This window comes from Mytilus trossulus, chromosome 6, assembly GCF_036588685.1.
Source record: "Mytilus trossulus isolate FHL-02 chromosome 6, PNRI_Mtr1.1.1.hap1, whole genome shotgun sequence".
In the NCBI taxonomy this organism is placed as follows: domain Eukaryota; kingdom Metazoa; phylum Mollusca; class Bivalvia; order Mytilida; family Mytilidae; genus Mytilus; species Mytilus trossulus.
This window is the reverse complement of record NC_086378.1, coordinates 67429526-67680009: the sequence shown is the minus strand read 5'-3', so window position 1 is coordinate 67680009 and position 250484 is coordinate 67429526. Positions and strand designations below refer to the sequence as shown.

General features: G+C 31.5%; 6 protein-coding genes and 5 long non-coding RNA genes across 13 annotated transcripts; 5 read left to right on the top strand and 6 right to left on the bottom strand.

Annotated features, from left to right (window-relative positions):
- The first annotated feature begins 14107 nt into the window (after positions 1-14107).
- Positions 14108-19861, top strand: LOC134721723 (poly [ADP-ribose] polymerase tankyrase-2-like). Of its 2 annotated transcripts, none has more exons than XM_063584899.1 (5): positions 14108-14202; positions 14568-14826; positions 15909-16033; positions 17903-17978; positions 18934-19861. In XM_063584899.1, exons 2-5 carry the CDS (start codon positions 14589-14591, stop codon positions 19629-19631), a joined length of 1137 nt encoding a protein of 378 aa, XP_063440969.1. In that variant the 5' UTR covers positions 14108-14202; positions 14568-14588; the 3' UTR covers positions 19632-19861. The 2 variants fall into 2 exon arrangements, with proteins under 2 accessions (XP_063440969.1, XP_063440968.1); XM_063584898.1 differs by having other exon boundaries at positions 15909-16132.
- A 1095-nt stretch (positions 19862-20956) lies between these two features.
- On the top strand, positions 20957-33303 carry LOC134723692 (uncharacterized). Of its 2 annotated transcripts, none has more exons than XM_063587249.1 (6): positions 20957-20994; positions 25818-25875; positions 27264-27380; positions 30522-30647; positions 31693-31818; positions 32977-33303. In XM_063587249.1, exons 2-6 carry the CDS (start codon positions 25818-25820, stop codon positions 33117-33119), a joined length of 570 nt encoding a protein of 189 aa, XP_063443319.1. In that variant the 5' UTR covers positions 20957-20994; the 3' UTR covers positions 33120-33303. The 2 variants fall into 2 exon arrangements, with proteins under 2 accessions (XP_063443319.1, XP_063443318.1); XM_063587248.1 differs by lacking the exon at positions 20957-20994 and adding an exon at positions 24420-24545.
- Positions 33304-36123: 2820 nt separating this feature from the next.
- On the bottom strand, positions 36124-39390 carry LOC134723691 (caveolin-1-like). The gene is made up of 2 exons (XM_063587247.1): positions 39230-39390; positions 36124-36706 (listed from the first exon to the last, which is right to left on the bottom strand). Exons 1-2 carry the CDS (start codon positions 39290-39292, stop codon positions 36380-36382), a joined length of 390 nt encoding a protein of 129 aa, XP_063443317.1. The 5' UTR covers positions 39293-39390; the 3' UTR covers positions 36124-36379.
- A 16518-nt stretch (positions 39391-55908) lies between these two features.
- Positions 55909-80562, bottom strand: LOC134723690 (uncharacterized). The gene is made up of 5 exons (XM_063587246.1): positions 80466-80562; positions 68165-68264; positions 59276-59746; positions 58203-58361; positions 55909-56981 (listed from the first exon to the last, which is right to left on the bottom strand). The coding sequence occupies exons 2-5, from the start codon at positions 68213-68215 to the stop codon at positions 55971-55973; spliced, it is 1692 nt and encodes a 563-aa protein (XP_063443316.1). The 5' UTR covers positions 68216-68264; positions 80466-80562; the 3' UTR covers positions 55909-55970.
- An 8514-nt stretch (positions 80563-89076) lies between these two features.
- Positions 89077-89477, top strand: LOC134723689 (uncharacterized). The gene is made up of 2 exons (XR_010108155.1): positions 89077-89144; positions 89317-89477. It is a non-coding gene; the product is annotated as an uncharacterized LOC134723689 (long non-coding RNA).
- A 13682-nt stretch (positions 89478-103159) lies between these two features.
- Positions 103160-106174, bottom strand: LOC134722952 (uncharacterized). Its single transcript, XM_063586585.1, has 3 exons — positions 106090-106174; positions 105004-105483; positions 103160-103387 (listed from the first exon to the last, which is right to left on the bottom strand). Exons 1-3 carry the CDS (start codon positions 106141-106143, stop codon positions 103160-103162), a joined length of 762 nt encoding a protein of 253 aa, XP_063442655.1. The 5' UTR covers positions 106144-106174.
- Positions 106175-123644: 17470 nt separating this feature from the next.
- Positions 123645-226647, bottom strand: LOC134721722 (uncharacterized). The gene is made up of 9 exons (XM_063584897.1): positions 226476-226647; positions 142762-142850; positions 138449-138586; positions 135124-135272; positions 127323-127435; positions 126275-126478; positions 125596-125689; positions 124602-124704; positions 123645-123810 (listed from the first exon to the last, which is right to left on the bottom strand). Exons 3-8 carry the CDS (start codon positions 138583-138585, stop codon positions 124607-124609), a joined length of 795 nt encoding a protein of 264 aa, XP_063440967.1. The 5' UTR covers position 138586; positions 142762-142850; positions 226476-226647; the 3' UTR covers positions 123645-123810; positions 124602-124606.
- Positions 153176-161938, bottom strand: LOC134721720 (uncharacterized). The gene is made up of 3 exons (XR_010107917.1): positions 161646-161938; positions 156053-156259; positions 153176-153377 (listed from the first exon to the last, which is right to left on the bottom strand). It is a non-coding gene; the product is annotated as an uncharacterized LOC134721720 (long non-coding RNA).
- LOC134721721 (uncharacterized) lies at positions 161991-180390 on the top strand. Its single transcript, XR_010107918.1, has 3 exons — positions 161991-162094; positions 173323-173409; positions 179980-180390. It is a non-coding gene; the product is annotated as an uncharacterized LOC134721721 (long non-coding RNA).
- Positions 196419-214805, bottom strand: LOC134723688 (uncharacterized). Its single transcript, XR_010108154.1, has 3 exons — positions 214702-214805; positions 203401-203487; positions 196419-196829 (listed from the first exon to the last, which is right to left on the bottom strand). It is a non-coding gene; the product is annotated as an uncharacterized LOC134723688 (long non-coding RNA).
- On the top strand, positions 214859-223612 carry LOC134723687 (uncharacterized). Its single transcript, XR_010108153.1, has 3 exons — positions 214859-215150; positions 220537-220743; positions 223411-223612. It is a non-coding gene; the product is annotated as an uncharacterized LOC134723687 (long non-coding RNA).
- Positions 226648-250484: the final 23837 nt, after the last annotated feature.

The window sequence follows — 250484 nt, the reverse complement described above, 5'->3', positions numbered from 1 at the left end:
CTTTGGATTTCAAATATTTTGGTCACGAACATCAATGAAGATACATGTATTGTCGAAATGAGCATCTGTTGCAAGAAAATTGCTACCGTTAATGCTATTGTATACAAAATACATAAAGAGTAGCAAGAAACAAACGTGCACGTTACGTTACAAATACATAAAAAGGAGTGAGTAACGATTGTTGACGTTGTATATTTATATGCAAAAAAGAATTCCGAAAATACATGTTACTAGGAAGTTTACATCAATTGCGGTTAAATAATTGTTAGCCTATCTGAAAAGATCGCATGACATTTCAATTGACTGACTTCTTTTAAATTAAATGAAATGACCAATTATTATTTTTAAAAATATAGCTTAAAAATAATGTGTGATAGTATCAAGAACAGGAAACATAAATTAAAGATTCTTAATTTGAAACAATGATTATGTTTCCAATTCAAGAATGTTCGAGAAAGAACATGGTACGAGGAAATACATTAATTGCGGTAAAATCATTTTCTGTCAGCATATCTGTAAAGATCGCACTGTTTTTACTGCCTCACAGAAATATAATATTTACAAGTTTTGTATGTCCATATAAGTGAAATGTATATATTAACAAATAAAGCAAACCTCGAAGAAAATTCTAAACGCGAACTCTTTAAACAAATGGCAAAAACAAAAGCCCAGACACACCAAAACGAATGGACAACAACTGTCATATTCCTGACGTGGTACAGACATTTTCTTGTATAGAAAATGGAATTATTAAATCTAGTTTGATGTCTAGTTTAACCTCTCTCTTGTATGAAAGTCGCATCAAATTCTATTATATTGACAATAAGGTCTAAACAAAACAAACAGATAAAATATTAAAAACAGGAGTGCAGCAATCTACAATGTGTTATAATTTTAATCACTATGCAAACAAACAAATATGTCAAAAACACCCAGGCGAAATTGAGTGCATTTGTTTATTTAATATCAAAATACAACAATACACTTTATAAATCATTTATGAGGAAAGTTTTGAAATCATTGTTTTCCTGTTCCTGCCTGTGGCTGAAATGTTTTACCGTAAAAAAATAATTAAAGACGCTTAAATAGTGTCATAAATAATACTTTGGGTTTTGAGACGACATATCTGTAGTAGTAAGATATTTAAGCAAGTTGATTAGTCAATAGTGTCTACAAAATCTCCATAAATTTTGCGATCGACTATTAGGTTGCCAGAGATTTCCCTTTCTTTTTGACCGTCACTTTACCAGGTTGGGTTTTATTGCTCAATGCTTTTGACTTTTTCGTGCATTTAACTGAAAAGGTAGAAATGTTTTTAACATAACGAATTATATTAATGATATTTAGTGTTATCTTAGAACAATCAACCATACTTTTCCAATCTGTACAAAACAATGTGAATGCATATGCGTATAGTATTCTTATATCGTCTCCATATATAATGTTTATTAGTCTCTTTTCGTCTGAAATTGAGCAAATACAAGATACGGAGAAAAGTTATATCCAAATTAGTGTGTAGGATGCTATTTATTTCAATCTTCACCCATAATTTCTACATTTTGTTTTGTGGACGTTTCGTGCCTGAGGGTATCACCGGCCCAGTAGTCAGCACCTCGGTGTTAACATGAATATCAATTATGATGTCATTTCTATAAATTTCCTGTTAACAAAACTTTGAATATTTCGAAAAACTAATTTTCTTTTCCCAGGCATAGATTACCATAGCCGTATTTGGCACAACTTTTTGGAATTTTGAATTCTCAATGCTCTTCAACTTTGTGCATGTTTGTCTTTTCAACTATTTTGATTTGAGCCTCACTGATGAGTCTTATGTAGACGAAACGCGCGTCTGGCCTACTAATTTATAACCCTGGTACCTTTGCTATTTATGATTTACGAATATACAGCTTATCTGCACTATTTTACCTTTTCTAAACTGGTACATATATGTTCCATAATTTTCAAAAATTTGTTCTCAATGATTTTTCTAAACCTCGGCAATTGTCACAATGATACATTGTAAGCACTTACTATATATCCTACAAATATCCTACACTTGACAAATATCCTATAATACCTCTTAAGTAAACGCAGATTATTTTTTTGTAAGTTGTTAACATCGTTGCTCAGTTCTGAAAATCCTCATGGATAGATTTGACAAAATTCGTTTTAATCTCTGGTAAACATGATGCCTTAATCTTTTAAAAGTGAGCCTCCCTTTTTATAGCAATAACGTATCCTCCCGTCCATTGTATGATTTACATTGCTCAGTAAATAAGCTATGATATGTGATTGCAACATTTCACCAGCTACTGCCTTCTACATTTGATATTGAATAGTTCATAAAACTCTCAATTTTGTGAAGTAAGTTTGACTATCCGTCAGGTATTGTAAGCCTAAGAAGATGTTTTACCTTCTGTTTCATTCAGCGTTATGATTATATTTTCTCTTTTTTTATATTATTGTGTTCCCAATTTCCTGGTCTCAATCGCACATAATGACGGGACCTTTCAAAAGTTTATTTTGTGAATCGAAATGATTTTACAGTGAGTAGGCATCCAGTGGCTCGATTTTGAAAGCATATAGGTGTCAATGACATACTGTTAACAGGGAAATTTTCGCGGTAGTTTTATTTTCGCTATTTTCGCGTTAAGTAATGAAACGCGAAAATAAAACGACCGTGAAAATATCAAGAAAAAATTCTTTTAATAACAATTACTTTTACAAATTGTGACTTGGATCGAGAGTTGCCTCATTGGCACTCATACCACCTTATATCTACGTATATGAATAGAATAAATATAGGACTACTGTATTAAACTGATTTCAAAGACGACAAATATATGATTTAAATTATAACTGTATCTCTTAATGAAAAGCAATGATAAAAGTCATGTCTTTAACTCAAATCAGTTATTTCAATGAAGCGAACATTACGGATATTGTTATGTAAACAACACTCATTACAATAATGTTAATGACACCTGTCAATCAGTAATAAAGGTATCACCTCGTGGAATATAATACAAAGATTGATCAGATCAAAAGATCGATTAATTAATATTAATCCTGGCAGCTTTTTATTTTAATTCATTCCTAATTAGGTTTACTTTTCTATTATTGTGTATGTGTTTTTACGAGCATTGAAACATGCCAAACTTTTAATCTACTTTACATTAATGAACCGAAAACAAAAGATTTCTGATTGATTTTATCATTTGATTTAAGATATATGTAAAGCTGTTCACTTTCCAAATCATTTATGAAACTTTTTTATCTAGGACACAAGGAAATCGCGAATTCAAAACGGCGCGAATTAGGAGCGTGTAAGTAAATCGCGAAAAAAAGACGGCGCGAAAATTTCCCGGTTTACAGTATTAGATATATATTTTGATTATTGATGGAGACAGTGGGACGACGTTTAGACGTCAAATGATGTTTTAGTTTTTTTTTCGTCTTTCAGGTGTTACATATCTTTTTACATTCATATTTTGATCTTTTCTTTATATCTAAATAGGAACACAATAAATATCGTTATTTCAAATCAATTACATTTTGTACACGCTGAGAAAGCATTTAGTATCAATGATGTGATTACGTAGACAATTGAAAAGGTGAATATAAATTTTTTTAACACGAAAAGGTTATTTCAATGAGGGCGATTCTAAGGGACCACCATTGTTTTATTATAGCGAACTAACAGTGGAAGGGCATTGCGACACTTACTATATTATTGACATAACAAATAGTGAAACACAAGCTGACGTTTTCAGAAATTATATTTGTGTTCTAGAATTTCTCGAATGTACAACAAAGGTAGAATATTTTTGTAAAATATTGATAGCCATGAAAAGGATCGTTTATAAGATATATCATCAGCTGCTTGCACTCTTTTTATGCCTAAAGCATTATTTCCTGGTCTTTCGATGGGCCTCCAGTGTAACGTGAATGCTGTCATTTTCTTTATTTACGTATGTGACGTCATTTTCATGGGAGATAACTCGAGTGCAAATCCAGGAACTGAAAAGGTTATTCGCCGTTGAATAATAGGGTTATTCAACGCTGGTGTAAATTTTTAGGGTTATTCGTCTTTCCTTTCAATTAAATGAAAATTAACTGAACAATTACATGTCTCGTGATAAGGTGTAACCCAATAGAATTGATTGTAATATATGTGAGGTATTATAATAAATATTGTTGCACTACCAAAAAAGTATTTCATATAATATTATGATTTTATCATGAGAAATACTACCAAGTCACATTAATTGTGACCATAGCATTACTTAAATGAAAAAAATAACTGACACTTAAAGAAATACCTACAACACCTGAAAAGCATCCAACAACATCTAAAAAGCATCCAACAACATTTAAATGCATTTGATATTATGTCATCTCCGGTGTCGTCCTCGATGTCATCCTCGGTGTCTCCTTTGCTACTGATATCGCACATGTTAAGTCAAATAGAAAAAGAGATACTGCTTATACTACTACTACAAATAAAGATAATGATATTATGTTCATTATCAGCTAAGTATTCTGAACTGAAATATCTCATGTTAACAATTTCAGAAAAAAGGTAACCTTCCTTGTCACAATTTTATGGTGTTTATATATCACAACTTGATTCGCTCGTGTATGTAACAACGTATATAATCTGAACAAACGAAATATCCGTATTACTGAAAAATTGGTATCACAAACTAGTCAAAATATTAACTTAATTTCATCATCAGTACACTGATATCAGTCGTAAATGTAAAATAAAAACATACAGACATCTTATATATACATTCAGGTATTTCTTATCCAGTGTTTTATGGTAATATTCTTTACAAAGCACAAAAATGTCAGCATTCACACAAAAAGCTAATCAAATATCCAAAAAGACTTATTCGGAAGGGATATAGTTACGATACAGATGTCAGGTCATAAAGGATTGCATATTTTGGTATTCATATTGATTCACTCATAAGGAGTTTACATCAGAAATAAACACACTTATTCTAAAAGCAGTTGTTGGCATGATACGAGTTATGTTCTTCTCATATGTTTTATGATGGTACGATACTAAACCTGTAAGTGAGGAATTATACTGGATTTTCAAATGATGAAGACTTAATCTTTCAATCAGTTTAAATGGGGTCTGGATCTGGCATGTCAGCTACTGCTAGAAATCCTTTGTTAATTTATATTTCATTGTCATTTTCCTTAGTTTCTTTTGTTACTTATTCTGACATATGTCATCGGACTTGGACTTCATTTAATCTGAGTTTTCCTGTGTGTATTATTACGTGTTTGTTTATTCTACATTGGGTAGACATGTAGGGGGAGGTTTGAGATTTAAAACACACGTTTATCCCCGTTGCATTTTTGCGCCTGATCCATGTCAGGAGCCTCAGGCCTTTGTTAGTTTTGTATGTTTTTGAATTCTAGTTTATTCAAATTTTCAAGTTTATTGTGACGTCTATTTTCACTGAAATAGTACACATTTTATTGAGGGGTCAACTGAGGATAACTTCTTAGGGCGGGATTTTCTCGCTGCATTGAAGACTATTTGGTGGTCTTCGGCTGTTGTCTGCTCTATAGTCGGGTTGTTTTTGACATATTCCCAATTTCCATTCTTAAATTAAGACTATAAATTAACACTGTATATATTTGACCAATTTGGCAATAATTAACCTTAGTACAGTGTTACCAAATTCATTATATATGGAAAATACATTGCCTTGTATGTATTTTTTGTTGGCTAGTATATTAGTGTAATTCAGTTGACTATATATAACGCCACATGTAGGCAAGGGAACATTATTAACATTTTTACATTGTTATACTACTTAAGGTATTTCTTATCAACATATTCTAAGTCATACCTTTATGATAATGCGTTATCCAGCAGAATGAATCAAAACAAGATTTTGTTGAGTTGGTAGGTAAGGCTTTCTTTTTGAATAAATATTTTATCAACTAAAGAGATACAAACCAAATTCTGACCTCCTATATTTCTCGCAATATTACGTTTGTTTCATTACGTTACATAATTTCACATGACAATGTAACTATTTTACAATTGCCTTGTAATTCAAAATATTTGATATAAACGGTAATCCCAATAAATAAATAAAATAAAAAGATAAAGATGATAAAAAAACAAAACTTTTTTCCCACCTATCGGCCAACAAAAGGTAATACTATTAGTTTTTTTTGGTTATCATTCATGTTAAAACACTAAATTTTGGTTGGTTAATACGAGGAAGATAATATATTACTTTATCAAATGGCAAAATATAGTCTTTTATCCATCAAGCAGACGCTTGCTCAATCATGCCCTTCATAAAATACATGATGTTGTTATCAACTATGACGTTAAAGTTGATAATTTGAATTTGAGGAGATAAAGCAATATCGTTACCCCTCGAAAAACAACATTGTTATTTTTGGCTTCGACTCATTTGACAATATTTTTACGGGATACAATTTGCTCTTATATGTGTTATTTATAGAATAGTAACTTCTTTTGTACAAGGTTCACTTAACCTAATTCGATATTTCGGGGAGAGACATATGTTGTAGCAAATTCCGGCGCAGTGATCACATCCGTTCCGTTCAATACTTTGTAACACTACACTCAATATTAAGTGTAGTCTCGATCATCCAGCCGCTTTATTTTTCAAAGTAGAGCGTCTGGATGACAAGTGATATAAGAATGGTAATTTATGACATTCGGAGTAAAATGAAGGCAAAACGACCAACAGACTCCAGTCTATAAGATAGGTTATTCAGTCCGCAATATCCAACAGGATAGCCGGACTTAAAAATCCACACATCATCATCATCACATTCGGAATATTATCGGATTTTTTAGCTTGTATTTAAAGAGAATGTCCAAGACGAATAAGAAGTTGCTTATTGACTTCGGAACAAATTATATTACGACAATACTATTGAAAAGCCCGAGTGTACCGATTGTTGTTTAAAGGTATTTATATTTTTCTGTGACGACATACAAGTCGTGGAAAACACCAGACAGCATGGCTTCCATCACCGCAAAGGAAAATAACAGAACATCAAACTTTGGTAAGATATAATCATGATATAACAACACAAACTGTTACATACATTTTAATACAACATGAAACACCGAGTAGTTATATTTTTTCATGCGTGTCCGTGCTACGCAAGCAAGTTAATAATATATATAATAAATGACAATTTTTGTTTTGACTGGGACCACTCGAACAGTCGTGTGTACGCTATAAATACATTTTGTGGTTGATTTGTATTATCTTTAACTTTATAAATACTTAATGGAAAAGTGCTATGAAATATGAACTTCATCCAGGATTTATTAGTTTGTTGTATCTGTCTGCATTGTATAATGGAGTTCGCATTTTGATATGTGTAAAAAAAAGGGGGAGGAATGATGCGCAATGTTGGGAACGCAATCCAAAGCCATTCGCAGAGGAAAACCAAACAAAGTATATCTAGAAGATGCCAATTTGAACATACACCAAACGATGTAAATGATTTGTGCTCGTTTTTTTTAAAACAATGCATTTAGCTTATACAAACCAGAGACTACTATAACATATATGTGTTATAGTAGTCTCAGTACAAACATAGAAGAAGTGGGACACGTTGTTATAATAGTAATTTGAATATACTGTTAGTAAACAAAGTCTGGACTGGTCAACTGGACAATACTTTTTTTGCACTTTTAAAAGGCATTTTTTTCTACAAAAAATCATAAAAGAATACATGCAATCTGAGACTACTATAACTGAGACTACTATACCTATGTGTTATAGTAGTCTCAGATGCAATGTTGTCGGTGAATATATACCAATTGGCTTTCTAAACCTTAAAATAAAACCATGGCATGAGGAAAACACTGAAAATTCGATTTTATGCAAAACAATAGATCCAGCATCAATGAAAGGAGGTCTCAATGAGGCAACAACCGGTGGCTGATCCCAGTGATATACATTACCAAAATTAGACATCAACATAATTAAGAGGACATACTGTTGACTTAAACAAAAATTGAGAATAAAAGTACCAAAAGGTCAACATTATACAAATTAGAAGATGTGATATGAATACTAATGAAACAGTTATCCACCCCAAGTTCAAACAAGGTGGATATGAGCACTTATAGGCAACGGTATGGCCTTCAATAATGATAGAAGTTCATGCAAACTTAATCTGTAACATATAAATGGACTTTTGACTGAAATTGCTTAGATTCCAGTTGCAAGTATTAAGCTCGTTTAGAGCGCACATACATGTACAAACAATTCTAGTTCAGTTGGATTAACCGTTTACCATAGGATAAAACCAAATTAAATTCATATATAATATATTCAGGTTAAACTATGCCTATACATATTGTTTAAAGATGTCAGTCTTATTTACAAAGCTTGTATTAACAATTACACAAATAAAGCAAGCAAGCCAAACAAAGTTTTACTTTGCAAGCATTAGGAAATCAGCTGTAATCCGCGAATACTGCACGGTAGGATTTTAAAAGAATTGACTTCCTTTTTTTCAACAGTTCTGATATTTTAAAAGATATTCAAATCATAAACTGGTTATCAGGGAATTTTAATAAATTTTAGATTGACAGCATCACTACTAAAGCGAAGACATACAAACAAGAGTCTTAAGTCCAGTGCCAAATATTTCATGCATTATTTGAACAATATCATATTAACAATAAATACTATACATAAGCTTTATTATCATACCGGGAATTTAGGATTGGGCCTAAGTTTGTTTACGATTATTCGGGATAAACCTTAGTTTAATCTAAAGAGCCAGTAAAAACCGATTTTTTTTAAACTTCACTAAAAAACTATTTGATTCTCTCAAAAAATGGAAAAAAAGCTCTAAAAATTGTAAACTGGTAGTAAAGTTTTTTATTATGAACTTTCGAGCATCACTTAAATTCACGCAAACAAGAGACATTACTTCCAGTGGCAAATATTTAATGCATGGACAGGACGACAACATACTTTGGATAAGTTATAAAATGAGATGCAGAAGAATATTTGCCGGAACTCTTGGATTGTACCTTAATTATTCCGGGAATTAAGGATTATGCCTAAATGAATTGTGTACAGTTATAAGAATTTACACTTTACGGTTTTTAGGTATCTACACTAATCGTAACTCGGAATTAAATTATATTTTTTTTGGAGCGGAAAAGGACAGTTTTATCTTTACGGAATATCAGTGTAACAATCTTTTAGTTCCCTAATTTGTTTGTAAAGATACGTGTTATTTGTTTGAATACGTGACAATATGTTCTGATGACTATAATAGCTATACAACTGTTTGTGGTCAAGGCAAGTCTTCAAAATCGATAAAAGTTCTAATACCCTGGCATAAAGCAACTCATCATTCCAAGAACTATCGTTTGGATGGTGTGCGCACATATAAAATAAAACCGTTTCTATCCAGTATGAAGGAATTGAAGATTCTTTGCTAAATATACTGCTTTCATTCGTGTTAAAAATATTTTTAAATAATATCTTCTTTGTCATACGCAATACTCTTTTCCTGTTGTAGCAAGTTATATATTCTTGCCATTGAGCTTTATGTAAATACGAAGAAGTTGCTCCCGATTTCAAGTATGGCCATCTTAGTCGCTTATAGTGAGATCTGCATTTTGTATTTTTTTCTTTATTCATAATTGTATCATCAAACTGAAATGTGTTACCCCTATGTACTTTTATATATTTGAAGCTTTTGGAACTTTTCGATGAAACATCTTTTATAAGTTCCATAAACATGATAAAATCAGAGACTTTTTTACATGATATTGGTTCATCCCCATCTCGATATCTCTCACCATAATTATCTATACCACTATATATTGTTATCCTTTTATGTATCAATGCCATGTTGTCTTCAGCTGTGGATAGTTCGTCTCTAAAAAAGGAAGACAGAAATGTATTCAGTCAATATCTTTTTAAAATATAAAAACTAAAAAATCTTAGGAAAACAACACTTTTCGTGCGTTCGACGAGCTTTTATAGATTTACCTTCTACTGGAAATGTCAAAGCCGAATAGTTGAAGGCCGAATATGTATACAAACCGACAGAAGTTAAAGATCGTACTCTATGACCAATCGGTAACTACAAAAAAGTTAAGGCCATATAAGGTCAATTTTGCCGGAGAAAATAGGACTGAAAAGTGAAAAAAGAGACGACACACTATACCGAAAGGGTATTCAGGCTGACGAAACAGGTAACGACCAGACAATGATGTAAACAGGAATCATATAAACATATCAATCCTTATTATTCATAAGGTATTACAAAGATCAGAGGGATCAATACTTTTTTTGTGGTTCTTTTATATATGCCATGTTTCTTGGTTCTTATTATATTTCCTTAACATTCAGTGACCAACATTTCTTGCATAGTAAACATGTCTGGTGTCCTTTTTGCTAGTAATCTGAAAACAGTGTGTTTAAAACTTATTTGCAGAATTTGGAAGAATAATAAAGGAAACTTGAAGTTTTAATCTCATTTTCAGTTCTTGATGTTATATAAATAGGCCTACTGACCCTTTTACTCCATTTTCTGAATAACAACCGGCTGTGATGTCATTGGCATTAGCAATGTTCTCTGCATGGCAATTGAGGAGCATATAGATTATAATCAAGAACTTTGGATGACTTGCTTTCATTGAACATATATTATTGTCTGTTTTATGGATAAGTTTGCCATGTCTATACATCATTCAATGTTCACAATCACCATTTACTCGATATGTTTTGATTCAATTTATAAACTTTTAGAACACATTAAACCTTCTCCTGAAAGGTTTTTGTATCATAAGATATATTCATTTCAAATGTATTTAATGAGTTAGAACTGCAATGTTAACAAACATGGCCATTCAATTAAAGTGTATTGCATTGTAATGTCGCAATGTCGGATGTTTACATGTAAGCGCTCTAATAAACATAGGCAGTTTTTAAGAATAGCACTTTTTTACTTCCTTGTAATATCTGATTATTTTCCATTTCAGTTATACTTGTGATAAACAAATTGTCTTATATTAAATAGTTAAAATTTTGGTTCTGAGCAAAAAATCAAAATGAAACGACCCTCGGTTCAATTCTTCTCAGTCTATATTATTATTAAGTTCATGTATACATGATTAAATCACCTTATGGATCATTGATTTAATGTAAACGATATTTATTCTCGCTAACCTAGTGACTCTCCAACTTACTATTGTGAGGATAGATGCGTAAAAATCAACAACAAACGATCAGACGAATTAAATTTTGAAGTAAATTATAGTTTGCATTTTTATAAAGGAAAACAATGTCATTATGTTATTCCTTGAAGTCAATTTCATTAAAACTTTGATCGTCCAGGTTGGTTCCTCATAAGAAAGACATGTCGTTCGTAAATAAACTAACTCTCAATAGTTGTATAAAATAACGTAAATCTGCATATGACTATGACAGAGTGTAATTATACATGTTGTATATGTGTCAATAATGTGGTCATTTTTATAAATTTCCTATTTACAAAACTTTTAATTTTTCGGAAAACGATTGATTTTCTTATCACAGGCATAGATTACCTTAGCAGTATTTGGCACAACATCTTGGAATTTCGGATCCTCAATGCTCTTCATCTTTATACTTGGTTGGCTTTATAAATATTTTGATACGAGCGTCACTGATGAGTCTTATGTAGACGAAACGAGCGTCTGGCGTACACAATTATAATCCTGGTACCTTTGATAACTATTATAAACATAGGTGAAATAAAAAATATCAAAGTTTTGGAGTCACCACAAACAAGTCATTATCCATATTCATAGTTTCATTATAGCTATTAAATCTAACGGTTTACAAACTTTTCGCAGTCTCGAGTTTGAATTTCAATACATGTATATGATTGGTCAGAAATAAAATTGAGAATGGAAATGGGGAATGTGAGAAACAACAACCCGACCATAGAAAAAACAACAGCAGAGGGTCACCAACAGGTCTTCAATGTAGCGAGAAATTCCTGCACCCGGAGGCGTCCTTCAGCTGCCCCCTAAACAAATACATACTAGTTCAGTGATAATTAACGCCATACTAATTTCCAAATTATACACAAGAAACTAAAATTAAAATATTACAGGACTAACAAAGGCCAGAGGCTCCTGGCTTGGGACAGGCACAAACATGCGGCGGGGTTAAACATGTCTTGGTGAGTTAAATATATATATATGATTTTGTATTAGTATTCAACAAAACGATCTTTGGCTATACAATATCAAATTCATTTCACCACAGATTTATTTGGTATTGTGCATGAAATGGTAATGTTATCGTACAGACGAGAAGGAAAGTCTTAAATAAATTTAAATGTTTATCCTCCCCTGCCTTAGGTAAAACAAGTATAAAGAAAAGAAATGTATTTCATAATAATCAATTTCATTGAATTGCACGTACGTAATTACGTAACATTCACATTTTTGTTGATGCCAAAGTGATATAAAGTGTTCTGAACAATAAAACGATGATTTTCCTTTATTAATTGTAGTAACATTAAAAAAATCAGAACATGGAAGACATTGGTTGGTCAGGCTGAGCTTTGAGAGATTGAGTCTTTAAAAATGGATTAAGAATTATTTATGAAGAGTAATAATTTTTATTCTGATAAGAACTTGTCACAGCACAACTCTTTACTGCAACATAAGTTGTCAAAATACAAACTAGTACAAAGTATGCTTAGTCGTTGGTTATACACCAAAGCAAATAAGCTAGGAGTCCGAATCGCGTTTTCAGTCCTAGATCCATGCACACGAAAGTGAAAATTTCATATCTTCATGGTTAAGTAGTGCTATAAATCTGTCATTTCATACTGATAAGGCGACCGATAATATTACTTAAGTAACAGATGTTTTAAACACAAAATTGTAAAACTTTGAAAGTTTTAGGAAAATGCACAGGCACATTTGGGGTCGACCCTCCCCCTTTTTTCTAAATTTAAAAAAAATAAATTGGAAATATTCTTTGATGTATCCTGCCTTTCAAGATATATTTGAAAACTAATTATTTTTATATATGGTTTTTAAATTATTTTAATCTTGCAATTTATTAAAAAAATAAATTTTGTAAAAAAATCAAAATCATATATATATATATATATATATAATGAAAAAAAATAACTTTCTTGAATGGTATTGTGTATTTCATTTTTATCCCTCCTTGCAACAATTGTCACCTTTAGGTGAAGAGAGAAACCATGTGGTGTCTGTGAACTAACATAATATAATTGATTTGACAGTTTAATTTGAAAATATGGTGTTTTCTAAGTGGTGCAGGAGATAAGTTCACTTTTTATTCAACATCATTTTGATGCAAATTCTTGGGCTTAGTTCATAGACTGTTTTCGCTGAATCGTTCTTTTTCTTTTTGTGCAGGTAGCTTAGATGTAACAAAATACTTTAGAATTGCGATTTAATCTTTTTTTCGTGATCACCATCTTAATCTTGTTTGAAGCTTTCAATTGTGAACGCCCGGCGTCGAATAACACACAAGAAGTTTGAAATTTGTGATACCCGTTACATCCCTTTCTGTCTCAATTTAGCGTGTAAATAACTCACTGAGTAGACCTCAGTCTCATGATGAATGTTTTAAAGATATAATCGAGTTATATATCTTTCATAAATAAATTAATATTTACTTCTTGAAATTAATATGAAACATAACGAATCATCTTCGTTACGTGTTGAGACATGCATCCACATATTGTAAGTTGTTGTTAAGAATAACCAAATTTATAATAGGAAAAAACACAAATGGTTGACTAATATCTTCGAAGAATGTATTAAACATGTTAAATCGTAATGTACAAATGTAGACATGAAAGCTGTGTTGCAAGCGGTTAATAACAGTTATGTTTAAAACTCGTATTGCAATTTATATGCTATTACAATTCAAGGTATTAAACAATACTAAAGTCAAATCCAAAAGGGGATATGGTCACAATAGCCCATATTTCAATTTTAGATCTTTCAATAATATTGATTTTTAGAAAACGGTCGACAGTTTCAGGTTAGAAAACACAACTTTACTTTCGGTTTCGCTATAGTCATATTTAAGATACGCCTTCAGTGTCAGGAATGGTGCATATTACTTCCTTGATGATAGAGCGCGGTACACAAATAGACATGTAAGTTTATTACTATAATATTGTTATTTTTTTCTATCTAAATGCGTAAGATCTATTGTTCTCAGACATTTAATCATTCTAATTCACATAATAAATTAATATGGCGCCATTTGTTCTGCTTTGTTATTTGTCAATCCCCTTAATCAATATATGTAATAGTCAATACCTATGGTTTATTGAAAATCCATATAGTGTATATGATATCAAACAGCTGTGGTATAAAAAAAACTGGCAAATGTACCACAGTTGTGTTACTTCATAACTGTCTATTGATTACAATTATCTATTAGTTAAGCTACTATATATGAATTTTATACCCACAATCTGTCATACAAAACGTGACAATATTTTAACATTTTTTTTAGAATGATGTATACCGTGCCGTGATGCACCAATGTTTTACCGTCATGTCTTCATCAGTCACTATTACACGGTCAAAAGAAGAAGAAAACTTTCTCAATGTCGCTTTCATGCTGTCTAAACATTCACTCCAGGCACTTAGATATATCGTTGATAGAGAAATTGACCCCGTTAGACTGCAGAAAGAAGTTTTCAAGCATTTGAACAACAACAAGCTGGGTCGATTAAGTCAAACCCAACAGAAAATCTTAAAACCACCAAAAGGTATTTATACTTTTCTTTTTGTATAAGACATGGAGTGTATCCATTTGTTGTTCGCTTAGCCTAATAACATTATATTTTATTATTCAATTTCTGGAGTTGTAAGCCTACTTTCAATTTATATTTGTAAGGATTTAAGTACAACTATTTTATGATAGTTTTTGACATGAACATGAAATAAAGTACAGGTGTATTACAAATCACAACAAGAAGTTATTTTTGCATTTCTACATTTAAAAATGCTTGTAACAAGTCAGGAATATAACAGTTGTTGTCCATTCGTTTGTGATGTGATTTTTCATTTGATTTTGCCATGTGATTAGGGACTTTCCGATTGAATATCTCTCGGAGCTCAGTATTCTTGTGATTTTACTTTTTAAATTATATATACTCAATCCACAAATTTAACACACACACACACATACACATTTAATTTGTCTATGTGGTTCTGGTCTTTTTTGTTATCTGCTGCTTAGCATGAGGTTTATGCGGTTATTCAAGTTTATGACACGGTAGATATATATTCCACACTGTCACACGAGCGTCTAATAGTAACAGTATAAAGATCAAGAGGGACGAAGTCTACTTTTTTAAATATAATTATCAATGTATTCTTGACGTTGATAAAACAGTATAGGGTACATAAACTCATCATAGATACCAGGACTAAATTTAGTATACGCCAGACGCGCGTTTCGTCTACAAAAGCCTCATCAGTGACGCTCGAATCCAAAAAGTTAAAAAGGCCAAATAAAGTACAAAGTTGAAGAGGATTGAGGACCAAAATTCCTAAATGTTTTGCCAAATACAGCTAATGAAATCATTGTCTGAGGCAGAAAAGCCTTAGTATTTTTAAAAAATCAAAAATTTGTAAACAGTAAATTTATAAATATAACAATATCAATGACAAATCATGTCAGCACAAAAAGTGCTGACTACTGGGATTGTGACATAAGATACCTAGCTATGAGTGCTAATCCTTCAATGTATTTGAAATTGATTAATAAATGATAGGGAGAAATAAATTTTAAGAGATACATGTACATGCTGAAAGTCAAAAGGTATATTTTGTCTTGTATATTTAGGTGTGGAACTTCGATCTGAACACCTGGATATATCGTTAATGACGTGCCTCCTGCGGCATATTGTTGGAATGAAAATTTGTGATAACGTGGTACCAGTTCCAACTGACCGCAATGATGAAGCAGCGGTATCTACAATTAAATTCTACCGAAATAAAATAGCACATGCGACATATTTTAGCTTTCCAGATTCAGAATTCAAACAAATTTGCGATGATGTCATAAAGGCCAGTATATTAATTAGTTTAAATATTCAATACTGTCAGTTTTTTTATATTATTTGCGGTACTTGTAAAATACAGCGAACTGGAAAAATAAAATGTGAGGGATGTTCTCTCTGTATTAAAACCCATTGGTGACCTTCGTCTGTTTTCCGATCTTTGGTCGGGTTGTTGTCTCTCTGACACATTCCCCATTTTCTTCCTCAATTCTATGTTCTTCATAGATTATAAAAGGAATAAGTACACAGCATTTGAATGCTAAAATGTAGCAAACAATTGTGACATCTCAAGGAAGTCTTCTGAGAAACAAATTTTAATAATTTATTGCATACTCAACTGAACTTGAGGGGTGGTCCTAACTGAGTTTTGACCCAAACATTAATAGAATTTGACAAAATCACGTTTTGGAAAAGATTAAATGAATGATGTTAAATTATGCTGGGATGATGACCTAATAGACATATAAATTTGTAACGCTGGTGCAGACTTATTTTACTGATTTTCTTAGTGTTTTTCAGCTGTATATTGTATATCCGAGTCACCTTGGCCGTCGTCTTATAATTGTATTCTTTCGAAAAAATAAAACAGAATTCCCAGGCAGATAAAACAGTTTTGTAAATAAGAATTTCCCAAAACGGGCAAATAACAATAGTCCTACATGTTTGAAAGGCAATTTTCAATGCAGTTGCATCTATTTATTATATTTAAAAATTCATGGCCTATACTTTTGTATAATGCACACATGGTTTAAAATTAGCTGTTATTGAATTTTGACGGGATTTTGTATTAATGGAGTTATACCTTAAGAGTTTATTGATATGCTAATAAATTTAGGATAAGTTTAGCACATTTTTATACTCATGCGGATTTGTAAAAAAATGTGAACGCTCTATTTTAAGACACAACCTGATTTTGTTAAGCCGCTTTCAATTTGCATGTGCTAAATGTTCGCATATAGACCAACATGAAAGTGGAATAAATTATCAATTGTATTTTCGTGTTCGTGGTTATTTATTGAATGGTCGGTGATTAACGCCAATGTCAGCACGAGTGTGATATTCGTAGCATTCAGTTTTAATTGAAAGAGGTTTCGCGTGCTCAATCAAGGCTAATCAATTCGAAAACGTTTGAAATTTTCACTGGTACTCACGTATTGACATACGGTGACAATTTTTTCTAACAATTCTAAAAGAATTAAAATATTTAACGAAATACAATTGATAATGGAAATGGGGAATGTGTCAGAGTGACAACAACCCGACCATAGAATAGACATCATCAGAAGGTCAGCAACAGGTCTTTAATGTAGCGAGAAATCCCGCACCCGACGTCGTCCTTCAGCTGGATGGAAATGGGGAATGTGTCAGAGTGACAACAACCCGACCATAGAAAAGACATCATCAGAAGGTCAGGAACAGGTCTTTAATGTAGCGAGAAATTCCCGCACCCGACGTCGTCCTTCAGCTGGATGGAAATGGGAAATGTGTCAGAGAGACAACAACCCGACCATAGAAAAAGACAACAGCAGAAGATCACCAACAAGTCAACGAAAGATTACATCCTTTAATATCTATGCGGCATATAAAAAAACCCATACAGGTCGCCGGCATAAAATAGCATCAATACAATTTGAGATGGTCTCTACTAGGGCTTGAAGTGCTATTCGTATATTAACTTTGTGACACGTCTATTTCCCCCACATACTATACTGAGGAAGTGTTACATTTATATCGATTTGATTGATAATCTATTAAATATCTTTGTATCTATACCTAGGCTGTGAAAAAGTTAAACCCAACAATCGGAGCAGAAATCGAGTCATTCGGACAAGCTAAACATCCTAGTAGGAATCGTAAGTTTCAAAACAAAACTCGTTAATTTGGCAATAAAAATTCGGATTGTCAAGTTTACAGACATTACTGTATTTATCAAAATGAGAATGATTGTGTAACTGTATGACACTTTTCTAAATGACACAGTACAAATAATATGCATATAATAAAGACAAAGCCTAAATCTCAGAAAGCGCTGTATATCTTAAAAGCAGCGGTATATATTGGCTTTGAATTCGACCAAACGTTCACACCTTACTACAAGTAAAGGACAAGTATATCGACTATGCTGTATCATTGAATTTGAAACACATGTTATCGGTGTCATACTTATAAGTTTGGCATGTTATTTTGCTAAATTTTTATAATAAAAAACGAAAGCTTACATAAACTATGTTGCTGTATTCTTAAAAATGATTATTCTATAGTTAAGGAGGGTGTTTTTAATACAAATCTTTCAAAAATAATTTTATGATAGTTTAAGGAGGTGGTGACATTACGTTACGTCTGTTATGAGATATCGTATAATCAGTTATATTACCTTTTCTCTAATGTTTGCGGTCTTTTTACAATTCTTCATTCGTGGGTGAAAAATATTTCTCCTTGTAAATGAAAAATATGTTCTTGGAAATTGATTGGTCGACATTTAACTGTAACGTTCACCTATTGTCCTATTGTGATGTCATGAAAAAACGCGACCATGTCTGATGACGTCACATAAAACTACACAGCTATCTTTATATTTTTGAACAGAAAGGATACAAATCACTAAAGAAACAGATTCTACCTTATTACTCTGTATTATGATATTCCTCCACTCTCGACAAGTTTCGCGCTTTAAATATTAAAATTTAATTGTATCGAGTGCTGGAGAAATATCGTAATACACTTGTTGCAGTTGTGAATCTATATATCTATTTTGTTCTTTGTTTTATCATTATTTTATTGAACAAGATATTCGTTAATCTGTTTTAGAAATGGAATTCTCAACATCATTGGTTGACGCATGTCATGAGGGAAATAAGTCATTGGTAGAAGTTTTAATTCAAGAAGGAGTTCTAGTAAATGAAGCGAATCATTCGGGTTTAACACCACTGCACATAGCGTCACATGAAGGTCATACGAATGTCGTTGAACTTTTGCTCAGTAAAGGAGCTACAGAAGTTGTAAATAAAGGTAATGAAAATGGATCGTCACCCTTACATTTAGCGTCACACGAAGGTCATTTACAAATAGTTGAATTGCTCTTACAAAATGGAGCCAACGTTCACCAAGTTAATAATCTCAAAACATCAACACCGTTACATCTGGCAGTACATGAAAATCACAAAGATGTGGTCGAACTTCTTCTTAAGAATGGCGGAGTCGTAAATGAACCCAACAAAAATGGATCTTCTCCGCTACACCTAGCTAGTTACAACGGCCATACAGAGATTGCAAAGCTGCTTTTAGAAAATGGTGCAGACGTTAATCAAAGTAAATCCGATAACAGATCGCCTTTACACCTTGCCTGTAGGGAAGGCAGAGTGGATATAGTTCGATTATTGTGCGAACATAAAGCTTGCGTCGATCAGAAAGACAACGATGGTCGAACAGCTTTATTTTACGCGGAAAAAAATAAACGATCAGAAATAATTGAAATCTTGCAGAAAGATCTCCTTCTGAAAGTATAAATCGATTATTCCAACTTCATTGTAGAGGCGTTCATGTTGATTATATTAATCATCATATAAATAAAATGAGAAGTGGGTCCCATGTCACTCAGTCAAAAGGAATTAAACAACAGCAAACTATCTAGAAGACAGCATACTTTAGTACAAACTAGTATTTCAACAAAAGATGTAATTCAATCAGATACTCCTTGTTAATATCTTGTTCCAAATATAGAATATTGTCAAATAAACACTTTATTTCTATTAATCCCTGAAGTGAAAAACAGTACAAGTTTTAAATCCCGATGAATAAATTCATCATAAATACCAGGCTTGAACTGAGCACAAAAAAAAGTCGACACTATCTAATATCCTATTTTGTGAGGAATTCATAGTAGGAGCACCTGCGCTTCATTTAGTGGTGATCAAAATACATGTACGTCATTCCCATGCCAAAGTTGACAAGAATACAACAAACAATGGTACATATCTAAAAGATATTTTAGCATCTATTTTTGTTAGCTAATATCAAGGTCTGTCCATCAATGTTAGCAAGTTTCAAGAAAATTTCATTTTATATTGGTATATACATATAGTGATTAATGACAAAAGTCCATACCTTAAAATAAACTTTTCAGGGAAGAGCCGGACGAAAGATACTAAAGGGACAGTCAAAATCATAGATTAAAAGAAGAGTTATTATGAGAAATATATGGTAAAGTTTGGGAATTATGTATAATAAGATTGGTTAGACCTTATAAAATACTGGTAATTCAGAAATTTATAAAAACAAATCCGTAAAAAAACATGACCTTACTTCGTCACGACAATATTTATCAAATACGATTTGAACCAACAGCTGGTTATATATTCTGATGCGGTAATGAACAACATGTTCGAAGTTACAAAACCAATGTTATAATACGTAGGTTTAAACGTTTAGAGCGGATGCAAATTGTTGTAGTCAATAATACTTAAGAAGATTGTACAACATGAATAAAATTCTCATTAAAACACAAAAGAATAAACTGACCTTTTTCTAACAAAGAACATAATAAATAAACAAATACATTCGGATTCGATAAAGTACAAAAATATAGGTTGCAAATACTATAGAGAATGACTGTAATCTAACATAAGGGGTTCTGTTCCGATTTATTCCTTCTAAAAAGCTAATGTATCTTCAAAAGATCAGTACGATAAGTTTTAAAAAAGGTATATTCCTTGGAATTATCTTTAAACATATAACATTCCATTAAATGAACTAATTTTGGTTAATAGTACAACTATTTTGAGATAAAATCCCATTTCGCCCCTTATTTTCATCTGCCACATTACATCTCTTTGTCAGTTTCCATTCACCAATATTTAGTTTTCCTTCAAGGTAAGAAAGTGATCATAGAACGAATATATTTATTGCTTTAGAATTATGGTAAAATTGTGATAATTGCATCGTAACATTCAATTGATTATTTTCTAGATTTGTTTAAACATCATATAGCTCTTCGTTTTATGAATAAATAAACAGAGAATCATTCTATTTAAAAAGTAATTTTGTTTCAAATGTTGTTTTTTTTTAAATTTTATATTACTGGATGAATACTGTTGCTGTTGGACTATTTTCCCGTGTAGGTACCACAAGTCCAGTATTCAGAAAGCACAACACAAATAACAACAAACTCCAGGAAAAATTAAAAAAAGGAAGACTAAAAATGTATAACATCAAACGCTAGTAAAACAACTGTCATATTCCTGACTTGATAAAGGCATTTGTCGAACAAAAAGTTAGTTACGAGTGTTTGAGCAGAAAGTTGAACCAATGGAATTTTAAAGAACGTCCAGTCGTTTTTCTATAAACGTTCATCGGAAGATAACAAAATTTTGCTGATAAATATTCCTTATCAAATTCACAAATAAAATATAATCTTTAAGTGTTGATTCTAGGTATTGGCGTTGTTTATCATCTTAATCACGTGTTAAAGTGTTCTTTTTATTTTTCATTGTTTTTTTAACCTATACTGTTATCCTTTTTTGATAAAATCCTTTTTCGCGTTGCTCGGTTTTTAAACATATTGCCATTGTGGTATGGTCATTTTTTTCTTTCATATTTTGGTAATGTTCTTTTCTATAACTTGTCAACAGGCAGTTTGTTACTTGTTAAGTTATAAGTTGTTATAGTGTTTCAGATAAAATTGACTGCTGTATTCAAATTATGAAATTTTAACATATTACGTGTGTTTGTTTTACTCACAAATTGATGTCGATATCGTGAAATGTTATTCGACTGTAACACAAGTGAGAGGTTAAACTACGTTTAATCTACCATATTCTACAGTAGTCAGGAATATGCCAGTTGCTATCAAATTAAATGTGTAGGAGCTTTGGATTTTGCCATTTGTTAAGAGATTTTCCGTTTTGAACTATCATTGCATTTCGTTTTTTTTGTTACTTAACCTTTTAAACCATGTTATATTATTGCATTACTTTTAACGTTTATCTATGAATTAAGAATAATTTAGCAACTAATGCTAAAACACCCTTAGACAAAGTTTACTTTACAGGGTCTTGGCTATTTTGTTTATAAAGGCAACAGTAGTATAGTGCTGTTCAAAACTCATCAATCCATGTACAAAAAACAAAATCGGAGTAACAAACTAAAACTGAGGGAAACGCATTAAATTTAAGAGGAGAACAACGACACAACACTCCAATGTAACACACACAGAAACGGACCAAGCATCAGACAAAATCCCACGAGAATAACAAATATAACATCAAAACCAAATACATGAATTTGGGATAGACAAGTACCGGGACACGTCTTATCGCAATGTGAATTTACACTAAAAAATAAAAGAAAACAAACGACGCAACGTTAAAATGTAACACACACAGAAACGAACTATAATATAACAATGGCCATATTCCTGACTTGGTACAGGACAATTTTAAAGGAATAAATGGTGGGTTGAACCTGGATTTGGGACTCTTTTGAGCATACATATCCTTATGCAATTATGCAAAGAAGACTTTCAGATTTCGGTTTAGGACTTCATGATGAAGGTATATCCAGTGAAACGCTACTGTTGTGCAAATTTATAAAGTTATTTTGTTTGGCTGGTAGCCTGTTAGTCCAGATGACACCATCAATGCAGTAGTCAGTGCTAAGCCGTTAATATGATATATAGCATATATTTCTAAATTTTATTTGAAACATTTAGAAATAATTACATAACTAAGCTTCCAACTCCCTCGTTTAAATTTGACATAAAATTTAGATGGTCTTTGCCATTCTGATTTAGTAACTTTTAATTATATATTTTTTTTATAAAATGTTGCTTACCTTTTTCAATTTAGAGATACGCTTTGGATGCTTGACATTTAAACAATCTGTTCTTTCATTTGGTATCTAATCTATTATGTCTATAGTATTTGTAAATATCTCACGGTTTAAGAGTGCTAGGAATTAATTGGGCTGATATTAACGGTTGAGATTATTACATTGCGTTGCCGAAGACCAGAGCAGACTACGAACTGTTATGTTCATCTACTTAGTATCTTGCCGTTCGTTTGTCCGAAAGAATGTTTGTAGCAATGTTTCGTCAAATGTATATTGACCAGCAGCTTCGTAATGATAAATAGCATGTTCTAAGAAATTTTAACATTCCTATTGCAGCCACTATCCTTTTGCGAATAGTTTGAAGTATTTCAACACTCATTTGCAAGGATAATATTGATCTAATTGTCCTTACCTTTTTTAAGGGAATGAATTTATATTTGGTCAGCAGGTTAATGATGATGAGTTGTAGTGTGTAAGCAGTTTGTTTTAACATCTTATGTGCCGTCATTTTCGCCAAAGTGTCCTTGCTTTCGATAATAGGGAATGATGAGTTATTCATGCACGCAACCTCCATCAATTTTATAGATAAAATAGACCTAATGTGTGCAATTATTATTTATATATACAATCTTTGGTAACTTTGCTATAGGCATAAGTACTTTTAATTTTAATTCATTATTCGGAAAGAGTTCTACATAACCCTGTGTATCGCCTGTTATTGTTGCTGTTAGTCGAAAAGTATCATATATACATGTTTATCAGTAAAGTACAGCAAAAATAAAAAAAACGTATTTTTCTTGAGGTAGCTTCCTCCCAAGTTTAATTCACGAAAAACTCAAAGAAAAAACCAAATCGTGTATTTAAATGTTTATTGCAAAAAATAAGTCTATTTAATAGTTAAAGTATGTAGAAAAAAAATATATATTAAATTTCAACATTTAATTTTACATTTGTTTAATAATCGAAAAGCTTCATGAAACGTTTCAGAAATGACACCATACAAAAGTACACAGAATAGTAAGGATTAGGCAGCCCAAAATGTCAAACCTTTGTTCCATCATTATTTTCATATAAGTATGCATTTCATGATTTAAAAATACCAGCAAACATGCCTTGTCAATTATTTATGCTAAGAACTTCTATTATTTTGCAATTTCATGGATCTGATTAAAGCTTTTATAATAATTATTTTTTTGTAAATTCTCAAACTTATAATAATGTTCTTTTATTCAAAACCAATTAAGCGTATAGAATTTACATATACAAATATAAGTATCAGAGATTAACTACATATGTGTTTTAAAATCACATACAGTTTTGAATCTTTAAATCATCTGCACAGAATGACCGTCATACGAAATAATAAAATACGAGCATTAAAGTATGAATAACGAATCTTACCAGCTAAAAATTATCAAGGTACATATAGAATGTTATAAACAGACCACGATTCTATATCCTGTCGATAATGTTCGTTTATATTTGGACGCTGCTCAAGATCATCAGATTATCAGTCTGTTTGACAACATTACACTGAAGCGGTTGGATTTTTACTAATGGACACTTTAGTCTGTGAAAACTTGATTAATTTATCAGTAAGAATTTGGTTTGACCTAGCTTTCGTGTGCCTCGTAACGAATATTTAGTAAATCCGGCTGTAACTGATTGTTATCGTTTGTTCACACGTTGTGTTGTAACAGCACTTGTTTAGGTTTGGGAAAAGTTGATCATATAATAACATGTTTTATCCAACAACTTAATTATGTAATTGTCCGACACAGGAGCTTGTAATAGTGGTTACCGTTGATTCATCTCTTACATACTTATTTAAGGTAAATTGATGTCTTATGAAGTAGGCAATTATTTTTTTTTCTTTTCTTCTAAAATGATTCACATTTTGTATGGGTTTTGCCCTACGGTTTCAGTTCACACATACAATCTATAATAAAATGTCTTGAAGTTTCCTCAGCGTTCGGTATGTTTGTGATTTTGCCTTTTGCTAAAAAAAATGCTAAAAACATTTTAGTATAATCATACATCTTGACAACGTTACGAACTAATATGAGAATGAAACTTTGCTTTTTCTTCCCTGCTTTGCCAACGTTTTCTGTAAATGAACATAACTACCAATGTATTTTTTAAAAGACATGTTCATTATTGATAAAATTATACAATACAAACACCATTTAATTAATGTGGCTCGGCCCTTTGACAGTGCGCCTATTTTTAAAACTGAACTTGAAACATTTGGCTGCTTTATATATCGAAATATATGTTTTCTTATGTTATAACTCTACCTTGATCGTTGTCTATTCGCCACCATGTCTGTTATTTATGTACATGGTCGTATTCGTCAGTGCAATAGGCTGCTCTGCAATGGCGAGCCTTAAATTACTGTTGTCCTATCATAGCGCCAAATTAGAGGGCGGCAACTCGCGCTAGTCAAAATTACCGTATTTTATCAAAATAATCAAAATTAAGCTTTTTTCAAACATATGTTTTGGTAATATGTTAATCACGTTTCTATTCAGTTTTCGTCCATTGATATAAATACAAGCATTGTTTTATTAAAGCCATCAATAAAGAATTTACAACATATTTAAAACCAAACTGGTTATACGCATAAGTGTAAATATTATAAAACGATAACGTCGACAAGCACAGCGCTGCTCTTTTTATTATACAACTTAGTACTTCGACTGTAAACCAAATTGACAACAAAAAAAATGTCTCGAAACTGAAGATTTTTCGAAATGCCTGATTTTGAGATGAGATACTTAGCCTTATTATATTTAGTTTATTAATTCCAATGATGTTATGTTTTTTTTTCTGATATTACTAATACATGAAAAAATAATTCCTTTCAGATGTCGAAAGCATTCTTCTTTTTGGTAGCTATCGCATCCTGGATTTCACAGACTGGAGGTAAAACACCAAAAATAGTAAACCTTCACCCCCATACCCTTGTCTCTTGCTTTATCTGCATGTATATATGTTCCGGACCATATGAGTATTTGGACCATACGCGTATGGTCATGACCATATACGTATACTCATATGGTCCGACCATACGCGTATGGTCCGACCGTACGCGTATGGTCGGACCATATGAGTATTATACTCATTTGGTTATTAACGGGCCGGACCATATGAGTATTTGGACCATATAGGTATTTTTTCAAATATACAATAGAAATAATACAATAAACTTTATCTTAAAAACAAATGTGTTTCAAAAAAAATGTATTAATTTTACATTTCAAAAGCTACATAAACATTAAATATTGATGCCACAGTCAGTTGATCTTAGTTTTCATCGCTAATTGTATTCGTGTATGCTTTTGTATACGTAGAATGACATTCACACGGTACCATACATGAAGCTTTTCTGCGATTGCTTGTTTTGGCTGCGTACAGTGAGAATTCCGATGTGTCTACGGTGTTTTCAAGAAACTCTAGATCTCTAATATCGTAAAATGAATGTCGCAGATCAAATTAAATAAAGGCAGTAACTATTTCATGGTTCTTAAATGCTATTATACCGGTCTTATAATTAAGATTAAAATAGAAGTTTAGAAATAAAGAATAGAAGAAAATAAAGAAACATACATTTTTAATATTTTACTTATAAAAAATGTCTTTAAAAATATCATGATCTTTTAAAAAATATCATGATCCTTGCCGGTGATGTCACCTACTTTACACAATAAAATTCCTTTTACAATATGTTCATTTGATTTTGACATTTTCTTATAATTGTACTTACAAATAATAAGTAATATTAACTGTGTGAAACTGTTTTTTTTAATTATTTTTTTTAATATATAAGAAAATGACATTTTAGTGACGTAACATCCAGAAGGGTCACACCCTAATGAAGAGTTTAAAAGTAATCGTGTTCATTACCCCGACCATACGCGTACGGTCCGACCATACGCGTATGGTCCAGATACTCATATGGTCCGGAACATATACACGCGATATAGTATCACCAGTACGTCCAAATGATATTTCACAATAACGTGTAATCTTAGAAAAAACTAGATTTTGCAGTCAAATGACTGATTATTGAATTGTAGAAACGCAAAAAGTCAAATTATGCTAAGACGACTTCTTACACTTGACGCTATTTCAAAAGTCAATAATGAATACTGTGTTGTCCGGTATTTATATCTTTACTGTATCTTTAAAAATAAATACACCTGTTTTCAATTTGATTTAAAAAAAATCACTATACATTTCTATATCATATTAACGAGTAATAATATGTTGAATAAGCAGAATATATGATCAGCCTTTTTTTGTTAAAACAGCAACATGTCACGACAACGAAATAGGTGATTTGATGGAAGGACAAGTTTTGGATCATCCTACTCGGCCATGTCAAAGATATATTTGCCAAAATGATACACTTATAACAGTTAATTCAGGTAAGTTAACTTTAGAAAAGACTGATTCACTGGTTTAGAGTTTCGCTGTTGTTTGATTCATTCGAAATTGAATGTTTTTTTTATAAATTAATACACTGTCTTTGTAGCCATTCTTGAGCAAGCAGACAGCAGAACAAGACAAAACCATACACATGTCACAAATAAATTCTGGGTGTATCTGTGACTGGGAAATGTGTTGGTCTGGAACCACACACGCACACAATAAACAGTACGACAAGTCTGCACGGACTCTTACTCTGGGACTAGCTCTTGTAACAAAAGACGACTCTGGTTAGCGCGATGTATTATTTAATAAGTTCAGCATGGAATACAATTGTACAGAGTTGGAACTGCTCAGTGTTATACTTAATCCAATCTACCACATCAAAATAACAATATAGTTTATATAACAAACCAAAACTACTTGAATAGTCTTGACAAATATTTCTCTAAATGAGTGAGAAAATTCAATTAACGGATTACAGAAAAATAAGCACATAGATGATAATTAACAATAGAACATACGGACTTATTTATGGGATTAACCATTTACGAATAATAGATAATTTTGAAGTAAAATGTCGCTAATTGAAAAACAAATTAAAACCTGGAATTAGATTAGCTTAATCTTCTAATCTTGACTTAAATATTGCACAATAAAAATATCAAAATGCCTAGTGAAACATTGCAAATATAACAAAAACATTGGTTTTACAAAATCTTTAACAAATTGTCCAAAAAGTCTCAAAATCAATTTTTGTCCATTTTTCCACTGTGACAACATGCCTCTTCTCCCACTGAAGCACGACCCCGTGCTTCGAATAGAATTAACGCAAATGTTCAAATTGCGGTTGAAAAGTTCTGGCTTGGTTCTGGTTCACGTAAACGGTCCTTTGGTTTAGCGCGGATTGTAATTGTTCTTTTTCGCATTCAATTGCTTTTAATTTGATATTTAGTTCTAAAATTTGATTGTAATACTCGTCCTCTTTGAAATGTTAAATGGAAATTTCATTAAAAAGCTGTCTCTTTCCTGTAGATATTTCTTCATATTTTTGTTGGATGTCGTAAATAAAATCAGTTTTTGTTTGAAGGTATAATTCCAAATCATTTATGCGTTTAACGTGGTTTTGACAGTTGTCTTCATTAACGGATTGTCTTTTCTGGTTGTCTTGTAAGCTTAGAACATCTGCACGTAGCTTTTCATTTTCGATTGCCACACTTTGTAAATGACGTAACTGTTCTCGTAAATTCAAGATTTCAGCTGCCTGACTTGCACCTTTTTTCTGCACTTTTGAAAGTTTCTTTTTAACACACGTTAATTCACATTTCAGTATACTTGTAGAGTCCAAATAACTTTTGAATGCAGAATCACGCAGATTAGCAAACGGCAAACTACGGGTAAATGATTTTGAATCGAAATATTCCTTTATACGTCTAGCATCTCTATCCTTTTGCGATTTTGATTTGGTTCTGATCTGGGGCACATCTTTACACTGTTGAATTTCCTGGTTAGATCGAAAGACACACATTCGGGCGTAATGTCCTACGTGATTACATTTAAAACATTTCTTACTTGCTGCATAACAAAATGTTTGTCTATGCTGATTTCCACATCTGGCGCACGCTGGAATCTGACGCATCTGGAAAAACCATGGTCTCCACTGTGACCTGAAGTTGTATTCCATCACTGCAAATCTACTACATGTATATGTACGTCTCTGGGGAACTGGTAACTCGCTTGCTGCTTTGAGGTATCAGGAAAGCGTGTTGAGCTGAAAAGTCAACACGACCCGGACCTGGCACCAAATGTCACAAATAAATTCTGGGTGTATCTGTGACTGGGAAATGTGTTGGTCTGGAACCACACACACAATAAACAGTACGACACGTCTGCACGGACTGTTACTCTGGGACTAGCTCTTGTAACAAAAGACGACTCTGGTTAGCGCGATGTATTATTTAATAAGTTCAGCATGGAATACAATTGTACAGAGTTGGAACTGCTCAGTGTTATACTAAATCCAATCTGCCACATCAAAATAACAACATAGTTTATATAACAAACCAAAACTACTTGAATAGACTTGACAAATATTTCTCCAAATGAGTGAGAAAATTCAATTAACGGATTACAGGAAAATGCACATAGATGATAATTAACAATAGAACATACGGACTTATTTATGGGATTAAACATTTACGAATAATAGATCATTTTGAAGTAAAATGTCGCTAATTGAAAAACAAATTAAAACTTGAAATTAGATTAGCTTAATCTTCTAATCTTGACTTAAATGTTGCACAATAAAAATATCAAAATGCCTAGTGAAACATTGCAAATATAACAAAAACATTGGTTTTACAAAATCTTTAACAAAATGTCCAAAAAGTCTCAAAATCAATTTTTGTCCATTTTTCCACTGTGACACACAGACATATACAAACTTCCAGGGCACATACAAATGGTCATACTTACACGGACAATTATAATTTGGAACTTGCTACCTCAAATTATTATTGAAATCACCTCTGTTGACATCTTTAGAGATCAGCTAACATCAGCTGTTGTTTCTAGCCTTAAATAAACAAATGCAATAAAAAAAAAAATGAAAACAAAACATATTTCTAACCACAACCTGTATCTACAAATACCTAAATTGTTATCATTTTTTTTATGAATTTGTATAAAGTTTTGTCGATCACGCATGAGCAACTACATGCATTCTTCAGTATTGAAGCCGGAGCAAGAAGAATTAAATAAATGTCTTACATACAGCATTAGAACTTCAAGGATCAACTACAATTATTATGATTTAATATTCAGTAACTCCTTACACTTTTGGTCAGAGGAAATCTAAAACTAGTCATAAAATTTTATTCAACGTATATTGTGATGAAGATCAATTATAAATGAAAATATCAGCTTTTTAATCATCATATTATGTCAAGCATCAACTAGACAGTAATTGTGTTTGCTTTGTGCTAATCATAATACATTTGATTGACTGATAACGATTTAACTCTTTAACGTCTCGCCAGCGAAAACTGGCTTCATCATGACTTATTATTTAAAAATGTATTAAATTAAAACTACAAAAGGGATAAAATACCTATCTTGCTGCTTTATTTTTATTATTTCAGGCTGTGTGTTCAATGGTACTTGTTACAGAATAGATAGTGAATGGCAATCGGGATGTCAAACATATAAATGTGACGTCAAATTTAAAAATAATATTGTATGGTATATATCGGAAGTAAAAGTACCCCGTAAGTAAAGTTCAGAATACATTTATATAAAAAAAAAAAAACAAGAAAAAAACCCAAAAAACAACGGAATAGACGATTACCCTTGCAGAGCACATGAGATTACCCTCAGTTTTTGATGGGGTTCCTGTTGCTTAGTCTTTAGTTTTCGATGTTGTGTCATCTGTGCTATTAGTTGCATATTTGTCTTTTTAATTAAACCATGGCGTTGTCAGTTTATTTTCAATCTATGAGTTTAACTGTCACTCTGGTATATTTGTCCCTCTTTTACCATCAATTTTTTTTATGACAGAATGTGTGTGGTTTAAAGATAAGCCGTGCCAATCGATGACCGATAATCTTTCTTAATGTTTTGCTGACATAATCATATTTTATCGTTTTTAATAAAAGAAAATACATATATTATAAAACGTTAGTTTTTCTCCTTTGAATCTGTCATTTCGTGGCTATTTATAGCTTACTATGCGGTTTGGTTCATTGTCGAATGCCGTAAAGTGACTTATAGTTGTAAACATATGTGTCATTTGGTCTATACTGAAGAGATTTCTGATTGTAAATTATATCGATTCTTTTTTTCGATATACATGGGAATCAAAGAATTATCGGTACAATATCTGAATCTGCTTGCTTTACCGGTGCAACTAAGATTCCCCGTTGGTTTTAAGTAGGATACGTGTTATTTTTGTCATGGCAATGTCAGTTTTTTTTTTCTGATTTAAGAGTTTGAATGTACCTTTCTTATCCTTCGCCTCCCTTGAATAGGAATCTGCCTACATTCAAGAAAACATTATTAGTTGAACAAATCTATGTGTATCGCGAATATTTCGAGATAGTAATTATTTTCATACGAAAATTATATTAATTTTGGTATCATCTCGGCTTATTTAACCCAGTTTGATATAATAATAAATGAGCCAAATTGGAGATTCACAACTTATGTGATATCAAGCGATATCCAATTCTAACTCGTCACAAAACTTATAAATAGCTTTAGGTTAAAATTTTTAAATCGAATCATTTATTCAAATGATATAAATAATTATTGTAGGCTGCGAACATGGTGATAAATGTTTTGAAAAGGGTCAAGAATGGGTAGAGAAATGTGGTACTTACACATGTAAAGTAGTTAATAGTAATGGAACATACATTTGTGAACCAATTAGAATACGACAAGGTGAGATATATCAACAGATTTTAACATTTCCTTTCACTTTATATGGTAACTCTGATACACTAGCCTAAGAAATGTCGCCATTAGGATAATCATGATCCTTATCATATTCCTAATAAGGATTGTGCAGACATTTTTAAATGTTAATCTCCATTTGTTACCTCTTATGGATTCTTACATTAAACGCTGCTCATAACTACAGGTGTCTGGTATGATAACGATATTAGAGAGACATTGAAATTCTTTTAAAGTCAAAATCAAACCAACAATGTCATGTCATCAAACGACTTAAAGAAATATAGTACATAAAACACACCATGTAGAAAACTAAATAGATATAGGAAGATGTGGTATGAGTGTCAATGAGACAACTCTCCTACTAAATAAAAAATTATAAAAGTAAACCAATATAGGTCAAGGTACGACCTTAAAGACTGAGCTACACTAACAATTACAAAAAGCGAGGGTGATCTCTTGTGCTCCGATTTTGTTCAACATGAAGCACCATTGGCGCTGCTCATGTAAGTACAACCTCAAAATATCTATAACGGCGAAGTTCAACACTTAACCATAACAATAACAAACGTTTATTTTTTTCCGATAGTCCATTAAAATTATAAAAACAGATTCATTCGTTCACAAATTTTATTTTTCCAATACAACGGGAGCTTGAAGCTAAATGTGTGTTTTTTCTTGAATCGGGTGTCACTAGACGAAACTCGCGTATGGCGATTAAAGTTTCAATAGTTGTATCTATGCTGAGTTTACTCAAACCATTAGCAATAAGACCCGAATAGTCAAATGTGCCTATGTTTATGATTTCTTTTATTCCGTATCTTCAGTTTAATGGTCAGTGTCGTTTTCGACATATATAGTCACTGATAGGCGACAACTGCTTTTCGAACATTGTAGGCTGTTCTTTTTTTTTGGCATCCGTTACTTAATCATTCTTTAACATCTTTGGTGCAAGCAATAAATTATTGTTGCTTTTTATACAGAAAAGGAAGAGTACAAAATCCGGACCCTGGGAATAAAAATAGATAAAACGGTCCTAACGAAAATATACAAATATCAATGTGATTAAATATGAAGCTACTGCGATGCTTATTGTCTATAATCTGCAACAAACCGGTTGATTATGCATTTGTTTTTGTTATTTAGAATGTACGGATATCAATGGTAATTGTCATGGTTCAGGAGATACATTTCCGTTCAATTGTACTGGAATTCCATGTGACTGTACGTGCGCAACTGATGCTAATCCAGTCCGGTATAGATGTCAAGTTCCAAATGTAATTAAATAAAACGTCGGAATACTGTACAACTTTCAAACATGTAGTGTGGAATGTTTATTTTGAAGAAAAAAACACTTCTACATCAAATATTGAGCATGTTGGAATATTACGGAACAGACTTATTACTGAACCAATTTAGAAGATATCATGTTACGTATGACTTGTTTTCAAATACCATTAATTATAGCTGTATACATGCCTATTGTTGAATTTCAATTAAGAATACCTTCATATATGTTAACATTGTTTCAAATAAACGTTTTTCTGCATTTTACTATCATTTCAATTGTGCAAACACAGTACACGCGCGATATCTTTAATACTAAACGCTGATACATTTTAGAAATTATTGAAAAACTTAAATTTAAACTTTAACTTTGTCAGTGAAAGTTGACCTTTGATGGATTTGTAAACGTTGTGTCGCGTTTATTGTTGTTTTCTAAACGATACAAAAGTAGAAACAAATACATCGTTTAGTCAGTGTTTACTGATCCTGTTTGAAATTTCAATAATGCATGCACATGTTGTTGGTAAACGGACTTTTTTTTTACATAGTACGTAGAAACAAATACGTCGTTTAATCAGGTTAAAGTTAGAAACAAACGAGTCTTTGTACTAACGAATGATGAACGACAAACTGTAGACGCATTTCTAGCGAGTGAATAGTTTGTCAAAGTTGATATAAACTTTGAAAACGTAATATGTTACAAAACAAGCGCGCTTAGCCGTTGGCATCGTTTGTGTTAGCGGAAAGAAATGCGGCCCTAGCAAGCTATATAAGTCTAGATAGATCATTTAAAACCTAAAAAGCTCTATAAACGAAGTAATAAAATTAAAATAATGGGATATGATATCTCTTTTGTTATAATTACATTTCAGCAAGAACAACCAAGTTTAATTTACAAACAAAATCATGTATCATCATATTGAAAGAGGAAACTAAATGTCATTTCCCATATGAGGTAAATCACCGTTCACATTTATGAATCTCATCAAGGAGAAACTTTTTTCTGACTATCAATTATTTATTAATAATATTTACATCAATAATAACTGTTACCTAGTACCAGATAGCTTAGGTTATACTAATGTCGGTATAATGCTGAAGGGTGTCTCTATACCTCCCGTAGCAAGGTGTAAAAATTAATGTTCACATTTTATTCGGACATTGATGCTAATTGTTTTTATTGCAATTTTGTTTGTTTATTAGGTTGGCATGCCAACTAAGACCATTGGTCAAATTGTTATATTGGATTTTTGATGTATTAACAATCTACATTTCTACATTATATAAAGATCAATTATCAGGCTTACATGAATGAAAAACAATAGGTACCCCGTTTATCTGTTGATATACATGTATGATCATATTTAGAAATACAAATAGTATTATGAGTACTATTATAGTTAAATTACTGAAAATCGTTAGATATTTCCTAGTTCCAGATACCAGCTGATAGCTTATAGGATACAAATATCGGCATATTGCTGAAGCATGCCTCTATATCTTCCGTAGCTAGGCGTCAAATTTAATGTTCCCATTTTTTTTTGCACGTGGCTGTTAAGTGTTGGTTATGACACAGTAAGAAAGATCCAACACAGGTTTCAGGGACTTATAATAGATGAAATTAAGATTGCCATACTTGTTAGTCTTATCTACATCTAAACACTTGGAGATTAGAGTTATTGTAAAATATGAAAAAAACATGATACATGTAGTTTTACCAATCAATCTTCACGACTAGTGAATATGGTTTCGAGTTTCACTTTTCGCCATATCCAGAAATCAACGCCACTTTGCTTATTTGAATATTATACTAAAGAAATCGGATACGGGTCACGGAAATGACATTAAAATGTTAGGGAATTTTGAAAAAAATGTCTGTTATAATTTTAATTTAGGTGATAGACAGGTTGCCGGGGCAGAAAATGAATATACACAACAATATACACCATTTAAACGAAACATAATGACTGTTGTTGCAAAAATACAGGTTCCTGAGCTATTTTAAAAATCGAAGCGAGAGGCCTTTAACATTGCAGTGTAAAATACAGGCTAAAATGGCTGAAACGTCAGATTTGCAAACTTCGTGTTGAAAATTAACTTACAAGGCCTTTACAAAAACAGGTTGCCGGGGTGAAATTTGAAACTTGAATTTCCAAAGAATAAGCAAGTCCAAACCTTGAATGTGTAGTCGTTGAACTCTAGGTTCCCACGTAAAATTAAAATGTCACTATTTCAAGAAGAATAAATTCACGAAAACACGGAAAATTCACTAAATTCGCGTTCATTGTTTTGATTTTGACCGCCTGACAACTTTCCGGAAATATCAAAGTGATGGTAAATAAGGATTCTGTGACGGGCAACTTATAATATCCGTGTTTTAAAGCTTTTAATGATATAAAGCCTATCAAGCCAGTCCAGTTCAAACTACTATCACGTGGTACAATTCTCATTTACATACTATGAATATTAATTAGCTAAACCACTACTAATTTCTGGCTATGCGGACTAATTTCGAAATAGACAAACGGTACATCAACTTTATTTTCGGTTTTCTACACTTTAAGGTTGACAGGAATACAGACAGTTTTTCTCGTGATCGCATGACTTCTCCCCAGCACTAAAAATCCTGCAAATAAATTACGCCCTTATGACTGTAAGAGATTTTTGAATTCGCAGCTGCGTCCAGCCTCAAATGGGAATGTGGAATTAAATGCCTCATATAGCGAAAGTTCTATGTTCATAAACAAAAATGTCTCTCTTATCTCTCAGGGGTAAGGACCACTGGGGTTCAAGCTAATTGTTTTCAGTGGCAGTAGACTGATATTATAGTTCTAGATTCTACTTGATACTAGATATCAAGCAAGCGAAAATTATTTGCATAACAAATCTTGAAAGAGGAACACTTTATACACGTTGATTTACAAATCCGCGTTGTACTAAAATCAAATGGATACATAAATAATGTTCCCGCCTGTATTATTCGAATTAAAGCAAAATCATACTGTATTTCAAATTGTGACATTGAAAGCTTGTTTATTGAATAAATTGTATCATCTAACAACAACTTATTTTTAAAAATTATTCATTAATCTTCACGTACATTTTACATGTTAAATCTTTAAACATGTAAAGATTAATCAAACATTTAAAAGTATCTCATTATTATCAAATTATAAAATGAACATAATGTCTTTGTGTAGAACAAAACAATATATTTATTGTCTCCAAAGTCTTTGACCAAATCCTTATTAAGATTGGTTGTTTATCGTTTGAATGCATGGAATATGGCACCACATGCCTCACACCATGGTACAATACAACAATTAACGCAGGAAGCATATATTCTCTGACAAAGTCCGCAGTTAATTTCAAAAATCTTCATAAACGGTGAAATAATCCATATATGCCAGAACGCAATATAGGCGAACTCGCATCCCCACTCAGCTGCAATACAGATGCCATAAAATATTGTCAACAAGTTGTAGGTTAGAAGCTTCCAGCAGTCAAAACATTTAGCAGATAATTTCCACACACAATCAATACTATGGACTCCATCTGGTTCACCAAACACATCGTTAAAATGCAAAGTCTGGAATTAAAAATAAATACATCATTTAAAGGTGGGTTTAAATCAATAAATATAAAGGATTTTTATTAACCACATGACCAATATATAAAATATTGAACCAATCATCGCTTATTTCGTCATATAGAATGGCGCTAATACCACATCTCTATTTAATCATATCAAATGGATTTTATATAGTTTTTATTACGGTAAATAAAATTTATATATACTGTAAGCATTTGTATATGATTTGCTTACGTGTATTTCAATTTATCGTCCTTCCCTACGCCTATATCACCCTGCTCTGTCGCTCAGTAATTCTCGTATCAAGACTTCAAAACGAGACCAGGCATTATCAGCGACATCACAATGTGAGAGAAGAAGTTATCAGCGGCGTCACAATGCGAGAGGAGACGTTATCAAGCTTGCTTTCGTCAAGCGTAAAACTTTCTTAGGGAGAGGAAAAAATACCATTAATAGAACGATAAACAGATAATCGGGTTTCCTATGTATAGATATCGTAAAATATCAGCCGCTCGACACAATGTGAAACTTTTTAGCTCGTTCGCTACGCTCACTCGCCAAAAAGGTTCACATTGTGGCTCGCGGCTCATATTTTAAGATGTGTAGAAAACCCGATAATCTATACACACTACACGACTCAAGAAGTGACGGAATAATCTGCCATCTCTATAATTTATATTACTTTTACTGTTTGGTCTGTTTTCTCAGTGTGATATCCATTTTACGTGGCTCGGTACCTATACACCCCGTCAATGTTTTTGTATTATTTTTCATTTTTGCTGGCGTGTTTTGTACGTGTGACTTTTAGTGTTTGTTGTTACATATGACGTGACTCTACAATTTTATAGATCCCGCAATTATGTTATTTTTCTATTATAATTTTAAAAATACTTTGAACGACAATACTATTTTACTCGCGCCCTGGTATTAAACATAAACAAATTTATGTGAATTCTTAATTATGAAATTTGAAAGAAGTGTGGATAATTTTAAATCTTGGTCTTTTACTTAGGTTAGTTATAAGAACACTTTTGATTTTTAACCCTGTATACCACCATTCCCCATGTGTTTTTTTTTTAATATACTGAGAACGACAAAATTATTTTATATTTCTTCTTGTGTGACGTTTACAAATTCAGACGTCAAACACGCGAAGCAATGCATGTAGTTGTTAAATTTGATGGTCGCATTTTTTTGCTTCTTTGTTAAATATTTGTTTGTTTAGAGTTTGTGACAGAGTGATGACTACTGTACCGCTAATTTGACAATTTCACCTAATATGTCTGTTTTGTTCACCATTATCTACATTTGAAAAAGCCTGTACTAAGTCGGAAATATGACAGTTAGTGTCCATTCGTTTGGTGAGCTAAATATTATTTTGTTTTGCCATTTGATTAGAAACTTTCCGTTTTAAATTTTCACCGGAGTTCTGTATTTTTGTGATTTTACTTTTTTCAAACAAAAATGTGTCAATATCAATTTGTATATTTAAGGAATGACTGTAATATTTTTTCTGTCTTTGAAGAAGCGTAGCGGGTTATTTAACAGTGTGCACCAATTTTTTTAAATGTTATTTCGAATAGACAGAAAAAATATTACAGACATTTCTTATAATTTAATTCAAAATACCATTTTAAACCGTAGAAAACCATGAAAAAACGTTGATGACGTCACGGTCACATGACTAAATTATGTCTATGGGCTCATAACAAAATAACGTCAGCCAATCAGAAGACGTGTTACATCCAAAGTTAAATTATTCGTGTATATTATATAATTGATTTATTAGAGATATATTTATAATTCTTCGATCAAATCGATATCTTATTATGTATAAATGGATAGCAATTTCAATTTCAAATTCAAACATAAAAGCATTGTTCTTTACGTGTAGTTTCAAGTTTATGCACACATATGTGAAAAATGATACACAACATTTTTATTGTCTAGTTACAATGAAAAGCGTTGGTCAAAAAATAAAACAGTTAATTTTATATTTGGTAATAATTATACTTAATTACATTAAAATATGTTTGTGTTTATCGAATTCAACATACTCTACATGTATCATAAAAACGGAGTGTGCAAATACATCATTGAGACAGAGAACCCACGACAGAAATGAATAAAAGCAATATAGATGACAACCAACGGTCTCCGATACAGTTTTCAATTAATTTGGTGGAACATTGAAATTTAATCTAAAAAGAGAGAACAAATAGACGATACGGAAAGTTACAAATAGAAAGATGAAATCATAACGTTAACTATGACACCGCTCTAAATTCGAGCGCCACTGGTGAGCCTTCAATAGACGAGACGTGCGTCCTGCGTATACAATTTCAAACCAGATTGATACCATGAGTGAAATTATAATAATAATTTCCGACTTAAGCTAGAAATTTGAGGCATAGTCGTGCATAAACAAACATATTTTTAGCGCGATATGGCATGAACAATATGCAAAACGAGGGAGAAAAAAAATATTTAAGTGTAAATTAAAATTATTAGTTTACTTACACCTAAATGAGCATTTAATCCATTCGGATCTCTTTCCACCAGATCTATTTCACTCCCAGGCATGATGAAGGTCTTCTGTTAGTATTTGACGCCTAACCACCACTAATTCACTTGTCCTGGAGTGAAATCAATCATTTATATGTCTGTTCTTTTATTGTTATTTTGTTTTGTATATTAAGTTGGCATGCCAACTTAGACCATTGGTCAAATTGTTATATTGGATTTTTGAATTATTAACAATCTACATGCCTACATTAATTAAAAATCAATGATCAGACTTACATGTATGAAAAACAACAGGTACCCCTTTTATCTGTTAATATATAGAAATCAAAATATTATGTAAAATAGCGTAATGAACAGGTGTGCGTAATAATTTATTATCTTTACATTGCACAAATTCTACTAATTAATAAAATGAAAAAAAAAGTTTTCAGGGACTATGATCATACATTGCACATATAAAAATCCAAGTAAAATTTAAAGATACGAATGCATTTAGCAGCATTATTTTCCCTATCGTAAAATACACATTTCTAGCTGCGTTCTGTTTCGTGAATATTGAAATAAATGTACATAAGCAAAACTACAATTAGCTGAAGTCATTTATACAGAGTAATAGATTACTGGAGGATGATTTTAACTCATCTATTCTCGCCAAACTGTTTAAACGATCTTTGAACTCATAAAAGTTAAAAAAAAAACACAAAAAAAAAACATTCTACACAAATGATACATGTAAATCAATCAGGAAATCTTTTAAAACATGCAATACAAATATACAGTAGTATGCACGAGGTAGTATGTCACTTCCGAAAAGCAACTGTCCTCAATATTTGGTAGCTGATGGTTATTTGTCTTATAAGAAGTCAAACAACATTCTTAGTTTTGCATCATGTGCATTGTTCGTAAAAAACCCTATCAAAATGTCTTTCATTTAAAATTGAGGAACCTGTTCTACCTTAACGTGAATTCATTTTTCCTCTTCACGAATGTGACCTAGCGAATTAGTCTATTTACCGGGTTTGTAATATCATGAGCATCCGGACGGGTGCCATATGTGGAGCAGGATCTGCTTACCCTTCCGGCGCACATGAGATCACCTCAGATTTTGGTGGGGTTCGTGTTGCTTAGTCTTTAGTTTTTTAAATTGTGTCTTGTGTACTATAGTGTGTATGTTTTTTTCTTTTTCTTTCTTAGCCATAGCGTTGTCAGTTTATTTTCGATACGTAAGTTTGACTGTCTCTCTGGTGTCTTTTCCCTGTTTTGTCCAATGGTCAGCATTACATCCTTTACTCTTAAAAATCGAAATTAACAATCCCTTGAAATATTCAGGAACCAGCCCGACTCAAAGACGATATTCAGTTGGTTTACATAAATGATACAATTACTCGATGACTATTTTCTCATTCTAAATTCAATCCTTCCCAATTCAATCCTTTTCAGTTTTTCATTTGATTTTACCTTTCTGTAATTCGAGCAAAACACCCTCTATAATAGCGTCTTGACTTATACAACCAGAGCCTCATTTCTAAACTACAAGGAGGTAATGCATCCTTTATTAAATGTTCACACCATTGCAATTTAAAAGATTGCTTAATTCACAGTGTGTATCATGAGTGTACGTTATTATACGTTTTATGTAGTTTTGAGGTTCAATCGAAGGGCATCCTTAACTAACATCATGCAACACTACATGTGTTCTGTATAATGTCTCTTTTTTATTGTTTATTGTATAAATAATAAAGAATATCAAAGCAGCTTCTAAAAGATTGATTTTCGTGCAATAGGATAGTTAAAATCAATTCAATCGATCATAACTGGAAGCTGGTATAATACTCATCTAGTACATGCGCATTCAGATGAAAGTGGTAAGTTGAATAAGTAAAGTTTCTAAGCATGCAAAACCATCTGCCTGTATGATAAAAAAATATCGGTTATTAATTCTTATCTAATCTTTACGAAATCTCTCATTATGAGGGCTTCAATTTACCTTGTGTATTGTGTTTTTCTTTTTCTTTTTCTATTTATTCACGTTATTTGCTGAGAACTTTTTCAAACTTTATTGAATACATTTATTCTTTTCTTGTGATGTTATTGTATGAGCAATATGAACGGCCTTGGATAAGGAGACATACAATTGAGAATGGAAATAGGGAATGTGTCAAAGGGACAACAACTCGACCACAGAAAAGACACTAGCAGAAGTCCACCAACATGTCTGCAATGCAGCGAGAAATTCCCGCACCCGGAGGTGTCCTTCAGCTGGCCCCTTAACAAATATATATACTAGTTCAGTGATAATGAACGCTATACTTAACTCCAAATTGTACACAAAAACTAAAACGAAAAATAATACAAGACTAACAAAGGCAAGAGGCTCCTGACCAGGGAGAGGCGCAAAAACGCGTAGGGGTTAAACATGTTTATGAGATCTCAACCCTCTCCCTATACCTTTAGTTAATGTAGAAAAGTAAACGCAAAACAATACGCACATTTAAAATTCAGTTCAAGAGGAGTCCGAGTCTGAAGTCAGAAGATGTAACCAAAGAAAATAAAAAAAATGACAACTATAATACATAAATAACAAAAGACTACTAGCAGTTACCTGAGATGCCAGCTTCAGATTTCAATTAAACTGATTGAAAGATTATGTGCTCATCCTATAAATATCAGGCACAATCCTTCCTGTTAGGGGTTTAGTATCATACAATCATAACATATATGAAACGAATATAACCCGTGTCATGCCATCAACTGGTTTTTAAATAAATGTGTTAAGTTTCGATGCAAAGAAAGGCTGAACTCCTAGCTAAATTCTAGCTTCCTAAGTCCATTCGAATGTGGCTGTTGTACTTATTTTTCAGATCACAAAAATGAAAATTGTAAATTCTACGTATATGGTGGTGTTAAAAAATAAAACAATCTTGGAAATATATATTTATTAACATATATCAATTTACACAGTTATTACAAGAAACAAACATATAAATAAAGTACTGTGCATTACATTTGATTAATACATTAAGAATTACAATAATAAACATTTATAATGAAGCTGATTTATTGTGCTTCATTGTAAATACACTGATTGTACACAAAACAACTATAGGGCAACGGACGGACTTCAAAAATGAACAAAGCCATACCACATAGTGATGTTTAAAAGGTATCGAAACGACAATTCATTATCTTGTTTATAAATAACAAAAATTTGGTAATGCCTTTTATACTATTGTAATTTCTTTGAATATTGTTTTTAAGCTAAGAATAAAAAACGGTGAATATGTCAAAGAGACAACAATCCGACCAAAAAATCAGATATCAGCCGAAGTCATTCAATGGGTCCCCAATGCAGCGAGAAAGTCTTTCAACATGAGAACGAACTATAAAAAACAGTTGAAACAGATTTTATAGTTAGCTCACCTGATCGATACATAAGAATAAAAATACATCTAACAAAATCAGAGTTGACGTGGCCGGGTACTTGAACATCCCAACAAAAACGGTGAGTTATGTGGAATGTATGTGGAATGTATTCTGTCTCTCTCTTGGGAATAACATATATACATGAACAAGTTTTTGTTTTGTATATCAATGCGGTACCACCGTCCCCTTTATTATCAATAGAAACCATAAATTTTGCCAATTCCCTTCATAAACAAATTTATTTTGTTTTAAGAAATGCGAGATCAAACAATGTGCACCGTATTTAAAAAGGTTAAACATGCCTCACACAAAAACAAAATGGTCGGCCCCTTATCCTTTTGTCTCAAATAATATTTGTTGACAATTCATAAAGATGTTTTTTATTTATTTTTGCAAAAATATTGAATTTTAACTATTAACATTGATTAATGTAATTCAGTCAGCAAGTCAAGTACGATTGAAATTGTTATTTCTGGAAAAGAAAATGCCCTGCTTCTGTAGTATATTAGTTTACAAACATACAGTTGTCAAGACAATGTTTGTAGCTGTTTGCTATTTTTTTTACCATTGTACATGCACATTTGTTTTCTTTCTTAACACATTCACCAGACATTCAAAGAACACATTGTGTCTCGAATATGCATTTAGCAACGTATGCTGTTTCGAAGAATTTGTCTAAATTTCTGAACTCTGAGAATGTAAATTATCGGATTGATAATAGACGTCAAAGCAGACAAGAAAAACGCTAAATTCCTAATGAATCGAGGTGGCCATTCAATTGATATTCCGTAAATCAATGTTACATTCCATGGCATATGCAGAAACGTACACACCGATGCAATTATACCAATTGTTATACAAAGACGCACATCATCTCTTCCTACTTTGCGTACATTACGTGTTTGCATATGACGATGATGTCGAATAAGATATATAACTAACCAAGTGATATTAAATATTGTTCCAACCTCGAGTAATATAAATATGATTGGTACAAGTGGAAAAATGTCTGGATATACACAACTTAATGAACATTCGTCTTCGCCATTATCTATGGATCTGAATACCATCAAAAGAACAACAAGTGTACTGCAAAATGTCCACGATAATAACACATTCAAAAAGGTACAAATGTTCTTGTTTTTGAGGAAAAATCTAACTTTGAAACAAATTGTGCAAACTCTGTCCAGTGAAATGATGAACACTTGTGTGTTAGAAACCAAGAATGAAATTGTTGCAATACCGGTTCTCATCAAACATTCTCTATAGGAAATATGGTTCGTAGTAACATTGGTATCAATGACAACGGCCCAACACATACCAAATAACATATCTGTTATACTTAAACTCAAGAGCATTTGGCAATTTTTCAGCTCAGTGTTTTTAAAGAGTGATACAAATACAATGATAACTGATGGTATATTCAGCCCAATGATTATTGCGCAAAGGAAATACAGAAAAACTATTAGATAAGTAGAATAGACGTCATCTGTTTGAATGATAATGTTAGTTGTATTTTCCATATCGCTTAACGGTATCATGCATGTGACGTTCTCTGTTGCTTCGATAATCGCAAGTGTAGCTACCAGTGTTGAAGTTACGTTATCGACCATTTCGGAGAACATCACGACGATAGCGTGTTCGTCAATAGCTAAATGAAGCAAAACTGGACGATTGTATATCAAATCGACAGACGAGATGCGCGCGTTTGGCGAAAACAATGATTAGTCTGGTATCTAAGATGAGTTATATATAATATAGCAAAGGTATTGTCAGTCGGATTTAGAGTAGAACCGTTCTTCATTAACAGGTGTATAATGATATAGCTAAAAGTTTACTGTACAATACCTTGTTACATACATATTCCACGTCTGTAGGAATTTTTCCAGTAAATAAAGGCAACAGTACTAAAACGCTGTTTAAACGGTTTGAAATAAACCAAAGTATGTGAGTTGAGCCGTAGAAACTGTTTCATGGAATGTTTCCCTGATGTATTACGAAGAATAAACATACAGCCTTTATATGACACCTATCTGTCAGAAATGGAAGGCATCTTTGTTATGAAATTGGTATTGGCGGCTATAGAACAAACCAATTTTTGAATATATTTACGATCATTTTAATGAACCAATAAGAAACGAGACACCTACAGGTGCATTGCTCATTCCTTAGAAGTTTGATAATTATGTTTTGTTTCATTGTATACATCATCGTTAAGAAGCTTTTTCGATAGTAAGATAAAATCATCACTTCGTTTCGGAAGTAACAACAGTTCGTAGCTTCGTTACGGCCTATTGTATATAGATGGAATTTCCGTAGGCTTCAGTATTATTGGTATTTTTGGTTTTCTCTTTCTTTGGCTGAATGCCGGTTTTTCATATCCTGAAATAAAAAAAAACCTTCTGATATATCAATAATAACGTACAAATTTTATGAGAATTTTGTGGCAAAAATCATTAGTAATTACTAATAACGGTTTTTCAAATACGTCTTAAAGTATTTGGCTAATTAATCCTAACCGATGTTTTTAATCCATTTATTCATTCGTTCGTACAAAAGTACAGCATGTAATAAGTCAATGACGTTATGACAACACATTTATTTAAACTTTTACTAAGTTCATTGATAGATTCAGTTTTTGGTTTGATATTTGTCTTAACATACTTTATCGTGTTACGGTTATTTTGATTATAAATCACAAACATTTAAACTCATTTATCCTGTGAACTTAGTGGTATTGACCTTCAAAAGGAATGTTAAAATTATTATTTAATAAAATACAATGATGCATCATGTATTAATAATTGAATGCTTCAATCAAAAAGGACCGTTACGTAAAGCCTTTTCCATATAAGGTGAAAAAAATAAAATAAAAACAAAAGTTTCGAACTCCAAGGAAAATCCAAAACAGAAAGTCCCTAACCAATCAAACACATCAAATGAATTGATACCAACTATCATATTCCTGACTTGGTACATGCATTTCTTTAGCAGAACCTGGTGGATAAATCTGGTTTTATAGCTAGCTAAACCTCTGACTGGTATGATAGTTGCATCAAATTACATTATATTGACAACTATGTATAAACAAAACAAACAGACATTATAGCTAAAAATGTGAAAAACAAATGTCCAAAAAGAAGCCCTGCTTTAACAAAACAAGAAATGTTTGATGTTGCTGTTTGATAAAAATTTATAGACCACATCATATGCACATAAAGGAAATGGGTATATGTGGACCATTTTAAGATCAGATTTACCTGGCCATGCTTGAACTACTAAGGATTTTCTTATTCCAGGCATAGAATACATTAGCTATATTTGCTACAACTTTTTGGAAGTTTGGATCCGCAATGCTCTTCAACTTTGTTCTTGTTTGGTTTTATAGATATTTTGATATGAGCGTCACCAATGAGTCTTATGTAGACGAAATGCGCGTCTCACGTACTAAATTATGATCCTGGTACCCGTAATAACTATTTGCCTTGAAATGTTATAAAAGATGTGGTTTGACGTATTTACTACATTTGTACAAAGGTAATCATTGACATTGTATTCATGAATAAATAACGAAGTCGACAAGGAGTAACTATTTCCGCAAGAAAGTCCGGTATTAATTAACAAATCTTGTAATAAATATTTTTGGTCAATTAAATTTTCCTAAAAGCTTTGTTAATTATAAACGCAGATTGACATCGTTTCGCCTACGTTAAAACATTAAACGACATCTGTTTACATAACCAATGTTAATGTTCTGCATTAAGTTCACAGATATGTTGCTGGCATGTTTCAGTGGGTTTGATAAAAAGCATAATGAATATTTAATTATCATTTCAATACATGTATTTTAGATTTTTTTAGATAGGCTGATAAAACAAATAAATGTTTTTTCTTATGGTGAACTAAGGTAGTGCGCTTTAATCATTTATATAATAATGCGGTACATTTCTTATTATTGTACGAAACTTTTTCTACTCACAACTTTTATGTTTCATAAAATATGAATTAAGGTTGCATATGAAATAAGGATTACACATTGTTTTACCTCCTATATATTTCCAGGAATATGATTGATTAAAAGCGTCCAGAGCAAACCGTGTATATTTGATATTAGGTTAGTAGGGGCTTATCTCATACACGGTTAGTAGTGGAGTTACGTCACTTTATATTCCATATTAGGTAAGAAGGGGGCGGGGCGTATTTCATACACGGTTAGTAATGGTGTGGCATCTGTTTTTGTAGGATCAATGGAAGTATTTTCTTACAGCTAATAGTATTGAAGACTTGCTTATTTTGAAAATCACTAGTCTTAATTTCACACGTTAAGATAGTCGGTAAGATAAATTCGTGATCTATTCGTTTTTTCTTAAAGTCAACTATATTAATTTTCTTCAATTTAAGCTGCAATTAATCGATATTGTTCCGGAATCTATTGAAGCTATAACAATTGCAAAAAATATCGCCATCTGCAAATATCATCATTTATCTGTTCTATATTAAGTTACATAGATTGTTGTCAATATCAAGAAGATATTTTATATCCTATACTTAAAGTAGGGAAAATTAAAACGCTACAATAAAATTGAGAATGGAAATAAGGAATGTGTCAGAGCGACAACAACCCGACCATAGAGCATCCAACAGCCACTCGCCACCAATAGGTCTTCAATGCAGCGAGACACTCCCGTACACGGAGGCGTCCTTCAGCTGACCCTAAACAAATATTCATACTAGTTCAGTAATAATGGACGTCATACTGAAACCCGAATTATACACAATAAACTAAAATTAAAAATCATACCAGACTATAAACAAAGAGTCAGAGGCTTCCGACTTGGGACAGGCACACAATTGCGGCGGGGTTAAACATGCTTTTTTTAAAGATCTCAAACCTCCCCTATTTCTTTAGTCAATGTAGAAAAACAAACGCACAACAATACACACAGTAAAACTCAGTTTAAGATAAGTCCGAGTGCGATGTATTTTTATTAGTAAAATGTGTTTTTCGACGTCTAACTTATATACCTTATTTATTTGATAACCTTTTTAATACATTATTTTAGATGTTCATGATCTCAACATGACGACTTTGCATCTAAATCTGTAAAGTGGTAGCGAAACTGAAACAAGTTCGTTACATTTGAAAGTACCTGCTCGTCCTTTCCATGATATAAACGAAAGAGAAACATATCTTTTATTATTTTTGGTTTAAAATCTGTAAATATGTTAAGCATATTTATCTCGGTCCGATCCGTAATCGAATGAATGGTGTTTGCAACATGTGATTTTAAATGACATGTTCGTGTTACTTTACACCGTAGCACATTGTAATGTTGTTATTTTATAACATGTCAAATATATATTCTGAATCTTGATAATGTTTAGGATTTATATATACTCCCTCTGAGCACCTGTGCTTAACTCTGGTTTTATGAATTCCTAATTTAAAATTTCAGTAGCTTGTCGAATATTTTTTTGTTACTAATGTTTTTCGGGTGTGTTTTTGTGTTGTTGTTTTATTCTTTTGTTAACGCTGGTATTTTTGCTTTTCATTTTATCATCTTAACATGTTTTTTTTTATACCAAGAAGAAGGTATTCATGGTTACTGCTCACTAGGAAGCTATTAAACCAAGAGTTCCAAATGGTGAAGTTGAAATCATCCCTTCGTAAATTTTACGGACGCCATCACGAGTTGGTTAACCGTTATGGAATTACCGTTTCACAAATGATATCGGATATGTTCCTAACGTCGTAACTACAATCCCTTTCCCTTTCATGAATTTGACCTACCAAAGTAGAGTATTTACCGGATTTGTAATCACATAAGCAACACGACGGGTGCCGCATGTGGAGCAGGATCTGCTTACCCTTCCGGAACACCTGCGATCACCCCTAGTTTTTGGTGGGGTTCGTGTTGTTTATTCTTTAGTTTTCTATAATGTGTCATGTGTATTATTGTTTTTCTGTTTGTCTTTTTCATTTTTAGCCATGGCGTTGTCAGTTTGTTTTAGATTTACGAGTTTGACTATCCCTTTGGTATCTTTCGTCCCTCTTTTATAAAGTGTGAATCCAGTTATTTCATCTCACTGTCGAACACAAATATTACTATTGTAGAATAAAGGTTGATTGGAAAAACTGCGTTTGCTTACTTTTGGAAAATACAAAATAACGTATTTGAATGCATGTTTAAGACAATTTCTTTAGAATATAACGTTTGCGATGCATATTTGGTTGGTTTCGTGTTGCTGTTGTACTCCTATTTGTAACATTTTTCCGACGTAGTCGGTATAGTTTCGGTTTATGCCCTTTTAACTTAAGGACGCTTAACTATGGCAACAGAATACACATGCTCGAAAATCCTTTCGGTGATTGGACAAAATGTTGTCAAGTGGGTGATTTGGTTGTGTTTGAAAAAACGTCTAGAAAATTATATCGTGATGGAAAGCAAGTAAAAAACTATAAATATTTGAACTAAGATTTATATTTTTATTTAAGTAATTTTTTCTCCAATAGCTCTTTGCATCCATGACAGCTGTTTATTCGGGACAATTATATAATTTCTAATGTAAATTTTGTTGTACGAACGTACATGACTTTTAGAACGCACCTACGCATGTGAAATTTCCGCGGGGTTTTGGTGAATGTAAACAGAAAGATACTACTTATACTACCAAAAGTTTCAAGCTTTGTTAACCATGAATTAAGTTTAATGCAAACAGTAGTAAATTTATATTTGTTTCTTGTTATTAGCACTGGATTTTTTGACAAATAAATGTTTTAGGTGTCATCACAATATTCTTATATATTATTGCCTTAATATAACCAGATTAAGTAAAGAATTTCTTTTAGTTACATTCAGATGGATTTAAAGAGGTCCTTCATCATTAAGTCATTGTGCTTCTGAAGGTTATCGAAATGATAGTTTTAAATATATACTCAAATTTAAATACGTCGGGTATCTTTTTTAAAAGATAGTTCTTGTTGTGTCTGTTTGTTTTGTTCACACATCGTTGTTAATATAATGGAATGTGATGTGACTGTAATACGAGTGAGAGGTTTAGCTAGCTATAAAACCAGATCGAATCCTCCATTTGCTACATAAGAACGTGACTGTACCAAGTCAGGAATATAAAAGTTGTTATCCGTTCGTTTAATGTGTTCGAGCTTTTGATTTGGCAATTTGATTAGGGAATTTCCGTTTAGAATTTCCCTTGGAATCAGTATTTTTGTGATTTAACTTTTTATCACCGAAAGTGCCATTGTTATTTTAAGATTGAATTTTTTGAGGTGCGAAGAATTTTCATTGTTGTTAAGTATGATAATTCGACAAACGTTAAATACAAATAGTATTCTTATGACCTTAATATTGATAATATCTACAATTTGAAATGCATGCTAGTCGAAGATGCTGTCTTGAATAAAAACGAGTATAACCAATGTATGGTTTGAAGACGGACGTTGATTGCTCTGTACAGTTCGTCCGTTTTTGCTTTTACTTTATACTTGATTGGCTTTATAAATATTCTGATATGAGCGTCACTGATGAGTCTTGTGTAGACGAAACGCGCGTCTAGCGTTCTAAATTATAATCCTTGTACCTTTGATAACTATTTGCACTACGAGCGTTAGCTGTTTTCGTTAAAGTTGGATACCGTTTGTTGGTAAAAGACCAAGAACATAATTTGGTGTTTCAATTTAAATACCTGTCTTTTATTTTGTCTAAGCAAGCATTTGCAACTTCTAAAACTATTTGTCATTTCTAACATTTCATTTTGAAGATGAAGCAACCTGCATTTTGTATTTGTTTGAAACAAACCTTACCGGACTAAAAGAAGCCCACTTACCGAGAGCCCCTGATCGCAATCAAGTTTCTTATAAATCCAGTAGGTCCAAGCTTTAGATTGTACGAAGGTCAGGGTGCCATGCGTATTGTCGTTATAACGATTTACGCGTTCATGTCATGCATTTTGCAATATTTGTTTTTGTGTGTTGGCTGTAATTGTTTAATGTTTCGGAATGTAGTTTAATCAACTTTGAGTTACACAGAGTGATTGTATCCCGATGTTTATAAGTAATGCATAGACCTTTCGACTTAACATAGTCATATGGTGGTCAAGTACTATAAATGATATATAATGCTGTCAGTAACAGTATACTTTGTTTTCCTAAACATTGAATATTTAACAGAACAGAGCGTCAATTAGTTTTTGATGGAAACATAAGGACGGTATATGTATCAACCCCGCTTCAGGATGCAAGTGTACGGCGGTAATACCCCATGGCATAGAACCATTGAAACATGTAACAATAAATTGAATTCAATATGGCCTTGTATTCTTTCAATTTCTTATTTTGTGATTTGTAAGAAATACCAACTCGATTGTTGCTCGAACTTTCGTTACTGTATATGATGTATAAACAATGGCATGCGAATTTACATGATCATGTCATTCAAATGTCAAATGTAAGGCAACTGTTTGTGCGATTTGACAATTGTTACCAGTCAGTCAAACATGAAATGACGATCTTTTCAGAATGCTTTTTGTTATCTTAAATGCATCCTTTAAAGTAATGTTGTTAATGATTGTAGTTTGAATATTTGGTTGACTTGCTTGCTTTGTTTGTAATAATATTTGCTAAATCTTAATCATAATGCTTTAGCAATTATTTATATAAACAAAACAAGCAAGCAAGCCAACATCTTTAAACTATAAGCTTTAAAAAAATTAGCTCTAATGACGTTTTATACGATGTGATGGAGATTTTGACCAAAACCAAACAATTTGATTTTGGTGACGTAGTTGAACTAAACCATTTGTAAACCATCCTAAATGCGTGTACTCAATTATGGCGCATCATAGGAATAGTTATTCAAGGTAACAGGATTATGATTAAAAAAAGATACATGTTATCATACCTTAATTGGAACAGTATTTCAATATATATATGTTCTTGATCTAAAATACAGATATAGAAAAATTATAAGAGAAAATATAATTGACTATATTAGCAATAGATGCTATTTTTACCACGTTTATTGAGATATTACCTCCTACCTTTAGTCACAAAGTATGCATATATAAGCATTCAGTCTGTTATCTGCTTTTTGATCCGGACATTCTGACAAAAGAGATGATTTCAACTTCCCATTTGTAAACTTTCCATTTCTATGTTTCAACATGCTAGTAGAACCTGAATACGGAGTTTATATCTCAGAATTGATACGATTTCCCCGGGTCCTACCATGATTTTCTTCATTGAGGGTTACTGCTCACAAGGAAGCTATTAAGCCAAGAGTTCCAAATGCGAAGTTGAAATCATCCCTTCATAAATTGTACAGACGCCATCACAAGTTGGTTGACCTTTAGGTACATTGAATGACCGTTTCACAGATGATATCAAATATGTTTCTTTAGTCGTAACTACAACCCCTTTCCCTTTTCACAAATGTGACCTACCAAATTAGACTATTTCTCGGGTTTGTAATACGACGAGCAACACAACTGGTGCCCCATGTGGAGCATAACAGTGCTTACCTTTTCAGATCAACTGCGATCACCCCCTAGGTTTTGGTGATGTTCGTGTTACACAGTCTTTAGTGTTCTATGTTGTGTTTTGTTTACTTTTATTTGTCTGTTTATTTTTTCCTTTTAGTCATGGCGTTGTTGGTTTATTTGCGATCTATAAGTTTTACTGTCCCTCTGTTATCTGTTGCTACTCTTGTCGGGCCTTTGACATATTCCTCATTTCCATTCTCAATCTCGTTCTGACTTCATACATTTTGAGAGTCAACTTAATTAAGATTTAATGTGAAGAAAATTAATTAATTTCCGTCTATAAAAATGCATCACATATGCAATAAAAATGAAACTCCTCTACATTGAAAATGATGGTCTTGTATCATTATTTGACAATTAACATCAATCGAATAACGCAAACACCATAGTGGAATTTGATTCAATATCATCAAGATGAATCTTATAATCTTAGCTATTTTAAAAGAGGGACCAAAGATACCAAAGGGACAGTCAAACTCGTAAATATAAAACAAACTGACAACGCCATGGCTAAAAATGTAAAAAGACAACCAGATAAACAATAGTACACATGTCACAACATAGAAAACTAACGAATAAACAACACGAATCCCACCAAAAACTAGGGGTGATCTCAGGTGCTACGGAAGGGTAAGCAGATCCTGCTCCACATGCGGCACCCGTCGTGTTAATTTTAAGTTATTTAAAATTAATTTTAAATTTAAGAGGTTCATTTTCAGAAAATGAGACTTCACTGCTGCTCTCAAATCCCTCAATTGCTCTTTTTGTAAACACGCGTTTTGTCTACATTAGACTCATGAGATAATTCAGATAAAATTTTAAGAAAGTCAAACAAGTGTGAAGCTGTAGAGCATTGATGACCACAACTTCATAAAAGTTGTGTCAAATACGGCTGAGGTAACCAGGTAAATACTCTAGTATTAAAATTCTTGATATTTCGAATAATTCATACTTTTGCAGTTAATCTATTAAAATAACAAGAGAGAAATTGATTAGCTGAAAATAAACTGTCAACGCCATGACTGAAAAACAAAAAGACCAGCAGCTAGAAGACAACCATTAGTACACAAAACACAACACAGAAAACTAAAGACTGAGCAACACGAAACTCGTGTTCATCAAAAGAAGGTCTATCTAAGGAGAGCAAGACGATTATGCTCCATATGTGACACGCGTCGTGTTGCTCATTAAAGTACGCACTTGGTTAAAAGTATAATTCGAATAAAAGAGGGGACAGTCAAACTCGTAGACCAAAATACAATTACAACGAAATCGCTTAAGGAGGCTCGCGGGTATAAGAATTTCAGAAAAAAAATAAACTTTTATTTTTCATTACAAATTTTATTAATTACATTAAGTAGTTGTTACTTTATCTTTCGGTACAATTATTATTACTCCTATTAGTTCAACAGGAAAAAGGACATTAACAAAAATGTATGCTTCTGTCGAAGGCAGATTGTGGGCGTAAATGAACGGTGACCCCATTTTTTCATTTCATTTTTTCTATTAAGAATAAGATAAAGTTCATTTATAGAAAAATAAGGCGAAATCCTATGTTAAATAAAAAAAATGATTTGGACCCGCGAACCCCCTTAAAATGAAAATAAGACAACCAGGTAGAAAATAATACAAAGGCAAAACATAGAAAAAAACAGATTAAGTGCGCTGGATATATAAATAGAACCACATGTGGCATCCGTCGTGTTGCTTATGTTATAACAAACCAGGTAAATACTCTTTTTAGGTAGGTCATATTAGTGAAAAGGGAACGGGATTGTGGTTACGACATAAGGAACATATCCGATATCATCTGTCAAGACGGATATTCTATGACGGTCAACCAACTCGTAATGGTGTCCGTAAAATGTACGAAGGGAAATAACTCATACAAGACAATAATCTATTATTACCAAACAAATAAGTCAGATTAATTATAAGCATGAAAAAGCATCATTCATAGAAAAATTTCCAATTGGTGATTCCATCATTTTACCTCTTTAATTTTTGGAATACAACTTCTCATATAGGTGATAATCTTTAATTAAAAGCTTTTGAACAAGAATCACATATTGCTCAACTGTTAGTTTATCACAAAATTGCTCAGAATAAACATGGTATATACAGAATAATACATGGCAAAATCCGTATCATATGTCGTATCATCCCGAGACATCAATATCAGCCCGAGGGCCCTTAGGCCCGAGGGATTATATTGGTCGAGGGTGATACGGCATGTGATACGGATTTTGCCATGTATTATACGCTTTATCATATATTTCAACAGAAGAGTTTTATATTATATGAACTGTTTTCTGATCCATAGCACTGGGTTACCTTCAGTTCTGCTTTTGTCTTGTTTCAAAGCTTTAAAATAACTGCTCAATTATTTATACGAAGCACCTAGGTTACCTTACAATCTGTTGTTTTGAAAATATTTTGTTTATTAATGTATTATTGAGTGTTTTGTATTTTTTATAGTTGCATTTAGTGTGCCAAAAAAATTGTTGTAAAAACTTGATGTTCGTGACGTTGCATACCAAACAATGACGTCATTAAAAAATTGACCTATTTTTTTTTTATTTTTTTTTTTAATATTTGAATTATTTTTTTTTTTTTTAATAGAAAAAAAATTCTTAAGCAAAAAAAACCCCAAAAAACTGACTTAAGCTTAAAAAAAAAAAAAAAAAAAAAAAAGGTATGCGATACGGGTTTTACCATGCGATACGGGGTATGCGATACGGGTTTAGCCATGCGATACGGGATATGCGATACAGGGTAGGTGATACAGACTGGAAAAAAGAACCTTTATTAGATATACAAAATAGCTGTATTTTGTACTAAATATATGATAAAAGGTAATATATGTTTACAGAGAACGAGAACCAATTTAGGTTTTAGTAATTCGCGCTCTCTTCTTAAAAAAATATAACTTATTCTTTCCAGAGGTGAATTAACTTATCAAATGCAGCCGTTTTAAGTTGCTTTTCCCATGACTTTTGTTTACTCATTATGCTACATTTGTTTTAAATCATTGGCCAAACGGTAGCGCATATTATTATGCAAAACATTAATGAAAGATTACGTCTGAGATTCAATTTAAAGAATTGTAATCTTGTACATAGATTTAAGAAACAATGATGTATATGGGAGATATCACGGATTGCTATGAAATTTTACAATAAACTAAAGCATGGAACTATATTTGAATAGAAAAAAATATGCAAGTAACTTTGATACTTTTGGATATTATAAAAATTGAACATGGTGTAAAAAAAAGTAAAACGGTAAAAGAGGGACGAAAGATACCAGAGGGACAGTCAAGCCACGTAAATATCGATCAACATTAGATTTTTTAACTACAAATGGGATTTTCTCAAAAACCAGTATTACGTATTTTCTTAAAAATTTATGATTTTGCAACTTAAATTTCCGTTTTGTTGATATAAAGATTATAATGTATCGTGGTTCACCTTTTTCGTTTTTCCTATTAACATAGATAAAGACGCACACTGCAGTCACGCCGTCACACTTGTTTTTTTTCGTTTACAAAAAAAAAAAAAAAAAAGAATTCGGTAACCCCTTATAATTTTACCCAAACTAGATGAAATTTTGAGTAGTTATAACTGATCATTTGTAAAAAATAATCTTAGGACAGAATTTCGATATGTTTTTTTTATTAAAAGTAAGAACTAGATGAGCATTTGCATATACACATACTGTAGTTGCATGCGAAAATGTATGGCATTCCTTGCTATCAGTCTTTTATGTTCCTATTACCTTCATTACTCTGATTGATAACGAAAGTTACAGTTGAATTGTTTAAACTTATATTTGTCTGGCTTGTAATTTTTTTCATATCAATAGATTCCCTTGCAGTAATTGAAAGTGGCATATTGCCTTTGACTATTGAATCTACATGTTTTGATTTAAGAGCATCGTTATTTATTTCATTTTTTTCGGTAGTATCATTTTCAGAGTGGTGTTTCAAATAAGGCCCTAGTTCTTTACGATATGGAATATTTTCGTAAATCTCTACCTCGCTTATTCTTGGGCTTTGAGATGGTGCTGTTTTATAAGATGCATGTGACACATCACTTTCTGCACTTTTGTTGCTCTTGGTGCTTGTATTCGAGTTTGTAGAAGCTTCACTGTCTCTATCAACCTTAAAGACGCTGTTCCCGGTTTTTCTCACACAAATGTTGTGATCAGTTTGTCCTTCATATTTACTTTCAGTAACGTTATGAGTCATCTTATTATCAAAATTCAAATTTTCATATATTTCATTTGTCGATTGGTCATGAACGTTAATGATATGTTGGGTATCGTTTCCAGTCTTGGATTTGGCCATGTTGGCATGTGTTGTGCCTTTTTTTTCTAATTGGAAATTTGAATTCTTGCTTTCCTGCAATTTGCTTTTGCAAATTGATGTAGATTTAAGAACGGAATTATGATTTCGTTGATTTGTTGATATCTGTTTTGGTACAATTTCAACGGAAACAGCGTCAGTATGTTCTCGAACTGGTCTAGTGAAAGCTAGGTTTAGTAGACTATTCAGTTCACCAGTTTGCGTAGTTTGAGTGGAAGTTGTCTTGCATTCTTTGATTAAATCCTCTTCAAATGTAGTATAATTTGCCTCCTGTTTGCGCATAAAGAACTGACTAACTGCATGTGAAATTCGGTTAAGGTTAAACATATTATTACGACGGATGGAACTTGCATTTGCATAATCACTTATTCTTCCTCGTTCTGGTTCTTTTTCCTTTTTCTGCAATAAAAAACGAATCGATTCATCATAATAAACACCATATAGCAGGAAGACATCGGGGAAATTAAATTCCACCAAAAGATATGCATATGTTCGATATTTTCTAATAGTTAAAGAGTTTTGTGTAAACTGTCTATTTTTTCCTGTTCGTCTGATTAATAATATAAAATATTATATAAAAGACCATTGTTCACTGGCTGTCAGGTGTTATTAAGTTAATCGGTTATTACGAAATAAAATAAAAATGAAAGATATAAGAGTGTACAGTAACTTGTCAGGTATTTTATCCATATGATTATTGTCAAATTTTAAAAGAGAGAGTTGCAAGTCACTCATGATAATTTTATATTCTAATGAGTACATCAAAGGCCATGCCAACTTGGAAACTAACAAACCATAACATTTACAAGAAGTGTTTACACCTGTGACATATACTAGTATCGAAGTATCTTTCGATTGACTGTATCAAATATAATCCATAAATAAGACTTTATGCTTGTAAAACTATCACTTAACCATAACGATGGGATTTGTTTGTAAAATTCTACATCTATAACTGCAACAATTTTAGTTTGCACTAAATATTTGATTGGGATTAAATAATCCGTCACAATAAAAACCGCAAATGTTTTTGTATACTTTGTTGCTTCTTAATCGCGAGATTTTACACCCGCAAAAATAATCCGCTATACGATAATACAAAAAAAAAAGAATTGAAGGATTCCAATAGGGACATACGAAAATATTCTAACCATGCAATGGTTAAAAAAAATCCCTCATTTATGGAGGGCGTAAGAGTTGCTATGATTTTTTATATTTTTATATTTACTCTATTTCACAATTGCATAGTTTGATTTAAACATTTTGCAAGTACCAATCTTAAAGGTATTGGTTTGACTCGATGGCGAATCGAACACCAACGTCATGCACGCTAGGCGAACATGAAACATTATAAGATGATGAAATTTTCATTACATTAATTCTCAATCGGTTTTGTTGGCTGTAATTAAGTGATGGCTAACAAGTAGGAAGCAACCTGGTTATGTCTGTTGCACATTTATCCTTCAGTTTAACAGAATATATGCAATCAATAAAGTTGAAATGCGGTGAACATGTCTTTGTGATTATGAAGACATTGATTAACATATGACAATTATATTGTTTTAGATTTATTCTCCTTGGCAAGATCACGCTTTACTTCAAGGTTACACTTGAGGTTACCTTTCTCACATCAACTGTCGGATCCCGGACATATCTTGTTTTTATGTCATGTTGTCTCTGTACAGCCACTGCAATGTCTTTTTCAGCTGTATGCTCTGTATCAATTGCTATTTCATTGTTTATATCTTGCGATTCTGCATTTCCCTGTATAATATGGTTCTAGAAAGAAAAAAATATACGTGTTATAATTTTGGTTATGTCTATTTATTTATCCATCTGGTATTCTAACACTGTACTGTGGTTTGTCTGCTTTTATTCGGTATTTTAATCCTGTAATGCTATTCACTTTTATTATAATCTGCTGACATTATTTTTGAAAGGTCAAATCAACAGCGAACAAATTACATACACTGTTTATCGAAGGACATCTATAAAATTAATGACAAACCCTATAGAAAAGATATGTTTGCATTTAAATAAAAAATCTCTGCATCACTCCAGTATAATTGGACCAGATTTTCTAATGATGTAACGAAAAGTTGATAAACATCTTTAGTTCGGAGGTGTAGAAATTACACAGATCTCTCTGAATTGTCGCTTTCTCACCATGATACAATAGTTGTGTTTTTTTTTTTAAATTTCATAACAACAGGAAAATTTAAGACAACATATAAGAAATGTTCATATTTGAAAAGACCAAACAATAAATTTTAATAAAGCAAAACAAAAGCATGATTGAGTGCAAAGTGTGGCCTTTCAATTTGAAATTTTACCTGATAGAAATACAATCTGTAGATCATCAAACAAGTCAAATTAAAACGCATGATGGAAATGCTACATTCTAATTTACAAAAATTACTACTAAAACAAGAGTGTGTAAGTTTGCATATAAATACAGCATTAGTTTCAAATATAAATGTAATAGCAGACAGATTCTATGTCTTGTTAATCGCGTTTTAACAGCACAGATGTACTCCAGAAAAATGATACTAACATTTGATCGCAGGTTTTAACTATCAAGCTAAATATGATTTTGGTGTATTTACATACAGTGTATCTCATTCAAAATGGAATTATAAGTATTTCTTAGTTAATAAGTCTTAGTTTTTGATGTTTTATTTATAAAACCGTACCTCAATACAATTCTGAATGTTCGCTCTGTTTCTTCGATTATTCCGTTTCCGTTTTCGACAAAAACATGAAATCAAAATCCATGAAACTGCTACGAGTGAAATTAAAGCTGTTATGTTAATAGTTAATAGTAGCATAGTGTTTATATCTGTTTCTTTTTCAGGATTTATACAAGAGCAAGACGTTTCAATAGAAGTGTCGAGACATAAAACTGAGCAGGACAGACATATTTTTGTTTCATTAAGACTTATTGCATGATGCGTTTTAGGACACTTTTGACTGCATACAAATGATGAAAGAGGCATTGAGTTGTCTATATTGTTATGAGATATTCCATTACATCTTTGTCCAACCCTGTAATAATCAACCGGACATTCATAACTACATTTCTCTTTGTTGATTTCTTGTGTGCATTTTGGACAGCAAGTTTCAAGACTACCTTTGTTATCACAATATGGATTCCGATCTTCGTCCTACAATAATGAATATCTGTATTTAGTATTACGATACATTTTCATTTCTAGTTTCGTCGATGAGCAACATTTTTTTTTGTAAAAATATTTTCGTACTCCTAACAACAAATTTATTATAAATTTTGCAATAATATCTTATTTAGCTCCATTCTGCCCAGGTTATAGTTATATTTTTTACATTGATATTTATATTGTGTATATGTGTATTTGTGTATTTAATTTTGTTAATATTTGTTTTTGATCTAATAACGTAATTTTAATTTCAATTGATATTTTATATTGAGTCTTTTTATGTTGTAATGCTATACTACTGTTTTGGTTAAGATGAATGTAGTCGCCTATCAAAACGTTTATACCTGTTGTGCAGTGGTTGTTAGTGTTTATCGTTTCTGGTTTTTTATACATTAGTTCGATTGTTTTCCTGATTGAATTCTTTACACTCGTAACTTTAGGGATCGTTATAACTTTCTTTTTTGTGAGTGCAAAAGACTCCGTGATGGAGGCTAATCTTTGACTTCAAATGGTATACTTCATACGCAATGTAACGTAGGTGGAGAGTTGTCTCATTGGAACTCATAATACATCTTTTCATTCCTATAATAGGTTATGGTGACAATATTGGCGTCCTTCATCTGGCCCCTAAACAAATATATACTAGTTCAGTCATAATGAACGCCATACTAAAATCCAAATTGTACACAAGAAACTAAAATTAAAATAATACAAGACTAACAAAGGCCAGAGGCTCCTGACATGGAACAGGCGCAAACATGCGGCGGGGTTAAACATGTTTATGCGATCTTAACCCTCCCCCTAAACCTCTAGCCAATGTAGAAAAGTAAACGCATGACAATACGAACATTAAAATTCAGTTCAAGAGAAGTCCGAGTCTGATGTCAGGAGATATAACCAAAGAAAATAAACAAAGTGACAATTATACATAAATAACAACAGACTACTAGCAGATAACTGACATGCCAGCTCCAGACTTCAATTAAACTGATTGAAAGATTATGATTTCGTCATATGAATATCAGGCACAACCCTTCCCGTTAGGGGTTTAGTATTATACCATCATAACATATATGAGAAGAACATAACCAGTGGCATGCCAACACCTGGTTTTTGAATAAATGTATTTAGTTCCGATGCAAAGACCATATAAGTGAACCAATAATGTATTGTTCAGAGTACGAGTGCAACAGTGAAAACCCTACCAAAATCCAATCAAAGGCGGTACTTATTTAAAACAGTGAGATTAGAAACAACACGAAATAAGTTAACAGGGAATAACAGAAATGCCGGTTTTTATACAAATTAGCACGCAAACGTACTTATCAAATCTTTGTATCTATGAAGTAAATAGTGTAATGACATTCTTGACTTATCCATTTATTTCTTTCTTAAAAATCTTTGAATCACTTCTTATGAGGGCATAACGAACGAGTAATATATACACAACGTATCATTGCGCCAAGGGAAAGCAAAATTCGCATTATTTGGACATAAAAATATCATAAAAACAACGTTAGGTTTTGTTAAATGCGTCAACCAAATATAACAAGAAGTAATTGTAACATGATGCTGTTACGAAGTCCTCCAAACAAACCTCTCATAATTCGCCATTCCCATATATAACTTATTTGTTTTATTGTCCAATACCAGAATATATATGGTTTAGGGTGGGAATTTTGACAGTTTACAGTTTATCGACCCTGAGGGGGTGGGGTGTCCCCCATGGACTTGATCTATATTTGATTTGATTTGTTTTGTTGTCCCAATCAAGAATATACATGGTTTAGGGGTGGGGATCTTAATCATGTACAATTTATCAAACATGAGGGGGTGGGGTGACCCCTGGGATTTTACCTACATTTGATTTGATTTGTTTTATTGTCCCATACAAGAATCTATATGGTTTATATTTGGAGTGTGGATCTCAATCATTTTAAAGTTTTTCAAACATGAGGGGGTGGGGGTGACCCCCATGGAAACTCCCTATATTTCATTTTATGTGTTTTATTGTTCCATACAAGAATATATATGGTTTAGGGGTTGGGATCTTGACCGTTTCTAAGTTTTTAAACAAGAGGGGGTGGAGTGACCCCCAAGGGACTTCGCTTTTTAAGGTCTTTCCTCTCCGCGAGGAAAGACCTTATTGTTTTTCGCATGTTTTTTTTTTTTTTTTTTTTTTTTCATCCAGCATTTGTTTGACATGGCCTCCCCTCGTTTCTATTGGAGTTATCAAACCCAAATATGGACCATCGGTAGACCTCATTATGAAGTATTACCAGATGAGGCTGTGTAGGATTTCATCATCCCCTTTAGAAGTTATCTCCCTTTTATTGATTTTTTTCAACATGGCCCCCCTCGTTGTTTTTGAAGATATCATGATCTTATTTGGACAATAGGTACATCTCATCATGATGTATTACCATATGAGGCTGCATAGAATTTCATCATCCCCTTTGAGAGTTATTTCCCCTTGAAACAATTTCTTTCCTTTGCTCATTTCTCAACAAATGTTAGAGATAGAATCGATTTGAAAACGGCAACATGTACAGGAACAGATGGCAATGTTAATGAACATATACAATCATTTTGTTATTAACCCTTATAAGGAGTTATTCCCCTTGAAAAATTGTATACAATTTTAGAAAAAATCTATTTCGAGAACTGGAAGTCGTAGAGACTTGGGACCTTCACCAATAATCTTTAATTCATGTGACCTTCAATATGCACACAAAGTCAAAGGTCACAGAGTGCAAAAAAAAATTACGCTGCAATTTCAAGCTTACATATTAGGAAAACGATAAGACTTTGCTGCCTACATACAGCGTATAAAATGTTCCTCTCGACGAACTCTACATTTTATATAATAAGCCCAAAAATGTCCGACCGTCTGTTCAAAAGTTACAACGGGATGATTCTTAAAAGTATAGTATTTTGTGTATATCTTTTTAAAGGTAACAGATATCAACCTACTATAAACTGAAAAGATGATCAGTAATTCAAGACCTTCAATTTGAGGTCAATGTCAGGTCATGATGAAATTTCACCTTGACCTTCACATTATACTATGACCTTGACCTAGTGATATTTGAAAGGTCAAGTGGTCTTGAGTTGAATGGTGATAGTCCCATGTATCTACGACTTCCGGTTCTCAAGTTTGGTATTGCATCATATATTTGATGATTAATTGTGACCTTGGTGAACATTGAAATTGTCCCAATTCTTTTCTATGATGTTGTCCTTTAACTGTAGATCATTTACCATTTAACAGATTTGAGATATCTGCTGTCGTTTTAGAGATAATGTAGTTTGAAATTTTGCGAGCGGCAGCATGTATTTCTGAATCAGCAACAGCTTACCACTTAAAATGTTTGAGAAATTGAAGAGGTTGGCATAGTTATATGTTTGACCAAGTACCAAAAACATTCCATGGGAAAAAACACCAAAAAAATCATTTTGAAATTTTCATGTTTTGCATTAACTTTGTAAGTTTCATAACTTCTATTTATATCGTTGATATTGCATCATTTTTGACACTTTGCCAAATGGGGTCAACTGATATATCAAATTGAAGGTCTCAATAAACTCTGCTTAAAAATGAAAATTTTAAACCTCTTTTTCGTCCCAGGGGGAAGGGTGGGGTCATTTAGTGCAAACATTCAAATTTTTCAGATGGTAATGTTGTCGCATATCAAATGAAAGAACATAAAGCGTACATTTCAAATTTCAAATTCACGTCCCCCGAAAATTGGTTGGATGGGGTCATTGAGTGCAAAAAAAAATCTTTTACAATTGGGTTGTTGTATATCAAGTAAAAGGTCATGATGTGTACATTTGAAATATCAAATTCCTGACCTCCAAAAATTAGTTGGATGGGGTTATTAAGTGCAAAAATTAAACTTTATAGAACATGGCGTTGTCGCATATCAAATGAAAGCTCATCTATCCTGTGTTACATACATCATACTTCCGATCTCAAAAATGTAGGCAGATGAGGTCATTAAGTGTAAAAAGTGAAAAGTTTCAGAAGGTATGCTTGTCGTATATCAAACGAAAGGTCGTACAAAGTACATTTCGAAAACATCACTTTTACAGGAAAGACCTTTCAATTGTTTTACAAACAATTGAGATACTAGTATATCATTTGATTTGTTTTATTGTCCCATACAAGAAAATGTATGGTTTAGGGGTTGAGATCTGGACGTATTACAATATAATAGCACATTCGTAAATTGAACAGGTGGGGATGACCCCCAGTGACTTACCTTTTATTTCATTTGATTTGTTTATTGTCCCATACAAGAATATATATGGTTTAGAGGTGGGGATCTCGACGGTTAACAAGATAATAGCACATTCTCAAATTGAACGAGGTGGGGATGACCCCCAGGGATTATCTTTCATTTCATTTGATTTGTTTTATTGTCCGATACAAGAATATGTATAGTTTAGGGGTTGGGATCTGGACGTATTACAATATAACAGCACATTTTTAAATTCAACCGGTGGGGATGACCCCTAAGGACTTCCCTTTCATTTCATTTGATTTATTTTACTGTCCTGTACAAGAATTTATATGGTTTAGGATTGGGGAACTCGACGGTTTACAAGATAATATTACATTCTCAAATTGAACGGGGTGGGGATGACCCCCAGGGACTTATCTTTCATTTGATTTGATTTGTTTTATTGTCCCATACAAGAATATATATGGTTTAGGGTTGGTTGATCGCAACCATTTTTAAAGTTATTCAAACATGAGGGGATGGGGTTACCACCAAGGACACTATATTTCTATTAATGTGCTTTATTGTTTCATAAAAAAATATATATGTTTTTGGGGTGGAGATCTTGACCTTTTACAAGTTTTTCAAACAAGAGGGGATGGTGATCCCATCAGGGACTCCCCTTTTATTTGTTTTGAGTTGTTTTATTCACATACAAGAATATATATGGTGTAGGGGTGGGGATCTGGACGGTTTACAATATAATAGCACATTTTTAAATTGAACAGGTGGGGATGACCCCCAGGAATTCCCTTTTATTTAATATGATTTGATTTATTGTGCCATACAAGAATATATATAGTTTAGAGGTGGGGATCTCGACGGTTTACAAGATAATAGCACATTCTTAAATTGAACGGGGTGGGTGTAACCTCCAGGGACTTATCTTTTATTTATTTGATTTGTTAGATTGTCCCATACAAGAATATATATGGTTAAGGGGGATCTCGACGGTTTACACGAAAATAGCATATTTTCAAGGTTAAGGGGTTGGGGTTTCATATAATTTGTTTTGTTATCTTTTGATCATTTCTGAAGACTGCGTGTGTCTATCACTTACAGTTTTCGAGGTATATTTTAGAAAATAGAAATTAATAGGGTTCTATAAACATGATAAAAAAAACTACCTTCTATAAGCACCCCCCATCCCCAAAAATAAATGATGGTACCCCTAGACATGTTAATCTAGTATTTTATAAAACCCTAAAAAAATCCGACTGTCAACAGAATTTAATGACCATCAGAAACCTCGTAAGATTTTGTAACAATCTAAAGATAATTATTACAGTCGTTTTCATGAACTTTATCACAAAAGTACATTACAATTGTCTGTTACGTTGTAGATAATGCATATTTTAAGGTTTTTCTTGTCGTAGGACACACCGAGGAGTGTCAGGATTGATCAAATGAAAGAACAACCGTGTGTTCTACACAAGAAAAACCTTAAAATATACATTATCTTACTTATATACCGTAATTGTTTTTTTATATATATATAGATTTGCAAAATTTAGTATCCTATTTTACCTACAATACTAAAGTGGGATTTCCCTTTCTTATGCGTTCAGGTTTTAATACGCCCTGCGGCTCACTTAGAATGTGAAATAAAACTCACTAATTAATCTAGATACACATGTATAAGCCTTTTAAAAATTATTATCCATACACAATAAAAAAATAATACTGTGACTGGATGAAGTAAGACACAAATATATTGTGACCAACCGATAACGGTGTATGACAAATACAAGACACAGTGTAAGTAATTTATTGTACCACTAACTAGTTTATGATCAGGGTGAGGGGTATGCATTATTTCCTATTTGTAATGTCATTTCTATCACGCAATAGTGGTTATTTTTTATCAATTTATTTGAATCGAAGGAAAAATTCAGAAAGATTGTCTTTTGAATAGTAATACATTTTATTAACAGTTGATCAGGATATGATTATATACCCTCAGCACCCAACCCTTTTGTGAGTTATATTAATTCCATTCAATAGAATATAAGATAATCTTATTAGTTGATCAGTTGACAGAGTGAAAGGTATACATAAATTTAAAAAAGTTACGAACTGACACGAAGACGAATATAAATACATGTAGGTCATAGTATGATTTCCTATTCAGTGTGTATCGTCCTGAACATGCATGAAACTTTACCACTGGAAGTTAAGCAAGCAACCAAAATTCAGTCAATATATTCAGTGTGACTCAATAAGATTTTCAGAATCTTACAAACGTACATGTTAAATCTGGATTTGTTTTATGAAAGTCTTAAAATTCATCTCACATATATTATAATGTTTCTTTATTGCAGCGTTAAATTAACAAAACTTCACAATATTTGTTTCTAAAAATAAAATGCGGGCATACATGGCATAGATTGAACTTTAAAAAATGAATTTCCAAATCAGTAAAAAAAAACTATCAGACGAATAAAACTTTGAACTAAAACATAGATTGCATTTTTATTAAGGAAATTCATGACCTCTCACAGGTCGTTATTTTATGCCTTGAAGCATATTTCATTGAAACATGGTATCGTCCGGGTTGATTTTAAAAAAGAATGACCTGTCGTTCTGAAAAAAAATAACTCCATATAGGTATATCAAGTAATTTGTTCTAATATATTTGTCAATACAATGGAACAATTAACAACTGTCACACAAGTGGGAGGTTTAGCTAATTATAAATGAAGATCAATCATTTCGAAAAATGCCTGTACTGAATCAGGAATATGGCAATTTTTGTTTTTAACAAGTTTTCTATGTTTTTTTGTGTGTACTGTTCATTGTCTTTTCGGCATAATGTTTTGGCCATGGCATTCAAAATTGTGTTGAGCTAACTAGTAACGTGTTCACACTATAAAATGTGTTCCGGGTCGAACTGGGCTACTTAACCCGAATAAATAACCCCAGTTGACACTTAATAAAAATTCAACCCGTTTTGGACTTACCCTCTTAACAAAACAAGAAATATTAGGGCCAAAATTGTCACCCGCATCTGTCCACTGTACATATTTACATTTGTTTTCATCAAAGATGCATTATTGTCAAGGTTGAATTTATTATAAAGTCTTATTTTTTTTACCGCACTCCTTGGCGATTTGGAGGAGTTTGTTCACCATCAACTACTTTCCGTGTTTTCAAATAACGTCAATCTATCCAATTAGCACTCATTTTTCGCCAAAAAAGCGACGGAAATAATATAGGTTTAATAATTTGTCATAATGCTGGTTTTCAACATAAAAAAATAAACATTTATATATCATAATTTAATTTGGGTTATATTATTTGTAACCATGTAAATACGGTAACTGAAGGGCCGAGCCAAAATTTGTCAAAATATAAATTATTCGAAATATGACGTAATACAATATATGTTTCATTGAAGACTTTTTTAAGCAAACGTCATGTCATTATATCAACAAACTCACGTTAACTTCATTTTGCGTTCACATTTAGAATTACTAAAATAAACGGTACCAATTTTCTTGCACCAGATGCGCATTTTGACCATTCATGTCTCTTCAGTGATGCTCGTGGCCAAATTATTTGAAATCCAAAGCTTATACAAAAGATGAAAAGGTATAACCCAAAAGGTCCAAAAAGTATAGCCAAATCCGTGAAAGGAATCAGAGCTTTGCATGAGGGAGATACATTCCTTAATCTATAATAATTTCTAATATTTTGTAACAGCAAATTTTGATAACACAAAAAAATCCGTATTTTCATGCGATTACTGGCTTCTGGGCTGGTGATACCCTCAGGACTAATAGTTCACCAGCAGAGGCATCGACACAGTGGTAGTAATACAATTAACGGTGCAAATTTCTTGCACCAGATGCGCATTTCGACAATACATGTCTCTTAGAATTAAGGTAGTCAACCCAGGTTCACCCAACATTAAGTCTTCCTCAAATAGGGGTAAATTTCATCCGGGTACGCCCCGACTTAAGGCGCTCACTTCAACTAAATGTATCCTGGATTAAACTTGGTATAGGTTTTTTTTAATCTTTCTAACTATTTTATCAACATGACCAATCTGACTGGTGGGAAATAAATATATATAAAACAAGTTTACTGTTATAAACACATTTTGATCATGAAAACGTACCTGTAACGACCCCGACGCTAATATCAGGAGCAACAAGATCTTAGGGCCCATATCCAGTAAATGTTTGTATGTACACGTATGTAGTTTATATTTATCGTTTCTACAAACAAACAAAAAAACATATCATGGTGTTAATGTACAAATAAAAGGATTCAGGATGATATATTCCTTTTTCTATTCTTCTGTTTCGCATGCTACAACAACAAACAATTTATATACATATTTATTGTCATTTTATTTGCTTCAAATCATTTGTTAAACTGTGTTTGGATTGTCATTGTCTGAGTAGTCAAACTACGGTATACATAACATGTTAACATAGAGGTTGTGAGTCCGAAATAATGTTTCAAAATGCAATTTGTTGAAACCCGTTTAATCGTTTACAGCTGATTTCAAACTTACATTATCAACAATAAACAATACATTTCACAATTGTATCAACCAAAAAGAAAATACTGGTATCAAGTCAGGAGTATGGCAGTTGTTATGTATTCAATTAATATATTTGAGCCTTTGATTTTGCAATTAATTTTGAATTTTCCTCGGAATTAGGTATTATTATTATATTTACTTTTCATCATTTGTAGGTGGAATGAATTTATGTCGTTATCTGCCCCGTAGAAGTTTTTTTTTAAAACATTTCATTTCAACAGATAAGTAACTAGTCCGAGTGCTAGGTGTAGTTGAAGGCTTTACAACGTCAGCGACTTTTTTTTTCTTTGATTTTTGTCATTAACGTATTTCGACTGCTGAAATAGGTCCATGGATGTATAAAATGATGTAAACACATGCGGTACATTAGCTGCGTATACTGTAAAGCGGGAAATTACGCGCCACGTATATTTCGAAATTGACCGACTGAATCTAAATTCGTCCTTTTGAAAGAGGTTTATACAAAATTAAAGAAATGATTTTTTAAAAAGGTCATAATTGTACATAAAAAAAAATTGAGAATATAAATGGGGAATGTGTCAAAGAGACAACAACCCGACCAAATAAAAAAACAACAGCAGAAGGTCACCAACAGGTCTTCAATGTAGCGTGACATTCCCGCACCCGGAGGCGTCCTAGCACACTTTTCTGTCTAATCAAGGTCAACCGTTTTCTTTGCTCATTATATGCTTACCCTTCCGGAGCACCTGAGATCACCCCTAGTTTTTGGTGGGGTTCGTGTTGTTTATTCTTTAGTTTTCTATGGTGTGTCATGTGTACTATTGATTTTCTGTTTGTCTTTTTCATTTTTAGCCATGGCGTTGTCAGTTTGTTTTAGATTTACGAGTTTGACTGTCCCTTTGGTATCTTTCGTCCCTCTTTTATGGAAAGATAGATTATTTTATTGATTCTAATACGACGTGCTTTGAAAAAGTTCTCGATATTTCTATACTTAGCGCAGACTTAGTGATACACTTAAAAATTGATGTTATTATATATCTCCTACGTAAACCTACACGAATCGGAAACCGTTTGCAAACGCTCTGCCGATTTTATTGTTTAAAAACATTACAATTGAAAAAGGTCTATGAACCTGTAATCTTATTCGGATTCACTATAAAAATAAAAAAATGCACAATAGAACTTAGAAATTTACAAAATAAAACAAAAATAAAAAAATCCGCGAAGTCCATAAATGCTTTTTGCGCATTTATGTAATTTCAAAACATGACGTCATCCAAATGAAAATGCTAAAGCTGAAGGATTTTCCATAACGTGAGCCATAAAAATGTGTATAATACAGTCGGAAAGCTGACTTCGGTTTACTTGAAGCAACAATATAGAAGTCATATTTGGGTATTTTGTTGGTAAATTTTTCTTTAAGTGAAACGAAGATATTTCTTCCAAATAATATCACATAATGCTGTACGTTACAAATACCAATTGCATAACCTTTTCGATGTACTAATTTGTATTCTTCTGACGTCCCAGTGTCGTATAAATCTCGTTCTGGATTTATTTCAAAAACGTGTGATACAAGTGAACAATATAAATGAATTTTAATAATACTATAATCAAACATAACTCTGTGAAACATTGTGTTTTCACAATGAATAATTTTTGAGTAATCAAGTTTTCAAATTTTACGGTCAATCAAGTTAGTCTTTTTAGACAAAATCGGCGAGGGGTACAAATAATTTTTTTTTGCAAGAATCATGTATCTCCTTTATCATTTTTGTCTTTTCAAATTTCTTACATATGTATTTATTCAGATTGGTCCTTTTCATCCTCTGAGTTCAGTATTCTTGTGATTTTACTCTTTTCTTTCCACTGCATCATTATTGAAAGTATGAACAATTGTGGAATTGCGATTCTTTTTCACGATAATAGCCCAAAATAAGTTAAAATAGATGAAACATGGGAAATTCATCAAAATTAGGTATTTTTAAAGGTCCGTAGCAAAAAAAAAAGGGCACCACCATATAATTTTTCTCTAACAATTATTTTTTTACAGTCTAAAAAAACCCAAATCAGGTTGAAATAAAAGTTGAATTCTAGAAATGTTTGGCTCCTCAGAGGTGAACATCCTTCAGTGTACTGAATTAAAAGTACGATACTTTTAAAAACCAGATAAACACACGTCGCGTCAATTTTTTTTGACACATCAATTGAAATTTCTTTCTTAACGTCTTAGGAACCTATGCTGAATCTAAAAAGATGATGAGGCTTTTTATGAACGTGCATATGTCAAATGTGTGCGCCTTAATATACTGTAATACGCAAATATGCCACTTTGATGTGTCAACATTTCTGACGAAGCGGTTCAAATAGTAATTTACGAGCTAGATTCCTTTGTTTACACTTTTTTTGAACAAACTCTACTTGTATTAGTATACATATTTAGTTATGTTAATATTAAAATAAGTTATTATCTTTTTACTTTAAAAAGGTTTGTACAACAGACACATGTAAAACAATATTAGGAAAACTTATTTTATCATTTTCAAAACAGTTTCTGAACTGAAATAGGTATTTAATATTACAATATAAAGTAAAATCACAAAAATACTGAACTTAGACATTGTTAGAGGAAAATCAATTCGGAAAGTCCATAATCACATGGCAAAATCAAATAACAAAACGCATAAAAAAAGAATGGACAAGAACTGTCATATTCCTGACTTGGTACAGACATTTTCAAATGTAGAAAATAGTAGATTTCAACTGGTTTTACAGCGGTAACCGTCTGCTTTGATGACAGTCTCATCAAATTCCGTTATATTTACATTGATGCGTTAACTAAACAGACAAACCAAATAAAATAGTCAAAATATGGGTACATCAGTCATCATCGTATAACAATTTTAAAAGGAACAATTTAACAGAACACAAACACATCCATTTACAAGCACATTCATTGATTTGTGTGTCTGACGTCAGAAAATTTTATGCGTCACATTGATTTGTCGTTCAATGTGCATACAAACAATTTTAGAATTTAGATAGGCAATGTTAGCATACAGGGTTAAAAAAATCAAAAGTATGTAAGAATAAATTTCAGAAATAGAGATTTAAACTAGTTAAAAAGTTATGTTATGTAGAATTTATAAGAATCCACAAATAGTTAATTCCACTACGCGAATGAATGATTTTGACGTTTGTGGTTCAACATATATTGTAATTGATATTAGAAGTATATCATAATGACATATAATAGAACAATATCCTACTGACGGCATCTTTAAAAGTACAGCGTCACGTTATAAGAACCAAAGAAATACAATAAGTCGCATATACAAGTAAATGTTACTCTGATTCTGAGTCATAAAATAGTATTCCAAGAGCTACTTGCGTACTTTATTATAATCCTAGTAGCTTTGATAACTATTTACAACGCCGGTTCGATGCCACTGCTGGTGGACGTTTTGTCCACGAGGGTATCACCAGCCTAGAAGTCAGCACTTTAGTGTTGACATGAATACCAATTATATGGTCATTTTTTTTAATTTCCTGTTACAAAACTTTGAATTTTTGGAAAAACTAAGGATTTTGTTATTACAGGAATAGATGACCTTAGACGTGTTTGGCACAACTTTTTGGAATTTTTGGTCCTCAATGCTCTTCAACTTTTAACTTGTTTGCCTTTATAAATATTTCGATTTGAGCGTCACTGGTGAGTCTTATGCAGACGAAACGCGCGTCTGGCGTACTAATTTATAATCCTGGTACCTTTGATATTGAGATGTTTTTTTTACTTATGTCTCTGCTCTAACGAACTAATACCAACATATAAATTAATTTCTACTTTATAAAGGCCCCGGCTAACCAGTCGCATTCCCTTGCGATATTGATACCTGCATAATCCAACCCTTATCAAAAATTTTTTTACACATTTATTTAACAACAATTAAAGTATTCTCAATTTAAATTCTTCATAATTTGAAATACAAGTAATTGGTTAATAATCTGTGTATGATTAAACTTTGTATAACAATAAAATCTCTGATTCCAAACTGTATGGGTTCTAGCCTACTGATAAGTATCAAAATTGAAGAAACACATTACTAAACCAACGAATAATTATTGAAAAATGGTTAAAATCATGAACTTGCAAATAAATAAAAACAAGAACGATTCGATCTCTATTTTTGTCTCTGAAAACAAATATATAACTAGGCATATACTTTAAGATTTTTAGTGTATTATATTTCTGGTGCAGTTTCTGGTTGCTGCTGCTATTAAAGTCAATATAAAAAACAGAACACAAGTAAGTCACACTTGAATAAGAGCGAATAATGGCAGTTTAAAAGAGATTGTTGAGAGTTCAAAGGACTTTATTGTTTCCGTTGTACATGTAACATGTGTAATAATAGTCCAAATTAATATGACATTGGCAAGCTTATGTAATTCTGCAAATCCAGAAACTGCACTAGAAAATATTATTCACTGAAATACTTTCTTTAATAATAATACACATGCTTAAAGTTTATGACTCCTTCAGTTGCCACTTTTGTAAGAACTTTTTAAACTTCAATAGTATCAAAACAACAGATATAATGAATATTAGAGATCAGCCATTTCGTACATATACCAAGGGGAAGCGTGATGCACAGCATTATTATTTACTGTTTCATAGCATTTAATAGAAAAGAGGACTTTGTGGCAAATAAATCAAGATTTTTATAGAAAATCTAATACCTTTAATACAGAGATTCTGTTAAAAAATTTGAATCATAGATTACTCACTTGCTTTTCTATGATGTTTTAGCGTTAATTTTTTACAAAAAGTTCTACGCAACCTGTAGATTCCGAAACAGCTCGCGCTGAGTCACTAAAGTCGAACGCACATGAAAAGGTTTACTTGATTTGGTCCATATTTATATATTTGTTTTAACAAATAACTACACTAATAAACTTGTTTTAAGGATTTCAATGCTAGCACTGTATGCAGTAATCTTATATATATCAGTCACTAAATTGCCAAATATCAGAGTACAAGGATAAAGGCTGTGGAATTTCTACAAAATTTCCATATGTTTAGCATTGAATCTCAAAAAGAGTACATAATCCTTAAAAGATGGATAGACATCTACAATTTACGCCAACGGCAAATAAAAAACAGAAAATAGAAAATTTTCCAAATTCGGCCGTTTCTAAGGGCTTGCTTAATATTTTATGAAAGCTACAAATTCACAGATGGGTGCAGTTCTAACCTGTACAGCAAGTTAACTTGATAACCAGTCATTTGGACTGGTCAAAGTTAACCTGTGACCGAACTTAGGACTGCTCTGACCAGTCCTAGGACCAAAATCTAGTTAACTTGAAAAGCTGACTTGGTCCTAGGACTGTTTTTATGTCTGCCAAAAAGTTAACTTGGAAACAGGTCCGCTATTGATATAAGTTAACTTCGGAACCAGTCCTGTCATAAAGTTAACTTCGGAATCAGTCCTGTCATAAAGTTAACATAAGTTAACTTCGAGACCAGTCCTGACACAAAGTTAACATAAGTTAACTTTTGCTTTGACAAATCCGATCAAAACCAGACCTGTTCCCAAGTTAACTTTTGACTGGTCTGCTCAATACTAAGTTAACTTGTAACCAGGACCACTCTTTACGATTTTAAAAAAATATTTTTAATATCTTTGTTTCGTAGTGTAAACATCGAAAATAAAGTAAAAATAATACTTCCGTTTTATAAACAGTATTATAAAATACAAAATGAAAATAAAGTACGCATAAAACTTGCTTGTAACACAAATTTATCTGTGATCTGACTATCTATCAATTATAAAAACGATCTTGGTTACAATGATAACGGGCACTAAATATATAGATATATATTCCAATACCTATCAAATTCAACCATATTTGCACTTTATTATGTATATCTTTGGAAAGAAATGTATTTGATGTTAGTTGTATACGTCCTTGTTAGTAATACATCCTTGAACTTTGCGGTCACAATCTGCAATAGTTTAATTCATTTACACACATGACTACAAATTCTTGTTCGAATAAATTTCGGGTGCCAGCATGTCCTTTTTTTTACTCAAAATACTGATACGTAACAATATTTCAGTAATTTTGATACCTCATGCTGATTTGTACATCAAAATTATTTGACTGCATTGACCAAAACTGACCATACGTGCACATGATAATTTGTTAATCTATAAACCCGGATAATAAATCAGCCATATTTTTATGTCAGGATTCAATGTATGGTACAATGGATAGCAATATTGCATTATCGTAAGAACACATTTTTGTTCGCATAAATTTAATGTGCCAGCATGTCCCTTTTTTACCCAAAATACTGATACGTAACAAATATTTAGTTGTTTTCATACCTCAAGCTTACTTGTACAACAAAATTATTTGACCGCATTGAACAAAACTGACCATTTGTGCACTTTAATTTGTAAATCTATATACCTGCATAGTAAATCAGCCATATTTTTTTATGTCAGGATTCAATGTTTTATACAATAGACAACATATTCCAATATAATAAGAACAAAATCTGTTTGCATAAATTTAGGGTGCCAGCATGTCCTCTTTTTACTCAAAATACTGATAGGTAACAAAATTTCAGTAATTTTGATACCTCATGCTGACTTGTACATTAAAATTATTTGACCGCATTGACCAAAACTGACCATATGTGCACTTTAATTTGTAAATCTATATACCCGCATAGTAAATCAGCCATATCTTTTATGTCAGGATTCAGTGTATAATACAATGGACAGCAATATTCCAATATAATAAGAACAAATTTTAGTTCGAATAAATTTAGGGTGCCAGCATGTCCTCTGTTTACTCAAAATACTGATATGTAACAAATTTTCAGTAGTTTTCATACCTCAAGCTTACTTGTTCAACAAAATTATGTGGCCGTATTGACCAAAACTGACCATATGTGCACTTTAAATTGTAAATCTATATACCCGCATCGTTAATCAGCCATATTTTTAATGTTGGGATTCAGTGTATAATACAATGAACAGCAATATTCCAATATAATAACAACAAAGTTTTGTTCGCATGAGTTTAGGATACCAGCATGTCCTCTGTTTACTCAAAATACTGATATGTAACAAATTTTCAGTAGTTTTCATACCTCAAGCTTACTTGTTCAACAAAATTATTTGACCGTGTTGACCAAAACTATCCATATGTGCACTTTAATTTGTAAATCTATATACCTGCATAGTTAATCAGCCATATTTTTTATGACAGGATTCAATTTATAGTACAATGAACAGCATTATTGCAATATAATAAGAACAAATTTTTGGTTGCATAAATTTAGGATAGCAGCATGTCCTTCTTTTACTCAAAATATTGATATATGTAACAAAATTTCAGTAGTTTTGATACCTCGTGCTGACTTTACAACAAAATTATTTGACCGCATTGACAAAACTGACCATATGTGAACTTTAAATTGTAAATCTGTATCCTCCATAGTTGATCAGAATTTTTTTTGATATCAGGAGTTTTTAGTTGGATAAATGTACATGTAATCAATAATATTGGGATACTATATAAATGCCAAAAAATTCCGCATAAAATGATAGTGTCAGCATTTCATCTCTTTATTCAAAATAACAGTCACTACATATATAGTAGTTCATGATGGTGTGTAAAGCAAAACTATTATGCCGCATCATCAAAGAACCAACACTGACATGTTTGCATACAACTTATAGCTAATCCCGGCTGACCCAGTCGATTGCACTTTTGACGCATACAACAATCACTTTTCAATTGTGGTGTCAGATATTCCATTTTGATAAAATATTAGTAGGTTTTTCTATATGAATGGGATTTTGAATAAATAAGCATATTCACCTGCGGAAAAAGGACATCACCGCGCAAAACGTCGCGTGCTTTTACGTGTATAATTTTGGTGGGAAAACGTTTGATGTACAATTGGTTTTGGTAAATATTTTCCATTACATTAATTTCTCTCGGAATATGGAATAAAACATTTACTGTCTTTTGTTTCGGTAAATATGTGGTTTTATTGACTTTTGAAAAACTGATATTCACTTCGGCCGTTGGCCTCAATGAATATCAGTTTTTCAAAAGTCAATAAAACCACACATTTACCTCACCAAAAGACATTAGTTGTATAGTATTCATTTGTAAATACTACCCTAGTTACAATGATTTAATAAAAAAAAGTTCTCTTCTGGGAATAGTATACTGTCTTTCTGTTATGTCGGTTGATTGATTTTGCTTATAGCCTCAAATGGCAACTATTTCATTGAAGTGCGCATTGAGTATAATTCTGGGACGTCCCATAACTCAATTAATCGGCAAAGAGAAATCTCTTGACCAAGCTGACGAATTTGACGATATTGTTGATAGTTTTACCACACCGTATGCTTACGGACACTGTACAATTTCTGTTAGAATATTCTGCGGAAAATAGAATAGTTAATCCAATGCAAACAAGTTGAATAACAATGAAATATCCATGCATGTACAAATTTATGCATAAAGTAAAATTAAGGAAGGGACAGGTAAAAAACGGGGATGGAAGCAACGTCGACAATATTGTTGATATCCCGTGAATATTGCTCCGAAGCGTTGGACAACCTTTCTATCCGACTTTTAAAAAACACTCTGTGTGATTGTATAAGCATTTTGTTTAAATTTATTTAAGAATACATGTATATCAAATGAAAACAAAAAGAGAATTTGTATAATATCTAGTAAAGTCTAGCAAGGATTTGTATATAATATTTTAAATTTCACAAAATGTAAATATATTAAATTTTTTTTGGGCTTTCATGCTCAACACACAGTGGCAGAATAATCAGACAGTTGATTGCGGCCGCTTAACTGGAAGAAGAAAGAAGAGATCTAACTATACAAATCCTTGAGTATAGCGAATAAATAATAAATGATATCGGTGGAAAAACAATGCAAATGTTATTTACGTATTTTAATTAAAGTTCAAGTCTGATATGCAAACTCTTATAACGATATACTGTCATAAGCAGACCTGTCCTCAGGTCTGGTCAATAGCAGACTTGTCCACAGGTCTGGTCAAAAGCAGACCTGTCCTCAGGTCTGGTCAGGAGGAGACCTGTCCACAGGTCTGGTCTGAGGCAGACCTGTCCTCAGGACTGGTCAAAAGCAGACTTGTCCACAGGTCTGGTCTGGGACAGACCTGTCCTCAGGACTGGTAAAAAGCAGACTTGTCCACAGGTCTCGTCTGGAGCAGATATGTCGATAGGTCTGCAGCAGTCCTAAAAAAGCAGACCGTAGGTCTGGTCCACCTACGACGAAGTTAACTTGCTTGACTGCTTAAAAATTCCCAAGTTAACTTAGAAAGCAGTCAACAAGTTAACTCTAAGTTAACGTTTGTCAAGGTTAGGACCGCACCCATCTGTATAAGGAATTTGTAGCTTTATCACGGCATACCCATCTTTGTTTCTAATTTTTATGACCATATTTGTCCTATCCGAATCGAAATATTTTATGGAAACCATAGATTTTTTGAAAACTTGCCATTGATATCCGCGCAGAATAAAATTCGAATATAGCGGCCTAGGCTAGATGTAAATTTCCAACATATCTATGGTTTCCGTGAATTATTTGTGAAATTGACTTATATTTCCTGAACCCTATAATTGGTACCAAGATAAATACATGTTTTTATTTTAGATATCATAGTTATATTTATACTCATTTTACTATAATTATATATGTTAAACCACATGTTCCAAATGCATGTTGTCTTTCACAATAATAATATTTACACAGTGACATGTTAGTTTATCTTCTCTGATGTAGGTAATACATGAGAGTGATGCACATTTTACCTGGGATTACACAAAAAAAAAAACCAGCAGATTTTTGTCGTGGTGTTAGACCTGAATGAAGTTTCCGATGTTACGTTTGATTTTACGTTAATTGTAGGGTTCTCATTGTCACCTTTATAACTGTCTTTCAAATTATAGGTGTGGGAATATCACAGTAGATTTTCTTACAATAACTGAATGGACTAGATCAGTTTTTACTAGTGGGTCACTCACTAGTGGGTTAAGAATAAATTAACAAGTCAGTAAGCTAGAAAAATATCTGACTTGATAGTATTATTGATGCTTTACAGTTAGTTTTGGAAATTATTTACAATTAGTAAAGGTTGACTGAAATGCAAGGCAGAAAGATGTTTAACTAAAATAAATGAACTTAAATTATATTATTTTCCTAAAGACATGAATGTAATAGAATAACAACATTAAAATTAATCCCCTTTATTTTCTTTCAAAAGCAAACACATATTAAATTATTGACATTAATGGATGCTTTCAAATACAAAAAATGAAATAAAGATCGTAAATGCGATGTGAATAGCTAACTAATCATTTGGTTTATCTTCAGCGTAGCAGATTGAATGTGATAAGTATTGAAAAAATTAGCGAAGGCGTCATTTACGTTATTTTCACGAGTTCTGTAAACATAAAAATATCAACAATTATCGGTTCTTTAAAATAGATCTTATATTCAATTAACTGCCATGAGTTCGCTATGTCGCTTTCATACACTGCTTTTTAATTTAGAAATAAAGTTTTATTTTGTGAAATAAAGCTGTCGTCTGAGAAACTGTTGTTGAAAATATGCCCTTTTTACATGAACATATTGGTATTTTTTAAGATATGGTTTTTCTTTTTTGATTTTTTGAATGCGTTTTCTTTTCAAAATTTGCGATAAAAATTGAAACTAAACTGCATCGAAAAGTCATATTGCTAGAAAAAATGTCTGATATTTTTCATTTGCGATCTACAAGCTTAATCATAAAAAGGGGGATGAAATTTGACTTAATAATGAGACCACTATCCAGTGGGTATATATATATATTATGAATCATGTCAATCTACTTGAACAACAGTTAATTCCATGTATATTGATAGAACTCATTGTTAGATTTGATCTTAAGATTACAACACGAAACGGCTTCCCTATTAAAGAATTAACAATACAATTGAAAAAATAATAAATATTTTCTTCTCTACAATCAAGTATCAACATATCCGGTTTCACAATACATTAAGGATAAACAGTTATTATATTCTAATATAGAAATAAGGATATGTTGTATGATTTTAAATGAGAAAAACTATCCATCAAAGTTCAAATAAAGTATTTGTAACAATTTTAGGCCACCATACGGCCTTCAATAATCAGTGAAAAAAACATACCGTATAATTGGCTATAATTATAGTTATCAAAGTTACCAGAATTATAATTAAGTACGCCAGACGCGCGTTTCCTCTACATACGACTCATCAGTGACCCTCATAACGAAATAGTTATAATGCCAAACAAGTACAAAATTGAAGAGCTATTAGGATCCAAAATTCCAAAAAGTTGTGCCAAATACGGCTAAGGTTATCTATGCATGGGATAGGAAAATCAATAGTTTTTCGAAAAAAACAAAGTTTTGTAAACAGGACATTTATAAAATGACCAAATAATTAATATTCATGTCAACACCAAATTGTTGACTACTGGACTGGCGAGATACCCTCGGGAACTAAACGTCCACCAGCAGTGGCATCGACCTAGTGGTGTAATAGTTATCAAAGGTACCAGGATAGACCCGCGCATGAAAAATATGAAGCAATTCAATTGTGATTTTTTTTTATAATAAACGTGAATAAATGGCTACTTGTGAACTATAGACTACAGGCAAATACATAAGGTGAAATTCGCCCTACAAATAAGATATGAATATGCATATTTGACTGTCAAAACAAAAGATCACTATAAAGGGATAATGATCATATAAAAGACAGCATTTTGATCAATTCATTTATGTTATTTTGACAATGATTATCATATTTACCTTTCAAAACTTGTGATACTGGTCAATCCTTCTGCATCGCATACATATTCAATGATTCTAACAATAGTATACGAGTACTTAAATTTTCAATTTTAAATCACGTGAAAAATAATAGTCATGTCTTATTAATATAACATATACATACACATATACATATTTGTGTACAGTGTATTGAAGTTGAATGAATACTCTTATCTTAAGTGCAGCATAAGTGAATTTATAGTGCATTGAAAGATTGTAACTTTTAATTGTTTTAAGTCTTTAGATATCATGTTTTGTAAATTTTGTAAATATTTAGAATATAGTTTTATACAGTACATAGGTGCTTATCTGACTTGAAACTCTTTGCAATTTGGTTATTAATATGGGGCGCTACTTTAAGCCCATGTTTTAATAAACAGCCTCTTTTTAGAATAGCCGTCGAAGGAGAACACGTACAGAAATTTGATGACACTCAATTTCATAAAATATTTAAATCTAGGCATGCCTTTAAACACACTTATACTAGATCGTTTAATTTATCATCAGCGTCACATCGATCTGACTTCAAGTTCGACATGGGCATAGTTCAAAGTAAAGAATGTGTTGCTCTCCTCGTAAAATACACATATGTTGAGGAAGAGGCATATAAACTGATAAGCTTCCGTTTCATGCTGACAAATAGGTTCACGAGTAGTAATATGTGCAATCATGTCAATCTTTCCACGGGATAATTTCAGATATAAGAAAGATGGATACAATTTGGACATTTCAAATGTACGAGATCGTACATCCAAGCATATTTTTTTTTCGAAAAACACACAAAAATAAATAAAATGATAAAAAACGAGGTTAATAATCATAAAAGTTTAACTTTCGGGATCATAACAAAGGATTTTCGTTTGACACCACAAACAAATATTCATGCAAGGATATATTTGTGTCCAGTGAAGTGCATCTAAATACAAAAGGTCAATACTACTTACTCACGTCAATACGAGTAGCAGTTGTAAAAACATACAAAGAAATTAAATATGAAAAAGTAAATTTACACGTATCTGAACCGTACCCGTAAATAGTGTAATCTTTGGAAAACGTCCGATGAATAATTGCAAAATAGTACTTGAAAGCAGGGATCAATTTTCAGCCAATACGCCTTATGACGTACTGAAACTCAATATCAATAAATCAAGTGATAAACAAGTGAAACTGTGAGCTACTGCTCACTGATGATACCCCCGCCGCAAGTGGATACTTTTAATAGTGTAAAAATATGCAAGTGTTCGGTAAATAGGAAGTTGTCGAGTGATGAATCTGAAAACGCATCACACGGTATAGCTAACTTATATAAATCCTGAAACAAAATTTCAGAAATCCTTGTATTGTAGTTCCTGGGAAAAATGTGACGAAAATGTTCAACTTGGCTATCAAGTGTAAAATCATACAAGTTTTTGGTAAATAGTAAGTTGTCAAGTGATCAATCTGAAAACGCATCACACGGTATAGCTGACTTAGATAAACCCTGAAACCAAATTTCAGAAATCCTTGTATTGTAGTTCCTAAGAAAAATGTGACGAAAATTTTCAACTTGGCTATCATGTGTAAAATTATTCAAGTGTTCGGTAAACAGGAAGTCGATGAATGATGAATCTGAAAACGCATCACACGGTATGGCTGACATATATAAATGTTGATACCAAATTACAGAAAGGGTGGATGTGTAGTTCCTGAGAAAAAATGTGACGAAAGTTTCATGGGACGGACTGACTGACGGACTGACGGACGGACTGACAGACAGAGGTAAAACAGTATACCCCCTTTTTTTAAAGCGGGGGTATAATAAGGAATTTGTGCAGTTCAAACTTGCAAGTTCTATTTTTTCAATGAACTGTCTCTCCTGTCTAATGTCATAATTGCCCATTACAATTTTTATCTACAATCATAACATCTGTTCACGAAAAAGGGAAAGAATCTGCTGATTTTGGAAATTATAGAGTCATAACTGTTTCATACCCCGTAGGAAAATTATTTGAACTCGTCATACTAAACAGAATAGAACATCGGTTACCTTTAGTTCAGTCATCACAAAAAAAACGTAAAATCACTTGTAAATCTATTGATCTTCGAATCTATTGTAGAAGCAAAGGAATTCAACCTTCCATTATTAATAGCTTTGTTAGACTCTCAAAAAGGATTCGATGTCGTCGATCAGCCGTCTTTTAAATGTAAACTACTTTTTAATGGGATCTGTGGGGAAATATCGAATGTTAAAGACACTTGGTATAAAATCTTAACTTAAAAGGTAAAGTGGAGAAGTTGTCTTAAAGAGTTGTAATACTACCATTGATTTTCCCCTATAAGTCTTTGTTCAATTTGCACTTTTAAAAAACATGTGCGGAATTTTTCTTTCTTTTAAATAAAGAAATACTTGGCATAAGTAAACTTTTTATTCTGTCCAGTACTATAGAATTTTGTTTCGCATAACATTTCATTGCATATAAGATAACAACCATCACTAGAAGTTTACCAATCAAATTCCTCCCCTTATTTAATCTGTGAACAAGGTTTAGTAACCATGTAACATCAAGTTTATAAAATATTCTATAGAAATGCTATCTATAAAAAAATAATAGTGCTTTGAAATACCCAAGACATATATTTATGAAACAGAAATGTTTTACTGCAATACAATGAAGGATTAATTACCTTCAACTGTCTAACTCAAGGGAATACTTTTCGACCTATTTTTGTATACAACCGTATATGACGTACCATGATGATCTGGTAGTATTACACCTCTTAGTGTAAATCACCCTATTAAACAAGGAGAGTGTCAATATTGAATTTTGTATACAGGATCATACAAGACATACATAAATGACCTTCTAAAACACTCAAACGTATAGAATAGGAACGGATATTGGAACAACCTTTATTTCATGTCTGACTGTTTCTGATGATATTGCTCTGCATCGGATCTTCAATTTGTGTTGAATGGAGCTATTTCATACGCAAACGGTAAAACATAAATGACACACACAGAGAAGTGTACCATTCGAAAATACCACCTAAAAAATCAAATAACTTCGGACTGGAAGTTTGATGACAACGAGGTTTCTGTGTCTAAAACTACCACCCATTTTGGTATAATTAGATCAGTCCTGCGGAAAACAAGTGTTTACCAAAAAGATCAGTTGCAGGCATTATTTATCTGTTTCTTGGTGAAAGACCTGCCACGGCCAAGCTCCATATTAGGAAATTGAACCTTTTATTCCAACACAAGTCAAGAAGAAGGTTGACGAAGGGTTAAAATTGGCTATTAATTTTATTTTTTTAGTTTCGGCCAAAAAAAGATAAGTTTCACATAGAAATACTTGTGATAATACTTTTAAGACAAAAAATATTTTATAAAGGTATGAGCCCTTAAATAAGCATTATATATACTTTAAGTAAATTTTTGTACTTTTTCCCATAGTTTTTATTGTTTTTGATAAAATTAACCTTGGCCTTCATCCAAGATCCAAACGTTTTTATAATGATGAATTATATATCAAAATTGGAATATTTCGTTAACAAATCTTTTTAGATCTTAGTTGGCGGCCAGGTTTTTTCAAAAGCTTTGATGAGGTATGCAAATTGCACAAATCATCATATTTTGACAAATGTCCAGAATGTGCCTTCTTTGGAGAATATTATTTACTTTTATGAAAAACACTGATCTATTTGGCGTTAAGGGTTTTAAAATAGACCCATTTATGAACCAAATTGTAACCTTCTTCGTGTTTATGATAAAGTTGATACTTTAGGCTATTTTGTACCATAGGTGAACCTTTTCCTTTAATCAACATGAAGTCCACTTTGTCAATATAAAGATGAGGATAAAGTACATTTTATTTCTAAATGCAACACTCTATTTAGATACAAAATTCGCGCAAGGAGCTAGTTGGTGACGATTGATTCTTGACCCTAGTGTTTTGGTAAAACAGAAAATAATATAATGTAGTGAAAAGACTCTTACTAAAATAGAGAATTGTTCCGGAAAACGTTGTTTCGCCCTCCATTATGTAAAATCCTTGATTATAAACACAAAAATGTACATTATGTGTTATGCCCAGAATTCAAATGTTATCATTGAATTTGTCTATGTAAATACTTATTCAATAGATTATCCCCTAATGGGACCATTCATTTTACATGTATTAATGAACTTTTACACAACTATGGGTGCACCAATACAGTGGTAGAGTATACAAACTTTAGAAGAAGAATAGCAACAGAATGACAATCAAAATTATTATGCATAAACAGGGTTCAAGTAGTACATTTAGTTACCATATAGAAATGCAAGTTAAAACACAAATTAACATATCAATCCCCTATGTTACTGTTTGTCGATAGATAGCATAAGATTACGAAATACATTATCATCGTACTTGACTTTTATACTAGTATAGGTCATGTATACATTTAGTTTGTTTGAACTTATTGTTTTTGCTAAAACTAAATATTTATAAAAGATAAAATTTAACGGCAGAAACTAGTAATATTTCAGATCATAATGAACACAATGAACACAAACAAAACAATTTAAATGGTTGAGAATCATCTCGATTAGATTATTCAAACAAAGTTAGCATGAATAATCAAGGTTAAATACAACGAAAAATAAATATACAAATTCAATAAAACAAAATAGTCATAAAAACAAATTATTATAATTTTAAGTATTGTATTAAGTTTGCAATATAATAATTTTCAGACAATGCCTCCAAAAAAGACAAAATGGAGTGGCAAGCGCCATTACGAAAATGAAGACGGCCGCCCAGTAGACGAAAACATCAACGGCTATACCAAGTATGTCTTCAATCCCCCCAAATGTTGATTCAAAACCTTTTATCATGTTTACAGACATGCAATTATCCACATTGGGACTAGCAAAAAAAAATGCCTGCAATATATTAGAATGATTTACAACTCTTCTTTCCCTGACGCATCATGAATCAATGACAACATACCACAATACAAATGCAGCGTACAGTATGCTTCCATTCAAGATGCAATAAACATGATTAAGACTGCAGGCAGAATAAGTTTTGTGCATAAACCGACATATCCAGTGCATTTCGAATTATAAACATGAAAGAATCACAACACTAACTATTTGGCTTCATGTGGGAGGGGAAATACTTTTACGATAAAATCTGCAAATGGGTTGTAGTTGTAGTTTTTGTGACAGTTGTAAAAAAAAAGTAGGGTGTAAGAAAAAATAGAACGTTTTCTTCAATTTGTTAAGATAGGGGTATACCAATTTATATGGGATAAAATCCAGCAATCCCAGGTTATAATTTTTGTTGGTTATGAAATAGACAATAGGTTGATGGAAGTTAGACCTCCCATAAATCTCGCAATCTTTTAACCGTAGTGTTAAAAAAAGAAAAAAAAAAATATATTGAGGAAACTTCAATCAATTGGTTCAATTGGTTCACTCAATTTTGATTGTGCAGTTGTCATCCCAGGAAGGGCATTCCTGAGAAGACTTATAGACTTAACCATTGGGGTGAAAAAATCCCTTCATAGAATACGAATGTCAAAATCAGTTAAGCAAGATCTAAATACATGGCAATTTGTTTAAAAGAATTTTAATTGGAAGTCATTGATTTTATCAGACAGTCGGTTAACATCTGATCAGTTAAATTTGTTTACATATGTATCTGGTAAATGCGGTTATGATGCTTTGTTTGGTGCACAGTTATTCTGAGACACAACATGGCAAAAATAAAGTTTTGACTTTTAAAGCTATATCCAATAGTCTTGACAATTGAAATATCATGCCACCGATTTGAAAACCAGTACAGATATTTTGATACAGACAATACAGCTTTAGTGTCTGTAATTAATAAATCAACATCTGCGTTAGTTATTTTCATAATAAAGTGACTAGTTCTACACTGCTTGAGAAACGATGTGAACTTTAAAGCAAAACACATATGTGGGTAAAACAAATGTATTCATTTTATGGTAGATGCACTTTCTCGTCAACAGGTACAGAAATTTCATCCGTTATCACCATGGATAGACACTGTTCCCAAACCAGTTCCCAATCTACCAGATTTGCCAAGCTACAACAACTCCTAAATCAAATTTTAAACAACATCTTATCTGACTCCTCACAAAAAATCTATATAAGCGCAAACATCCACTTTAAGAGTTTTACTGAAGCATATGGCAATAGTTTTCAGTAACCACTTACAATGGCATATCTCAAACTACATGCATTTATAGCACATTTGAAAAAAACACAAAGATCTTGTATCAAGTTCTATCTCAACATACATATCTGCATTTGGTTGAACACACAAAATTAATAACTGACTTGATCCAATGGATTCATTCATCATTGATAAGGTACTGAAATATGTGCATAAGGGATGAAATTAAGACATGAGACTTCCAATTACTAATACGATTTTGAATCAATTAATAGAAGCATTGAAAAAGAAAATTTCTAATATGAATGATCAAATTATATTCAAAGCACTGTTCACAAACACAACGGGTCCATTGCAACTTTTAGAAATTTTTGGTCCTAAATGCTTTTCAACTTCATACCCTATTTTGCCTTTTACACATTTTTTGATCCGATCATCACTGATGAGTCTTTTGTAGACGAAACGCGGGTCGGCGTTAATATACAATTTTAATCCTGGTATATATGATGAGTTTATTCTCAACCCCTTTGAGTGGTGCTTTGTATTTTTGTGGGCTCTGCAGAACATATAATAAATCTCATAGTTTTAGGATATACTTTGCTACCGACGCAAGTGTAAAAGGATTGTCCAAAGAAGCCATAAGAAATTAAGGTAGATGGAAATCTAATTTATTCAAATTTCTAACCTTTGGTCATGTTTATCTGTCTCACAACTGATCATGAAATGACGTATCATTTTGTGAATGAATTACTCATGTTACTGCCGTTTATTATTTTATATTGTGTAACAGCTCGTTACATATTGCGTACAGAAAAGCAGTTCATTTTACATGGAAACAGTGAACAATTGGGAAAGGTGAATTATAACGTTCATTTAAGCTGATTCGTTGACAACCTAAATCCAGAAATTCATCCGTTTACCATATTTTGATTTGACCAAATTTCAATGAGAATTATATACCTAAATGGAGTTTTTTTTCTTTTAAAACAATAGGCCATACCTCCGGAGAATCAACCTGAACGATACCATGTTTCAATGACATATGCTCCAAGGCATGAACAAATTACCTGCGTGAGGTCATTATTTTCCTTGATAAAAATGCAACCGTTAATTTACCTCAAAATTATATTCGTCTATTAGTTTTTGTTGCCGATTTGGGAATTATTTTTTTAAGTTCAATCTATGATAGATGAAAACATATTCTTTCATTGTCCGCATTTCATTTTTAGAAAAAGGACAACTAGTTCTCTAACACAACTTTTGTTCATCAAATTTCAACTCAGACAATAGCGCCGTTTAATAAAGTCTGGTAGCAACTGAAAGCTCTCGAATAATGAATGAGCTGGGAACCAAATATCCGATATTAAGACGAAGTCTGTATATGGTAACTGATGTTATGGAATTGATAATTTTAAAACTAACATCGACCCGCTTGTCATAGAATCTGGTACCGAGATAACCACGAGTTTACATGTATTATCTTTTTGTAATGTCCTGATATGCTTGCTCATATTTAGATACTTAAGGGGAATTGTAAAAGTTTCCTTCTCGTGATGAAGAACGTAGCTGATGTCTATTAAATAAAATCCTGTAATAGTATTTAAAAAACTCAACTGGATGAAATTCCCTCTTTCTATCACGTTAAGGTTCTGATTTGAATGGTTTAAAAAGACGGAAAAGAGCTACATCACAATTATAGTGACTAGTCTGAATATTAGAGAAAATGTATTGACGCATCAAGCGTCTAGTGCAAAATCGCGATGTCTCTTTTTTGGTGAAAATTAACAGGCAGTGAACAAAAAAAATAGTTTTGACGTAATGTAACCCTAGCAGACGATGAAGCTATGAACACGATCGTTAAAGCTTTGGTCGAAGTTTTTACATTTGATCGATGGTAATATGTTGCCTATGAACACATCGTTGTCATTAATTAGTATTACATACACTTATTGTTTTTACATTACTGACGTTATAATTGCAACCATATTGCCTAGCAGTACCAAGTGACTTTGTTCAGACTTTTTATCGGAAAGGATTACTGAGTATAAGGATATGGTGTGGTGATACTCGTTCTCGCTAGATAGATGGATACAGAAGGATCATGCTTCTAGTTGATTAAAATGGTTATAAAAAGTCCTAATTTGCAGATCTTTATTATCCTTTTGGGTTAAGTTTTTCGAGTGTCACCAACCAACAGGTAGTCTACATAATGAAAATTTAATTCCGTAAGCGACATCGTTCGTGGTTCAGTTTTCGGGAAGATTAAGCATAGTACGTTTTTCCTGTTAGGTTAATAGTGAAATCTTGAGCCATGATTAACATAGGTTATGTCTAACACGTTGTTACCGTTGTACATTGATTAGGAGGAAGATACACATTACGATTACAAACTAAGTAGTAAATTTTCGTTTCTTTCCCCGATATATCAGATTCCCATGAACGAAGCACGATTCTATGAACACAAATTTTGACATGTTAATGGCCCAAAGAGGTAATTTGAACGTTATTAATGTAATAAATGTCCTTTAATATGAATAATTGATATATTCGCATGGTCATTTTGATATTGTGTAAGGTTTATATGCTGCGATTTGTTTATATTTGGTATGCAACAGGGGTTTTGCATTGAAACTTATTTACGGTTCTTTTTTGTCTACTTTCAGTTCTTACGTAAACCTCACGTAAACCTGCGTAAACCTGTGTAACAACGTATACCATGAACTTTGTATAATGTTAGACAACTGGGTGAAATATGCGATGCACTGTATGTTTATTTGACAATTGCGACATGAATAAAGTCATGAATAAAGTATCAGAACTTTCAGTGTATTTTTCTTTGCGACGCCCACAGCTACACACGTTCTTCTCTTTCATATTTTTTATAAGTATACATTATAGGAATTGATTCACGCGTAGCAGGTGTCTTTAAACAGTCAAAACTATTCACAGTTTATGGGTTTCTGAATCTTTTAAGTAATTATTACCTCATGGCTGTACATAAGTCAAATTAGGGGTATCCTGAATATTCCGTGATACACACCATGGAAACGTGTTCAATGTAGAGACAAATAACCTTGGTAGTCTGGGAAAATTTGTACTTTTTCAAGGACAATTTAAATAAAGAAAGTCCTTTATGGAATGGCAAGATTAAAAGTTTAAACATAATATATGTGAATAAAAAAACCTGTTACATTCCTGACTTGGCACAGGTATTTCAAAGAAGTACCAGTCCTCGGACACTCGTTTTGTTTTGTAAATGTATTTCTATTTGTATACATCTGATGCGTTAAGCCTTGTTCAAATGATTTTTATAGTTTGTTATTTTGTTTTACTACTTCTAATTATGAGGTCGGATGGGTCTTTAAGGTGGTATGGGAGTCTAAAATAAAAATGATAGAATTTGTTCATACTTTTCCAAAATGTAGTATCTATTGATACATGTTCAAAAATATTATAAAAATGATAGGTCACCGCCCATTTTCTCAAGCTACAGGTTGTGACAAAATGACAAATTTTGTATGGATTATACAGGAAAAAACAACATTTTGAGAATAAAAGCTAAACAAAATGATAGAATTGTAAAATAAATTAGAAAAGATTGCTTTCAGACAATACTATGAGAATATCAAAAGAAAAGATAGGGTCACCGTACGTTTTTTTCCGGCTAAAAGACAAAATAGGAAAATTTCATGTAGAGTCCTTCAGAAAATGCACTGTTTTAGAGTTACCTCCCCTTAAATTGCCAATTTGAAAATATTAAAAAAACAACCAAAAATAATCTACAATTGTAAAAATATTAATATTTATAAGTTATATTCTTATAAATTGGTTCTTTGAAATGAAAATTCACTTTAAAAATCTAATTCCTCCATCAAATTTTGCTAACTTGATAGAACATATGACCCTTAGATTTTTTTGTTTTTTACAATCCAAGATGGCGAAAGACACCCATACCACCTTAAACTAGTTTTACTCCGCCACATTCTGATGTGCAATTCCAAAGTAAAATAAGAAGCCTGTAATGAAGAGAATGTCGTTTGCTGTTGTGGTTTATTTGTTTCTGTTATTATTTTGTAAACACACCAGTTTTCTTTTTTGAACTGTTTAACAATTAAATGATTTGCCAACTCGGATCCTGTTTTAGGTGACTATGCGGTATATGCTTACAGTTTTGTTATTTTTTAAAAATGCAATATCCTTGTATCAGCATCCGTTTCATAACTGTCATTCGCAAAATCAAAGTGACAGAAAGCTTACATTAATATAGTCTTGTATGGTAAAACTTCGATGAGGAATATTATTACAAGGCAGGTTCTATGTAACCTCATGTTTAATGGGATTTGACAATAAGGTTTCGTCTTTAAATGTGAGACAGTATCAACTCATACATATGCGTGTACGTCATTCCGTCATACCATCGAACAGAACAAGCATCTGTTAATGTAATATAAAATTGAAAATGGAAATGAGGAATGCGTTAAAGTGACAACAACCCGACCATAGAAAAAGTCAAAGAAGTACCAGGCCACGCCCTCTTACATGTCATAGTTGTATGTTCTCCTTAATATTCAGCAAAAATGCTGTACAGCAAAAATTGACTACTATGACGATACAACTATGTAATAGTATACGGATGGCATACTATAGATACTCAATGGGAAGGCATAATTCATTGCTGTTTGCTTTTAAATGCAAATTTAGAACGATTTTAAAGCAACGTTTTATTGTAATCAACCGCGATGAAGTACGTTCGCTTGTCATTTTTCAAAATGCAATGATGATTAAAATTTGTTTTTTTTATATAATCAAATAGTGACATGAATCAAATTAAGGTTATAATAGATATTTAATGAAAGTAATCGATTCTACTGCTAATTAAAGAAAATCTTAATAAATAAAATATAACAGTTGAAAGTTTACCAACATGTACCTTGTAGTATTCAAATATACATTAGTTCAGCAATCATAAAGAATAGCATTCATATACTATAAGAATACTGTGTACACACAATGCATTACATCAGTTAAATAACACATTTTATTTTAATTAAAGTTTTGAAAAAAATCAACTTTGAAATACCGCTCAGGTAGTAGGTATTCCTATGGGAACCAACTGTGCCCCTTTAATAGCAGATTTAATTCTATATTGCTATGAATCTCAGTTTATGACCAAACTCAGTAAAGACCCATCATTGTTACATTTGGTTGATACATTCAAAAATACCTACCGTTATCTGGATGATATTTTTTCGTTGAATAATCCAGAGTTCTCTAAATATACTTCAGAAATTTACCCAAACGAACTTACTTTAACTAAATCTAACATAAACAGCAGCAGTTGTCCTTTTCTAGATTTAGACATTTCAATTTCAAACGGGAAACTTCACACTAAAATTTACGACAAAAGAGACGATTTTTCATTTCCTATTGTTAATTTTCCTTTTTTAGACGGCGATGTGCCTTTGGCTCCATCATACGGTGTTTATATATCGCAACTCGTTCGGTTTGCCCGTGTGTGTTCTGATGTCATAGATTTTAACGAACGTAATCAATGCATCACTGGTAAATTGTTGTGTCAGGGATTTCGATACCATAAATTACTTAAAACTTTTACTAAATTCTTTCATAGATACAAAGATTTGATTAGTAAATTTGGCTATACCTGTAGAAAGCTTATTAAAAATGGTATTTCTCATCCTAAATTTTATGGTAATATTGTACTTAAAGCGAGGAAATCACTATGTGATCCTTGTAAACTCATCGAACCTTTGAACAAACTTATAAGTAAGGGTTATCGTACCAATATTGTAATTAGATCTCTGAATATAGTTCACATTGGCACTAATATTGATTTTGTCATTAGCAAATTAAAACATAACTAAATTTCATTATCTTTTGAGGCGAGATGTATAGGGGACCCAGCCACGTTAACTTTTATTTCTATAGAAGTCGCTCTTCACTATACTACTACCTGTCGATACATTTATTTTTGGCATTGCACAAGTCATGTCTTCTTTGACTATTAATGACGTTAAAATACTAAATCCCTGTGATGTGTTTTAGTCGATTTTAGTCTCTGATGCATGATTTTTTACTATTAATTGGTTTTGGCTTTTAACTAGCTGTCAGTAACTGCGAGTACTCTCAAATCGTATTTTCTTGTTAATTCGACCTGTTGATACTGTTTATAATGCTTTTTTGTCATTTTTTATTTATATGGATCTTGGCTGTATACCAGCTTTGATTATTTGTAATATCTTCAATTTTTCACTTATTCTTACAACATTTGTATAAACTTCAAGATTATAAAAAAACGGTTTTTTTCTAAAGTGAACATTGATTGGTTAAATATTTCTCAGTGTGTTTGAATTTATTTGATAGCCTTTTGGTCATGACTGTTTGTCTCTAATATTTAATTAACTGTGCATTTGTATTCAGATATCGCAGATCAAATTTATTCGTTCTTTGTGTAATCATACGTTTTTTGATTGAGTTAAGTCTGCTAATTGATATTTTATCGTATGTTTTTATATGTTGTGATGTTATGCTATTGTTTCAGAAAAAGGGAGAAGTTTTGGGCCCATTAAAACGTTTAATCCCGCTGCAAATGTTTGCACCTGTCCTAAGTCAGGAATCTGATGTACAGTAGTTGTCGTTTGTTTATGTAATATATACGTGTTTCTCGTTTCTCGTTTTGTTTATATAGATTAGACCGTTGGTTTTCCCGTTTGAATGGTTTTACACTAGTAATTTTGGGGCCCTTTATAGCTTGTTGTTCGGTGTGAGCCAAGGCTCCGTGTTGAAGGCCGTACTTTAACCTATAATGGTTTAATTTTTAAATTGTTATTTGGATGGAGAGTTGTCTCATTGGCACTCACACCACATCTTCCTATATCTATTAGCCAAATTTTTAACTTAGGAGTTCCGCTAATCTCTGTGCGATGGCTTGTTGATAAGCACTTTTAATACGCTGAAACAATGAAAGGGTTTTTGTCGGCGAAGCTTCGACTTTTTATTGTATGTATCTTTGTTCGTTTTTACTGTCTATAAAAATTATACATATAACAAAAAGTATAATTTGTTTACTTCCAAACCCTATGAAAGTCTATGATAGATAAAAAATACACATAAAAAAGCATTAATTATATAAATTATATATATAAAATAATCAAACTGAACAAATGATGAAGATATTGTGTTTTTTTAATTGGAATCACATATTGACCAATTGTAAATTTTCGCAATAGTTATAATCAGTACTAAACTGATATTGTCTTAAAAGTTAAAGGTACAATATTTACAGAAGACGTAAAGCATGATTAGCATATTTGTCACTTTTACTTCTTGCTTTGCCTCTGGGTATTTTCATATCAACACTTAATAATTTCAAACGCTTATTTATTTCATTAGAGGTGACTATAATTGCGATCATCTCCCATATCTATTACCTCTGATAAAACCAAAACAATGCCTATGTAAATACTATAATCACAAGGACAGCATTTGTCATATTATTAAAAATGGAATATGCAACAGAAAGATAACACGAGAGGTTCTTTTATAATTGATTTTAAGGAAGTTTTGTAACAACAAAAGCATGTGAACTGCTTTTAACAATCGATTAACATCCCAGTAGATAGTTAATTTATATTTTAAGAGAGCAAATTGAATTGTCTGCAGAAAGAAGTACAAATGATGCACGTGATACTGAACTTTAAACATTTTAGCCATTAAAACCGGTAAAATCAACCATTGTAAACATAATGACATGTGTGTACAAAGTCAATATTATGACAGTTGGTTTCCATATGTTGTAATGCGTATAAGCTTTTGATTTTGACATTTGACAAGAAAATTTTCCGTTCTGAATTTTCATCTGCGTTTGAGGACGGTACTTTAGTTACATTAATTGTCATGTGTAATGCCTAGAAATTTCTTTTTAACCAAACCCTGCACTATGCATCGTATATAGTCTTTTTATGTTATGGGTACTTTTTATATGTAAATTAATTTTTGTTATGTAATTATTTCAGTGTATGGTTTTTTTTTTGGCACAAAAAAAGCCGAATTCGATTTTCCCAAAGTATTTAGAACACATTAAACAGACATTTCAGGAGCCAAAGGTAACAAATAGACAACGATACATTGCAGTTCAAAATAATTTGATGTAAGCAATTGTAGGCAACTGAGCATGTTAATGATATTCAAACGTTACCCGTAGAGAAGTACTAAAGACTGCACCATTATTGTATTGGTTTTATTCTTACAAATTGGACTGCTGTACCCTTATTTTTTACATTTATATCTAATTCTACCTAATTCAATATTGGTAGATACTTCTCTTATTGCCACCCATACCACATCCCATAATGTTGTTTTTTTTGTGTGTTTTTTTTTATCTTGAACGATATAAAATTGATTCTTAACATACGTGCTTCTTTTTCTTGTTATTTTTATAGCGATTATATGTTTCGATATGCATGTGTAATTATTCATGTTCTAGCTACGTTAAAAAATATTTTGACATTCAGAAAGATTATCCATTTTCTTACTTGTTATCTTAATTACTCTGGTTGATAACTAAATTTACAGTTGAATTGCTAAAACTCATATTTGTCTGGCTTGTAATTGTTTTAAGATCAATAAATTTTGTTGCATTAATTGCATTATACCGCAAGTGTCTTGTGTCTCGCGATTCTAGATCAAGACATTGATTATGAGTAGAATGAAAGGACTCATCGCTTCCTGAACTATCACGGTTGTCGATCGTTGTTACTATTTGACTGTCTTCTACATTTTCTGATATAGCAGTTAACACTTCACCGGGATGATTTTGGGTATCAGTTGTAACAACATTATCTAATTCATTTATTTCAGTTGTATGACTCTCAGAGTCTTGTTTGAAATCGGCCTCCATTTCACTAAGATAAGGAATATTTTCGTACACTGTTTGTTCTTCAGTGTCCTCGTTATGAAGATATTGCTCCGTGTCTTCCACTTCGCTTAGTCGTGGGCTTCCAGATGGCGCTGTTGTGAAAGACAGGTTTGACACATCACTTTCCGCACTTTTGCTATTGCTGCTGGTAGTGCTTTTATTAGAGTTTGTTGATATTTTACTGCCTCTGTCAGCTATACGAAGGCTGCTTTTGTTTCTTACTTCAAATTGCTTTGGGTCAGTTTGTTCTTCGAATTTACGATCACTGAAATTATTTATCTCTGTTTTATGAACAGTGTAGTTTTCATAAATTTCATTTGATACTTGATCACTAATAGGCACATCCTTGTTGTCATAACATGCTTCAAATTTAGTTGTTGTATTTGTGTCAGCAGCAAAGGTTACCACTTTGATGGAATCTAAAGGTTCATCTTTCTGACTAATTTCTGTCTCTGTTTTATGTGTCGACACTGATATGGTTTCTCCATTTCTATTTGTATCGTGTATCAATTTGTTTGTATTTAGTGTGTTTTTTGCAATATTCTTCATTTGTAAAGGGTGATTTGCATTCGGAATACTGTTTCCTGTCTTTGGTTGGATTTTTGTTGTGCCTCGATTGTCTATTGTTTTATTCATATTTTTGCTTTCCTGCACGTTACTTTTGCCTAATTGTGTTGCTTTTATAACAGAAGCAACTCCACGTTCAATGCCTGGTACCTGTTGTTTGTTTTCCTGTACTTTGTTTGGTTCACTTGAAACATTGCTTGTAAACTCTCCAACTTGTTCAGCCAAATCTATGTATGATGGACAATTTACATCATCACCATTCATGGGTTGGGTTGAGGTTGTATTATGTTTAATAACTATATCCGATTTGAATTTAGAACTGTGGTTTTCCCCTTTGCGTCCAAACAACTGACTAAATCCACGTGAAATTGTTTTGCGGTTCAAAATTTTATTAATCCGGATTGCACTAGTGTTGGCGTAATCACTACTTTTAACTCTTTCTTTTTCTTTCTCCTTTTTCTGTTAATAAAAAAAAACAACATTCAACCCAATAAGTTAAAAAAAAATCCTTAATCGATTTCAGATTTTATTATTTTTGAATGACAAAATTTGAATGTGTTACAAATTCAGAATTCTTAGTATATAGCGGATGAGTGCTTCTTACATTTCATAAGTAACCGTGTTGTAGTAGTTAGCCCATCGGACTACAAACACAAAGGATCCTGGTTTGATCCCCGTTCCAAAGAGAACATTACAGTGACTTAATTATCGGGCTCTCTTGATACCATTTGCGAGCTCGAGTATTGTCGTGAGAGACGATGATAGTTTGTCGGAAGGGGACGATTAATGACTGACCCGTGTTAAGAGAGGACAATTTCTCGAAAATTTGAAAAAGAGCAGGCTAATGCTACTACAAGGCAGCAATCACATCCCCAAAGAGAGGAATAAATATAAGATGTGTGTGTAAGACCTTGTTTCTTTTCCACTATTAATAAAAAATAAACATGTTCATGCAGCTATAATATATTTCTAATCTATCTTTACTATTAAACGAGAAGACCTCATTTTGTGTGTCACTTCTCTTCCTTCAACAATAAATCAATCATCATGCCTCTGTGTCCTGCAGGTTACATGCATAGTCGCATGACTGTTCCCACTCGCCTTATAATTACAGCCCCTCTGGTCATGTTATAACTGGGGATCTAAATATAATTCAACATGAAATTTTCCGAAAGGTGATTTCTCATGGTCCTAAATTTAGAGAACCACAACACATCAATGGGAACCATAACTTCAAAACAATTATGGATTCTTTTGAGGACTACGCCAGAGCATGGACTAAGCGAGAAGAAGTTGAACTGGACACTTTGTCAGAATGGGTGAAAACTATCAGGTCTCTGATAAAACGTCGCATTCACAAGTTGAAAAGCTGTGTGATCGATCGACCAAAGTCCGTTTTCAGAAACAAAGAGGCCATGAAATGTCTATCAACTTTTCATGATAAGTATGTTGCTGTTCCTGCAGACAAATCTTCAAATAATATTGTCTTTGTATGTAAATCGTATTACTACGAATGTCTTGTAAAAGAATTGGGTATAACGGAGCACTCAGGTAGTCCAACATACAAAGATATATCATTTGACAAGGATGAGATTTTAGCAAATCATAAGTCCTTAATGGCTTCAATAAACTTTATATTGAACACCAAATCGGAGGACTTACCTTGTTTGTATTGGATACCAAAGCTTTATAAAATTCCGTACAAACAACGGTATGTTGCTGGCTCATCTTCATGTTCCACTAAAGAATTATCCATTAGTTTGACTAAAATTCTGTCTGCTGTGAAAGAGGGTCTTCAGAAATACTGTGAAACTGTTTACTCGCGTAGCGGTATTAGCCATATGTGGATTCTTAAAAATTCTAAAATACTTCTAGACAATTTTAAATCTCAGTCTTTTTCTGAAATTAGTTCCATCAACACTTTTCATTTTCAACCCTGTATACCACTATTCCCCATGTAAAATTGAAAAATCGCCTAAAAGAAATTATCTACAATGCCTTTCAACATAAAAATGGTAGCATACGCTATAATTTTTTTACTTTGGGATTTCATAAGGCATATTTCGTAAATAGTGACAAACAAAAAAGTAGAACATGCTACACAGAAGAACAATTGGTCAGTATGCTGGAGTTTCTTATCGACAACATTTTTGATGCATTTGGGGGTAGACTTTTCCAACGAGTTGTCGGCATGTCTATGGGAACAAACTGTGCGCCTCTTTTTGTCGACCTCTTCTTATTTTCATATGAATCGGAGTTCCTCCAGACACTTGTCAAAAACAAGAGGATCAAAGAAGCCAGATTTTTTAATTACACTTTCAGATATATTGATGATGTTATTGCCATAAACAATGCGAACTTTCCTGATTGGGTTCCATTAATATATCCCCCAGAACTAGAGATTAAAGAAACAACAGACACGGCTTTCTCCGCCTCATTTTCAGACTTATATCTTGAATTTGACTTACACAGTCATCTCAGTACCAGAATCAATGACAAACGAGACGATTTTAATTTTAAAATTATAAATCTCCCCCACCTTAGTAGCAATATACCAACTCCACCTGCATATGGGATATAGATTTCCCAACTTATTCGATATTCAAGAGCTTGCAGCTCCTACTCAGACTTTGTAAAACTTCATAAGTGATAAGTGTCTGAGTAGAATGTTGACGAACCAGGGGTATGTCAAAGAACGTCTCGTTTTGTTTTCTTAAAATGTTCATCGGAAGGTACCAAGACCTTGTTGATAAATATTCCGTATCAATTATCAATTATATATTATAATAAACGATGGTCTTGATGTATAGATTCTGGGTACTGGTGTTGTTTATTATCTTAACAACATGTTTTATTGTTCTTTCATTTGTCTTTGCTTTATTATTAATATTACTTTTTCTTTTGAATGGTTTTATGTAATATCCGTTTGACGTGGCTCGGTACTTATACATCTCGTCAATGTGTTTGTAATGACTTTCAATTTTTGGTGGTTTGTTTTGTATATGCGACTCTTTGTATTTCTTTTGTTCTTATTACGTGACTCTGTACTTTAAAAGATATCGTCAGTATTACATTGGTCTTGTATATGTCATTATGAATTACTATATACGTTAAACCACAAACGTCAAAATCATTCAATCGCGTAGTGGAATTAACTATTTTTGGATTCTCATAAATTCTATTTATAACTTTTGGACTAGTTTGAATATCGGTCTATTTCTGTAATTTATTCTTACATACTTTTGATTTTTTAACCCTGTATGCTTACATTGCCTATATAAATTTTAAAATTGTTTGTATGCACATTGAACGACAAATCAATGTGACGTATAAAAAAAAATCTGACGTAAGACACTCAAATCAATTAATGTGTTCGTAGATAGTAGATGTTTGTGTGTTCTGTTAAATTGTTCCTTTTAAAATTGTTATACGATGATGACTGATGTACCCATATTTTGAATATTTTATTAATTGTGACTGTTTATATAACGCATCATGTAAATATAACGGAATTTGATGAGATTGTTATTAAAGTGAGAGAGTTAGCGCTATAGAACCAGGTTTAATCCACCATTTTCTACATTTGATTATTCCTGTACCAAGTCAGGAATATGACAGTTGTTGTCCATTCGTTTTTGGTGGGTTTTGTTATTTGATTTTGCCATGTGATTATGGACTTTCCTAATTGATTTTCCTCTGAGTTCAGTATTTTTGTGATTTTACTTTTTTTGTCATCCACTCTTATGACTATTCATATTGAGTTATTTTGAGAGAAAAACGACAAAAAAAGGACTCCGGATATGATTCCGTCATAAGACTGACTTTTAATCATAGATAAAACATCCGGTTTGAAACATGCACAAATACAACCAATCGTATGATAGATAACAAAAATGAAAAATAAATAAGCCAATCAGAGCGTTCTCCATATCATGGTGTTTAGATCGCAAGAACCACAACTATTATACCTCCTTGTAGAGGACAATTTGTTTCGCGTGTATCTACATGTAAACTACGATTATACTTCTTTAATATACAGAGACTCTCTGTATTCTGGCTTTTGTTTTCTTTGAAACTTTTACTATGTAAGGGGTCATACCAGTTGCATATCAAAATAAGTAAAACATGTTACACAAGCGCAACAAATTATATGAAAGATAACAAAATTGAAAAATAATTAAGCCATTCAGACCTTTATCTATATCATTGTGTTTAGATCGCAAGAATCATAACTATTATATGCTGACTTCATGCAGGAACTTCTTAGGAAGAAAGATAAGAAGTAAGCAATATCCTTTAACTCTAATTTCCGCTCGTTCTTTCACTAAACAATTCAAAATTTAGTGACTATGTGGATCGCATCTATCCCATCGAATTGGAGATAAAGGATACTACAGATACAGTTAAGTCAGCTTCATATCTTGACTTACATCTAGAAATTGACAATGAGGCTCGGTTGAAGACAAAACTTTACGACAAAAGAGATGATTTCAGCTTTCCAATTGTGAACTTTCCATTTCTAAGTAGCAACATTCCAGCAGCACCTGCATACGGGGTATATATCTCCCAATTGAAACGATATTCCCGTGCTTGCATTTCCTATCATGATTTTCTTGATAGAGGGTTACTGCTCACAAGGAAGCTAATAAACCAAGAGTTCCAAATGGTGAAGTTGAAATCATCCCTTCGTAAATTTTACGGACGCCATCACGAGTTGGTTGACTGTTATGGAACAACCGTTTCACAAATGATATCGGATATGTTCCTTACGTCGTAACTACAATCCCCTTCCCTTTCATGAATTTGACCTACCGAATTATACTTTTTACCGGATTTGTAATCACATAAGCAACACGACGGGTGCCGCATGTGGAGCAGGATCTGCTTACCCTTCCGGAGCACCTGGAATCGCCCCTAGTTTTTGGTGGGGTTCGTGTTGTTCATTCTTTAGTTTTATATGTTGTGTCATGTGTACTGTTGTTTTTCTGTTTGTATTTTTCATTTTTAGCCATGGCGTTGTTAGTTTGTTTTAGATTTGCGAGTTTGACTGTCTCTTTGGACTCTTTGGTCCCTCTTTTATACCTCCTTAGATAGGACAATTATTTTTCGCGTTTCATATTATAGTGTTTAGATCGCAAGAACCACAACTATTACACTTCCTTAGAAAGGACAATTATTTTTCGCGTTTATCTACATGTAAATTACAATTATACTACTTTAATATATAGAGGCTCTCGGAATTCTGTCAGGAACTTTCTATATTAGTAAAAAAGTCCCTGATTCTGAAATGTTGAAGTTGAAGAGCATTGAGAATAACAAATTCCTAAATGGTTTGCCAAATACAGCTAAAGTAATTTATTCCTGAGGTAGAAAAGCCTTAGTTTTCCAAAATTCAAAGTTTTGTAAACAGTTAATTTATAATCATGAACAAATCAATGAAAACAAAAGTCAACACAGAAGTGCTGACTACTGGGCTGGTGATACCCTCCGGGAAATGAATATCCAACAGCAGTGGCATCAGCCCAGTGGTTGCAAATAAACTCATCATAGATACCAGGTTTGAACTTTTTATGATTACGCCAGGCGCGCGTTTCATTTACAAAAGACTCATCAGTGACGCTCAAAACAAAACAAAAATGTTTAACAAGAGGTTTGTTCATAAAAATATGTTAGAATAACATTTATGTAGAGTTCCATAACTTCATAGACGCTTATTATTGCAGCACTTTGGGACATAGTAAGCTTTTTTGATAGAAATAACTGTTCATTCACATTTTTCTTAATAGATTATTAGGTCACAAGGTGTACGATAGAGTGCATATTAACTCACTAAATGTACGAGTTACTTTTTAAAACAAATAGTCCGTGTGTCTTCACATAAATGTCCTTGTATTTTCACAATAAATGTCGGTATAACACCTGCTATTGTATTACTTTCTACTCCTATGATTTGGACACATTTATACAAGTCGATTAATCGGACGTTGCGCAATCTACAAACCATTTTGTTCAACAACAGCCTCAAATATGTGAATGGAGAAAATCACTAGTGTAGTAAATTTATCTGACAAAATTAGAATTTGATTCGTGTGAGTTAAATTTATAAGTAGTCATTACATTTGTTGCAATGATTTTCATTAATTTCCCAGGTATCAAAACGATCCTTTCACATTTAAAATAAACGTGGTAATTTCACTCTTCTGATGTCAAACAATAAGAGGCTTTGACAATGCATTGTCAATGACATTGGATTAAAACACATTTTCATTGTGAATTACTAGGAAAAATATGGTTCCTTACATTTTCTACTTTAATTTCATCAAAAAATCCAATTGTCAATGTAATAAGTAGACCACCTTAATCAAAGAAAACTTATATTGAAAAAGAGTCAACTCTTGATCGAACAGTTATCTCATGTGCGTTATATAGGTATATTTCAATTTAACAGGATAAAACGAGGATAATTCAAAAGGAAAGTTTCTTATCAAATGGTAAAATAAAAAAGTTCAAACACCCTAACCGAATGAATAACAATCGCATATTCTTGACTTGGTAATTATAGCAAAATCATATTTTTTTCTTTCAGAAATAATACACAGGTACACAAAACCGAGTTTTTAACGTGCTTGTGTATTTATAATTGGCTATAAAGAAAAACAATCGGTCTTTGAACCAACCTAACTTGTCCTATTACCTAAATGCGGAATGTTACATGAAGCAAATATATATCTTGAATTCTCTGATTTGAGCTGGCTGTGAACGAACCACAACCATTGAAACTTTTGATTCATTCGTGATCATTCAGTGGGCGTTTTGTGTATAATTTCTACATACACAAACGATAGATTTAGTTAGGTATGTTTCAAATAATGTCAGTACCGAAGTAAAGACTACTGGGCTTATATAACTCCCGTGGACTGATAACCTTTCAGCAGTGGCACCAACCCAGTACTATAAAATCTATATCGTGTATAATTTTATCGTTTACGCAGGAACTTGTTTGTCTAGATTGTATGACATGAGGTTACCTTTCGTAAAATAGTCGGATCCCGTGTATATCTTGTAATTTTCTCCTGTTGTCTCTGTGCAGCCACTGCAATATCATTTTCAGGTTTATGATTTGTATCCATCGTTTTGTTTTCGTCTATTTCTTTAGCTGTATGTCCTGTATCCATCGATTTTGTGTCGTTTATTTCGTCCAACTGTTCTACTTTTGCCTCAATGTTGTAGTTCTGACAAAAGATACATGTACAAATGTATTATAAATTTGTTAATAACTATTTGTTTATCTGACCTACATTTTTCTACTGTCTATTGTTTTTATTAAATCATTCTCATGCATTCGCAAAAGCAAGTTTGAGTTCAAGAATCATAAATGGATTACGTCCAAGGTTTTGAAAAATTTTGTATTCAAATTTGGCTATTTGAACTATGACTTTCTCAAATAAGATGATTGGAAATATTAGAATAATTAGACATTTGTTTAGACAATAGTAGATTCGGCATTAAAACAAAATGGTCCCAAAATCAGCAAAGGAGTAGGTCCAGTAAGACCCTTTTGTGGCCCAAAAATATAGCAGTTTCAAAAATTTGTTCACTTTATGGAAAGTATAATGTTACTGCAACATAAATATGGGTGTTATTGACAATACAATTCACATATATCAGGTTTTAGAGCGTCACTGATGAGTCTTATGCAGACGAAACGCGCGTCTGGCGTATAAAATTATAATCCTGGTACTTTTGATAACTATTTAGCATAAATAATGAATATTAATGTTGAATAACTGAAATCTTCACAATTTTAGCATTTTAGTTGAATTGTAGATTATTTCCGTTTAAAATGAAAGTAGTCGAATTTGTGTTGCAATGTAAATTGTATTTGATGATAAAACATAACATATATAAAAGATTTAGGATTAACACGGATGCGGCAACTTTCATTTTTGCCAAAAACCATCCTAAAAAAGTTACATGTTTTACATGTTTAATAGATGTTTCATATTTTAGCTAGAATCGGAGCGTTTATGATGACTGAATCAGTTACTCCTTTCTTTGTTTAAATACATAGATTTTTGTTTTTTGATAAATACTGTTTTTTGGTACATGAATTTTAGTTTAAATAATACAGAATAGTTTATGGTCAATTTTCAGGGAACAACTAAGAAGATAGATGCAAAGGTTTTTCTGTTTTCAGTTAGAGTTTAACAAGTCAAAGTTACATGTTCATTTTAACTAAAATATGTGACATAGCACTTTTTTGTAGTTCAAACATATTCTATTGTTCAAACAAGGATATTTTCTGTAGCTTGAATGTTTAATAGTACAACAAAAAACTATACAAAGACTCAACCAGTCAAAAGGACTGCCTAACCTTAGTCTACTTGTATCAAATTTCCTAAAGATATACCGACAAAGAAATGGCATAGATTATCAGGAGTAGAAATAATAGAATAAATTGAGCAAAGGATTAACACTGTCGGTTAAAGTTTAGAGCGCCTGTATTTTCTTTATCATTCGCAAACCTCTTTCACAATATTGTCAAACAAACTCTTAAAATTAAAAGATGCTAGCCCAATCAAACTTGAATAATAAATGTTTCTGAATTAAATACTGTGGATCCATTTATTATCGTGAATACCAATTTTCGTCGATTAAAGAAAACTCGCATTTGCGTGGATATTTAATTTCGTGGTTTTGCCGAAGTTTGCATACAAGCCTATTGAAAATTTGTTTTGCGTTGAACATTTAATTCCGTGGTTAGACTCTACCCACGAAAACCAACGAATAAAAAATTATCCACAGTAGTGATTTTCCTATGTTTTATTTACTGTCTCATTATACTTACCTCATTACGATTCCCAATGTTATTTCTTTCACTTTTTTTGTCCATTTTCCGTTTTTGATAATAACATGAAATCAAAATGCATGTAGCTGCTATCAAAAGTAAAGCTGTTATGATGTTTGTTATTATCAGCACAGTTTTCATATCGGTTTCCTTTTCAGCAACTGCACAAGCGCAAGATGTTTCCATAGAAATGTCGAGACACAAAATTGAGCAGGATACGCATATTTTAGTTTCATTGAGAGCTATTCCATAATGCGTTTTGGGACACTGTCGATTGCACACAAATGGTGAAAAAGGTATCGAGGGTGCTGTATTGTTTTGAGGTGTTCCATAGCATCGTTTTCCAAACCGATAATAATCAATGGGACATTCATAACGACAGTTCTCTTTGTTGGTTTCCTGTTTGCATCTTGGACAGCAAAATCCCTCAATAGTTTTAAGTCCATTTTTGTAATTACAAAATGGGTTCCCATCTTTGTCCTTCAATAATGATTAGTATATGGCTAACAACATTTTTTGTGAAACCCGAAATACTTTTATCCAAAAACATTTGATAACGAATATTGTAAAGATTATGTTTTAACACATTGTTAGGACGTCATTCTATTGTTGTAACAGATCTTTGATTCACCGATTAAACTATCATTTTTACTTTATCGATATAACTGTTCATTAATGTAAACATGAATCTTCCTGTTTGATAAAAAGATTCGATAACTGATGGGTGTGATGCAGGCTCTACGTACCGGCTTAGAGCACCTGATTACGTACACACTTGATATTTGATGGGGTTTGTGATGCTAATTTGTTAGATTTAATTATGTAATACTTTGTATTCTATTTATGTTTGACTTATTAGTTTGCATATCCCTTTGGTCTCTTTAGTCGTTCTTTGTTATGTTGTGTTGTATATAATGCTATTTGTCATTCATCATCGATATTTTTTGCCATGTCTTCTAAGTTATTTTGACAATTAAATTTTCTTATGGTATTGTTCCTCTCCTCTCACCAGTATGCCAAATAAGAACTAGTTGTACACGAAGCAATGCAGTATTTTAAAAAGACATTCTGATATTGAATACGTACCTGAATTGACAACTCTAATATAAATACCAGGGAAAACAATATCTTATAATCCATATTCAGTATTTACATGCCAGCATTAAGGGTTCTACAAAAACAACATATCAGTTGTAAATGTATATTTATGTAAATGCAAAGGATGACATCAGCTGATATGGTATTATTATTATTTGTGATTACATGTACATGATGATAACTTTTATTTTCCCTTGATCTGTTAATCATTATTTTTATTATATATATAACTATTATTAATATTGCTCTCATTATCATTATCATTTTCATTATTATCAATATGAGGCAGTTATAACTTGTAAAAGTGGACGAAGCATGTATAAAAAAATTGTTTGATTTCAAACATATTTTGATTTTAAAATCTATTAAAAAAACGGGAATACCGTAACGTTTCCGATTTTAGTTCTGTTGTTAGGGGTTCTAGTTGTGACCTTTTTTAAGTAATGATGCTATATTCAATGTTAACAAAGAAATGCAATCATCAGGTACATTTTTTTCAACAGTTAAAAGAAGTATTGAAAAGGAAAAAAGGCAATTCGTTTTGTGTTCCTTCCTATAATTTACTTACATGTAACTAATAAATATATATTTTACCTAGTCTCATGAAAAACGAAACCGAAAGAAGGAAGTATATTTCTGCACAGAAGCAGGAAATTAAAAAGTTCTGAAAAATAACAAAGTTAACGATTTTAATTTCATTTGTAGAATGTTTTTATTGTAGGATTTTATTATTCTTTTTATTTTTCTAGCGTTAAAGAAGACTTCGTCCCCTTATTATTATTATTTATTAATTATTATTGTTATTTTTATTTTCATTATTATTATTATTATTACAACTAGTAGTAGTAGTAGTCGTAGTAGTAGTAGTAGTAGTCGTATTCGTAGTCGTAGTCGTAGTCGTAGTCGTAGTAGTAGTAGTAGTAGTAGTAGTAGTAGTAGTAGTAGTAGTAGTAGTCGTAGTAGTAGTAGTAGAAGTAGTAGTAATAGTAGTAGTAGTAGTAGTAGTAGTAGTAGTAGTAGTAGTAGTAGTAATAGTAGTAGTAGTAGTAGTAGTAGTAGTAGTAGTAGTAGTAATAGTAGTAGTAGTAGTAGTAGTAGTAGTAATAGTAGTAGTAGTAGTAGTAGTAGTAGTAGTAGTAGTTGTAGTCGTAGTAGTAGTCGTAGTAGTCGTAGTCGTAGTCGTAGTCGTAGTCGTAGTAGTAGTAGTCGTAGTCGTAGTCGTAGTCGTAGTAGTAGTAGTAGTAGTAGTAGTAGTAGTAGTAGTAGTAGTAGTAGTAGTAATAGTAGTAGTAATAGTAGTAGTAGTAGTAGTAGTAGTAGTAGTAGTAGTAGTAGTAGTAGCAGTAGTAGTAGTAGTAGTAGTAATAGTAGTAGTAGTAGTAGTAGTAGTAGTAGCAGTAGTAGTAGTAGTAGTAATAGTAGTAGTAGTAGTAGTAGCTGTTGTGATAGTAGTAGTAGTAGTAGTAGTAGTAGTAGTAGTAGTAGTAGTAGTAGTAGTAGCAGTAGTAGTAGTAGTAGTAGTAGTTGTAGTAGTAGTAGCTGTTGTGATAGTAGTAGTAGTAGTAGTAGTAGTAGTAGTAGTAGCAGTAGTAGTAGTAGTAGTAGCAGTTATATTATTATTATTATTAGTAGTAGTAGTTTTATTGTTATTGGTATATCATCAATATTGGTATTAATATTACAATTATACTCAGTATCAGTACTATTAATATTCTTCATCATGACAAGACTTTTGTGGTTTTAATGCCATTGACCAAACTCTCAACAAGTGAAAAAAATGACACTTTAATGAATAACTATTTTTATTACTTACTTTGATGCATGACCTTTAAACGAAAATCAAATCATTAGTTATCAATATGATGCAGAGCTAACTTAATCATTATATCATTATTAGACATAATCAATATATAACCAGTAATAGTTAAAGGGCTACAAAAACAACGGTTTAAGTACATAGCTTGAAATTGGAAAATTGTGAGATTCTTTAAAGCTTCCCCCCGTTTCGTCACAACCTTTACGTCTTTATTAAGTCAATGCACTCCTATTGTCCTAATAATACAGTCTATGACTTTTACTGTTATCGTTTTGTTTTTCAAAATATGTTTTAAACTGTGTTTGCAGGTTTATTTTTTATTTAGTCTTTCCTTCTATGGAACCAGAATATTTCAAAATGTGATCTGTTGAAATTTGTCCAATCGTGAATAAATACAGCTGATTACGAACTAAAATGGCAACTAAATCCAATAAAGGTAACAATTTTTCTTATAATTAGTATGGTTTTTATTTTAACGATAATAATCCCCTGTTCTTCGCCTTGCAGAAGTTGTTGATTTCATTTCGACCAAAACATCAGAAGCTAGTCTCAGAGAAAGCTGGGGTTTAATGCTTTATAATGTCACTGGCTGTATCTCACACAAATATTTGAAGTCAATCCCATACTGATAGCTCTAAAAGATCGATTAAATATACTATGTAACCAGTATATAACGGCAAATTATGTCAATGTTCTTAACAGGGATAAATGTTTCCCTATTTTGATTTGGGCAAACATTAGGAATGCACAAATAATATTCAGTTCCATTAAAACGTTTTAGCAAAAAAAAAAGGTTAAATGCCATTTCCCTGCAATCTACAGGCATAGTTATAAGTAGCGAGAGATGGCGTATGATTAAAAAAGTCACAAGTAAGTAGTTTTAATAAATGTAAGTAACCCTTTAATAAAGTGAAAATACGTATAACTGTATAGTCAACAATAAAAGGCCTCACATGAAAAATGTTTAAATACTTAGACGCATAAACTTAAAACCCAACTTGAGATTAATTTACGAAAAACAAAGAGTCTGTTTGGATTGCAAGATGTGTTGTATTCATGAACAATTTGTCTTTTTTAAATGCTCTAGATCTGTATCAGCTTAAAACAAGTTAGTCATATGCTGTGTTGTTGTTTTGATTATGTCGATCTTAAATAAATTCTGAATGTGTCAATTTAGATTAAAAAAATCCTAAACCATGTTTATTTTGATTTTTGTTGTTTCTGTTTTGATATTGCTTGTTCCAACTTTCAGTAAAATGCAATATTTTTCACAATTTAATCATAAGTTAACTGGATTTCTGAATTTAAGGAATCAGCCAGAGGAAGTTCGAGTATCAACATTGTCATGACCGAAAAGTTTTAATAAAAAATTATATATTTATTTTAAAACTTGTATGAGTTAATGGCGACCTAACAGTAAGATAATAAAAGGACATATAGTAGTGAATAAAGGAAACAGTAGTAATCTGCTGTTTGAAAGTAATAAATCGATGGATAGAAAATGATTCCGGGCTACAAATTAAAACCGCGGGAAATACGGTAAGACGTATATATTCAGATAAATTATTCATGCATACATGTGAAGTCGTGTTGAAGTAATCAATTGTACAAAAATATTTTTTGGATTATAATTTGTTATTTAACTTTGTAAAAATTTCCCCAACCATTGCTTGTACAAATTACAATTTGTACACAAAGTGATGTACTTTCACTTGTATTTTTTCCAAAGAATATATGATTATTCAGCTTAACAAATTTTTACAATTTTTTACAAATGATGGCATTTTATATATTGTCGACTTTAATAAAAAAAAATGCATCATGACACATATTTAGTATTTAACTTTGTTGAACGCTTATCAACAACTTTTTTTTTAGTCAATTGTTTTGATAAATTGATAAACGTATAAATCCAAGAGATGTTTGAACACACGTTTTGTCATTTACTCAGTTGATGTAATAGTGTAAATATGATCAAAGTGAAAATGTGATATGATTGTCAAAGCGACAGTGGGAAAAGGCTAATGTCAGTTAAATACAAAAAGAAATACGTCTAAAATAAACACACAGAGAAAACGTGGTCAAGTACATGTACATCCGAACAACAAAAATAAATTACCTACAGAACTGTGAATACTTGCAGATACTAACAAGCAGTGTTCATAATTAAGTAGGTTCAAGTCCAAGAGGTTCTGATGCTAGCTAAGAATAGTACATTCACCTCCAATTACATATGCACCTAAGACAAGCTTACCTGGCTTATAGACGAGTTAAGAGTGCAAAACAAACTTGAAGAAGCAGTTAAAAAACTATCAGAAACTGATGATCAGGAGTTCCTTCAATGTTCATGCAAATGGTGTGCCCAACTTATAAAATGTAAATATAAAAATCAAAAGATGCTCACATGTTCAAACACATGATACTGGTTTTGATTTTTTTTTAAATAAGGTGTCGTATTTAGAAATTATATTAAAATGTTTATGTTTTGAACATTGTAATCTGGTATAAAATGACAACTTGCAAACAACATATACACATATGATGTACATGTACCTGACACAATCAGTGATCGATATGAGAACATAACTTGACAAGACTAGAAAGTTGTTAATTTAGCATTTACTAGTCTTATGATTTTGACGATATTGTCATATTTTGACATAATAAAATATGAAAGTTATTCTACCAGTCAACCAATAAAAACATAGATTAGTGATGATAATAAATTACTTACTTTGTCAATGCAATATCGTGTACACAATCATAATGGCGTTTATGAAAATAACACTAGTGTATTTTGTTGATACTTTTTTCAATGAATGATCATTCGGGTATTGATATATAAATTTCCAAAGAATTGACTGGTTTTACCTATACTATTTTTAGTTTACATTTTATTCAATTAAAAAAAAACAAATATAAATTTCCTTTTACGTTACCTGTATTGTCGACTTTTAAGTATTGATATTCACGTAAGTAACTCTTATTATAGAATATATTCGTTATGGAGTGTAAGTGCGATTTAATACATTTTCTTGACGATATCACTATGTGTATTACTATAGACCGTTATGCAAATATAGTTTAATGTGACATATTTTCATATTATCGTATTGAAAACCCATATGTCATTAGACAAGCATAAAATTCGAAGGACATGTGATTGCATAACGATAGAAAAGTGATATTGGTGTAATAAAGAAAAAGATTATATGCTGAGTTTATTACTTTTATAGAATTTAACATTAAAGAAAAAAAACCTCTAGGACATGAACAGTAAATATGTTGTGGTTAAAATATACGTGTAGTACAAATAATAAAACCGTTAATACGACTACTACAATTATTTGATAAAATGCCAAAATGAATTCATTGAAAGTGAAAAATGTTACCACTTATTGAATTTATCAAATTAAATGTTAGATTTTTTGTACTGTTGTTCACCTATACATCGCTACTTTCTATATATAATATGACTATTTGTGGAGAGTAAAATAACAAAAATACCGAACTGCATGGCAAATTCACATCTAAAAAACCCTTATAAAAAAAAATTAAAAACAACTTGAACACGGTTAATAATTCCTTGCGTCTGAAGCGCTTTTCTGGATTTACAGAACCTTCATCAGGAAATGACAAACTCAAAACTTCAAACATATAAAACGAATGGAAAACTGAGTCATAGCTATTTAATAATAAGTACGGCTCGCTTGCTCATGATAGACTGATTTGTATACGTACATATTATTATTTCTTTTTGGTTTTCATTTTCAATGTTTTATTTCTGAAAAAAGAATAAAATAAAACTGTCTTCTATTTCATATTACTTAAAGGACAATGAAACATATATTTATTTTTAATTTGCACTGTTTTGTCTCCATATTTTAGACAATTTTTAAAGGTTTCTTTAGACGTGTCACGAATATCCTAAATGCTGAGGTTAACATATAAGACTTTTAATGTGGATACTGTGGCAAAACATTTATCATCAATTTAAGGGGGATTGCGGGTCTAAATCAGTTTTGTTTATATAGGATTTCTCTATATTTTTCTATAAATAAACTTTAACTTATACTTAATAGAAAAATGAAATAAAAAAAAATGGGGTCACCGTTCATTTACGCTTACAATCTGCCTTCGAAAGAAGCATACGTTTTTGTTCATGTTTTTTTTTCTGTTGAACAAATTGGAGAAATAGCAGTAAAATCAAAATAAAGAAAGAACTAAATCACAGAGATCGCTTACAATTATTTATTCATGTACATATTATTTGAAAACAACTATAAAAAATATAGCTCACCGATGAGTAAAAAAAGATATTTCAATTTTAATGCCAAAATTACATTTTTGAATCAAAGGGAGATAATTCGGAGCTTTTGCAATGATATCTACATTTTAAAAGTCACCTAGGGTAACACGAATGATTTTTGTACCATATGATAAAGTAACAACTACTAAAAGTAATACATAAAATTTGTAATGAAAAATTAATGTTTTATTTTTTTTCTGAAAATCTTATACAGCCAAATGCGTAATGTTACCCGGTTTTCCTACATCTTACTTATATTAATTGAAAAACATCTTGTTTTACATAGAACATCTTAATTCTTTTATGATAGCATTGATCGTGACAGAATGACGGGAATTGGTGTTTGTTTATTGGTGTTTGGGCGGGGATTGATTGGTGTATTTGAAATGCATGCAACTATCCACTTTAAAATTGATCAAATTCTCACAGTTTGGTCGTTTGAAATGTCCGAGTTTTCGGAAAAGTTCAAAATTGTCGCTCTACTAAATTTGCACATAGAACTTTAATCTGATCGACTTTTGCTTGATCCCCTCTTTTGTTCCATAGGCTGCCATTGACTTTGAAAATCTTTAAGGCCCTACACGTATCCAACATTCTATATTTTCAAGTTCGTTTCTGTGCGTATCTAATCTTCCTGCTCTCAGCTTGGCTCTTTGTTTTTGAATCTAACAATGACAGTCTTTAGTCTTAATGTTAGTTGTCGTGTGTGTGTTCTATTTATTGCTAGGTCAGGAATCAGACCATTTCTTTTTTTCCCATTTGCTCTTTTTTGTATATCGGGGCCTTTTTTTACTTTTTGTAGAACGTTGAAGAATAGACGGTGACCTTTAATTGATTCACTTATATTCTCTTGAACTATTGTCTCCTTTGCAATTATTACACAATTTCTTATTTCACGTCCAAAAGCCAAACAAAAAAAGCAAAGGTAATGACTTCTTCCATCTTTATCAAATTTCTGTGCATGTTGACAAATCTTGAATACAAAAATGTCAACCCTTTGATATGTAATTACAGAAACTCACATATCTAAATCATCTTTTTTTTTAAGAATTCTATTAGAGTAACTATTACAGCATTATTGACCAACTAATTCCGAGTATCTATTTTCATTATTTTTTCTCTTGTGTTCATCAAGTATTTAGAACTTTATTTTGATAATAAAGTATATAAACAGATAAGTCTACATTGAACCATACAGAAAATGAAAATAAGTAACACTCAAATTGTCTGAAAAATTAAATATAATTATTGATATATTACTTGAGACAGTTTATATATATTCGTTATGTTTACAAATTGACAACTGTTATATTACACTTCTGTAAGAAGAGAGACAACTGTTCTTTTCTTATTAGTTTTTTACGTATAGTATAAGTTGTAATACAGTTAATAAGTGTCATATTTCTCTCTTCGATATACCTTACAAAATGGAGAAAGCGTTGTATAGATCTTGGTCAGTATTTGTCACCATTTTGTTTTTGGTATTTATATTTCTATGATTTTGTTCTCATAGTCTTTATTTTAATAACCACAGATAAAGCATTTTTCAATTTTGTTGTTTTTCTTTACTTTTTGTATGATTCACATTTTCAACATGATTACAGTAGATCATGTCAATCCGACTATAAAATTTGTTAACGAAAAGATTTATTGTTTTATCCAGCTGAGGACTATTATCATATTGTCGCGTAATGTTTTGAGTATGTTTGATTTCTGGGAACAAACTGTTTTTAAAATGTTGAATTATTCGTAACTCTATAGTGTATCACCAGCCCAGTTGTCAGCACTTCGATTTTGACACGAATATCACTTATATGATCATTTTTATAAATTTCCTGTTACAAAACTTTATTTTTTTTGGAAAAATAAGGATTTTCTTATCCCTTAATAAATAACCTTAGCTATATATGAAACAACTTTTTGGAATTTTGGTCCTCAATGCTCTTTGACCTTGAATTGTTTGGCTTTATATCTATTTTGATCTGAGCGTCAGTGGTGAGTCTGATGTAGACAAAACGTGCGTCTGGCGTATTAAGGGCCTACATGTTCCCAACATTCTATATTTTTAAGTTCGTTTCTGTGCGTATCTAATCTTCCTGCTCTCAGCTTGGCTCTTTGTTTTTGAATCTAACAATGACAGTCTTTAGTCTTAATGTTAGTTGTCGTATGTGTGTTCTATTTATTGCTAGGTCAGGAATCAGACCATTTCTTTTTTTCCCATTTGCTCTTTTTTGTATATCGGGGCCTTTTTTTACTTTTTGTAGAACGTTGAAGACTACACGGTGACCTTTAATTGATTCACTTATATTCTCTTGAACTATTGTCTCCTTTGCAACTTATTTCACGTCCAAAACCCAAACAAAAAAAAGCAAAGCTAATGACTTCTTCCATCTTTACCAAATTTCTGTGCATGTTGACAATCTTGAATACAAAAATGTCAACCCTTTGATATGTAATTACAGAAACTTACATATCTAAATCATCTTTTTTTTTAAAGAATTCTATTAGAGTAACTATTACAGCATTATTGACCAACTAATTCCGAGTATCTATTTTCACTATTTTTTCTCTTGTGTTCATCAAGTATTTAGAACTTTTTATTGATAATAAAGTATATAAACAGATAAGTCTTCATTGAACCTGACAGAAAATGAAAATAAGTAACACTCAAATTGTCTGAAAACTAAATATAATTATTGATATATTACTTGAGACAGTTTATATATATTCGTTATGTTTACAAATTGACAACTGTTATATTACACTTCTGCAAGAATAGAGACAACTGCTCTTCTCTTATTAGTTTTTTACGTATAGTATAAGTTGTAATACAGTTAATAAGTGTCATATTTCTCTCTTCGATATACCTTACAAAATGGAGAAAGCGTTGTATAGATCTTGGTCAGTATTTGTCACCATTTTGTTTTTGGTATTTATATTTCTATGATTTTGTTCTCATAGTCTTTATTTTAATAACCACAGATAAAGCATTTTTCAATTTTGTTGTTTTTCTTTACTTTTTGTATGATTCACATTTTCAACATGATTACAGTAGATCATGTCAATCCGACTATAAAATTTGTTAGCGAAAAGATTTATTGTTTTATGCAGCTGAGGACTATTATCATATTGTCACGTAATGTGGTTGGTATGTTTGATTTCTGGGAACAAACTGTTTTTAAAATGTTGAATTATTCGTAACTCTATAGTGTATCACCAGCCCAGTTGTCAGCACTTCGATTTTGACACGAATATCACTTAATATATGATCATTTTTATAAATTTCCTGTTACAAAACTTTATTTTTTTTGGAAAACTAAGGATTTTCTTATCCCTTCATAAATAACCTTAGCTATATATGAAACAACTTTTTGGAATTTTGGTCCTCAATGCTCTTTTGCCTTGAATTGTTTGGCTTTATATCTATTTTTATCGAAGCGTCAGTGGTGAGTCTGATGTAGACAAAACGTGCGTCTGGCGTATTAAATTATAATTCTGGTACCTTCGATTACTATCTAGTATATGGAGTTTCTATCCAAGAGATATGTTGCACAGCTTTTCATTTCATTTTTAGCCATGGCGTTGTCATTTTTTTTTAATTTATGTGTTTGACTGTTCCTTCGGAATCTTTCGTCCCTCTTTTTAAAATTTGCTGTTTTAACTGTTTTTTAAATATGTATCTTATTTTGTTTCCAGCGGCAGTGATGAGTCTCACAAAGACAGAACTCGAGTCTGGCAAACCGATGTGTAAGCCTTGTATTCTTGATAATGTTGATGCCACTGCTGATAGGCATATCTTCTCCGAGGGTATCGCAAATTCAGCAGTCAGTACTTTTGCGTAGAATTGAAATATGAAAAATCATTGAGTTTATTTGCATGAAAAACTAAGGTTTCTACTCAATCGAGTAGAGAAACATTACATGGATTATACCAAGACAGGAGTATGAAAGTCGTTTTTCCATTCGTTTGATGTGTTTGAGCTTTTGATTTTGCCATTTGATTATGGACTTTCCGTTTTTAATTTTCCTTGGAGTTCAGTATTTCGTGATTTTACCTTTTTTATATACATTGTTCAATTTGGTGATATACCCGATATAATTTCGAACGTTTTAACACTACTTAATATCAAATATCTAGGTTTCAGAGTTCATTATGATGATCAAACTAAAACATGTGAAAACATCATTTTGATATTGTGCGTTTGTAAATTTTTATATTCTTGTCTTTCATTTCTGCTTATGTGTTTTGTCAATATGCCGTTTTGTTCATCACTTCAAATATATCGTTGTAATTAGGTTACAGAGTTTGTGATGATCAGCATATTAAAACATGTAAAAGTATTAGAAAGTTTATGTTAATTTATTTTCACTTACACTTGTACAAGTTAACATGTTGAACTATTTAAATCGAACAGCTCAAAGAATTGATACTACATCAATTAACATTATGTAGCTATTCATAAGACATTATTCATTATTACAAGAAATAGTATATTAGTAAATTATGCACGTGAATTGAAGATTGAAGATAGTCTTCAAAAACCGTGAAAACTGCTGTAATGTAAACTGCAACAATTGGACAGAAATAGTGATCCTTTTCACAACAGTTGCATTTTATGAAAATTCAACCCGACTACATAAATTGTTTGGAGATCTGTTATAATATACTTATTATCTCCGTTGGAATTAAAGATACGTAATACATTGCTTCCGGAATAAAAAAATAGATGTACCCTGATTGTCAATGAACTTATCCACTGGTCCTAATGACGTACGTTAAATGTAAACAGGTCAAAGTCAATGTACGGTCTTCACAAATAAGCAAACACATATACATTTAGTCAGATATAAGATCCAAACATAATGAAATAGGAAACAATTAAAAGATGAAAATCTGATCTATAACAAATAATAGGTGAAGGCAAATATGACAGCTGACAGTAATATAACCTACAACAACTACTGAATTACAGGTTGCTGAAATATAAAGGCACCTTTATCATAACGGTTAGGAATACGCTTCTCTTATTGGATAAAAAGAGGCCAAATGACATTCATTATTCTTCAGTAATAAATTCAATCAGTCATTACCAGAACAAAACGGACCAGACAAAACGTTCGTTAACGAACTTTTACATGATAATGACCGGTGGGGCGTGGTTCTCGTCTGATAATGACCGTTGAGGCGGAGTTTCTCTGTTAATGACATGTGGGGCGGGGTTTCTCTGTTTAGAGAGATGTTTTATATATTTAAGTTGTTGAATTGTTTATTATATGTGTTCGTTATAAAAGTAAAGAGAACTTGATTTAGTATTTATATACTAAAAAAATGCACTAAAATGAATTGCAGTACTGATTCAATTACTGCGACTGGTCTTCACTTTTTGCCATAGAACATACAACTACTCGGGTTTGCTTTAGGCATTTTGAATTTATGGGAATTTTCCAAAACAAGGTTTCTTAATGGAATAAACATAATAATAACTAGTCTTTATCGTGATACATGGACTGCCCCGTAGGGCAGTGGTATTACCTGCGACAGCATTAATAACCTCGGCTTCGGCTCAGCCATGATCACTATCTAAGTCAATACCACTGTCCTGTGGGCAGTCGATGTATCACGATAATGACCAGTTTTTCAAGAAGTATTATATAAATACATAATGTACTGACTTTACACATGTCTCTGAGAAGTCAAACCCCAAAAACCAGGTGTTAACGTCATAAAGCTTTGCTCAGTGCTTGGAGCAAACAAATCATGCTCGAAACATGAAATCAGCATTTTGATTGGTTGAATCTCGAGTCTGAGTACCACATTAACACATTGCAAATTGATAGTTCACATAATTAGAATAATTTATTCCCCTCGTATAAGCTAATCAAAATCAAGTATTTTAAAAGAAAGTTTATGAATAAGTTAATGATTGTTTCAAAAAAATGAATGAGTGCAACAAACGTTTCGTAATAGCTGAAATTGTTTTAAGCGTATTTCAAAACGAACTTAGTGTAAATTATTTATCAAAGGTATATGTTTAATGTATCTTGATTATACGACACTTTAAGAAATTTGTCTATAGTATCACAGCATAATCATCTTTTGCGGAACAAGTACAAATAAAGACTTAACTTAACAACATATGTCGATTTTTTTCTCTCTCAACGTAAGTAAATATAAAGAAATATTGATGTAAGTAGAATATGTGTGGATCAGCATATCATTTCGTCTATTCATATATCATGAGTAAATTAATAAAGGGACTGCTTTATACTATGCATTCGATTGAAATTCTCAAGTTGATAAATATATCGTAGAATGAAACAAATGATTATCTTTAATTGTTCTGTTGAAATAAGTTGACCAATGAAATTGGTACGTTATGTTGATTCAGCTTTCGCCAAATATCAACAAGGTGAGGGAATTATATTCATTTAATCATTGAAGACAATGTATCCACCTTTAAATCTAACAATTAAGGATAGTTTCTCCTTTTAATGTTGAATATTTGCAAGATATCAAAATCCTCCGGGTTCATCTATGTAGTGCATATACAAATATTTCTCCGCTTATCAATACTTTTATATACCTATTTTATTAAATGCAGTTTAGATGGCCATATTTGAAAATCCTATAAGCTCATTGCTATTTTTCCACATTTAAATAAGGGTATTAATGGTAAATATATGACAAGTCCACAGAGAACCATTTCCTACCAAATTTTTAATGGCATATACCTCGAAAACAAACATACTACCCCTTCATTTTTTGTTAATCTAATTCTTTTATCTATATACTATCAAAGTATAATTGTCTTTTGAAAATCTTGCTATTTTGAAACAGAGTCGATGATATCCTTAATTCCACCAGTATCTATCAAAAGGAAAATGTAGAAGTTTTGTCAGTTATGGTTATTGACCAGGCTTGAATTGTCTCTCTTTTCTCATTCAAAAGCTATGCATTCTATCGATAGACCTTTAAAACAATAAATATCGAGGTTTTTCGTTGAAATATACCATGCACAATGAAAATATACCAAAGGGACATTCAAACTCATAAGTTAAAACTAAACTGACAGCATAATGACTAAAAAAACATAAACCAACAGACAACCAATATAATAGTACATAATACAAAATTCAAAACACAAAAGACTCAGTAACACGAACCCAGACTAGGAGAGATCTCAAGAGCTCCAAAGTGTTAAGTAGTTAACACTTACCTCAGTTTAAGTTCTAAAGTTAGTAAATATATCGTAGAATGAAACAAATGATTATCGTTAATTGTTCTGTTGAAATAAGTTGACCAATGATATTGTTGCGTTATGCTGATTCGGATTTCACAAAAATATCAACAAGGTGAGGGATTTTTTTTCATTCAATCATTGAAGACAATTTGTGCGCCTTTAAATGTAAAAAATAAGGATAATTTTCCTTTTGATTTTGAACTTTTGCAAGATATCAGAATCCTCTGGGTCTATCCATGTAGTGCAAATAAAAATATTTCTCCGCTTACCAATACTTTTATTTTCCCTATTTTATTAAATGCATTTTAAATAGCCATATTTGGAAATCCTATAAGCTCATTTTTTTCACATTTAAAAAAAGGGTGTCAACGGTAAATATATGAAAAGTCCACAGAGATCAATTTCCTACCAAATTGTTAATGGCTTATACCTCAAAAGTGTTAAGTAGTTCACGTCTTCCTTAGTTATAGCTTTTAACCGAGACTGTTTGATCTCAATCGATTTATGGCTTTCGAACAGCGATATACTATTGTTGCCTTTTTTGAATAGCTTACCTGTAAGCAAAAATCTCTATCAAAGAAATCATGACAGAAAAACAAGTCCTGAAGTTTAATATGGCCTGCAAAATACATACTCCATATGCAGACATCGCTGGAATGTTGCTTATTGAAATGTAAAGTTTGGAAGCTGAAAATATCTTGTTTAGTCTTTGTCCCGCTGTAAATGTTTGCACCTGATATGCAGTAGTTGTCGTGTGTTTCTGTAATTAGTACGTGTGTCTCGTTTCTCGTTTTTATATAGATAATACCTTTGTTTTTCCCGTTTGAATGGTTTCACACTAGTAATTTTAAGGACCTTTATAGCTTGTTGTGCGGTATGATCCAAGGCTCCGTGTTGAAGGCCGTACATTGACCTATAATGGTTTACTTTTATAAATTGTTAGTTGGATGGAGAGTAGTCTCATTGGTTCTCACACCACATCTTCCTATATCTATTCTACGTTTTGTTTTTAGCCCACCATCTTTCTACCTTTCTAGATGTAGGTCAAAATATGAAGCCGACTTTATTTTAACTGTATCTATTGTATCCTTTATCTCTTGTTCAAATAGTTGCGGTCAACCAAATTTTGAATTATTAAGTGAGAGAACATCATCTTTATACTAGTAGTTAAAGGAAACTGCTAACTTCTTATATATCTCCTTACGGTTTCTGTTGGATGTCAGCCTAGCATTTTGATGATATCATTTTCTTCACAAAGCTCGATTTTTATTATGTATACCTTCACCAATATATTTAACCTTTCAATCGAACATAGGTCATAATTGTATAAAGTGCAGAAATAGCAACTGTTTACAGTAGACCAGTATATTTGTTTTAGAATCGACATCTGATTGACAACACCGATAAGATTTATTTCATCGAAACATTATTATCGGTCAATTTTGACTGTGGAAAGAATGAGGACTATTACTTTGAAAACGATGGGTATTCGATTATATAGACGACCCAGCCGCAATGTGTTCAGTTTTGTTCTTTTTGTGAAGGTTTGTTAAACAAAATGTGACATGAGTGCCAACAAACCAACTGACAATCTAAGTTGAAATTGAATTAGAAAAACCATTATGATTTATGATAACGGGATGTCTTTCGTCTTCCTTTTTTGGTTTGTATACCGAGAGAAGCGACTTTCTTAAAATTTTAACTATTAGCGACTCGACATTGACATAACATTCCTTACCCCAATAAGGAAGATACAAATGAAATAACTAGAAGTACACTACTTTTGGAAATATATTGTTACAGGAGCGTGCATGTTTAACCCTATGTCATACATCATATAAACTTTAAAGTGAGTACATTGTTCAAATTTCATATTTCAATCCATCTAAAAAATTGATGTGTTCTTCAAATATATGATAGAAGAACGGTTGATAAAATCAATGCATATATATATATATATAAATAAGATGACATTGCTGGATACATCGATAGATGCAGTGACCATTCTCTAATGAAAATTAAAACTATTTACGCCAGAGCGGTCCAACATTTCTTTCCTATGTCCGATCTCCGTCTAAGTATGTCATAAAATCTTCAGGATTTAATCAGGAGTACATTTTCCTCTAATGATGATATATAAGATTAAAAGGAAAATTCATTGGTCATTGTGATGTGATGTCATGCATTGTGAAGTATTAATCTCGAGGGACTATCAATCTCCAATCAACGACTATAAAATCTCGAAATAAGTCGCATCAAATATCATTAACGTTGATTGACAGTAACATTACACCTTAATGCGATATTTGATATTTTAGGAACTACAAGATTGCGGACGGAAACAATTCATTCGGAGGGAATGTGTATTGATGTGACAGTACTTTATTAACTAAAAAACAATTTAGATGACATTACATTCCAATTCTGTTGTCCATAAAATGGCATAGCTTAGAATTCACTAGATTAAATATTTATAGTGCATTGCATGAATATGTTAAGGCAATTATTCTATCATTATAGAACAACATTTAGCTGAATTGAAACAGACATAAATGCATTAAGCTATTCCATAAGTATCTCTTATTACTCAATTTTAATGGCAATTTACAATTTACAATTTGTATTGAAGAAAAGCTTTTAAACATTTAAATACTAGCTCTAAATTCACAGTTTGAATTTGGCATCACTACAGAAATAAGGTGAGTTGGTATGATAGCTACTGAAGTAGCTGTTCTTTATAAGAGGGGCGAACGTTACATAAGGGAAACAGACATTTATATGGCTACAAAAGAAAACGACTTATAAACAAAAAAAAGGGAAGAACAGAGAAAACTAAAGAGGTGCTCAAAATCAGATCCTGCTTCACATGTGTCACCCGTCTTATTGGTCATGTGATTAAAAACCCTGTAATATTTCAAATTCGCGATCGGTACGTCACATTCGTGAAAAGCTTACATGACTGTAGATGCGACATTAGGAATATAATTGTTATCATCAGTTAAGCGTATATTTGATAACGTGAAATAATCATCACTTTCAAAACAACTTGCACCACCATCAACCCTCTGGTTTACATGGAAATCTATGGTAACCCTTTATTTGGGGTAGGGGTAGTTAGAAAATTAGTGTTAGTTTAAACTCTGAAAAGTTCAGGGCATATAAACGTTGAAAATATACCGCACAGCCCTACACTTTGACCTTTAAAAAAACACGTATCGGATATGACCTTCCAATTCTTTGATAATATTTTTTTTCAAAACTTCATAGTAGTAAAAGTTGTAGAGTTTTAGCCGTTAAAGGAAGTTGCATTGTCAATATTTACAGAAATGCAACTAGCTGAAGGACGTCTCCGGGTACGAAAATTTCTCGTCACATTGAAGACCTGTTGGTGACCTTCTATTGTTGTTTTTTGTCTATGATAAGGTTGTTGTCTCTTTGACACATTCCCCATTTCCATTCTCAATTATATAATGATGCTCCTAATATGTCCTATATATTTTAGTATATTATTTTGTACATCAATCAGGCTGTTAGTTTAGTCGTTTGCATAGTTTTACTTCTGTTATTTCGGTGCCTTTTAAAGCTGTCTGTGCGTTTTTGTCTTATTGTTGAAGGTGACATATAGTTGTGAACTCTTGTTGAAAGTTTTCTAAGTGGCAATCAAATCACATCTTGTTTTTGTTTTTAAAAATCGTTAATGTGCATAGAATTTAAGGATTACGCAAATTTGTCAAAGAGTTAAAACAAGATAAGTTAATGTCATTAATATTGATCAATTAACTTCATGTATGTCATTTTGTCGTTTGCTTTTATAGTTTTATAGATCATTTATCATTAAATTAATGCTTTTCGAACTGTGAACTGGTTTTCCTTTTTCATAAATTTTGGGGTTTAAGTCAACTAACGGTCAAATTTAGAACATAACAATTTTCGAAAACCAAATATGACATATATGAACAAACAGAATCAGCAATTTTATATATATCTTCTCTCTCTGTTTTGTTTTTTGCGTGGATAAAAATTAATATTGTCTACATTTCAGAACAAATTTGTTTTCAGAAATATTTGCGTATTATATCTGTTTGTTATTTTACTTATGTTATTAAACTTAAGAAAACAAATAAAATATAAGTCTATGCTTTAATAATTGGTAGTTTTATTTTCAAATCATACATAACTTCAGATTTTTAAATTAAATACAGTAAAGTACCAGTTCATATATATCACGTGATTCAGATGATCTTTAAACGATCATCAAATATCTCAAAGTTTGATATGTACTGTAATTTCCAATTCAATCAATAGTTTTCATTCTTGTCCTCAGATCACACATTAACTTTCCATCTGCAAAAATACATGTATTTGATATAAACAACAAATAATACTTGAAACTTACGATTTTTGCTTGAAATTTTTCCAGAATGTATTTCATAATAATTAAGTTTCAAAAATGCAAAAAAGTGAAAACATGTATTTTTCTTATCTGGACCAACTTTCTCAGTCTTGGTCACATACTAATTAGTTGTTATCATTGATAATGTTCCTAACTTTGTATGTATTAAGAACATGAATTGATAGTTTTTTAGTCAATTACTCTATTCCCAGAGTGACAAGAATAACAATAAGAAGAGTCAAATTCAAATTATACCAGGAACCATCGGAAAACATGTAAAGTTCTTAAAAAAATCAAAGACAATTTTATTCATGGATTCTTGTTGGTAGCTTTCTATAACATTTTATTTTCGGTTATTGCACAATCTGTTATTCAATTGAATGCTATTAACATTTGTCAAGTCTTAACCTTTCAAAACTCACTGTGTGTATTTTTGAACGCCATACAGATGCTTACATTTACGTCGAACTGTTTTTGTAGACAGTTGTATCATAACAAGTTATATCTTTGTGTTTGTCACATGATGTATACTGACTATGTTTGATAATGTTATTTTTAAATATTCAATGACATCGGTGCTGGGACTTACTATTGACAAACGATTATGATATTTAAAGTATGATAGTCTTTATCTTTTCTCTGAATTGGACAAAAATCAAAATAAAATATGTATTTTTTGCGTTAAACTGTTTTCTTTACTCTGCAATAGTCAATCTTTCACAAAGGACAGTTGTTTGTTTACCTGATTTACAACGTCCCATAACTAGTTGAATTATCTGTAATTAGTGTTGTAACGTCTCCGCTTGATTTGTAACTGACCAGCGTATTTATACTATGTCTTGAATCTACAAATGAAAAGGATTGGAAGCATTAGTTCGTATGGTCATATATAGGTAAACGTTTATGAATCCATAATAGCGCTTTCTTTGTAGAAAATATATACTTTTATCAATGTACAACTAAATGTGTCTACACGAAAAGCCCAGCTCGCAATAGTCTAAGTTAGCGGATTAAAAACAAATGGAAAGTCGATCTTAAACTATCAATTCATAGTGGATTGACATACGTAACTCAGCTTAATATGTGAAGGTGTATAGAAAATATAGTATTTACGTTATAATTTTCAAGATCGTTATTTCGACAAGAATCAGCTTGGTATGTGAAGTCGTATGTAAAAATGTCTGTATAACTATTAATTAAAAGTTCGTTTATTTTGAAGACTTTTAAAGACAGGAAGACACAAATTATTGGAAACACATGATTTCGTATTTGAATATAGGAAGATGTGGTATGGGTGCCAATGAGACAACTCTCCGTCCAATTCACAACTTCTAAAAGTAAAACATTATAGGTCAAGGTACTTTCATTATCATAGAACCTTGGATTACACCAAACAGCAAGCTATAAAGGGCGCCAAACAATAACAAGTGTAAAACCATTCAAACGAGAAAAAAACAACCATTTAATCTATAAAAAAAAACGAGAAACAAGAAACATTTATACACCACATCAACAAACGACAAATACTAAACATCAGATTGAATGAGGGTGGACTGCTGTCGCATTTGCGTATACCCTTGAATTGTTTAAATTCATACTGCATCATAAAACATGCTATTGTATTTTCGCTGCCTGCAAGTGTACATGTGCTGATCTTTTCCTTTCGTATTATAAATAGAATTTTAAATGAATATAAACGTTGGTGTAATTAGTGTACTACACCCATTGCCACTTACCACTTTGTCCTAACATATGACCATAACCTCTGTATGGAGACGTGTCAGCAATCAGGCTGTATCGAGTATCTTTACAGCTAAGCTTTCTGTGCAACTAAAACACAAAGGGCGTTATTATCAATTCAATACGTTTTAAATTGATTTGACACAAATAAAAATAACGCATTCTATATTCGTATAATAAATTGTTCATCAATTTAAATCCTGTTTTGTATAGCAATTAAAGATCTTAACTTCATATCATGGCGGATACATATGTTCATGTCCTTGCTTAATATGTGTAGGTGTCTCCGTCTTGAATTTTTTTGTTTGTTTTAAAAATAAATTTAATAAGTTGTTTTCATACTAGTTTGAAATGCATGACTGAATCAAATGGTTTTTGTTTCAACCAATAAAAGATTATCATTTATATGAGTTACAGATCCATTATAGATACTGACGATTGAGGTAAAAAATTATTTTATCGGCTCGAATTATCTTCAATGCTGAGATTAAAATCTTGCGTATGTTTTAATGGGATTATGTATGTAACAATTTTATGGATGTAAAGAACTAAAAATAAACAGTGACCTTTTTAGAGAACATTTGAAATGGTTCACCCTTCACAGATAAATTGAATGTACATACACCAATAGCAAATCATTATAAGTAGAAGTTATGATTCAAAGTAATTACTTACAAAATACCAAGGAGCGGATAGCAACCAACATGGTCCAAAAAACAACCACCATCTCGGACTACAGTCAAAACAATGCATATACGGTTTATAATTTGTTAATGTTATTCTACAGTTTTTTGTTTTTGTTGTTTGAAAATCATCACAACCGGAAAGAACTTCATTGTGCTGTAAATACCAGGCTTCTACAATATCCGATAGGTCAATCTGTGAATACAAAGAGCTAATCAAAATGTGACATATAACTGGATATGTTGTTGTATTGTCAATAATAAAACAATCGTACAACACAAATACCAGTCCCATTGTTACAGACGAGACGAGACGTTGCTTTTACTGCCCTTGTGCAGTTTATGTTCTGTTCTCAATATTTTCACATTTTAAGATCGTCATTTGCTATTCGTGTTGTTTATTCTTTGGTTTTCTATGTTGTGTCATGTGTACTGTTGTTTTTCTGTTTTTCTGTTTGTCTTTTTCATTTTTGGCCATGGCGTTGTCAGTTTGTTTTAGATTTACGAGTTTGAATGTCCCTTTGGTATCTTTCGTCCCCCTTTCTTTTGCTATGAATTTTTATATCACGATAATTGGATTTATGTTTACGTGATAGCTTTGAATACTAAACACGTCGTGTCTGCCCCGTATCAAGATATTTCAATGGTCCAATATTGTTCACTCGACAAAGCTATTGTTTTTGTCAATTTTATTGTCTTGATATCCCATGACTCAGTTTGATCCTAAACTCGTAGGATGTGTAGTGCATCTTTAGCCGTTGATGTTGATCACATTGATCCTTTAGTGCGTGTTGGGCTCATGCGATTCATTACATATTGTGTTCGCTCTTTTGCTTGTCTTCAGTTATACTTCAATTATGACATTTTATTAGACAGAGATATATCTATATTTGTAGTTGCATTATTATAAAATGACTGATGTTGATAGATTATATTTCTAAAAGTAACTTAAGGTTTTGAAATTATAATTAACGAAAACAATTACAGCGACATCTTTAAAACAGAAGACGTAAATGAATGATACGAATTTTACCAGTAACCTCTACACTGTAATTCCATCCAGTGTCGATATTAATTCTGGCATCAGTGAACACTTTATCAAACTGGTTCTGGACCTTGGAATTCTTTGTGTTTATAATAACTGCATAGTCGCCTACAAAATAATAAAGACAAATTGTGTGGAAACAAATGATGCAATCTTATGAATAATCAAAATATACTTCAATTGCATTAATGTTTTAAATTTAAAAGTGTATTTAGTATAAGGATACGATTGTACGCAATAATTTACAAAAACATTGTTCCACTAAATGCATCTTGCGTTAATACGACACATCATCCCATGTACATCTTAATATCAATTATTTTTCAAAAAGTAGTTTTTCTGTTTCACAAATTAGTTCCGTACAATTATCAGCTGTCATTCACAATATGAAACTTTCGCGCCAAGCAGCCTTTATTTAATATGACGAATATTATTTATTTAAAAGTTATATATATCATGTTTTTCATAATTGAAACAGTATTGTTTTCTAACTCAAACATACTGACAAAAAAAAACGGGTCATAGATAATAAGGACGGGTCAAAAGCATTAAGGCCGTTCAAGCGTATTTGACGCAAACAAGCCGGAATAAATAATTAGTTTTATGAAGAACTCAGTATAGTCATTAAGGCTAATTGATGACTGATAATTATCAATATCATACTTAAGACTTCCCAGGAAATGAGACAATTCAATGTTTAAACCATGACATGAATATAGTAAAATTATATATAAGTACGAAGTACAGGTCTGTTACTTCGATGGCATTACAACTTTTTTTTATATAATCAAGGTACAGGGTATGAGCAGTTCACTTGCTTGCCCTTTTTTCACTTTCATTTTCTAGTCAAAGAGGTTATGCTTACAATAGGTCTCAAGCGGGACATTCCCTTTCGAAAATATGACGGAAACCTATCAAGAATATGTTGACCGCTATGGAATATCTGTTACACAATTGACGTTTCTAATGTGGTACTACATTCTCGTCTTCATTTACCAGATTGTTACTAACCGGGTCCAAATAAGACTTATCAACGAATTGTACTTAGAATAGCATCACGACGTGAGGAAGAGGACACGCCTATTTTTCCAGAGCACCTGGGATCAATCAAGGATTTAAGAGGAGTTAGTATTACCCAGTTTTCAGTTTCTCTTTATGTGTTGTGTATGTGTATTGTGTATTATTGTTCGTCTTTTCTTCGTTTTTCGATTTTTGCCTTGGCATTTTCAGTTAGTTTTCTACATTTGAATTTAAAGATCCATTTTGTATCTTTTGACTCTTTTTACTTCAAGAACGAGAACATGTTTTTTGTTTAAGTGGAATCGAGAGAAAGTGGACTCAAACAAATGTTGATTAATTCTTTCATCGACAAAATGAGTGTTTCCAGATTAGACATGATGAACATGCCACAAAGATATTCTAACTCAAAGTCGACGATAATCTGACAACTGAAAATGAAAAAGAATAAGAGAAAAAATAATCCACAAAACCCAACACGGAAACTGACACCTGCGCAACGTAAACCCCACCATCTAAGTGATGTAAAGTGTGCCTAGTAAAATGTGATTTTTTTCTATTGATTGCGGGATATTGGTTGTTTTTGCGCAAAAAAATTGACTTCATGTCCCAATCAATAGAAAAACAATCACACAGGACTTGGGTTGGTTTGTGTTGGTCGGTTTTATTATTAGTTTTCTAAGTTGCGATTTTTATGTTACTGTTTTCTGTCGTTGAATTTCATTTTCAGTCGTCAAATTGTCTTCGTATTGCCATCATTATTGATGTTTAATAGTTGTTTATTTACAATGATAATTGGGATTTTAAGTCTTTTATTAGGAGTTTGAGTAAAAATGGCACTATGAATTCCCTGTAATAACCTTATGTCCATACACATATAATCAAACTAACTACAAATGTTTTGAAATATAAACATTGTTGTTGAATATCATTACCATTGTCTAGTTAAACACCTGTTACTTGCAGATTTCCTAGATTTATTTACCGTTCACAGTTTCTCTAAAACCACAGTAACGGCTGTATTCAGGAAATACACTTTTTCAATTAGTATAAATTGACAGAGAAGATGCTACTTGTTGTCTATACTACATTGATAAAGTACGTCTGTATTTATAGTTCCATTAGATTTATTACGTTTTGTCATTTCCACATTGATACGGAGATATATTTATTATTCAATTACTTTGGTCTCGAAAAGGATTACTTCAAGTCTGCTTTTGTGTGATAATCACATATTCTCGTATGATAGAAATGCGAATTATTTGCTATGTGGAAATAATTCATTATCCTTTGTTTATTCAACTGACAATCAAAATTTAATCTCCGCATGATTTATACAGAGTCTCGAACGTAAGTCGTAGGATAATTGACAGCCTAAATTAAGTGGAACATCTCGTCAATGAGAAAATCGTTTAATATTATGCTAGTATTTATAAACCCTTAAATAGAGATTAAACAAAATTTATCAAGTTTTGTACATAAATGCACTGGTTAATGCATGTCAATATAAAAGCAATCTAGGTCCTATAACAAGCAATACTCATATGAATTAAAGGTGACGTGGTGTATACGTCAATGAGACAGCAACCTAACAAAATCAAATATCTATAAAAATCACCAGATAGTCTTCTAGAACAGACATATATCATTACAATATATCAAGCTCTTACTTACCCAACTTGAAGTTGAAATTAAAAAAAGAGAAACAATAAAGGCAACAGTAGTATACCGTTGTTCAAAACTTATAAATCCATGAACAAAAAACAAAAACGGGTAACAAACTAAAACCGAAGGAAACGCATTGAATATAAGAGGAGAACAACGACACAACACTAAAATTAACGATCTGACATCACCAGACTCCTTTAAATGACGAAACAAAACAAAAACAAACCCATTAAGATAACATGTACAACAACTATTCAAGGGATTCCTGACTCCTGGCACATGTAAATGCAGCTTTGAATTTCTTTGTTTATGAAATAATAACTGAACTTATAACCTGATAACTGTAGACTATATCAAAAGAGATCGATACAAGTAAGATGATAAATAAAAAGAGAGAACCAATCATTCATTATTTAAAATGCAATCATCAATGTGACTCTATTTCCAGATTTTAAATTGGTTCTTGTATTTCATAGCAGCTTAAAACACGTATTCTACTTATTATAAAATATTCACGGTTTTAAAGACAAGAGAGAGTATTTCGGTTTTAATCTTATCAAAGTGAGATATTTGAAAAGAAAATCTTTCGAGGCGCTAGAAATGCATAACAGTTACATTAAAAGATTTAAAAAAATACATATTTTAATAAATATTGCTATTACATAAGATAACACTTGGGCCAACGATTATATATTATTAGATAAAAAAAAGAAAATTTCACCAATATCATTTCGAAGGCAGGTATAAAAAATGTATCACCACAAATTTAATAATAAAACGAAAACAATCTGAAAATAATGTGATATCAATAATTCATTCAATATTCTTTTTATATATTAGAATATACAATTGTTAGTAAAACAAAGAGTGTTGAAATGCGAATATTTTCGTTTTTTTCCATTTATGTCGTACAAAAAGCCCTGTTCACATTCACTTTAAATGTGTTATTCTTGCTTGGATATACAATCGAATGTTAACCCAGTTTACTCTGTGTACAACGTCTACGCCGGGGACCATAGGGAAATGTCTGTATAAAGTCAGGAGTATGATGGATGTTACCAATTTGCTGTATGTGTTTTACGGCTTTTGATTATGCTATATAATGAGGGACTTTACATTTTTAATTTTCTTCGATGTCCGGTATTTGTGTGATTTAATTTTTTTGCAAAACATTTTTTTTTTATAAATTAAAAAAACATAGTAGCGTTTATGGTCTCCTCGACTATATATGACTCGTTGTTGTCGCGCGTATTTAATTTGAAGAATGGCCAACTCAATTATAAAGTAAAGTTGATAAACATTTTAAATAAGATTTGCTAATCAAAAAGCATTGAATCAAGTTAAGGCATTTCATACTGGTCAACCTTAAGTTTAAATACGCTTAGGCATTTTAAGCAATTGGTATATAATCTTTGATCATTATGAGCCCCCTTATAATTGTAGACTTATTCTTATAATTGGCTCGTCATGTTTGTTTTTGCTTAGTAGTGAAATTTTAAGCACACACGTATACTGTTAACTTCGTTATATTTTCTTTAACTAGTAAAGATATATGTATCCAGGTGTATTGATAAGTCGTTATACTAAGGCTATTTTTTTCTTTTTTTTTTCTGTAGACTTAGCTTTAATTTTTTATAACCATGCATTGGCAAGCTTGATAACTCGTAATTGTTTGTCAGTAACTAAATGTACAATGATGTCCCATACGGAACCTTCTGACCTTGTTTGTTTACATTAAAATTTCAATTGCGTCAAAATCACGTGATGTCAGTTCGTTATATCCAATCAAATTGCTCTACTGTCAATTAGGGGATTTTTCAGTCTACAGCAATTACGTTATTTCTTTCTGGGATATTGCTTCAAAATAGTTTGCAATAGTTCTGGGTTTTATTCAACAGGAAAACTCTTTTTTTTGCCATCCCTTTTGACATCAAGGGAATTTTGTATGAATATTTACATACAGTCATGATGGTCAGAATATCGATCTTTTTATAATGAATAAAAAGAAAATTCTATGAAAAATAAATGTAAATGGTTTCTTATTAACCAACTCTATATGCCTGTTCAAAATTATGGCATGGGCATCGTTTTTTCATATAGTTTTCCTTTCATTTTGGTTGAGCTTTTTTCGCGGGGAAAATCGAGAAAGAGGTAAGGAGCATGTCATTTCTAAATTCCTAAAAATACGTTTTGCTTGACCTATATTGTCTGCCACAAGATTGATGACGCTGAATGGAATGTACTCAAAGCAATGGAGGCCGGAAATGGGATTTTGTGAAGTTCTAGAATGTTTTTAAATATTCGGAAGTTGGGATTGAAACGGGCATTAGAAAATTGACATTTTTTGGCAATAATTGAGAACAACAATGAAAACTTACCTTTAGAAATGTTTTTTTATTCAAAAGTGCAGAAAAAACGTATTTTGCACTGTTTTTCTACGCCAGAAGTACCGTAGTGACATCAATGCGGAGTTTCCCCGTGTGTTAAGTTCAAACACAAATACCTAACGAACTGACAAGATGAACGATCTTAGACTACGGTAGGATAGTTAAACTACATAAAGGGTATACGAAAAATAATATGTACATTACTCATTGTCCTTTTATAACGAAAATATTTATATTGCCAAATGGAAGCTCCATTAATAATTAGAGGCAACAGTAGTTAACTGATGTTCCAATCTCATCAATTCATCATGAAAATATAAATCAATAAAACGTTGATAGAGATAATCGCACGACGCTTTTAGTTGCAAGATCGGAATCGTGTACAACGTAAGTGACCCCTGAAACGCATATATCTATTAAATGACAATCTGGAATAGGATAAAAAGTTTAATAAGCAGATCAGAAGATGATTATGTTATCTGAAGATAGCAAACATATGTTAGGAATGAGTTGAGATGGAGACATCGTATTGGTCAAGCAATTAATTCTAGTGACTGTAAAAATTATGTGGTCATAATGTCATACCTATTTTCTACCAAATCTGTGAGGAACACTTTTTTTTATGCCAGATAAACACCCCTATTAATGAATTGCGTAACGTTTTGCGAATGAACAGTTATGAGCGTAATGAATTAATTTCTATAAACCATCAAATGGATCAGGGGTTATTGTACTGCTGACAAATTTAGGAAAGTTAAAGATCGAAATTGTCAATATCGAGGAAAACGTAAGATATGAGGCAAACGTTTGTGTTTCAGTTCACAGGAATGCACGCATCCACTTACATTTTTATAAGATAATCTTGACAATGCTTTTGCAAACACATTTCTATTCTTCATGGGAAACCACTATGAGGAGTCAACTACGTAAGGGATATAAGCCGATAACAGTCCAGTCTGTAATTTTTTGGACAGGTCTGCGGCCTCAGACCTGTCCAATATTTTACAGAGTGGACTGTTAGAGGCTTACATCTTACTTACAACACTGTTTAACACGTCCAAAAAGATAAAAGTAAAGACAACGCAAGCAAAAACTTCTTTTTATCAAGTATAAAAATTGTTTCCTGTATAAACTTTCTTTACATTGAAATATATCCTACATGTCAGCCTCTTTAAACAGTAGTTCAAATTAAAAAAAAGAAATTACAGCTGAAGGTTAACAACATATATTGCTACATGGAGAATAAGACACAGGGTATTTGTATTATTATTTTTGCGTGCGGAAGGACGACACATAATATCCGTGAATACCTATGCATACGGTTTGTGTTTCAAAATCGATAAAGTGATGTAAGTATAATCAGTATAATAATGAGGAGAGCTATTCTTAAAAATACTGGACAGCTAAAGGTAACATATTGGTTTCTTACAGTTAAATGAATGTCCAATAACTGAAATTAAGAACGGGTAAAACAATAAAATGACGTCACAACAATTATTTAATGTTAAAGAATAGTTCTATGTCGACAACAGATGAGGGGTACAGCAGGCATCGTTAGTACCGAATGAATACCGAATGTCGGTTGAGAAAAACATTTACCAACATGGAAAAAAAATGAAAAGTGTTTTCAGGCAAACAATTAAACATCATGTTGGTGTCAGATGCAGTGAACTTTTATTTATTGAATACGGGCGTTTTACAATAACATAACTATTTTTTCCTAAATAAAACATCTTTAATATGCATACGTTATTTGTACGAAGGAAAATAAGACATTTAAATTTAAGTTAGCTCGATTCTCGGTTTCAAAGTAATTAACTTTTCAAAACACTAGTTTATATTGATAGGGGACTAATAAAGGAATCCAATTAGCAAAAAAAATATAAAAGTCACCGTGCTTCTTTTCGAAATATTAGCCATTTAAATTTTGGCGGGGAAATATCCTTTCTTGATTTTCATAGCTTTATCATTGACAAGTTTAAGTTCTCAAAAACTATAAAAAAATATTTAAAATTTTATAAAACTTTCACAGATGGTTTATCATTATACATGTAAAAGATTTACAAAAAGAAAAATGGGGGTCGCCGGGCAAATTTTAAGGTATTCAAATGGTTTAAAAAACCTGAGGATTCTGAAAATCTGACAAAAAATCCAAAATATGACAAGCCAGCTTCCTTAAATCCGTTTTTTTTATTGCGCATTGGGTTTTACATTGTTTGTGTGTGTTATATATGTGTCGCTTTGCAAATAAATTTTGTTTTTACTATATGGTTTAAATTATTTTTGAATACATATAAACTTATCACGATTTCAGTCATTTCACGGCTGAATTGTTCACTCCCAGAGTTCAATTTAATTTTTGGTGCAAAGCTTAAAGAAACATTACACACATTATTTGAAAAGATAAAGATGCGCATAGAACATCGGAATATATAACATTGATATATGATGTAATAATTCGGCGAGTATTGAAGAAAATCTGGAACGCCTACCCTCTTATAGTACATGTTATATTGTGTGTTTGTTTTACAATTTTAGTTGTTCATTTTCGTAGTTTATTGTGGATGTTTATTTTACTGAGAACCAGAATACAACAAATATATGATTGCGAGTACAACAGAACATGTATCATTATGAGATATACACTATTATGTGAACGTCAAACAACAATTAGCTTTTACAATATGAATGTATCGTAGCTGTGATAATTATAATAATAAATACCTTCCCATATGGTTACACTATCACTTGCGTATCTGCTGCCAACTTGTGTATGAATGAGAGTCACCCTTAAGATTATATATTTACTAAGCAGTAAACTACTAATGTCTTCTAAATCAGATTTTGTGGAGACTCTAAATACAGCACCATTTCTATAAGTATATAAGCATATAATTACTTAATTTATATTCCTGTATTGAATATTAAATAAATTAAAATTGCTAGATCAATGGTATATTTAGTTAAAAACCAGGTTAATCCAAATTATTCTACATAAGAAATTGCCTGTACCAAAAGAAACAAATGACGGTTGTTATCCTTTGTTTGATGTATTGAAGCTTTTGATTTTGCAATTTGATTACGGACTTTTCGCTTCAATTTTTCTCGGAGTTCGATTTAAAACTTGTTATGTGACTTTTTGCATATGACTTTTCATACAAAGTAAAACTGAAACTTCACTAACATCAAGTAAGTTTAACAAAACGTAATTGAATACGAAAATTAAAATTAAAATCATTGAGATGAGCTTTCGTTATGTTTCTTCGATCGATAACGTCAAGCTAGATAACTAATGATAAAAGGTTCAGTAGCTTGAATTGGGGCAAATAATGCAAAATATTCGAAACATGTATATAAAAAACAATATTTGAGAAATTTGCAGTAATCGTATATGCTTCGTCGTGTACAATACAAAATCAGAAAGAAACCAAGACTGTCAAATGTTTTGATTTCAGCGTTTGTCATGAAGGTTTATCTAATATAGCGCTTTGATACAAATCATTCTGTAAAGTGGTTTTTTTTAAATGATTTGCTTCATCAATAATGGCTTTCTCTTATATGATATTGTATAAGAGCTAATTTTCTTTTACGGTTTAGTTTCCTGCTTGCTTTGTTTGTATATAAGCTTAAAGTTTCGACTATCTACTGATTCCAGATGTCAATCTTAATTCAAATTTACAATGCTTGAGTAACAATTCATACAAACAAGATAATTAAGCCAACCAACTTTCAAACTATTAGCAAATTTGAAAATTAATTTTGAAACGTTTATAGGACAAAAATAAGATTAGAAAAATTGACAGTGAAAGATAATTGTCCTGGTCTTCCTTTTCGGCAGGCGAATATACTAGATTAAAACTTGAAATGTAGTTGATGGGAAATGATGGAAAGCTGCAGCAACCCGACATTGTAATAGCAACACAAACAAAAGGATTTGAAGGACGTTTACAAAGCAATAAGATTAACGCTTTCACTTAAGCTTCATTCCAATACGTTAATTCCACTGCGTTACAAAACGTTATTCGGAGTAATAGATCTCGTGTCCATATCTTAATTCTTTTAGGCAAAATACTTAAGATATAGTAGAGACAACATGCTTATGAATAAGAATTTGAAATGTATTGAAAAAGTTATTATAGTATTTTCAAGTAATTTTTATATATATCTGGTACTCAAACAATGGTAGGTCAAGAAAAATGATATCTTGTACAATTATGTTTAGGTTGCTTTAAAAGAACATACTTACAAGCAAATATGTTTAAATCCTTAATCCTTAATTGCAATCAGTAGATGTAGCCGAAGAACAATCATTTTGTAATTACTATTGATTTATGTGAAGAAGGAAAAAAATCAAATGTTTTCAATAATCTGCTGTCAGTTCATATAAATCATTGTTCACTTATTATTCATTTTTCTCGTTTTCTTATATCTAATCTAAGATTATATCAAATCAAATTATAAAAATAAGTCGGTGATATGAATTTATTGTTTCAAAATAAATTTTCGTTATATTTGTAATCCGATTGCTTTAAGTTTCTGAAAATATGTTGCTTTAAGGTGTCTTCAACTGAACGTAATATGGTTTAATTCCATAAAAACAAAACAACTTATATGCGCGTCAAAATTTAATCTACGTCAATTCATCTATGGCCGATACATGTTTTTTATTAGCAATTATATCACAAGACATTCATTTATATGCATAGTTGGAAATATATTGGACAATGCACGAATGTGAAGCTGTACTAAAACACATTATGTGCAGGCTTCATATTCATTATTTTACTGACAAATATTTAATTCGTAGTATTTCAAACTTATTAACATACTGGGCCTGCATATTGGGAACGAACGAATCGTGTTTCGTCTAACTCATCAATAGCGCTTGCATTATAATGGTTGGAACAGCACTTAAAACACAAATTCCAAACAAATATCATAATAAAATACCACTATGGAGATTTAATCCTAGACATCGAACCGTTGTGTTTTATATGTCAACTTTTTGTAAACATTAATTTATAGAATATTAGCATTTCAAATGTATTTCTTGTCAACAAAGAAAGCTTAGTTTTGAGCTAATGATACCAATCGGGACAGAACTTTTATTAGCAGTGGCCTAGAATCAGTTGTTGTTTAACATGTTTAAACGCATCAAAATACAAGGATCATAATTTTGAACGCTCGACACAAATTTCGCCGTTTTAAGACTCATCATGTCAGCGCACCACGATTTATAAGAACTTGAAACACCAGTAAAGTCGGATGATATTTGATTTTAGAATTGTGTTCTTTTAGCTATTGTATTATATTTAATATCGCCTGGATCCGTGGGAGATGATATGTTTATCCTGAGGAAGCACCCAGTTTGACATTTGAAGTGTTTGTAGTTTACTTGTTTTACTCATTGTTTTTTACATTCAGGATGAGTTTATGCGTTTAAATCATCGATAAACAACTTTGTTGTCTTATTGTTTTGCCAAGTTGTCAGGCAAAATATGATCTCTTGCTTTTCGCTTTTTTTCGCGTATATTTAAACTGATATTCCATTTTATATTAAATATTTTGTCACATGTATCCCTAAACAAACTTGCTGTCGATTAACGTCTCGAGCATAGCAGAAATTATTCACATTGTCGTGATTGTGATATTCGTGTTATATAATTTTAACATCGTAGTCCTACTGTTCTGGAACATTTATTTTTTATTAAACATATATTAGAATATAAATATTTTTTTTAATTTCTAAGTACTTTGAATCTTGATTTCTGGAATACAATAATTACATCGAAATGCTGCAGTGTTAATGATCTTTCAGTTCTCCTACGTTGTCATGTTCTGCTGAAAGTCTATCTGCTATTTATTTAATACAACCAGGAAACATGGCTGGAAAATTGATATTCAGTTTCTTCGTTATTGTCCAAATAATTAACTTGTTCAACATTTACGATGTTTGAAATTAATGCATGGGTAAATAAAACTTTAAAATGCATGTAATTGATTAACTAATAGCACGAATGTTTTGCTTGTTTATGCTAAAGTAACGTACTTATCTGATTTTATCCTGTGTTTTATGTCCGGAGTTTCTTTTGATAAATCTAGTCTACCGTCGCGATCACACCAAGCCCTAGTTGTATTGCACGATAGGTAATCGCACCATGGAATTATTTCTATAGCATGTTCCATTCTGAAAAAGAAGAAGTTCTGTTTTCAAAATAAGTTATGCAATATGAAGTATACAATGATAATGCGGATCAGCTGAGAACTTAACTAAGCAACAAACAAAGTGATAGAAACTTTCCAGTTGATATATTCAGTTCTAAGTAACCGCATGTCAACAGCGGCTGCTTATGCATGATCTATCTGCAAGGGGTCAAATAGGAAAAAAAAACATTCCTTGTGGTTAATCGAAATGGTATGTCGTTGTGCAAAAGGATTATGGATAAGTTTCGAATATCTCATTCTCTCGAGTTTGAAATTACCTAATGCGACTTTTAAATTACAATTTACCTGCCATTACCAACACAACAGTTTTGATTACTGAGAAGAATTACGTTACCATTCCAAAAGCACATGCAATTGTCTAAGCTTGTTTATGAGGTTCATCTTGCTCAAGCTTTTCGATCTATATTTTGGTATATTTTTGGTAAACTGTTTAGGGCTTTCCAGCAGTTTTATTATGGGTCATGAAATGAACTGTGCTTTCTTTGGATAAATTTATGAAAACAACACAAATTTAAAACAGCCTTATACAAAAATACATATTCATTGTATAAGACCCTACAATATGCATCAAATTTATGTTTAGTGTACTATTGCATTTCATATACATATCTAAATATAATAACACAAGTTATTTGCAGTTGTTTTTTATTATCAAATGCAAGAAATTATAAGCACATCAATGCGGAGTAAATATAAGCAATACCGATTGCATCGGACAAGGACATGCACAATAAGGATAAGATTAAATCTCGTGCTTTTCTACAACTACAAGATTGTCGTTACCACATTAATTTTTTGCTAGACATTGATAATGTTTAAAACGTGCATTTCAGCACAACTATGAGGGATAAAGATAACCAATCCCGACTATATAAAAAAAGGACATGTAAAAACACATGAATGTTGACAATAGCATTGCTATATGTGTACATAAAATGACGTGGTTTAAGTGCTTATTAGACAATTCTCTATCTGAATAACAATAAATCAAAAGTAACTAATTATAGGTAAAATTACGGCCTTCAAGAAGAACATTTGCTCACACCGTTCATAATTATATGATTAAAATATGACAATGGCATACTATGTAACATAATTATAATTTATGTTGTCACTGTGAATAAATAGATTAGACAATCATATAGTGATTGAGATTATTACACAATGTCAATTGCAGTTCCCCTATTTTTGACATGTTTACCTGTTATGTCTGATTGTTGTATTACACAATATTGTCACTAAAAAAAGAAATGTTATGGAACTATCATACACGTTAGACATTTGACTAGTTATAATACTAGGTATGTACTATTATTTACATAAAAATGTCTGTACCAAGTCAGGCGTAGGACAGTTTGAGTCCATTCGTTTAAGGTGTTTGAGCTGTTGATTTTGTCATTTGCCTCAGGACTTTCCTTTCAGAATTTGTTCAGAGTTTGTTATATTTGTAATTTAAATCTTTTGAAAAATATATATCTTGTAGAATGTTTTTGTAACGAAAATTAAGTACGATACAAGATTCAAAACGATGTACGTGGGAACCACCACCTAACTACTAATATAATCCGTACTGTATGACTCTAGCTTTATGTCAGGAGACAATAGCTAAAAGTCTTCTTACTAGATACATTTAAACATAAATTCTAAAATAAAATACATTTCAATAAGGAAACCTGATTCATGAACGTATTTGAAACCATATTTAGTTTACCAGCATGAGACGTGTACTCTTGGGAAATTAAAACATATCTTGTAAAACAACAATTAACATTAATGCTTCCTTTAAATATTACTTGTGAGAAGTTCACTGATAAATGATTGAAATATAAAATCATCAAATGTCATGTTATGGAAGAAAACGAGTCGCTGTAAATATTCAATGAATTGCTATTTTAGGATTTTTTTCTCATTTAAACGTACGAAGTTTATTCAGCAACGCAATATGTGCAGTTTAATTCAAAAATCAAAACGGAGATGATGAATGTCATTGAGACAACATTATAATGACCAAAAATTTCACAAGTACTTTTAAAGTACAAGAAAAATTTAAAAAGTGAAAAGATTTTACAAAAGGAATAAATTGAAAATATCGAGCATAAAGGATTATCTGAAGTTTGAAACTGTGCACAACACCATGGAATCATAATATGAACCGTATTATGACAAATATACATATCAATTTGATATAGTTAACCGCATCTTCCAAATTAAAGATGAATTATATACTTATATGTCGCTACGGTCGGTCTTTCATTTGACCAATCCCTGAAAACCCTTGGTGAATAGAAAAAACTTAAAATACAAATGTATGCAGTATCTTTTACATAACTTGAAAATGAAAATGAAAATTGTAAGTTACAAATGAATATAGATTAATAAAATTAAAGACGCGCCATCAAAAAAGGCTGAAATTGTGAGTCGAGTTGATAGATGGTCGTTATGTCGTTATGACTCAATCACGAAAATAAAATATCATTTAAACATGAAACCGAAAGCAAAAAATGTACAATATTTTCCCATATTTGCTTCAAATGAATGGTTTTGTTTTCATTAACAGTAAGTTCATAATGTGTCGGTCTTTGTATATTTAAATTTAGTTATACTATGGCACTTTTTTTATTTTTTTTTTGGCTTAAAATTCATAGGGATTGCTTGAAGGTTCCCATCGGAATTTTGTTTTTCTTAACTTTCCTCATTTTACTTTAGCATTGTTGTTTAGATATATAACGCCAAATCGAGCAAGCACTATCAACATATTGTTAATGTTGTGTGCATTGAACAATGTATTCTACATGTATTTGAGTTGTCGTATATACTTCAACACAAGATAGACCGTTTCCTAGCATTCAGATGGGTTTGTTGACGAAGCTACATTGTACCTCATTGATGTATACACTATGCCTATTGTAATGTACCGCTTTAACTGGTAGTAACTTGTTATCGGGCTTGCTCTGCCTAAAAATTCTGTGTCAAACCAAAGTGTTGAAAAAGCATACATTGTTTGCAGCTTCTGTGAAAATTAGGATTGTGAGCAATTTTTGATTCATCAATTGCTTGGGCCAGTTTTTAATTTCTGTTCTATATTTGTAATGTCTATTTATCTAATCAAAACGGTGATATATTCTTTTGAAAATAATACCAAACAAGAAAAGTTCTGATGTTTCGTTCATGGACACGTATGCAACGTCACAGTCAATTAGTTTGGTTTGTAATTATTAGTCTACAGACATTTAAGACAACTCAGCTGTATTTCACTTCTATGAGAAAGTTATTGCAGTTGATTGTTAACTTGACAGCTGCAGATACACCAACAAAAAGAGTTTGTACAAGCTTTATTGCAACAGAATGCCGAACTTGGTTTTACTTTCTCGATAATGCACAATTAAAATAAAATATAGATACAAGGGAACACAAAATTAAAACAACACTGTGAAGGCTTTTTCAAGTCAAATTCCAGTCATGGGCCAATATGCAATAGGGATGACCAAAGCTTAAATCTTTTTTTTAGAAGAAATTCCTACATTAGATTCTAATTTTCAAAATTAGAAAGTTTAGTTGATGAGTTTGTTCATAGTTTTTAAATCTAGAAATCACTTAACAAAAGGAGTTCCTGAAACATGTATATCGCATGCAGAAACTAGTGTTTAATGTTTGGGCAACGGTTTCTTCTTTAAACATATCTTGGTATTATTGCTTTCAAAACTATTGGCTGTTTTAATGACACCATTACAAAAAACATTAAACCTTCTACGTTTCAATCAAAATGAAAGGAGTATAAAATTCTTTGAAAAAACATACACACCACTAAGAAAGGAAATAAATTTTCAACCTCGACAGGAAAATGAGTCTTCAAAAATGCTACCAAATAGTATGCAACTTTTGTTAAAGTCAGGGCGTCTCGAAAAAATGTAAAACTGTTTTACAAATATTAAATCTAGTTTTGATATAAATTTATAATAATGTTAGTACAGTTCAACTTTAATGTTTCTTGTTTGCTATGGAATAAACCTCTCATCGTGTCAATGGTTGGTGTATAGTTTTACGAAAATTAACTCATTAAAATTTTATGTTCAAAACTTTTGCGAGGAAATATAACAAAAACAAGTGATTTTAAATGAACATATTAAACAATATTACCTTAATCGTTTATGTCCTTGGTAAATTCTTCACAGCAATAAAGTAATGATATTCCAAAAAATTTACACAACATAACTCTACCAGTATGCCTGAAAGAGACTTCGAATCAATAACAAAATTGATCTTATAATCTGACAAATACCTGGTGTTTTCAATTAGTACTTTTAAATCCTCACTGCATGTTAGCTGAATCAGTTCAATTGTGTGATTAACAATGCTGAATTTTGTAACGAACAATTCGACTGTAAAATTGATTTATTCAGGAATAAGCATAACATGGCGAGCCAGCCTGTTTGAGTGTTCATAAATAATTATGTTATTCGTTAAAGAAATAAACACTTTTCTCCAATCATCATTGTCTTGCTGGATGTTGTTTGTTGTAATAAAGCACACGCTTGCACTGACGATTTGGAACGACAACGATAATCTATAAACCAGCTGTTATTTTGTTTTATGTAGATCAATATCAATTCCTAGTGGTAGAAACGATATAACATTTTTATACAAATGCACCATAAATGTCAAAATATACATTCGATTAATAAACAAGATAGGACAAGTATTATAGCGTATTTTGGCAAGATTGAGAAATACCAATACGTATTATGCAAGATCTATTATTCTAAGAACATTGACGCTTTTTTCGTATGTATTGTAGAGGATAAGGCGATCAAACTATAAGTAGTTTCTGTCATAAAAAACGCTTGAGTTGTTCGATCTATCTTGCAATATATAGCACAAGCATTGCAAGTGGTGGATAATATGTAATCTCCACATTAAGGACACGAGTAAAATGTCAATACATTTATAGTAGTATTACGAAGTTAGCATAGCGATCTTAGACCTAAACTATAATTCAAACCATACATTGCAAATATAGTTGTAGAAGCAAATTGTGTTTAACTGTATAAAAAAAGAACGAATATGGTATGTTAAAATATGTAGGTGACAATATAAAGACGAAAAAAAGCGAAAACCATATAAGTATCTAAACCATAATTCGAAAAGAGACCATAGCAAAAAGAAGCAAACTTTAAAACAAGCGACTGTTACAAGCTAGAGGGTTAGCTACCCACCAAACCAGATTTAATCAATCAGTGTCTACATATAAAAATCCCTATCCTTAGTCAAGAATATGATAGTTGTTTTCTATTCGTTAAATGTGTTTGCGCTATTGATTATTCCATTTCTTAAATGACTTTCCGTTTTAATTTTTCCATAAGTTCGATATATTTGTTGTCTCACAATTAACATGATTAACATAGAAAACAATAAACTAAGAAACCCCAAAACTAACGTTGTAACCAGGTATCTAGAAAGGTAAGCAGTAAATAGTCCATTAGCGGCAGCCGTCATGTTAATCATGACAAAAAATAAATGATTACTTGAATTTGGCTAGAAGTCTTTACCATTACCCATACCAACTGTTTTGCTCAAAAACTACAATATAAATAATAGAACACCACAGAAAAAATGGAAAAGTGATAGATAGTAACATGTTTTCAATAAAAAGATGCACGTTCATGTGAACAACAAATTGATACTATTGTAAAATAAAAATTGACAAATAGACAATAATATATTAAGTTCATGAGAGAAAAAAAACCACAAACAACACCATACAAACGGACATTTAAGTCTTAGAACTGACAGCTTTTAATAAAAAATGTATCTTGTAATTAAAAAGTAAAAATAAAAAACATCGCAAACTCCACAGAAACTACAAATCGGAAGGTTCGTAATCAAATGTCATAATTCAAGGCTCAAAATCATCAGAAGGAAAGATAACAATTGTCATATTGCCTTCTTGGTATATACACCTTTTAAAGTAGAACATAATGGATAAATATAAAAAAAGAAGATGAGGTATGATTGCCAATGAGACAACTATCCACAAAACACCAAAATGACACAAACATTAACAATTATAGGTAACCGTACGGCCTTCAACAATGAGTAAAGCCCATACCGCATACAGTCAGCTATAAAACCTGGTTTTATAGCTAGCTAAACCTTTTGCTGGTATTTATTTGTAAAAACATCTTTTACAAAGAAACAAACAGACATTTTAGGGAAAAAAATTCAAACTTTAGGGGTACAGATGTCCACATTGGGTAATTAAACAACCATAATAACAAACCAATATTTAACAAATAAACACAAAACACAAAGCCCAAAGCACACTGGCAAATAGGAAAGACAAGACTACAAAATTTACCATAGCACAATATCACAATGACGGAATATTAAGAAAAGAGCCACGTCATATGTAACAAAAAAACACAAAAGGCATATAAAAAAGCACATTATAAAAATGAAAGGCGATATCCAATTCTCACTATTTATGAATTCTATAAATACCGCATTTGATATTTGCTTTATTATCAGTTTTATTACTTGTACAAATATAAACTACTTCCGCCCTCACTTCATAAAGTCAACTAGTTCTATGAAGCTAACAGAATATCGTGTTTTATGATTATATCAATGTAGGTTAATACAAATCTAGCTGAACAATTTCTGACACGTCGATGTCACGTGAGTTGTAATTCATTTTATTTTACATCAGCTTTTGATAGGTTAATTAAATTGATTCGCAAATCAAAACGTCAAATAATTTGAATTACGGTCCTAAAAATGCAGTTAGTTCATAAAAAGGTTTTAACAATATAAATGTCATATATGTATTCCATAGAAATGAATTTGTTTTGTAACAGGTAATTCAAGATCAATTGCTTTTTGAAATTTGAAAATATTTCTTGAAAGAATAAAATGAAAGTAAAATTACACATATTAGATTGAAATACTCATAAATGTATACTTCGTATTTTGTACTCAATTGTTCTTAAAAAATACTTGCAACTGTGCCGACAGAAATACAGAACCCCAAATTTAATTCAAAGATTGGAAATGGACTTCAATGACACCTGCCAAAACCAAACGATCACTAATATCAAACATTGAATCGACTTGAAAATAACTGTTATAGTTTTGCTTGAGTTCAGGTATTTTCCAATGCTTTAGCTACATTGTACAATTCATTTCTCTATATATAAATTTCAAACATATTAGTTACAAATTTTCAGGTTTTGCTCGTATGTATCATGACACTTATTGTTAACAAAATGTCATACATCCACATCTCTGTATATGAAATTTGTTTTTTTTACGTGTTGTTGTTCAAAACGTGTTGTGAAGTTTAAATAGCTTGTATTAAGAATAACATGTAATGAACACTTTAAGCTTTAGTGGATATCACAGGCTAATAAGATACTGTCAGTATGTCTGCCGATTTAATTACCTTTATTTTCTTTCTTGATGTCTAGTGTACCATAGACATTTTATTAATCTGCATTTCTATTTCTTACAAATTGTAATCAATGATATTAGTGAAGCGTGATTTTACTCCGATTGATACAATGAACGTCAATTATAATTAAGTATATACGTTCTGCTGAACCATAATATATTGACTAAAAAGACGGATATAAATTGAAAAAATACGATTACAAATAATCGGTATGTATTTCATATCACTGCAAAGCAATTCTTGAAGGCATAAATTGGAATTATGGCATTAGCTGTGTCGTTTTATATTACTGATCTTGATCATCGACTTACAGTAATAGATAGGAGCAAATCTTACGGAATCTATCAATTGTCAATTCCAAGTACACTTCAGATTACCATTCGTTTCTTTTTTTAATATCCTTTCTTTCTTTTGATAATATTGAAACTTTAAACTTTATAAAATTGAAACAATAAATTACAAATATGCAAGACTATTTTTACCAGTCAATTCATCAATATGCCAAGGTATATATCGATCTTTTTTATTCGAGTATATGTATCACTGTTTTCATTTTTCAACATTTTATTCAAAATATGATTTCTGTTATATAAATAAAAACTATGAACAGTGAACAAATGTTTAATATTTCATACCTTCTATGAACTTTTATATCAAGTATGCGTCTTTTATATTGTGGATTGTTATATAATTTACGTATGAACATGATAAATTTATCGATACGAATTTGTTTTAGTCTTCTTAGTTTTGTTTCAAACTTAAGTTTTTATTATTTCTAATTTTAACTTAAGATCATCATCGTTTGCAATGTAAGTAATAATGATAAACAGTTGTATATGTATACAGATAGTAACTCATAAATAATTTCATTACAGCTTGCAGAATATTTTCCTATATAACAAATTCGAAATTTGGAAATCTTCTCCTACATGTCCGCCTTACTACATCATTATTGTTTTGCTTTCAGTTAAAATTGGTGAGAGAAAGAGGTTTGAGTCTTAGTGACACATATTAACCTCTTCATAATACATGGCAGGTGCGTAAGACTCTAATTTTAAATAAATGGAGTTGTTAGTTTTCCTGCGCTGAATGTTAGTGGTTCAAATTGTAATCTTTTGCTTCCACCACTTCAAAATGGCTCCCACAAAACATTTGGATTTGCTGAAAGTAGCGGTTAACAGCAAAAAAAAAAACCGCATTATCCTCATTATCTTGTATACATGAGTAGCAATATTTTATACGGAAGACAAGTGGTTTGTCTAAAAGGCACTCATGTTAATGTAAAAGTAAATGTAAAACATGTTAAAGTATTCGATCCTTGATAAACCTTCATTATCAAAAGGAATATGAAATTTACTGATGCAAACAATATGTGCCTACAAATCAATCCACATACACTTGCAATTTGTATGCATATCTCTTAAAACAACTTCCTTAGGAAAAATAAATATATTCAAACAAACGTCAACAGTATTAAGAAAAAGAAATACATATATTTTGGAGAGATAATGTCATAAAACCTGTTACATTTCCGAGGTTTTACAATATGAAACTGTATTACTCTTGAACTTTAAAAAGATACAATATCTAACACGACAAAAGTACAACGCACAAAGTAATGTTACAAAAATACGGTTGTGTGCATATCTTTGAAAACGACTCCCTTAGGAACAATAAAAATATTGAAGCAAACATCATCAATATTTAGAAAAATACATATATCTTAGTGAGATAACGACATACACCTTTTAGTTATATAAATTGTCAAAGTAATAAACTAGGAAACTGTCTAACTCTTGCATTTGAAACAGATAAACAATTTAATACGACGAACACCAAAAGTACACCGCAAAAGTATCATCACAAAAATACTGAACTCTGAGGAAAATTCTTTACGGAATCCCTAATAAATGGTATAATCAAAACCTCAAATCAACAAATTGATAACAACTGTCATATTCCAGACTTGGTACAGGCATTTTCCTATGTATTAAATGAAGGTAATGGTACTATTTGTATAGTGTCATATATAAAAGTTTAATAATAGTTCTTAAACAATTTGTTTCTTGTTGTTATTGTTTACAATCCTGCATGGTTTGTGCTGATTATATTTTATGCATGTTGTTTGTCAAAGTATATTGTATAAACTCCCATAAAAGTATCTGGTAGTTGTATTGGACAATCTAAGATAGCAATGAACACATAAATATAATACTGTCCACAACTCTTTTTCATCTTGAAAAATTTATTTCACAAATATTTTACTCAATACGTATTGATTTGTAAAAGGAAAGAAAAATGTAATGTCTAAAAGGACATTTATTTTAAATTCGGATAAATGTCATGAATACATGCATAAGTGAGAAACGTTTATCCGATAAATGGTTCAAATTAAATCGATAATTTGCATTTTATCAATCAAAACTAATTTAAAGAATGTGAATTATCAAAATCCTTTTTTGAACTTCACCATTTATCACGATACTAATGCTCATACATTTGTACTTTGTCACTGCTCAATGAAAAGCTGTCTACATCAATCACCGATTCACACCAATAATAGAATATATTAGAGATATTCTATATTGACAATCGATATTAACTGTGCTGAAAAGTTGATTTGATTCTAATCAGAGCATAATTTGGTAATCTGATAAAGATGAGCCCTCTCCGCTTAATATTTTCCACTTTCCTTGCACAGCGCAAATTGTTCATGTTGTTTTCAATAACAAAAACGAAACTGTAAACTGGTAAACAGCAAATGTCTGGTTCTTGTCTGTTTCGTTTGATAAAAGGACTTGAATTTCCGAACCAGACACGACAGTTATGCCGCAATGATATTGCTTTTATAAAGTTTTGAGTTCCTAGTTTAGTTGAAACAAACACTAACGGAAACATAACGTGAGAAAAAGGGCAAACAAACTTGGATATAGTGCAAACATTAACGATAAGTTTGATTGTTTGCTATCATATACCTTGCTGGGGCAAATAAGTAATGGCAATAGTTGTATACCACATGTCAATTGTAGTAAAACTTGAACAAATGTGGCTTAAAAACCAATGCTGAGGGAAACATTTAACAATAATAGGAATATAATTAACTCTTGATAGCAATATTCATCTTAAATATGCAACATTGCCTCTTTCCGTGAAAACACAGAAAGATCAAGTACCTGACTACTTAAGACATTCACAGTTGTTTGCCAGCTACATCAATGGAAGAAGAATAAAAATCCGACTATTATATTTTTGAAATGATACAAAAGTTTGTAATACAGATACTACTAATGTTTAAATATATTTTACAGCTATATCAAATGGACAATCATATAAAACATTGGTTCGAGTATTTGCCAAAACAGTATTTGACTTAATCTTTCGGAATGTTTGGTCTTGATGTTTTTCCTGAGTATGGCATCAAGTTCAATACTCTCCCTCTATGTTTGCTGATGCCATACCTTCGATAATTTGTTTTAACTTTGATATAAGATTTGTTTTTATTATCTCTATATATAACATTGACACCAGTTTCAGCACAAAAACATACTTATTCCAAGTCAGGAATATGACAGCAAGTTTTCCATTCGTTTCCTGTGTTTAGGGTTTTGATTTAACCGTTTGATTTTCCGTTTTAAAATTTCCTCAGAGTTCGGTATATTTAAGATTTTACCTTTATTCTATAATGTAAGACAGGATGTAGACTTTAAAAATATCATTTTCAATTTCAATGTATCTTTATCCAGTGTTCATTTGGTTTATTTTACATCGTTGGCTTATTAGAACGTCTAGGCAGTGGAATAAAGGTGACTTTATGTTATTTGAGAATGGAAATGGGGTATGTGTCAAAGAAGCAACAACCCAACCATAGAAAAAACAACAGCAGAAGGTCACCAACAGGTCTTTAATGTAGCGAGATATTCTCGCAACCGTGTCCATTTGTGATGATGTGTCGATTTAAACATATCAAATCTTAACACTGAAGATTTTTACAATTTATCGGGAGAATTTTAAGTACCAGACAAAAATACTACTCATAAATCCCCTTTACCAGTTTTTATTGTTCACTATACAATGCAATAGATTTGAAACTTAAACTTCATAGGTGACTAACGGCTTACTACCCTTGTGTATTGTATTGATTGCACAAAACTCACATTCAGATAACAAAAAGATAATCTGATAGATTGGAAATTATTATCAACTCAGCAGATATTGTCCATTTTTATTTTGTAAGGTATCAGTTTTCAGACATTCACATTAAAAATGCATTAAAATATCGAATAATACTACATTACAAACATATTTCTGTTTTCGAATAATAAAGCAGCTATGATGTATCCTATTGATGTTACTTATTTGTCAAAAGACATGAATTGTTCCACAGTTATTACTTTTCTTAGTTCTCCCAAATAGCCTATTAATATTAATAATATCCCATCAAATTATAAAATTTGTTTTTGCAACTAGATTACTTATTCGTGGAATGCTGATACATGTATATGTTCTGTTTATGATAAAGCAAACAACAAACACACAGAGGAAATTATAGACAGCATGCATCTGTTTTGAATACAAATATAAGAGTACGCAATAATCTTTAGCTCTACGTGATTGTTAGTTAGTAGAATAAATTTATTTTAAATAATGACGTTTTAAAAAGTAACAAAAAATCAACATCTACTTTATTATAAGCTACAATGCGTCTATCAAAATATTGAAGGAAACTTCCAGGAAATTATCAAGTAAAGACAACAAAATTTAAAAGGACTATTTGGCAGGGCAAGACTTTAAAACAGTATGTACTAAAATTTATTGATGAAGATGAGAACAAAACCCCAAATAAGTGTATATGTAAATTTCATTATAACAAGGTATTAAATAAAACTGGAAATCAACATCAAGTTTAGAAAACCTCCATTTCTTCTTACCTCTAAATTTCATGGTGTTAGTTCAATTATTTTTTAATTTGATGTAATTACCTTTTTTTTCTGTTTAGTTGGTTTTTTTCATATTCAACCTATTAATTATGTTTTACATACATATTGTGCATTATAACTTACCTGAGAAATAAATTGCAAAACTTGATAGTAAGGCTTAACCTTTTCATGATTTGTAAACATGAAAATTTAGAAACTAAGCTTACTCCATGCATGCATGGACGAAGGTAACTAACGTTAACTTAGTCCATGCATGCATGGACTAACACAACAGACTTAGTCCATGCATGCATGCACTAAGGCAACTAACCCTAACTTAGTCCATGCTTGCATGGACTTACACAACAGACTTAGTCCATGCATGCATGGACGAAGGCAACTAAAATTAACTTTTTTAAAGTTTGAAAAATTTATAAATGCAAAATATTTCAAAAAAATCAAATTTTTCAAAATTAAAAAAAAAAAAAAAATATTTAAAAAAAAATTTCTTTTAAAATTTAATTCTTATAAAAATAAATGAAAAAAACATGAAAAATTTACAAAATTATATTTTTCCAAAATGCTGAAAAAAGGTTTAATTCCATTTTTTTTTTCAAAATTAAACAAAAAGAAGAAAAAAATGGTTAGTTATCACCACCAGATATAGGTACCCTTGAATATAGGTATAAATGCCACATGAGAATATTCACGTCTGCCAAAAGATTGGAATGTGTTCACATTTCATTTCAATGGTAAAAACTCTTCACTGAACAGATCAGTTGGAGGTGATTTGTTTAACATAACCTGGACAGTAGCTGCAATTAGTTCCTGAAAGTTCCTATTCATTTAGTAGTGGTAAGTGTTATTTTAGTTTGTTGTTATTATATCTGTAATAAACATGTTTTGTTGCACTATGATTTTTGCCTTTGTCTCAATAGCAGCCAACTTTTTGTATATATTGTACATGTACATGCATTTAGTCGTCAAATCATCAACCCAACAATGTAAGATCTGTAAATTTGCTTTCAAATTTTTTTTGTTCTTCCCATGCCGGGATTCTAATCCATGCTACTGAGATATTGTGACACCAAATCTGTACAATTTTTAAACACTAGAGAAGAGCAGATGATTTAAACACTTTTGTGTAATCCAGCATTATATAAGATGTTTTTGTATCTAATGTTATTATTGCAGTTTGGGCATTTAAAAATATGTTCGTTATGTCCATTGGTTGTGTTTGGTTGCTGTCTGCCATATTAAATGGATTTCCTTTTTTTGTTATTTGCTTAAATTTGTCTATTAGCTTTCTCTTTTGAAATTTAATAAAAACAGTTCACAAATTAAGTGTGCTGGGCTTATTTTAATTAACCTTCATCAGAAACAAACTAACAAAAATTTGAAAGCAAATGATGTAGATAGCATTATCTTGGGACTTAATTAGCCCATGTATAACGATCTTTAAATTCAGGCTTTTGCTCATTGTTGAAGACTTCAGGTGACCTGTACTTGTTTACATCAATGCCCTACAATGCAGGGCTAGTAGTTGTCTCAATTGCAATCATTCAATGTATCCTTGCTTTTGTATCATTTAAAGACTTCAATTCTTTAAATCATTTCAGTTAACACATTTTAATTTCAAAACATTCAACAGATATTTCCAAATAACAAATTTTGTAAACAACAGATATAATTGGTAACTGGTAATTATTTTACAGTCAATATGTTTTTATATTTATCAAGAGGCATCATAATCATGTTCATTAAATTCTTTCCTTGTCAGACTGTTACTGATCTCAAAACCAGTGAAAATTGCAAGTAGCTTTTAGTTTCTAGTAGTACTATTTTGATAAGATGTGAAATTTTTCGTCATTTCTTTTGATGTTCTGTCATATCCAGTCAGACTATTTCACATGTTGAACTTTACTCACAATTATATTTCATCTGTAAATGCTAAATTATGCAACTTCTAATGCAGGGAGACATGAGGGTTACTAATTTTTTAAATGTATAACTAGTATTTATCTAATACAGTATATTTTTTAATATCAAAATAAAAATAACTAAAACTGAGTATTTAATAACAATATTTATTTGCCATTTTTTTTTTGTTTTCCGTTATCTAACTTTAGTTTGCCTCAACTAAATGTTATGAAACTTATAAATCTAGGAAATGTGTAGAACATATTGTTGTTAATTGACCATGTTGATTTGCCATAATTTATCACATTCACACATATTCATTGCAAAAACATCTTCTTTTTCATAAGTGTCTACAGGAGCTTGTGTTTCTGTATCTTTTCTTTAAAGAATCATCATGATAGCTTCTGTTCCCTTCACATTCGAGACATAAATGAGATCTTCAGGAAAATATCTACTCTTTATATCTTAATCTGAAAAAACAAAACAAAAAATATGCTTTGACATAGTTTGACATATTTTTACAAGATTGTACATACTGAAATGTCTTGCCTGCTTTATGGTCATGATTGAACTTTCTGTTGCATGTTTCAATCTGAAGAATATACCACAATTAGTTCCTAAAACATATACACATGACTAAATTTTTCTTCCAACATGATTTTTATTTATTTACTAATCAAGGTGAGAGTAGACAATGAAAAATAGATAAACATTTATAGATTACCGTAGCTTCTCAACTTTAATTTGATATCAACAAAATGTATTGTGGCAATTTCTCAAATATCAGTGGTGGATCCAAGGGGAGGGTTCCGGTGGTTGGAACCCCCTTTTTTTGAGACGATCAATGCACTTGAATGGAGACATTTAGTTTGAACCCCCCCCCCTTTAGGAATGTCTGAATTCACCCCTGAATATAATACAGGTTACCCAATCATCACAGTTGGTTGACCATTATGGATAAACCATTTCACAGATGATATCGGATGTTTCTTACTTCGTACCATCAATCCCCTTTCCTTTTCATGAATGTGACCTACCGAAATAGACTATATATATATATATACCAAGTTTGTAATAACATGTGCAACACAAAGGGTGCCACATGTGGAGCAGGATCTGCTTACCCTTCTGGAGACCCTGAGATCACCCCCAGTTTTGGTGGGGTTTGTGTGGCTCAGTTTTTAGTTTTTAATGTTGTTTCTAGTGTACTATTTATTGTCTGTTTGTCTTTTTCATTTTTATACGACCGCAAATTTTGAAAAAATTTTCGTCGTATATTGCTATCACGTTGGCGTCATCGTTGTCGTCCGAATACTTTTAGTTTTCGTCTTCATCGTCCGAATACTTTTAGTTTTCGCACTCTTACTTTAGTAAAATTGAATAGAAATCTATGAAATTTTAACACAAGGTTTATGACCATAAAAGGAAGATTTGTATTGATTTTGGGAGTTTAGGTCCCAACAGTTTAGGAATTAGGGGCCCAAAAGGGACCCAGATAAGCATTTTTCTTGGTTTTCGCACCATAACGTTAGTATAAGTAAATAGAAATCTATGAAATTTAAACACAAGGTTTATGACCATAAAAGGAAGGTTGGTATTGATTTTGGGAGTTTTGGTCCCAACAGTTTAGGAAAAAGGGGCCCATAGGGTCCAAAATTAAACTTTGTTTGATTTCATCAAAATTGAATATTTGGGGTTCTTTGATATGCCGAATCTAACTGTGTATGTAGATTCTAAACTTTTGGTCATGTTTTCAAATTGGTCTACATTAAGGTCCAAAGGGTCCAAAATTAAACTTAGTTTGATTTTGACAAAAAATGAATCGGTTGGGTTCTTTGATATGTTGAATCTAAAAATGTACTTAGATTCTTGATTATTGGCCCAGTTTTCAAGTTGGTCCAAATCTGGGTCCAAAATTTAACTTTATTTGATTTCTTCAAAAATTGAATAAATGGGGTTCTTTGATATGCCAAATCTAACTGTGTATGTAGATTCTTCATTTTTGGTCCCATTTTTTAAATTGGCCTACATTAAGGTCCAAAGGGTCCAAAATTAAACTAAGTTTGATTTTAACAAAAAATAAAGTCTTGGGTCTCTTTGATATGCTGAATTTAAACATGTTCTAAGATTTTTGATTATGGGCCCAGTTTTTAAGTTGGTCGAATCAGGATCTAAAATTATTATATTAAGTATTGTGCAATAGCAAGTCTTTTTCAATTGCACAGTATTGTGCAATGGCAAGATCTATCTAATTTCACAATATTGTGAAATAGCAAATTTTTGTTTAATTAGAGTTATCTTTCTTTGTCCAGAATAGTAAGCAAAAAATAACTTATTGCAAGAATTTTTTTTTAATTGGAGTTATCTTTCTTTGTCCTGAATCAATTTAAATCTTTGTTATATACAATATACTTTATAATGTATATTCACTTTTTACTACCAACTGATCAATTTGAATAATCTTTACCATTCAGTGATAACAAGCAGTTTTTTTACATCTTAATATTTTATGATGTATTTAAATGAGTAGTTATTGTTGCAAACTCCATTAAAATATTTCAATTGAGATTAGTTTTGGAATAAGGGAAAGGGCGATGGGATTTAAAAATTGGGTTCAATTTTTCTAATTTGAAATTTCATAAATAAAAAGAAGATTTCTTCAAACATTTTTTTGAGAGGATTAATATTCAACAGCATTGTGAATTGCTCTAAGAGAAAACAAAATTTTTAAGTTCATTAGAACACATTCATTCTGTGTCAGAAACCTATGCTGTGTCAACCATTAAATCACAATCCAAATTTAGAGCTGAATCCAGCTTGAATGTTGTGTCCATACTTGCCCCAACCGTTCAGGGTTCAACCTCTGCGGTCGTATAAAGCTACGTCCTGCAGATCATCTGGTTAGCCATGGCGTTGTCAGTTTATTTTCGATTTATGAGTTTGGATGTTGCTATGGTATATTTCACCCCTCTTTTTTTTAACAGGAGGTTAATAAGCTGTTATTAGCAATGGATGTTAGTAGCCATTTAATTCTTTTAAATTAAAACTAGTCTTAAGTACTGAACCATGTTTGATTGAAATATTTGTAGATGCTATAATGACACACTTCTTCAAACATCAATAACAGTAACTGTTATAATCATACCTTTGCTGACTTCAGCATTTGGTTATGTCTTCAGTTTCTTTTCTCATCTGTCATAGTATCAATATTATATATGTAGCATACCACCATCTTGGTGCATTCTGTATTACAAATAGTTACTCAACAGTTTTATCTTAGCAATCTTTTGGTGTTTTTTTTATCAGGAACTACATGTTCTATATTCTGGAAATCTTACAATGCATGGAAAAGCTGAAATTATAAATTAGGTAAATAAATTTTAAATAATATGAAACGACACAATCAGCTTTTTTAATGATAAATGTGTACTAAGTTTCAAATTGATTGGACTTTAACTTCATCAAAAACTACCTTGACTTAAAAAACTTTAACCTGAAACTGAGGGAACACTTTTAATTTCTATGTTCAGTGAACCATAAAAATGGGGTCAAAAGTCTTTAATTTTGTTTTAAAATAAGAAAGATCATATCATAAGGAACATTTGTACTAAGTTTCAAGTTGATTGGACTTCAGCTTCATCAAAAACTATCTTGACCAAAAACATTAAACTGAAGTGGGAAGAACGGATGGACAGACAAACAAACAGACGAAAGGACGCACAGACTAGAAAACATAATGCTTCTCTACTATTGTAGGTAGAGCATAAAAATTCATAAAAGAACTAGCAAAAAAAGGCACCAACAAAAAGAAACAAATCTAAAGTAATTGTCCATTAACCAGAAAACCCTTGTTTTCCCCTTTTGTTGCTCCTAATTCATAAACAGATTGAGTCATAACTCCAATATTCCAACCCTTACTATCCTTTGTGGTGTGGAAACTTCAGGCAATTCTATAAACTGTACTACAAATTATTGTCTGGACAATAGAAAATTGATTATTTGGGCCCCTTTTATACCCCTTTTTCCTACACCAAAGGGACCATAAATTAACCCCCAAATCAATCCAAACCTTCCTTTTTGTGGTTTCAAACTTCAAAGATTTATATTTACTTATGCTAAAACTATTGGCATTTTTTTAATTAAACTTAAGTTATCATATATAACTTCAAATAACTGATTTTTACTGAAGTTATATATGTTGGTAAATTTCAAAATACCCAACACTTGAACTAACATTAATTTGGCTCGTTTAATTTTCTTAAAATTTTGACAAAGTATTTACTTTGACTCTTTGACAAAAATATAAAAAAAATTTTTTTTTTGAACCAACCGTTTTATCAGAAAAATTACACTGGTTATATAGCAGTTTGACAAACACTCATTTTGATCATTGAAAAGCTTAATATCCCTTTAACAACACAACGTAATTACAACGTTTAGCTGACTTTACAGAGTTATCTCCCTGTGGTGTTAGGTACCATCTTAAAAGTTGTGTGAAATAATTCAAATATAACTTTTGGATTACCTCCCTTACACAGCTTTCAAATTGTCTTGACTATCCTTTAACCAGAAAAATGATTGTTTTTCATCTTTTTTGCCCCTTATTCATAAATGGTTTTATCTATACCCTCAGCCAATCCTAACCATCCCATAGTAGTATAGAGCATTGGGGTATAATTTTAGAAAGATCATACATGTACACTTTTACACAAGTCATTAAACTACAAAAATGCTTGTGTTTGGCCCATCATTCATGACTGTTTGCCCCATAACCCTAAAAATAAATTCCAACCTTCTTCTTATAATATTTAACATTGTGGTACAATTTCAGAGGAATTGAAATACTTATACACAACTTATTGTCCTGAAACTAGATAAATGCTTGTTTTGGTCCCCTTATCCTAAATCTTAGGGACCATAACCCCCAATATCAATCCCAAGCTTCCTTTTGTTGTTTTAAACATTGTGTTAAAATTCTATTCATTTCTATTAACATGATTAACTTATACTAAAGTTATTATCTGGAAACCATCCGTCTTCGAAAGATGCTCAGCTAACCACAAAGACGATGTGATACCAATATAATCATATGATTGCAAAAATTTTATGGTTGTATAAAAAGGTATTCTAGACTTTAAACTAGAGGCTCTAAAGAACCTGTGTCGCTCACCTTGGTCTACAGGTATGTGAATATTAAACAAAGGAAGCAGATGGATTCATGACAAAATTGTGTTTTGATGATGGTGATGTGTTTGTACATCTTACTTTACTGAACATTCTTGCTGCTTAAAATTATCTCTATAAATAAATGAACTTGACCCAGTAGTTTTAGAGGAAACGGTTAGTAAAAATTTACAAATTTTATGAAAATTGTTAAAAATTGACTATAAAGGACAATAACTCCATAGGGGATTAATTGACCTAGTTGACCATTTTGGTCATGTTGACTTATTTGTAAATCTTTCTTTGCTGAACATTATTGCTGTTTACAGTTTATCTCTATCTATAATAATATTAAAGATAAAAACCAAAAACAGCAAAATTTCCTTAAAATTACTAAATCAGGGGCAGCAACCCAACAATGGGTTGTCTGATTCATCTGAAAATTTCAGGTCAGATAGATCTTCACCTGTTGAACAATTATACCAATTATACCCTTGTCAGATATATGCTCTAAATGCTTTGGTTTTTGAGTTATAAGCCAAAAACTGTATTTTACCCCTATGTTCTATTTTAAGCCATGGTGGCCATCTTGGCTGGTTGGCCGGGTCATCTGACAAGATACCACAATGATGATTGTGGCCAAGTTTGGTTTAATTTGGACCAGTAGTTTCAGAGTTCTAGAAGAATTTTGTAAAAGTAACAACGCCGGATGCAAAGTGATGGGAAAAGCTCAGTAGGCCCTTTGGGCTAGGTGAGCTAAACATTACTTTTTTTCTAGTTTATAACTGAGTAAAGGCAATATCATATATATATACCCAATAAATCATCAAATTCTAAACATATTTCTATGTTGATTAAAATGAAGCTTTTTATTATTTGATGCAAATTTTATGTTCGGAGAGCATTCTACAGCTATTTTCCAGTATTCATTTAGGAATTACTTGATCATCAAAAAAGCGGTGTTTAAAATATAATACAAGGGACTCATATTCATTTTAACTTTATTTCGTGCTGCTACTTTTGATTTTACACAGTTAAGATGGCTCAGACTTATTCAAAGTTTCTATCAGAATGCCGTATTATTTTAATCTTTACAAAGAGTACCTCAAATTTGTCGAAAAAAATAGGGGTTCCAGACCATTTAAGCTCAAAATTGTAAAGGGACCATTTTCAATGAAATGATAGGGAAAATAGAGGTGCTGACATATTTTTATGGGATATCAAATAAAAACTGTCTGTGATACCTCAGGTGTGACCTGGTCCAAATCTGTAATGTACAAAGCTGAAATATAGCTTCAAATAGCAAATACAAGGACTTATATATACATGTATGCGTCCCTGGCAAATACAAGGGTCACCAATAAGGAAAAATAAAAATTTTGCCTTAAAACCCAAATTTTGGAGGGAAAATGGTGAAATTGGGTGAAATGTCAATTTGAGCCTTTAGCAGACCTGTACAGAAATTGCTAACAAAACCACATAGAAGCACATTTCAGAGATGCATGTAAGAATTGTATATAGCTTTAAATTTATAAAAAAAAATAAAAAAATTTAAAAGTTTTTAGGAAAGTTAATTGTTCAATAACATGTAAATTATTCTCACTGATTTTTGTGATAATTGTCTTTTGATGGATCAATAATAAAAAAACAAACTTTTTGTTTTGATTTATAAGCTAGTAGTCAGCTTGGAATTAATAAAAACAATGATGTCATGGATGTATGAACTGTAAATCACGAAAACAGGAATTTAATACAAGGATTTACAAGTTCGTTTAAAATTACATTTTGTATATTCTGAGACTTGTATTAAAAAACAAATTATTTTGTTACAAAATAGCAATGAAGATAAATTAATACATTGTACTCCAGTGTTCTACTATCATGACAGTGACTAAGCAAATAGGGGAAATAATAAATTGGTTGTGGCAATACAAAAATTCAGCAAATTTTTCAACAAACTTTAACATGTAATGTTCAAATAATTAACATTATGCCACTGGAGTATAAAAAAAAAATCAGAGCAAATTGATCCAGGGCGAACAAGTACAAGTGTGAATGATAAATTTGTCCTGGTAAAATATGTCAGGGCGGACAAATATTACTATATAGTATAAAAAGTCCATGGTTACAAAATTTACTAGTATATATTTAGTCCGATATTAGTTATATATGTCCCCAACCAAATTTTCCTAGGTAATCATGTCCTATAAAATCCTATAAAAGATTCAATTACTTGCATTTGCAAATTTAAATCTTATGTTTTAGTAATTTTTAAGAGTCACATAGTTAAGTTTTTGATAAAAATTATGTCCCCAGACTATTAATTTTCCCACAAAGTCATGTCCATGTCATTAGAAGTCCTAGGTTTAAATGTCTTTGCCTTTAATTTTTAAAAGTGAATATGAATGTAATATGTTTTAACATTGTTATAGACAAAACGAAAGAGTTGTGTATCAATCTGTTACAGCTAATTTCCTAAAGCATGTAGAGCAAGACTTAAGTTAGCTTGCTTGCTTTGTATTTAAACTGTACACTCATTAGGATAATATCCAATTAAATTCAAATATTAAATATACAGGTTAAACTATGCCTATATATATTATATAAAGATGACCATCATGTCAATCATATTAACAAAGCTTGTATAAACAATTATACAAACAAAGAAGGCAAGCCAACCAAAGTTTTGCAGTACATGCATTAGGAAATTAGCTGTAAATAAAATTTGTCTGCAGACTAATTTTCCTAGGAAATCATGTCCATGTCATATTTTCCTAGAAAATCATGTCCATGTCATTAGTATTGAATTCCTAGGTAAAAATGTCCTAGTCCAAATAATTATGACAGCTTGAAAGGCTATTATATTTTTTTTCTTTGACGCCTTACTTCGACGAACTAAGTAAGGCGTCAAAGAAAAAAAATATAAAAGCCTTTCAACTTACAAGACGTCATAATTTGACGAAGTAAGGCGTCAAAGAAAAAAAATATAATAGCCTATCAAGACGTCATAATTATTTGGACTAAAAATGTCCATGTCTTTTATTATAAAAAATGTTATAAGCAAAGGAAACTGAATATTTATGTTTTTAATAATTAGGTTATTAAGGAAATATTCTTCATTTTTATTGGCAAAAAATTTCTTCTATTATCCAATCTTATCTATAAAAAAAAAATCTTCTATTTTAAATATATTTTATGATACAAAAAAACTATTAGAAAAACAAGTCTTGTGACATATTTTCCTAGGAAAACAAGTTACAAACATAAATTACTAGCTATGGACTGATTTTCTAAGGGAGACAGGGAGAAAGGAGGTAGGAGAAAGGGGTGGGAGAAAGGGGGTAGGAGAAAGGAGAGGAAGGTTGGGAAAAAGGAGAAGTTGGAGAAAAAAATAAAATATGAAGAAATAAAATATCTCTCTTTTTTCCGGTAAATTAAAAAAAATAAAATAAGGAGAAGAGGGGTAGGAGAAAGGAGAAAAGAGGTGAGAGAAGGAAAAAGAGTACCCCCCTGTCCTCCCCTTCATATAACTGCATTTTCAGATCCTTTTTTCGCTTGTTCTATTAAAATCTTACCACGTAAATTCCTTAACTCTCTTTTTTATTTAATTGAATGTTGATTTTGTTTGCCTCAAAACAAACTGTTTTTCCTGTGAATAATTTTCAATCTCCTTGCTTCTAGTATGAAAAATTTGCAAATCATCTTTGACAGACGACGCGAGCACGAATCGCAATCTGTCAACAAAGTTCTAAATGCACATAAAAATAGTCCGCTGTCGAGTTTTAATTTGATTTAGAATGACAAGACATTTCATCGTTCTTTGTAGAACAAACCATGATATCAATACACATTTGTATTTTATTGATCTTTCTAGGGATGTTGCGACTTTAATAATAAATATTCGTGTAGTAATATGCCCTACGAAAGGAGACCGTAAAGGCAGAGCAAACGAAACTTGAGGATGAAGATGAAGATGTGTTGATAAGATCTGGAACGTAAAATGCATAAAACTTAAATTTTCTCGGTAAAAAGTCACTTACTATTATTTCTCTTTCAAAACTGCCATTAAGGAAACACGCATTAAAATACCCGTTTGGAAAGGGGGGGGGGGGGGGGGGTCTCAACGGAAGATTCCGGGAACGTTCGGCCTGATATATAATATTTAGCCGTCATGTTAAGAATGTAAATTATTTGAATTAATATGGGAAAGTTTGTTGAAATGTTCGCCGATTATGGCCAGATATTTTTTTTCCATTGATTTGTGACTAGGCCTAATAAACTTTTGAGCTGCAAAAACAAACAGTTTCTTTTAACGGAGCTATCCATTTGATTTTAGGGGGGGGGGCTAGGATAAAATTTGAAAAAATAGGCAGGGCAGGAGTTTTGAGTAAAAAATAGGCAGGATGACACACTTGCAAAAAAATTAAGACAATTTTGGTAAAAAAGTCAGGATAAACTAAATAAAAAAAAGGCAGGACAATGTATTATATGTCTCTGGCAGGACCGAACACAGTCATGACAGTGAAAAATAAAAAGGCAGGACAGAAATTACAGCTGAAAAAAAGGCAGGACAAAATTTACATCCTAGCCCCCCCCCCCCCCCCCCCCCCCATAAAAATCAAATGGTAGCTAAATGGAGCTACCATTTGATTTTCATGGGGAGGCTAGGATGAAAAATTTTGTCCTGCCTTTTTTTTCAAATTTCATCCTAGTAATAATGATACAACTGATACAAATCAAAATATAGAGAACAAAAATCACAACTTTTCTAATACATCCCTTAATGTCCCTATTACACGTAAAGAAATCAAAGACTGTATTAAGAAGTTTGATAATTAATGAATTTCTAAAGGTGTGGTCAAACACTCTAGTTTTACTTTTGACCAAACTTTTTAATAAGATACTTAACTCAGAAAAAATCCCCAAAATTTGGAACATTTCTCTATTGACATCAATTTGTAAATCTGGTGACCCATGATGGCATCTGATTGTGGGAACTATAGAGGTATAAATCAAAATCAAATATATTTTATTGTCAATTAAAGACTCCCATTACAGGCAGAATAATCACAAGTTAAATTTGGTACAATGATTACAAAATGATTACAATTATTTGAATACAATTAAATCAATGATTACAAAATATTTCTCTTAAAAAGTCTGTATGTTCTAAGTTTATTTCCAAATGACATATTTTTTCTGTCATCGTTTAAAGATGAATACCACAACTTATTATACTTTAATTTAAGTTTGTTTAAAATAAATCTTTTTCAAGTTTGATTTCATATTAAAAACTTGTGATAAATCTATGTCTTAATATTTTGCTAATGAATTTATAGAATTAAACCAACTTTTCTTACTATGGTTTGATAAGGATTTTGATACAAGGAGAGCTTCAGACAATAATTGGTCCTCTGTACTTGTTAAACGTTATAAGTACGAAAAGGATATCTCCCAAGCTCACCTATCACTGCCATATTTGTGCTTCTCTTTCCTACTCCCAGTGAAAATTTACATATTTTAGAATGAATTGATTCAATTTGCAGTTCTTTACATAATTTTTCAAAATAACAATCTCCTTTTTCAGTTAACTTTTTTGAATCTAAAGCACCCCAAATTTCACTTCCATAAGTTAAAATTGGTTTAACTGTGTGGTCAAATATATGAAGTAAAGTTTTAATTTCTGGTTTATGACCTTTAAATATTTTATAAATTTTAAAAAGAGCTTTTAGTCCTCTTTTATATAGATCATGTTTAGCCTCTGTAAAGCTTCCAAAGGCACTAAAGTTTATTCCTAAATATGTATACTGTCTAGCTTTGTCAATAGGACAATTATTTAATTTAAAAGATGAATGATTTATTTTTCCTGTACAGTTGAAAACCAAACCTTTTTGTTTTTTTTAAGGTTAATTTCTAATCCCCGTTTATTACAGTTACAGACACAACTTATCTAAACTATTTTGTAAGCCTTCTACAGTTTCAGACAGCAAAACTACATCATCAGCATATAATAAGCAGTTCAACTGAATTGAATCAAGTTGAACTGGGTCACAAGTTTTATCAAATATTTCAGGGAGGTCATTAATGAATAATTTAAAAAGATTAGGGCTGAGATTATCCCCTTGTCAAACCCCTATATTAGATGAGAAGGAGTCTGTCATGTGAGATTTGCTCATTCTCACATTCAACTCAGTCTTTTTATACATGCTTTTAATAACATTATAATATAAATCACTGATGCCATATTGTCTTAGTTTATAGAAGAGACCCATATATGCCAAACTGTATCAAATGCCTTTTTGAAATCGACAAAACAAGAAAAGTGAAGTTTAGGGCCCATTTGAGTATATTTTTCTATTAATGTTTTGAGAACAAACATATGGTCACTTGTTATTTTTTTCTTGCAAAAACCAATCTGTTCTTTACATATTATATTTCTCTTTGATAAGACATAAGACATAAGACATAAAGCTTTATTTAGAGTCGGTATAAGCAAGCAATTACAAACATAAGCTCTGAAGAGCTTTTAAAACCGACATAACAACAAATAAAACAAAACAAACATATCGAGTCATGCACACAACATTAAACATATAAAGCAAGAGTTCAATCAGTATATAAACATGCAGCACAAAAGTTCTTTAAGCATCTTACAAGTTTAACACATACTGGTACATGCAATTATGAGATAAAAACACAAAAGCACAAATGAAATGGTTTGCACATAAAAAGCATAAAAGCACATTAAGTTTCTAAAATTAGCACAAAGGCAGCAGAAGCACTATAGTAAAAATATTAGAATAAATTTGCCATGCTGAAAATAAAGCAACAAAACAAAAAATAATAAGCAGAGATTAACTGGTTTTGCAGGCAAAGCATTGGCATGAGATGCCAGACCAAGAATTTATCAAGTTCTTGAATTGATTTAAAGACGATTGCTTACGAAGCTCATCTGGCAGCTCATTCCAAAGCCTAGCACCTGCATACCTGAAAGATTGAAGGCCATATGCAGTTGTTCTTACATGTGGTAGATCTGCTGTATTCTGGTATCTGAAAGAGTAAGTTTTTTCCTTTAAGTGAATCAAATCATGAAGATAAACAGGACAATCTTTATTTATAATTTTGAAAACTTCAATCGCCAAAGATCGCATTCTTCTTACTTTTAAAGATGGTAATTTTGATTTGCAGAGTAGATCTTCATAACTTGCTGAATGGTCTTCGTAGATAAACCTTAGTGCTCTCTCTTGAATTTTCTCTATCTTTTTTGTATTTACCTCCCCACAAAAGTGCCAAACTAGTGGGCAGTAATTAAAGTTGGACATTATGAAAGAATAATAAATTGTTAATTTTCCGAGTTTAGTCAGGTGTTTACCTATTCTTTTTAATACATTTAATTGTTTGGATGCTTTTTTACATATTATAGAGACATGTTCATTGAAATTTAGTTTAAAATCTATTGTTACACCTAGCAGTTTAACGTTATCTTCACACTCTATTTCATTACCTTCTAATTTAAATTTTAGGTTTTTGTCTTTAGTTTTTTTACCTACAGCTATTGCCTGAAATTTTTCTGGATTTGCTTTCATTTTATTTATTGAGAACCAGTTTATCAAAATTTTACTTTCTTCTTCTAATGTTTTAATTAATTTATCTAAATCGTTATCTGCGTATGAAAGGGTGTTGTCATCTGCATAATTATAGAGTTCACTTTTATGAATAAAATAGAAAATGTCATTTAAAAAAATATTAAATAATGTTGGCCCTAATATTGACCCTTGTGGCACCCCTTTAAACATTGTTTGCCAATAGCTTGAATTAGTACCTACTTTAACACACTGTTTTCTATTAGTTAAATAGCTTTCCAAAAGTTTAAGAGATGAGGCGGACACACCATAAGATTTTAATTTTAGTAGGAGGAGGTCATGGGGTAGGCAGTCAAAAGCCTTGGACAAAAAAAAATCTCTAGCCTTATGTTTAATATTTTTGCAAATAGTTTTCCTAGTGCACTTCCAATGGTTATATCCCTATAATTTGAGGGGTCATCAGTAGAACCACTTTTGAATATTGGCACTATAAATCCTTTTGCCCACATATTAGGGAAGGAGCCAGTTAAAAGAATATGATTAAATAATTTTTTAAAACTTGTTAATAGAAATGACTGGCTACATTTTAGCATTTCATTTAGGATGATGTCAAAGCCACTTGACTTCTTATTTTTTAATGTGTATATATATAGCTGTAATTATTTCTTTATCGCTAATTTGGAAGTCAAGTTCTGATAATATTTTTTCCTTTTCCAATTGCTTAAATCGATTAATAAAATTGTTATCGGTTGCATTAATTTTGCTTTTATTTAGCTCTTTAAAATAGTCAAACCATGTATTACATGGAATGTCTGGAGATGTAGATTTCTTTGTATCTTTTGATAAATCCTTTTAAATATCCAGTATTTATTAGGGTTATTTTCATGAAGGTTGTCAAGTTCATCCATTATACTTCGTCTAAATTCCTTTAATTTCTGTTTTCTAGTTTTTCTGTACAATTTTAATAGTGAAAAATAAGATGTCCTAACAATTGGATCTTTGCTAAACTTTTTAAGGAGTTTTTCCTTACTATCTAATAAGCATAACAAGCTGTCTTGGTAAAGTCTTTACATCCATTTTACAAAAACGACTTAGTGATTTTCTTGAAACATAATTTATTTTTTTCAAATCAAGGTGGTTTTAGAAAAAAATTACAGAACTGTAGATCATGTCTTTATTTTAAAAACAATAATAAACAAATATTTGTTTAAATGTAAAAAGAAACTATATGTGTTTTGTAGATTTTAAAAGGGCTTTTGACAGTGTCTGGAGATCAGCTCTGTTCTTAAAATTACAAAATAAAGAAATACAAGGCAAATTTTATAATATACTGCATGACATGTACTCTAATACCTTATATTCATGTAACTATCAAAATATGTTTACCAAGCCTTTTCTTGATAATCAGGGTGTCAAACAAGGTGACAGTTTAAGTCCAACTTTATTTACTGTAAATTCAGAAATTATTGCGAGGTTTTGATTATTGCGAAAAATGCGACAGACTTGTAAACGCAATAATTTTAACTCGCATTTTAAAATCATTGATATGAATTAAACAGGATTTTTCTCAAAATCATTTTAATTAAAATCGCATTTAAGTCTAAAATGACAAAATCGCAATAATAAATGCACGCAATATTTTCTGAATTTACAGTAATATATTTGTTGATGACATAGAAAAATACTTAGTTACAAACTTAACTAGTGCAGTAAATTTAAATGGTCAAAAAGTGAACAATTTATTGAATGCTGATGATTTATTATTGATATCGGAATATGCAGATGGTCTCCAGAACTCTCTTGATTCTTTACAAAAACATAGTACTGAATGGAAACTGGACTTGAACCTTAAGAAAACAAAAATTATAATTTTCTCTAAAACTAAAAGTAAATTAAAAAAACGTTTACTTTTATTACAGTTCTAATGCAATTGAAATTGTTGATTGTTATAAATACTTCGGAGTTGATTTTCATAGCTCTGGAAAATTTATACAAGTAGTGTCAAGCCTCTCAGATAAAGCTAAAACAGCATATTTTGCATTGAAGTCAAAACTACCATACATATAATATAGTGAAAATTTGTCTGTTAAGACTTGGCTCCAGCTTTTTAATTCAATGATAACTCCTATTTTAACTTATGGATCAGAAGTATGGTTATCAGAATTCAAACCAAATTTTGAAGCATTTATAGACAAAAGTACATTAGACAAAACACAAAACTCCATATTTAAAAACATACTTGTGGTTCATGGAAAGTCTTCCAATCTAGCAGTGCGGTGTGAATTAGGCACTTTACCCATTCGCATTAAATGTTATCAACTTATGTGTAAATATTATGAGCGTCTCAATAATATTGGTGAACAGTCTGGTGGTCCGCATGAAATTTTCAAGGCTGCTTAAGCCTTTTGAAGTGGACAAAACTCTCACAAATAGAGAAAATTCATGGTCTTATAAACTATCTGAATTAATGAAATATATTGCAATACCCTTTAAAAAGCATTGTGATAGTAATTTCAAACAGAAACTAGAAGATTTCTACTAAAATAAAATTATATTTTAACTTTCTAAAATAAAAGATGGACACTGTGGTAAACTTTTATTTTTTAGTAAAATTTAAACAACAAGAATATTTAAATTTTAATATTCCTAAATACCTTTAACCCTTTCCTCCATAATGACGCCTTTTGACGCCACCCCCCTTACTTAATAATGACGCCTTTTGACGCCTTTGTAGTACCTCAGTTGAAACACTTTGACTACAAAGTGTCTGCAGTTGACTAAAATAAAATTGGTATCCATTATGAAAAGGAATATCATAGGAATATATATATATCCGACTCAAATTTATTTGATGAAATAGTTGTTTTTCGCAATGCCTTAATACTTTAAAGCATATGTTCAGCATTTTATCAAAAAAATCCTATGCGAATCAAGTATGCAAAAAAAAAAAATTCAATGGAGGAAAGGGTTAATTGAAAAAAACTCACTTAATTAATAATAAGAATAATGCACACTCATTAGCAATAGAAACTGGGAGGTATGCAAGACCAAAAATACCATCTAATGAGAGATTTTGTAAATTTTGCACAGGAAAAATTGAAAATGAGATTCATTTCTTGATTGAATGTCTGCAATATAACAAAATTAGATCTAAATATAAAATTAATGATATAAATTTAAATAATTTGGATGAAAATTTTACCAAAATGTTAGATCCTATGTCGGAAAAGGAATTAAAATCTATTTGTATGTATATTGAAGAAGCTCTTGATTTGAGAGACCACCATACCGTTTCATCAGATAATAATCCTTGACAGTAGTTTGTCCATATACATATATATATATATAAATATCTTATATTGTGTGTTTTAAGTAAATATATGAAAATCTAGAATAATACTGAAATATATAAGTCTATGGTATCAATATCAGTTTATAATGTATTTGTATACATAGAATTGGCTTGACTTGTTCCATGAATCTTTATTTCATTTGTGTGTTGTTTTAATATTATTAATTATCTGTATTTGGATCACGCTTCTATTGAGCTCTTTCCAATAAAATATTGAATTGAATTGAATAAACAGGAATCTCAGGAGGGGGCACTTCCTATACATATAAGGTGTCAGCTGGGAACAGTATATTCAATACATGTACACATGTTCCCAATGCATAGTCGGATCCTTGGCCCCCTTTCGTGGGAAAAATTGGTTTATCAGGGGCGGATTTATCATCAAGGAGGGGGCCTTCCCCCACTTTTTAGCTCACTTGGCCCAAAGGGCCAAGTGAGCTTTTCTCATCACTTGGCTTCCGGCGTCGTTAACTTTTACAAAAATCTTCTCCTCTGAAACTGCTGGGCCAAATTAAACCAAACTTGGCCACAATCATCATTGGGGTATCTAGTTTAAAAATTGTGTCCGGTGACCCGCCCAACCAACCAAGATGGCCGCAATGGCTAAAAATAGAACATAGGGGTAAAATGCAGTTTTTGGCTTATAACTCAAAAATCAAAGCATTTAGAGCAATCTTACATGGTGTTAAATTGTTCATCAGGTAAAAATCTATCTGCCTTGAAATTTTCAGATGAATCGGACAACCCATTGTTTGGTTGCTGCCCCTGAATTAGTAATTTTAAGGAAATTTTGCTGCTTTTGGTTATTATCTTGAATATTATTATAGATAGAGATAAACTGTAAACAGCAATAATGTTCAGCAAAGTAAGATTTACAAATAAGTCAAATGACTGAAATGGTCAGTTGACCCATTTAGGAGTTATTGCCCTTTATAGTCAATTTTTAACCATTTTTCGTAAAACTTAGTAATGTTTTACAAAAATCTTCTCCTCTGAAACTACTGGGCCAAGTTAATTATAGATAGAGATAATTGTAAGCAGCTAGAATGTTCAGTAAATTAAGATGTTCAAACACATCAGCATCACCAAAACACAATTTTGTCATGAATCAATCTGCGTCCTTTGTTTAATATTCACATACTGACATAGACCAAGGTGAGCGACACAGGCTCTTTAGAGCCTCTAGTTTTTGGAAAAATTTGGTTGCTTATACAGGAAATCACTGAAGCGTGACTGGAGCGGCCCCCTCTTAGGTCAGTCAGTGGGCCCAAATTATGAAAATTTTTGGATCCGCCACTGTTTATATATAGGGAATCATTGAAGCATGACTGTAGCTTAAATTTCACATTATTATACAGTTTTCTATCAGAAGCTTTATTTTGGCTAGCATACCAATTTCTAATATATTTAGTGTGAATTAATTTGCTAGATATGATTAAAAATTTATATTGTCCGAAATGTTTTACTTCTTGTTTAATTTCAAAAACTTTTTCTACTAGCAAATGAGAACTGGCAGAAGAAGTTATGTTAGATTTGTGAAGCTCTTGGCTGCATTTATAAGCATCTTTCAATAGACTGAATTCAGTTGTAAGATTTTTAAATCTATACCAGTATTTTACAATTGACTTTACAATATCATAATGTTAGGGGAAAAGACTGAAGTGGGGACCCCCTCTTAGGCAGTCTTTGGGCCCCCTCTTATGAAAATTTCTAGATCCGCCATTGTTTTCTAGTTTTAAAATATGTGAATAGGTGTTGAAAATGTTAAGAAATATATTAAGTCAACAAATTAAAAAGAAAATGTGGTACACTGTATGATTGCCAATGAGACAACTCACTATTATGTTTCTAGATAGGCAGAATCAGGGGGCCCGGTCTGACAACACCTTTTGTTAGAAAAATTTAGTTGATTGTATAGGGAATGACTCGAGTAGGGACTCCCTCTTAGGCAGTAAAAGGGCCCCCTCTTATGAAAATTTCTAGATCCACCATTGATTTCTAGTTTAAAAATATGTGAATAGGTGTTGAAATATTCAGAATATTAAGTCAACAAATTAAAAAGAAAATATGGTATACTGTATGATTGCCAATGAGACAAATCTAGTCTCTAGATAAGATAAGATAGTTTATCTCATAAAACCATGCAAGTACAAAGGTTACAGAGAAGTTTAAAAATGATATACATATAAAACAATTTATTCATTTAAAATGCACACAATAGACACAATTACATTAGAAATTAACAACTTTAGGTCACTGTATGGCCTTCAACAATGATAAAAACAGAAACTACTATAAGTTACAATAAGGAGGCTCGAGGGTACATGTATAAAAATTTAAGAGAAAAATAAACATTTATTTTTTCATTACAAAGGAGTAGATTCAGTAAGACCCCTTTTTGGCCCCAAAATATAGCAGTTTTACAAAATTGTGAAAATGTAATCCTTAAGCTATTTATTGGAAAGTAGCATGCTTCTGCTAAATAAATATAGGATGTTTTTGACAATACAATGCATATATCAGGTACTAGCATCATTAAGTTATGCTAAATTACTGAAATCTTCAAAATTTTAGATTTTTTGGTAAATTTTAGACGGTTTCTGTCTTAAATGAAAGTGTAAATTTTCCCCTTACATTATGATATTGTAATTATTCGTGTTCATTTATAATATTGAAATGTTAATTATACCCCATGCAACGAGTTGCGGAGGGTATAATGATTTTGACCTGTTCGTTCGTCCGTCAGTCCTGTTTCTTGTCATCACATCATAATAAGGACATACTATGTAGTTGTGCATATTGACGGGAAATTGCGATTCAATTTTTTTTCTAGGAGTTACGCCCCTTTGAACTTATTTACTTTAATGTACTACTGCAACAGTTTGTCATCGCAACTCCTCTCAAACCACACAACAGAATTTCACGAAACCTTTTCAGATAATAAGGACATACTATGTAGTAGTGCATATCGACCGGAAATTTGGATTCAATTTATTTTCTAGGAGTTACGCCCCTTTGAACTTATTTACTTTAATGTACTACTGCAACAGTTTGTCATCTCATCTTCTCTCAAACCACACAACAAAATTTCATGAAACCTTTTCAGAAAATAAGGACATACTATGTAGTTGTGCATATCAACGGGAAATTGCGATTCAATTTTTTTCTAGGAGTTACGCCCCTTTGAACTTATTTACTTCAATGTTCTACTGCAACAGTTTGTTATGGCAACTCCTCTCAAACCACACAACAGAATTTCACGAAACCTTTTCAGATAATAAGGACATACGATGTAGTTCTGCATATCGACAAGAAATTGTGATTCAATTTTTTTTCTAGGAGTTATGCCCCTTTGTACTTATTTGCTTCAATGTACTTCTGCAACAGTTTGTCATCTCAACTCCTCTGAAACCACACAACAGAATTTCATGAAATTTTGTAGATAATAAGGACATACTATTTAGATGTGCATATTGGCAGGAAATTAATTTTTCTTATACAATTTTTTTTTCTTACACTAATTTAATTTCTCCAATGACAATGTGGGGACGTGGGGTATGTGAGTGTGCTCACTAAGGTTCTTTAATTGTATTTAATGATAATACATAATATATATATATACATGTAAAGGTTGAGGATGAACACAGATGCAGCCACTTTCATTTTTTGACAAAAACCATCAGAAAAGTTACATTTTTTGGCAAATTCAATAGATTTTTCATACGAAAGCTTGAATCTGAGCGTTTTTAATGACTAAGTCAGTCAAAATCTTTCACATTAACTAATTGAATCAATTGAAATAGACAGTTAAGAGTTTAAAAAGTGTCCAAAATCTTTCGTTAGATGAATTTGAAATTTGAGGCCAAAGTCGGAACCTTACCTATACTCCTTTTATTTGTTACCTTAAGTAGTTGTTACTTTATCATATGGTACAAAAATAATTTGAAAAAAATCAATTTTTTATGGCCTCAGATGAATTTTAAAATGTAGATCATCATTAAAATTGCTCAAAATTATCTCCCTTTGGTATAAAAATGCCATTTTTGGAACTCATCTGTGACCTTTATTTTTTATTATTATTTTCAATTAAGCTGTTCTTAAACTTAACTATTGTAAAATTTGTGCGATTTCTGTAATTAAGTTCTCTTATTTCGATATTACCTCTATTTCTGCTATTAGTTCAACAGAAAAAAGGTACCTTTACAAAAATGTATGCTTCTTTCGAAGGCAGGTTGTGAACGGTGACCCCATTTTTTTTTATTAAGTACAAGATTTAAGTACGTTTATCATTTTTACAGAAACAATTTTTCCTTGTAGATGTTGCAGATACATTCATACAAATGATGTTGAAGAAACAAAGAGAAAAGGAACTTGGACTGTACCAGTTTGTTTGCAGCTTCTAAGGTGAAGTATACTTATTTAAATGTTTTGTAAAAATAAGAAGATGTGGTATGATTGTAAATGAAACAACTCTCCATTAGAGACCAGTGAGACAAAAATTAACAACCATAGGTAACTGTACATCCCTCAACAATGAGCTATACAACGTCAAGGACTTGAAATTACCAATGAACAACTTAGGGCCTGATTTATTAACAAAACATTGAACAATAAACTGTTATGATATACAGCAACAAACTACTGAATTACAAGCTCCTGCATTGAGACAGACACATGGAGTTTGTAAAACATTAAAAATGGTTGCTGGCACGAAACCCTCCATCTAACCTATGACAGTGGTGCAACATTTCAACTAGCAAACTATAAAAATCATTTGAAAAGGGCTTAATTCTAAGATCAATACAAAGTCAAAGCACAATAAAAAATCCTAAAAAAAACCACATGAAATACACATCTGAGATTTATAGCAGTTACTGAAAGCATGTTCTAATAATCAATATTTTATCCTTGTCCTTACACAATGGCCTGAATTTCTCTTAAGGGCATACCGTACAGTCTTGATCCTGTATTTACAAGTTCGTGAAAATTTGCATATAGGCTTTTTTTTACCTGATTAAATCAAATATGTAATAAAAAATATACCTTCATGTGCTACTTTTTGAGAAAAATGAGGTCGAAATTTTGTATATTTGCTCAAAATTCCGATATGTGGCCGTATTTTCTTCTTTCTAAAAAAAGACATATTTTTTTTGTTATAAAAGATAAACACAAATTGTTTTTTGTTAAAGTCATATGAAACGAGTGAGTGGTGAAAAATAATGTTTGTCCAATTCTTGAACCAATGGATGTATACATTCATAAACTTAGTCCTATGTGCAGGATTTTATCATTATTTTCGCAAATATATCATAGAATCGCCAATTTTTTTCTCTCTCTGTTTGTTATGATTGAACAAATATGGCTGCTCATTTAATGCCGTGATTTGAAGCCGTGATTTGAAGCCGAGTTTAACCGATTGTCACCTTATAGTAAACAAATCACAAAAAGCATGGGTATTGAGCACGTGTTTAACATGTATATTCAGATATTTGTTTATTTCAATGACAGATCCATGCATATTGTGGTCACCGGATTTTTACGAGGAGGGTTACGCTCGGGTCACTATGCATACTGAAAATATGTCGGCAAATTGCTTGCTGGCAGCAAGCAATTAAAAAAAAGTACTCTTCTTCTAAATGTGGACAAATTAAAGAATTTTCATCAGAAAAAAGTATATGTATATAAGTTGTTTAATGAAAACTAACCATTTAGTTATAAAAAACATATGTATATTTTTTTTTAATTTGAGGTTTCTTATGACTTTAAATAATCGGTAATTTCTGTATTTTATAAGTATCCTAAAAAATTATGCATTTTTTATTCCGAAATAACTCGTATTTGTCAAATGTTCATGAATTGAGGATAAATATGTCACTGTTGGCTTTTTGTTTATCAAAATTAAAAAAAATCCTTTATTTACAGTTTTATAAAATTTGGGTCACATAATCTCCCTGCAAATTGAAAGTCAAACATATTGCTGTTTTGAAAAACGGGGTTCCATGAACTCGTTTTCAAATAAATTCAGTTTGAATGATAAAAATCAGTCGAAAAATGCATTTTTCTCTGGTATGTTAAAGTTTGATGTCGCGAAAATAACATTTTGCATTAGCAACGTCATTACCTCCTCTGTAACTGTATTGTATGCCCTTAAAAGCTAACCTAGACCTATAAATGAATGATTATAGCCATCACTTGATGTCATCTAAACAAATAACATATAGATGGAGAGAAATTTTAGTTTAAGTCGCAAAAATGATCAACAAGAAAAGATCATCAAATAAGTATCATGAATGGTTGAAATTGTCAGTCAACTCAGAGTTTTTTGTACGGTCTAGTTTTAATTAGGATTTTATTGTAGATTAAGGAGGTAAATTTCCTCTGTTGAAAAAAAAATGGTTGAGAAGTCGGAAAGTTTGACTGAAGATTAAGGATATCAAATGAAGGTCAACATAAATTTAAAGTAATGTTTATATTTGTATTAATACATGTACCTCGAGTATGCATCAAAGATGTATTGGGTAAGATGGTAATAACTGTATGTGAAACAATAAGATTTGTTTAAAGTGGGCAGTACATGTATATTAAAACATACCATCAACATTAGCAAAACTAAAAATGCAATCATAAAAGCATCTGCAAAGTTTCATAGAAATCTGTGAAAGTATGACACAGTATCCATGGTATCAGTTATTTGATGTCCATGTCATTCAAGGTGGATATTGTGTCATTGGCAATAAACAAATTTCCTATTTACATGTACCCACTTTAATCGGAACAAATTTGAGGGAAGTTAACTGTTTAATGCATATGCCATTATGTTTTCTATACATGACTAAATCATCAGAAAACTGTAAACCTTCCGCCAAAATTGCACCATTTATATTTTTGAATTTATTTCTTTCGGGTGTTTGTAGTGACAGAGTACCAAGATGTCTTACCACAGAGAAGGTATTAAAACCTGTTGAAAAAACATAGAATCCGAGTCAAAGGTTGATAATGTGAAAATAGACTATTATACCACATCATCTTATTGTCGAGCCTGCAACTTTTGTTGCAGAAAGCTCAACATATATATAATGTTCTGGGGGCCAGCAGCGGAGTTAGCTGAATTCTTAAAAGCTTTATATTTTAGAAGGATGAAGACCTGTATGCTTCATACTTTGAATATATACCAAAATGCCTCAGGTTACCAAGTTTCTCTCCGTCACATGTCTAATGTCCTTGACCTAATTTTCATGGTTGAGTGTCTACTTGAAAAAAAGTTAAGATTTTTATACGACTGCAAAAATTCAAAATTTTGGTCGTATATTGGTATGAGGTTGGCGTCGTTGTCGTTGTCATCCAAAGACATTTGGTTTTCACACTATAACTAGTAGAAGTAAATAGAAACCTATGAAATTTAAACACAAGGTTAAAGACTAGAAAAGGAAGTTTCAAATTGATTTTGGGAGTTTTGGTCCCAACAGATTAGGAGTTTGGGTCCAAAAAGGGCCCAAATAAGCATTTTTCTTGGTTTTTGCACAATAACTTTAATAGTATAAGTGAATAGAAATCTATGAAATTTTAACACAAAGTTTATGACCACAAAAGGAAGGTTGTTATTGATTTTGGGACTGAGTTTTGGTCCCAAACAGTTAAGGAATGAGGGTCCAAAGCCAAAGGGTCCAAAATTAAACTTTGTTTGATTTCATCAAAAAATGAATTATTTGGGTTCTTGTGTATATGTCAAATCTAACCGTGTATTTAGGGTGCAATCAACAGTTTTTTTCTATGACGTCATATTTTGAGGGACCATCTATAATTGACCCTTAGTGGTGTTAATGTTAATGAAGATACTTGTATAAAACTAGATATCATTAGAATCATATGTATAAGTTTGTGATAAGGTCAGTTCAAGGGGAACCATTAGTGGTAGGCCAATGTTAATTGGTGTTCAGTTTTATAAACATTAGCACATCTCATTTCCATGGAGAATATTTGGCCCTGCTCCCTCAGTCATGGTCTATTGACTTTAAAACTTTTGCTTAGTTTACATGTATTAATGTGTGATAATATCAGTTTAAGATGAACTGCTTATGTTAAGTCAATGATATTTGGTATGCAAATTTATTGTCATTTGAAAGTGTTGTTTTCATGGAGATTATATAGCCCCACCCCTGATCATGGTTCATTGACTTTGAAACTTTTACATAGTTTAAAAGTTAATGTTTGTGTTTAGGTTCGTTTAAAGGGAGCTACTTATTATGAGTCAATGGTAATTGGTATGCAGTTGTATTATATTTATCATTGGCACATCTCATTCCATGGAGATTGTTTAGCCATGTACCTTCAGTCATTGTTCATAGACTTTGAATATTTGCATAAATTACATGTTAAAATATTGCTATTTAATTTCAACATTGCATTATCAAAATAACATGAATATTTGCATAACTTACATGTTAAAATATTGCTATTTAATTTCAACTTTGCATCATCAAAATTACATGAATATTTGCATAACTTACATGTTAAAATATTGCTATTTAATTTCAACATTGCATAATCAAAATTACAAAAAAGGGATACCTATCTCTGTGATAACAGTTTATTAAGTGTAAGTTCTTAGACCACATTCATTCTGTGTCAGAAACCTATCTTGTGTCAACTATTTAATCACAATCCAAATTCAGAGCTGTATCAAGCTTAAATGTTGTGTCCATTCTTGCCCCAACTGTTCAGGGTTCAACCTCTGTGGTCCTATAAAGCTGTGCCCTGCGGAGCATCTGGTTTGTAAAGTGAAATTCTCTCTTATTATAAGTAAAAAGATAACTATATTTGGTATGTGAGTACCTTGCAAGGTCCTCATGGCTGTCATACAGTTTTCACTTGACCTCGACCTCCTTTCATGGATCAGTGAACAAGGTTAAGTTTTGGTGGTCAACTTGACCGTCAAGTCCATATCTCAGATACTAAAAGCAATATGTCTAGTATATTTGGTGTATGGAGGACTGTAAGGTGTACATGTCCAACTGGCAGGTGTCATCTGACCTTGACCTCATTTCCATGGTTCAGTGATTATAGTTGAGTTTTTGTGTTTTTTTTTCTGTTTTTCATATACTATTTGCAATAGGTCATATATATTTGATGTATGGAAATAATAACAGAATGATTGTTAGGTGTACATTTCTAGCTGGTATGTGTCATCTGCCCTTGACCTCATTTTCATGGTCAGTGGTCAAAGTTAAGTTTTTGAGTTTTTGTCTTTTTATCTAATACTATATGCAATAAGTCTACTGCTATAATAACTATATTAGGTGTATGGAAGAATTATTAGCTGTATAGATGTGTGCCTTGTATGGTTCATCTCACTTTGCCTGTCCTTGGCCTCATTTTCATGGTTTAGTGGTCAATTTTTAGTTTTTTTGGTTAATGTTAAGGTTATGTTTCAATTGTAATAAAGCTTCATTTTAAGGACTACAAAAGAAGGCGAGACATTTCAGCGTGTGCACTCTTGGTTTTATATTAAACCCTAGAAAGAAGCTACAGATTAATGTTAACTGCAAAAATACTAAAATCCTTTATTAACCCTTGTCGTGCGGGGGCCGTAATATTACGGCCGTACCCAAAATACCGTTATTTTGGCATCAATGGCGCTCCATACATTTAGAGGTTATCATAATACCATTTATTTCGTAGTGTATGCACGTTTCCTCAATCTGAAACTATTCATGTCATGTTTCTCACTTTAAATATTCATTTTGAGCTCAAATACGAACTTCAAAATTTGATATCGGACAAAATTGGGTTTTTTGGAGGGGTGGGTTACCTTCAAGGTCTGAATCACGGAGTTCAGAGGACTGAAACCTTGACAAATACCGTTAACCTAAAGGCACATAACGACTGGTCGTGTCTATTATCAAAATACGCCAAGGAAACGACTACTTCCGGTTGCAAGTCCAGTTAAAGTTCAAAATTGGAAAAAATCCGAAATTTGGTGAATTTTGGTGCAAATGACCTTCTTTACACTGATGAACCCAGATCAGTTTCACTCCGACCTAACAACTGTTGTGATAAAAGTGTTCACTGGTGTCCACGCTACATGTAAACTACAGATGGATGCATCTATTAGCATATCTCGGACTTACAGGTCGAGAAAAAGAACGAAAAAAGGTCAAAATTGACGCTTTTTGTACCTGAGGACCAACTTTGGGGCAAATTTCCGCCAAAAAAGCCCCCCATTGTAAAATGTTAAACAATTAAAAAGTAATTAACAGCGTCCTGATCTTTATAAGTTCGAAGAATAAAATTGAGTCATATTATGGTATGATGTTGTTGTTAGCGATGTATGTCGACACATATGGTTTCCGGATAATTATATAGTTTAAGCGAATGGATATCCATGAAATTTTACACAAGGTTTAATACCAAAAAGGAAGGTTGGGGTGATTTTTGGGGTGATGGTACCAACAGTTTAGAAATTAGGGGCAAAAAAGAAGCATTTTTGTAGTTTCCAGACATTAACGTGTGTGCCAGTGTACTAATCTCTCTGAAATTGTTCTTCAAGGTTCCATATCACAAAGGGTAGACTGGAATTGTTTAAAGGGGTAATTGCCTCAAACGTTCAGGAAATAGGGGGTCAAAAACAATCATTTTTCTAATTTCCAGACAATATTTTGTGTTTAAGTGTCTGGATTTCTTTAAAATTGTACTGCAAAGTACCATACCACAAAGGCTGGGATTTAGTTTTGGGGTAATTACTGAAAGGGGGTTGAAAAAAATTGGGGGAGGGGGATTTTTTTCTCTCATAATTCTGATCAAAATCCAAATACAGACAGTCTAGCTATCATGCTTGAATATTGTGTCCAAACATGCACCAACTGGTCAGTCAAATAACAAGGCTGCGCTGCACATCATTTTCTTAATCATATTAATCTGACATGTTAAAGTTTGTACATTATGAAGTTACTAACCTGTTGATTTTGTGTATTTCAGATTATTATTGAAAAAAGAGCACTTTGAAGTACTAGGAGAATTTGAAAACATCTTGGTGAAAAAGTCTGACTGGATATGACAGAACATCAAAATAAATGACGAAAAATTACACATCTTATCAAAATAGCACTACTAGAAACTAAAAGCTACTTGCAATTTTCACTGGTTTTGAGATCAGTAACAGTCTGACAAGGAAAGAATTTAATGAACATGATTACGATGCCTCTTGATAAATATAAAAACATATTGACTGTAAAATAATTACCAGTTACCAATTATATCTGTTGTTTACAAAATTTGTTATTTGGAAATATCTGTTGAATGTTTTGAAATTAAAATGTGTTAACTTAAATGATTTAAGAATTGAAGTCTTTAAATGATACAAAAGCAAGGATACATGGAATGATTGCAATTGAGACAACTACTAGCCCTGCATAATAGGGCACTGATGTAAACAAGTACAGGTCACCTGAAGTCTTCAACAATAAGCAAAATCCTTAATTTAAAGATCGTTATACATGGGCTTATTAAGTCCCAAGATAATGGTATCTACATCACTTGCTGTCAAATATTTGTTTGTATGTTTCTGATGAAGGTTAATTAAAATAAGCCCAGCACACCTAATTTGTGAACTGTTTTCTTTTAATTTCAAAAGAGAAAGCTAATAGACAAATTTAAGCAAAAAACAAAAAAAAGGAAATCCATTTAATATGGCAGACAGCAACCAAACACAACCAGTTGACATAATGAACATGTTTTTGAGTGCTCAAACTGCACTATAACATTAGACACAAAAACATCTTATATAATGCTGGATTACACAAAAGTGTTTAAATCATCTGCTCTTCTCTGGTGTTTAAAAATTGTACAGATTTGGTGTCACAATATCTCAGTAACATGGGTTAGAATCCCGGCATGGGAAGAACAAAAAAATTGCGAAAGCAAACTTACAGATCTTACATTTTTGGGTTGATGTTTTGACGACTTGCATGTACATGTACAATATATACAAAAAGTTAGCTGCTATTGAGACAAGGCAAAAATCATAGTGCAACAAATAAAATTGAGAAAGGAAATGGTGAATATGTCAAAGCGACAACCACCCGACCATAGAGCAAACAACAGCTGAAAGCAACCAATGGGTCTTCAATGTAGCGAGAATTCCCGCACCCGTAGGTGTCCTTCAGCTGGCCCCTAAAATATGCATAATAGTACAGTGATAATGGATGTCATACTAAACTCCGAATTATACACAAGAAACTAAAATTTAAAATCATACAAGACTAACAAAGGCCAGAGGCTCCTGACTTGGGACAGGCGCAAAATTGTGGCGGGGTTAAACATGTTTATGAGATCTCAACCCTCCCCCTATACCTCTAGCCAATGTAGAAAAGTAAAAGAATAACAATATGCACATTAAAATTCAGTTCAAGAGAAGTCCGAGTCCGATGTCAAAAGATGTAACAAAAGAAAATAAATAAAATGACAATAATACATAAATAACAACAGACTACTAGCAGTTAACTGACATGCCAGCTCCAGACCTCAATTAAACTGATTAACATGTTTATTACAGATATAATAACAATAAACTAAAATAACACTTACCACTACTAAATGATTAGGAACTTTCAGGAACTAATTGCAGCTACTGTCCAGGTTATGTTAAACAAATTTTCAGCTCCAACTGATCTGTTCAGTGAAGAGTTTTTATCATTTAAATAAAATGTGAACACATTCTAATCTTTTGGCAGACGTGAATATTCTCATGTGGCATTTATACCTATATGCAAGGGTACCTATATCTGGTGGTGATGATACACAGTGATAATTTTTTTTCTCCTTTTTGTGTAATTTTGAAAAAAAAATGGAATTTAAACTTTTTTCAGCATTTTGGTAAAGTATAATTTTGTAAATTTTTCATGTTTTTTTCATTTATTTTATAAAAATTAAATTTTAAAAGAATTTTTTTTTTTAATATTTAATTATTTTTTTTAATTTTTGAAAAATTTGATTTTCTTGAAATATTTTGCATTTATAAATTTTTTAAACTTTAAAAAAGTTAATTTTAGTTGCCTTCGTCCATGCAAGCATGGACTAAGTTAGCCTTGGTTGCCTTCGTCCATGCATGCATGGACTAAGTATGTTGTGTTAGTCCATGCAAGCATGGACTAAGTTAGGGTTAGTTGCCTTAGTGCATGCATGCATGGACTAAGTCTGTTGTGTTAGTCCATGCATGCATGGACTAAGTTAACGTTAGTTACCTTCGTCCATGCATGCATGGAGTAAGCTTAGTTTCTAAGTTTTCATGTTTACAAATCATGAAAAGGTTTAGCCGTACTATCAAGTTTTGCAATTTATTTCCTAAGGTAAGTTATAATGCACAATATGCATGTAAAACATAATTAATAGGTTGAATATGAAAAAAATCAACTAAACAGAAAAAAAAGGTAATTACATAAAATTAAAAAATAATTGAACTAACACCATGAAATTAAGTGGTAAGAAGAAATGGAGGTTTTCTAAACTTGATGTTGATTTCCAGTTTTATTTAATACCTTGTTCTATGAATGTTTGATTTATACCTCAATTGTTGTTTCTAAACCATCATTCCCTTACAGTCTGCTTTTTAAAACGAGATCAGACAGATACATGAAAAACTGTTGAATAATATATTTACGTTTTCAATTATGTCTGCCGGAATTAGAAATGTTTGTCAATATAGATTTCTTATTGATCATTTTGATAGATCAAGCAATTGACTAGATCAAAACAAGAATTTACTCTTTGAAATTAAGTCGTGTCTAGGAAATATTGCAATGCCAAAGGTATTGTATTTTGCTGGTTGCTTTGTGATCAAAGAAACACAAAGTTGATGAAACTGACTGTCTTTTCAACCAGTTAGTTAAAGTACGCTAATTAAATATTAAAATGAAATTCTAACCGTCACTTTAATAAATATATAGTTTTAAATGAGTACAGAAATCTTCCTTTGTGAACTCGAAAGGGAATCCCCAACGATAATAACTAATAAACAGCTGAAAGGAAGATATACATATATTGACAATATGCTTATACTAGATCAGTCAAGAACTTTATGATTTACAGTATTTTCTCCGTAGTCTTTTTTGATATCTACAAATATTGTTACCACTGTCTGGATTTGTGTATTGGTTATAACAAACGCTTAGCTGCAATCCAGACTTTTTTTAGTTCTACTTATTTTATTACAACATCACACATGTTTTATTAAAACAGAAATAACAGATAAGCTATACGCAATTCGAAAAGTTATTTTTGATGTAAAAATTTTTGCTTTTTTTTAACATTTTTAAATAAAAAATATAGGATGAATATGTTTTTGCTTAAGAAAAAATATCATCTTTTACAAAATTTTAACTTTTTTTCCCTGTTTCTGTTTCAGATTGAGACGTTTTATTTAAAAATTGTACTTTTATATAATGCTTGGTTTTCTTTTTGTTGTATGTCTTCAGATCTTGTTTTTGATATATGCATCATTATTCTATTGTGATCTTAAATCATTTTTTGATAAAAAAAAAAACAGAATCGTGAAATCACATTCATTATGCTGTTTCAAAGAAAACTTAATCTTACAATATTTATTGCATTGAAATCAAATAGTAGAAACACTTTCTCTTCATATTTAAACAGGAAGTGCAATTTTTAATTTTCCTTTGTCCCATACGATCATTCTGTTGCCAGAATAGTTCACGCTGACGATTGCAAAACATACTGTTACATTTTTTTATTGGTATTTTTTTCATACATAGCAATGCGTACCGTATGTTTGTTATTTTTTTGTATCCTTTTACTTCCTAATTTAGTGTAGCTTTCAACATTTGATGCGTTATTGGTAAGCGGCGGGGCGTTGGTTATATCATTTTTCTAGTTTCAATTCTGATTCAGTGATTTAGAAATTTGTATTTCGGTCATGGTTTTGAACAAAATCATTTATTTCTTTTAATTTCTCTGTATTCATTGTTATAATCTCATGCTATATCATTTTTTAATTTTTGACAAATAATTTACCAATAGATAAATACATATCATAACGATAAACAATTTAACAGAAACAGATAAACTTCATCTTATTTCAGTTTTGACGACAGTCTGTAAATTAAAAAAAATGTTATCGCTATTGTTGATTTAACGCAATGCTTATCAGTTTTCAACTACGTTTCTGTCATGTTAAGAAGTATATGACACACAAGACATTTTTGCAATGTGAAAAGCTTTTATAGATTCGAATGTAATTGCATTTTCACGAGGATGAGTTGTAGCATTAAATTTTCTAAACGTAGACATCGGCAAAGCGGCATTCAGATGTGATAATTCGTTTTAAGTTACTTGACTCTAATCAATGTCACTTGACGTCAATAGCATTGCATTGCTGTGATCAATTCTTCAGTGATTTGCAGTGTTCTTCTGTATCAATGGTTTCACCAAATGTCGTTTAGTTCTAAATATATCAAACGGAAGCTATTAATTTCGTTACGAATTTTGTAAAATTCACGCTGTTCACCGTAGAAGCACAAATTGGTCTCAATAGTAAAAAAACAAAGTACTAATAATATCTGTTTTTGATCTTATCAATTCTTGTGTAATTTGTTTATTATCATTGCCATTATAATATTCATTTAACAAAAATATTGAACACACTTTTAACAATTATTCTTAAGCTATCAATTGAAGGTCCCCATACGCACATAGATATAGGAAGATGTGGTGTGAGTGCCAATGAGACAACTCTCCATCCAAATAACAATTTGAAAATTAAACCATTATAGGTTAAAGTACGGCCTTCAACACGGAGCCTTGGCTCACACCGAACAACAACCTATAAAGGGCCCCAAAATTACTAGTGTAAAACCATTCAAACGGGAAAACCAACGGTCTAATCTACATAAACAAAATTGTGGACATATTTTACATGTATCTTTGTACAAAAAGATCAAGATCAAGCTTCGGTATTTTATTCCAAGGGTAGAAAATCCTTCATATTTATTCAATTATTTAAGACTGAAGGTGGAAACCACCACCTACAATATTCATATATACAAGGATCAAAATTGTGTAGGCCAGTCGCGCATTTCGTCTTCAAAATACTGATCGGTGACGATCGAGATAAAAAAAGAATATAACAAAATGTGGTAATACGTCATTGAGACAAACACTTTTAGTTTTACTTCTATGGGGAGAATGATGCTGATATATATTCATTCATCTTTTTTTAATCAAATTTCTTAATTTTTCTCAATACGGAATTAATGTACAGTAGCTTTAACACCTGAATACATACTGCTCATAATTTTGTTCCGCGTAATTGTCATCCATTCGACATGTCCTTGTAGTAATGTTACTTGTTTTAATTTCGTACAGGTTTGTTACTGATTTGTAATAGAGATATAATCCTATGTTATTGATACACCAACATATATTTTTTATTCTAAAAGTATTTTTAATGTACTCACATAATTAAGTATAAATTTTATATTGTAAACAAATTTATGTAATGCTAATTTATGGTAGTAACTGTACTTTAGGTGGAATGGTTGTTTTCGTATAAAATGTAGCGGAACAATTTTCCCTTTCTATGTTTTGTTTCGTTAGAATGTTTTTTTTCCAGGATTAGTCGTGTTCTTTTTTATTTCTCAGTATTTTCTTACTTTTGAAAGACTAAAGCAGTCCGTTTATTTTCTAGGAACATTTCTATACTCATTGTTTGTTTTGTTTCTGTTTCCAAATTACTTTCTCTTTCTGTCAAAATTCGAAACATACTGATCAGAGTAAATTTTTGTGATCGACAGACGCTTTTTAGTATTAGCATTATACAAATTTTATTCCGTATCGATATATAAATTGTAATCAAAGTATTACACATATGAAAGCAACGAATACTAGCATTGTCTTTAACATATTTTTTTTATATTTTTAAAGGTTTTCAATCAGAGCCCTTTGTAGTAACACATCATTGAGTAGACTTTACATCAATGATTTTTTCTTCTTCATGTAAATAACAAAAATGGAGTGTCTTATAAACATAACATAAAGATAAAGATAATTTCTTAGTATGAAATATCCTTACTATAAAATTGAAAATGGAAATGGGGAATGTGTCAAAGAGACATCAACCCGACGACAGAAAAAAACAACAGCAGAAGGTCACCAACAAGTCTTCAATGTAGCGAGAAATTCCCGCACCTGGAGTAGTCCTTCCGCTTGCCACTTAACAAATATATACTAGTTCAGTGATAATGAACGCCATACTAATTTCCGATTTGTACACAAGAAATTATGCTTTTTATATAAATGGTATCTGCTAAACTACACTTTATTATCTGCACATGTATCAGTTATTGTATTGACTTTTATTAAGGATGTTTGCAACTCTTTTTCAAAATATGGAGCTTTTTATAAGACTGTTGTAAAATGATAACATATAAATAAAGGAACTTCAAAAGCAACAAAAAATAAGGGTTCGCGTGCTTGTTAAAACTAGAGGATTCGAAATATTTGACAAAATTCAAAAACAAGAGGAGAGAAAATCCTAAATGCAGAACATTAATATGAAAAAAAAGAAGCATAAAGTCTACAAATGAATTATACATAAATATACAAAGATCCTACAACAAAATATGCAATGAAATATTCTTTAAAGTCACTGAAGGATAATCATACATATTGCAACGTGTAACCAGGCGTTTATATTTAAACGAGCGTTCCGGTAAATAGTTGGATCCAAATTGTCAATAAATAATACGGCCATGTAATATACTAAAACTATCTGTAAATGTACACATGGAAAAAGTATTGCAACACCGAATTGAAATTTAAATAAAAAAATGCTATTTATTTTTTTGTGATATAATTTGTTGAAATACAACTAGTTTAACCTAATTCAAATCTCACCTTAGTTTAGTCAATAAATATTAACTCGATAAGTTATCATTTCCACATGCAGCTGCTGTACCCGTAAACAATACAACTGATGTTTTCATCATCATATTTTTCAGCACTTTAGATAACCAAATTTAAAAAGTTATGTAATTGACACCTTATAATGGGTCCTCCACAACCCTTAACTACAGCAAGATAGCAGATTATCAGCATGAGAGAAAGAAGGTTTGTCGCACGTATTGTTGGTCATCACCATTCCACTATAAGGCGTTTTAAGAATAAAAAGCAGGCAACAAACGACCAAGAAGGCTCCCTATATTATCTGCTAGGGAAAATCAACCATAATGAAGGTTGGTCAGAAGGAAAACCATTGCAGAAGACGGTTATTCGTTTGAATGAAGGTTGCACCAAGTACCAATTCTTTGGCGTATAACGATCAACAATGATGTGAACAATCATCTTAAGAATAATTTGCAATGTCAGACATTGTAAAGTTCGACTACAGTAAAACGAAAATGCATTTTCTGTACAAAAAATAATTGGTTAGATAAAACTTTTTTTAAATACTATGTTTTATTCGTTTTAATGCCAATGTTATCATTAAATTTACAAATATTTATCATATTCTATCCAAAATATGAGGCTGATTTTTCAAGGTTTAAAAGTCAAGGTGCAGCAATACTTTTTTTAATGTGAATATGTTATGCACAATGAACAAAAATATACACACTTACTCTTTACGAATTATAAAGTATAAACAATGCACAATAGTGTCTGTAACGACCAGACCGTGTGTGCTGGTACAATGTGTACCCGCTACAAAATGTCCTTTTGATATAACTTTTCGTACGCACCTAATGTCTTTTCGACGGAAATCTTTTGGTGTACTTGTCTTCTTCTAGAACATGACAGCTCACTGACAGAAAACTGACAGCCTCGTATGCCGTTTCGTATTCTCTTATATACCCTTGGTCTAATACATTATGTCCTTGATAGGAATGTTCTCTAAATGATACCTTTACGTAACACAGAGAGTCCCTTTCGGTAATCCCTATAACCTTCGACCTTGCCACTAACTATCCCGCCAAACTTATAAATAGACACAACGTTTCCTTATGCGTGAAACATATATTGATACAACCAAATATCCATGTTTGTAACCATAAAGACCAATAAACATTACAATATGATCGTCTTAATAACTCATAGATCAGTCGCAAATTTGGTGTAAGTTGTCGAGTTTTTTTGCTAATTTTTTTATGATCTAGGAAGCGACCGCTCAATTTGAAATTGTGCATTGTTGTGTACTTAACGTAATGGGGGTAACATTGAAATCGTTGATTCTTTATCAACTGGAGATATTGTCAAATTTATGTTAAAGAAGTTTTTCATTAAGTCCGAGACTTCCACCAACGTATTTCAACGGGTCCAAACATCTAATTTTACATGTAGGATTTTAAATGCATGGCTTTGGGCGTTCTTGGTGAAGGTAAATCCAGAAAAGTGCTTCGAACGCAATAAATTATTAAACGAGTTGTTTCCCATTTTTTACATCACTGGGTTGATACCTCTGTTGGTGGACTATCATTCCCAGCGGGTATCATCAACTCAGTAGTAAGTGCGTCGGTACTGACATGATTTTGTTATCCCATAAACAATTCGACGGGTGACACATGTGGAGCAGGATCTTCTTACTCTTCCGGAGCACCTGAGATCACCCCTAGTTTTTAGTGGGGTTTGTGTTGTTTATTCTTTAGTTTTCTATGTTATGTCATGTGTACTATTGTTGTCTGTCTGTGCTTTTCATTTTTAGCCATGGCGTTGTCAGTTCATTTAAGATTTATGATTTGACTGTCCCTTTTGTATATTTCGTCCCTTCTTTACAAAAATTGTTCGGTAATAAATTTTGAAATTATTATGAAACAAAGGTTTCAACTCCTTCAGGGAAAGTTGGCTTTAGATGAATTTGGCAATTTATTTTAGGTATTTTTGACTTATAGCTCTTCAACGATATTCGGTACTTATACATCCGTGGATTTCATATGTTTGGCTTTGAGCGTTCCTAATGAAGGTAAATCCAGAAAAGTACTTCAGACGCAATAGGTTATCAAACGTGTTGTGTTTTCATTTTTAATGAGCAAATTTCTTTTGCAGTGAATGATATCCTGTCTTGGTTGTTTTATTTAAGTTTTAACACAATAGTGGAATTAATGTACTGTCTATATTATCGGCTAGTATTTTACATGTTTTAGGCAACGGATACCTGTAAAAGATGAGCAAGATTGTTCTTTTGATCTCCTAAAGAAAAAGACATAGCTGCATTCAATTTTGATTGATTACATTGGGTACTATAACATACATAGACCTGTCATAACGAATACGATCATATAGCTGTCATCACATTACAGACAAAACATGTTTCATGAAAAGGAGATGACAAAAAGTGCAAGCACGTGCCTTGGTTATCAAAAATAAAACTACTTTTACCATAAACATGATAAACAAAGAAGCGATGAAGAAAATAATGACAACCCGAATACATGATTTAAGGTAGCAATTGTTCATGTTTTAAATGATGTGTCTTTGTAATCAAAAGGGTTAAGAAACATAAACCATTCTTAAATACACTGACCTTTTAATGAACCAAAACTATGTCCTATCATTGCCATTTTGTACCCCATTTTTTGTGTGTTATCTACATTTGTAATTGCCTTCTTCAAATGTCCATAAATACAAGTTCGATATATATACATGGACATTTCGTACCGTATTGTCCAATTTCATTGATGTCGCTTCGTTAAAGAAAATCTTTATTACTTATGCTTTTATGCTAAAATTATGTTAATGCTAAAACATTATATAATATAAAAACAAATTAAATATTTCGAATTTAAGTGGAATTTGAGAACATGTTTTCAGATGGCCTTTAAAATGTTTGATATTTAATCGAGTAGTTTGATTGCAAACGCCTTCAATATATAAACCTTTGATTTTCTATAAAACTGATCCATTCTTTAAGATAATAATTTTACATCATACATGAAAAATATTTAATGAATAACTCTTATATAAAGATATTTTTTGATGCACGTTAAAGATAATTAAATGTTACCAAGACCATGAACTATTAGAATAATGTGTTAATTTCATTGAAAAAGATCTCTGAATTACCATAGGATAGATGTTTCCAAATTTCAAAAATAAAGGATGTGCGATCCATTATTGCCAGACTATTTTGATACCTTCTCAATCATCATTTGTATGTTTTCATGAACATGTACATGTAGAGCTCGTTCAATAACGTTCGTTGAAGATCTGATCTTAGGAATGGAAAATCTATCTGGACATTAGTGACCAACTATATATACAGCATGATTAAAAGGGATACTTTGTATAGGTAAATCACCAATCAGACACCGATCTTGAATTAAATGTGAGCATAAGCATGGAGACATAATGGATTATTTTGGTCAATATGTTCTCAGGTTCTAAATATTTTATAATCCACTTTACATTATTCAATACTATATCTTATTATAAATTGTATATAAAGTCATATGATGGTACACATCAACGAGACAACAATCCATCGTCAAATTAATAAACATATATTCTTAGGAAAACAGAGTTGTTTTAACAATAAACATGTGTCTTTATATCATTTCAAATTATCAATCGTTCAAAATCTATTATCACCTAGATATCAGTTTAAACTATTACAAAAGAAAACACATGCGGTTGATACATACATGTATTGGGAAATTTGACGTAACTGTAGTTTGGAAAATGTTTGATACGAAATGTCGAGTATATGGTAAATGGAATACACTACAGTTTTTTTAATGTATGTATAGAAATGGCAAACAGATAAGTCTTTATATATGGAACATATTGTTTTATATATACATTACTTGCATATATAACGAAATGACACATTTATCAGTGTTCAATATATTTAAAAAACATATACAGAATTTCTCGTGGTCAAAAATAATTATGGCACGCAATTGTTTTTGCAATGGTCCGGACTGATAAAGGTACAACACTACAATAATTTGCTCATTGTGCAAATAATGAAATAAATTTAAAAAGGTTTCATATAAGTAGATTTTGTATTTAATTGTAGTCAAAATAAGCAATTGAATTTTTACTTGAATCAGATACTAGTTTGCATTAAAAAGAATATGCTACAAACTTCAAATCATGTTTAAGATTAATATTATCTTGTCCCTTTATGGAATCCTGACTTTGTCTGTTTACATCCATTAAAATATCGCACTTCATTTCTCTTTATATCTTTTTAATTAACAACTAAGTTATTGCTGTTGGTTATAAATGCAACTATCCAGCATTTCCAAAATTAGACTGTTATAATACCTTCAGACATAGAACGAGCTTAATTGACTCAACAACTTCTGTTTTATATAGACTACGCTAAATGACAAACTGCTAGGTGGATCTTTTAATTAAATAAATTCATTTGTTTCATAAAATTGTCTTTCAAAGGGCAATTTGAATGAGTCATTTTTTTCTCAGGAGTGTTAGCTGTCTTAATTGGTCGTTGTGGGAAAAACATGGTTACAAATAAGCCCAATGTATTAAAAATGTTTAGAGTGTCATCCATTTATCCCATTAGCTCTAAGTATGATATTAACTGATGTTTTACAATATTGTGTTTTAGGGAATAATGTATCATGCATTTTTTCTGATGCATAAGATTAAAATTCTAAAGTGAAATTACTTGTACAGGTATAAAACTATCTATAAATAGGCAACCGATGTTATCAAAGTAGTAAATTATATTTTCGCCGATTATCGATTTAGCTTAGGTCTACTTTAAAAGGAAATTAAAACTTGCATAGAACCTTTCAAATCGCATTTTCCTCTGCAAGCTGAAAAACAATTAGATCTCCATTTTTTGTAAAAATTTGAGATAGGTTTTCAAAGTATATTTAAAAGGATATTTTTGTTTAACCTACATGAATTATTTGTAGGCATCTATCTCAGTTCTTTAAAATCTATTTAGCTTTGAAATACAGCAAAGTGCCATAAATGAGTCAACTTTTTGAATGGATGCCAAACATAACAAAAATGTTGAATGAACTTTGAATAAAAACAAGCCTCACAAAACAAGTTTTATATCTTTAGTATTTTGTTTGTAATGCCACCGTTCTGAACTAGAACTTGTCTGCAACGACGTGGGATGCTCGAATTAAGACACTGAATATAAAATAATGGCACTTTATTTTATACTTTATTCTTCATCAGAAGCCGGACACGTTCGACTCGACTCAAGCCTGGTGATTGTGTAGGCCAGGTAAGTTGCGGTATCTGGTTTTGCCTTTTCCATTCATCTACAACCCTTGACCGATGACAGGTGTACATTAGCATCTTGAAAAAGATTAAGTCGAAATGTTTGGTTACAACTTGCCATAAATTATTGTCCAGTGTTTCTATATACTTGACAGAGTACATATTACCATTTATTATAGATAAAGTACCAACTCCATAATATGTTACACATCCAAAGACCATAATTTAAGAATGATGGGCGGTCGCTGTGCAACATATCCCAGACATTCAAGTCTCCAAATTTTATTTGAATTTCTCCAAGCTTTAAGTATTCCGTCAGGTTTGATCACCATCATCATCTCATCTGTAAATATAACTTTTGTCCACTAATTGTTCACAGTCCAATGAAGTTTACTCCTTCAATAAACCACTCTTTTTTTATTAACAACTCTGATGCCAATTTTCTTCCGAACAGATCGTCTGGTGTACCTTAATTCATGCAATTTTCGTTGAACAGTTCGTCTAGACACTTTTGTAGGTGTGCGAGTGTTAAATTCCTTGGTGATATCCTTTAAGACTTGAATGCCGGCGATACGTTTTAACAATCCGTGACGGAGTGTTTTCTATCCGTTTAATGACAGTTTTTTTTCCTACCGCTTAGAGGAACATTTTCCGTATTACGATGCATCGGCCAACGCTTCAAAAGCCTGGAAATTGTGAATTTTGCTATTCGTAAGCTTTTCGCAACACTGCTTGCTCATTGACCACTTTCAATTAAACTTATGATAGCCTTTTTGGTGTCGTCTGACAATTCTTTCCCGTACTTCGCCATTTTTGTTAATCAACAAAGGCTAAAATTCGCTACGATTCCGGTTGAAAAATCCTTATTTATAAATTTTAGTTCCAGTAATTCCCCCTTGAACACATGTTATTGATTTTACGTTACACAACATCGTTAATATCGTTCTTAAAAGGCGGACAACGAAAATCATCACCCATCGCCATTTAAAAAGTTAACTCATTTATGGCACTATGCTGTTGATTCAAAATTGGAAAAAATGAACGGCTATGATAATATTCTACATTAACTGGATGAATATAATGTAATCTTGCTTATTTTCATTTTATCTTCGATAAAAAATAAAGAATACCTAGGTTTTATACATGTAGTTATTCAACTATTTCGGTTCTACATCCTTGTCCTTCAAATACTTGACTTTAAAAGTTACAAACAAATGTAGGTCAGAAAACATGAATCTCATAATGTGTGGTTTTTATTTGATATCCTCTCATTTAATATCTTAATTATCAGATTTTTAAACGCAAGATTAACCGCGCATTTCAGAATTTAGAAACTGTTCGAACAAAATAGTGGGTTTAAAATATTGTATTTACAATGTCCACTGTAAGTGCAATGTTCCAAATGTATATGGCGGGAAATTGTGTACATAACGCATACCAATGACATGTCAGCATCATAAACAAAGTAATCAGAACTACAACAGATGCTTACACAATGGAATAAAAATATTATTACAATCAGCTTCATGTGACTCTGAAAAGGTAATACGTTGATGGTTGTTAATGTTCAACTCAAAAGAAATTTAGACAAGAACATTCCATTCATGAAGTTAGCTTCAAAAAAATTTATTACTGTTTATAGATATAGGAAGATGAACAGAAGAGAGGTATTTGTCATATATTGTATATATTTGTATATATTTTCGTTTGCCGTATTATGTATATGATTAATACAAATAAAGTATTCATTCGTTCATTCATCAATTCATTAACTCATTCAAACACAACATTATAAAGGCATCTAAATATAATTCAGAGATTTGTGAAATCATCAAATAAATAATTTGTTTATCAAAACATTGTAGAACGAATGTTGATTATGATGTATGTAGTAGTAATACAAAACACGCGGGAATTTATTTTTCGAAACGATTACGCAACGAAGTACATTTCTCTTCTTTATAACACTTAATGCTTATACGCCATATCTCATCAGAGAGTGGCACACGTAAGAGAATTAACCCTTACATATGAATTTAACTAAATTTGACAAGGAACAAGGTATTAAATAAAACTGGAAATCAACATCAAGTTTAGAAAACCTCCATTTCTTCTTACCACTTAATTTCATGGTGTTAGTTCAATTATTTTTTAATTTTATGTAATTACCTTTTTTTTCTGTTTAGTTGATTTTTTTCATATTCAACCTATTAATTATGTTTTACATGCATATTGTGCATTATAACTTACCTTAGGAAATAAATTGCAAAACTTGATAGTACGGCTAAACCTTTTCATGATTTGTAAACATGAAAACTTAGAAACTAAGCTTACTCCATGCATGCATGGACGAAGGTAACTAACGTTAACTTAGTCCATGCATGCATGGACTAACACAACAGACTTAGTCCATGCATGCATGCACTAAGGCAACTAACCCTAACTTAGTCCATGCTTGCATGGACTAACACAACATACTTAGTCCATGCATGCATGGACGAAGGCAACCAAGGCTAACTTAGTCCATGCTTGCATGGACGAAGGCAACTAAAATTAACTTTTTTAAAGTTTAAAAAATTTATAAATGCAAAATATTTCAAGAAAATCAAATTTTTCAAAAATTAAAAAAAATAATTAAATATTAAAAAAAAAAATTCTTTTAAAATTTAATTTTTATAAAATAAATGAAAAAAACATGAAAAATTTACAAAATTATACTTTACCAAAATGCTGAAAAAAGTTTAAATTCCATTTTTTTTTCAAAATTACACAAAAAGGAGAAAAAAAATTATCACTGTGTATCATCACCACCAGATATAGGTACCCTTGCATATAGGTATAAATGCCACATGAGAATATTCACGTCTGCCAAAAGATTAGAATGTGTTCACATTTTATTTAAATGATAAAAACTCTTCACTGAACAGATCAGTTGGAGCTGAAAATTTGTTTAACATAACCTGGACAGTAGCTGCAATTAGTTCCTGAAAGTTCCTAATCATTTAGTAGTGGTAAGTGTTATTTTAGTTTATTGTTATTATATCTGTAATAAACATGTTAATCAGTTTAATTGAGGTCTGGAGCTGGCATGTCAGTTAACTGCTAGTAGTCTGTTGTTATTTATGTATTATTGTCATTTTATTTATTTTCTTTTGTTACATCTTTTGACATCGGACTCGGACTTCTCTTGAACTGAATTTTAATGTGCATATTGTTATTCTTTTACTTTTCTACATTGGCTAGAGGTATAGGGGGAGGGTTGAGATCTCATAAACATGTTTAACCCCGCCACAATTTTGCGCCTGTCCCAAGTCAGGAGCCTCTGGCCTTTGTTAGTCTTGTATGATTTTAAATTTTAGTTTCTTGTGTATAATTCGGAGTTTAGTATGACATCCATTATCACTGTACTATTATGCATATTTTAGGGGCCAGCTGAAGGACACCTACGGGTGCGGGAATTCTCGCTACATTGAAGACCCATTGGTTGCTTTCAGCTGTTGTTTGCTCTATGGTCGGGTGGTTGTCGCTTTGACATATTCACCATTTCCTTTCTCAATTTTATTTGTTGCACTATGATTTTTGCCTTGTCTCAATAGCAGCTAACTTTTTGTATATATTGTACATGTACATGCAAGTCGTCAAAACATCAACCCAAAAATGTAAGATCTGTAAGTTTGCTTTCGCAATTTTTTTGTTCTTCCCATGCCGGGATTCTAACCCATGTTACTGAGATATTGTGACACCAAATCTGTACAATTTTTAAACACCAGAGAAGAGCAGATGATTTAAACACTTTTGTGTAATCCAGCATTATATAAGATGTTTTTGTGTCTAATGTTATAGTGCAGTTTGAGCACTCAAAAACATGTTCATTATGTCAACTGGTTGTGTTTGGTTGCTGTCTGCCATATTAAATGGATTTCCTTTTTTTTGTTTTTTGCTTAAATTTGTCTATTAGCTTTCTCTTTTGAAATTAAAAGAAAACAGTTCACAAATTAGGTGTGCTGGGCTTATTTTAATTAACCTTCATCAGAAACATACAAACAAATATTTGACAGCAAGTGATGTAGATACCATTATCTTGGGACTTAATAAGCCCATGTATAACGATCTTTAAATTAAGGATTTTGCTTATTGTTGAAGACTTCAGGTGACCTGTACTTGTTTACATCAGTGCCCTATTATGCAGGGCTAGTAGTTGTCTCAATTGCAATCATTCCATGTATCCTTGCTTTTGTATCATTTAAAGACTTCAATTCTTAAATCATTTAAGTTAACACATTTTAATTTCAAAACATTCAACAGATATTTCCAAATAACAAATTTTGTAAACAACAGATATAATTGGTAACTGGTAATTATTTTACAGTCAATATGTTTTTATATTTATCAAGAGGCATCGTAATCATGTTCATTAAATTCTTTCCTTGTCAGACTGTTACTGATCTCAAAACCAGTGAAAATTGCAAGTAGCTTTTAGTTTCTAGTAGTGCTATTTTGATAAGATGTGTAATTTTTCGTCATTTATTTTGATGTTCTGTCATATCCAGTCAGACTTTTTCACCAAGATGTTTTCAAATTCTCCTAGTACTTCAAAGTGCTCTTTTTTCAATAATAATCTGAAATACACAAAATCAACAGGTTAGTAACTTCATAATGTACAAACTTTAACATGTCAGATTAATATGATTAAGAAAATGATGTGCAGCGCAGCCTTGTTATTTGACTGACCAGTTGGTGCATGTTTGGACACAATATTCAAGCATGATAGCTAGACTGTCTGTATTTGGATTTTGATCAGAATTATGAGAGAAAAAAATCCCCCTCCCCCAATTTTTTTCAACCCCCTTTCAGTAATTACCCCAAAACTAAATCCCAGCCTTTGTGGTATGGTACTTTGCAGTACAATTTTAAAGAAATCCAGACACTTAAACACAAAATATTGTCTGGAAATTAGAAAAATGATTGTTTTTGACCCCCTATTTCCTGAACGTTTGAGGCAATTACCCCTTTAAACAATTCCAGTCTACCCTTTGTGATATGGAACCTTGAAGAACAATTTCAGAGAGATTAGTACACTGGCACACACGTTAATGTCTGGAAACTACAAAAATGCTTCTTTTTTGCCCCTAATTTCTAAACTGTTGGTACCATCACCCCAAAAATCACCCCAACCTTCCTTTTTGGTATTAAACCTTGTGTAAAATTTCATGGATATCCATTCGCTTAAACTATATAATTATCCGGAAACCATATGTGTCGACATACATCGCTAACAACAACATCATACCATAATATGACTCAATTTTATTCTTCGAACTTATAAAGATCAGGACGCTGTTAATTACTTTTTAATTGTTTAACATTTTACAATGGGGGGCTTTTTTGGCGGAAATTTGCCCCAAAGTTGGTCCTCAGGTACAAAAAGCGTCAATTTTGACCTTTTTTCGTTCTTTTTCTCGACCTGTAAGTCCGAGATATGCTAATAGATGCATCCATCTGTAGTTTACATGTAGCGTGGACACCAGTGAACACTTTTATCACAACAGTTGTTAGGTCGGAGTGAAACTGATCTGGGTTCATCAGTGTAAAGAAGGTCATTTGCACCAAAATTCACCAAATTTCGGATTTTTTCCAATTTTGAACTTTAACTGGACTTGCAACCGGAAGTAGTCGTTTCCTTGGCGTATTTTGATAATAGACACGACCAGTCGTTATGTGCCTTTAGGTTAACGGTATTTGTCAAGGTTTCAGTCCTCTGAACTCCGTGATTCAGACCTTGAAGGTAACCCACCCCTCCAAAAAACCCAATTTTGTCCGATATCAAATTTTGAAGTTCGTATTTGAGCTCAAAATGAATATTTAAAGTGAGAAACATGACATGAATAGTTTCAGATTGAGGAAACGTGCATACACTACGAAATAAATGGTATTATGATAACCTCTAAATGTATGGAGCGCCATTGATGCCAAAATAACGGTATTTTGGGTACGGCCGTAATATTACGGCCCCCGCACGACAAGGGTTAATAAAGGATTTTAGTATTTTTGCAGTTAACATTAATCTGTAGCTTCTTTCTAGGGTTTAATATAAAACCAAGAGTGCACACGCTGAAATGTCTCGCCTTCTTTTGTAGTCCTTAAAATGAAGCTTTATTACAATTGAAACATAACCTTAACATTAACCAAAAAAACTAAAAATTGACCACTAAACCATGAAAATGAGGCCAAGGACAGGCAAAGTGAGATGAACCATACAAGGCACACATCTATACAGCTAATAATTCTTCCATACACCTAATATAGTTATTATAGCAGTAGACTTATTGCATATAGTATTAGATAAAAAGACAAAAACTCAAAAACTTAACTTTGACCACTGACCATGAAAATGAGGTCAAGGGCAGATGACACATACCAGCTAGAAATGTACACCTAACAATCATTCTGTTATTATTTCCATACATCAAATATATATGACCTATTGCAAATAGTATATGAAAAACAGAAAAAAAAAACACAAAAACTCAACTATAATCACTGAACCATGGAAATGAGGTCAAGGTCAGATGACACCTGCCAGTTGGACATGTACACCTTACAGTCCTCCATACACCAAATATACTAGACATATTGCTTTTAGTATCTGAGATATGGACTTGACGGTCAAGTTGACCACCAAAACTTAACCTTGTTCACTGATCCATGAAAGGAGGTCGAGGTCAAGTGAAAACTGTATGACAGCCATGAGGACCTTGCAAGGTACTCACATACCAAATATAGTTATCTTTTTACTTATAATAAGAGAGAATTTCACTTTACAAACCAGATGCTCCGCAGGGCACAGCTTTATAGGACCACAGAGGTTGAACCCTGAACAGTTGGGGCAAGAATGGACACAACATTTAAGCTTGATACAGCTCTGAATTTGGATTGTGATTAAATAGTTGACACAAGATAGGTTTCTGACACAGAATGAATGTGGTCTAAGAACTTACACTTAATAAACTGTTATCACAGAGATATGTATCCCTTTTTTGTAATTTTGATTATGCAATGTTGAAATTAAATAGCAATATTTTAACATGTAAGTTATGCAAATATTCATGTAATTTTGATGATGCAAAGTTGAAATTAAATAGCAATATTTTAACATGTAAGTTATGCAAATATTCATGTAATTTTGATAATGCAATGTTGAAATTAAATAGCAATATTTTAACATGTAATTTATGCAAATATTCAAAGTCTATGAACAATGACTGAAGGTACATGGCTAAACAATCTCCATGGAATGAGATGTGCCAATGATAAATATAATACAACTGCATACCAATTACCATTGACTCATAATAAGTAGCTCCCTTTAAACGAACCTAAACACAAACATTAACTTTTAAACTATGTAAAAGTTTCAAAGTCAATGAACCATGATCAGGGGTGGGGCTATATAATCTCCATGAAAACAACACTTTCAAATGACAATAAATTTGCATACCAAATATCATTGACTTAACATAAGCAGTTCATCTTAAACTGATATTATCACACATTAATACATGTAAACTAAGCAAAAGTTTTAAAGTCAATAGACCATGACTGAGGGAGCAGGGCCAAATATTCTCCATGGAAATGAGATGTGCTAATGTTTATAAAACTGAACACCAATTAACATTGGCCTACCACTAATGGTTCCCCTTGAACTGACCTTATCACAAACTTATACATATGATTCTAATGATATCTAGTTTTATACAAGTATCTTCATTAACATTAACACCACTAAGGGTCAATTATAGATGGTCCCTCAAAATATGACGTCATAGAAAAAAACTGTTGATTGCACCCTAAATACACGGTTAGATTTGACATATACACAAGAACCCAAATAATTCATTTTTTGATGAAATCAAACAAAGTTTAATTTTGGACCCTTTGGCTTTGGACCCTCATTCCTTAACTGTTTGGGACCAAAACTCAGTCCCAAAATCAATAACAACCTTCCTTTTGTGGTCATAAACTTTGTGTTAAAATTTCATAGATTTCTATTCACTTATACTATTAAAGTTATTGTGCAAAAACCAAGAAAAATGCTTATTTGGGCCCTTTTTGGACCCAAACTCCTAATCTGTTGGGACCAAAACTCCCAAAATCAATTTGAAACTTCCTTTTCTAGTCTTTAACCTTGTGTTTAAATTTCATAGGTTTCTATTTACTTCTACTAGTTATAGTGTGAAAACCAAATGTCTTTGGATGACAACGACAACGACGCCAACCTCATACCAATATACGACCAAAATTTTGAATTTTTGCAGTCGTATAAAAATCTTAACTTTTTTTCAAGTAGACACTCAACCATGAAAATTAGGTCAAGGACATTAGACATGTGACGGAGAGAAACTTGGTAACCTGAGGCATTTTGGTATATATTCAAAGTATGAAGCATACAGGTCTTCATCCTTCTAAAATATAAAGCTTTTAAGAATTCAGCTAACTCCGCTGCTGGCCCCCAGAACATTATATATATGTTGAGCTTTCTGCAACAAAAGTTGCAGGCTCGACAATAAGATGATGTGGTATAATAGTCTATTTTCACATTATCAACCTTTGACTCGGATTCTATGTTTTTTCAACAGGTTTTAATACCTTCTCTGTGGTAAGACATCTTGGTACTCTGTCACTACAAACACCCGAAAGAAATAAATTCAAAAATATAAATGGTGCAATTTTGGCGGAAGGTTTACAGTTTTCTGATGATTTAGTCATGTATAGAAAACATAATGGCATATGCATTAAACAGTTAACTTCCCTCAAATTTGTTCCGATTAAAGTGGGTACATGTAAATAGGAAATTTGTTTATTGCCAATGACACAATATCCACCTTGAATGACATGGACATCAAATAACTGATACCATGGATACTGTGTCATACTTTCACAGATTTCTATGAAACTTTGCAGATGCTTTTATGATTGCATTTTTAGTTGTGCTAATGTTGATGGTATGTTTTAATATACATGTACTGCCCACTTTAAACAAATCTTATTGTTTCACATACAGTTATTACCATCTTACCCAATACATCTTTGATGCATACTCGAGGTACATGTATTAATACAAATATAAACATTACTTTAAATTTATGTTGACCTTCATTTGATATCCTTAATCTTCAGTCAAACTTTCCGACTTCTCAACCATTTTTTTTTCAACAGAGGAAATTTACCTCCTTAATCTACAATAAAATCCTAATTAAAACTAGACCGTACAAAAAACTCTGAGTTGACTGACAATTTCAACCATTCATGATACTTATTTGATGATCTTTTCTTGTTGATCATTTTTGCGACTTAAACTAAAATTTCTCTCCATCTATATGTTATTTGTTTAGATGACATCAAGTGATGGCTATAATCATTCATTTATAGGTCTAGGTTAGCTTTTAAGGGCATACAATACAGTTACAGAGGAGGTAATGACGTTGCTAATGCAAAATGTTATTTTCGCGACATCAAACTTTAACATACCAGAGAAAAATGCATTTTTCGACTGATTTTTATCATTCAAACTGAATTTATTTGAAAACGAGTTCATGGAACCCCGTTTTTCAAAACAGCAATTTGTTTGACTTTCAATTTGCAGGGAGATTATGTGACCCAAATTTTATAAAACTGTAAATAAAGGATTTTTTTTAATTTTGATAAACAAAAAGCCAACAGTGACATATTTATCCTCAATTCATGAACATTTGACAAATACGAGTTATTTCGGAATAAAAAATGCATAATTTTTTAGGATACTTATAAAATACAGAAATTACCGATTATTTAAAGTCATAAGAAACCTCAAATTAAAAAAAAATATACATATGTTTTTTATAACTAAATGGTTAGTTTTCATTAAACAACTTATGTACATATACTTTTTTCTGATGAAAATTCTTTAATTTGTCCACATTTAGAAGAAGAGTACTTTTTTTTAATTGCTTGCTGCCAGCAAGCAATTTGCCGACATATTTTCAGTATGCATAGTGACCCGAGCGTAACCCTCCTCGTAAAAATCCGGTGACCACAATATGCATGGATCTGTCATTGAAATAAACAAATATCTGAATATACATGTTAAACACGTGCTCAATACCCATGCTTTTTGTGATTTGTTTACTATAAGGTGACAATCGGTTAAACTCGGCTTCAAATCACGGCTTCAAATCACGGCATTAAATGAGCAGCCATATTTGTTCAATCACAACAAACAGAGAGAGAAAAAAATTGGCGATTCTATGATATATTTGCGAAAATAATGATAAAATCCTGCACATAGGACTAAGTTTATGAATGTATACATCCATTGGTTCAAGAATTGGACAAACATTATTTTTCACCACTCACTCGTTTCATATGACTTTAACAAAAAACAATTTGTGTTTATCTTTTATAACAAAAAAAATATGTCTTTTTTTAGAAAGAAGAAAATACGGCCACATATCGGAATTTTGAGCAAATATACAAAATTTCGACCTCATTTTTCTCAAAAAGTAGCACATGAAGGTATATTTTTTATTACATATTTGATTTAATCAGGTAAAAAAAAGCCTATATGCAAATTTTCACGAACTTGTAAATACAGGATCAAGACTGTACGGTATGCCCTTAAGAGAAATTCAGGCCATTGTGTAAGGACAAGGATAAAATATTGATTATTAGAACATGCTTTCAGTAACTGCTATAAATCTCAGATGTGTATTTCATGTGGTTTTTTTTAGGATTTTTTATTGTGCTTTGACTTTGTATTGATCTTAGAATTAAGCCCTTTTCAAATGATTTTTATAGTTTGCTAGTTGAAATGTTGCACCACTGTCATAGGTTAGATGGAGGGTTTCGTGCCAGCAACCATTTTTAATGTTTTACAAACTCCATGTGTCTGTCTCAATGCAGGAGCTTGTAATTCAGTAGTTTGTTGCTGTATATCATAACAGTTTATTGTTCAATGTTTTGTTAATAAATCAGGCCCTAAGTTGTTCATTGGTAATTTCAAGTCCTTGACGTTGTATAGCTCATTGTTGAGGGATGTACAGTTACCTATGGTTGTTAATTTTTGTCTCACTGGTCTCTAATGGAGAGTTGTTTCATTTACAATCATACCACATCTTCTTATTTTTACAAAACATTTAAATAAGTATACTTCACCTTAGAAGCTGCAAACAAACTGGTACAGTCCAAGTTCCTTTTCTCTTTGTTTCTTCAACATCATTTGTATGAATGTATCTGCAACATCTACAAGGAAAAATTGTTTCTGTAAAAATGATAAACGTACTTAAATCTTGTACTTAATAAAAAAAAATGGGGTCACCGTTCACAACCTGCCTTCGAAAGAAGCATACATTTTTGTAAAGGTACCTTTTTTCTGTTGAACTAATAGCAGAAATAGAGGTAATATCGAAATAAGAGAACTTAATTACAGAAATCGCACAAATTTTACAATAGTTAAGTTTAAGAACAGCTTAATTGAAAATAATAATAAAAAATAAAGGTCACAGATGAGTTCCAAAAATGGCATTTTTATACCAAAGGGAGATAATTTTGAGCAATTTTAATGATGATCTACATTTTAAAATTCATCTGAGGCCATAAAAAATTGATTTTTTTCAAATTATTTTTGTACCATATGATAAAGTAACAACTACTTAAGGTAACAAATAAAAGGAGTATAGGTAAGGTTCCGACTTTGGCCTCAAATTTCAAATTCATCTAACGAAAGATTTTGGACACTTTTTAAACTCTTAACTGTCTATTTCAATTGATTCAATTAGTTAATGTGAAAGATTTTGACTGACTTAGTCATTAAAAACGCTCAGATTCAAGCTTTCGTATGAAAAATCTATTGAATTTGCCAAAAAATGTAACTTTTCTGATGGTTTTTGTCAAAAAATGAAAGTGGCTGCATCTGTGTTCATCCTCAACCTTTACATGTATATATATATATTATGTATTATCATTAAATACAATTAAAGAACCTTAGTGAGCACACTCACATACCCCACGTCCCCACATTGTCATTGGAGAAATTAAATTAGTGTAAGAAAAAAAAATTGTATAAGAAAAATTAATTTCCTGCCAATATGCACATCTAAATAGTATGTCCTTATTATCTACAAAATTTCATGAAATTCTGTTGTGTGGTTTCAGAGGAGTTGAGATGACAAACTGTTGCAGAAGTACATTGAAGCAAATAAGTACAAAGGGGCATAACTCCTAGAAAAAAAATTGAATCACAATTTCTTGTCGATATGCAGAACTACATCGTATGTCCTTATTATCTGAAAAGGTTTCGTGAAATTCTGTTGTGTGGTTTGAGAGGAGTTGCCATAACAAACTGTTGCAGTAGAACATTGAAGTAAATAAGTTCAAAGGGGCGTAACTCCTAGAAAAAAATTGAATCGCAATTTCCCGTTGATATGCACAACTACATAGTATGTCCTTATTTTCTGAAAAGGTTTCATGAAATTTTGTTGTGTGGTTTGAGAGAAGATGAGATGACAAACTGTTGCAGTAGTACATTAAAGTAAATAAGTTCAAAGGGGCGTAACTCCTAGAAAATAAATTGAATCCAAATTTCCGGTCGATATGCACTACTACATAGTATGTCCTTATTATCTGAAAAGGTTTCGTGAAATTCTGTTGTGTGGTTTGAGAGGAGTTGCGATGACAAACTGTTGCAGTAGTACATTAAAGTAAATAAGTTCAAAGGGGCATAACTCCTAGAAAAAAAATTGAATCGCAATTTCCCGTCAATATGCACAACTACATAGTATGTCCTTATTATGATGTGATGACAAGAAACAGGACTGACGGACGAACGAACAGGTCAAAATCATTATACCCTCCGCAACTCGTTGCATGGGGTATAATTAACATTTCAATATTATAAATGAACACGAATAATTACAATATCATAATGTAAGGGGAAAATTTACACTTTCATTTAAGACAGAAACCGTCTAAAATTTACCAAAAAATCTAAAATTTTGAAGATTTCAGTAATTTAGCATAACTTAATGATGCTAGTACCTGATATATGCATTGTATTGTCAAAAACATCCTATATTTATTTAGCAGAAGCATGCTACTTTCCAATAAATAGCTTAAGGATTACATTTTCACAATTTTGTAAAACTGCTATATTTTGGGGCCAAAAAGGGGTCTTACTGAATCTACTCCTTTGTAATGAAAAAATAAATGTTTATTTTTCTCTTAAATTTTTATACATGTACCCTCGAGCCTCCTTATTGTAACTTATAGTAGTTTCTGTTTTTATCATTGTTGAAGGCCATACAGTGACCTAAAGTTGTTAATTTCTAATGTAATTGTGTCTATTGTGTGCATTTTAAATGAATAAATTGTTTTATATGTATATCATTTTTAAACTTCTCTGTAACCTTTGTACTTGCATGGTTTTATGAGATAAACTATCTTATCTTATCTAGAGACTAGATTTGTCTCATTGGCAATCATACAGTATACCATATTTTCTTTTTAATTTGTTGACTTAATATTCTGAATATTTCAACACCTATTCACATATTTTTAAACTAGAAATCAATGGTGGATCTAGAAATTTTCATAAGAGGGGGCCCTTTTACTGCCTAAGAGGGAGTCCCTACTCGAGTCATTCCCTATACAATCAACTAAATTTTTCTAACAAAAGGTGTTGTCAGACCGGGCCCCCTGATTCTGCCTATCTAGAAACATAATAGTGAGTTGTCTCATTGGCAATCATACAGTGTACCACATTTTCTTTTTAATTTGTTGACTTAATATATTTCTTAACATTTTCAACACCTATTCACATATTTTAAAACTAGAAAACAATGGCGGATCTAGAAATTTTCATAAGAGGGGGCCCAAAGACTGCCTAAGAGGGGGTCCCCACTTCAGTCTTTTCCCCTAACATTATGATATTGTAAAGTCAATTGTAAAATACTGGTATAGATTTAAAAATCTTACAACTGAATTCAGTCTATTGAAAGATGCTTATAAATGCAGCCAAGAGCTTCACAAATCTAACATAACTTCTTCTGCCAGTTCTCATTTGCTAGTAGAAAAAGTTTTTGAAATTAAACAAGAAGTAAAACATTTCGGACAATATAAATTTTTAATCATATCTAGCAAATTAATTCACACTAAATATATTAGAAATTGGTATGCTAGCCAAAATAAAGCTTCTGATAGAAAACTGTATAATAATGTGAAATTTAAGCTACAGTCATGCTTCAATGATTCCCTATATATAAACAGTGGCGGATCCAAAAATTTTCATAATTTGGGCCCACTGACTGACCTAAGAGGGGGCCGCTCCAGTCACGCTTCAGTGATTTCCTGTATAAGCAACCAAATTTTTCCAAAAACTAGAGGCTCTAAAGAGCCTGTGTCGCTCACCTTGGTCTATGTCAGTATGTGTATATTAAACAAAGGACGCAGATTGATTCATGACAAAATTGTGTTTTGGTGATGCTGATGTGTTTGAACATCTTAATTTACTGAACATTCTAGCTGCTTACAATTATCTCTATCTATAATTAACTTGGCCCAGTAGTTTCAGAGGAGAAGATTTTTGTAAAACATTACTAAGTTTTACGAAAAATGGTTAAAAATTGACTATAAAGGGCAATAACTCCTAAATGGGTCAACTGACCATTTCAGTCATTTGACTTATTTGTAAATCTTACTTTGCTGAACATTATTGCTGTTTACAGTTTATCTCTATCTATAATAATATTCAAGATAATAACCAAAAGCAGCAAAATTTCCTTAAAATTACTAATTCAGGGGCAGCAACCAAACAATGGGTTGTCCGATTCATCTGAAAATTTCAAGGCAGATAGATCTTTACCTGATGAACAATTTAACACCATGTAAGATTGCTCTAAATGCTTTGATTTTTGAGTTATAAGCCAAAAACTGCATTTTACCCCTATGTTCTATTTTTAGCCATTGCGGCCATCTTGGTTGGTTGGGCGGGTCACCGGACACAATTTTTAAACTAGATACCCCAATGATGATTGTGGCCAAGTTTGGTTTAATTTGGCCCAGCAGTTTCAGAGGAGAAGATTTTTGTAAAAGTTAACGACGCCGGAAGCCAAGTGATGAGAAAAGCTCACTTGGCCCTTTGGGCCAAGTGAGCTAAAAAGTGGGGGAAGGCCCCCTCCTTGATGATAAATCCGCCCCTGATAAACCAATTTTTCCCACGAAAGGGGGCCAAGGATCCGACTATGCATTGGGAACATGTGTACATGTATTGAATATACTGTTCCCAGCTGACACCTTATATGTATAGGAAGTGCCCCCTCCTGAGATTCCTGTTTATTCAATTCAATTCAATATTTTATTGGAAAGAGCTCAATAGAAGCGTGATCCAAATACAGATAATTAATAATATTAAAACAACACACAAATGAAATAAAGATTCATGGAACAAGTCAAGCCAATTCTATGTATACAAATACATTATAAACTGATATTGATACCATAGACTTATATATTTCAGTATTATTCTAGATTTTCATATATTTACTTAAAACACACAATATAAGATATTTATATATATATATATGTATATGGACAAACTACTGTCAAGGATTATTATCTGATGAAACGGTATGGTGGTCTCGCAAATCAAGAGCTTCTTCAATATACATACAAATAGATTTTAATTCCTTTTCCGACATAGGATTTAACATTTTGGTAAAATTTTCATCCAAATTATTTAAATTTATATCATTAATTTTATATTTAGATCTAATTTTGTTATATTGCAGACATTCAATCAAGAAATGAATCTCATTTTCAATTTTTCCTGTGCAAAATTTACAAAATCTCTCATTAGATGGTATTTTTGGTCTTGCATACCTCCCAGTTTCTATTGCTAATGAGTGTGCATTATTCTTATTATTAATTAAGTGAGTTTTTTTCAATTAACCCTTTCCTCCATTGAATTTTTTTTTTTTGCATACTTGATTCGCATAGGATTTTTTTGATAAAATGCTGAACATATGCTTTAAAGTATTAAGGCATTGCGAAAAACAACTATTTCATCAAATAAATTTGAGTCGGATATATATATATTCCTATGATATTCCTTTTCATAATGGATACCAATTTTATTTTAGTCAACTGCAGACACTTTGTAGTCAAAGTGTTTCAACTGAGGTACTACAAAGGCGTCAAAAGGTGTCATTATTAAGTAAGGGGGGTGGCGTCAAAAGGCGTCATTATGGAGGAAAGGGTTAAAGGTATTTAGGAATATTAAAATTTAAATATTCTTGTTGTTTAAATTTTACTAAAAAATAAAAGTTTACCACAGTGTCCATCTTTTATTTTAGAAAGTTAAAATATAATTTTATTTTAGTAGAAATCTTCTAGTTTCTGTTTGAAATTACTATCACAATGCTTTTTAAAGGGTATTGCAATATATTTCATTAATTCAGATAGTTTATAAGACCATGAATTTTCTCTATTTGTGAGAGTTTTGTCCACTTCAAAAGGCTTAAGCAGCCTTGAAAATTTCATGCGGACCACCAGACTGTTCACCAATATTATTGAGACGCTCATAATATTTACACATAAGTTGATAACATTTAATGCGAATGGGTAAAGTGCCTAATTCACACCGCACTGCTAGATTGGAAGACTTTCCATGAACCACAAGTATGTTTTTAAATATGGAGTTTTGTGTTTTGTCTAATGTACTTTTGTCTATAAATGCTTCAAAATTTGGTTTGAATTCTGATAACCATACTTCTGATCCATAAGTTAAAATAGGAGTTATCATTGAATTAAAAAGCTGGAGCCAAGTCTTAACAGACAAATTTTCACTATATTATATGTATGGTAGTTTTGACTTCAATGCAAAATATGCTGTTTTAGCTTTATCTGAGAGGCTTGACACTACTTGTATAAATTTTCCAGAGCTATGAAAATCAACTCCGAAGTATTTATAACAATCAACAATTTCAATTGCATTAGAACTGTAATAAAAGTAAACGTTTTTTTAATTTACTTTTAGTTTTAGAGAAAATTATAATTTTTGTTTTCTTAAGGTTCAAGTCCAGTTTCCATTCAGTACTATGTTTTTGTAAAGAATCAAGAGAGTTCTGGAGACCATCTGCATATTCCGATATCAATAATAAATCATCAGCATTCAATAAATGGTTCACTTTTTGACCATTTAAATTTACTGCACTAGTTAAGTTTGTAACTAAGTATTTTTCTATGTCATCAACAAATATATTACTGTAAATTCAGAAAATATTGCGTGCATTTATTATTGCGATTTTGTCATTTTAGACTTAAATGCGATTTTAATTAAAATGATTTTGAGAAAAATCCTGTTTAATTCATATCAATGATTTTAAAATGCGAGTTAAAATTATTGCGTTTACAAGTCTGTCGCATTTTTCGCAATAATCAAAACCTCGCAATAATTTCTGAATTTACAGTAAATAAAGTTGGACTTAAACTGTCACCTTGTTTGACACCCTGATTATCAAGAAAAGGCTTGGTAAACATATTTTGATAGTTACATGAATATAAGGTATTAGAGTACATGTCATGCAGTATATTATAAAATTTGCCTTGTATTTCTTTATTTTGTAATTTTAAGAACAGAGCTGATCTCCAGACACTGTCAAAAGCCCTTTTAAAATCTACAAAACACATATAGTTTCTTTTTACATTTAAACAAATATTTGTTTATTATTGTTTTTAAAATAAAGACATGATCTACAGTTCTGTAATTTTTTTCTAAAACCACCTTGATTTGAAAAAAATAAATTATGTTTCAAGAAAATCACTAAGTCGTTTTTGTAAAATGGATGTAAAGACTTTACCAAGACAGCTTGTTATGCTTATTAGATAGTAAGGAAAAACTCCTTAAAAAGTTTAGCAAAGATCCAATTGTTAGGACATCTTATTTTTCACTATTAAAATTGTACAGAAAAACTAGAAAACAGAAATTAAAGGAATTTAGACGAAGTATAATGGATGAACTTGACAACCTTCATGAAAATAACCCTAATAAATACTGGATATTTAAAAGGATTTATCAAAAGATACAAAGAAATCTACATCTCCAGACATTCCATGTAATACATGGTTTGACTATTTTAAAGAGCTAAATAAAAGCAAAATTAATGCAACCGATAACAATTTTATTAATCGATTTAAGCAATTGGAAAAGGAAAAAATATTATCAGAACTTGACTTCCAAATTAGCGATAAAGAAATAATTACAGCTATATATATACACATTAAAAAATAAGAAGTCAAGTGGCTTTGACATCATCCTAAATGAAATGCTAAAATGTAGCCAGTCATTTCTATTAACAAGTTTTAAAAAATTATTTAATCATATTCTTTTAACTGGCTCCTTCCCTAATATGTGGGCAAAAGGATTTATAGTGCCAATATTCAAAAGTGGTTCTACTGATGACCCCTCAAATTATAGGGATATAACCATTGGAAGTGCACTAGGAAAACTATTTGCAAAAATATTAAACATAAGGCTAGAGATTTTTTTTTGTCCAAGGCTTTTGACTGCCTACCCCATGACCTCCTCCTACTAAAATTAAAATCTTATGGTGTGTCCGCCTCATCTCTTAAACTTTTGGAAAGCTATTTAACTAATAGAAAACAGTGTGTTAAAGTAGGTACTAATTCAAGCTATTGGCAAACAATGTTTAAAGGGGTGCCACAAGGGTCAATATTAGGGCCAACATTATTTAATATTTTTTTAAATGACATTTTCTATTTTATTCATAAAAGTGAACTCTATAATTATGCAGATGACAACACCCTTTCATACGCAGATAACGATTTAGATAAATTAATTAAAACATTAGAAGAAGAAAGTAAAATTTTGATAAACTGGTTCTCAATAAATAAAATGAAAGCAAATCCAGAAAAATTTCAGGCAATAGCTGTAGGTAAAAAAACTAAAGACAAAAACCTAAAATTTAAATTAGAAGGTAATGAAATAGAGTGTGAAGATAACGTTAAACTGCTAGGTGTAACAATAGATTTTAAACTAAATTTCAATGAACATGTCTCTATAATATGTAAAAAAGCATCCAAACAATTAAATGTATTAAAAAGAATAGGTAAACACCTGACTAAACTCGGAAAATTAACAATTTATTATTCTTTCATAATGTCCAACTTTAATTACTGCCCACTAGTTTGGCACTTTTGTGGGGAGGTAAATACAAAAAAGATAGAGAAAATTCAAGAGAGAGCACTAAGGTTGATCTACGAAGACCATTCAGCAAGTTATGAAGATCTACTCTGCAAATCAAAATTACCATCTTTAAAAGTAAGAAGAATGCGATCTTTGGCGATTGAAGTTTTCAAAATTATAAATAAAGATTGTCCTGTTTATCTTCATGATTTGATTCACTTAAAGGAAAAAACTTACTCTTTCAGATACCAGAATACAGCAGATCTACCACATGTAAGAACAACTGCATATGGCCTTCAATCTTTCAGGTATGCAGGTGCTAGGCTTTGGAATGAGCTGCCAGATGAGCTTCGTAAGCAATCGTCTTTAAATCAATTCAAGAACTTGATAAATTCTTGGTCTGGCAGCTCATGCCAATGCTTTGCCTGCAAAACCAGTTAATCTCTGCTTATTATTTTTTGTTTTGTTGCTTTATTTTCAGCATGGCAAATTTATTCTAATATTTTTACTATAGTGCTTCTGCTGCCTTTGTGCTAATTTTAGAAACTTAATGTGCTTTTATGCTTTTTATGTGCAAACCATTTCATTTGTGCTTTTGTGTTTTTATCTCATAATTGCATGTACCAGTATGTGTTAAACTTGTAAGATGCTTAAAGAACTTTTGTGCTGCATGTTTATATACTGATTGAACTCTTGCTTTATATGTTTAATGTTGTGTGCATGACTCGATATGTTTGTTTTGTTTTATTTGTTGTTATGTCGGTTTTAAAAGCTCTTCAGAGCTTATGTTTGTAATTGCTTGCTTATACCGACTCTAAATAAAGCTTTATGTCTTATGTCTTATGTCTTATCAAAGAGAAATATAATATGTAAAGAACAGATTGGTTTTTGCAAGAAAAAAATAACAAGTGACCATATGTTTGTTCTCAAAACATTAATAGAAAAATATACTCAAATGGGCCCTAAACTTCACTTTTCTTGTTTTGTCGATTTCAAAAAGGCATTTGATACAGTTTGGCATATATGGGTCTCTTCTATAAACTAAGACAATATGGCATCAGTGATTTATATTATAATGTTATTAAAAGCATGTATAAAAAGACTGAGTTGAATGTGAGAATGAGCAAATCTCACATGACAGACTCCTTCTCATCTAATATAGGGGTTTGACAAGGGGATAATCTCAGCCCTAATCTTTTTAAATTATTCATTAATGACCTCCCTGAAATATTTGATAAAACTTGTGACCCAGTTCAACTTGATTCAATTCAGTTGAACTGCTTATTATATGCTGATGATGTAGTTTTGCTGTCTGAAACTGTAGAAGGCTTACAAAATAGTTTAGATAAGTTGTGTCTGTAACTGTAATAAACGGGGATTAGAAATTAACCTTAAAAAAAACAAAAAGGTTTGGTTTTCAACTGTACAGGAAAAATAAATCATTCATCTTTTAAATTAAATAATTGTCCTATTGACAAAGCTAGACAGTATACATATTTAGGAATAAACTTTAGTGCCTTTGGAAGCTTTACAGAGGCTAAACATGATCTATATAAAAGAGGACTAAAAGCTCTTTTTAAAATTTATAAAATATTTAAAGGTCATAAACCAGAAATTAAAACTTTACTTCATATATTTGACCACACAGTTAAACCAATTTTAACTTATGGAAGTGAAATTTGGGGTGCTTTAGATTCAAAAAAGTTAACTGAAAAAGGAGATTGTTATTTTGAAAAATTATGTAAAGAACTGCAAATTGAATCAATTCATTCTAAAATATGTAAATTTTCACTGGGAGTAGGAAAGAGAAGCACAAATATGGCAGTGATAGGTGAGCTTGGGAGATATCCTTTTCGTACTTATAACGTTTAACAAGTACAGAGGACCAATTATTGTCTGAAGCTCTCCTTGTATCAAAATCCTTATCAAACCATAGTAAGAAAAGTTGGTTTAATTCTATAAATTCATTAGCAAAATATTAAGACATAGATTTATCACAAGTTTTTAATATGAAATCAAACTTGAAAAGATTTATTTTAAACAAACTTAAATTAAAGTATAATAAGTTGTGGTATTCATCTTTAAACGATGACAGAAAAAATATGTCATTTGGAAATAAACTTAGAACATACAGACTTTTTAAGAGAAATATTTTGTAATCATTGATTTAATTGTATTCAAATAATTGTAATCATTTTGTAATCATTGTACCAAATTTAACTTGTGATTATTCTGCCTGTAATGGGAGTCTTTAATTGACAATAAAATATATTTGATTTTGATTTATACCTCTATAGTTCCCACAATCAGATGCCATCATGGGTCACCAGATTTACAAATTGATGTCAATAGAGAAATGTTCCAAATTTTGGGGATTTTTTCTGAGTTAAGTATCTTATTAAAAAGTTTGGTCAAAAGTAAAACTAGAGTGTTTGACCACACCTTTAGAAATTCATTAATTATCAAACTTCTTAATACAGTCTTTGATTTCTTTACGTGTAATAGGGACATTAAGGGATGTATTAGAAAAGTTGTGATTTTTGTTCTCTATATTTTGATTTGTATCAGTTGTATCATTATTACTAGGATGAAATTTGAAAAAAAAGGCAGGACAAAATTTTTCATCCTAGCCTCCCCATGAAAATCAAATGGTAGCTCCATTTAGCTACCATTTGATTTTTATGGGGGGGGGGGGGGGGGCTAGGATGTAAATTTTGTCCTGCCTTTTTTTCAGCTGTAATTTCTGTCCTGCCTTTTTATTTTTCACTGTCATGACTGTGTTCGGTCCTGCCAGAGACATATAATACATTGTCCTGCCTTTTTTTTATTTAGTTTATCCTGACTTTTTTACCAAAATTGTCTTAATTTTTTTGCAAGTGTGTCATCCTGCCTATTTTTTACTCAAAACTCCTGCCCTGCCTATTTTTTCAAATTTTATCCTAGCCCCCCCCCTAAAATCAAATGGATAGCTCCGTTAAAAGAAACTGTTTGTTTTTGCAGCTCAAAAGTTTATTAGGCCTAGTCACAAATCAATGGAAAAAAAATATCTGGCCATAATCGGCGAACATTTCAACAAACTTTCCCATATTAATTCAAATAATTTACATTCTTAACATGACGGCTAAATATTATATATCAGGCCGAACGTTCCCGGAATCTTCCGTTGAGACCCCCCCCCCCCTTTCCAAACGGGTATTTTAATGCGTGTTTCCTTAATGGCAGTTTTGAAAGAGAAATAATAGTAAGTGACTTTTTACCGAGAAAATTTAAGTTTTATGCATTTTACGTTCCAGATCTTATCAACACATCTTCATCTTCATCCTCAAGTTTCGTTTGCTCTGCCTTTACGGTCTCCTTTCGTAGGGCATATTACTACACGAATATTTATTATTAAAGTCGCAACATCCCTAGAAAGATCAATAAAATACAAATGTGTATTGATATCATGGTTTGTTCTACAAAGAACGATGAAATGTCTTGTCATTCTAAATCAAATTAAAACTCGACAGCGGACTATTTTTATGTGCATTTAGAACTTTGTTGACAGATTGCGATTCGTGCTCGCGTCGTCTGTCAAAGATGATTTGCAAATTTTTCATACTAGAAGCAAGGAGATTGAAAATTATTCACAGGAAAAACAGTTTGTTTTGAGGCAAACAAAATCAACATTCAATTAAATAAAAAAGAGAGTTAAGGAATTTACGTGGTAAGATTTTAATAGAACAAGCGAAAAAAGGATCTGAAAATGCAGTTATATGAAGGGGAGGACAGGGGGGTACTCTTTTTCCTTCTCTCACCTCTTTTCTCCTTTCTCCTACCCCTCTTCTCCTTATTTTATTTTTTTTAATTTACCGGAAAAAAGAGAGATATTTTATTTCTTCATATTTTATTTTTTTCTCCAACTTCTCCTTTTTCCCAACCTTCCTCTCCTTTCTCCTACCCCCTTTCTCCCACCCCTTTCTCCTACCTCCTTTCTCCCTGTCTCCCTTAGAAAATCAGTCCATAGCTAGTAATTTATGTTTGTAACTTGTTTTCCTAGGAAAATATGTCACAAGACTTGTTTTTCTAATAGTTTTTTTGTATCATAAAATATATTTAAAATAGAAGATTTTTTTTTTATAGATAAGATTGGATAATAGAAGAAATTTTTTGCCAATAAAAATGAAGAATATTTCCTTAATAACCTAATTATTAAAAACATAAATATTCAGTTTCCTTTGCTTATAACATTTTTTATAATAAAAGACATGGACATTTTTAGTCCAAATAATTATGACGTCTTGATAGGCTATTATATTTTTTTTCTTTGACGCCTTACTTCGTCAAATTATGACGTCTTGTAAGTTGAAAGGCTTTTATATTTTTTTTCTTTGACGCCTTACTTAGTTCGTCGAAGTAAGGCGTCAAAGAAAAAAAATATAATAGCCTTTCAAGCTGTCATAATTATTTGGACTAGGACATTTTTACCTAGGAATTCAATACTAATGACATGGACATGATTTTCTAGGAAAATATGACATGGACATGATTTCCTAGGAAAATTAGTCTGCAGACAAATTTTATTTACAGCTAATTTCCTAATGCATGTACTGCAAAACTTTGGTTGGCTTGCCTTCTTTGTTTGTATAATTGTTTATACAAGCTTTGTTAATATGATTGACATGATGGTCATCTTTATATAATATATATAGGCATAGTTTAACCTGTATATTTAATATTTGAATTTAATTGGATATTATCCTAATGAGTGTACAGTTTAAATACAAAGCAAGCAAGCTAACTTAAGTCTTGCTCTACATGCTTTAGGAAATTAGCTGTAACAGATTGATACACAACTCTTTCGTTTTGTCTATAACAATGTTAAAACATATTACATTCATATTCACTTTTAAAAATTAAAGGCAAAGACATTTAAACCTAGGACTTCTAATGACATGGACATGACTTTGTGGGAAAATTAATAGTCTGGGGACATAATTTTTATCAAAAACTTAACTATGTGACTCTTAAAAATTACTAAAACATAAGATTTAAATTTGCAAATGCAAGTAATTGAATCTTTTATAGGATTTTATAGGACATGATTACCTAGGAAAATTTGGTTGGGGACATATATAACTAATATCGGACTAAATATATACTAGTAAATTTTGTAACCATGGACTTTTTATACTATATAGTAATATTTGTCCGCCCTGACATATTTTACCAGGACAAATTTATCATTCACACTTGTACTTGTTCGCCCTGGATCAATTTGCTCTGATTTTTTTTTTATACTCCAGTGGCATAATGTTGATTATTTGAACATTACATGTTAAAGTTTGTTGAAAAATTTGCTGAATTTTTGTATTGCCACAACCAATTTATTATTTCCCCTATTTGCTTAGTCACTGTCATGATAGTAGAACACTGGAGTACAATGTATTAATTTATCTTCATTGCTATTTTGTAACAAAATAATTTGTTTTTTAATACAAGTCTCAGAATATACAAAATGTAATTTTAAACGAACTTGTAAATCCTTGTATTAAATTCCTGTTTTCGTGATTTACAGTTCATACATCCATGACATCATTGTTTTTATTAATTCCAAGCTGACTACTAGCTTATAAATCAAAACAAAAAGTTTGTTTTTTTATTATTGATCCATCAAAAGACAATTATCACAAAAATCAGTGAGAATAATTTACATGTTATTGAACAATTAACTTTCCTAAAAACTTTTAAATTTTTTTTTTTTTTTTTATAAATTTAAAGCTATATACAATTCTTACATGCATCTCTGAAATGTGCTTCTATGTGGTTTTGTTAGCAATTTCTGTACAGGTCTGCTAAAGGCTCAAATTGACATTTCACCCAATTTCACCATTTTCCCTCCAAAATTTGGGTTTTAAGGCAAAATTTTTATTTTTCCTTATTGGTGACCCTTGTATTTGCCAGGGACGCATACATGTATATATAAGTCCTTGTATTTGCTATTTGAAGCTATATTTCAGCTTTGTACATTACAGATTTGGACCAGGTCACACCTGAGGTATCACAGACAGTTTTTATTTGATATCCCATAAAAATATGTCAGCCCCTCTATTTTCCCTATCATTTCATTGAAAATGGTCCCTTTACAATTTTGAGCTTAAATGGTCTGGAACCCCTATTTTTTTCGACAAATTTGAGGTACTCTTTGTAAAGATTAAAATAATACGGCATTCTGATAGAAACTTTGAATAAGTCTGAGCCATCTTAACTGTGTAAAATCAAAAGTAGCAGCACGAAATAAAGTTAAAATGAATATGAGTCCCTTGTATTATATTTTAAACACCGCTTTTTTGATGATCAAGTAATTCCTAAATGAATACTGGAAAATAGCTGTAGAATGCTCTCCGAACATAAAATTTGCATCAAATAATAAAAAGCTTCATTTTAATCAACATAGAAATATGTTTAGAATTTGATGATTTATTGGGTATATATATATGATATTGCCTTTACTCAGTTATAAACTAGAAAAAAAGTAATGTTTAGCTCACCTAGCCCAAAGGGCCTACTGAGCTTTTCCCATCACTTTGCATCCGGCGTTGTTACTTTTACAAAATTCTTCTAGAACTCTGAAACTACTGGTCCAAATTAAACCAAACTTGGCCACAATCATCATTGTGGTATCTTGTCAGATGACCCGGCCAACCAGCCAAGATGGCCACCATGGCTTAAAATAGAACATAGGGGTAAAATACAGTTTTTGGCTTATAACTCAAAAACCAAAGCATTTAGAGCATATATCTGACAAGGGTATAATTGGTATAATTGTTCAACAGGTGAAGATCTATCTGACCTGAAATTTTCAGATGAATCAGACAACCCATTGTTGGGTTGCTGCCCCTGATTTAGTAATTTTAAGGAAATTTTGCTGTTTTTGGTTTTTATCTTTAATATTATTATAGATAGAGATAAACTGTAAACAGCAATAATGTTCAGCAAAGAAAGATTTACAAATAAGTCAACATGACCAAAATGGTCAACTAGGTCAATTAATCCCCTATGGAGTTATTGTCCTTTATAGTCAATTTTTAACAATTTTCATAAAATTTGTAAATTTTTACTAACCGTTTCCTCTAAAACTACTGGGTCAAGTTCATTTATTTATAGAGATAATTTTAAGCAGCAAGAATGTTCAGTAAAGTAAGATGTACAAACACATCACCATCATCAAAACACAATTTTGTCATGAATCCATCTGCTTCCTTTGTTTAATATTCACATACCTGTAGACCAAGGTGAGCGACACAGGTTCTTTAGAGCCTCTAGTTTAAAGTCTAGAATACCTTTTTATACAACCATAAAATTTTTGCAATCATATGATTATATTGGTATCACATCGTCTTTGTGGTTAGCTGAGCATCTTTCGAAGACGGATGGTTTCCAGATAATAACTTTAGTATAAGTTAATCATGTTAATAGAAATGAATAGAATTTTAACACAATGTTTAAAACAACAAAAGGAAGCTTGGGATTGATATTGGGGGTTATGGTCCCTAAGATTTAGGATAAGGGGACCAAAACAAGCATTTATCTAGTTTCAGGACAATAAGTTGTGTATAAGTATTTCAATTCCTCTGAAATTGTACCACAATGTTAAATATTATAAGAAGAAGGTTGGAATTTATTTTTAGGGTTATGGGGCAAACAGTCATGAATGATGGGCCAAACACAAGCATTTTTGTAGTTTAATGACTTGTGTAAAAGTGTACATGTATGATCTTTCTAAAATTATACCCCAATGCTCTATACTACTATGGGATGGTTAGGATTGGCTGAGGGTATAGATAAAACCATTTATGAATAAGGGGCAAAAAAGATGAAAAACAATCATTTTTCTGGTTAAAGGATAGTCAAGACAATTTGAAAGCTGTGTAAGGGAGGTAATCCAAAAGTTATATTTGAATTATTTCACACAACTTTTAAGATGGTACCTAACACCACAGGGAGATAACTCTGTAAAGTCAGCTAAACGTTGTAATTACGTTGTGTTGTTAAAGGGATATTAAGCTTTTCAATGATCAAAATGAGTGTTTGTCAAACTGCTATATAACCAGTGTAATTTTTCTGATAAAACGGTTGGTTCAAAAAAAAAAATTTTTTTATATTTTTGTCAAAGAGTCAAAGTAAATACTTTGTCAAAATTTTAAGAAAATTAAACGAGCCAAATTAATGTTAGTTCAAGTGTTGGGTATTTTGAAATTTACCAACATATATAACTTCAGTAAAAATCAGTTATTTGAAGTTATATATGATAACTTAAGTTTAATTAAAAAAATGCCAATAGTTTTAGCATAAGTAAATATAAATCTTTGAAGTTTGAAACCACAAAAAGGAAGGTTTGGATTGATTTGGGGGTTAATTTATGGTCCCTTTGGTGTAGGAAAAAGGGGTATAAAAGGGGCCCAAATAATCAATTTTCTATTGTCCAGACAATAATTTGTAGTACAGTTTATAGAATTGCCTGAAGTTTCCACACCACAAAGGATAGTAAGGGTTGGAATATTGGAGTTATGACTCAATCTGTTTATGAATTAGGAGCAACAAAAGGGGAAAACAAGGGTTTTCTGGTTAATGGACAATTACTTTAGATTTGTTTCTTTTTGTTGGTGCCTTTTTTTGCTAGTTCTTTTATGAATTTTTATGCTCTACCTACAATAGTAGAGAAGCATTATGTTTTCTAGTCTGTGCGTCCTTTCGTCTGTTTGTTTGTCTGTCCATCCGTTCTTCCCACTTCAGTTTAATGTTTTTGGTCAAGATAGTTTTTGATGAAGCTGAAGTCCAATCAACTTGAAACTTAGTACAAATGTTCCTTATGATATGATCTTTCTTATTTTAAAACAAAATTAAAGACTTTTGACCCCATTTTTATGGTTCACTGAACATAGAAATTAAAAGTGTTCCCTCAGTTTCAGGTTAAAGTTTTTTAAGTCAAGGTAGTTTTTGATGAAGTTAAAGTCCAATCAATTTGAAACTTAGTACACATTTATCATTAAAAAAGCTGATTGTGTCGTTTCATATTATTTAAAATTTATTTACCTAATTTATAATTTCAGCTTTTCCATGCATTGTAAGATTTCCAGAATATAGAACATGTAGTTCCTGATAAAAAAAACACCAAAAGATTGCTAAGATAAAACTGTTGAGTAACTATTTGTAATACAGAATGCACCAAGATGGTGGTATGCTACATATATAATATTGATACTATGACAGATGAGAAAAGAAACTGAAGACATAACCAAATGCTGAAGTCAGCAAAGGTATGATTATAACTGTTATTGATGTTTGAAGAAGTGTGTCATTATAGCATCTACAAATATTTCAATCAAACATGGTTCAGTACTTAAGACTAGTTTTAATTTAAAAGAATTAAATGGCTACTAACATCCATTGCTAATAACAGCTTATTAACCTCCTGTTAAAAAAAAGAGGGGTGAAATATACCATAGCAACATCCAAACTCATAAATCGAAAATAAACTGACAACGCCATGGCTAACCAGATGATCTGCAGGGCGTAGCTTTATACGACCGCAGAGGTTGAACCCTGAACGGTTGGGGCAAGTATGGACACAACATTCAAGCTGGATTCAGCTCTAAATTTGGATTGTGATTTAATGGTTGACACAGCATAGGTTTCTGACACAGAATGAATGTGTTCTAATGAACTTAAAAATTTTGTTTTCTCTTAGAGCAATTCACAATGCTGTTGAATATTAATCCTCTCAAAAAAATGTTTGAAGAAATCTTCTTTTTATTTATGAAATTTCAAATTAGAAAAATTGAACCCAATTTTTAAATCCCATCGCCCTTTCCCTTATTCCAAAACTAATCTCAATTGAAATATTTTAATGGAGTTTGCAACAATAACTACTCATTTAAATACATCATAAAATATTAAGATGTAAAAAAACTGCTTGTTATCACTGAATGGTAAAGATTATTCAAATTGATCAGTTGGTAGTAAAAAGTGAATATACATTATAAAGTATATTGTATATAACAAAGATTTAAATTGATTCAGGACAAAGAAAGATAACTCCAATTAAAAAAAAATTCTTGCAATAAGTTATTTTTTGCTTACTATTCTGGACAAAGAAAGATAACTCTAATTAAACAAAAATTTGCTATTTCACAATATTGTGAAATTAGATAGATCTTGCCATTGCACAATACTGTGCAATTGAAAAAGACTTGCTATTGCACAATACTTAATATAATAATTTTAGATCCTGATTCGACCAACTTAAAAACTGGGCCCATAATCAAAAATCTTAGAACATGTTTAAATTCAGCATATCAAAGAGACCCAAGACTTTATTTTTTGTTAAAATCAAACTTAGTTTAATTTTGGACCCTTTGGACCTTAATGTAGGCCAATTTAAAAAATGGGACCAAAAATGAAGAATCTACATACACAGTTAGATTTGGCATATCAAAGAACCCCATTTATTCAATTTTTGAAGAAATCAAATAAAGTTAAATTTTGGACCCAGATTTGGACCAAATTGAAAACTGGGCCAATAATCAAGAATCTAAGTACATTTTTAGATTCAACATATCAAAGAACCCAACCGATTCATTTTTTGTCAAAATCAAACTAAGTTTAATTTTGGACCCTTTGGACCTTAATGTAGACCAATTTGAAAACATGACCAAAAGTTTAGAATCTACATACACAGTTAGATTCGGCATATCAAAGAACCCCAAATATTCAATTTTGATGAAATCAAACAAAGTTTAATTTTGGACCCTATGGGCCCCTTTTTCCTAAACTGTTGGGACCAAAACTCCCAAAATCAATACCAACCTTCCTTTTATGGTCATAAACCTTGTGTTTAAATTTCATAGATTTCTATTTACTTATACTAACGTTATGGTGCGAAAACCAAGAAAAATGCTTATCTGGGTCCCTTTTGGGCCCCTAATTCCTAAACTGTTGGGACCTAAACTCCCAAAATCAATACAAATCTTCCTTTTATGGTCATAAACCTTGTGTTAAAATTTCATAGATTTCTATTCAATTTTACTAAAGTAAGAGTGCGAAAACTAAAAGTATTCGGACGACGAAGACGAAAACTAAAAGTATTCGGACGACAACGATGACGCCAACGTGATAGCAATATACGACGAAAATTTTTTCAAAATTTGCGGTCGTATAAAAATGAAAAAGACAAACAGACAATAAATAGTACACTAGAAACAACATTAAAAACTAAAAACTGAGCCACACAAACCCCACCAAAACTGGGGGTGATCTCAGGGTCTCCAGAAGGGTAAGCAGATCCTGCTCCACATGTGGCACCCTTTGTGTTGCACATGTTATTACAAACTTGGTATATATATATATATAGTCTATTTCGGTAGGTCACATTCATGAAAAGGAAAGGGGATTGATGGTACGAAGTAAGAAACATCCGATATCATCTGTGAAATGGTTTATCCATAATGGTCAACCAACTGTGATGATTGGGTAACCTGTATTATATTCAGGGGTGAATTCAGACATTCCTAAAGGGGGGGGTTCAAACTAAATGTCTCCATTCAAGTGCATTGATCGTCTCAAAAAAAGGGGGTTCCAACCACCGGAACCCTCCCCTTGGATCCACCACTGATATTTGAGAAATTGCCACAATACATTTTGTTGATATCAAATTAAAGTTGAGAAGCTACGGTAATCTATAAATGTTTATCTATTTTTCATTGTCTACTCTCACCTTGATTAGTAAATAAATAAAAATCATGTTGGAAGAAAAATTTAGTCATGTGTATATGTTTTAGGAACTAATTGTGGTATATTCTTCAGATTGAAACATGCAACAGAAAGTTCAATCATGACCATAAAGCAGGCAAGACATTTCAGTATGTACAATCTTGTAAAAATATGTCAAACTATGTCAAAGCATATTTTTTGTTTTGTTTTTTCAGATTAAGATATAAAGAGTAGATATTTTCCTGAAGATCTCATTTATGTCTCGAATGTGAAGGGAACAGAAGCTATCATGATGATTCTTTAAAGAAAAGATACAGAAACACAAGCTCCTGTAGACACTTATGAAAAAGAAGATGTTTTTGCAATGAATATGTGTGAATGTGATAAATTATGGCAAATCAACATGGTCAATTAACAACAATATGTTCTACACATTTCCTAGATTTATAAGTTTCATAACATTTAGTTGAGGCAAACTAAAGTTAGATAACGGAAAAAAAAAAAAAAATGGCAAATAAATATTGTTATTAAATACTCAGTTTTAGTTATTTTTATTTTGATATTAAAAAATATACTGTATTAGATAAATACTAGTTATACATTTAAAAAATTAGTAACCCTCATGTCTCCCTGCATTAGAAGTTGCATAATTTAGCATTTACAGATGAAATATAATTGTGAGTAAAGTTCAACATGTGAAATAGTCTGACTGGATATGACAGAACATCAAAAGAAATGACGAAAAATTTCACATCTTATCAAAATAGTACTACTAGAAACTAAAAGCTACTTGCAATTTTCACTGGTTTTGAGATCAGTAACAGTCTGACAAGGAAAGAATTTAATGAACATGATTATGATGCCTCTTGATAAATATAAAAACATATTGACTGTAAAATAATTACCAGTTACCAATTATATCTGTTGTTTACAAAATTTGTTATTTGGAAATATCTGTTGAATGTTTTGAAATTAAAATGTGTTAACTGAAATGATTTAAAGAATTGAAGTCTTTAAATGATACAAAAGCAAGGATACATTGAATGATTGCAATTGAGACAACTACTAGCCCTGCATTGTAGGGCATTGATGTAAACAAGTACAGGTCACCTGAAGTCTTCAACAATGAGCAAAAGCCTGAATTTAAAGATCGTTATACATGGGCTAATTAAGTCCCAAGATAATGCTATCTACATCATTTGCTTTCAAATTTTTGTTAGTTTGTTTCTGATGAAGGTTAATTAAAATAAGCCCAGCACACTTAATTTGTGAACTGTTTTTATTAAATTTCAAAAGAGAAAGCTAATAGACAAATTTAAGCAAATAACAAAAAAAGGAAATCCATTTAATATGGCAGACAGCAACCAAACACAACCAATGGACATAACGAACATATTTTTAAATGCCCAAACTGCAATAATAACATTAGATACAAAAACATCTTATATAATGCTGGATTACACAAAAGTGTTTAAATCATCTGCTCTTCTCTAGTGTTTAAAAATTGTACAGATTTGGTGTCACAATATCTCAGTAGCATGGATTAGAATCCCGGCATGGGAAGAACAAAAAAAATTTGAAAGCAAATTTACAGATCTTACATTGTTGGGTTGATGATTTGACGACTAAATGCATGTACATGTACAATATATACAAAAAGTTGGCTGCTATTGAGACAAAGGCAAAAATCATAGTGCAACAAAACATGTTTATTACAGATATAATAACAACAAACTAAAATAACACTTACCACTACTAAATGAATAGGAACTTTCAGGAACTAATTGCAGCTACTGTCCAGGTTATGTTAAACAAATCACCTCCAACTGATCTGTTCAGTGAAGAGTTTTTACCATTGAAATGAAATGTGAACACATTCCAATCTTTTGGCAGACGTGAATATTCTCATGTGGCATTTATACCTATATTCAAGGGTACCTATATCTGGTGGTGATAACTAACCATTTTTTTCTTCTTTTTGTTTAATTTTGAAAAAAAAAATGGAATTAAACCTTTTTTCAGCATTTTGGAAAAATATAATTTTGTAAATTTTTCATGTTTTTTTCATTTATTTTTATAAGAATTAAATTTTAAAAGAAATTTTTTTTTAAATATTTTTTTTTTTTTTTAATTTTGAAAAATTTGATTTTTTTGAAATATTTTGCATTTATAAATTTTTCAAACTTTAAAAAAGTTAATTTTAGTTGCCTTCGTCCATGCATGCATGGACTAAGTCTGTTGTGTAAGTCCATGCAAGCATGGACTAAGTTAGGGTTAGTTGCCTTAGTGCATGCATGCATGGACTAAGTCTGTTGTGTTAGTCCATGCATGCATGGACTAAGTTAACGTTAGTTACCTTCGTCCATGCATGCATGGAGTAAGCTTAGTTTCTAAATTTTCATGTTTACAAATCATGAAAAGGTTAAGCCTTACTATCAAGTTTTGCAATTTATTTCTCAGGTAAGTTATAATGCACAATATGTATGTAAAACATAATTAATAGGTTGAATATGAAAAAAACCAACTAAACAGAAAAAAAAGGTAATTACATCAAATTAAAAAATAATTGAACTAACACCATGAAATTTAGAGGTAAGAAGAAATGGAGGTTTTCTAAACTTGATGTTGATTTCAAGTTTTATTTAATACCTTGTTAAGAGTAGTTTTAAGAATACTTCAATTTCAAGTTAAAAATATACTAAGTATTGTTTTTGAAATAATTACTCGTGATCAATTGTAATTTAAAAGAAGTAATGCTATGCAGAAACTAAAAGGGGCATATAGTAAAAGATGATGTGGTTATATTTCATTTGAGATCAAAAGTCGTAGGAGTTTGGAACAATATTTGTAAACACAAATATCTTGTCATGGTTATATTTGTTTCCTAGACGAGACATAATACGTCGACTTCATAAAATATCTGAACCAGCGAAAGTCGTCGCATTCAACACATTTAGCGCCTGTAGTCAATAAGGCTATCTTTCCCAAGATCTTTCGCTGCAGCCCGTTTCATGTCTTTCTTAAAGAAGTTGGTGTTGATGCTATGTGTGAGGTATTGGAAGGGATTTGATTTACCATTTAATTATTATACTATGGAAGTGTGGTAAGATGTCGTTTTTCTATAAATATTATTTCAATCCCTGATAGTCATGTAGAAAAATTTCCCGTTCAAGTGACACTTAATTTCAAACAATATATAACAGGCAATAACAGATTTGTATATTAACAAAAAGATATAAACTATTTGAAATATATATATTGATTAAATAAGTGAACTTACCTTGATTTCCAATGTTGATAGCTTCTTTAGCTAATATGCAGCCGATCGCTTAACTTTCATAGCAGCATTTTCCTCAAATTTGTCAATTGATTTTTCAACGTGTTGATCACTGTGGTCTTACTACACTAAAATTCATAAGACTGTCTGTAAGTTAATTACCAAAACATCTTTTAACTAAATACATAATGCTTTTATCTAATTAACTGTGCATTTATCTAAATAACTTCACCTGTCTCTATTGATGAACCGATGCAAATTAATGGGAAGTATTGACATAAAAGCATTTTTCAAAGATAGTGTACACTATTTATACATTTCGTAACAGCTTAATTACTTTCTACCATTACGGTAACGATACATATGTTAATAGAGGAACAGAAAAGCAAAAGTACATGGAAAGCAAGTGTAAGCTTTAGGTAATTCAAAATAATGTTACCATCCAATTCTAATGGTTTATTGTTTCTCTTAATAAAGCGATTGATTCAAGCAAGGTTACTACTATAGTGGATATGGTAGCGGCAATCACATCGTCTGCCTTAATTATATATAGAAAGAGTATTGAATAATGTTCTTGCTTGTCTTTTAATATTTTTAACGATTTTCGTGCTCAAAAATGTACAAAAGATCATAAGCTGTTGATATTCAAGAGTGACCGACAAATAAACAGCAGGTTGCAATTCAAACTACAAAATGATAAATTCTGACCCTTTATATCATTTAGAGATTTATTTTGTCATTGAGGCAATTGCATACTCATCTCATATTGAATGTTTTTGACTGTAAGAATGCGAATTATTATCGAACTACTTCTGAGTTACAGTACAACAAAGACACTAGGTCTAAAAGCACTGTAAACCGAGTCTTATTGAGGTTTTCGCCTAGTAAGGAGAAGATTTTTTTTCGTCAGTTTTGAATTTTTTGTTTGGTTATCTTTATTGCGCAAGTATAATTTTTGTTATAAATGAACGATCTGCTTAAAACTCAAAATGATGTCGCCAACGTGTTATCAGATTTTAGCGTTGTGTCGATGACCTTACTATGACTTTTACATGTGAAATAACAATAATATCATTGTTACTTTGTTTATGAATTTGTGAATTGCGCATATGAATCTTGTATCATTTTGTACAAGGTATGCAATACACAAATTAGTTCCGTGTATTAAAAAAACTGAACAATTCCTCAAATTGATATTTTTAGTTGTTTCGATTTTTGATTAAGTTTAAGAATATCATCTTTACAAATAGCTTAGATTTTGCGATATTTAAAAAAAAAGTAATTTCAGAAAATAATTAATATCTAAAAGCACTTTAATTCGGTTTAAATTTTTTTAGTTTAGATACATGATCATCTAATTTCAGCATGCATTTTTTTTTATTTCTCTTTCCCCGCATCAGACTGAAATTAATTCAATTGTGTAACTACAGAACACTTATATTCTTACTATAATCAATACATGGTGCAATAAAACAATATATGGCAGTTAAGTTTGTGCATTTGAGAAGTTTTGTGCCTAGAACTGCTTTTAAGTTTTTTTAATGGTGACAAATATATATAATATCTCATTATTATTATCTTGGGTTATTTTTTACTGAATTTTTGAGTAATGATTATTTGGAATAAGCGGTGGCAAAAATCGCTAATAGATCATTATGCCTCTCAATATCCAAGTGTAAAGCAAATGGAGGTTTTCAGTACTCCGCATTTACAAAACGTTTTGATTCATCTAGTTTGGTTTATAATTGAATATGGTTCTACCTTATGGGACAGGAAGGATTTATCATGTATTAATGTTGTGAATAATAGTTCCTTGCGCTTTTTAATGAGTATCTGAAAATCTGTCATTATATGATGTGGGCTGGCTGCCTTGTAGTATACAGCAATGGTCTTGTGTATTCATAAATTGGTCAAAGTTAACAAAAATGTGTGATGAGATGTTGACAAAAACAAAAGGAGTAATTATTACCGAAAGGGTAGAATGCAGAATAGAATAAAAACAGGAAACGCAAATATATGTTTGGAAAAAAGATTGTTTTTATTGTTATGCCAGTCAATTTGACGATAGTTTTATTAAAATTGAGAAAGGAAATTGGGAATGTGTCATAGCGAAAACAACCCGAACACAGAGTAGTCAACATCCGAAGGCCACCAATGGGTCTTCAATGTAGCGAGAAACTCCCGCACCGGAGGCGTTCTACAGCTGACCCCTTGAAATATGTATACTAGTTCAGTGATAATGGACGTCATACTAAACTCTGAATTATACACAAGAAACTAAAATTAAAAATTATACAAGACTAACAAAGGCCAGAGACTCCTAACTTGGGACAGGCGCAAAACTGCGGCGGGGTTAAACATGTTTGTGAGATCTCAACCCTCTCCCTATACCTCTAGGCATTGTATAAAGGTAAACGCATAACAATACGCACATTAAAATTCAGTTCAAGAAAAGTCCGAGTCCGATGTCAAAAGATGAAACAAAAGAAAATAAACACAATGACAATAATACATAAATGTATGTGCTTGATGATAAAAAAACCTTATATTTTTGTATATTAATGATAATATGCTTTTTTACACTTCCAAAATATGCCATGATATATTATTTAAAAGAAAACGTGTTTTATATATGTTTAATGATTGTATATACATTACTTTTACATGTTTATGTCACTATGTTTTAATCAGTTTCTCGTTACTCATTTTAAAGTTTTTATGCATAAGCTGAAATTAACCTCTTTTATATGTCGATGTAGTAAGTGCATATTTATTTCTTTTATGTTAAATATGTGTTTTAATCAGTCTCACGTGACTCTTTTTAGAGTGGGTTATGTATATACATCAGGTGAGAATTTAATAAGTATATATCTTGTCTTTGTCTAATGATTGGGTGACCATAGATATGAATGATTTCAAAATTTTTATCACGCTTCTTTTACTGCCAAAATCCAATAAGGAATATAATGTTTCAGGTAGCACTTGTCTACCTCTGTTGAATTTCTTGAGTTCAGCGACACTATTAGGCGATATTTGTGTATCAGCAAAACAGCGTGCAATAAACAAAACGTTTGCCTAGATTACGATCAGATTATAATTTAAATACTCTGCGTCAAAAATATTCAGAGTTTCACCTTTCTTCAATTCTTCACTTACAAACTAAACATTGTGTATCCACGTCAAGAAGTGTTTGGTGTCTTTGCAAAGCAAAAGCAAACGCTGAAAGATTAAATGTTTAAAAAAATCCAAAAAATCCAAATTTGATGTTTATTATAGAAAATATAAGGTATGTCAGTTTTAATCGAACGTTGAGCTCAAATTGGGATTCCGTCTCGGATTCTATGAACGCAAAATTGTTGCAGTAAGATAGGTAAATCAGTTAAATTACGATACGAAGTGTAAAATATATCAAATATACAGAGATAAAAATGAACTATGTACTAGTATATATAACACTTGTTTTTAAAACAAAAACTAGTTAGGTGCGTTCGATAATAAATCATGGAAAGCAAAACTTCCAAAAATGTACAACTGCTACATTAAGTAGACCACCATCATACACTTAAAAAAAAAAAAAAGAAAAGCAATATAGTTTAATAAAATTTTAAATATATATATGTATTATCAACATAGTCAGTTTGGACACAGACTTGTGTTGTCCATACTTTAACAATTGAAAATACTTAATTAGTTCTAATTTTAATTGATCTTTAGTGTCAGCTGTCAGAATGTTTTGGTTTCGAAGCGAACTAATTGTTTACATAGATTTATGGTTGTCTTCCTAATTTATCTGTTTTCGTCTTGTAACTTAATCATCCTTTTGTCAGATTATTTTTAATCTAATATAAATGTTCTGTTTTAGTTCACAGAAGACAGCTTTCTACACATTTTTTCAATGTCGATGATTAAATTCATTAAAGCCAACTAAACTGTTATCAGTGTTCTGTGGCGTCAGCTTGATTGCATCACAGTGATTTGTTTATCAATTAAATAAAGTTATTCGTTTATGTCCATAATTTCGTCAAATTTCGTTAGATTTTAAATACAATTTATTTGGAACTATTATTTTTCAGTTTAACTGTTTGACGGATGGTTTTAACAATATTCCCCTAGGTGTTACTAAACAATCCATGAATGTAAATCTGTACAATTCAATTTAGTTATCAAAGCTACCAAGATTATAATTTAGTACGCTAGACGCTCGTTTCGTCTACATAAGACTCATCAGTGACACTCATATCAAAATCTTTATCAAGCCAAACAAGTACAAAAGTCAAGAGCATTGAAGATCCAAACTTCCAAAAAGTTGTGCCAAATACGGCTTAGGTTATCTATTCCTGGGATGAGAAATTCCTTCGTTTTTCGATTAATTCAAAGTTTTGTAAACAGGAAACTTATAAACTAAGACATCTTTCAAATCATGCAGCATTTGTTTAGTATAGTTCAAAAGCCGTATTATAATTACGCATAGAATAAGTTGATAAAATAGTGAAAAAAATGTGTGTAAAATATAACAAAAATTTAACTTCTTGTAATTCTCAGTATTTTTGTGATTCTAATTTTGTCTATAACTCATTGTACATGCAATTGATCATATTTTTAAAGATTTGGAAGTTATATCAGTGAGGGGCATACTTATCCTGAAAAACAAATGGAAACCCAATTGGAGTAGAATGTATACATGTACGTTATAGTCAAACTCAACAATAATATTGTTCGTATTGGCGTCATATTTTCATTATCATATTAAATAAGCATGACAAAACAATAGTATGTGCTGCTTACTCCGCTGGTCCAGAAACAAAACGTAATAAGATAATACGATTATGTGTTTATGTCATGTAGTCTTCGGATTATATATAGAAATGCTCGATTATAACCGTACACTTTTGTATCGGCACAGTGTTTGTATTTAAAGATATCGTGTTAACCATCACATCTATATATCATTTCTTACTTTTTCCTCGTAAATTTCACGTTTTAGAACAAGAGTCACTGTATCGATATCGAACATAAAAACAATTGACATTTTTTCTTCTTCGCACAAGTAACAATTGATAGAAAATTTTCTTTTTAATCCTTTTTTTTTACCATTTGAATGTTTCATTTCAAGGACATACAAAGCTCTTACATCCTGGGAAAAGATGGTTGTGTTAGATCTTTTAAATGCCTTTAAATTCTGTTTAAATCGCTAGGGACTATAAAAGACAATACCTTATTTGAATTGAAATGACATGATTAATGTTTAAATATATGCCTGCCATGAACGGCACGATAACTGTTCAGATATGATCTCCCATGAGAGTGTTTAGTTCCAAAGTCACAGAAATTCCGTTTTATATCAATACTCGTGTTACGTCTATACAATGTGCTATACGATTAAAAGTTTGGGAAAATATAAATGTATTATTATGCTATGCAACTTTGGTTATGATTGCAGCTAGTTTAACTTATAAACAATAACAACTGCAATTACGATCAAAAAGTAGATATTCATTAAAAGGTGTTGGAAACATTAAAAACACTAATTGCATAAATTTGCTAACGATTATATACCGTATATGGTAGCTAATGCATTATCATACTTTGTTTGTCTTATTTTTTGTTTCCTTTTTAGATACCACAACTCTACGAATGGTCCTAAATGATCATACCATGATGGTCAAAGGAAAAGGAAAACTGGTTTTATCTAAATCTACCCTTTTATGTACGTTTTATTAAACAATGTAATACATATGTGGTTTCCGGTGCTTTTAGAAGATGATTGTTATAATATTAAAGTTTTCCGTGCCTCCAACTTGCGATCATGTAATAATCAAGAATTGATTAATCCGATAGTCTACTATCATCAATTTAAGAATCTATCTATATATGTATAAAGATATTTGATTTGATTTGCTTATTATCATCTTGATATAGTTTTTTTTTTTTGTTGTTCTCGAAATTAATAAACAAACATTATATTGATTTAAGACTTTCATGAATATCTATTAGTACGCATTACAATACTTAGATTATCAAAGCTAGCTATTTTATAAATAAATTGACACATAACGTATTAATGTCTTTTATTATGGCTTGATATAATTATCCTCTATGATCCAATCATCTACAATCTGAGAGCGTACAATGTCATTTGTATTGAGTTAGTAATGCATCTAACGAATTGGATAAAGAATGATTCGCACTGGTAGTACAATTGTCTTAAATTTGTTTTGTAGTTAAGTACCAGTGGCTGCACTCATTTCAGATAGTAATTTACATATTTACGTGACAAAGTTTCATAATGAATTCATTTTTCAATACCCCTAGGAAATATTTGTTTGCAACAGTTCTAGAAAATGCGCTTGGTCATATCGAAGCATGCACAAAAGAAAACGTGTGTTGGCAAAACACAGAATAATTCATTTTCAGAACGGCATAATTACAAAAATTTAGAATATTTGGGGATCATTTACATTATATGTTATGTAATAGTTTATTTGTAAAGTTTCTCAATTCATAAACATGGTTGATTTCTAAACTATTACGTTGAATACATGTACTGGAAACTTGTATAGCGACTAACACAAAAAGGCTAAGTTCAGATTAAAAACACTTGAAGATGTCATAAAACTATGATCTCATGTAATTCGCTCTTCGGATTCAGAGTTGCAGATTTTGTGCAATCACTGTGATGTCTAAAACTATTAGATAAATTTCTAGTCACATAGCATTTGTATAGTGACAATGGATTTGAAGAATAACATTGTTGATTATCAAATCAACCTGACATCGACAAGAATAGTTCTTGTTCGTGTAGATATTTGTGCTGTTTGAATACTTGATTTATCACTTGACTGTTTTTGAAGTTTGAATAGTTGTTAATTCTTAAGACATAACAAATGGTTTCTAAAGACATCAACGACTTTAATCACTGGACATTATTCCAAATAATATAACGAAACCAGGCAAGATGATCAAATAAACGCACTTAAAGAATTATTTGATTATCTATTGTATTTATATCTATAAAAGGAACGTGATCAAAGGATTGTCGATTCACAGAAATGATTTTTTTTCTTGCAGTTCATTGGATGTCTTATCGCAAACGTTATGTCAAGAAAAATGTTTTTACTCTTTTTTTATCCGATTGATTAGATTTACTTAACCAGTTTTACAATTATAGTCGAATTAATGTCTTTCCGTAGGTCATAACAGTTTAGATTATAACGTTACAGTGTATCAATAGTGATATCGATGTTAATCCTTTCAGCTTTTGATGATAGATTTTCCGATTTGAATAGTCTTTTTTTTCAAATAACAAATGGCGATTGAAATATTTTGTTTTTATTATCAAAATATAATGAATAATTCATTGCATGTACAAAAATGTGCAATATTTCAAAATGATGATAAATAATTCCTGATACATAATAAATGTTTTTTATCAAACAAAAAAGAAAAATAACCATACAAAGTACTAACTGCGTATTTGTATTCAGGGAAAATTCTTCAAAATGTGTAAGGGTATCAGAGCAACATGATTTTTTCTTTAATTTCCTGCAAAAAATCATTGACAAATAATCCAATGATATTGAAAGTAATTGAAATATAGTTGATAGCTACTTGGTAAAAATAGTTCATTACTATCAAATACATGACATTTAACATTTTCTCAATAAAAAAATACATTAAACTACTATTTAACTGGCCTTGAAGTTTTGTTTTTCAATTTCAATAACACTTGGTCTGATGATTGGGCCACGATCGCTATTGTTTAATCATGTATGTAAAGGTTTTTTTATAAACTTAATCATCATTTCTTAAAAAGTTGCATCCAAAGTTTTTATGAAAATCATACTATGAAGTTTAATATTTGTAACGGCGGTTTTCTGTAGCAAAAAGAGGTCAATATGAATATTTATAATATAAGGGCCTGATTCACTTTTAAATCTTGATAGCAGCATATTGCTTATTTTTAATTGGTATTTCCGTATACGTACTTGTTTGAGAGCAAAACGCCATTTTTAACAAATGTAGAAATTTATCATTTTTGAAAACTATCATGGTTAGTATGCAGCTGTGTGTTTTTCTGGTCGTGGCTTTACACTTTAGAACATTGTATAACATTTGTTTATAGTGATGGTGACAAAAGTTTACTTAAAACCATTAATGGTTCCTTTGAGTGAAGCGTTGTATCATTGTATATTTTTTTAATCAGAATAAATTATAAGCATCCCTCGAAGTGATGATACCGTATCTAGAGTTTTGTGTGAAGTTACTATTGCGAAGAGGTTTCGCAACATGACAATTGTTTTCCATTCGATTGATTTGTGTTTGAGCTTTTGAATTAGACATTAGATAATGCTAGACAATGGGTTAAACGTGAAAGAGAAGACGTAGATACCCTTTCGTGATGGCTTTAGGCTGTGGACATGCATTGAACATAATATTCACATTATTCCCCGCAAATTATACGTAAGCCATTATGAGTTGGTTGACCATTATGAATTATTTGTTGCTAATTTGACGTCGGATATGTTCACGATCCCGTTCTCTTTCCTTCGTTCCCGACCTACCAATAGAGACATCATCAACCATCATCCGTGAGCAATACGATCAGGATCTGCTAACCCTTTTCAAAGCACCTGAGATCACCCTTTGTTTTGTTTGAAAGGGGTAAATGTTGCTCTTACTGTACTTTTAAGTGTTAGTATTTGTGATTTTTATCATATCCACGGAACAAAGTTCTGCATGGTTGGATAAATTTGACCTGTCTGAATGTCAATTTAGTCTTGTACTTGTCATTGAAACTCCTCTAAAACGACTTTTTTTAAGACAAGGACATACAATGTAGATATTCATATCGACAGAAAATTAGAATTGGCTTTTATTCTCGGAAAGAATGCCAATAAACTCAGAAATTCGGAATAAAGAAACTACTGCAACAGTCTGTCTTCGCAAGTTCTACGAGAATACAAAACAGAGGATCCGAGATCACCCCTGGTTTTTGGTGGAGTTCGTGTTGTTCAGTCTCTAATTTTATTTTAAGTCTTGTGTGTACTGTTCATCTTTTGTCGTTTATATTTTTGCAAAGGCATTGTTACTTTGTTTTTGACATATGAGAATAACCTTATCTTTCGCAGTTTTTTTTGACATTTTTCTTACTAGTTTGAGTGTGATCAAACCTAACATAAAATAACACTTTCTTCTTCATTAAAATTTGTCTCTTTATGCACCATTATTTCATCGCCATAAGCGTTTATATTACGACTTCACAGTACCCTAACATCAAGTCCAAGCAAGCTGAATGACATTCTGCAAGTATTCTCGTGTATATTTGGAATATCGCTCGCATCATTTCTGTAAAACAAAAATACCTGTTAGTACAAACTGATTATGATCAAAGTACAACACAGTATGTCTGCTCACAAAAGCGTCAGCTTGATTTTGATGAGGCAATTTGGAGAGACACGAGGATTTATTTAGCTGAAGTAATAAGTGGTCTTGGTAGAATAAAATGAAGATGTTCATCAATCAACTAAATGACACATCAACAGTTTATTTCATTTCCATTATCTTTTTATAAATTGGAAATCAATAAATAATAAATGTCATATTCGTAAAACGTATAACATTATATAAGAATATTACTGAATAATCAACTCTCATTGTATACATTATAAAAGTGATTTTTCATGTCTATCCAAGTACTATATTGTGTTACATTTTGTGACAACACATAATGAGCGTTATACTAAAAGTCTTTCGTTGTCAAGTTATTTCAATTTGTAACTAAATTTATAATTTAACTTGTCATAGTCTCGTGCTCAATGGGGTATATTATTTCATTAAATATAGTTTAGTCTTGATTTCTGCCGTGTTGCTTGTATGTGTTTAGATTTCCCTATCTTTATTTTTACCTTTAGTTTTGTCTTTGTTTGTTTATATTTTCCATTCTTGACGAAACACTCATCATGGAATAAAAAAATGTGTATGCCAGACCTCATCTTCAAAAGACTCACAAATAATACTCGAATAAAATAATTAAACATTTCGGACTTAAAGAGCATTAAGGATCAATATTTTCAAAAATTTTCTACATATAACTTTACTCATCTATTCCTCTCGTGAACAATCCTTTTTATTTAAAAGATAATAGTTTTATTAGCAGTTGATTATAATTATGACCATATCAAACCCGATGGTTGGATCTTTGTATTATATGTCTCTGGTTGGATGCATAAATACCGAGTCAAATCGGAAGTCGTACGCACAAAGGAATAGCTTGCAGACAAATAACGGAAAACAACCGTATAATAAGGAAATACAAATATTCAGTACCAAGAATCTGTAACTAAAGATCGTCTTGTATTATTTTGTAGACACTGAATACTTATCTATTAGGTATGGATACTTTTCAATGAACTTTTTAAGAGAGAAAAATGAAATTCTTTTACAAAATCATGACTAAATAATATTTTTTGAATAATCCCTTAATTTTTCGACTGGAAATTTGGGATATGTTTATTTTAAATCAGATCAGTACCGACGCAGTTACTACTGGGCTCATAATACCAGCGGCTATTTAATGCCCAAGTCCCCAAAAATTCGTGTCTGTAAAAAATTAAATGACAAATATACTTACGGAAGAAATGTTTTAAAACTAAATGTGAAAATGGTTTGGGAATAAATCTGATTCACACGGAATCTTTATTTTTTGGAAATCCATACTCCACCACAGAGAGAGACAGTTGACCAATTTACCCTCAACTATGTAAATCATCAGGAAAACTGCATGTTTCATTAATCATTCTTTTTAATGACAGTTCTCTGTTTACCAAAAAAGGTCAATGGGGATAAATATGACCTTGTACCAATTTATCATATGACTTAACATTGTCTAGACCGATAATGACAAACAATTAATAAAACTGAAGCGTAGTATTGAATATGAGGGCTATAACAAATTTGAACGGGTACATCTAGCTAATATGCAGGCAGCAGTTCAGTACCAAATCATTATTGATAAATAATATAAATCTTTTTTGTTAAACATGATTCTTATCTTATTTTTGTGACAATAAATTTATAATTGACATGCATGCTTACAGACATAAGATGAGCATCTTATAGTCTGGTAATACTTTTAACCAGTAAGTGACTGGAATTACGAAAAGTACATCAATATATTATAACATTTCGTACAGAAAAATAAAGAACTAAAATGAAAAGAAACTAAATACTAACCTGTCAACAAAACGTGACAGTTTACAAGATGGTGAACTCTGAAATTGGCCGTACCAGAGTTATAGGATCCTCAACACCCAAAATTGAAAATAAAGACCTTATCATATTCAATGGCATGAAAGAATTGCAAATGGATACCTCTATTACTTAATATAATAATGTTTCATTTATGACGAAACACAATGAAATGATGTTTTAATTACATTATTATTAGTTATTCACGACGTTATAAAATATTTTACTGTAGTGGACAGATATTGAAAAAGTATAAAGGCAGTAATTCAAAAAAGAGAAATACAAAACTTGTAGGTCGAGATCAAATGAAAACGTCACTGAAAACAACGAATGACGACATAACGACAAATAAGTTAACAAAACTGAACAATTTTTATAAGAAAATTGACATCAGAAGAATGAAGGCTAAATTCACTAACCTTAAAAACACGGTCAATAAAAATTGTCGTGAATATCATCTAAATATATATCGAATTAAATTTAATCAGTGAGAGGTTATTCATAGCAAATGTTAAGCATGCATAAGAAGTGCATCAAGATTCAAGAAGGATAGTGTTTGAATATTTATTCCACTTAGTCGAGCAACACATTTCCAACAGCACCTGTATATGCTGTGTTTATATACATGTAGGACTTGAAGATACAATGGGGACACTGATGTGCGATATCATTCGGTCCTTTCGCCATCATTAATCGATTTTTTGTCACATTGTGTTAAATTCCCACCTTCATAACGCATTTGTTACTCTGTTAACATGGTTATATATCCCACATGCCTACTGAAATTATTACATTAATACCAGTTGTGTTAACTTGCTGGCTTTACGCAAACTTTATAATGTGAAGTTTTAAATGCTTCCTTAAGAGATCATTTGTGGAATTAGCGATCTTATCACACCTTAGATTAAGCACTAGGGAAACACATCAAATATAATCGGGAAAAACGCGAAACAACAGAAACCCTGAACTGCTACAAAAACAAACATCAACATACATATACACGGAATATAACATAACACCTGCCATATTATTGTATTGTTTTGGTACAGGACATTTAAAAAAAATGGTAGGTTGAATCTGGTTGTATGGCTAGCCAAACTTCCTGCCTATATAACTTTGGCTGACAGGAACAGCGCAAATAAATGCAATAACACTCAAGAAAGAGAAATACCTTAATAATGTAATATTAAGCAAAATAAGACTATGATCTGTGCGTCACACGAATGTATCACATCACAAAAAGTAACTTCACAGGTAATTTTCAAAAAAAAAGACATAACATTGGGATGAAGTTGCTGTTTGATGTATGTCTTACAATTACAAGAATATTGATATATAATTACTATTAATAGTAATGATGTTACGAATTTTATTTCTAATTATGTCGGGGTTTTCTTCTAAATCAAACAGTTTAGATAAATCCTATGCATAAAGTTGCTTTAATAAAACATCATATCAATGAAATATGTGATTATTGTCTTCACGTTTACATACATGTACATGAGGGGGAAAATAGAAGTACATCAACAAACATCTATAGAAAAAGAAAGTAAACTATTTGATTTGGATCCAGATGGTGGACAATTTATAACTATGGAGTATACGCAAGCATTTACACAGTGAAGTGTGTTTTATCATTCATACAGTAATGCCAATATTTATCATGAATATGTCAGTGTTTATTGGCTATTTATTTCAGTGATATGACAAAACGACCTGTTGATGCTTCGCTTGAGTGATTGATGAGAATCTAAATCTATATTGAGTCAGTTATTACTTACGCTATTAATGATCTTTTCTTTTGGAAATAAAAAGTGTATGAGCGCTAGATTTCCAATATGAGAGTTATCTATCTACGCAAATACTACATTCAAGTTCATCGTATGTTAATGAAAGATATAAGAATGATTTAAAGATTACACCTTGTTGCGAATAACAAACGAAAAAAGGATATAACAGTCCTTAAATCACTAGATTCATCAACAAGAAACCAGATATTAAAAACATGTGATGAGTCGTGGGTATTTGATCTGTACATAGTGAAAAGGGACTAGCTAAACTGGCGGTATCCGTCTTGTTGTCCAAGTGAGGTGAAATACGACACAACATAACCCTGTGTGAATAAATGCAAGGGCGGTGAGATTGTAGCAACGACGTATTGAACACACTATATAGTATTAGTCATCTCTGATATATAGTGATACAATCAAATGCAAATCAGACATCCTTCATCAGTATGGTGTACAATGAATTTTAAATTAAAACCGAACCAAGCTTGCATTATCTAATTATTTTTTTTCAATATTGCATCTACAGTATATTCTGAACTAAATTGATGAATTAACTGTTGTAAACATTCGCAGATCAACATTATAAATAAATACTGGCTGACTGACTGTTGTTTGTTAACTACATACAATATTACGTGAAAGATCGTGTTGTATTGCAATTTTCAAATATAATTACGATTTGCATATTGCTTCATTGTTTCCAATGATAAAATATATAGTATTTCATTATTATAGAAACCAGTAGTATAAAATGCAGGTAAATAAGAGAAGACATAGCGTAAACGACAACGAAAGAGCAAAGAAACGACACAAATATGATTATATCTAGAATTGTAAAATTAACCACTAATTTGGACCTGGTTAGAAAACACATCCCCAGAATGTAATACAAATTTAACACAAATTATTTCATACGCATGAGTGTACCTTTCAAAATATACATGTAGAATATTTAGTTATTTTTGGTATCAAATAACAGCTGAAGGACTGGTGTTCATTGTAGAACACTTTTTGAATTTAAATTTTGAATATTAAAATAACTGCATAAAATTTAAAAAAAGAGGGTACATTTTGTCTGTTTTTCACATCTGAAGTACCCGTTTTGGTACATCCGAAGTTCCGGGGCCCAGTTCGTTCTTATATGAAGAACCGAATAAAAATACAAAACTTTGAATAATATTAAAAACAGATTAGTCGTCCATGCTCTGCTAGGTAAAGAAAACAGTAGTGTGCCGCTGTTCGAAATTCATAAATCGATTGAGAAAAAAAAACCAAATCCTTGTTACAAACTAAAACTGAGGAAAACACATCCAATACAAGAGGAAAACAACAGAAACACACCACCATAATGCAACACACACAGACACGAACTATAATATAGCAATCATATTTTTAGTACCTTAGCACTGACTACTCAGCTGATGAAAAATGTCTATGTATAATAAAGTTTATTTGAGTGAAATACTATGGTTTCATGAGAATGGTATATAAACAAAAACTAGAAGTCAGGTTTAAGGGTAATACAATGTTGTTTCTTCCTTACCATTTGTACACACGCTAGTTTTGATTGCCAATTAGACAAAGTAATGTGACTTCACTGACGTGTTGATTCCTCGTTTGATTGATTTATTAACATTTTAACTTGCACATAATAGTTTTTATTCGATTCCATAGATCATTTTATTTCTCTAAAGCCTGATTAAATTGCAATCAAAGGGACGATGTAGTTATTAGTGAAACGCATTTAACTTTTCTGTAAAATACCAGCACTGTGACATCGACATGATTGTAAAGAAACATGAAGATTAGAAATAACAGCATCTTCTTAATACGGAACATTTGATTATTTTTTGTTTAGTTCAAAATGAATCAGCTTTTCAAGTTTTAAGAGCATTTATAGGCTGGAGTTTTAGATATTTTTGAAAGAATATCGCAGGCTCAACATCTAACCAAAAAAGCCATTCAACAGCCATAGTTAATTACAATTGGAATATCATAAGTTATAAAAAGGAGAAAGATCATGGCAGAGTGACATTTAAACTCATAAGTCGAAATAAACGGACAACACCATGGCAAAACAAATTAGGAAAAAAATACTAAAAGACAAACAACAGTACACAAAACACAGCATAGAAAAATTATTGCTTTTTGTTGAATCAGTGCTAATAGTATATCACCAAGCAGAGATGTGTAATCGGTCAATTCCTTAGCAAAAGCATTGTTCAAATATTATTTTACCCTTGAAATCATTCAAATGCATCTTTTTTCAAAATTAATATAGTCTATCTGTCTAATAAGTCACATATTCATAATTCCCAAAACAGGCACATTTAAATGAAACAGCAACTTAACAAAGCAAATATATTCTAAAGATGTCTAGATTGAGAAGCTATTAGATTGATATTATTTCATGAGTTATCAAAATAAACATACATATATCATGTAGCTATTTCAAAAATAAAACTTCACAAAGAGATAATATTTAAAACTGATTTGAGTTTTCTTCATTGTAAGAAAGTCTTCATATTTCGTAAGCTAAAATTTAGATCAAAGACGTAATGTAAGAATCTTTGTATTGAGATTATTTCACGGAAAGCTGGTAACCATTATAACTGCAGTCGTGTCATACAGTCTATACCACAGTCATAAAACTATTTCTCTTCAAATTACTATTATTCAATCTAAGCAATAATTTACCAAATATTTTTTTTCTATTTCCGTAGGATGTCAACAATTGCCTTGAAATTGGTTGGTTTTGCGTTGTGTATTCCTTTGACAATACTGAGAAAGCAAAAGTTGTAATAAGCGATAACAAAAGTAATACATATTCGTTAACTGAGTTTCCCGGTGCGATTTACAAACGGGAAGCAATCAAAGAAAATATTATTCCGTAAAGAGATAATTTTGTGACGAATTGATTTTCCAGAGCAATTACAGAACTGTTGTCTTGTTCCATTTGAATTGTAATAGATTGTTTTGAAGGATGTATCTTTTAACTGGGATCAAATTCAAAAGCCAGAGCTTCTAAAGATAATTGAGAAAGCGATAAGTTTGAAAACCGGTAACTCGATGAAAAAACAACTTAACGTTAATTCAAGTTTACAAAAAAGAGACATTTTCATAAGGTCACCATATTTTGAAATGAGTATCGGTTGAGAACAGAACTTTACGACAAAAGAGATAAACGATGATTTCCGACTGTGAGCTTTCAAATTGATTCCATTTAAAAATATAAACATATTATAGCACCTCGTGTATACGGAGTTATACTATATATTTCCAAGTTGATACAATATTCTAGGGTTTGCATTTTTCATCATAAAAATGAAATTGAGATTGGAAATCGGGAATGTGTCAAAGAGACAACAAACCGACCATAGAGAAGATAACATCAGAAGGTCATCAACAGGCCTTCAATGCAGCGAGAAATTCCCGCACCTAGAGGCTTCCTTCAGCTGGCCCCTAAACACATATACTAGTTCAGTGATAATGAACGCCATACTACACTCCGAATTGTACGCAATAAACCAAAATTAGAAATAATACAAAACTAACAAAGTCCAGAGGCTCCTGACTTGGGACTGGCGCAACAATGCCCCTCTACCTCTAGCCAATGCAGAAAAGTAAACGCATAGCAATATGTACATTTAAAATTCAGTTCAAAAGAAGTCCGAGTCTGATATCAGAAGATATAACCAAAGAAAAAAAACAAAATGACGATAAGCATACATAAACAACATTGAAATACTAGCATGCTTTCTATGATTCACAAAGTACCTATCGAATTCAAGAGTTAAAATTAGTGAACTTGAAATCATCTCTACGACAAATTAAATGTAATGTCAAACACCATTACAACTTAGTTGAATATTATGAAGTGCCTGTTCAACAGCTGGCGACGGATATGTTGTACTTGTAGCAACCACAATCCTCCTATTCCCGACTGTGAGCTATCGAACTACAGTTATCACTTCTTCTGTGCTTACACCAGCAACATGATGAGTGCCACTAAACATCACAGGATCTTCTAACACTTCCGTCTCATCTAAGGTTTTTTTGTTGGGTTCGTGTTGCTTAGTCTTAAGTTTTCAATGTTTGTGTTTTTTATGCTGTTGGTTTTTTTCTACATTTATTATTTTCGATGTCCCTATGGTATATTCGCCTCTCTTATAACGATCTGATAGCGGTTGATTACACACACATGCTTGTTACTATTGTAGCAGTCACTCTTTTGTATATGTCCTACCAGTAAAACCTTTTCAAAGTGTGTCGTCCGTTTGACTGTGCGGAATAAAAACATTAAAAAAATTAACGCAGTCAAGTCCTGTCAGAATGAGGCTGTGAAATTGGATATCTCGATCGCAGAGAAAGAGTTTCACATTGTTCGCATTTTAATAACCTTTGTAAAACTCTTTGATAGTTAAATAGGTGGACTGTTGTTTCATTGATATATATTTGCCAATGGACGTTCAGCTACCAAACATCAAATCAATGTATCAGAACTACAATGTACCTGTTTTAAGTATGCCCTTATATTATACAGTTATAGGATTTTAGCCTTTGGAAAGTTGTCTGATATGTAATATCATCAGTTTCGGTTTTCTTATCTTTTTTTACTGATTCTTTTTATTTTCACGAACGATTTCATTGGAGCCTCCAATACAGTTATGTCGCATTTCATATGATTACATCATTCGTATTGAATGGAAAGAAAGGTAACTCTAATCAGTAATGGATCACTGTTTTTTAACTGTCACATTGTGTGAAAAAACCCCACCTGAGATCGATCCCGGGTTTCAGTTTTTTGTTGTTGTTGGTTTTGTGTTACTCGGTCTTATGTTTTCCATATTTGTGTTCTGTATGCTGTTGTGTGGCATTTTTTACTACAGCGTTGTCAGCTAATATTCGGACGTCTCCGTGGTATCTTTCACCTCTCTTTTTTTTAAGATTTTAAAATAACAAAATGATTGTGTACACATGATTGTAATTATTACATTAGATAAAATATTTTGCAAATTTAGCGTCCGTTTACCATGCCTGGTGAATAAATCAAAACACAAACACAGCCACGTCCTGTCAGAATTGGGACGTTGAATTGGATGCGTCGCATAGAAAGAGTGTCACGCTGTGCAACAACACTTTAGTGGGTACGTAGGTGGCCTGTGGTAAGGCAAATTTTCTTTCCCTATCCAATATATCCTCCTTTTTTAGTGGAAGTCCAAATTTCCCAGACCTATAAAAGGCCATACCTATTGTATATAGTTAATTAATTCTTGTGCTGAACACGTTTGAAAAATTTTCATATGGACGTCAGCAACCTTATCAAAACTACAATATACCTGATTTTTTTCTACTCTAAAACTTCTAGTTCTTGTCAATTAATTTAAAAAAGAAGATTTGGAATACTTGCCAACGCGACAGCTATTAATCAGACAAAATGACGCAGATGTTCGCTACTTCAGATCATCGTAGGACCTTCAATAATGAGCAAAACCCATACCGTTAAGTCAGATAAAAGGACTATGTTTTACTTTATCATGTCGGGGCCTTTTATATCTTACTATGCGGTATGGGCTTTGCTCATTGTTGAAGGCAGTACGGTGACCTATAGTTGTTAATATATGTGTCAGTTTGGTATTTTGCGGAGAGTTGTGAAGAGTTGTCGCATTGGGAATCATACCACATCTTTTTTTTTATGACATGACGAAATGTAATATCATCCAATCGAGAGAAAAAAAAAACGGCTTCATTTATTATTAGAAAAAAAAAGAGAACACACATGAATTTGTACACACAGATATAAAATGTAAAATAAAAGTTGTACCAAAAACCATGTAAAAAAATACTGTTGCTTTATTTCTATGTGAGAGATCATCATGACTTCACAACCTCGTTCTATTGTGCGTAATTTTGTCATCAAAGCTTTCGAATGATGGCCATATTTTAACCCAAAAATTATTTCCTAATAAGAATACATTATTATGCTTTTGTTGGTTATGTATAAACGTTTAGTCGGTTCGGTATAATTTCATAAAGAGAGGAGAAATATGCCAGAGTGACATTCAAACTTATAAGTCGAAAATAGACTAGACTTTTAACGCCATGGCTAAAAAAAAGGATAAACAGACAAACAAAAATACACAAAACACAACATAAAAAATAAAACCTTGTGATGATCTCATGTGCCTCAGTAAGATACACAAATCCTACTCTACTTATAGAGACCACCGTGTTGCTTAGGTAAGTACAGACCCCGTTACAAGTCTAATTAGGTAGGTCACATTCGTGGAAATGAAACGGGATTGTAGGTACGACATACGGAAAATATTCGTCATCATTAGTGAAATGGATGTTCCATAACGGTCAACCTACTCATGTTGACGTCCGTAAAACTTACTTATAAACTCTGATTATAAAATTTGTAATTGCAGACGACAAAAATAATGTCATATTTTTTTACAATTTTGTTTGATGAAACATGTTTTTGATATTTTCTATCTATTGGTTTTTTTTTATGCTTTTCTTAAGCTATGATCATCCTATATACAAACGTATTTGTATAAAGAACTTATATCAAAGTATTTTTAAAATTGTGATTTTTTTTTCTCGTCTTAAATATGCATGAAATTATCGCCACTGGGTCTATCAGGGTGTAAGCGACATGGCGGACAGAGGTGTTTGTGAAAGATCCAATGTAAATTTATGAATTATGGACTAATATGAGCGGAAAACGTAAAAACGTGAGCAGCGATAATACATTAAGTGAATCGGACATTAAAGACATTAAAAAGACGACAAGGAGACAACCAAAAAGGTCAAAAAGTAAGAGTAATGAAGTGAAAAACATTGAAAGTAACATTGAAGGTAAATTGAATAAATCGGGTACACCCAACACACCCGTTATGTCAGATGTAAACAAACAAAACACTGGTCCTCCACATTCATCGCAAATGGTGCAAGATCATAGCTTGTTTTACCCGATGAACCAGCAGTTACAATATGTCGCTCCATCACAAACAATGCAACAAATTCAACCGCAATATTGTTCAACTCCCAACTCATTCTATCAGTCAACTATGCAACGAATGTCACCAACTAGTATGGCACAGAAACCTCCGTGGGTTGACGATTTATTTTTGAAAATGGAAAACATTGACAGTAGGCTGAATAAACTTGACAACATTGAATCCATTGTGAATAATATGAATAGTAAAGTGATTAAAGTTGAATATGAAACACAGATTTTAAGTCAAAGATTGGGGGAGGTTGAACATGCTACTCAACATTTCAGTGATTGCTTCGACGATCAGAGAAAAAAAAAATTAGAACTTGACACTAAAATTAAAGAAGTAAATGATAAAATCAAATCACAATCAGAAAATGTAACACGCTTTAATAAACAAATATCTGAACAAAAGAATGAAATCGACCTGACTCGAAAAAAGGTGAAGGACGAAAGCGTTAAAATGAAAGAAGAACTTATGATTGACATTCAGATGAAAGAAATGAAAAACAATCTTGTTTTTTATAATATACCCGAGGTGGAAGGTGAAGACTGTGTGCATAACTTACATATTTTTTTCAAAGAAAAGTTGAATATAGTAGAAAATGAGAGGGAAATAAACATAAAAAGTGTTTCCAGAATTGGAAAAGAGGGGGACAGAATCCGCCCGTTATTGGTGAAGTTTTCAAACTATTTTCAGAAACAAGAAGTCCGTAAAAGCGCTGTTAATCTTAAAGACACTAATTTTGGTATATCCGAACAATTGCCAGTTGAAATTCTGAAAAGAAGAAAAAATCTACTGCCGAAACTTAAAGCACTTAAAGCAAACAATACAAAGGCATATTTCGTGAGAGACAAACTGTTCGTAGCAGGTAAAGAATATGTTGGTCCATAGGATACACGCAGAGAGCATTCTCGAAACATCAAGTGTTTAAGTTGGAACATTCATGGTATTATTTCTTGTATCGATGACAATGACTTTCTTAATTTTACTAATGATTATGATTTATTATTTCTTTGTGAATCGTGGTTAAAGGGCAGTAATAAGCCACACTTAAATAATTTTGAAAATCTATCGTCATTTGGTAGATGTAATAATATAGGGGTCAGAAACGAGGGTGGAATATGTTTTTACTGTAAACCATATATTATGAAAGGTATTGAAATAGTCAAGGAAATTGAAAATGGTATTTTATTGATCAAGTTAAAAAAGGTTTTTTTTCATAATGATACTGATATTTACATATGTTTTGTGTACATACCCCATGAGAAGTCCTCATATTATAATGTAAATGACTGTGACTTTTTTGAATTAATAGAAAATATTGTTTTTGAGTATAGAGAAAAGGGAAGCCTACTTGTTTGTGGTGATTTTAATAGTAGAGTTGGGTTACTAGATGATTGGCTAGGTTTTGATCATTTAGATAGATATGTGAGTAGTGTAGTGCATGATGAAAATCCCATTACTCCGCCAAGATGTTCTAAGGATACAACAGTAAATAAGTTTGGTCGAAAGCTTGTCCAAATGTGTCATAACACGGGTTTAACTATATGTAATGGTAGATTACGAAACGATCTGGCTGGACAATTTACTTTTTGTACTTCAAACGGAAGAAGTGTGAATGATTATCTGTTAACTTGTCCATGTGATTATAAATTGGTTGAGAATTTTAAAGTTCTGGAACATAATGAATTTTCTGACCATTCGCCTTTATTTTATGAAATTCAGACAAATCGAACGTATAATGAGGAACATTCTTCAAACCATTATACATATATAAAGTGGGATAATGAGAAAGTTAGCGATTACACGCAAGCATTACGGGAGAAACAAACTGATATGTTGGAACTAGTAAACAACATAAATGACAATGAAAGTGCGAACAACGCCGTAAATGTGATTACCGATGTTATATTTAAATGTGCGCTTAATGTTTTTGGTAAAACATCTGTTAAAAAACATTTGAGGAAACATAAACTTAGTGCAAATGATTGGTTCGATCACTCATGTAAACTGTTTAGAAGTGAATTTCACCAAGCACGGAACCGTTTTCAGCGCTACCCAAACAGTCCCAATAGACAATTATACGTGACAGCAAGAAACGAATACAACACAGTTAAACGAAAAGCGAAAACACGATATAAACGCGCACGTGGACAGGAGCTAAGTCGATTGGCTAAAGTGAATCCTAGAGAATTCTGGTCAAAAGTTAGACCTAAGGGTCGATCTAGATGCGCGGCCGATTCAAAAGACATTTTTGAACATTTTAAAAACTTTCTTGGTGCGGAACCTGGTGAATTATCAGAAGAAGTTAAAACATTAATAGACAACATTCGTTCGGAAGATCTTCACATAGAAGATTTAGATAAGGAATTTACTGAATCGGAAATTGAATCTGCTATTAAAAAGTTAAAGCGTGGTAAAAGTACAGGAACAGATGAAATCAGTGGGGAAATGTTTTTATCAGATTCTCAGCTTTTTTCAACATTTTTAACAGTTTTGTTTAATAAACTATTTGAATTTAGTATTTACCCCGATAATTGGATAGAAGGAATTGCTATACCTGTACCAAAGAAAGAGGATCTTTTAAACCCTAATAACTATAGGCCAATTATATTAATCAGTGTATTTTCAAAGATCTTTACTTCAATTTTGAATAATCGTTTACTTTGTTGGGCCGAGGATAATGAGATTCTTTTAGCAAACCAGTTTGGATTTCGCCACCAAAAATCAACTGTTGACGCTGTATTTATTCTTCATGGAATAATATCAACAACCTTGTCGCAAAAAGAAAAACTGTATTCAGCATTCGTGGACTTTTGTAAGGCTTTTGACAATGTTGACCGTCGCATACTTTGGTATAAGCTTTTCAATAGTGGAATTAGTAGCAAGTTTGTTTCCATGGTGCAGTCAGTATATGCAACTGTGAACATTCGCGTTAAATGTGATGGATTACTTTCAGATGTTTTTTCTAATAATACTGGTGTAAAACAAGGCGAACCATTGTCTCCTCTGCTTTTCATATTTTTTATTAATGACATTGCTGATGATCTACGTATGAATGATAATAGAACTAGCGATTACATAAGCCTAAATGGATATTTGATATACTTGTTGTTATTCGCTGATGATACTGTGCTATTTGGAAAAACACCAGAAGCTCTCCAGTTTCTTTTAGATAAATTATTTATCTACTGTACAAAATGGAAAATTGGGGTTAATAAGGATAAAACAGAAGTTGTAGTTTTTCGTAAAGGATGGCAAAGAGTAAACCATTCATGGCATTATGACAATACGGAACTAAAAGTAGTCGATCACTATGTATACCTTGGAGTTCTTCTACATTACAACGGCAAATTTCAACAAACTCAAAAACGCCTAGCGGGACAGGGCAGTAGAGCGCTTGCAGCATTGTTGAATTCATTAAGATCTACTTATATTTCACCAGAACAGAAATGTGCTATGTTTGACAGTCTAGTTACGTCTATTTTAAACTACGCCTCTGAAGTATGGGGTTTTCATCATGCAAAAGAAATCGAAACTGTACATAATAGATTTTGTAGATTTGTTTTAAAAGTACCCCAAAACACGCCTGTCTGTTGTATTATTGGCGATCTTGGTCATTTACCTATGTATGTTACTAGGAAACAAAAGTTGTTGAAATACTGGGTTAATATTATAAACAAGAAACCAGATATTGTATATGAAATATATCAAGTTCTAGTTGCTGACTGTTATAATGGTAAAGAAAATTGGGCCACACATGTTCGTAATTTACTTTTTCAACTTGGATTTAATTATTTATGGTATACACAAGAGAATATTAATGTAAACTTTGATATTTTGAATGAACGTCTGTTAGATCAATTTTATCAGAGCTGGCGTGAGTCTATAGAGAGCTCTGAAAAACTAATATTGTACAAAATGATAAAAACAGATTTTAAGATGGAACAATATATATCGAAAAATAT

What these genes read in the sequence shown, in the direction of transcription:
- LOC134722952 (XM_063586585.1), bottom strand. Translation starts at nt 106,143, where the DNA reads ATGGATTATAAGATATTGTTTTCCCTGGTATTTATATTAGAGTTGTCA. An exon ending in TATTAGAGTTGTCAATTCAG is followed by an intron (nt 105,484 to 106,089) that starts GTACGTATTCAA and finishes TCATTATTGAAG; the next exon opens with GACAAAGATGGGAACCCATT. An exon ending in ACATTGGGAATCGTAATGAG is followed by an intron (nt 103,388 to 105,003) that starts GTAAGTATAATG and finishes ATCTTTTGTCAG; the next exon opens with AACTACAACATTGAGGCAAA.
- LOC134721722 (XM_063584897.1), bottom strand. Translation starts at nt 138,585, where the DNA reads ATGGAACATGCTATAGAAATAATTCCATGGTGCGATTACCTATCGTGC. An exon ending in CACAGGATAAAATCAGATAA is followed by an intron (nt 135,273 to 138,448) that starts GTACGTTACTTT and finishes ATATACTTATAG; the next exon opens with AAATGGTGCTGTATTTAGAG. An exon ending in GATGGAATTACAGTGTAGAG is followed by an intron (nt 126,479 to 127,322) that starts GTTACTGGTAAA and finishes TTGTATTCACAG; the next exon opens with ATTGACCTATCGGATATTGT.
- LOC134721723 (XM_063584898.1), top strand. Translation starts at nt 14,589, where the DNA reads ATGCACCAATGTTTTACCGTCATGTCTTCATCAGTCACTATTACACGG. An exon ending in TTTGCGATGATGTCATAAAG is followed by an intron (nt 16,133 to 17,902) that starts GCCAGTATATTA and finishes ATCTATACCTAG; the next exon opens with GCTGTGAAAAAGTTAAACCC. An exon ending in TAAACATCCTAGTAGGAATC is followed by an intron (nt 17,979 to 18,933) that starts GTAAGTTTCAAA and finishes AATCTGTTTTAG; the next exon opens with AAATGGAATTCTCAACATCA.
- LOC134723691 (XM_063587247.1), bottom strand. Translation starts at nt 39,292, where the DNA reads ATGCCTGGGAGTGAAATAGATCTGGTGGAAAGAGATCCGAATGGATTA. An exon ending in GATTAAATGCTCATTTAGGT is followed by an intron (nt 36,707 to 39,229) that starts GTAAGTAAACTA and finishes TTTTAATTCCAG; the next exon opens with ACTTTGCATTTTAACGATGT.
- LOC134723690 (XM_063587246.1), bottom strand. Translation starts at nt 68,215, where the DNA reads ATGGGCCCTAAGATCTTGTTGCTCCTGATATTAGCGTCGGGGTCGTTA. An exon ending in ACATTCAGAATTGTATTGAG is followed by an intron (nt 58,362 to 59,275) that starts GTACGGTTTTAT and finishes TTTTCTTTCTAG; the next exon opens with AACCATATTATACAGGGAAA. An exon ending in CGACAGTTGATGTGAGAAAG is followed by an intron (nt 56,982 to 58,202) that starts GTAACCTCAAGT and finishes TTTTTATTGCAG; the next exon opens with AAAAAGGAAAAAGAACCAGA.
- LOC134723692 (XM_063587248.1), top strand. Translation starts at nt 24,507, where the DNA reads ATGGACACTTTAGTCTGTGAAAACTTGATTAATTTATCA. An exon ending in AAAACTTGATTAATTTATCA is followed by an intron (nt 24,546 to 25,817) that starts GTAAGAATTTGG and finishes AATTCCTTTCAG; the next exon opens with ATGTCGAAAGCATTCTTCTT. An exon ending in ACTTATAACAGTTAATTCAG is followed by an intron (nt 27,381 to 30,521) that starts GTAAGTTAACTT and finishes TTATTATTTCAG; the next exon opens with GCTGTGTGTTCAATGGTACT.